Consider the following 288,358-nt stretch of genomic DNA (forward strand, 5'->3'; position numbering starts at 1 on the left):
AGCATCAAGCAATCTAACCATCATTCCAATGTGGATTAACACTGTATTTCTTGTGTGCATTTCTTTGCTGAGTAGATGTTGGATGTGAGTATGTGCACATATGAGAAATCATATCTGATATGACTTAAGGTTAATCATTATTAAATTAATTATTTTATAAACTAAAAAAGTATTCTCTTTCCTAATTCAAGAAGTAACACTTATAAAATGCCTTTCTATATGAAGAGCGATGTACTACGTGATAAGATGAACAAGATATACAGTCCTTGTCCACCATTTTACAAGCTAGTGAAAAAGAAATGCATATACACAAACTATCATAATACCAAGCAGATGGTGACAAGTGCTGTAGTTAAGAATGCAAAAACTTTCTTCATATTACTTTCTTATATAAGACCCACAATAAAATACTCAAATGTATTTCTGTAAAGACGATTTTGAGGAATTTAACTACTTTGGGCTGGATAAGTAGCTTTCTGGGGCTCTAACTTAGTATAAGGACACAGCTTATAAATCCTAAAGGACTGAATCTTTAACGTGTCACTTAGACTATCTCAAATATCAAAAGCCTCAAGTAGGATTTGACAGAAACTAGACTGTGATCGAGTTCACTGTGTTGATGACAGAACGGAACTTCTTAAACTACAAAGCATGCTATCAGAGGTACAAAGTGCTATGAGAGTATAAATAGGAAATAAAGCATAAGGCAGAGCTTCTGTGGTGAAGGATTTGAGTAAAGCTTCACAAATAACGTGCTATTACTTAAGTTTGGTGCAGGGTGTGATATAGCTTGAGTGTAATATATGTGGGAGTTCAGAGAAGAGAATATAGATAGGGGAAACTAGAAGGTGGGTTAGGAACAGATTATGGAGGACCATTGATACTGCTGTAGAAATTTGGGCTTTATGATGTAGGTAATGAAGAACTTGGGTATTAGCGTAACAAAAATGAAGCCACGTTTTCAGATAGTTTTTTTTTTTTTCCCCTGCAGGCAATGTGAACACTGTATTGAAGTAGAAAGGAATTAATGGTGTGGAAAACAACTGTGGTCATTGTAATAGCCCAGGTGAGAAACTGTGAGGGCCTAGACTATGATCATGTTAGCACACATTTACGGAAAGGGACAGATATAAGAAAGATTGCGAAGGCAAAATCAAAAGGACTTGACAGCTATTTCAATGTGAGGAAGTGAGTAAGAGTATATGGTGACTCTAGATTCTTGTGAAGATGGAAATGCTATTAATATATTTTGGGGATACAGCAAGATATATAAACGTGAAGAAGATGAATTCCATTTTTGATGTGTTAAGTTTAAGATATCAATAGACATTCAGAAGGCATTTGGAAATATGGATCTGTAGGTCAAAATAGGAAGTCACAGGTGAGAGAAGAAATACTTATGATTAGTTATTATCAACAATAATAGTAGTAAGAGGTTTTTTTGAAAAAACATGATACTTCTCTCAATGGAAATTTTCTTTAGGATATTTTTAGGATACCGGAGGAGGGTAGAGATAATTTTATTTGGTAACATGATTGTCTCTATGCTGCCAAAGTTAAGTATGCTATTTCTAAGATACATGCAGGTTTTATACTTTTCGTCTAAACACCAATCATTTACAAAGAAAAATATTTGTAATGCTATAGACATTATCTAATTCTAGACTCGATCCATGGTGTTCATCTTTGAGGAAGAAGAAATAGTAAGAATATATATTTATATAATAATTAAATTTCTTTTGGCACATGGATCATAATAAACAATAGCCACCATCTTTAACAGGTATCTGTCAGCAGTATTTGGACCAAGAGATGACTGACAATTTCTTATTTGAGAAAAAGAAATGTGAAAGCTTTAAAGTAAGACAATGATTCTTAACACTGAATTAGATATTAGATTAAGAGGTTAAAAGCATATTGTGTGCAATGAAAAGTGCATATGTAAATCTTTCATGGGAGATCTTTTTAGGACAGTTCATTGAACTGCCTTTTAATTGATCTCACCTGAACCGTAAAATTGACTGCTTAACTCCAAATTGTTATCACATGTAAATTTCCCTTTTACTTGACAGTAACTTTTCCTCTAACTTATGAGTCAATCTTCTGAGCTGAATTTGCAGAAGTGTCCAGGGCTGAAATGTAAACCCCTAGAAAGAGCTTCAGTTAAATAAAATTGCTAGGAGAATTATGCTGATGGTTGTGAGTGTAATGAAATGCTTCTTTGTCTTTTGAGGGGATAAGGGGAAAATGAATAAAGAAAGGGGTTAGTAACTGAGAAGAACCTCAGTGTCTTTTATATAGGAGGTGAAGTCTGGATCTGTTGCCTCCATGTGCAAGTGAGAATGTAAGAAAAAGCATCATGCTGCTATGAGGACAGGGAGGAATTGGAAATTGAATTTTCTTCTGCAGACCTTTACTCTGCAATGACCACTGCAATAAGTTCCGTGATGATAGCAACCTTATTGTGAGTCAGCCCAGAAAAATCATTACAGCAAAGTTGGGGCTATACGATTCTCAGATCCTAGCTCTAGACATCTTAGACAAAAAAGGCATCATTCCCCCAGAATGAAAATATCTTGTTTGGAGACCCAATTTTCTTATAAACTCTGCATCATAGATCTAAATCCTAAACTACAAAATGACTAAGAACAATTTCAAGTGGCATTGTACTGCGTAACATATAACCAAATGATACATTTTTTCTAGTATCATCTCAAAAACAGAGGCTATTTAAATGTGTACATATGAGATACTGGAAAGCTTTCCAGTAGATGGCACGTCATTTCATTACATGTACAGTAAAAATATTTTTCACTTTTCTACAAAGGTGAATTTGACCAAAAAAAGACCTTCAGAATTCAAATATATAGCTTTAAAATTGAGAGGTCTATGTTAAGATTGATCGTGTGATGTATGTTTTGTTAGTGTGTTTACTGAGTACACTAAAAATTTAAAAAATGCAATTTTAGTGATGGAAATTATCAAATTAAAATGTGGAAACCATACCTACAACTATAAACCTGTAAATGGCCTGAAACTTGGTCTCCTCCAAATACTTGTTTGAAATGTCTCATCCTTTCTGGTAGTGATGAGGCAAAAATAATTTGGATCTGATTAAAACCACTTGGTTTCCAACCTGTGCTATGTCACTTATTAGCTATCTGGACTTAACCAAGTCAGTTAACATTTCTGAAACTCATTTTTGCCCTACATAAAATAGGAATGTAATACCACTTCACAGAGTTATTGGAAGACCAAAAGAAAACCATAAAACCAAAAGAAAATTCTAAACAGTCCAGTAGTTTTATAAAGAGTGTTTTCTTACCCATGTATGGAGAAAAGATGGACAAATTATTCAAGAAATGGTTTTATGACGATTATTCGAAAAAATGATTTTAATTCCTTTCTCATATCATGCACCAAAACAAATTTTAAATAAATTTAAGAGGTAAATATAGCTCTCAAATATAAAACTTTGAAACTATAAAATATCAAAGAAAATATAAATGAATGATATATTATCTGATCTGTAACAAAGAAGATATTTCTAGGTATTAAAACCAAAAAAAAGTAGGAAATAATTAATGGATTTGATAATACCATAAACAAAAACAAATAATAGACTGGGAAAAATATTTGCAACATACATTATAGGTAAAGAATTAATGCCCATAAGGAAGAATTCTTACAAGCCAATTAAATAAAGACCAACTCTTGATTTTGAAAAAGTGAGCTAAGATCATAAATAAGCAATTCGCAAAAGAAGAGTGTTTTAAAAATTTACAGTATTCTAAGAAATGCAAGATAAAATGAAATATCATTTTTCCCTTATAGGCTTGGCAATTTATAATAATAGTATTATGAGTCAGAAAAGGTAAAATGGAAGGCCTGCTGCTGGTGATATTGTAAACTGGTAAAATCTTTCTGAAGAGAAACTTGGCAATATATATTCAAAGTCTTAAAAATGTGTATAACCTTTGATCCAGCAATTCAAATAATTTATGCGTAGAGGTATTCATTGCAGAATTGTAGTATCACAAAATTGAAGACAACTGACATGTCCAGCAATGGGAGGTTGATTAAATCATAGTAAGCTATAAAATTTAATAATATGCAGTCATTAAAAGTCATATTGTAGGGAAAAGTTCACTTTATGTTGAGTGAAAAATTATAAAATAGGATTTCAATATAATTCAAATTTGTTTATCTACAAATACAAATTCACATACACACACATATATACATACATACTTGAAAAATATACACCAAAAATTTACCAAGTTTTTGCTTTGTGACAGTTTTTATTTTGTAAGTTTTTTTAAATGAACATGTGTTAATCAGAAAAAAATTATGTTTTTAAAGCCCTGTAATTTTAAATCAAGATATAAATACTTAAATTAAAAAATTATAAGAACCCCCAAGATAATCCATACGAAACATTTAGCACATAGTAAGTGCCGTGTAAATATTAGTTATTACTGTTATTACTATTATCATCATTGATGTTCAGCAGAAATATTTAAAGTTCTTTTTTTGTACTTGCAACATTCCACTTCCTCAAGGATTTAGACATTATTTGTGCTGAAAAGATGCTTAAAAATATTCTAGCCCAACGCCATCATCTTGTCAGTGAGATGTGCAGTGTTAATATGGCTTGCTTAAAGGAATACAGTTAGTTTATAGAAAGCTGGGATCCAAATCCAAAATTTCTTCATAAGATCTACATACATGTTTCTGTATTGAGATAACATTTGTTTTAGATCTCACTGAAGGAACCATTAAAACAGAACTTGACCCTAATAACTTAGTAGGTTATGGGACTCTGAAAACCCTCCATACTCCAAGGGCATACAAGTTGTCAATTTTTTAAATGTCTAGAAATTTGGCCTCAAATCACATGATAAAACGCTGTGGTCTGAGCCCCATTGGAGCATCATTATTTAGCTGAAGATATTGAATCTTAGAGAGCCAAGACTTTTTTCATAGTAACTCTAAATAATGAAGAATAAATTAATGAAGTAGTCAGCATCAGAGAAATATTAATTTATTCAATAAATATTTCTTAAGTGGCTACTATACGCTAAGCAATGTATGATGTACTGGGGAGATGAATGGTGAATACAATGCATATGGTGTTTGTGCTCATGTAGCTTTCATCCCAGGATAGAAAAAAAAAAACCTTTAGTTCAATCTAGAACAGAATTCAGGAAACAAACTTTTGTTTCTGCTAAACCTTTCAAACAATGTTATACTCAGTTTTGCTTTCCTCACCCAACTCTGTGAGTTTGATACCTCTATACATTTGATTTTGACTAGAGGTTAGCCCCTGAATTACAGACTGATACTTTTCTATTTCTGCTTCTGGTCCCAATGGTTGGGATTGTAACCCATACCTCCTAGTGATAGGGCATTTTAACCCTAGGCATGACCTTCTACCCCAGAACAGAGCTTTTTAAGGGGGAGTAGTATTGTAAATTTGGCACTCCTGAGTTGTTATTAGGTATCCAGGCTATTGAGCTTGAATGACCAAACTTTTAAAAAGCTTTCAAATTCATTCTCTGCCTACAAGTCAGTATACTAAAGGTATTTAAAGAATTAGGTTCCTTTTGCTGTTTCATATAATAATTCTGTTTTTTTTTAATTTTTTGTTTATTGCAGTAACATTGGTTTATGACATTGTAAAAATTTCAGGTGTACATCATTATACTTCTATTTCTGCATAGATTACATCATGTTCACCACCAAAATACGATGAAATCCAGCCATTTGTGACAACATGGATGGACATTGAGGGTATAATGCAAAGTGAAATAAGTCAGGGAGAAGGTCAAATACCGTATGATTTCCTTCATTAAGTAGTAGATAATAACAACAATAATTCTGTTTTTAATTTTTTGAGGAACCTCCATACTGTTTTCCATAGCAGTTGCACCATTTTACATTCTCATCAACAGTGTACAAGGATACCAATTTCTCCACATTCTTGCCAACACTTGTGATCTTTTGTTTTTTTGATAATAGCCATCCTAACAAGTGTGAAGTGATATCTCATTGTGGGTTTCATTTGCAGTTCCCTGATAATTAATGATATTAAGCATCTCTTCATTTAACTATTGGCCATTTGCATGTCTTCTTCAGAAAATTGTCTGTTCAAATCCTTTACCCATTTTTTTTTTTAGAAATTTTTTTTTTTAATTTTTTGTTTATTGCAGTAACATTGGTTTATAACATTGTAACATTGTTTGTAAATTTCAGGTGTACATCATTATACTTCTATTTCTGCATAGATTACATCATTTTTAATCTGGTTATTTGTGGGTTTTTGTTTTTGTTTTTGTTGTGCTATTGAGTTGTAGGAGTTCTTAGATATTTTGGATGTTAACTTCTTATCAGATATATAGTATAAATATGTTTTCTCCCATTGCATAGGTAGCCTTTTCACTCTGCTGATTATTTCCTCAGCTGTGCGGAAGCTTTTTAGTTTGATTTAGTCCCACTTGTCTATTTTTGGTTTTCGTTTCTTGTGCTTTTAGTGTCGTGTCCAAGAAATAATTGCCTAGATGAATGTCACAAAGATTTTTCCCTATGAATGTCACGAAGATTTTTCCCTATGTTTTCTTCTAGGAGTTTTACAATTTCAGGTCTTAGTTTAAATATTTCATCCATTTTAAGTTGATTTTTGTGTATGGTGTAAGATAAGGGTACAATTTCATTCTTTTGCATGTGCATATCTGGTTTTCCCAACATATGATCCAGCAATCTCACTTCTGGGTATATATCCAAAAATATTGAAATCAGGATTTCAAAGAGATATCTGCAGTCCCATTTTCATTTCAGCATTATTCACAATAACCAAGATATGGAAACAACCTCAATGTCCATCAAAGGATGAATGGATGAAGAAAATGTGGTATGTACATACAATGGAATATTATTAAAAATAAGGAAATTCTGCCATATGTGACAACATGGATGAACATGGGGAACATTACACTAAATGAAATAAACCAATCCACAGGACAAATATTGCATGATTCCATTACATGAGGTATCTAAAATAGTCAAACTCACAGAAACACACAGTAGAATGGTGGTTGCCAGGGGTTGAGGGGAGGGGGAAATGGGGAGTTGCAGTTCAACAGGTATAAAGATTCAGTTATACAAGGTGAATAAATTCTAGTATCTGTTGTAGAAACATTGTGCCTATAGTTAATAATACTGTATTGCACAATTCCAATTTTGTTGAGTGTAGATCTCATGTTTAGTCTTCTTACCACAATAAAAAAAATAATTAGGTGCCTACAACATTTTTTATTTGGCAAGTTGTTAATTATATACAAGGGAAAATTTCAGATCTTATTTTATCTGGATGGTAGTGTTAAAGAACAGAATGATCCCTGAGGCTTCATCTCTTATTACTAAGGTTGGGATCTGAGTGGTTTACAGATGAGTTTAAAAGGTCAGGGGCCAGGGGAACTTAGCCAGAAATTAAGGCTCAAGACCCTGGAGAGCCTTAAGGTAATGCAAGGATGATAATTGCTTTGCTAGCAGATTTAAAAGCAAGAAAATAATTCTTTGGCTAAAGTATTTGAATTTTGGTGTAGCAAGTGATTAAATTTTTAGGACCTGGAGAATCTGAGAACAGTAGTGCCTATACATCCCAAGGATTTAGAGCTCTAAAGGGAGTAGCGTATTTCTTGATTTTTTCAAATGGGGTTCATGAGATATACTTACCACCAGGTTTAGCATAATCTTACTGGTCCAGGTGCTATATATAAAACCATCAGGGTAATAAAAAATCAATAATCATTAAAAGTTATTAGAGACACTTCCAGGATCCAGAAACTGGTTCTAGCTTTACTTTTAATGACTGAATTTTCTATGAGAGCTGTGAGTGTTACAAGGATTTTGAAATATATATCCTCTTTCCCCTCAGAGGAATTATGTTTGTGTATCTTAAGCTTAGTCACATTCAAGGAGAAGATATTATCAGAACCCAAATCTTCACATACCACATTTTCAATGACTTAATTTTATTTCTTTAAATCTTTAAAATACTTCAGGCATACAGAAACCATAGATACTAATGTTAACAACCTTGTTTAGACTCTTCAACTTAAGAAATTAATCATTTATATAGTTGAAATTTCTCACCCCTATGTCATTATCCTCGTCCCCTCATTGTCACATAATACCAAATAATAAATATTTGTATTATTTTATATTCCTACAGTTAGTGTCTGAGAGTTCTTGTTGCCTCACATCCTTCTCATCACTTGTTATTGTCAGAATTCTACTTTTTGCCAGTATTTTGGGTGTAACCTGGTAATTCACTGTCATTTCAATGTGCATTTACTTAATCATTAGAGAGATTGTAATGTGTTTTTTGGATATTCATGCTTACCCTTCTGTGAAAAGTTTATTAATGTCTTCTGATTGTTTTGTATTGGGCTTTATTCCTCATTGATTTGTAGGACTATTATAGATAACAATTATTTGTAAGTAATAAACGTTACGTATATGTTCTCTCAGGCTACAGTTTTTTCCAGTTATGTGTGATGTCTTTTGATGCAGATAAAATTTTTTGAGGAAAAAATGGAGGTAATTTACTAAAGTTCTTAGCATAGTACATGACATGGTGTATACTCAGTGATTATTAACCATAACTATCATAATTTCTTTTTTTATGATGGCAAATATATGTAATAAAAAATTTATCGTTTTACTCATTTTTATATTTTACATGTATAATTAAGTGGCATTAAGTACATTCACAATGTTGTATAACCATCACAACTATCCATTACCAAAATTTCTTCCTCATCCCAAAAAGAAACCCTGTACTCGTTAAACAATAACTCCCTAGTCTCTCTCGCCCCCAGTCCCTGGTAACCTCTATTATACTTTCTGTCTCTATGAATTTGTCTATTCTAGGTATCTCATTTAAGTGGAATCATACAATACTTGTCACTTAGCATAATATCCTCAAGGTTAATCCATGTTGTAGCATGAGTCAAATTTTTTTCCTTTTTAAGGCTGAATAATATTCCATTGTGTGTATACACATTTACATATTGTCTGTATGATGTATGTAATATATATATTACATTTTGTTTATCCATTCATTCATTGATGGACATTTGGGTTAAATTTTTGGTTGGACTTTTGCCTATCATGACTAATGCTGCTATGAACATTGTGATCTGTCTGAGTCCCTGCTTTCAATTCTCTTGGGCATATATCTTGAATTGGAATTGCTGGAATTAATTCCAGCAATTGATTCAATGTTTGAATTTTTGAGAAACTTTCATACTGGTTTCCACAGCTGCAGTACCATTTTACATTCTCACCAGCAATGCAAGAGAGTTCCAATTTCTTCATATCGTCGCAAACACTTGTTATTTTCCTTTTTTATGATAATAGCCATACTAAAGGGTGTGAAATGGTATCGCATTGTGGTTTTTTATTTGTATTTCCCTAATGACTAGTGATGTTAAGTATCTTTTCATTTGCTTATTGGCCATTTGCATATCTTCTCCGGAGAAATGTTTATACAAGTGCTTTGCCCATTTTTTTGTGTGTTCCAATAAAACTTTATTTGTAAAAAGAGGCGGCCGGCTGAATTTGGCCCATGGGCTATAGTTTGCCAAACCTGTTCTAGATATTTTCTTTTTTAAAGAAATTATTTTATTAGGGTCATATTGGCTTACAACATCATGTTAATTTCAGGTGTACATCACTATATTTCAATTTTTGTATAGACTGCATCATGTTCATCACTAACAGTCCAGTTTTTATGGATCACCATATATATGTGCCACTTTACCCCTTTCTCCCTCCCCCTACCCCCTTCTCTGGTAACCACTAATCTGTTCTCCTTATCCATGTTTGTCTATCTTCCACATGTGAGTGAAATCATATGGTATTTGTCTTTCTCTGTCTGAATTATTTCACTTAGCATAATACTGTCAAGGTCCATCCATGTTGTCGCAAATGGCAAGATTTCATCTTTTTTATGGCTGTGTAGTATTTCATTGTATATATATACCACATCTTTTTTTTTTGTGAGGAAGATGTGCTCTGAGCTACCATGTATTGCCAATCTTCCTGTTTTTTTTTTCTTGAGGAAGATTAGCTCTGAGCTACCATCTGTGCAAATCTTCCTCTATTTTGTATGGGAGTCACCTCAGCATGGCTGATGAATGGTATAGGTCTGTACCAGAGATCTGAACCTAAGAACCTGGACTCAAAAGGAAAGCACACCAGACTTAGCCACTTTGCTACAGGGGCCGGCCCTCTATATCTTCTTTATTCATTCATTTGTTGATGGGTACTTGGGTTGCTTACACATCTTGGCTACTCTGAATAATGCTGCGATGAACATAGGGATGCATAAGTCTTTTTGAATTATTGATTTCATGTTCTTTGGATAAATAGCCAGTAGTGGAATAGCTGGATCATATGGTATTTCTATTTTTAATTTTTTTGAGAAATTTCCATACTGTTTTCCACAGTGGCTGCACCAGTTTGCATTCCCACCAGCAGAGTATGAAGGTTCCCTTTTCTCCACACCCTCTCCAACACTTGTTATTTATTGTCATGTTAATTATAGCCATTCTGGTGGGTGTAAGGTGATATCTCATTGTAGTTTTGATTTGCGTTTCCCTAATAATTAGCGATGTTGAACATCTTTTCATGTGCCTGTTGGCCATCTGTATATCTTCTTTGGAAAAATGTCTATTCAGATCCTCTTCCCATTTTTTAATTACGTTGTCTTTCGTTGTTGTTGAGTTCTATGAGTTCTTTCTACATTTTGGAAATTAACCCCTTGTCGGATATGTGATTTGCAAATATTTTCTCCAAGTTGGTGTGTTGTCCTTTCATTTTGTTAATGGTTTCCTTTACCTTGCAGAAGCTTATTAGTCTCATGTAGTCCAATTTTTCTATTTTTTCTGTTGTTTCCCTTGCCTAAGTAGACACTGTATTCAAAAAGGTACCACTAAGACTGATGTCAAAGAGTGTACTGCCTATGTTTTCTTCTAGGAAATTTATGGTTTCAGGTCTTACATTGAAGTCTTTAATCCATCTTGAGTTAATTTTTGAGTACGATGTAAGACAATGATCTACTTTCATTCCTTTGCACGTGGCTGTCCAGTTTTCACAACACCACTTGTTGAAGAGACTTTCCTTTCTCCATTGTATGTTCTTGCCTCCTTTGTCAAAGATTAGGTGTCCATAGATGTGTGGTTTTACTTTTGGGCTTTCAGTTCTCTTCCATTGATTTGTGTGTCTGTTTTTCTGCCAATATCATGCTGTTTTGATTACTACAAGTTTGTAGTATACTTTGAAATCAGGGAGTGCGATGCCTCCAGCTTTGTTCTTTTTTCTCAGAATTCCTTTGGCCATTCGGGGCCTTTTGTTGTTGCATATAAACTTTCCGTTTCCATGAAGAATGTCGTTGGATTCTGATTGGGATTGCCCATTTTTTAATTAGGTTGTATGGTTTTTGTTGTTGTTGTTATTGTTTAGCTCTAAAAGTTCTTTGTATGTTCGGGAAATTAATCCCTTATCAGATATATGATTTCCCAATATTTTTGCCCATTCTGTGGATTGTCTTTTCACTCTCTTTACAGTGTCCTTTGATGCACAAAAGTTTTTTTTTATTTTGATGAATTCCAATTTATTTACTTTTTTAATTTGTTGTCTCTACTTTTGGCATCATGTCCAAGAAACCCTCTCCAAATCTAATGTTTAAAGATTTTCCCCTATGTTTACTTGTAAAAGTTTTGTAATTTTAGCTCTTATGTTTAAATATTTGAAGCACTTTGAGTTAATTTTTGTATATGGTGTAAGGTAAGAGTCCTGCTTCACTCTTTTGCATGTGGAGATCCATTATTCCCAGCACCATTCATTAAAAAGACTGTCTTATCCCCATTAAATGGTCTTGGCACACTTGTCAAAAATCATTTAAACATATGTGCAAGGGATTCTATCTGCAGTCTCTATCCTATTCCATTAGCCTACATGTTTGTCTTTATGTGAGTACACACTGTTTTGATTACTGTAGCTTTGTAGTAAATTTTGAAATCAGAGTGCAAGGCCACCAACTTTGTTATTTTTTTTCAAGATTGCTTGGCTATTCTGAGTCTGTTGAGATTACACATGTGTCTTAGGATAGGTTTTTCTATTTCTACAAAAATTGCCATTGGAATTTTTGTAGGGATTGCATTGAATCTGTAGATCACTTTGGGTAGTTTAGTTATCTTAACTATATTAAGTCTTCCCATTCATGAAAGTGGGATTCTTTCCACTTATTTATGTATTCTTTAATTTCATATATTCTTTTATTTTCATATATAAATTTCTTTTAAATTTCATATATTTCATATATTTGTATATTTTAATTTATATATTCTTTACATTTCGGTAATGTCTTCTGATTTTCAGTGTTCCAGTCTTTTGCTCCCTTAGTTAAATTTATTCAAAAGTATTTATTTTTTTGATGCTCTTGTAAATTGAGTTTTCCTTTTTTTTTTTTTTTGCTGAAGAAGATTTGCCCTGAGCTAACATCTATTGCCAATCTTCCTCTTTTTGTATGTGAGCCATTGCCACAGCTTGGCCACTCACTGACAGAGGAGTGGTATAGGTCGGCACCTGGGAACTGAACCCAGGCCACCAAAGTGGAGTGCGCTGAACTTAACCACTAGGCCACTGGAGCTGGCCCTGAGTTATTTTTTTAGTTTCCTTTGTGGATTGTTCAGTGTTAGTGTATAGAAATACAACACATTTTTATGTGCTGATTTTGTATCCTGCAACTTTACTGAATTCATTTATTATCTTTAACAGTTGTTTGTGGAAACTTTTAGGATTTTCTACATATCACATCATGTCATCTATGAACAGAAAAAATTTTACTCCTTCTTTCAAATTTTAATGTCTTTTATGTCTTTTTCTTGCCTTTATGTTCTGACTAGTACTTCCAATATTATTTTGAGTAGAAGTGGCATAAGCTGGCATCCTTGCCTTGTTCCTAATATTACGGGAAAGTTTTCAGTCTTTGACCATTAAATATGGTTTTAGCTGTGGATGTTTCATATATGGCCTGTATCATCTTGAGAAAGTTTCCTACTATTCTTATTTATTGAGTATTTTTATCAAGAAATGGTGTTTCATTTTGCCAAATAATTACTCTGCATCAATTGAGATGACCATGTGTTTTTTATTCTTTCATTTTGTTAATGTGATATATTACATTAGTTGATTTTCATATGATTAACCATCCTTGCATTCCAAGAATAAATCCCACTTGGTCATGATGTATATTCATTTTAATGTGCTGCTGAATTTGGTTTGCTGCTATTCTGTTGAGGCATTTTTCATCAAAATTCACAAGGGATATTGATTTGTAGTTTTATTTTCTTGTAATGCCTTTGTCAGGCTTTGTTATCAGGATTCATAGAATCAGTTAGGAAGCATTCTCTTCTCTTCAATTGTTTTGGAAGAATTTGAGAAGGCCTGATGGTAATTCTTCATAAATATTTGGTAGATTTCACAAATTTCACCATTTGGTGCTGGGCTTTTCTTTGTCGAGTTGTTTTTGATTACTGATTCAAACTTCTTACCAGTTAAAGGTCTATTAACATTTTTATTTCCTCATGAATCACTTTCGTTAGATTGTTTCTAGGAATTTGTCCATTTCATCTAGATTGTCCAATTTGTTGGTGTACAAATGTTCATAACAATCTCTTAAAATCCTTTTTTATTTCTGTAAAATCAGCAGTAATGTCCCTACTTTCATTTCTGATTTAACAATTTGAGTCTTCTCTTTTTTCTTTTTGTTAGTCAATGTATGTATTGCTATAAATTTCCCTCTTAGTACCACTTTTGCTGCATCCCATAAGTTTTGGTATGTTGTGTTTTCATTTTCATTTATCTCCAGGTATTTTTTGATTTCCCCTTTGATTTCTTCATTGATCCAATAGTTGTTCAGTAGAATGTTGTTTAGTTTCCATATATTTGTGAGCTTCCCAGATTTTTTCTTGTAGTTAATTTCTAGTTTCATAACATTGTGGCAGAAAAATGCTTGATATGATTTCAATATTCTTCAATTTATTGAGGCTTGTCTGGTTTCCCAACATATGGTCTATCTTTGAGAATGTTTCATGTGCACTTGAGAAGAATGAGTATTCTGCTGTTTTTGGAAAGAATGTTCTACATATATCTCTTAAGTCCATCTGGTCTAGTGTTTCATTTAAGGTTACTGCTTCCTTGTTGAATTTCTGTCTGAATGATATATCCATTGACGTAAGTGGGATGTTGATGTCCCCTACTATTATTGTGTTGCTGTGAATTTCTCCCATTAGTTCTGTTAATACTTTCTTTATATACTTTGGTGTTCCTGTGTCAGGTGCATATATATTAATAAGTATTATGTCTTCATGGTGGAATGTTCCTTTTATCATTATATAATGCATGTATTTGTCTCTCATTATCTTTTTAATCTTGAAGTTTGCTTTGTGTGATATAAGTATGGCAACATTTGCTTTCTTTTGCTTGCCATTTTCTTGGAGTATCATATTCCATACCTTCACTCTGAGCCCCTGTTTGTCTTTAGGGCTGAGATGTGTTTCCTGGAGGCAGCATATTGTTGTGTCTTGTTTTTTCATCCATCCAGCCACTCTGTGTCTGATTGGTGAATTCAATCCATTTAAATTTAGGATGATTATTGATATATGAGGGCTTAGTACTGCCATTTTATCTTTTGTTTTCTGGTCGTTCTATGTTTCCATTGTTCCTTTTTCCTTGTTTCTCTCAGTGCCATTTCTGTTTGTTGGTTTTCTGTCATGATTTTCTCAGTTTTCTCTTTATTTATGATTTGTGACTCTGCTCTGATTTTTTGTTTTGTTGTTACCATGAGATTTGTATAAAAGATCTCATAGATGAGATAGTCCTTTTTATGATAGCCTCCTATCTCCATCACCTATGCAGATTCCATCCCTTTCCTCTTCCCCTTCTATGTTTTTGTTGTCACAAATTATTGTCTCTTTTTGTTGTAAGTTTGTGACCAAATTGAAGTGTTTATAGCTATTTTTAGTGTTTTCTTTCCCTTTATCCTTTATAATTAAGTGTTTGCTAACCTATTCTGATAGAGAGCTGCAATTTTCTGATTTTGTCTGTCTGTTTATCTCCTTGATCAGAGCTTTGTAATCCTTTGCTTTTTTGTTTCAGGTAGGAGGGCTCCCTTGAACATTTCTTGTAGGGTAGGTCTAGTGTCGATGAACTAACTCAGCTTTTGTTTGTCTGGGAAAGCTTTTATTTCTCTGTCGTAGCCAATGGATAATTTCACTGGATAGGGTATTCTTGGCTGATAGTTTTTGTCTTTCAGTATTTTGAATATATCATTCCACTCTTTCCTAGCCTGTAAGGTTTCTGCTGAGAAATCTGCTGAAAGAATGATGAGGGTTCCTTTGTAGATTATTTTCTTCTCTCTTGCTGCTCTTAATATTTTTTCTTTGTCATTGACTTTTGACTTTTTTAATGTTATATGTCTTGGAGAAGGTCTTTTTGGCTTGATGTAATTAGGAGTTCTTTTAGGTTCACGTACTTGCATGTCTAGTTCCTTTCTCACGTTTAGGATGTTCTCAGCTATTGTTTCTCTGAATAAGCTTTCTGCTCCTTTCTCCCTCTCTTCCCACTCTGGGATAACAATAATCTTTATGTTATTTTTCCTAATTGAATCAGATATTTCTCGAAGAATTTCTTCATTTTCTAAAAATCTTAGTTCTCTCTCCTCCTTCACTGGAATCATTGCTAGCTTTCTATCTTTGAACTCACTAATTCTCTTCTCCATATGGTCTGCTCTATTTTTAATGCATTCTACATTATTATTATTATTATTTTTATCTCATTGTGTTCTTCATATCTGGAATTTCTGTTTGGTTCATTTTTAGAGCTTCAATCTCTTTGGTGATGTACTCCTTCTGTTCATTAATTTTATTCCTGAGCTCATTGAACTGTCTTTATTCAGTTTTCTTGTAACTCATTGAGTTTCTTCATGACAACTATTTTGAATTCTCTGTCAGTTAGGTTGTAATCTTCTGTGACTTAGGTTTGGTTTCTGGAGAGTTGTCATTTTCCGTCTGTTCTACTGTGTTACTGTTGTTCTTCATGGTGTTTGATGAGTTGATCTTCTGCTGTCATATTTGTGGTAGCAATCACCTTTTCTTATTTGGGTTCAGCTTTAGTTACTTTGGTTCTGAGCTGCTTCTGATTGTATCTGAGAGCCTGCACTGTCCACACTCCACTCCCTCTGCCGGAAGCATCGTCAGTGCCCTCCTTGTTCTGCTTGTGCCTCTGGGGCTTCTGGTGCCTTGCTGCTTTGAAGTCACTGCAATCTCTGGTGATGCCACCAGGGTCACAATCTGCGAGCACTTCTGCCCAGGGTCGTCTGAATCTCGTATTCCTGCACTGGCTCTCTGTGATCTTGCATGCGGCTGTCCCATGTACCACCTGCACTGCTCTTCCCAGGTTGTCTGAGGTTCTGGTTGTACTGCTGCCAGGTGTGCTGGGTTCACAGATTTTGCTTTTGCTGGTGGGGTCCCAAGGACCTGGGCACTTGTGTGCAGGCCCTGCTGGTGGTGGAGCTGGTGTTGGGGGGCTACTTTTGGGGGCTGTCAGTTCTGCCGTGGTTCCTGATTCTTCTAGTCACAGGTTCCACCTGCCATCACTTGGAGAGGCAAGGGCTAAGCTGGGTGTGTTGTTGCTTCTCGCTCATGCCGCCTCTGGTCACTGACACTATCCATTGTGTTTTGAAAACTTAGGTCAGTGTGCCCTGCAACAACTGGCAAAATCTGTGTTTTGAATACTGTTCCCACTGTTGGAAAATCTGGGCCACTTCCAGGGGAGGGAGAGAGGACTGGGTGACTGGCTCCACTCTTTGTCCTGAATCCTCAGGACGTGTGTGCCTCACACCACTGCTGGGGAGGGTGGTAGGGGTAAACTGAGAGTGCCATGTCTGCCCCTGCAGCCTCTGTTTGTAGGCACGTGCACCCGTGTGAGAATCCGCATTTTGGATTGCTGCTGGCAGGGGTGGGGAGAGGGCTCTTCCTGTAGTTCCACTGCCTCCTGGATGTCTAGTCCACCCACCTTCAGATGTATAGATACATGAATCTCCTAGGCATCCTGTTGTGCTGTGTAGGGAATTGTCTGTTGCTCAATGGATGTTTGTTTGGTTGTAACTTAGAGGAGAGAGACAAAGGGAACAATTTACTCTGACATGATGCTGATGTCACCCTCCACAGGTTTGTTTTTTACATTATTCTGGTGAATTGAAACTTTATCAACACGGAGTAACTTGCTTCTTCTATAGTGAGGCTTTTTACTTTAAAGCCTATCTTGTTGGCCATAACTATACTAGTTTTTTCAAATAAATAAATAGTAATAATAAATAATAATTTTAAAAATGTATAGCTATACCATTTTTAAAAAATTAAAATTATTATGGTATAAAGTTTTCTATTCTTTTATTTCCAAACATTCCTTAGCCTTAGGTTTATATGGTCCTCTTTAAAGTATATAGCTTGGGGCTGGGCCGGTGGTGCAAGCAGTTAAGTGTGTGTGTTCTGCTGTGGCGGCCCAGGGTTCACTGGTTCGGATCCTGGGGGTGCAGCGATGCACCGCTTGTCAGGCCATGCTGTGGCAGCGTCCCATATAAAGTGGAGGAAGATGGGCATGGATGTTAGCCCAGGGCCAGTCTTCCTCAGAAAAGAAAGAGGAGGATTGGCAGATGTTAGCTCAGGGCTGATCTTCCTCACACACAAAAAAAATAAATTAATAAAAGTATATAGCTGGATTTTTTCCCCCTTAACCTTACAATCTTTACCTTTGAAATGGAGCATTAACCCATTTACATTTAATATAATCATTGACATACTTGAATTTGTGTTTAACATTTTATTTTGTGCTTTGTATCAGTTCTGACTGTTCTTTCTTTTTTCTCTTTATTATCCACTTTCTGATCATTGGTTTTGTTTTAATATTTCAAGTTATTGCCTTACATTTGTTTGGAAATTATAGATTCTATTTCTCATCTTTTAGTGCTACTCCATAAATTACAACATTCACACTTAAAAAGTAAAAGTCTAAAGTCAACAAAATTCTTTATTCTCTTCCCAAACAATTCAAAACCTTTTTAGCACTTTAATTCCATTTACCCTCTTTCAACTTATGTTATCGATGTCATGTATTTTAATTTTATACCTTCTTAAAAGTTGAATCCCACAAGACCTTATTACTGTTTTATACAGTAAATAGTCATTTAAAATTACCCGCATATTAACCACTTTCTTTTCATTTCTTCCATCTAAGATTTTCCTTTTCTGCATTACAACCATTCCTTAAAGTATTTCGTTGTGAAAATTGTCTTGTAATAACTCATGTTATTTTTGTTTGATAATGTTTTCATTTTGTACTCTCCTTGAAAGATATTTTCACTGGATATAGAATTCTAAGTTGGCATTTTTTTTCAGAACAATGAATATATTTTTCCACTTTTGACTTCCCTTGCTGCCATTGAGAAACCAGATAGTTTACCTGCCACTCTTTTGAAGATAGTGTCTCTTTGCTTACACTATTATTAAGGTTTTCTCTTGCTCTTTGGTGTTTGGCTATTTCATTGTGATGTATCTAGGTGTGGATTTCTTTTACTTATATTTTTTAGGATTCATTAAGCTTCTTGAATCCTTGATGTCTTTTGTCATCACTGGAAAATTCATAACCAATATCACTTTAAATATTGCTTCTACCCCATCTTTTCTCTTTCCTCCTTCGGGACTCTAACCACATATTAGACTTTCTCATTCTATTTTACATATCTCCTATCTCTATTCCATATTTTTAGTCTTGTTATCTCTCCATGCTTGCATCATGGCTAATTTCTTCTGACTTATGTTCCAGTTCATACATTCTTTCTTCAGTTATGTCTAATTTTCTATTAAAAGCCATACATTTTAGTTTTTTAATTTTTGCTATTGTATTTTTACTTTTGTAAATTCTATCAAATCTACTGAGCCACTTTTTATAGTTTCTTGTTTCCTCCAAAATTGTTAATATTCTCTTTTAATTCTTTCTTTTGTGTGTGTGAGGAAGATCAAACCTGAGCTAACATCCATGCCAAACCTCCTCTTTTTGCTGAGGAAGACTGGCCCTGAGCTAACATCCGTGCTGCTCTTCCTCCACTTTATATGGGACACTGCCACAGCATGGCCTGCCAAGTGGTGTGTCGTGCATGCCCGGGATCCAAACCCAGGTTGCCAGCAGTGGAGCGTGCACACTTAACCACTACACCATGGGGCCGGCCCCTCTCTTTTAATTCTTTAAGCCTAGTAACCATAGATGTGTTAAAGGTATTTCTGATAATTTTATTAGCTAAAATCTTTGTGGATCTGTTATTTTTTTCTACTAGTTTTCACTCCTGGTACCTGGCTTCTTTATATACTTGATTATCATTGTGCGTTGCTCATTGTACCTTGAACAATTAAGCATGGGAATGATTAGAGACCTAGAATAAAGGTGACTTAATCCAGGGAAATTTGCCTCTGCTTCTGGATGCCTAAGGATATTACAATTCTATTACCTTTTTAAATTAAATTCATAGCTAGAGGTTTTCTGGATGATGCACATAATGTGTATTTGTGTAACAAAAATAGTATACCTATGGTTTACTCTTACCCTGATGGTCTATACTTTGAAGACCCAGCTTACAAAGAAGTTCAAATTTTCCTAGATTGCCAAATGTTCTCAGGGCCAAAGTAGCTTCTGTGTTCTTACCTCTACAGATTCTCACTTTCTCTTCAAATTTAGCTTGGTAGTCCTTAACTATCTTATCATTTCTTTGTTGCTTCTAAAGAGATTTTTTTTTGGTGAGGAAGATTAGCCCTCAGCTAACATCTGTTGCCAATCCTCCTCTTTTTGCTGAGGAAGATTTGCCCTTGGCTAACATCTGTGCTAATCTTCCTCTACTTTATATGTGGGATGCCTGCCACAGCATGGCTTGATAAGTGGTGTGTAAGTCCACACCCGGGATCCAAACATGTGAACCCTGGGCCACCAAAGCAGAGCATGCAAACTTAACCACTATGCCACCGGGCCCGTCCCTAAGAGATTTTTAAAACAAATATTTTATCCAGTATTTTAATTTGCTTTCTCAGGAAAGGTTGGTGATAGTAACCTAACCTCTCATTACTGAAATGGAAATCCTTCCCTTAGTTTTTTGTAAGCTCACCTATGCATTCAAATGGATGTTGTTGTTTTCCCAGCATTTCTAGGCATACTATAGTGAGAGAGTGTTCATGTTTCTGGCCATAATGCTGGAAATAGATGTTTCCCAGGTTTATATTAATGAATATACACAGTAAAGATACTTCAGTAAGCTGAGACGCACTACGTATGAGCCTCGAGGCCACTCTTGGTCCTTTAGCCCAATGTTCCAATTAAAGAAAGACAGGTCTAAGGTACCCATTCTCTGTCTCCTTTTACCTGAATCCTCTTTCTGCGTCACAGTTTTCTAAGCTGCCCACATCAGCTTTTCCCTTGACTTTTCCCTGGTCCAATGTTTCCCAGTTCTATCTTACCATATCAACCACTAGGAAAGAAAAAGAGATATTGTATTAGTCTAGTACTATTCATATTCCCTTTACTTGATTTGATAAAAGCTCCATCTCACGAAACTATTTGTATGCTTAATTGTATGTCTTTGAGGACTCCATTTTGTCTTAATCATTATCATTATTTCTCTTACTAGGAAGTATAACGCAGGGGGTGAGTGGGTGATAGTTGTTGTTCTGGAGAGGTTTAAGCATGTAATTACTCTGAGGAGTGTGTGTCACCAAAATTAGTCCTGTCCTGTAGCTTAGAAAATTTACATTAATAAGCTTAACTACAGTTAAGATAGTAGCCAACTTCATGGCCCTTGGGGCATTTGTAGTATTTCAGCAATGGCATGCCTGATAGGAGCTTGTAGTTACCCCCTAGTTGTTCTTCCCTATGTAGCACTTTGCTAGATCTGGGATTTACCTTCTTATTTGATAGGGTGGGCAGGGCAAAATGAGCATATTATTACTTCAGATAAATTGTTCTTATTTTTAGAAATTCCTTGATCACATGTTTGAGGTGCCTATCATATTCTTGTCAAGTTAGGTATGGTATTGCTTTCTATTAAGTTGTGGCATGTAAGGTAGTGTCACTATCTAACATATGATGTAATTTAGATGAAAAACGCCTTCATTTATAGAATATGGGCTTTAAAACAGAGTAGTTTTAGTACTTTAACACTTTAGTCACTCACTAGATTTATATATATAGTTATTTAAAAAGAAATATACTTAGTTTTATTTGCATGTGATCTAATAGTTTCTCCACACTTAGAAGGAATTTCACAAGTGTTGTGTTAGTGTGTTCACTCCATCCTTATAAAACAAGTAACACGATGTATTTCCATTCTAGATCTTCTAATGTCAATTAAATTTTCTTAAGGTCTTTATTATTTATTAAAAGTTTCTTTCTTCAAGTTTGATTTTTGTCATATAGATTAAAGGTGTACTATTTTAGAGAGATATTTAAGAGTGCAGTCATGTAAGACCTCAAATACTCATGCTCCAAATTGAGAAGTAGGAAAAATTTGTCTTTGCTTCCACCCTTTTTCTGTAACATACACCCTTCTTCATCTTCTATCCCTTTCATAGTCTCAGTGACTAACTGTTTTCTCCCTCTAGTAAAGGGGCTGGTCTGCTACTGGTAAAGTACACTTTAGCATTAAAATTTTCAAGAGCATTGGGTAGCAATGTAAGAAATTCCTTTTTTTGTCCTTTATATAGTGCAAGATGAACAAAGCTGAAGTAGAGTTCCAGTCCTGGCCCTGGACCCAGGTAACAAATGTACAAAAATGAACACGAGTAAGGATCTTCATCTGCCTGAGGAGCAAGAGACCTGGGACCCTCTTATCAACCTTTCAGTGACCTCTAGCAATTCTAGAGGCTTTAGACACTTTGAGATTCTAATGCTTAAAATGGTCTGACTCAATGTCCGTAGCCTTGATCCATGCAGGCTCCTCTCCAAGATAGAAGATGGTTAGAGACCCTCATTGTCCTAAACGTTCTTTAGAATGGGAATAAGTAATGTATTATTCAAGCCAGCTATGGGCCCCTGACACCTGGTCACATTACTACCACCATCACCCAGCCATCATAGGAAAGATATCTCTTCCTCAGCTCCCAACTTACCTTTTCCTACTAGACCATATAGTAATGAATCTTATGTGTTAACTTTTTCCTTGCCTAGTTACATAAATCCACCAATGATTGCAGCTAACGTTTTATTCATTTGATCATTCATTCAACAAATGTTTATTGAGTGCCTACTGTGTGTCAGACACTGTTCCAGCTTCTTGGAATATCGCTGTAAATAAGGCAGACAAAATCCTTTTCCTCAGGGAGCTTACAGTATAGTGGGTAAAGAAAAAGACAATTAACAAGTAAATATGTAATATGTCATATAGTGATAAGTTGTATGTGGAAAATTAAAGCTGGGTAAGGTGTTAGAGAGTACCACAAGGGAGTGTGATCTTTTTTGGTAAGGTGGATAGGGCATAATGATCATATTATTACCTACTGTAGTCACGAATTTCTATTAACTTTAAGACTTTTTGGCACCCAAGACCAAAGGTAGCTCATTCCTGGCAGGAAAAGGGGAGTATTAACCAGCTTGTTCTGCTTTGCACGACCCCTTAGATAGAAAACATGAGGTAGATAAGAACATGTGAACCTCTCCCCTTGGCCGTTGAGGTGGAACTGAGGAAAAATAGGACCATAGAGGGCTTGCTGGTATTTGGTATCATGGTTTTCAAAAAAATAATAATTATGCAAAAGCTAAATATACACAAATGTAAAGAGAGAAGAATGATGAAGCTCCCATACACCCATAACTCAGATTCAACAGTTGTCATTATTTTGCCACATTTGCTTTCTCTAAAACTTTTCTTTTGCTGAAATATTTCAAAACAAAACTGAGACATCACATCTTTTCACCTCTACATATTTCTGTACGTATCTCTCTAAGAATGGACATTTTCTTACATGATCACTGTTACTATCATACCATACAAAATGGAAATGATTCCTTGGTATCATCTATTATCCGGTCCATATTCAAATTTCCCCAATAGGACCTCTTTTTAAAGAATGTGACTATCATATGAGCATAGAAGGCAATATAGCAAAGTACTTATGAATGATGGGCTTTGAAGTTAGGCACAACTAAGTTTGAATCCTGACTTTCCCACATACAAGTTTTGTGAGGTTAACTTCTCTGAGACTTGGTTCCTCCTCTGAAAATGGTGATAATAATCTCTCATAGCATTGTTGTGAAGCGTAAATGAGAGAATATATGTAAAGAACTTATTTAGTATCTAGTGTGAGGTTATCATTCAATAAAAGGGCAAGTATTACTGCCACTAGGTGTGGTATGAGAAAAGGTGAACAGAAGTACACCCTAAAATGGAAAAACGTGGGCTTTGCTTTTTGTAAGTGCTGACTATTAAAAAAATCTAAAATTTCTGTTTGACTATACAAAACTCATGCCAATTAAGGGCATTTAAATGAAATGTTAACAATCTTTGCTTTATTGCATCAGTAAAATAATGATTATTTATATTTAATATTCTTATCTGCAAACCAGAGCTAACTCCCTCCTCTCTGAAATATTAAATGAGATGACATATAGGAATACATCTAGTACAGTGTTCAATATTGTGGGAGCTTAATAAATGTAGATTATCTCTGAGTGAAAAAATTGTCTGCGAGGCTGGCCCAAACTCCAAAGTGGAGTTTGTGTGCTGCCACTTTGGTGGCCTGGGTTTGCGGGTTCAGATCCTGGGTGCAGACCTATGCACTGCTTATCAAGCCATGCTGTGGAAGGCTTCCCACATATAAAGTAGAGGAAGATGGGCAGGGATGTTAGCCCAGGGCCAATCTTCCTCAGCAAAAAGAGGAAGATTGGCAAAAGATCTTAGCTCAGGGCTAATCTTCCTCACCAGACAAAATGTCTGACTCCGTAAGTTTTATTACCACACTAAGATTACCACACTAAACTATTCATGTATGCTGAGTCTTCAACGTGTATTGCTCATGATGTACATGGATTAAAAATATTACCGGAATGTTGCTTTGGAACAGGTCTGTTTAAAAAGAGGAGAGTTGCTTAGATGAATGTTTGTGATCCTTGGCAGCCCTATAATTCTAAGTTATATTGAACAATTTTTTTCACAGTACTAGAATACCAATGATGACGTTTGTCCAGATAGAGATTATCTTTAAGATTTGAGAGTATTGGCATTATCTCCAGGTGAGTTTGTTCAGAACATCCACAGTATCCTCACTAAAAGAAAGCACTGATTTGCAAATAAGTCTAACTCATCTGTCTCTAAAAGAGAGTTCTGGCCTGTTGCAATCTTAACACCCACTTGGGACAAACATTACTTTTAGCTTCATAATATTTTACACATTATTTTAGCATACACCTCTGTTTCTGCAGCTCCTGCCTCCATTTCTGATCACTGAGTTCCAGGCCTTGGCTTAGACTCTCAGTCACAACATTGACCCATTTGATACAGCCCTTTCCAGGCCCAGCTTAAATTTAAAACTCTTTTGACCCACATCCTCTGCCAATTTAGCCACCTCAAATCAACTTCCTTAGAAGATATACCTAGTATCCCTGGCTTCACATTATTTAAGGATGCTTTTGATTCTTTTTTATAAAGTTAGAGGTACAATTTAGGATAAGGTAAATTATTATCATTACCAAATAACTTAGCTACTCAATAGCAATATTCCAAAAGAGTAAATTGGATGCAATTGATTTGCTAAGTTATTCTATTTTAAATTAGAAAAGTGAATTGGTAAGGCACTGTAGGGGAGGAAGGACTATTCCTTTACCCTCTAGGTCCTTCTGGCTGGTCTAAGAATTAAATTGACATAAGACAGAATAACATGAGAAAATCAAACATAGTTTAATAACATGTATACATGGCAGACACTCAGAAAAACTGAGTATCTCGCCAAAATGGTGGAAGCCACTACCTTAAATACCATCTTCAGCTAAAGACAAAGGAGGATGTGGGGGGTAGTGGTTTGGACTTCAAAGGGGAGAAAGGCAATTTACATGGAGGTGGAAAAGCAAATGTTTGATAAACAAATGTTTGCTGGGCCTTCTATTGACAATGAGACCTGAGAGAGAACTTTGATAAAAATGGGCTTGCTAGTGCCCTCCTGTCTACCACACCTAGTTTATATTATACTGTAGTTATCTTATGGTATTAGCTCCTTCCTGGAACAGGCCTTCTGTCTTAAATTCTTTTAGACAGTTAGGGGGGAGGTCAAAGTTTCTTTCAGAGTCTTTTGTCCTTAAAAATAAGCCAAAGAGACACATTTTGGGGTGGTTAATTCTGATTCCCTACAGCACAAATACAATGAAATGTTTTCTCTCCTTCCAAACATGGATTCATTTTTCACCTGTACCTCATATTATAATAGTAACAAAAGTAAGATAACCAATCCCTCCCAGTTAGCTTCAAACTACTTCTCCGTACTCTGTCCTCATATTTTCCTTTTCCATGTCCTCACGGTGCTGGTAAATGCTTCAACTGGCTCTCTGGTGAGGGGGAAGCCCTGATTTGTACTGTTTGCTGATTTTCATTGTGTTACTACTCCCACCATGGCTGACTTCAAGCCACCAAGGTGACAGAGTTGGGAAGAGATGCACACAATCAGCTCTCCTGAGCAAATGCTAGCAGGCTTCAGCCTACTACTGTCATTATTCACCTATTCCTCTTCCTACCCACTTATTCCAAGGAAGAAGAATACTTAATGTACCTACTTTTAAAGTTATCAAATTTCCTTGGATATAATTCTTTTGGAGTTAGGAAGAAGGGATATAGGTAGGTAGGGATATAAAATAACTCTACATTAATACTTAAAACTTAAAGAAATTAAGATGGCAGATCCATTGAAGCTGCCATTCACTCAATATAGCAGATTTTCCAGGTTTAAAGATGCAAAGATTGCTTTTGAAATTGCTATGCAAGATCTTAACACTAAAGCCTTGGCTGTGAAGAACAAAAACAGTGGAGGGTTACCGTAAGCACCACTATGCATACCCTTAGGCTAGATTGCCAGTTAAATGTGTTAAATGTTAAGGAAATGGCTCTTGTCATACTAAATTGCTGAATTCTGATTAGAAATCTGTATGGCTAACACTATTGATTTAGATTTTTAGAACCTATAGAAGGCTTTTATGTATCATACCAACCAGAGAAAAATGGGTTATAGTGCAACACAATTGAAACAAGCTCATTGTAGTTCCTTTCCTATTCATTATGTCACCTAATAAATTTGAGATGATGAAATGAAACTCAATTACAGTGATCAACAAAGGGATGTGAATCTAGGCAACACAATATGAATCAATACTCTGAGACAGGTGAGTGACATCAGCATCATGGCAGAATGAGTTGCTCCCTTTGTCTCTCCTCTCTAAGTTACAATAAGCAGGACATTCATAGACCAAAAAAGAATCCTCTGCACACAGCACCAGAATTCCTGAAAGATCCATACATCTATACCTCTGAAGGTGGGTTGACTGGATTTCATGGAGGTGGTGAAACTAGGGGAGGAACAGAGGCAGCTTCCAAGACCAGAAGCTCCAGGAACTAGGTAGTGCCTGTGACCAGAGGCTCCAGTAAAATGGGGTAATGCCCATGAACTGAAGCCCAAGAAACCAAGATGGCCCATGCTCCTGGAGGCTCCAGGAACTGCTACAGTGCCCACAACCCAGATCCCACCCCAGCCACAGCACCTCTGACCTTGGTCCTCCCAGCAGTGGGGGTTGCATCCAAGACCCTAGTACCCCTGGCAGCAGACACAGTGGCTGTGACCTGAGGTTCCAGGAACTGCAGCAGTGCCTGTGAATTAGCCCCTCACCCTCCCCCAGCAGCGGTAGTGGTATCCAGGACCAGAGGTGACAGGAACTGCTGCAGCACCTGCGACTAGAGGCTCCAGGAACCATGGTAGTGCCCATGACCAGCCACCTCCCACTCACTCACAGGTGGTGCCTTTGATCCCAGATCTCCCAGCAGCAGGAGCTACATCCAAGACCCTGGTGCCCCCAGCAGTGGAGGCAGTGCCCTTGTCCTGAGGTTCTGGGAACTGCAGCAGCACCTGTGACCAAGCCCCTGCCCCGTCCCTCAACAGTGGCTAGTGGTGTCCACAACTGGAGGTACTAGGAACTGTACAGGCACCTTTGACAGGAGATTTCCAGGAAGCACAGCAGCACCCATGATCCAGGTACCTCTCCCCATATGGCAGTGATGGTGGCTCCGATGACCCCAGCTCACCAGGCAGAATGGTGACAACCATGAACCTGACACCCCTGGCAGTGGTAGTGCCAGCAACCCCTGAAAACTTGGGAGCAGCAGCAGAGGCAGTGTGTGGAGGCAACTCCTCAGCTGTAGCAGCTTCCAAGGCCACAGAGAGCTCAATAACAACAGCAGAGCCCACGACCTTGGACCCTCCCAGCTGCAATGGCACCCACAACTCTAGCCCCTCCACCCACAGCAGTGGTGCCTACAGATTCACAAAACCCAGGCATGGTAAAGGCACCTGTGACCCTGGCTCCCATCCCACCCTCCCAGTCCTCCCATAATGGTGGGGAAACTCATAATCCAGGTGACTCTGGAAGCAGCAGAGTTGCTTGCCAGCCCAGTGACTCCAGTGGTGAAACCTGTGACCATAGCAACACCATAAGCAGAAAGACACCACCAACCTCAGAGGCACATGCAGCACAATGAGGGCACTGATGACAACTCTAGCAGATGCAGTGGAGGGTGGAAAGTGCAAGCTATCAAATACAACCAGAAGCAGCTCAGAGTAAAAGCAAAAAACTCTTACCTAAATAAGAAAGATGGTTGCTACTACAATGCACTGGCAGAGGAACTAATCATCAAGCACCATGAAAAATTACCATTACACAGTATCACAAAAAGAAAATGACAATTCTCCAGAAACCAAACTTGAAGTCATGGAATATTGTGATGTAACTGATAGTGAATTCAAAATAGTTGTCATGTAGAAACTCAACAAGCTGTAAGAAAACTCAGACAGTTCAATGAGTTCAGGAATAAAATTAATGAAAAAGAGTACTACACCAAAGAAATTGAAACTCTAAAAAAGAACCAGACAGAAATTCAGGAGCTAAAGAACACAATAAATGAGATGAAGAATAAAGGAGAAAGCATGGGAAATAGAGCAGATCATATGGAAGAGAGAATTAGTGAGCTCAAAGGTAAAAATCTAGCAATGATTCAGGTGGAAGAGGAGGGAGAACTACGATTGTAAAAAAATGGAGAAATTCTACAAGAAATATCGGACTCAGTTAGGAAAAGCAACATAAGGATAATCGGTATCCCAGAAGGAGAACAGAGGAAGAGGGGAGAAGAGAGCTTACTTAAAGAAATAATAGCTGAGAACTTCCCAAACCTGGGAAAGGAAGTGGATATACAAGTACGTGAAGCTAATAGCACATCTAATTACTTCAACACAAAAAGACCTTCTCCAATGCACATTATATTAAAATTGTCAAAAGTCAATTACAAAGAAAGAATATTTAGGGCAGCCAGGGAGAAAAAAACAATAATGTACAAAGGAATCCCCATTAGGCTATCAGCAGATTTCTCATTAGAAAGCCTATAGGCTAGGAGAGAGTGGAATGATATATTTGAAATATTGAAAGATAAAAACTGTCAGCCAAGAATACTTGTTCCAGGAAAGTTATCTTTCAAATATGAAGAGAATAAAGGCTCTCCCAGACAAACAAACGCTGAGGGAGTTCATCACCACTAGACCTGCCTTACAAGAAATCTTGAAAAGAGCTCTCCTACCTGAAATGAAAAGGCAAAGCTATACAAAGCTTTGAATAAGGTGATAAATAGTTTGAATCAGAAAATTGCAACTCTATATCAGAATAGGTTAGTAAACAGAATTATAGCATAGAGATTAAAGGGAAAGAAAGCATTAAAAATAACTATAAACAATTCAATTTGTTAACAAACTTGTAACACAAAAAGGGATAATTTGTGACAACAAAAACATAGAAGAGGAGGAGGAAAACGACAGAACCTGCACAGGAAAATGAAATAAGATGCTATCAGCAGAAAAAGGATGATCTCATCTATGAGCCCTTTTTCACAAACCTCATGGTAACCACAAAACAGAAATTCAGAGCAAAGTCACGAAACAGAAAAAAAGAGGAAGCTGAAAAACACATCACAGAAAACCACCAAGCTGAATAGACAGACAGAAACAAAAGGAAAAAGAAAAAATGAAAATATAAAGCAACCAGAAAACAAAAGCAAAACTCGCAGTATTAAGTCCTCATATATCAATAATCACCCTAAATGTAAATAGATTAAATTCACCAATCAAAAGACACAGAGTGGCTAGATTGATTAAAAAACAAGACACAACAATATGTGGCCTCCAGGAATGCCACCTAAGCTCTAAAGACAAACATAGGCACAAAGTGAAGGGAGGGAAGATGATACTCCAAGCAAATGGAAACTAAAAGAAAGCAGGTGTAGCCATATTTATATCAGACAAAATAGACTTTAAGCCAAAAAATATAACAAGAGACAAAGATGGACATTATATAATGCAAAAGGGGACAATCCATCAAGAAGACATAACATTTATTAATAAATATGCACCTAACATAGGAGCACCAAAATATATAAAGTAATTATTAACAGACTTAAAGGAGGAAATTGACAACAACACAATAATAGTAGGGGACTTTAACAACCCATTTACATCAATGGACAGATCATCCACACAGAAAATCAACAAGGAAACAGCGGCCTTAAATGAAACACTACACCAAATGGACTTAATAGATATATACAGAACATTCCATCCCAAAACAGTAGAGTACACATTCTTCTCAAGTGCACATGGAACATTTCAAAGATAGACCATATGTTGGGAAACAAAATAATCTCAATAAATTTAAGAAGACTGAAATCATGTTAAAGATCTTTTCTGACCACAATGGTATGAAACTAGAAATCAAAAAGAAGAAGGCTTGGAAAGTCACAAATATGTGGAGACTAAGCAACATGCTACTGAACAACTATTGCATCAATGAAGACATCAAATAAGAAATTAAAAAATACCTGGAAACAAATGAAAATGAAAACACAACATACCAGAATCTATGGGATGCAGTAAAAGCAATACTAACAGGGAAGTTTATAGCAATACAGGTCTACCTAAAAAAATAAGAAAAATCTCAAATAAATAGTCTAACATTACCTATTTCAAGGAACTAGGAAAAGCAGAACAAATGAAGCCCAAAGTCAGTAGAAACAGGAAATAATAAAAATCAGAGTGGAAATAAATACAATAGAGATTAAAACGACAGTAGAAAAGATCAATGAAACTAAGATATGGCTGTTTGAAAGGATATACAAAATTGACAAACCTTTAGCTAGACTTACTAATAAAAAAAGAAGACTCAAGTAAATAAAATCTGAAATGAAAGAGGAGAAATTACAATGGATACCACAGAAATACAAAAAAAAAGCTATATGCCAAATATTGGAAAACCCAGGAAAAATGGACAAAATCTTAGATCATACAAACTTCCAAATGTGAATCAAGAAAAAACAGAGAATCTGAATAGAACAATGAGTAATAAAGAGACTGAAACAGTAATCAAAAACATCCCAGAAACCAAAAGTCCAAAACCAGATGGCTTCCCCAGCGAATTCTACCAAACATTCAAAGATTTAATACATATCATTCTCAAACTCCTCTAAAAAATTGAAATGGAAGGGATGCTTCCTAACTCATTTTATGAGGCCAGCATTACTTTGATACTTAAACAAGACAAGGAAACACAAAAAAGAAAATTACAGGCCAATATCACAATTAAACATAAATGCAAAAATACTCAATAAAACATTAGCAGATCAAATACAAAAATGCATTAAAAGGATCATATAACATGATCAAGTGGGATTTATTCCAGGGATGCAGGGATGGTTCAACATCCACAAATCAATATGGTACACTACATTAACAACAAAAAAAGAATAAAAATCACATGATCATGTCAATAGATGCAAGGAAAGCATTTGACAATATTTAGCATCCATTTGTGATAAAAACACTCAATAAAATGTGTATAGAAGGAAAGTACATCAACACAATAAAGGCCTTATATGACAAACCCACAGCCATCATCATATTCAATGGAGAAAAACTGAAAGCCATTCCTCTGAGAACAGGAACAAGACAAGAATGCCCAGTCTCGCCACTCTTATTCAAGATAGTAGTGGAAGTTTTAGCCAGAGCAATTAGGAAAGAAAAATAAAAAAAAAGGGATCCAAATTGGAAAAGAAGAAGTAAAACTGTTACTATTTGCAGATAGCATGATTTTATATACAGAAAACCATAAGAATCTAGCAAAAAACACTTATAAATAATTCATACAATAAAGTTGCAAGGTACAAAATCAACATACAAAAATCAGTTGAGTTTCTATATACTAACATCAAACTACCAAAAGATACATCAATAATAAAATGCCATTTAAAATTACAACAAAAAGAATAAAATACCTAGGAATATATTTAACGAAAGAAGTGAAAGACCTGTACACTGAAAATTATAAGACATTGTTGAAATAAACAGAAGAAAACACAAAGAAACGGAAAGATATTGCCATGCTCATGAATTGGAAAAATTAACATAGTTAAAATTTCCATATTACATAAGGCAATCTACAGATTCAATGCAATCTCTACCAGAATCCCAACAACATTTTTCACAGAAATATAACAAAGAATCCTAAAATTTATATGGCACAGCAAAAGGACCTGAATAGACAAAGCAATCCTGAGGAAAAATAAGAAAGCTGAACGTCTCACATCTCCTGATTTCAAAGTATACTAGAAAGCTATCATAGTCAAAACAGCATGATGCTGACAGAAAAACAGACACTCATATCAGTGGAACAGAATTGAAAGCCCAGAAATAAACCCACACATTTATGGACAGCTAACTTTTGACAAAGGAGCCAGGAGCAACACAATGGAGAAGGGAAAGTCTTTCAATAAATGGTATTGGAAAAACTGGACAGCCACATGCAAAAGAATGAAGTTAGGCCATTATCTTATACCATACAAAAAAAATAACTCAAAATGTAATAAAGTTTTTAATGTAAGACCTGAAATCATAAAGCCCCTAGAAGAAAACATAGACTCTTTGATATTGGTCTTAGCAGTATCTTTTTGACTATGTCTCCTCAGGCTAGGGAAACAAAATAAAAACTAAACAAATGGGAGTATATCAAATTAAAAAGCTTCTGCACAGCAAAGGAAATCATCAACAAAGTGAAAAGACAATCTACCAATTGGGAAAAGATATTTGCAAATAATATATCTGATAAGGGGTTAATACCCAAAATATATAAAGGAATCATACAACTCAACAATAAAAAAATAAACAACCCAATTAAAAAATGGGCAGAAGAACTGAACAGACATTTTTGTACAGAAGATATACAGATATCCACCAGGTACAAGAAAAGATGTTCATCATCACAAATTATTAGGGAAATGCTAATCAAAATCACAAAGAGATATCTCTTCACACCTGTCAGAATGGCTATAATTAACAAAACAAAAATTAAAAAGTGTTGGAGAGGATGTGCAGAAAAGGGAACCCTCATACACTGCTAGTGGGAATGTAAATTGGTGTAGTCACAATGGAAACAATATGCAGATTCCTCATAAATTTAAATGTAGAACTACCACATGATCCAGCTATTCCATTTCTGAGTATTTATCTGAAGAACACAAAAACACTAATTCAAAATTATATATGCACCCCTATGCTCATTGAAGCATTATTCACAAGAGCCAAGACATGGAAACAACATAAGTGTTCATTGACAGATAAATGGATAAAGAGGATGTGGTCTATGTATACAATGGAATACTACTCAGCCATAAAAAACATGAAATCTTGGACATCCAATGGGATGTCAGCATCATGGTGGAGTGAGCTTTCCCTCTTAGACTCTCCCCCCATAATATACAACAAAACGTAGATTCATATAACAAGAGAGGACATTCACACAACACAAAAGATGTCTGAGAGGTCCACACAGCCTTACATCTGAAGTTGGAGGTGTTGGTACTCCCGAAGGAAGTGAAAGGAGAACTCTCTCCTTCCCCAATGACAGTGACTCAGGGACTGGGACCACATGGCTCTCTGAGAGAGAGGGGGGAGGGGCAGCCCTCTGGGGGAAAACCATGGCTCTCCAAGTTCTCTTCCAGCCTGTGGGAAATTCCCATATGGAGGGGACTGAACTGATGCACGGGTGCCTTGATCAAGCTAGCACCCCAGTAGAGTAGATATCCAGGGAAGAATGAGAAGACCATGGGATTGAGTAGGTGAAAGAAAGAGACCCTACCCTTCAGGACTGCATGGCTCTCAGAGAGAGAAGTGTGAGGGGTCGCCCTCTGTGGAAAAACCATCACTCTCCAAGTTCTCTCATATTCTGTTGGAAATTCCCATACAGAGGCAAATGAACTGTTGTGGGGGTGCCTTCATCAAGGTGGAAACCCAGGAGAGCAGATAGCAAAGGAAGAGCAAGAAGCTCCCGGGATTGGGTAGGCAAAAGAAAAAGCCTCCCCCCAGGCCTGGAGCACCAGCACAGCCAGTTGGCCAGAGCACCCACAGATCGTGGCAGACTCAGAATACACAGCTCTTGACCTCCTACCCAGTGGTGGCAGGTGGAAGCTCCAGCCAGATATATTCAGAATGAGGAAAAATAAGCCCAAGCACTCAAGCAGTATGCAAAAATATATTAAATCTAAAGATCAGAAAGAAAATGACAAGAACCTGGAAATCAATGTTGGAGGCACAGAAATTTATAACCTAAGTGACAGAGAATTCAAAATAGCTATCATAAAAAAACTCAATGAACTATGAGAAAATATAGATAGACTATTCAATGAAATCAAGAGCTTCTTCACAAAAGAGATTGAAACTGTAAAAAAAGAACAATCAGAAATGTTGGAGATGAAAAACACAATGGAGGAGATAAAGGAAAATCTGGAATCCTTAAAGAACAGAGCTGACAATAAGGAGGAAAGAATTAGCAGTATTGAGGATAGGAATGCAAAAAGGCTCCTGGTGGAGGAGAGGGAAATAAGACTAAAAAGAAATGAAGAAATTATCTGAGAAATATCCAACTCAATTAGGAAATGCAACATAAGGATTATAGCTATTCCAGAGGGTCAAGAGAGGGAAAAAAGAGCAGAGAGCTTGTTGAAAGAAATAATAGCTGAGAACTTCCCAAAACTTGGGAAGGAGCTGGAAATACAAGTGAATGAAATCAATAGATCTCCTAAATATATCAACATGAAAAGACCCTTTCCAAGGCATATAGTAGTAGAGCTGGCAAAAGTCAATGATAAAGAAAAAATATACAGGGTTGCAAGACAGAAAAACATAACTTACAAAGGAATTCCTATCAGGCTTTCAGCTAATTTCTCGGCAGAAAATTTAAAGCCTAGGAGAGAGTAGAATGATATATTCAAAATTCTGAAAGACAAAAACTTTCAGCCAAGAATACTCTATTTAGCAAAAATATCCTTCAGATATGATGGACAAATAATAACTATCCCAGATAAACAAAAGCTAAGGGAGTTCATTGCCACAAGACCTCAACTACAAGAAATGCTCAAGAAGGCCCTCATGTCAGAAAAAAAAAAAAAGAGAAAGGGGATACAAACTTTTGAGCAAGGATAAAAATAGGTAGACAAAAATCATAAAAATTACAGCTCTCTGTCAGAATAGGTTAGCAAATACTTAATTATAACATCAAATATTAAGGGAAGGAAAACACCAAAAATAAATATAACCTCATCACTTTAAACACAAACTTACAATACAAGATGGAATAAGTTGTGACAATAATAACTTAGAGGGGAAAAGGGAGTGGATGGAAGCAATTTAGTCTAAGGAAATAAGAGGCCATCAGAAAATGGACTATCTCATCTATGAGCTTGTTTATATAAACCTCATTGTAACCACTAAACAAATAATAAGAACAGAGACATGTATGATAAATAAAGAGAAAACTAAGAAAATCATCACACAGAACTACCAAACTGAATTGGTAATCCAAAACACATGGGACGAGAAACAAAGGAATAGCAAAAGAACTGGAAAATGAGCAATAAAATAGCAACATTAAGCCCTCATATATCAGTGATCACTCTAAATGTAAATCGATTGAATTCTCCAATCAAAAGACACAGAGTGGTGGGATGGATTAAAAAACAAGACCCAACAATATGCTGCCTCCAGGAAACACATCTAAAGACAAACACAGGTTCAGAGTGAAAGGATGGAAGACAATACTCCAAGCTAATGGCAAACAAAAGAAAGTAGGTGTTGCCATACTTATGTCAGACAAAGTTGACTTCAAGATAAAACAGGTAATGAGAGACAAAGAGTGGTGATATATTATGACAAAGGGGACACTCCACCAACAGGACATATCACTTATAAATATATATGCACTCAACGTAGGAGCACCAAAGTACATAAAGCAACTATTAACAAACCTAAAAGGCGATATTAACAACAACACAATAATAGTAGGGGATCTTAACACACCACTTACATCAATGAATAGATCATCTAGACAGAAAGTCAATAAGGAAATAGTGGACTTAAATGAAAAACTAGATGAGATGGACTTAAAAGATATATATAGAGGACTCCATCCAAACACAGCAGATTACACATTCTTCTCAAGTGCACGTGGAACATTCTCAAGGATAGACCATATGCTGGGAAACAAAGCAAGCCTCTATAAATTTAAAAAGATTCAAATCATAACAAGCATCTTTTCTGACCATAATGCTATGAAACTAGAAATCAACTACAAGAAAAAAAAATGGGAAAGTGACAAAGATGTGGAGACTAAACAACATGCTACTGAACAACCAATGGATCATTAAAGAAATTAAAGGAGAAATAAAAAAAAAATATCTGGAGACAAATAAGAATGAAAATACACAATACCAACTAATATTTGATTCGGCAAAAGTAGTCCTGAGAGGGACACTCATAGCAATACAGGCCCACCTTAGCAAATAAGAAAAATCCAAAATACGCAACCTTAAACTACACCTAATGGAATTAGAAAAAGAAGAACAAACAAACCCCAAAGTCAGCAGAAGGAGCCAAAAAATAAAAATTAGAGCTGAAATAAATGAAATTGAAACAAAAAAAAAAAAACAGTAGAAAGGATCAATGAAACTAAGAGCTGGTTCTTTAGGAAGATAAATGAAATTGACAAACCCTTAGCCTGACTCACTGAGTAAAAAAGAAAGAAGGCTCAAATAAATAAAATTAGAAATGAAAGAGGAGAAATTACAACGGATACCACAGAAATACAAAGGACAATAAGAGAATAATGTGAAAAACTATATGCCAACAAATTGGACAATCTAGAAGAAATGGGTAAACTCTTAGACTCATACAAACTCCCAAAACTGAATCAAGAACAAATAGAGAATCTGAATAGACCAATCACAAGGAAAGAGATTGAAACAGTACTCAAAAACCTCCCCCAAAATAAAAGTCCAGGACCAGATGGCTTCTCTGGAGAATTCTACCAAACATTCAAAGAAGATTTAATACCTAACTTTCTCAAACTATTCCAAAAAATAGAAGATGGAACACTTCCTAACAAATTCTATGAGGCCAAATCACCCTGATACCAAAGCCAGACAAGGACAATACAAAGAAGGAAAATTATAGGCCAATATCGCTGATGAACACAGATGCAAAAATCCTCAACAAAAGATTGGCAAACTGAATACAGTGATACATTAAAAAGATCATACACCATGATCAAGTGGGATTTTTACCAGGGACACAGGGATGGTTCACTATCTGTAAGTTAATCAATGTGATACGCCACATTAACAGAACGAGGACTAAAAACCACATGATCATCTCAACAGATGCAGAGAAAGCATTTGACAAGATAGATATATCTATTTATGATAAAAACTCTCAACAAAATGGGTATAGAAGGAAAGTACCTCAACATAATAAAGGGCATGTATGACAAACCCACAGTGAATATCATACTCAATGGGGAAAAACTGAAAGCCATTCATCTGAGAACAGGAACAAGATAAGGGTGTCCAGTCTCGCCACTCTTATTCAACATAGTACTGGAGGTTTTGGCCAGAGTAATTAGGCAAGAAAAAGAATAAAAGGAATCAAAATAGGCAACAAAGAAGTGAAACTCTCACTGTTTGCAGATGGCATGATCTTATATATAGAAAACCCTAAAGAATCCATTGGAAAACTATTAGAAATAATCAACAACTACAGCAAAGTTGCAGGGTACAAAATCAACTTGCCAAAATCGGTTGCATTTCTGTACTCTAATGACAAACTAACAGAAAGAGAACTCAAGAACACAATCCCATTTACAATTGCAACAAAAAGAATAAAATATCTAGGAATAAATTCAACCAAGGAGTTGAAATACCTGTAGAGTGAAAACTATAAGACATTATTGAAAGAAATTGATGATGACATAAAGAAATGGAAAGATATCCCATGCACATGGATTCGAATAATAAACATAGTTAAAATGTCAATACTATCTAAAGCAATCTACATATACAGTGCAATCACAATCAGAATCCCAGTGACATTCTTCATGGAAATAGGACAATGAATACTAAAATTCATATGCAGCAACAAAACATCTCGAATAGCTAAAGTAATCCTGAGAAAAAAGAACAAAACTGGAGGCATGAAAATCCCTGACTTCAAAATATACTACAAAGCTATAATAATTAAAACAGCATGGTACTGGTACAAAAACAGAGAGACAGATCAATGGAACAGAATTGAGAGCCCAGAAACAAAACCACATATCTACAGACAGCTAATCCTCGACAAAGGAGCTAAGAACATACAATGGAGAAAGGAAAGTCTCTTCAACAAATGGTGCTGGGAAAACGGGACAGCCACATGCAAAAGCATGAAAGTAGACTATTTTCTTTCGCCATACACAAAAGTTAACTCAAAATGGATCAAAGACTTGAAGGTAAGACCTGAAACTATAAAACTTCTGGAAGAAAACATAGGCAGTACACTCTTTGACATTGGTCATAGAGGGATCTTTTTGAATTCCATGTTTCCTCGGACAAGGGAAACAAAAGAAAAAATAAACAGTGGGGACTTCACCAGACTAACGAGTTTCTGCAAGGCAAATGAAACCAGGATCAAAATGAAAAGACAACCCACCAGCTGGGAGAAAATATTTGCAAATCATACATCCGACAAGAGGTTATTCTCCATAATATATAAAGAAATCACACAACTGAACAACAAAAAAACAAATAACCTGATCAAAACATGGGCAGAGTATATGAACAGACATTTTTCCAAGGAAGATATACAGATGGCCAATAGGCACATGAAAAGATGTTCAACATCACTAATCACCAGGGAAATGTAAATCAAAACTCCACTAAGATATCACCTTACACCCGTTAGAATGGCTCTGATCACCAAGACAAAAAATAACAAAATGTTAGAGAGGTTGTGAAGAAAAGGGAACCCTCATTCACTGCTGGTGGGAATGCAAAGTGGTGCAGCCTCTGTGGAAAACAGTATGGAGATTCTTCAAAAAATTAAAAATAGAAATACCTTATGATCCAGCTACCTCACTACTGGGTATTTATCCAAAGAATCTGAAATCAACAATCTAAGGAGGCTTATGTACCCCTATGTTCATAGCAGCGTTATTCATTAGAGCCAAGAAGTGGAAGCAACCCAAGTGTCCCTCGACTGATGATTGGATAAAGAAGATGTGGTATATATATACCATGGGATACTACTCAGCCATAAAAAACACAAAATGGTCCCATTTGCAACAACATGGATGGACCTGGAGGGTATTATGTTAAACAAAATAAGCCAGAGAAAGACAAACACCACATGATTTCACTCACATGTGAAAGATTAACACACAGACAGAGAGAACAGTTTGGTGGTTACCTGGGGGAAGTGGGTTGGGGGGTCGACACAAGGGGTGAAAGGACGCATTTATATGGTGACTGACAAACAATAATGTACAACTGAAAGTTCACAATGTTGTAAACTATTATGATACCAATAAAAAAAAGATGAAATCTTGCCATTTGTGACAACATGGATGGAGCTTGAGGGTATTATGCTAACCAAAATAAGTCAGACTGAGAAAGACAAATACCATATTATTTTCACTCGTATGTGGAAGATAGACAAACAACCAACAAACACATAGGCACAGAGAACATATTGGTGGTTACCAAAGGGTAAGGGTGTGGGGGAAGGTGAAAGGGGTAATTGGGGACATTTGTATGGTGATGGATGGCAATTAGACTTTTGGTGGTGAACATGATGTAGTCTATACATAAGTCGAATTATAATGATGCACTACTGAAATTTATATAATGTTGTTAATTAATATTACCAAAAAAATTGTCTGCAGCACATTGTGGATTTTTATTGAAGGAAGAATATTAAGATAAAATAAACTTTAATAAGGCAAGCTTATAAAATGATGATATAGCATTTTTATACAGTCTGTGTAATGCAAGACAGTTGTATAAAATAGTATAAAATTCTAAAAATGAAACATGAAAAATTTCATTACCAAATAATTTTTCTCTGTGTCATTTAAAAAATTTACTCTAATGGAAACAATGATATTCATTTAAGCTTGAAAGAAAGATGTTATCTTACAAATCCTTATAAGACATCCAAAACACTTCATATTTTCCTTTGGGTTTTATTGTCAGAATCTGACTGCCAGAAGCTACTACTTTTCCACCCACATGCACGTTATCGCTGCCAGGTGTTCCCAGTTACTTGCTCCCACCTCCAGGGCCCAGTCTTGCCACAGTAGGATTATAAAAGCTCAAGTCTAAGGCTAAAGAGCTCCCTCATTTATCAGGATCTACCTTGGCATTAATAGCTGTCTTTTTACCTATACATGATATGTGCTTTAAGCTTCTATGGCTGCTGTTTCTTGATTTCCCTTGACTCCTGATCACTCACTTTCTTGATTGTTCAATAAATCAAACTGGCCTGGCCTGAGTGTATTTTGTTGGTGTCTGGCTTCTTTCTTTTTAACCTGACCTTTGTATTTGAATCTGCCCAGCTTGTTGCCTGCCAACTTAGATCCTAATGCTGTTTTCTCAACATTTTGCTAGCTTTCTGTTGCTTATCCTCTTTAGCCAAGTTCTTGATTTCTGTAACCCAGTTTGACACTTCTGGATCCAGAATCTTGCCTTCTGTGACTTTTGCTATGTGTCTGACCTTTTACGTTTTTGCTGACTGCCTATAGCTTGGGCCTCACTGGTTGTGACTACCGGACATTCTATATGCACCTAGTTTGCTCTTTTCACATGGTTTCAGGTCATTGGTTCTACCCTGACTTAGGTCCAGCCCTTGGATCCATTAATTTGCCTTGCCAAACCTTAGCTCTTCAACCTTCATCTACTACCTAGGACTGAAAATGACATGATTCTTAATAGTCATTTTCAAATGATCATCAACTCTATTTGATCAAAAGTATATCATTTAGTAAATTACTGATCCATTGACCTTAGGTAATTCACTTTGCTTCCTTTTGTTTTCCTTATCCATAAAAAGTGATGGCAAAATGATGTAATAAATGAGAGAGGTTTTTACTTTTTCAATTTACCTCAAAAATAGCCATTTCAATTCTTTATATTTTTAGTGCAGAGTGGTTTTTAAAAGCTTGTAAAATGACTCTGGATTTTTAAGAACTCTTCTTTGCCTTTCTTTTCCCAATCCTCCCTGTACCCTAAATACTGCTTTAGAACAATTAGATTTTTTTTTGCTATCTTCTTTTATAACACAGATACAAAGCATGTATCTGGGTGCTTCTTCAGTTACATTTTGCTTAGTTGGGCAAAGATATTCTCAATGTTATCTCCCTTGATTTGACCTGAGGACTACTGGTCCCTTCAACTCCTCAGATCTTTTAGTTCCTGTAAGGATAAATGAGATTTCAGATCAAATTATGGGTGTCTGGTTGATATATTAGTGTGGATTAGGAGGTGAATGCTTGCAGATGATACTGATTTGAGCCATTCTGGGATGGCCCACACATCATAGTGCTAAATAAGTAACTAATCCCTTTCTAGACAACTTCTCTGGACTACTACTAAACACTCTTATAACCAAATAAGTCACTTTGTGGATCATCTTGAAGCATATAACAGGAGAGTTATTTCCTAGGGTATACCCACTCCAGCAAGTTCACGGATGATCTTTAGGAAATTCATGGACTCCTCCCACAATAAATATCATGCAAATTTGTATGTGTGTGTGTTTCTGGAGAAAGGATCCTTGGCTGTTTCATATTAGCAAAAGTATCCCCAATCCCCCAAGTGATTGAGAACCACTTTAAAATTAATGAAGGGCAATTTAACCTTGACAAAGCAGTATATTTTTTTCCCATATAAATAGAGTTCAAGCTGTTTCCAGAAGTCAATCAATATAAACATCTAGGTCCCATAGATATCTGGTAAAATGCTACAAATAAATTTCAACATGGAATTAGAGAAACAAGAATCAATTTCATTTTGCCCTCAAGAGAGACATTTATAAGTGGACTTGTTCCTGGATGTATACCAATGTTTTTTTAGCAGTTTTCTATTGTACAACTGCTAAATTAGAATAACTGAGGCTCTGGTCTCTCACTTCACCCTGGCATCAATAACATGACGAAAAGGAAAAAACATTTAGAGCCATATCAGGAATATAGCTGTTGACATGTCAGAAATAGAACTTCACTCTGCAGAAGCTGATCACTCATATTCATAGCTCTAGTTTTCCTAGATCCAATCACAATCCCCACCCTCACCCCATCTCTATCTCACTATTTTGCATTTTTTGTCTGTGACTGCTGTACTAGACTATGAATATTTTGAGGACAGAAGTCACGTTTTAATAAATTCTATGTGGCTGACATAATAGGACCTAACCAATGTTTGCAGAATGAAATTGCCTCCATTATCCCCCTTTATACTTACAGCTTAATACATTGGATCTCAACCTTTATCATACATAAGAATTCCCCAGAGGGCTTGCTAAAACACTGGTTGTTGGGCCCTACTCTCAGATTTGTGAATCTGTAGGTAGGGCCTCCAAATTTGCATTTCTAACAAGTTCCCAGGTGATGTTGATACTGTTGGTCCAGGGAAGACATGTTTAGTTTAAGTAGAAACAAACAGGAATATAAGTAATGCATCACATCTCAAAAACCACAGTGGAGCTCAGAAATCACTTTCATTTTGGAAATTTGCTACATGAACAACTTTAATTAATTAATACATTTTCTATAAAATGAGATACCTTAATAAGTACAAAAATACAAAGTAGAAAATTAGTATTCTGCAGAAGTTGTTTACAAAATCATTAAAGCAGAGGAAGAAATGTTAATGATTCTGAGGGGTTTTCCACCAAAGGTTTGTGCCAGAGTATATTTTTCTCTTGATTCAACTCTAACTTGGCACACAGTAAGGCGAGTGAAGTTACTTCAAATGGCATCTTTTTAACTAACCAAAATACTAAGAATAAGACTGTCATGGATAATTGAAATCAATTGAGAACCTATAAATTTAACATTGCATTTTCATTTTCATTTTAAAATTATGTCCTTCATGCTTTGACTCAAGGTGGTTTAAAAGGACCACACTTAATTTTAAATTTCTTATCAATTTTTGGTGCCCAACTTTGATTGGAGATGTCAGTAAGCTATAAAACACCTAAAAGTTGGACAGCAAAAAAGTGAAAGAGAAATAAAGAGCCTCAATAATCTTCAAACAAAGCACTGAGCGTCTGATTAATAAAAATCAGCTCTACCAGAGAAATTAACCTAATTTCAAGTAGCTTGGAAGTTAATTTTTTTAAGCATAGCGAGTCATATTGTTTAGAGCTGTGTTCCGGGCTTATGTAGGCAGGTTTCACATATATCAATAAATGGTTGCCTTGGTTAAAATGAACTGGAAAATGAATTATGTATTGATGGGAAAAGTTTAAACAGGAAAAGTGAAAGTTGAAAGCACTTTCTTTGGTGTATGCAGCCCTATACTGACCCAAAATGCACTGTGAAAAAGTTTTATTTAGATTTTACCTACAGAAGAATAGGAGAGCAATAAATTCTTTGTCTTTTATTAGCGGTGTCCCAACCTAGAACTTTCCTCCCATTCAGCTCCACCAAACCAAATCCTAAAAGACCAAACCCACTTCTAACTTTAATGCATTTTCCTGACTGATTCCTATTTGACATGATCCAAAAATTAGTAAAGCCCATGCTGTTATGAATTTTAGCAGTCTCTCAATATAGATAAGCCTTCATTCCTGATTGATGGTTATTATGCTTGAACATTCATAATGATTGAGGCCTTTTGACTATACAAGGCAGTCTCTATCATTTTTGAACACTTGAATGTTAAACTGAAACTTGTGTCCCTGTCAGTTCTCTTTTGTGGCCTTGGTTTTGCCTTTTGGAAATCCACACAAGTCATATCCGTCTTTGCCCCAGTAGTCTTTTAAATATTTGAAGATAGTTATCTTTTCTCCAGGTCTTTCCTTCTTTAAACTAAGCGTTCTCAGCTTTTAGAGCCTTGCCTCATATCATATATTTCTCAGGTGCCTCATCATTACTGGTTTGTCTTCTCTAGATGCAGCCAATTGTGAATGTTTCTTTTAAACTAAGGGACAATCAACTGAACAGAACAGATATGGTCTGATCAGGGTAGAGGATAGAAGGACTCTAACTTTCTTGCTTTAGATGCTAACTTTTTCTTAATGTAGCTTAAGTTTCAATTATTTTTCTTAACAGCTATGGTATGCCAGTTAATATTGAATTTCCAAAATTTTCAAATAAAATTTTCCCACCTTATGTATTTGTTGCCCATCTTGTACTTGCGCAACTGATTTTTGTACACCTAAAATTAAGACCACTGTTTAGCCTTGTCAAACTTGATCTTGTTGCATTTGAATGTTGAGTCTTTTGAGATCTTTGAAATCTTGGTTAATATTTCTGCTTTAATTATTCCTCTCAGATTGTTTTCACCTACAAATTCAATAAACATGGCTTTAATTCATATATTATGAACAGGACAGGTACAGATATCTAAGACATTTTACTAGAAACATATCTTATTTCTGAATATCTATTATTCTAGCCTACACCACACAATCTATGCTTTCTTACATCCATTGATTCAACAAAGGCTCATTGAGTGCCTACTACATGCCAGGTACAGTTCTAGGTACTGAAGATATAACAGTAAATAGAGTTGAAATTCCTACCCCCTTGGGGAAAAGCAAACTAAACAAGTAAGCAAATTATGTGATTTCCCATAATGATGTGAGAAAAATAAAGCACAGCAAGCACGTAGAGGAGAGAGCGAGCGATTGGAGATGATGTTTTAAATATATTAGCCCATGAAGACTCATCTGAGGAGGTAAATTTTAGCAGACAACCTGAGTGAAGAAGTATGATCTGTGATGATCTGGGGGAAGAGTTTTCCAAGAAAGCATAGCAGATGCAATGTCTCTGAAGAGGGGACAGGTTTTCCAGAAAAAAAAGAGAGAGAAGAAAAGAAAGGCCAGTATAGTATAGTGAAGCAGGGCAGAAACAAGTGGTGGGAAATAAGCCGTAACAAAGATTTGAAGCTTTACAGAAATTACTCAAGTAGCTTCTGGCAGAAGAGGGATTGAGGTTAGGTGAACAGAACCCATAATTTTAATTTCTTGCCTTAGTCACCAGAGTCAACTGGTCACATAAAACAGTGCACTCACTCTTATTGACAAATTCCAAAGGCTGGATGGACACCTTCTTGACTTTAGTAACACTGAGCATATACCTGACAATTGAACACTGATCCCAAAGACTATATTTCTATATGTGATCATTTGATTTTGGCAGTGTGCAACAATTCTGCTGAAAGCGAATCTCAAGTTGGAAGACCAGGCAACACCTGCTCAAATGGTTGGCATATAAGTACTATAGTCACAGGGATTCTGGGCGTTCACAGCTATTCAGGAAGGGAGAGGTACAGAAAGGCCTGGCCTTGGACGCAGCTGATAACGTGCGAAGAAGAGACAGCCCCACTGCAGGCAGCTATCTCTCTTCTCCCCTCCCCACTCTTGGGTTTCTGGGCTGAGGCCAGGGACTGTCCGGAGCTGATCTCGGGCTCCCATTGGCCGCTGTCTTTTGTGACGTCACGATCATGATGAGAATTGATGATCGGACACGTTGATTTCATTGTCTGAGAAGGCAGTGGAGACCCAGGAAAAATCTCGCTGAATCTGCCTGCCCCAGCACTGGTCTGATCTGGTATCCTCAGATCCCTCCCGTCACCGCACCACGCCCGAGGTAAGCACCCAGACTGGGTGGATGTGAAGGGCGAAGGAGGGCGAGCAAGGCACCGAGCTAATGCTCTGCCCAGTGGGGGGCCCGTAGGTTCAGAGGCCTAAAGAGGCTGCCAACAAACTGGTGCGGCTTTTGGGGAGCCAACTGCCTCTACCCTCCGAGCGAAAGCTGGCGGCAGCGTGAGGTTAGAAACGAGCTGAGTATAAGGATACAGCGTGCATTGCCAGAGAGCGAAAGACCTTGCAGAGAGAAGGCGACGTTTGAGACGCGCTTCTGGCCCCGGAGTAGGAAGAAGTGGCGCCTCTGCCACCGAAGAAAGGAAGGGGGGCCTGAATTCTACCACTTCTAGATTTCACTGGACAGTAGATTTCTCACAGCCTTACTCAAAAGCACTGAGGGTGCTGCTGCGCCTGCGCTTTAACAACTTGGCCGGGGTGGAGGGGAGCGGTTCACGAAGAGGAGAATAGGCGTGGAGTTTGCGCAGGCGCTTTTTCCGTTTCGCTGGAGGAGGTGGGGCTGAGCTCTGTTTGGGCAGAATATGGAAAGGGTTGGGGAGTTGGCCCTGTGATGTTTCGAGCGCCAGTTGATAGAGAGGGATCTGTCAGTTACTTTGAATGTGGCCTGATGAACTTATGGCGGCAAATTCTTAATCTACAGATATCAGGTTTGGAATAATGGAAAGAACTCAGAGAGGTATTTGTAGAATAGAAATTGGAAGAAAAAAATTTGAAGGAAAAAACACTAATTATTCACATGAAACCAACTTTTAATCTTCAAGGAACTCTGATTTGGGGTGCCACTCAGTGATTTTGAAACAAACTCTTTGGAGAGACTCAGAGTGAGGTGCATTGTGGAGACTCAGAGTAAGCAATTTTCCTTTCTTGTCTTTTTTTCTTTCTTGGTACAGTCTCATAAAGCCTTGATCTCCATTTCGGGTTTAGTGTTAAGTCCTTCTTCCTTCTTCCTCTGTGTTTCTGCTAGAACCACCAAAGTCAAATCCTATTTTGAGAGACCCTTTCCAACTCTCCTTCTTTTTTTGGGGGGGGGGCTATATTACTCAGAAACTGCGAGGAACTACCTGCCTGTCTGTCTTTGGTGGAGAAATTGTATAGTAGTGTTGTTAATCCTACCCCACTGTCTGATCATGAACTCTTGACTATTTCACAGAGGAATCTGGATTTTTCTCCATTTCTCATATTTAAGGGGTTATCAAGTCCTGGTGAATTTTCCTTTGGAAGCCCTCTCCTACCATTCTTCCCTTAATCTACAATCTAAACTCTCATCACCACCTATCTAGTCACTCCAGTAGCCTCCTAGCCAGCCTTTACCTGTGTGCCAAATCCCTAATTCATCCTGTCAGGCTAATGGTCCATTAACACCTCTTTCATCTTGTTATTTTTCTTCACCAAAATATTCTTGGCTCCCTATTTTTTATTGCTCTAATCCCAATTCCACTTGGATTGCAAAGAGCTTCATAATCTGGCTTCATTGTACCACAAGAACTTTATTTTACTTTATTCTTCAGTGCACAACTCTCCTTAATGTCCCCTGAACAGTCTACCTCCAGAACGTTGCTCCTTGCGCCACTACCACTCCCTTCACCTAGGATACTTTCTCTTCTGCCTATTCATATCTTACCCACTATGGAAGCTCAACTCAAGTTACACCTCTCCATAAGTGCCTTCCAAGTCTAACCTAACCCTTATTAAGCTCACTTTTTCTAGAACTCTTACATCAGTTCTTATATTTGTCACTTTCTTATAGCCTGCTTTATATTGTCTTCTTATTTTTTTTTGTGTGTGTGTATGTGTTAGACTCCTCAACTGGATTTTAAAGCCCTTCTTAAGAGTTAGGACCATGCCATCTACTTCTTTATCCTCTGTCCACAGCAACTGGATGACTATTTGAAATATCTATAGCTGTATACAGTCTTTGTTTCTCAATTTCTTGGGAAAGAAAGTAATATTGTTATAGAGAGAACTGTATATATGTGAAAACTTATTCATTGTTGGTCAGGCAAGGGACCCTCCAGACACTGAATAAACCTGAGTTTGAATTAGAGAAAAAGCAATACGGACACCTCTACATAGTGGGTGGCCTCCAAATATATTTTATCCCCATAAACAAGACCAAGGGAACATTTTTCCAGAAGTGGTTCTGTCTGTAATTTTCTCAGTTTGAAAAATACTAAGACATTTTCCATTTTTCTATATTTCTCTTTGATGACATTGCGTTATGTATCTTCTCTTACAATCTACTAATTGTTCACTTTTTTATTGCAATGTATCTTGAAATTGCTGCTTTAATTATTCACTTTTTATCTCAACATACCTTGCAATTGCTGCTTTATGTTAACTACCACTTACACTTTTCGTTTGTGCATCTCTCGAATCAGAGCTAATCATTGTGATGGTTGCCATAATTGCTATTATATAGCATATCAGTTGTCACTTTTCTGCTCCTTGGGCTTTAAACTGCATTGTTCCATGGAGCTCAGTTTTATTTGAAAGAAAGTGTGATTGTGGTTTAATATAGAGGCTTTTAAAAGATTTCATTTGGCTTCTGCTTCACTTTGAGGGACCATCTCAATATCACATCAAGGTTTGCGGTTTAGGAGGATGGATGAGAAGCAGTCCAGAAGGGTATTATAATCTGTAAATTTGAAAATTATTGTCACAGATTATTGTAAGTGAGCTATGAATGTTATTTACTGTATGGGAAAAATCCTCTTGACTTTTTCTCTTACTACCTACATTATGTGAATCCCCTCAAAGTGTTTTAGCTTGTAGCAAACTGGCATAGTAATTAATAAGATTTACCTGGACATTTACATGTAGATCAATAGACAAAACTGTTCAAAGGTAGGATGCTCTAGATAGAATGTATTGCTTAGGAATATGGTGCTCATTTTAGAGAACTTAAAATAAAATATGAAAAAATAAAAGTGTAGCATTTGTGTTTTAAAGTTTATTTTAAAATTCTTATCTGAATGAGAGGATAGCATTGGACTTTCTCATTTAAGTTTTCAGTTTGAGCTGGAAGTGATTTTCTAACGACAAGCCAATCCCCCTATTTTACATATCGGGAAGCTGAAGCCCAGAAAAGTGAAGTGCCTTATCAGCATTAATAAATGCTAATATTTATTAAGCATTTAGTGCCAGGCATTGTGATATCAACTTTACATATGTTATCACATTTAAACCTCACAACATCCTTATTAGATAGTTTCTAGTATTTTTTCCCGTTTTACAAATAAGAAAACAGAGGCTCAAATTAGTTGACTTTCCCAGGGCCACACAGCTACAAAAGGTCACAGTCAGGAATGCAAACATAGGTCTGTTTGACTCTTAATCACCAAGCTATACTTGACTAAGGTAATATGCAATGAATTTTTGGCAGAGCTTTAGCGAGGATCTAAATCTCTGGAGTCCTAGCCCAATGGGTGTGTGTATGTGTGTGCGCATGCGTGTGTGTGTTTTATACCATAATGATGTTTTCCATGAACACCATACTACTCCTACAAAATCAGTGATTTCTAAGCTTGACCATATGGTGTATACTTACATTTCTTTTTAGGTATTTTATTATAACACACTCTTTCAGTCTTAGTTGAAAAAGATGGCATGAAATCTTGTATAAAATATATTTTAAAAAAATATAATTAATTTTGCTTTGAAAATTGTATTGTACTCCCAGAGGGGATTATATTTTTGTGTAGTGTAATCCCCAACTAGATAAAAATATTTGAATTGTTGATTTTTATTTTACAGTGGAATCAGCTAAACATGAAATTGATGGTGTCTTAATATACTTGCTTTGAGTACACTATATCTAGGCATATTGGTTTGGAAGTAAACAGCGAAAGTTCTAGAGAGAGATATTCTGCATAAGAAGGGAGCTGGAGAGGTTAGTATATTCAGAAGCTGTCACTCACATCCTGAGATCTTTCCAGTCTGCATAAAATTTCAAGACAATAAACTGAAACCTGTCTGTGCAAATGGAGTCATCCTTGTGCCAACTAGTAACAAAACTGTCTGGATTGACAAAAGATCTAGGTACATGGCAAGTGAATAAATAAGATTATAATATTGTATCAATTAAATGCTATGCTTTACATCTGTCGCCTGTAAAGAAATCTACAACAGCAGCTTCTCTACCTTCTTAGTCTCCTATTGTTTTATAACTAGACTAATGTCCAATAGGTTGATCCTTACACTCTTTAAACATGTTATTTGTCAGAGCGGAAAAAATTCAGGAAAACATTTTCTTAGCCTCTCTTCCTTTGGAGTTGGAGGCAATTTGTTTTAAGGTTCTTAAAACAGCCATGCAAACGTGTGACTTACATGCCCTGGGTAGATACTTTTCTCATGTAGACAAGCATTTGTGAATGGTGCTTGCCCAAGGTCATACAAGTAGTAAGTTGCAGAGCCAGCACTTTAAAACAAGTGTCATTCTAGAGGCTGCACTCTTAACTCCTAGGTTATAGATCGGAGAGCCGGAGTGAGGCTTATCTTTATTTATTGTTTTTAAAAATTGTATGTGTGTGTGAGTGTGTATAATTTTCCCCTAACTTCTTTCTCTTTCTGAGTGTCTAATGCCTATGACATTTTGCTTTTTCTCTCAGTGGAGATGAAAATTTTTTTTTTAATTTTTTGTTTATTACAGTAACATTGGTTTATGACATTGTAAAAATTTCAGGTGTACATCATTGTACTTCTATTTCTGCATAGATTACATCATGTTCACCACCAAAATACTAATTACAACCCATCACCACACACATGTACCAAATTATCCCTTTCACCCTCCTCCCTCCCCCCTTCCCCTCTGGTAACCACCAATCCAATCTCTGTCCCTATGTGTTTGTTTATTGTTGTTATTATCTACTACTTAATGAAGGAAATCATACGGTATTTGACCTTCTCCCTCTGACTTATTTCACTTTGCATTATACCCTCAATGTCCATCCATGTTGTCACAAATGGCTGAATTTCATCGTTTCTTATGGCTGAGTAGTATTCCATTGTTAATAGAAAGGCTGAGGTTTAGGAAGAAAGGATCATTGTGTTGACCACCAATGGCTTCCGTAGCAGAAGGCATGTAGACCCATACTCTATTCTTTCCTACTGTCAAGTACCAAAAAATGGTGAAAGTGTTTCTTCATTGGGTTTAGTGACAGGATAATTATGAGATGTTTTCTACTACACTAAAATAGTGCTTTAATATATCTCTTTATATATTATACTTTCTTACTTGGTTACCTTGGTCTACCTATTGTGTATTTTATGGATGAAATAGCTATGCCATTTAGGAAAGTACTTATCTGAGACCCATTCTCCAAATAGCTTTGCCTTTTCATAGACCAATAATTTGTTGTGTTGAAATCTCCTCAACAGCGCAACAGTTGGAAGAGGTCTGGGGCAATGTAAAATGTGGAAGAAGAAATATATTCTATCTTAGTGGAAAATATTACATTAGGTATAGAATGATCAGTCTTGACTCATCCCCACTATTCTAACACAGCATGAAGTTATTTTTGAATATGTATGTAAGTTATTAAAATAGTCAGGTATTTTATTTAGAACCTATAGTATCACTTTTATCACCAATGAATGCTTAGAAGATGCTAAAGGTCAATTGAGTTTTTTTTTTCTTTTCCTGACTAGTGGTACTTAATGTACAGGGAGACATTTTTGGAACTCAGTATAAATTTTGGAGCCAATTTACTTTTCTGGTAAGGTTTGCTGCATCTGTATCTATTAAATCTTTGCTACTCGAAGTGTGTTCCATGGAGTAGCAGCATGGGCATAGCCTGGGAACTTAGAAATTGCAGAATCTCTGGCCCCACCCAAGACCACTGAATCAGAATCTGCATCTTAATAAGATTCCCAGGTGATTCATATGCTCCTTGAAGTTTGAGAAACAGTAATGTAAACTGAAATATGACTTCCTGTACAACTTAGACTTTTAAGACCTGGTAGTCAAAGAAAATACTCTGAATTTACTTTTGTCTACTTTCACATGTGTAAAGAAATATGCAATCAAAGTTGCCGTATACGGCAGCTTTGCTCCATTCTGGATTCAACATTGTCTCATTGAGAGGACAGCTACACCTATGTGATGGCTAAAATTGTTAAGAGTCTAAGTGAATGCACTTATTTGGGTGATACTAATGGCTTTACCATTGAAATGATATTTATCCTAATTACTTGACTTGTCAATAGAGTGTTACAGAAGAGTATAGACGTATTAGAGTCACTGTCACTAATAACTTCAAGAGGAACTGTATTAGTTTTCTATTTGCTGCTGTAACAAATTACCGCAAACATAGTGGCTTAAAAAGACACGTGTTATTTTACAGTTCTGGTGGTTAGAGGTCTGAGATAGGGTTAAAATCTCACTGGGTTAAAATCAAGGTGTCAGAAGGGCTTTCCTTTCTGGAGGCTGTAGGAAAGAATTTGTTTCCTTCCATTTTTAAGCTTCTAGAGGCTACCCACTTTCTTTGGCTTGTGGCCCCCTTCCATCTTAAAAGCTAGCAATGGTTGATCGAATTTTTTTCACATCGCATCACTCTGACACTTATTCTTTTGCCTCCATCTTCCACATTTAAGATTCCTTGTGATTACATTGGGCCCACTCAGATAATCTAGGATAATCTCTTTATTTTAAGGTCAGCTGATTCGGAACTTTAATTCCTCCTGCAATCTTAATTCACTTTTGCCGTGGAACCTAACATATTCACAGGTTCCAGGAGTTAGGATGTAGATATTTCTGGTGTGGGGCACAGGAATTGATGGCCTTTTTGCCTGATAAAGGAAGTCAGCTTCTAATCTTGTTATTGGAATAAGCAATTAGTCAGTGTTATGGGTTGAATTGTGCCCCGCCCCCCAAAATTCGTGTTGAAGTCCTAACCTCCAGTATCGCAGAATGTGACCTTATTTTGAAATAGGGTCATTGCAGATGTAATTAGTTAAATTAAGGTGAGGTCACGGTGGAGTAGAGTAGGCCCCTAATCCAATATGACTGATGTCTTTATAAAAGGGGGAAATTTGGATACAGACACACATACAGGGAGAATGCCATGTGAATGTGAAGATGGCCATTTAAAAGCCAAAGAGAGAGCCTAGAACAGATTATTTCCTCACAGTCCTCAGAAGGAACCAACTCTACCAACACCTTGATTTCAGACTCCTAGCCTTCAGAACTGCGAGACAATAAATTTCTGTTTAAGCCACCCAGTTTTTGGTACTTTGTTACAGCAGCCCTAGCAAACTGATATAGTCAGAATTGTCCTTTAGTTGATATCTAAGTTCCATCATCCTCAAAAGCACTTATTTAGTAAGGTTGTGTTCTATAATATGCTAGCTGTTGGATAAAGTGGATTAGACATTAAAGAGCTTATGATATACAATAGAAATTTTTTGTAAAACAGGTTATGAAATATGTTACTTCTCATCTATGGCCCTCAGTTTACTTAACTGTGAAATGAAGGCATAATCTTCATAATATCTAAGGGTATTTCTAGCTTAAAAATTCTATAATTCTATTTATTATTTAAATTTTAAGAAGTTACTAAATCCATACATTAATAAAAAATATTAAGCTCAGGCAAAGCCCTCAAAATTGTATTAGGGTTTTCATCAGAAAACAGTATCTTAATAACTACCATCCCTGCCATTCATTGCCCACTTTCTAACCTTCAACTTTAAAGAGAGGTAATAGACATTATTGAGAAACACTTTTGTTCTTTTGACTCTCTTGACCCCTTTGAAGTTGGTTTAAGACTTATGTTCAGAACACAGTACATTAATGGTGCTATGCATGCGATATATGCATATTAATAAATACATTTAAATAAATGAGTAAGTTGTCAAAATATCTGTGGTGATACATTTATATATTGGCAGCTTTTGAGAGCAGTGATTTGGAAAGGAAAGGGTTATTTTGCAAAAAGTTTTGCTTTGATTTCTCACTACTGCAAAGTATACTGGAGCAATGTGTTCTCACGATTCACAGGTGAAGCTATAGGTTTTAACTAGCCTTGAGAATCTTCTTGCAAATGGTTATCAGGTTACCTGAATTAAATGTTAATTAAATTAAATTAATTTAAATAACAATACCTGAATATGGTCATGATCAAACCCTGGATAGTATATTCCATGTGTTCAGATCTGGTCTGATTAACACCAAGGAATATAATTATGGTGAAATACCCAGAAGCACATCAGTTCTGTAACAATCTCTCCTTTGGTGTCTCAAATCCACGTGAGAAATATGACTAGGCAGGAGAAATGCAGTGCCAATAAAAACATTAGAGGTCAATGTTAATCCCATTCTTTAAACATATATACATCTATAATTTGGCAATAACATATGTTTTCTATCTTAATGTCACAGGCTTAACATAAGGCAGCGTCTCTCAAACTGAGATCTGAAGACCCCTAGGAGTCCAAGGACATATTTTCAGAGGTCTGCAAGTTATATGACAATTTTTAAATTTGAGGTTTTTATTTCACTGATAATCTTGAAAAAAAAAACACAATATACATGCATTCACTCACACACAGAGCCTTTCCACCAGGTATAAAGACAAAACCCATATTATAGTCATAAATTGCAATTAAAAGACACTTGATGGAACGAATTGAGTACCTTAAGGCAGAGTTCCTCAAACAGAGACTCAGAGATAGATTTTGGCAGAACAGGAAAGATTTTGTTTTTGTTTTTGTTCTTTTCTTTCAAAGGAAGAAGAAAGAACGGGCTTTACTTGGGGCCCTCAGATTTGGGTTGTGCTCCATGAGGCTTTTAAGTCACTAAGCAGTTTCTTAGTCTATTAAAAGTATTTGTGGGGATAAATTTATGCTTCCACAATTTGTTGAATTAGATATGTGTGTGTATACTGTTTCAACACTATATATATGTGTATTTATATACTACTATCTACTTACCACCAGATGGTATACTTTGAGGAATCTTCCTCTAACCCCCAAAGAGCAGAATGTATACTTTTCCCCCTAAGTTTTTGGAGGCTTTTACAGTAAAATCAGGAATGGAAGGTGTAAGAGAATAAAATAGTCCATCTCTTTGCTTCTAAGTAAAACTACCCTTAAATCTTAACATATACTATGTAAATCTGATTCACAAAACACCAAAAGAATATCTAGTCCAAGCGAAGAAATATAGCTTTAACCTTTTAAAACAAATTTTAATTGCCAATCAAAATTCTTGCTGGGACTGAGGTGAAAGAAGAGGTAGGACAGAGTAGGATGGAGTTATGTGGATGATGAAAGAAAGGTTAAGAGAGAACTAATAAGAATAAATTCGCAATATAGTGAAATCCAAGAGATATATAGATTATTTTGATATAATGAATAATTTATTAACAATCACTTTTTCAATGTGTAGTTATGGGACATTTTATAGAACTTCCCTCAATAGTAATTGAAAATGCAACCTACATTTTAAAGGTATTAACCTAGAATGTGAATTGCAAGATACTAGTGGTCAATGCTTATAGCAGTGGAAACACTTTTGTTAGTGAAAGATACAAGTGATTCACTTGCTCAATTTGCTTAGGGCTAGAAATGTAAAAAGAAACACAATTTATTCAACAAATATGTATGGATCAAGGTACTATTTAGCTCATCAGGAGATGCTATATATTACTGGTCATTAGTTGTCCTATATTCTGTATGAGTATATGCATGTGGGATTGTATAAAAGCAGAGGTAAAGACAACAGGAAATCAATTATCCATTGAGGCCCTGTTTATGCTTCTGTTGTCCAACCGATTATCTGTTTGAAATTGACCTTTTAAATTTTGTTATGAGTTTTGATATCTGAGTGTATGATATGGTATTTGAATTTTAAAGATATTTTATTATGTTACATATTACCACTTTGTGATAAAGGCAAGTATTATTAAAAGCTAATAAATTATTATAATTGATGAAACAATCTGAGATCTAGGATATCTACTTGCTAATGCTTTTTTTTTTAACAGACATTAATCCCCTTTGAATTTAGACATTAGATATGAAGGTATAGAGGTACATGTCCCTGTAGATGTATATATTTTCATATATTTATATGGAGAGTGTATACATAAAATTATCTTGCAATTTGTGCCCATGTCACTATGAATATATTTTTAGCTTTTATGTAGATTGAAAATATCAATATTAATTATATAGAATTTTTAAGTGTTTTTTAAAATGGGGTCAGTGTACAATTTCTTTGTGCTCTGAGAAAGTCAGATGTTAGGTTGTTGTTAAATTTTACTGTTTCATATTTCTGCCTCAGTGATAGAGGCCAATTATATCTGTAAAATGGAAGATAAGAGCTCTGTGTAATGCATTTCAGTAATTATAGCACAATGAACAAATAATAAATATTATTTCATAGTATTAGAATAGACACAATATGTGTTACTAGACTTTATGCTTAGAAGATGCTGAAATTTATTTTTTGCAATATCTGCAAATTCTGGCAAGTTATTTAGAAAATAAGGTAAATAGAGAACTGCTTTTTGTAAAGATGAGGATCATTAAATATAAATGACAGATTAAAGTGACAGCTCATGAGAACGGATTTACCATAGCAATTCTTTTACACATGTTCAAATTTCATTAAGTTCAAAGTGTCACTTCATTATTGTATATTTAGTCAAGCTTTTGCTAAATAAAACACTGTTTAATAACTTAGTTTTTAATAGAAAAATTGATCTAGTTTAATATGATATCCTTTTACTTTCAACATTAAATTTACATTAAAAAATTATGCAGAGGCATCCATATACATGAATACCATATCCATTGGTGTTGTGCTTAATTTTTGTATTCTCCAAAATTTCAGAAGATCAAACTCTCAGCACATAGAATGGTGTCATAAGGTCAGTCTTCTTTTTGATAATATATGATAATATGATAATATATATTTCCTTCATTTATGGTTTATATACAAATGATGTGGGAGTGGCTTGGTATATGTTAAAATAATTATTCCTAGTAGGAATGACCAGTTGGTTATATAAATGTTAACTATTAACAAAAATAGATTTTAAATAGCACATTACAGTTTACCAAGTTATTTTAATGAAGATAACTCATCATGTGAAGAAGAGTATGACAGGTTTTATAGCCCCATTTTCCAGATGAAGAAACTGAGGCCCAAGAGGTCAATTATCTCTGCTTAGGTCACAAGAATAGCAGGTAGTGAAGCTTAATAGGAACTAAGGTGTCCCGATTCCTAACATAGTGTTCCCACTCCACCGCTCCAAAAGACCACCTGAATTGCTTGCAGCCATGATGAAGTAACAGAAACAGGATTTATCCTCTCATCTTAAATATCTAAAAACAGACAAAAAACGGTAAAAATATGTATGAAACAATATATTTCAGACATTCAATAAAAGGCAGCACAGGACCATGATTCCTAAGAGAAGGGAAACAAACAAGATGAGCCCTATAAGTGTCCCAATTCACTGCATGGAGAAAGTATCCAGACCACAACCAAGGAAAAGGGAACCCAAAGAGCCTAGAAGTCTCTCTGAGTTGAGGAGATAGAGTTCACAGTTCAGAGAGGGCAGAGTGGCTAGAATTCTTAAAGGACAGAGTACTGGAAAGGAGAAAGCTCACAGAGGGGAGAAAACTGCATGTAGAGAGAGCTCTGGAGACTTGTAGAGGGACCCCTTGAGTCTTTGGCTGAACACTGATCAGCTCCAGTGTGTGAGGAAACTATTGAGGACAGAGAAAGAACCACTAGAAAGGGTCAGACAAACAATCTTCAGAGCTCACGCAGGACCGGGAATAGTTCACATTCCCAACAGCCAGACTGGAAAACTTCATATTTCACAGAGCATCTAGGAGGGTCCTCAGAAGGGTATTGCCTCAGTAATGGGAAAAATTAATCCAAGACTAAAGGCAATTCTAGATTTGCCTAACAAAGGTAAACCTCAAAAGAATCAAACTATTTCCAAGTAATTTAAATATATCCCAGAACAAAACCCCAAAATATTTAAAAAATACAAAAACATCCAATACCCAACAACAAAATTCACAATATCTGCCATTAAATGAAAAATTACCAAGCATGCAAAGAAATAGGAAAATACAGCTCAGAGTGTGGTGAAAAAGCAATTATAAGAACAGAATGAAAAATAATAGATTATAGAATTGGTAGAGAATTATGTTAAAACAGCTATTATAACTGTATTCTCTATGTTCAAGAAGGTAGAGGAAAGCACAATCATGATGAGGAAAGAAATAGAAGATTTATTCAAAGATCCAATTGAAATTCTAGAGACAAACTACAGTATATGAAATGACAAATGCACTGCCTGGTTTTGACAGCAAATTAGCCACAGTAGAAGAAAAAGTGAACTTGAATACATACAAGCAGAAATTATCCAAAATAAGTAGAAAAAATACAGAAAAAAATGAATGGAGCAACAATGAACTGTGAGACAATATCATTCAATGTAACATACATGTTTTTTGAGTCCCAGAAGGTGAGAAAGGTAAGAAAAAGATTTTTAAATTAACAGTTGAAAAATTTCCAAATTTGATTAAAACTATGAACCCACATAGTCAAGAATCTCAACAAATCCCAAGAAGAAGAAAGCTGAAGAAAATGACTCCAAGGCATCTAATAATCTAATTGCTGAAATCCAAAGAAAAAAGAAAATCTTAAAGCAGCCGGGGTGGGGAGGGACGGAGAACACCTTGTGTACAAGGGAACAGACATTAGAATGACAGGAAGCATCTCATTGAAAGCAATGCACTCAGAAGAAAATGGAGCAGCATCTTTAAAGTACTGAAAGAAAAAAATCTGTTAACCTAGAATTCCGTATCAAAATATCAAAATAAAATAAAAGCTTCCCTATTCATATAAAAGAAAAAAAATACATTGCCAGCCGATATACACTACCAAAAATGTTCAAGGAAATCATTCAAGCAGAAGGAAAATGATACCAAATTGAAATATGGGCCTACACAATGGAATGGAGAGCACTGGAATTAATAAATATGTAGGTAAATATGAGTGTTTAATTTTTATTAATCGCTTTCAATGATAACTTTAATTTTTAACCTAACAATTTATTGGGGGTTTTATAACATATGTAAAAGCAAAATGTATGACAACAATAGCACAAAGGCCAGTAGAAGAGAAATAGAAGTATACTAATGTAAGTTTCTTCTATTATATGTGAAGTAGTATTTATAATATCATGGTAAATTATCTTGATAATAAGTTAAAATTGTATACCATGGTCACTAAAACAACCACTAAAATAACATGACAAAGAGTGATGAGCTAACCAAAAAGATAAAATAGAATTATAAAAAAAGTATTTAATTATTATCAAAATAGTCAGAAAAAAAGGGAAAAAGGAACAAAGAGCAGATGAGACAAATAGAAAACAAATAGTAAGATTGTAGATTGAAACCCAACCATATCAATAATCATATTAATTGCAAAATGGTCTAAACATACCAATTAAAAGGCAGATATTGTCACATTAGACTTTAACTCACCTGTATAATGTCTACACTGTAAATAAAAGAGAATAAATAGATTAAACATAATGAATGAAAAAAATATTTTATGAAACACTAATCAAAAGAAAGCTGGCTATATTAATATCAGATAAAGAAGATTTCAGGGAAAAAAAATTACCAGGAATGAAGAAGGTCATTCATATTGATAAGGGGATCAATTCATTAAAAGAACATAAAAATCCTAAATATTTATGTACCTAATAATGGAGCTCCAAAACATATGAAACAAAAACTTATAAAACAGAAATGAGAAACAGACTAACATATAATTATATTCTAAGATTTTAACACCTTCTCTTAGTAATTGCTGAAACAAGGAGAGAGAAAATCAATAACTGTTTAAGACTTGAACAACATTCTCAACCAACTCGACCTAACTGACTAGTACACTCCACCCAACAAGAACAGAATGTACATTTTTCCCAGATGCACATGGAAAATTGATCAACATGGACCATATTTTGGCCCATAAAACAAACTATCAAAAGTTAAAAAAGTGAAATCATATGAGGGGTGTTCTCTCTGATCATAAAAGAATTAAACTAAAAATCAATAAAAGAAAGATTTCTGGGAAATACCAAATAATTGGAAACTAAACAACACACCTGTAAGTAACCAATTGGTCAAGGAGAACCCACAAGGGAAATTAGAAAGCACTTTGTAATCAGTGAAAATGAAATTGCAACATATCAAAATATGTGGAATGCAGGTAAATCAGTGCTTGGACTAGGTTAATTTAGAGCATTAAACACTTATAGTAGAAAAGAAGAAAGGTGAAAATCTATTGCTTGAGCTTCACCTTAACAAACTATAACTAGAAGAGCAAATTAAGCCCAAAACAAGCAGAAAGACGTAAATAATAATAAGAGCAGAAATAAATGAAATAGAAAACAGAGAAAAATAGAGAAATGCGATGAAACCAAAAGCTGGATCTTTGAGAAAAGACAGTACAGAAAAAAAGAGGGAAGAAACAAATTACCAATATCAGGAATGAGGGAAAGGGTATCATTACAGACTGTACAGACATTAAAAAATATACTTATTAACTACTTTATGCCTATAAATTAAACAACATTAAACATTAAAAAATGGATATATTCCTTGGAAGACAGAAATTGCCAAAGGTTGTTTGAAAAGAAATACAATAACTGAACACTTTGCATCTATTAAAGAGATTGAATTTGTACTTTAAAATCTTCCTTGAAAGAAATCTCCAAGCCCAAATTGCTACATTGGGGAATTCTACAAAACATTTAAGAAAGAAATAAGATGAAATCTACACAAAATTTTTCAGAAAATAGAGGTGGAGGTAACACTTTGCAACTCTTTGAACACTTACTATATCCTAGACATTGTTCTAGAGGCTGGATAATTAAAAAGATGAAAATTTTCTCCCTGTCCCCCAGAATCTTATAGTGTAGTGAGATGGAGTTAAGGAAATTCTTCTCCTTCTGCTATACTGTTAGTTCTGACTAATTAGTCAGGACAGAGCAAAGCACATTATTTGGCACTAGACAATTGAGTATAAAATTTTTCCTCTGTAAAAATCATCAGTGGTGAAATTGGCCTGTTGGCTTCCCTTTGTCTATCATTGGGACACAAAAATTGATAGAATGACTAGAATGACCTAGGAATGGAATATATCAGTTCACTCAATCCAGAAGCCTCAAAACTCTACAACAATTTTGTTCTTCTCTCACTCCCAACCCCAGTTCCTCTGTGTTGTTAAGAATATTTTACCTAATGTTTTGCTTGCCTTATTTACTCACTATTGAACAAAAGAGGTGGCAACTGGTCAGGTTATTAAACAATTAGTGCCATAGATTTTATTTTACCATCACCAAATACCCACATGCTCAGAGGGGCTGATTTTAATCAAACTTTCTATTGCACTACTGCACAGTTCGTAAGTGTGTGAAATGAAATAGCCATTTTAACTTATATAGAATTCCTCCAGCAAACTCAGGAAAATAATTGTCACAATATTTACAAGGTAAGGCCCAAACAACAGAGTCAACAAAACCCAGAAAATTAGAAGTGTGAGAGGGAATTGCTAAAGGCAACCCCATTGACAGCATAACAAGGAGAGTGAGAGATAAACTATAAAAAGCATATGCAAGAATCTAAAGTCTTTTAGTGAAGAGACAAACACCTCTACACAATTATTATAACGTTATTTAATAGATCATGTTTATAATTATGATGACCCATTATAAATTGCCTCATAAAAGATAGTTTAATTACTTTTCATACTCTATTTCAAAAGTCAGGAGAGTGCATATTGTATTTCAGAAATATTTCCATCTTATGAAAAATAAAGTTTTATTGCTTCAAGGAATATATACTTTAGCTTTCCAGAATGGCTAATTACTCAAAACATCTTAGAAATGGGAGTATAGTGGTAACTGGAGAACTTTCAAATATCTTCTTACCAAATTATGCAGAATAATTAAACAATATACAATTACACATGAAACATGCATTGGCAAGGTCAAGAAAATTAACATGCCAAAAGAAAATACCCGGAAATATTATTACTAATATCTTCCATTTGCCTCAAAAATTTTCTAAGCTTTAATTTATTCAAAAGCATAATTATTCATATTTTCATTTATAAAAGCTCCTGAGAGAGACAGAAAAGTGGTTCCATGATTTTTTCAGATTCTCAAACAGTAATATCAGCCCAAAAGTATTGGTATTTAGCAAAGAATAAATAAATGTAGGTTTAATCTGACATAGAACAAAGTTCTTTAGAGTGTAGTACTATCTAAATTTAAAAAATTCAGTGCTAGACTCCCAATTATGAGCAGGATGAGTAAGCTCACTACAGTGTTTCTCCTGCTGATTACAGCGAACATCTCCAGACAAAAATTTAAAAGTAACTATCTATTTAAAAGTAACTATCTACTCTGAAAAGTAAATACAAGCAGGCAGATTGGGGAGGAGAGTCAGAATTTGGAGAAGCTACCACATATGGGTGAGTTTCTGTATTTTTTCCTCCTTTTCTCTTGAGACTTTGACCCAAGGATGCATACCAGTCGTGGAACAATATAAATCAGAAAATGAAAATTTTGAAGCTGAGAAATTCAATACCTGAAATTTTAAAAAGCCGTCATATGGACTCAATAGCAGAATGGTGAAGACAGTGCAAAGAGTCAGCGAACTTTAAGATAAATCAATAGAAATTATTCAGTCTAACCACAGAGAGAAAAAGAATGAAAAAACAAAAACGGAGCCTTAGGACCTGTGGGATGATATCAAATGGTTGAGTATTCATGTCATTGAAGTCCCAAAATGACAGGAAAAAGATTGGTGAAGAAAGAATACATATTTGAAGAAATAATGGCTGAAAACATTTCAAATTTAATGCAAAATAAAAATTTACAGATTCAAGATCAAGGAACTTGAAACAAGTTAAACTCAAAGAAAATCTCGCCAAAACACATCATGATCAAACTGCTGAAAACCAAAGATGAAGAAAAATTGTTGAAAACAGCTAGAGAAAAGCAACATGTTTATGGAAACAAGACTTTGAAAATGACCGTGGATTTCTTATGAGATATCATGGAGACCAAAAACAGTGGAAAAACATCTTTAAAGTGCTGACAGAAAAGAATTGTCAACCTAGAATCCTATAGCCAGTGAAAATATATGTCAATAGTGATTATGAAATAAAGACATCCCCAGATAAAAGAAAACAGCAGACTTGCTCTACAAAATGTTAAAGGAAGTTCTTCAAGCAGAATGGAAATAATACTAGAGGAAAATTTGGAACTTTCCTAAAATATATGTGCCTTTTGAAAGTAAAAATGATAACATTGTCTGGTGGGATTTTCAGTGTATATAGATGTTCTACATATGACAACTATAACATAAAGGGGAGAGGGTAAAAGGGACCTATGTGGTTGTAATTGAGGTTGTAAAATAACAACTATGTAGAAAGAAAAAATTAAGTATATATAGTGTAATCCCTAAAGCAACTACTTCAAAAATATGCAAGGAAATGTAGCTCAAAAGCCAGTGAATTAAAACCTTCCCAAAAATATTCAAATAATCCAAAAGAAGTTGGAGAAAGGGGAACAGAAGAACAAAAAGTCAGAAAGATAAACAGAAAACAACTAAAATATGTCTAAATCCAACCATATCTGTAATTACATTAAATGTAAGTGATCTAAACACACTAATTAAAGGACATATTGTTATATTGGATTTTTTAAACCCAACTATATCCTGTCTATAAGAAATCCACTTTATAAATAAAGACATAAGTTAAAAGTAAAATAATAGAAAATTATATACTTTGACAGAGTATTCAAAACAAAGCTGAAGTATATATATTGTATCAGACAAATTAAAATGTAGAACAAGGAATAGCACAAGGAATAAAGAAGGGTATTCCGTAATGAATAAAGGATCAGTTCACCAAAAAGATGTAACAATTCTAACTGTGTATGTGCCTCAACATAATTTCCTTTGCTGTGCAGATTTTTAGTTTGATGTAGTCCCAGTTTATTTTTGCTTTTATTACCTGTGCTTTTGGTGACATGTCCAAGAATTCATTGCCAAGAACAATGTCCAGAAGTTTTTTCTCTATGTTTTCTTCTATGGGGTTTACAGTTTCAGTCTTATGTTTAAGTCTTTAATCTATTTTGAGTTGATTTTTTGTGTATGGTGTTTACCCCTGTTGGGATGACTATTATTAAAAAAACAAAAGATAACAATTGTTGGCAAGGTTGTGGAGAAATTGGAACCCCTGTGGTCTCAGGATAATACATATCATATGATTCCATTTATATGGTATTCAATAAAAGTCAAAATTAAAGGAACAAATTAGTGATTGCCAGGGGCTGGGGTGGCTGGAGGGATTGATTATAAAGAAGCAGCATAAGAGAATTTTTTTGGAGTGATGGAACTGTTCTGTATCTTGAGTGTGGTGATGGTTTCATGGCCATATATGTTTGTCTTAACCCATAAAACTGTACACCACAAAGAGTGAATTTTACTATATGTAAATTTAAAAGTAAATAATAATGGATAAAAAGGACAATGTTACTAGAGACATTTTGGCCAAGATAAAGATATTCAAGGTGTTATATTAACCTAGGCTCAACTCTTTGTAAACAAAGAACAACAACAAAAACATCAATGGCTTACCCAAAATTTAAAATTTTGATGTTGAAAAGGATGTGTTATATTTGAATTGGTGATGATTTTATGGACTCACTCCATTTTTAAAATCAGGTTTTCCAAGAATGAATACTTCTGAATAAAAATTTTTAGTACTTTTCAAATGATTTAACTAGTTAAGACATTATTTGGTCATTGTTAGAACTGGTTTTGAGGATGACATCAGATATATGATAACAATGTAATATAGGAATTTATCTGAAATATTCCCATGTGAAAATATAACCTTAGCTATCTGGAACTTCTAAGGAGGCAGCCATTCTCAAAAGCTGTATTTTTCAAGTACTCTTGAAGCAATAAATCTAAAATATTTTACTCACTGCTCTGCTCGTTTGAATAGAACATACTGAGCATAATTTAATCTTTTCTCAATGGCTCAGGGTCCTTATTAAAACACGGAATTCTAAAGTTGAGAGCAACCTGAGAAATCTCATACCTGAATGTGATAGATAAACTGAAGGGCCTAGTTATATTTATAAATATGTTACAACTGTAACGTGCTTTACAATTTAAGAAAAACGAGTTCACATATCCTCAATTTTTTGTAACAATTCAGACTGGTAGGTTAAACAAGTCATATAATCCAGCATTTTACCAACTAGGAAGTGAATACTCATAGAAATTAAATGATTTACCCAATAGTCCACAGTGGAGCTGAGGATGGGACACAGGTCGTCCTATTCCTATGGGCTGGCGTGTGCTTAGTGGATGGAATAATGCAAAGAGTATTAGACTAGGAAATCTTAAGGGAAAAGCTAAAAGACTTGTTATTTCAGTATTTAATCCCCTGATTCAATTACCCTCCCTACTCCAAACCAACAGATTTCAATTTCCCTGAAACCAATGGATTGTAGTTTTATCTTATACATAAATAAGAACCCAAGTTTTAAAATTAAGATTTTTACAACTTTATTCCTGATTTTTGTGCAAATTATTGAGATCTTTGGCTTTGCAGTCATTCAATATTTTGCCACTTAATATAGACCAAGATAACTAAGATGAGTGTAGACAATGACAAGATATCTTGCTTATAAAGGTTTATCTGGTTGTTGTAGTAAAGAATGAACTTTCTATCATTTGAAAGAAAGATAGTAGATCTCATGAGCAAAGTGGCCTTCCTGCTGTTAACTACTGAATTTAAGGGAAAAGCTAAAAGGTCACAACATTGTCTAGAGTCAGAGTTGTTGACTCCAGAAATCTGTTTAGTACTTGTCACCTATATTTGGCTATTGGTATCAGTGGGGAAGGACCTGCTGTACTTTTTTTTTTTTTTTTGTGAGGAAGATCAGCCCTGAGCTAACATCCATGCTAATCCTCCTCTTTTTGCTGAGGAAGACCAGCTCTGAGCTAACATCTTTTGCCAATCCTCCTCCTTTTTTTTCCCCAAAGCCCCAGTAGATAGTTGTATGTCATAGTTGCACATCCTTCTAGTTGCTGTATGTGGGACGGGGCCTCAGCATGGCTGGAGAAGCGGTGCCTCGGTGTGAGCCCGGGATCCGAACCTGGGCTGCCAGTAGCGGAGCGTGCGCACTTAACCGCTAAGCCACGGGGCTGGCCCTTGCTGTACTTTTTAAGGTTCATATCATACTTGGGTAAGTGTAACAGTTGTAGCCAGCCATTAGGAAAACATTCCTACATTATTAGGGCAGGTATCATCACACTAGGGGATCACCCATGTCTTGCACTCTAGGCTTTCTGTGGTAGTTACAGCCCTGCAGCGAAGGATCAGAGCCCTTACCCTGATTACGCATTAGTGAATTGAAGTTGACCACCCTCTTCAGAACTCATTCCAAAGTACCTTGCTTCTAAATCCACACCAGATGAGGTATTTCAGGTATTTGACTTTCATCTTCTGGCTCCTCTCCTGACTATAGCTGAACCATTTAGAAAAGGGAACCCCAAATTGCTCTGAAAGCTGGAAGCCATGATAGTAAATATTGATTCAATGGATACTGTCCCTACCCACTGGCCCAAACATCTTTGAAAATTTTGTCAGGTTGCAGATAAGAGGTTTGTATTTCCACGTTGGTGTATTTGAATGAGATTCCTCTTTGGAAAGTTAGTGAAGTTATTTGTTTCTGGATGTTCTAGGGAGAAACTCTACTCTCATTTTTTTTTCTGCCCTCTTGAGATCACATCTGATTTTCTCTAATCAGATCTCTTAACATTAGATAGGAAGATGTTTGTGTGGGCAAGAAAGAAAGTTAGGTTGTACAAATGACAATGGATGGCTATATGACTGTCTTTAATTTCTTTGTGAGACTGCTTTATTGTTCAAAATATTCAGAGAAAGGAAAATTATTTTTTATGTCCATGTTAATATACTTGGTTGTTTCCATACCCAGTATACTAGAATGATTTCAGTTTGGTTTGGTTTTATAGTGTTTTTTTTTTTTTATAATTTTATTTATTATTTATTTTTTTCCCCCAAAGCCCCAGTAGATAGTTGTATGTCATAGTTGCACATCCTTCTAGTTGCTGTATGTGGGACGCGGCCTCAGCATGGCCGGAGAAGTGGTGCGTCGGTGCACACGCGGGATCCGAACCCCGGGCCACCAGCAGTGGAGTGCGAGCACTTAACCACTAAGCCACGGGGCCGGCCCCATAGTGTTTTATGTTGTTGCTGTTTTCCTAATTTTGAAGAGACACTTTACTTGGGAAGGATTTTCTTTCTCTCTGTCAACTTTTAGGAATAACAATTTGAGTGTGACAGGTTTTGACAAAAACCTGAAATTGACTTAATCTAATTACTTGAATTCTTTATAAAATGCACTACTATAATTCATCTTTCTAAAAAGAGTTTGACCTACCCTTTATTTGTAAGATTCACAGAGTTGTTTTCTCTTAATATTAAACATCCTGCCTATTGGCAGGAGGGGTAAAATATGTGTTTTTTTATTTCTCTTGTCTAATTATGATAGTGTCAATTTAATTAAGAGGCACATAGTTTTTACACGGTTTATTTTTAGTAAAATATATATGATTTTGAATTTTGATTTATATACTATAGTTATTAAAAATAATTATTTTGGTTAGTATCGCCTAAAGCAAAGAAATTTTTACAGTCACTAAACCTTCCTGTTTATTTTTAAGCTTTAAAGAGAGGCTTGTTTTAATATATTAAAAGAACCCCTTTATCCCAGAAAGAGGAAAAATAAAAGCACCCTTTTGTTCCAGAGCACAGCTTTTGGCTGTAAGACATATGCCAGATGTCTTGCTTGACAAAGAACAGTGAGTGTCCCTGTTGATAATTGACCACGTATGGCTACCACCATCTCTGCCTTTGCTAGCCATAAATATTTATTTCAGTGAAAGAACCTTTTTTTCCCCATGCACTGACACTAACCAGATAAGGGCTTTCCTCTTTTTTTTTGTCTTTAAAGTTGGTACTTTTGCTGAACAAATTCAATAGGTGTTTGCAATATGCATAATTTTCAGTGAGAACCTGCCTCCCTTTAGCACACAAATTATTGCCAATTACTGGGGATTAATTCACTTAAAGAAATCTTGAAGCTTGGAAGCACTGAAATTGTATCAAAAAACAAAGCGTGCAAATTCTACACATACCCAATTTTTATTCCAATTTTCAGAGTATCTTCTTTTATTTTTAGATGAATCTACGTTCTGTATTTACTGTAGAACAACAAAGGATTTTACAGCGTTATTATGAAAATGGAATGACAAATCAAAGTAAAAATTGCTTTCAGCTCATATTACAGTGTGCACAGGAGACTAAGCTGGACTTCAGTGTAGTCAGGGTAAGTATTGAGGTCTTACACTCTCGAATTTATAGCTTTTTATTACAAGTGATAATTGATTAATATGAGGAAAAACTATCAGGGTATGAAGTCACTAACTTTATAAACAGCTTCATTTCCCTCGTATAAAAATATATTTTTTTGAATAAATAGAGCTAATGATTTAGTATGTATTTGTTTCTATAAATACCTTGAAAACACTAAAGCTTTTGCATTGTAAACATATCTTTAAAAAATCCCAGTCCTTTGAACTAATGAGTACCTTTAAGATTAGTTGTTGATCTTATGTTTTCTTTAAAGTTCCTATATCTAGATATAACTCTCCAAAATGATATCAGGAAAGCATGTATTTACCGAGGGACTGTTGTGTACCTAGCATATTTTCTTGTTGTATTTGAATTTTTTCAAGCATTTATGACTTTAGTATTTTTGTCTTTTTAAGAAAGCCTAGCCTTTTTTTATGAGTACCTCCTCCTCCTTCTAAGTAAAATGCATGCATTTTAATGGGTTATTGAGTAAGGGACAAGAAATCCCAAGGGTGAAAATTTTTCTTTATTACACCATAGTTATTCAGCTGTAAAAATCAGAGCTGCTACACGTTTGTGAAAGGCAATGAGAAGATAATAGAGAGGAGGCAAGAGATAAATCTAACAGAACTAGTCACAGATTTTATAGAGTGCATAGGTCCTTTCATGTTTGTCTGAACATACTACAAATCCTCCTGGCATGAAACTGTAGAGATTCAAAGATTAGCAACTTTCCCATCTTTGTCATTCGTTAGGCTAATTTGAGAACGAGAGAGGACTTCTGTTTTTAAGTTTATTTCTCTGTTGGAGGAACTTTCAAAGACCCTAAAGATAAAAATTTCTTGATAAGCAGAATTCTTTGGAAAATCTGTTTCTTAAAGACTAAAAGATATATTCGCCTTCAGAAAGGGAATTATGCCACCAGTTCTGGGGGGGAAATATCTGGGATATCTGTTTCTTATTTGCTGAGATCAACCATGATATTCAGATTTGTGTAAGAACTAGAAAATCTCCTATTGATAGCTCTAAATTCCCTATTTGAAATACCTTTAGTAAACCTCAGAGAAAAATGTTTAATTGCCCTAGAAAAAGTAATGTAAAATGTGTAATATTTCAAGTTGATGAGATTTAATTTTACAAATGCAAATTGGTTTTGTTTTTTTCCTGCAGTAATTTCTTTTTTTTCCCTTATGTTTTACCATTAAAGTGAAAAGCCTTCTTGGGCAGCTGCTTTGTGGACTGTGACCTTTTATATTTCCAATTTGTTCTTACAATCTTTCCCTAATAACTTACTTGATTGCACTTGAATTTTTTTTAAATTTTTTTGTTTATTGCAGTAACATTGGTTTATAACATTGTAAAAATTTCAGGTGTACATCATTATACTTCTATTTCTGCATAGATTACATCATGTTCACCACCAAAATACTAATTACAACCCATCACCACACACATGTACCAAATTATCCCTTTCACCCTCCTCCCTCCCCCCTTCCCCTCTATTGTAGTTGAATATTGAGAGTGTTGAAATACAAACGTCTATGGTATGCTCCAAATGGTGTGAAATCTACAACAAACAATGAAAATGAAAGAAAGAAATTTCTAGAATGTAAGCTTATGAGTAAAATGTTATGTAAGTTATAAGGAAATGTGTAAAACAGATTAATTCTCTCTGTTCTAGGAGAGTGTAAATTGTATGGAAATTCAGTCTTCCTAATCTAAATTCCAACACAATTTTGGTGGCTTTTCCGGTCAGAGGAAAAGGGCGTTTTTTATAGACTCATTATTATAAACTACTTTTTTTTTTTTTTTTTTTTTTGTGAGGGAGATCAGCCCTGAGCTAACATCCGTGCTAATCCTCCTCTTCTTGCTGAGGAAGACTGCCTCTGAGCTAACCTCTATTGCCAATCCTCCTCCTTTTTTTTTCCTTCCCCAAAGCCCCAGTAGATACTTGTATGCCATAGTTGCACATCCTTCTAGTTGCTGTATGTGGGATGCGGCCTCAGCATGGCTGGAGAAGCGATGCGTCGGTGCACACCCGGGATCCGAACCCGGGCTGCCAGTAGCGGAGCGCACACACTTAACCGCTAAGCCACGGGGCCGGCCCCTATAGACTCATTATTCCACAACCTCCCCTGACCCCAATGTTTGTTGGGTCTATATGTTCTACTTGAAAGAGATCTTTATTTGTTATTTTTAATATAGTATTTGTTGTGTTTTTCTTCAAAGGAACTTAAATTCCACTGTACTAAGAACTTGACCCCAAAGTAAAAAGAACCTAAAAGGTTAAAATAACCATGAGAAAATAAATAAAAGGAACAGAGAAACAAAGAAGGAGGTATAGATAAAAGGAAAAGAGGTTTGGAGACAGTGAATTTCTGAGAACTGAAAGAATTTTTTGAACATCAATGAATTAGTGACCCAAATGTCTTTCCTTTCTTTTTTCCATGTAGTATCACTTTGTTAGTTCCAAACCCCAAATTCTCGTCATATCAATTTTGCTTGACCCATTTTTTCTCTCTTACCAATGAGGCATTTGGAATGAGGAATCATTTATATCCTATAAGCATTGGTAAATTTTAGATCCTATAACTGAACGACTTTTAGTAAAATTTATTTCCGTTATTGGGAACCCTCAGGCAATTAATTTTCTTTATTTTCAACATTATAAATGGAAAACATTTCTTAAATGTATACTTTCCTACTTTACTTCAATAGAGAATATTGAAAATAATTGAACCCTTATTTTATTTTATTTTTTTTGTGAGGAAGATCAGCCCTGAGCTAACATCAGCCAATCCTCCTCTTTCGGCTGAGGAAGACTGGCCCTGGGCTAGCATCCATGCCCATCTTCCTCCACTTTATATGGGACGCCGCTACAGCATGGCTTGACAAGTGGTGCGTCAGTGCACGCCGAGGATCCCAACCGGTGAACCCCAGGCTGCCGCAGCGGAGCACGCACACTTAACCACTTGCGCCACCGGGCCGGCCCCTTGAACCCTTACTTTTTGACTGAGAGTTTCATTATGGAAATCAATTATTGTACTGTGCTATAAAATAATAATGCTTACAATGTGGTAAGATATATGGGGTGATTTTCTCCTTTACAAAAAACCCCAGACTATTTAATGATCTCACACATAGAGTCTCTTATGTTTTTCCTTTCTTCTCCTTTTTAGTGAGCAATATTTAGTGAACATTCTTAGTTTTGGTGCTATCAAGGTGCCTCTAACAGCAATCTCTATCACCAATGCCCCTCCTATTTTGTTATTTCTAATTTGTTATAAATTAGGGTATCAGATTTGGTAAAATTATGTATAAAATAAGAGAAAGTGTGTTTTAAGGCCAAGGGTTGTACTTTTAGTAAAATCCATGGATCTTGTGACATCTATGTTGGCTGCGTTTCGGACAAGTGAGGTTGTTGGATTGCTGAGTTTCATATGCACGTGATATTCTACTGCATTTTACTTTTTGATGGGTACATAACATAATTATATAGTAAACTATATAGGTAATTATATGTATATATATGTGAACTATAAAACTATAGAAGTAAGACATAAATTTGCAGTGCACTAAGATCACCCTTAAACTTTCTGTGTGAAGGTAGGTGTTGTGATGAGAACATGGTAGAGTGTTTGTTCTCTTAGAAATACTGCCCAGAGCTGCCCTCCAGATGTGGTAGTTCTTGAGTTCAAATTTTACCAATTCACTATGCTTTCCCATTGAAAGTTTTTAAGTGTAATGCTTATATATTATTGTAAAAGTTATGAAGAAATGCATCATGCTCCCTACACATATTTTTCATACTTGAAAAGCCATAACACAGTAACTTATTTTAAATATTTGTAATATTTACCTTTTTGAACCATACATTGAAATTATATTTATCCAGAAACATTTTAAATATTTCTCTTGAGTATATACTTTAAAACCTTTTAGGTTTTTTCCCCCTTCTCCTTCTCCTGTGACATTTTTATTCATTTGTCCCTCTGCTTGTAATTCTCACCTCTGCTGCTTCGTCAAACTAAATCAGAGTGAGTGTAAAATTTCCACAGCCACATGTGAAGCAAAATGGAGCATCTCAGTTTCTGGAACATTTTCTTTATAAGAGAAATACTAATTATAAAAGTAAAATGGCCAACAGAGACGACCATTTCAGGAGTTTCTCACCATAGTGGAAGGAGAATGTACTTTGAGGTTAAGTAAAATTGATTTTGAATCCTTGCTCTGCCACGTGCTGGCAGGATATCCTTCCACAAGCCACTTAATATTTCTGAACCTCAGTTTCATTATTTATACAATTAGAAAAATAACACCTAGCAAGGGAGCTAATTTATATAAAAACACATAATGGGGATTCAATACATGTTAGCTTTTATTTATAGTATTACAGCAGCATTAATGTTATATACAGTATAAATAAACATTGAAAATTGGATAATTTATGTGGTCGTCAAAAACACATCACACAAAAGTTAGCCAAATACACCCTGCACCATATATGTGCAAGGCTAGTTCACTTAATGTTTTCACTTATTTATTTTTTTATATTCTTAATAGATTAATGTGTTTTGGTAGTTTATAATATGACATGTCTTTTGAAATAATTATAAAGTTTACTAATCATAGTAGTAAGTATTTCTTATAGTGTTTTTTATAGTGGAATCATGATTCAGTGTAAAAATACTAAGATTATTGTAGTAAATTAATTATAAGTACATATTTTGTAATCAAATCATAAATGCAAACCACTGACATTATTTTATTAATATTTTTTCTGTTTATAAAAGCAATACATATTCATTGTATAAAATTGGGTAAATAGAGAAAAGTGCAAAGAAGAAAATAGCTGCCATAAATTAATGACAAACTGGGAAAAACATTTGCAACTTGTGACAAAGTGTTGCTATCTCTAGGAGAAAATTACTCTTGTAAATCAATTTAAAAAGACAAATATCCCAATATAAAAATGAGTAAAGGTAATGGATAAGCAATTCTATCAAAGTAATATAGTAGCCATAGAAATTCAAATCAAAACAGCAATTATATACATTTTTTTAACTTCCGGGCTAGTAAAGACTACAAAAAGATAATGGAAAGTGTTGGTGAGGGTGTGGGGAAACCTGAGCTCTTAAACATTGGAGGGTACTTTGAAAATATCAAAAAGTCTAGCAATTTCCCTTCTAGGATAGCATTCTACCGGACCAATAGCACAAAGACGCATGTACAGTGATGTGTATTGCAGTATGGTTTACAATAGTGAATATTTATAAAATCAATCTAAATACCTAGCAATATTACATTAACCAAGTTATGATATATTCATAGAACAGAAGTTGTTAAACCTGAAGATTGCAAGTGTATATTTGTTTAACAATAGAGTCACGCACGCATCACGTAATGACGGAGATACATTCCGAGAAATGTGTCATTAGGCAATTGCACCATTGTGAGAACGTTATAGAGTGTACTTACACAAACCTAGATGGTATAGCTTGCTACACACCAAGGGTATATGGTACTAATCTTTTTTTTTTTTTTTTTTTTTTTGGCATTTTTATTTTTTTTATTTATTTATTTTTTTTTAATTTTTTGTTTATTGCAGTAACATTGGTTTATAACATTGTAAAAATTTCAGGTGTACATCATTGTACTTCTATTTCTGCATATGGTACTAATCTTATGGGACCGCCATCGTATATGTGGTCCATCGTTGACTGAAACGTTGTTATGCAGTTCATGACTGTGCTATGAGCATTTTCCAATGTCATTAAATATCCTACCTTCAGTATGCTTCCAATTTTTCACTATTGTAAATTAATATATGATGAACGTCATTGCATATAAACTTTGTACATATCTATGATTATTTTTTAGGATAAATTCCTGGAAGTGGATTTACTAGGTCAAGGGGTATAAATATTTTTAGGGTTCTTGCTACAGATTAATTGGATGGGTTTTGAGGAGGAGAGGAGCAATAATATAATTCTGTTATCAAAGTTCCTAGATATTTATGAAATACAAGTCCTGATCATCTCTGACTTTATACTTTAGTTACTTTTTCTTTTATTGAATCTTTTTCTTTTAAATTTGTATAGGCCTTGGTTCTATGACAAATGAGAATACAATTTATCACATATAAACTGTTTTTTCTTGTTTTTTTTTTGTTAGGAACTTCTCCATAATATCATTTTTTATTCTTCCAGACGTGGGTTGGCAATAAGAGAAGAAAAATGAGTAGTAAGAATTCTGAATCAGGAGCAGCAACAACAGGAACTGTTTCTGGTACCTCTTTGGCAGCTCCAGACATTACAGTCAGAAATGTGGTTAATATTGCTCGACCCTCAAGCCAACAGTCTTCTTGGACATCTGCCAATAATGATGTCATTGTAACTGGTATATACAGTCCAGCCAGTTCCTCAAGCAGGCAAGGGACAACCCAACATACCAATACACAAATTACAGAAACACATAAAATCCCTATTCAGAAAACGGCCAGTAAAAATGATACTGAGTTTCAGTTGCATATTCCTGTTCAAAGACAAGTAGCACACTGTAAAAATGCCTCTCTGCTCTTAGGTGAAAAAACAATTATTTTGTCAAGACAGACAAGTGTACTGAATGCTGGGAACTCAGTATACAATCACACAAAGAAAAACTATGGAAGCTCTTCAATGCAAGCCTCTGAGATGGTGGTACCTCAAAAGCCATCTGTGTGCCACCGACCTTGCAAAATTGAACCAGTTGGAATTCAAAGGTTATATAAGCCTGAACACACGGGTCTAGCATCGCATAATTTATGCGGGCAAAAGCCACCTCTTAGAGACCCTTACTGTAGAACACAAAACTTGGAAATCCGTGAAGTATTTTCATTAGCAGTTAGTGATTACCCCCAGAGAATTCTGAGAGGAAATGCTCCACAGAAGCCTAGTTCAGCAGAAGGAACTTGTTTGTCCATTGCAATGGAGACTGGAGATGTTGATGATGAGTATGCCAGAGAGGAAGAGTTGGCATTGATGGGAGCACAGATACCAAGCTACTCAAGATTTTATGAAAGTGGCAGTTCCCTTCGAGCTGAGAACCAAAGTACAGCTTTGCCCGGACCAGGAAGAAATATGCCAAATTCACAAATGGTGAATATTAGAGACTTGTCAGACACTGTACCGTATCAAAACAGAGACTACCACTTAACACCACGGACCTCATTACATACTGCGTCTACTACAATATACAGTAATACAAATCCATCACGGAGTAATTTGTCTTCACATTTTGCATCATCAAACCAGTTGAGGTTATCACAAAACCAAAACAATTACCAGGTAACGTGTAAGTTTATTTTATAAAGGTTTTTAAAAAGCTTTGTTTCATGTAAAAAGTTGTGTTGGTATCCAGTTAGACTTGAGACTTGGGTCACTTAACTCATATTTTGAAGTAATTTGAGATTTAGAGTAATTTGAAGAATCTTGTACTTTCTTTGTTATGTTTAAAAATGGTGAGTTTTTTTTCATGGAATATAATCATTTTTATAATATGATAGCTTTCTCATGACATTTAAAATGATTTTGTTCAGAAAACAGTAGCCTTATGGGAAGCATGGCATTTCCCATCACTAAAATAGGACTAAATTGGCTTGACTCATCCCCTCAAACATAGATTATTCCTGTAATGATTTTTACTTGCAGTTTGGGGCGATGTCACTAGATGATTGGTGCTTTCCCTGGGTACATAGCCAGGCAAGTCAATTATTTCTCTAGGTGACAATGGCTGAGAAGTCAGAGCCTGTGGTAATTCAGCCAACTGCTTTTTATAAAAGTAAATGCTTTGTTAAAACATTAAGTGGAACATTAATCAAATAGTTTTTAAAAATGTTTATAGGGAAGAGACATATTCAGAGTAAGAAGTAAAGCAATTTTACACCTGTGCATAAAATAGGTGTTATTTCTTTACTGTTTCACATATTCAATTGTTTATGTATGCTTCAAATAATTTCAACGTTAAGGTATAAGCCTACCTCAGGACATCTCTTAAGGCCATAAATCTTATCTCTGAAAATTCTGCTTCAGAGAATTTGAATAGCAGGGCATGGATGTTTGCCATTTTTTCTTGCAACTAGCTAGGCCCTTTAATTTGTTCAACCACAGTATTTAAGTTTTACCTGGATTTCAGATGCTTCCAGTGTTCTCAACCAATATAAAGAACCAACTTCCCTTAGCTCTCTCTATCTTACAGCTCCCTGCTTCAAAATAAAAAGCAATAACAAAGTATAGGAATTATCCCTCTGGCATCTAGCCCTAACAGAAGAGGACTCCATTGTCACCGTTAGTCATTTTTTATTGAGAATCTACTCATTTTCTTGTGTTTGGTCTTTCCTAAGGCATGCTTAAAGTAACATTGGATCATACCATTAAGATTTTCCCCAACACTCTCTTTCATTCACCTACTCTTTTGTACTTCTTTACCCTTTCATTGTTGTTCTTAATAATAGTAATAACAATAACAGTTACCATTTGTTGATGGCCTTCCATGTACCAGGCACCTTCAGTCACTTTATATACCTGGTCTCATTTAATCTTCATGGTCATCTGGACATACAGTAGTCCTCCCTTTCTGTGGTTTTAGTTACCCCAGTCAACCACAGTCCAAAAGTATTAAATAGAAACTTCCAGGAATAAATAATTTATAAGTTTTAAATTGCATGCTGTTCTCAGTAGCATGATAAAATCTCACTCCATCCCACTCTGTCCCACCCAAGAGGTGAGTCATCCCTTTGTGTAGCACATCCATGCTGTATATGCTACCTGACCATTAGTCACTTAGTAGCCATCTCAGTTATCAGATCGACTGTCATGGTACCACAGTGCGTGTGTTCAACTAACCCTTATTTTACTTAATAATGGCCCCAAAGCACAAGAGTAGTGACGCTGGCAGTTCAGATATGCCAAAGAGAAGCTGTAAAGTGCTTCCTTTACTTGAAGAAGTGAAAGTTCTCAACTTAATAAGAAAAAAAATCATATGCTGAAGTTGCTAAGATCTATTGTAACTTTTATTACAGTATATTGTTATAATTGTTATATTTTATTATTAGTTGTTTTTAATCTCTTACTGTGATTAATTTATAAGTTAAACTTTATCATAGGTATGTATGTACTATAGGAAAAAACATGGTATGTATAGGGTTTGGTACTATCCACAGTTTCAGGCATGTACTGGGTGTCTTGGAACGTATCTCCCCTGGATAAGCATTTTATACATATTTAGGCATTTTATACATATTTGCTATATGTATAAATGCCTATACTGTATAGGCATTTTATACATATTTTAATAACCTGTCCAGGATCACACAGCCAGTACATGACAGAACCAGGATTCCAACTCAGAAATATATCACGTGCTTTTTTTTTTCTGCTTTACCATACAGCCTAATGATTTCAACCATATTAGAATATTTGAAGACCTGACAGTGCAGAGTATAATTTTTAATTTTTCATAAGCTGACCACTCCCTTGAGGATAATTTAACCTATGGTTTTATGTTTTTAGAGTCTCTCTTTTCCTGACAGAACTTTTAAAAGAATTAAATTTGTTTTATATGAAAGAACCTTTTAAATGGAATAAAACAACTTTTTTTTGGAATAGTAATCTCTTCAAAGAAAAGCAGTTTGACATAACAATTTAGAGCATGGGCTTAGAGCCTGATAGATCTGGGTTCAAATCTAGGCTCTACCACTTTCTACTTGATTGACCTCAGGAAAGTGACATAACCTCTCTGTGTAGTGGTTTCCTCGTTTGTATAATGTCATTAATAATATTTTTCAGAAATGCTGTGACATGAAATGACACAATATGTACAAGGTTCCTTGTACATTCCCTGGCACATAAATTTTCTTTTGCTTATAACCTCACAGTTGGAAAGTTAATGAAACTCTGCCTATCCGGGTCTTCTTTACATTTCATTTCAAGTAAAATATTACAGAGCCCACAATTGTCACAGGTTAGTTGAGGAAGAAATAGCTGTAGTGCTGGCTGAGATAAGACTGGAATTCAGCTATCAACCTCACCATAATCTACGTATTAAAAGCCCATGTATTTCTATTTGTATTATACCAGACCTCCTTCAACTTGACCTAAGACAGTATGGTAGAGAATGTTTGCAGAGAACCCTCGGGGCATCACTTTGCCCCACTTTCTTTTAATAGTTGAGATTTGGGGAAACCAAGGCAACCTGGGGAAGTGTAGTCCATGAAGATTAATGCCTTAGTCCATTTGGGCTGCTATAAAAAAAAATACCATAGACTGGGTGGTTTAAACAACAAACATTTATTTCTCACAGTTCTGGAGGTGGGGAACCCCGAGATCAAGGTGTTGGCAGATTCTGTGTCTTGTGAAGGCCTGCTTCCTAATTCATAGATGGCTATCTTCTCACTGTGTCCTCATATGGCAGAAGGGGCAAGAGAGGTCTCTGGGGTCTCTTTTGTATTGGAACTAATCTCATTCATGAGGGCTCCATCTTTATGAGCTAATCACCTCCCAAAAGCCCCACCTCCAAATACCATCACGTTGGAGATTAAGTTTCAACATATGAATTCCGCTGGGACACAAACATTCAATCCATGCTAGTTATCCTCCAAGGTTTTGATGCAGCTCTATTACCAAGCTGTATTACTGTTAGATCAGGACTTAGAAAAATAGAACCTATAACCATCTTGGCAACTTTCTAGTGATGAAACTATAAGCAAGCAAGCAATTCTCTTTAGTTTCTGACCCTGGGACTATAGAAGAGAAATATCTGCCTCTTCTTTATGTTACACCAGGTATCTTCAAGCTGAAGTCCTATTCCTGGAGGATAATCTAGTTTCAAGCCATCTAGGAGAATGAATACAAATTCAGGAAATCCTAGAAGAATGCTAGGAAGTTGAAATTAGCTCTGTTTTGGAGCCACTTGGGAATACCATATTAAGAGTTGAAGTGGTCAGGAGGTGGCTATACCAGGATACAATAGCTCAGTTCTATTTCAAAAACTCTCTAGGCTAACCTCACTCCTTTAAGGTAAGATTGTAACCATATTTGTCTCCAAAGTGCCATTCACTTTTCATATTAACTCTACATCAGACCATCTATTTATCATAAGAGTGCTGTGATGGTTAAGGATTAATAATTGATGATCATCTATATAAAGAAATTGGAGCGTTTTGGAAGACAAGTACTATAAACACAGGATTTTTATTGCAATTATTATTTATTTTTATTGAGGTAACATTGGCTTCTAATATTATATAAATTTCAGCTGTACATCATTATATTTTGACTTCTGTGCAGAATACGTCTTGTCCACCACCCAAAGGCTAATTACCATCCATCACCATACACATGTGCCCAGTCACCCCTTTCACTGTCCTGCCTCCCGCCTTGCATTCTGGTAACCACCAGTCTAATCTCTGTATCTACATGCTTGTTTATTGTTGTTATTTTTATCTTCTATTTATGAGTGAGATCATATGGTATTTGACTTTCTCAGTCTGACTTATTTCGCTTAGCATAACACCCTCAAGGTCCATCCATGTTGTCACAAATGGCAAGATTTCATCTTTTTTTATGGCTGAGTAGTATTCCATTGTGTATATATACCAAATCTTCTTTATCCATTTGTCCCTTGATGGGCACTTAGGTTGCTTCCAAGTCTTGGCTATTGTGAATAACGCTGCAGTGAACATATGGGTGCATATATCTTTATGCATTTCTGTTTTCCTGTTCTTTGGATAAATACTCAGCAGTGGGCATTCTTGTCTGGTTCCTGTTTTCAAAGGCATAACTTTCAGTTTTTCTCCATTGAGAATGATATTATCTGTGGGTTTGCCGTATATGGCCTCTATTATTTTGAGGTATTTTCCTTCTATATCCCTTTTATGCAGAGTTTTGATGATAAATGGCTGCTGTATATTGTCAAATGCTTTCTCTGCATCTATTGAGATGATCATGTGATTTTTATTCTTCATTTTGTTAATTTGGTATATCACATTGGTTTATTTGCAGATGTTGAACCATCCTACATCCCTGGAATAAATCCAACTTGATCATGATTTATGATATTTTTAATGTATTATATTCAATTTGCTAGTATTTTGTTGATGAATTTTTTTTTTTTTGGTGAGGAAGATTGGCCCTGAACTAATGTCTGTTGCCAATCTTCTTCTTTTTGCTTGAGGAAGATTGTCCTTGAGCTAACATCTGTGCCAATCTTCCTCTGTTTTGTATGTGGGATGCTGTCACAGCATGGCTTGATGAGTGGTGTATAGGTGTGTGCCCAGGATCCAAACCAGTGAATGCTGGGCCGCAAAAGCAGAGCACGTGAAGTTAACCACTACGCCACCAGGCCGAGCCCTTGTTGACGGTTTTTGCATCTGTGTTCAATAGTGATATTGGCCTGTAATTTTCTTTTTTCATGTTGTCTTTGTCTGGTTTTGGTATCAGGGTAATATTGTCCTCATGGAATGAGTTAGGAAGCTTCCCTCATCTTGAACTTTTTGGAAGAATTTGAGAAGGATAGGTATTAAGTCTTCTTTGAATGGTTGGTAGAATTCACTAGGGAAGATTTCTTGTACTGAACTTTTGTTTTTTGGGAGTGTTTTGATTACCATTTTGATCTCCTTACTGCTGATTGGTGTATTCAAATTCTCTATTTCTCCTTGATTTGGTTTTGGAAGGTTGTATGATTCTAAAAATTTGTCCATTTCTTCCAGATTATCCAATTTGTTGGTCTACAGCTTATCATAATATTCTCTTATAATCCTTTGTATTTCTGAGGTGTCCATTGTAATTTCCCTTCTTTCTTTTCTCATTTTATTTATTTGAGCCTTCTCTCTTCTTTTGTCTTGGTGAGTCTATCTAAATGTTTGTTACTTTGTTTATCTTTTCAAAGAACCAGCTCTTAGTTTCATTGATCTTTTCTGTTGTTTTTTTAGTCTCTATTTCATTTATTTCTGCTCTAATTTTTATGACTTCTTTCCTTCTTTGTTTGTTCTTCTTTTTCTAGTTCCATTAGGTGCAATGTTTATTTGAGACTTTTCTTGTTTCTCGAGGTAGACCTGTATTGGTATAAACTTCCTCTTAGTGCCACTTTTGCTGTATCCCATAAATTTTGGCATGTTGTATTTTTATTTTCATTTTTATCCAGTATTTTTTGATTTACCCTTTGATTTCTTCATTGAGCCAGTAGTTGTTCAGTAGCATTTTGTTTAATCTCCACTTATTTGTGGCTTTTCCAGTTTTCTTCTTGTACTTGACTTCTAGTTCCATACCATTGTGATCAGAAAAGATGCTTGGTATTATTTTAATCTTCTTAAACTTATTGAGACTTGTTTTGTGGCCTAATATGGGGTCTATCCTGGAGAATGTTCCGTGTGCATTTGAAAAGAATGTGTATTCTGCAGTTTTTGGATGGAATGTTCTGTATATATCTATTAAGTCCATCTGGTCTAATGTGTCATTTAAGGCCAGTGCTTCCTTATTGATCTTTTGTTTGAATGATCTATCCATGGATGTAAGTGGAGTGTTAAAGTCCTCTACTATTTTGTGTTACTCTCTTTTTCTCCTCTTTTGTCTGTTAATAATTGCTTTATATATTTAGGTGTTCCTATGTTGGGTGCATAGATATTTACAAGTGTTATATCCTCTTGTTGCATTGTTCCCTTTATCATTATGCAGTGCCCTTCTTTGTGTCTTTTTTGAGTTTTTCTTTTATAGTCTATTTTGTCCAAGATAAGTATTGCTTCCTCAGCTTTCTTTTCATTGCCATTTGCATGGAGTATCTTTTTCCATCCCTTCACTTTCAGTTTGTGAGTGTCTTTAGGTCCAAAGTGTGTCTCTTGTATGCAGCATATATAGGGGTCTTGCTTTTGTATCCATTCAGCCACCCTATGTCTCTTGATTGGAGTATTTAGTCCATTGACATTTAAAGTAGCTATTGATAAGTATGTACTTATTACCATTTTCTTACGTTTTTTCTGGTTGTTTTGGTAGTTCTTCTCTGTTCATTTCTTCTTCTCTTGCTCTCTTCCTTTGTGGTTTGATGGCTTTCTTTAGTATTATGTTTGGGTTCCTTTCTCTTAACTTTTTGTTGTTTATTATAGGTTTCTGGTTTTTGATTACCATTGGGTTCATACATAATAACCTTTGTAAATAGCAATGCATATTAAGTTGATGGTCTCTTAAGTTTGACCTCTTACTAAAAGCCCTACACTTTTACTCCCCTCCCCTTGCATTTTATGTTTTTGGTGTCATATTTAACCTCTTTTTTTGGTGTGTGTATCCCTTTACTTTTATCATGGAAACAGATAATTTTAGTACTTTTGCCTTTTGACCTTCATTCTAGCTTTATAAGTAGTGGAATCACTAACTTTACTAAGTATTTGCTTTTAACAGTGATTTTTTTTTCTTTGATAATTTTCTTGTTCCTATTTGTGGTGTTGTATTTTCCACTTAAATAAGTCCCTGTAACATTTCTTGTAAGGCTGTTTTAGGGGTCATAAACTCCTATAGATTTTGTGTGTCCGGAAAACTCTTTATCTCTCCTTCCATTCTGAATGATAACCTTGCTGGCTAGAGTATTCTTGGCTGTAGGTTTTTTTCTTTCAGCACTTTGAATATATTGTGTCACTCCCTTCTAGGTCATAAGTTTACTGCTGAAAAGTCAGCTGATTGCCTTATGAGGTTTCCTTTGTAACTTGTTGCCTTTCTCTTGCAGCTTTTAAGATTATCTCTTTATATTTAGTTCTTGACATTTTAATTATGATGTGTCTTGGTGTGGTCCTCTTTGGGGTCACCTTGTTTGCTGCTCTCTGTGCTTCCCGTACCTGGATGTCTGTTTCCTTCCTTAGGTTAGGGAAATAGTCAGCTATTATTTCTTCAAATAGGTTCTCTGCCCCTTTGTCTCTCTCTTCTCCTTCTGGGACACATATAATACGGATGTTAGTATGCTTTATATTTTCCCAGAGGGCCCTTAGAGTGTCCTGGCTCTTATTATTGTTTTTTCTTTTTTGTGTTCAGCTTGGGTGATTTCCTCTGCTCTTTCATCCAGATAACTGATCCATTCTTCAGTGTCATCTCATCTGCTGTTGATTCCCTCTAGTGAAATTTTCATTTCCATTATTGTATTCTTCATTTCTGATTGGTTCTTTTTTGTATTTTCAAAATCTTTGTTAATGTTTTCACTGTGTTCATCTATTCTTCTCCCAAGAGCAGTGAGCATCCTTATGACTATTTAGTTTGTACTCTTTATTAAGTAGATTGTTTATCTCTGTTTCATTTAGTTCTTTTTCTGAGGATTTGTCTTGTCCCTTTATTTGGAACATCTTCCATTATCTCCTCATTTTTCCTACTTCTCTGTGCTTATATCCACGTATTAGGTAGATCAGCTATGTCTCCCAATCTTGTGGATGTGGCCTTATGTAAGAGATGCCTTATAGGGCCCAGCAATGTGCTTCTGTCTCGTCACCAGTTCCAAATGTTCCAGGAGTGTTCCCTGTGTGGGCTACATGTGCCCTTCTGTTGTGGCAGGGCTGCTCTTACTGTGGGTGCACGTGTTGGTTTGTCTGGCCCCTGGGCTGTCTTGTTGTAAGTCTCAGCTGTGTGTGGCTGCTGCAGTCACTTTAGTCACTTTATTTGTGGAGCAAGCCCCAGCACAGCAGCAGCTGGCTGTGAGGTCTAATAGCACACACCTGCTGCTGTTTTACTGTTAAGTGAGTCAGGCCCCCAGCGTGGCTCGTTGCTAGGCTCAGGGGCTCACAATTGCTGTATGCCTCTGGCCTGTGAGGCTGTCGTCCACTCTCAGGAGCGTAGCTGGTGGGCCAGCCCCAGGTATGGCAGCACACAGTTGTTTCAGGGGTTGGAAATTTGGGCAGATCCCCTGTGTGTCTGTTTCAAATGGCCGGTGGCAGAAGTCTGCTGTAGCCGATAAGCCCCACCACCCATGGGACCACACACCCTCCAGTGCAGTCTTTCCCTGTGCACTTGCCCCACTCCACTGAGGCAGACACACTCAGCTGGCTGCAGAAGTCCCACATGCCCTACCAACGCAGGCCCACATGTTCCCCAAGGGCTTGCTGGTGGGCAGGGTCAGTCCCTAGGGTGGGCTGCCTGTTAGGGCTTAGCTGGATTAAATTATTGCTTTAGTGGGCAGGGCAAATCCCTGTGATGACAGGCCAGAGGAAGAAATCCAATTTCGTCTGCCAGTGTCTGTGTCAGCATGCCTATACTAGGTCACAATAATGGCTGCTCCCAGTGTCTCAATCCCTGGGAAGGTGGGCACAGCCACTTCTTGCCTCTCTGAGATGTGCCTAGAGCAATTCAAGTGAGTCTCTTTTACCAAAGGGCTATGCACTTTTATTTCTGGTGATTTTGTGTTGGTTCCTGGAACGGGTGAATCTGTGCATGGGCCCTATAAGAACAGGCTTTTTTTTTCTTATGTTCGACAGCTTTTCTGGGAGTATTTCCCATTGGTTTTAATAGCTAGCAAAGCCAGGCAATATGGCACTCATCCCAATTGTGCTGAATTCAAAGGCTGCCTATTTTGGCATAGTCCTCCTGCTCAGATCCCCAGCTCCTGCAGGAAATGCTTTGTACCTTAAGATTGCTCCTGGCCATGAAGTGCCGCAGCTAGAATGTGGTTTTTTTCCTCAACAGAAAGGTAGTTCTGCCTCTTCCACCTCCATCAGTGTTGTCCCTTGTTGTGGGGGTTCTTTTTATCCAGATTACAGTTCTCTCTCAGAGGTAATTGTTTCACAGGTAATTGTAAATTTTTTGTGCCCGTGGAGGAGGTTAGTTCAGAGTCCTCTTATGCTGCCATCTTTCCAGCAATCACTCTCATGGAGGTTTTGATTTGCACTTTACTAATAGCTAATGATGTTAACCCTCCTTTCATTTACTTCTTGATTATTTGAGTATTTTATTTGGAGAAATGTCTATTAAGATAATTTGTCCATTTTTAAAATTGATTATTTGTTTTTTTCTCTCTTTGAGTTGTAAGTTTTCTGTTCATTATATATTCTCTGTGCTAGACCTTATCAAATACATGACTTTCAAATATTTTCTCCCCCTCCATATGTTGTCTTTTCACTTTCTTGAGGATGTTGTTTATACACTAACATTTTTAATTTTGATGAAGTTCAATTTATCTATTTTTTCTATTGTCACTTGTGCTTTTGGTGTTGTATCTAAGAAACTGTTACCTAAGCCAAAGTAATGAAGATTGACTCCTATGTTTTCTTCTAAGTGTTTTATATTTGTGTCTCTTACATGTGGGCCTTTCATCTGTTTTGAGATAGTTTTTGTGTATGGTGTGAGGTAGGAGTTCACCTTAATTCTTTTGCATATGGATATCCAGTTGTCCCATCGCAATTTGTTGAAAAGACTATACATTCCCCATTGAATGGTCTTGTCATCCTTCTCAAAATCAATTGATCACATATAAGTGTTTATTTCTGGACTGTCAGTTCTATTCCATTGATATATGTGTCTATCCTTATGCTAATACCACACTGTTTTGATTATTTTACCTTTGTGGTAAGCTTTGAAATAAGGAAATGTGAGTCCTCCAACTATGTTGAATGGGATTGGTAAGACCTGATATCTTTTTCTTCTTCTTGATCTTAGATGAAAAATATTCAGTCGCTCACAATTAAGTATGATGTTACCTGTGGGTTTTTTTCAGAAGCTCTTTGTCAGGATGAGAAAGTTCCCTTTTATTCCTGGTTTGTTGAGTGCTTTTATCATGAAAGGGTGTTGGATTTTTGTCAAATGCTATTTCTGCATCTAATGAGGTAGTCAGGTACATTTTTTTCCTTTTTTTCTATTAATATGGAGTATTACATTTATCGGTTTTCTTTTTTCTCTTTATTTTCTTTTTTTGGTGTTATTTATTTATTTATATATTTATTTTTTGTGAGGAAGATCAGCCCTGAGCTAACATCTGTTGCCAATCCTCCTCCTTTTGCTGAGGAAGATTGGCCATGGGCTAACATCTGTGGCCATCGTCCTCCACTTTATATGGGACGCTGCCACAGTATGGCCTGAGCAGTGGTGCAGTGGTGCATGCCCGGGATCCGAACCCATGAACCCCAGGCCGCCGAAGCAGAGTGCGTGCACTTAACTGCTGCACCACCTCGCTGGCACCAGTGTTTATTTATTTTGTATACCTTTTTTTTAGGTTTATTAAGGTGTAATTAACACACAGCACTGTATAATTTTAAGGTGTTCAGCATAATGATTTTACTTATATATATTGTGAAATTATTACCACAATAGGTTTAGTTAACATCCATCATCTCATATAGATACAAAAAAAAAAAGAAAATGAAAAAAATATTTTTTTCCTTGTGATGAGAACTCTTGAGAACTACTCTCTTAACAACTTTCAAATATACCATACAGCAGTGTTAGCTATACTCATCATGTTGGACATTACATCCCTAGCACTTATTTATCTTATAACTGGAAGTTTGTACCTTTTGAGAACCTTCATCTAATTCCCCCTCCCCCCACCCTCCACCTCTGGTAACCACAAATCTGATCTCTTTTTCCATGAGGTTGTTTTTTTTAGATCTCACCTATAAGTGAGATCATATAATGTTTGTCTTTCTCTGTCTGATTTATTTTACATAAAATAATGCCCTCAAGGTCCGTGAATGTTGTCACCAATGGCAGAACTTTCTTCTTTTTTATGTCTAAATATTATTCCATTGTATATATATGTATACCACAGCTTCTTTATCTATTCATCCATTGATGGGCACTCAGATCGTTTCCATATCTTGGCTATTGTAAATAATACTGCTTTGAACATACAAGTGCAGATAGCTCCTCAACAAAGTGTTTTCATTTCCTTTGGATATATTCTCAGAAGTGGAATTGCTAGATCATGTGGTAATTGTGTTTTTAATTTTTTGAGGAACCTCCATACTGTTTTGCACAGTGGCTGTACCAATTTACAATCCCACCAATAGTGTACAGGATTTCCTTTTTATCCACATACTTGCCAGCATTTATTATCTCTTGAATTTTTGATGTTAGTCATTCTAACAGGTGTGAGGTAGTATTTCATTTTGATTTGGATTTGCATTTCCCTTATGATTAGTGATGTTGAGCACCTTTTCGTGTACGTGTTGGCTATTTGTGTATCTTCTTTGGAAAAATGTCTATTGAGATCCTTTCCTCATTTTTTTAACTAGATTATTAGTTTTTTGCTATTGAGTTGTGTGAGTTTTTAATATATTTTGGATATTAATCCCTTATCAGATACATGGTTTTCAAATATATTTTCCCATTCCGTAAATTGTCTTTACATTTTGTTGATTGTTTCTTTTCCTTTGCCAAAGCTTTTTAGTTTGTAGTCCCACTTGTATATTTTTTATTTTCTTGCTTGTGCTTTGGGTATCATATAGAAAAAAATCATTGCCAAGACCCACGTCAAGGAGCTTTTTTCCCTATGTTTTCTTCTAGGAGTCTTATGATTTCTGGTCTTACATTTAAGTCTTTAATCTATTTTGAGTTAATTTTTTGTGAGTGTTGTAAGATAGGAGTGTAGTTTCTTTCTTTTACATGTAAATATCAAATTTTTACAACACCATTTATTGAAGAGACTTTCTTTTCTTCATTGGTTATTCTCGGCTCACTTGTCAAATATTAACATTGGTTCATTTCTAGGATCTCAAATTGTTTCCAAAGGTGTGTGTCTGTTTTTATGCTAGTACCATACTGTTTTGATTACTATAGCTTTTTAATATAGCTTGAAATCAGGAAGTATGATGCCTTCTGCTTTGTTTTTTCTCAGGATTGTTTCAGCTATTTGGGGTCTTTTGTGGTTCCATATAAATTTTAGGATTATTTTCTACTTCAGTGAAAAATGCCACTCAGATCTTAATAGGGATTGCATTGAATCTATATATGGCTTTGGATAGTATGGACATTTCAACAATGTTAACTCCTCTGATCTATGTACAGGGGATACCATTCCTTTTATTTGTGTCTTTTTCAATTTCTTCCATGAGTGTCTTGTAGTTTTTTTTTTTTTTTTGAGGAAGATTAGCCCTGAGCTAACATCCGATGCCAATCCTCCTTTTTTTTTGCTGAGGAAGATTGGCCCTGGGCTAACATCTGTGCCTGTCTTCCTCTACTTTATAGGGGATACTGCCACAGCATAGCTTGACAAATGGTGTGTCAGTGCATGCCCGGGATCCAAACCTGTGAAACCTGGGCCACCGAAGCAGAGCATGCACACTTAACCACTACACCACTGGGCTGGCCCCCAATGTCCTGTAGTTTTCAGAGTAGAAATCTTTCACCTCCTTGGTTAAATTTATTCCTAAGTATTTTATTGTTTTCAATGATATTGTAAATAGAATTGTATTCTCTTTTTTTCAGATAATTCTTTGTTAGTGTATAGAAACATTACTGACTCTTGTATGCTAATTTTATATTGTGCATCTTCACTGAATTCATTTATTAGATTTAACAGTTTTTTGGTGGCATCTTTGGGACTTTCCATATATAAAGTCATGTCATCTGAAAATAGAGCCAATTTTATTTCTTCTCTTCCAATGATGCCTTTTATTTCTTTTTCTTGCCTGAATGCTCTGGCTAGGACTTCCAGTACTAAGTTGAATAGGACTGGTAAGAGTGGGCATCCTTGTCTTGTTCCTGATCTTAGAAGAAAAGCTTTCAACTTTTCCCTACTGAGTATGATTTTAGCTGTGGGTTTTTCATATATGGCCTTTTTCATGTTGAGATACATTCATTCCTTCTATACCAAATTTGTTGAGTTTTTATCATGAATGGATGTTGAATTTTGCCAAATGCTTTTTCTGCATATATTAAGATGATCATATGAATTTTTCTTTCATTCTAATAATGTGATGTATCACTTTGGTTGATTTGTGTATGTTGAATCATCCTTGCATCCCAGGGTTAAATCCCACTTGATGATGGTGAATCATCTTTTTAATGTGCTGCTGAATCCAGTTTGCTAGTATTTTAATGAGAATTTTTGTATTTATATTCATCAGGGATATTGGCTTGTAGTTTTCTTTTGTGGTAGTGTCCTTTTCTGGCTTTGATATCAGCGTAATGGTGGCCTTGTAAAATGAGTTTGGGAGTGTTCCTTCTTCTTCAATTCTTTGGAAGAATTTGAGAAAGATTGATGTTAATTCTTCTTTAAAGGTTTGTTAAAAAGCACCAGTGAAACCATCTGTTCCTGGCCTTTTTTTCATTGGGATATTTTTGGTTGTGGATTCAATCTCCTTATGAGTAACTGGTCTGTTCAGATTTTCTTTTTTTCCTGATTCAGTTATGGTAAGTTGTATGATTCTAAGAGTTTTTCCATTTCTTCTAGGTTTGTTGGTTTATAATTGCTCATAATAGCCTCTTATGATACTTTGCATTTCTGTGGTGTCAGTAGTAATGTCTCCTTTTTCATTTGTAATTTTGTTGAGTTGGGTCCTCTCTCTTTTTCACTTGGTTAGGCTAGCTAAAGGTTTGTCAAATTTGCTTGTCTTTTCAGCTCTTAATTTTATTAATCTTTTCTATTTTTTTCCTGTTCTCTATTTCATTTATTTCTGCTCTTATCTTCATTATTTCCTTTTGTTTGTCTCAAGATACTTTTTTATTTTTCCTTTAAACTCTTCTTTGATCCATTGGTTGTTCAGGAGAGTGTTGTTTAATTTCCACGTATTCATGTGTTTTCCAGTTTTCCTCCTGTTATTGATTTTTAGTTTTATATCATTGTGGTCAGAGAAGATACTTGGCCTGATTTCAGTCTTCTTGAATTTGCTAAGACTTGTTTTGTGACCTAACATATAGTCTATCCTAGGAAATGTTCCATGTGCACTTGTATTCTGAAGAATGTATATTCCACTGTTGTTGGACAGAATGTTTTATATAAGTCTGTTAGTCCCCTTTGGTCTATGGTGTTGTTCAAATTTATTGTTTCCTTATTGATTCTCTGTCTGAATGATCTATTTCTTGTTGAGAGTCGGGTATTAAAGTCCCAACTATGATTGTATTGCTGTTTATTTCTTCTTTTAGCTCTGTCAATTTTTGCTTTATGTATTTAGGTGCTTCAATGTTGGGTGCACACATATTTACAATTTTTATATCTTTTTGATGGATTGACCCATTTATCATTATATAATGACCTTCTTTGTGTCTTTTACTGTTTTTGGTTTAAAGTCTGTTTTGTCTGATATAAGTCTAGCTATCCTTGCTTTGTTTTGGTTACCATTTGCTTCAAATATTTTTTCCATCCCTTCACTGTCACTCTACATGTATCTTTAAGGTTAAAGTAAGTCTCCTGTATGCAGCATATCACTGGATCTTATTTTTTCATACATTCAGCCATTCAGTGTCTTTTGATTGGATAATTTAATCTGTTTACATTTAAAGAAATTACTGATATGTAAGGACTTACTATTGTCATTTTATTAACTGTTTTCTGGCTGGTTTGTAGATCTAGTGTCCCTTGTTTCTAATTTTGCAATCTTTTTTTTGTTTTGATGTCTTTTGGTATCAGTATGCTTTGGTTTCTTCATCATGTTCTTTTGCTTAATAGCTACAGGTTTTCCCCTTGAGGTTACCATGAGGCTTCCACAAAATATCTTAAAATTATAACACCCTCTTATAAACTGATAACAGCTTAACTTCAATAACATTCCTATACTTTACACTTTTACTTCTCTTCCCCCTCACATTTTAGGTTATGGATGTTACAGTTTACATATTTTTTACATTACGTAACCAATAACAGACTATGGTAGTCATGGTTATTTTTTATTATGTTTTTTACCTTTTAAACTACAGTTGTAAATGAATTATGCACTACCATTATTATATTATAGAATCTAACTTGGACTATATTTTTGCCATTACCAGTAAGTTTTATGCTACTTTCTAATGTTTTTATTATATTAATTTATGTTTTATTATATTAATTATGTTAATTTATTTCCACTCAAAGAACTCTCTTTTGCATTTCTTGTAAGGCAGGGCTAGTGGTGATGAACTCCCTCCTCTTTTGGTTGTTTGAGAAAGTCTTCGTTTCTCCTTCATTTCTGAAGAACAGCTTTGCTAGGTATAGAATTCTTAGTTAACAGCTTTTTTCTTTTAACACTTTGAATATATCATCCCATTCTCTTCTGGCCTGGAAAGTTTCTGTTGAGAAATCTGCCTATCATTTTATGGGGGTTCCCTTGTATGTAACTTCTCTCTTTTCTATTGCTGCTATAAAAATCTCTCTGTGTTTGATTTTTGACAAATTAGTTATAATATAACTTGATTTAGCCCTATTCATGTTCAACCTATTTGGGGTCCTTTGGGCCTCATGCATCTGGATGTCCATTTCTCTCCCCAGGTTTGAGAAGTTTTCAGCCTGTATGGCTTTAAATATATTTTCTGTCCCATTCTCTTTTTCTTCTTTTTATGGAATTCCTATAAAGTAGATATTGTTTCTTTTGATTGTGTTTCATAAATTCCATAGGCTTTCTTCACTCTAATTAATTATTTTTTCTCTTTTTTTTTGGTGAGGAAGATTAGCCCTGTTCTAACATCTGTTGGCAATCCCCCTCCTTTTGCTGAGGATGATTGGCCCTGGGCTAACATTCATGCCCATCTTCCTCTACTTTCTATGTCGGACGCCTGCCACAACATGGCTTGATAAACAGTGCATAGGTCCAAACCTGCAAAGCTCGGCCTGCTGAAACAGAGTGTGTGAACTTAACCACTATGCCACCAGGCCGGCCCCAATGATATTTTTTCTTTGATAATTTTCTTATTCCTATCTGTGGCATTTTATTTTCCATTTAAATAAGTCCCTTTAGCATTTCTTGTAAGACTGGTTTCTTGCTGATAAACTCCTTCAGTTTTTGCTTGTATGGAAAACTCTTTATCTCTCCTTCCATTCTGAATGATAACCTTGCCAGATAGCGTATTCTTGGCTGTAGGTTTTTTCCTTTCAGCACTTTGAATATATCATGCCACTCCCTTCTAGCCTGTAAGGTTTCTGCTGAAAAGTCAGCTGATAGGTTTATGAGGTTTCCTTTGTAAGTAACTTGTTGCCTTTCTCTTGCAGCTTTTAGGATTCTCTCTTTGTCTTTAATTCTTGACATTTTAATTATAATGTGTCTTGGTGTGGGCCTCTTTGAGTTCATCTTGTTTGGTGCTCTCTCTGATTCCTGTACCTAGATGTCTGTTTCCTTCCCCAGGTTAGGGAATTTTTCAGTTATTATTTCTTCAAATAAATTCTCTGCCACTTTGTCTTTCTCTTCTCTTTCTGGAACACCTATAATGCAGATGTTATATGCTTGATGTTGTCCCAGAGGTCACTTAGACAGTTCTTGTTCTTTTTAATTCTTTTTTCTTTTTTCTGTTCAGCTTGGGTGATTTCCTCTACTCTTTCATCTAGCTCGCGGGTCCCTTCTTCTGGGTCATCTACTGTGTCATTGATTCCCTCTAATGAATTTTTCATTTCCATTATTATATTCTTCAGCTTTCATTGATTCTTTTTTATATTTTCTAATTCTTTGTTGATGTTCTCACTGTTTTCATCTATTCTTTTCCCCGGTTCTGTGAGTATTCTTAAGATTACTAGTTTGCACTCTTTATCAGGCAGATTGTTTATCTGTCTCATTTAGTTCTTTTTTGAGAATTTGTCCTGTTCTTTTATTTAGAACATATTCCATTGTCTCCTCTTTGCCTACTTCTCTGTGCTTGTTTCTACGTATTACGTAGATCAGCTGTGTCTCCCAGTCTTGGAAATGTGGTCTTATGTAGGAAATATTTTACAGGGCTCATCAGCATGCTCCTCTGTCATCACCCATGCTAAAAGATCCAGGGGTGTCTCCTCTGCAGGCTACCTGTGCCCTTGTCTTGTGGCAGGGTTGCTATTGCTGTACATACGTATGTGGGCTTGGCTGGCACCTAAGCTGGCTCATTGTAAGGTCCAGCCATGTGTGGCTGCTTCTAGCACACTATTGGGTGGGGCAGGCCCCCAGAACGGCAGGCTGTAAGGTCTGGTAGCACACAACTACTGCTGTTTTGCTAGTAAGTGAGTCAGGCCTCCAGTGTGGCTGGGCACTAGGCCTGGGGTTGCACAATTTCTGTAGGCCCCTGCTGTGGCTGGCTGCATGGCCCTGTGGTACTTGCTTGCCTCAGATATGTTGGTGGGTGGGACAGGCTTCTGGTTAACCACCTGCATGGCACATGTCTGTTGCCAGCTCACTTTTGGGTGGGGCAGGCCTCTGGTATGAACTGGCTATGTGGCCTCTGGTGCACGGCTGACGGGCTGGGAAGGCACCAGGTGCAGCAGTGTGAAACCATTCCAGGCATTGGTAGGTGGGGCAGATCCACCCTATGGCTGTCTGTAAGGCCCAGTTGCACAAGTCAGTTGCAGGCTTGCTGGTGGGTTGGGCCAGTCAGTGGGCTGCTTGTTGCCTGGCTGCACTCGATTGCCTCAGGTGCTCTAGTGGGCCGGGCAGACCCCTGGGCTAACAGGCTAGAGGAAGGATTCCAATGGCATCTGCCAGCGTGTGTGTCAGCATGACCAAACTAGGTCACAATAATGGCTGCTGCCATTTCAGTCCCTGGGGTATGGGCCCAGCCACCTCCTGCTTTCCAGGGTGCGCTCCAAGCTTAGTAAGTGAGTCTCTTTTACCAAAAGACTATGCACTTCTCTATCTGGTGTTTTTGTAGTATTTTCCCAGTTGAGTGAGTGTGAGGGTGGGCCCTATAAGAGCAGGTTTTCCTTTCCCTGAAGTTCTATAGTTTTCCTGGGCGTATTTCTCATTGGTTTTCAAAGTCAGGTATTTTAGGATTTCATCTCTCTTGTGCTGAAACTAAGGGCTGGGGTGCCTAATGTGAAGCTTGACTTCCCCACTTCTCCAGGAAAATCTCTGTACCTTTGAGGTCACTCCTGATTGTGAAGTGCCACCATTAGCGTGTGTCTTTTTCCTCAGTAGGCCTGTATCTCTGCCTTTTCCACCCCTCTTTGTGCTATCCCTTGTTGTGGAGGTTCTTTGTATCCAGTTTTCAGATCTCTCTCAGAGGAAATTGTTCCACAGGTAGTTGTAGGTTTGTTGTGTTCATGGGAGGAGGTGAGTTCAGGATCCTCCTATGCCTTCATCTTCCAAACTCTGAAAATTTTAAAATAGAATATCCAGCATATGCATAGAATTGTCTTTATAACAGAAAGATTTTTGAAATCAAATAAATGCTTTTTTTGTATATTCCATGTGTGACTATATAAAAATAGACTAAATTGTCTTAAACATGATAGCTTGCTGTTAAGAATTTCATAGTCTATGTAGTTTTTTTTTTTATTTTTTGTTTATTGCATAGTCTAGCAGAAATATTACAGCAGAGTTACATGTAGTGTCTAAATTGTATAAAATGAAGTAAAGTAAAAATTCCTTAAATCTTCCATAAATGTAACTATGTACATACATTCCTGGGAATGTATAACCATTTACAGTAATGTGTATATATAATATATAATTAATATTCTGATTTTGATATCTATTTTAAGTATAATTTTTCATGAGAAAAATAAATGTGTTATAGTTAGATTCATAAACTTTAACTATTCATATGATATGACTCCAATTTACATCCAAATAAGTGTGCTACCTCCTTTAGTGTATCCACTCTTAGCCAAGAGAAGCAGATTTCCAACATTAGGTACTTCCCTGCATTCACATTCAAAGTTTTGACTCTCCAACTCTCCATTACTTGGAGCAGGCCAAGCACTTGGTCAGGCAGTTTTATGATTGCCATAAAAAGACTATTCCAGCAATCTCCATACTGTCTCTGTCTAGTTCTTTTCTATCTCATGCATAAGACCTTTCTATAGAAATATGTTTTATATTCCTCTTCTCAATTCCTCCCTCCCCAACCTAGTTCCAAGCCTAGATTACCTCTTGCCTAAACTATTATAAAAGTTTCCATATTTTTTCAATTCGCTATAAACATTTAGTCTAATTAACCATCTTAATGTATAAAAATATAGTTCTGACCATACAACTCATCTGCTTAAAAACCTTCAATGGCTTCTCATTTTCTACAGAATTAGATATAAATGTACCCTGGCATTCATGACCTCCACAAAGTGACCCCAACTCCCTTTCTAGTTATAGTTCAACTGACCATTCTCAAGCACACCCTATCCTTTTATTCCACTGTGCTCGTGCCATTCCTTTTCCTTGGGAAGCTCTCTTTTTTATTTCTATCAAAATTCTCCTCATCTTGTAAGGTTCAGCTGAGATATCAATCCTCAAGTTGATGTAATTTTGCCATATCTTGAACTCCTATTGTACTTCATTTATTTTACCTGCCATATGACACTTATCATAGTTTTCTTTGTATTAAACTCATTCATGTACCTGTCTTATCTCTCCCTCTCAGATCATACTTCTTGCCCTCCAGGAAATTATGTTTTACCCATCTTTTTATTTCCTGTAGCGCCTAAAAAAGTGCTTAGTACAGAAGAGATGCCTGATAAATATTTGAACAGAATTCAAATTCCTTACCCTGAAAAGTTACCTTTACTTATTTCAATAACGTTCAATTTGTCAAAAAGTTTTTGAAGTTCTCTTACAATTGCTTTAAGGGCCTGTGGGATTACTTTAAATGCTTTCAGTGGTGACAAATCTCCATCATTTGAGGGAAAGTTTGATTTTGGAAAATAGTCAGAATTTATTCTGTGTCACATTTAGTGAATAATATGGATGTTCAATCTGAGCTGTTATATTTTCACTTAAAACAAAGAGAATATGAAGTAATGAGACAGAATTTCTGAGTGAGTCATGAACTGACACTTCAAAAGAAAAGTTCCTAAAATGATTTCAACAATGGTAACATCATTGTAATGACTTTCTAACTTCCTAAGTTTTCTAGTTTGAAACATACAGTACTCACTTGGATGTGTAAGTTTAATATATTTGTTAAATCCATCTTGTCTCCCTGTAGATTCATTTTGCAGCTTTCCAAACCAGGGTGTTAAAGAATGTGTTTGGAATTTAAATGAGAAGTATATTACCCTGCTCATTTGAGAAACTGTATTTTATAGCTTCTGGTGAGCGAGAAACCTTGTCATCACTATTGCACCCAACGAAACTTCCCAAATTTGAGGGAAACATATTTATACAGTACTATGACTCAAAAAAGCCTACAAATTTAGCTACTATGCCTGCTCCTGAGTTTTACCAGAAACCTAACGAACTGAAGAACAGATTTGAAGTAAACAATAGAGGGTAGTTGAATATAGCATTTGAGTATCATCTAACTGGCACCACAGAATTACAAAACAAAAAAGTGAAACAATCTCTTCCCAAATTGCATGGAATTTATAATATTTAAATATTAATGTATAATATACATTTTCTTGGTTACATAAAATTGACTTAAGCAGGAAACTCCATTTTATATTCTCAAAATGTATAATGTCCATGTTTAAAGAAATTCAATTACCATGTTTATTATATGTATCATTTCATTATTTCATAGGAAACTTTTCAGTAGTTACTGGTTTATGGTTTTTTTTGTAATTCATTTGGTTTAACGTATTTTCTCTAGCAACTTCATATAGCGAGTTTTAAATTATCCTCACTAATAGATGGGAATATGTGCCTAGATAATCCAAAATAGTTGGATATCTCTATTTTTTCAATAGTATATTATGTGATTATGTTAGTAGATTTGCTTCCTTCATTGGGGCCAGCAATCAATTTAATTTGCAAATATTATATCATATACAAAGTATTGGTGGAAGAACAAGAAAGTATACATTTTGAGGAATTTTTCCACAGAAATTTTATCACTCTCAGTTCACCATTTAAATAAATCAAATATTCAAACCTCCTCATTACCCTCAAGAATTCTAGTTAATTGCCATTTTACTGTAATTGGATTTTAGCTTGAGTGAAAGTATTCTTAAATTTTTTCCTTAAAAGTATTATTTGGAATTTATGTCATTTTTAGCCTGTCCATAGCATATTGGTATAGTTTGAACTCAAAATAAAACTCAAGTCTAGTTGTCAGGGACAGTAATAATTTATCTGAATTTGAATAATTGAGGATAATACTTTGCAATTTACATTGACTGTTTGATCATCACTCCTTATCAGTAGGCATAATACTGATTCATAGGCCATCACTGAATATAATTTATCAAAAACAATAAATGTTTTATTGAATACCACATTCCCACCACCACCACTTAGCAAGGCTAATTTGACTTGTCAGTCTCTCAGGAGACATGTGTTTGGGAGAAATGGAGAGGGCAAGTGGAGAGCTTGGAGTACTCCCCAATCCTTGTGTGTCTCAGGAAAAGTATGGTTAAGTCCAGGCTAACCGGAGCCACAACTCACAAGACCATCTTGGTATCAGTAAATACACCCCAGAATCTGACTGGAGTAGCACCTATCTCCTTGAGTGGCAATGCTGATATAATAAGGTGTTGCTGGCTATTAGCCTTAGAAGTTTCTACTTAAAAAAGGGACTTGCAGTTATGTAGGATGAATAAGTCTAGAGAGTTAATATACAGCATAATGACTATAGTTAATAATTAAATTATTGTAACTCATTCCACAGAGTGCTGCATTTTTATTATAATAATTTTATTATCCGTAGGTTTACAAGTGATACTTCCAGGCCCTAACAATATCCTAGAAATTTTCATGAATTTCTAGGAGAAATTTGCACCACATCTAAAATTTCCCCATAAAGGAAAGTTCTTTAAATCAGTTGTGTTCAATAAAGAAACAGCATTATCTATATGGGAGATATGCTCTGAATGCAGACCTATCTTGACCTCTTGCATGAATTCTTTGGTATTGATCAACATTCCAAGTAGTATCAATGCATACCTTACTGAGATTCCATTTGTTGTTTCCGCAGATTTCAGGAAACCTTACTGTGCCTTGGATTACAGGGTGTTCTAGAAAAAGAGCAGTAAGTAATCTTTCATTTAAAGAAGCAAATGGGTTTTCCCCTGTGTTGTTAGTAGAAATGCCATTGAGAAAATTGTCATGATATTTGTAAAGTTGGCAAAACTGAAGTTCAATAAGACTACATTATCTCAAAAGACATATTTTGAAATAATATTTGTATATACTACAAAGGTAACCTTAAATAAAATGCAATAATCAGCACTCTATAATCTTTGAACAGGTTATTGAAGTTTTAATTCAAAGCTAATTCATAAACTATCCTAATTTTTCTATTTCTAATTAGCCCAGTGAATTTGATCATATAATTGAATCATGATTAATATAAACATCTCAATCAACATTAAATAATTTACATTACCATTTATTATTAGTGCATTTCAGCGTTTAGAAGTGAAGAGTAATTAATATTTTAACAATCTCATTTTGTTTTTCTGGCTTTCTACTACAACTGTTGTGATTTTTATAATATAAATATAACAGAACTTCATTAAAATTGTGTTTTCTCAAAGAATTTCATTCAGTTGGTCTGTGTAGGACCTATAAATCTGCATTTTTACAAGGACTCCAGAAGATTTTGATGTAACTGGTCCATAGATGGAGAACTATTAAAAGATTTTTACCATAAAAGAGAGACATGAGTTAGACTTTTAGAAAGATAACTCAAGTTACTGTATGGTAGATAGGTTTGGGGATAATAACTGAAGCTAGAACTTTAATACTGGACAGGATTATGTAAACTCTTCCTTCTCTTCCCCACAAAGTAGAACTATAAATGATAGAAGTTATACAGGAGGCCACCAAATTAGAACTCTGAAAGATGGAAAGAAAACAACTGGTTAGGGACTTCAGGACTTGGAGGAACTATAGGGTATTTTGTCCCCCACTTAACAACAGAAAGTGACTCAGGCCAGGCAATTCATGACCCTCAATCTAACAAGAGAAGACATCTAGGGTAGGCTCATTCCTCCTGATGGTAGGATGGGAGTCACACAAACGTCATGAAGTGAGACTGGCAACATTGGCAAAGAAGATCAATTGGAAGCCTCAGTGACAATAAGCAGTCAGGGCAAGTGCTTTCCTTCCCTGCTGGACCTGAACCTCTCCTCCCTTACCTAAAGACACAAGGCAACAATGCCAGGGAAGATACTGCCACAAAAAGCAGCCTGGCCTGGGAAGTCTCTTTGTCTCTGTAGGTCAGAGAATTCTTTTTCCCCACCTAGAGATGCAGATGGATTGGTTAGCACCAACAAGAGTGATCAAGACACCCTAAGTGGCCCAGCCCAGGAAGTGTGCTATTTATCCCTGGGGGATGGAGAATCTGTTTTAGCACCTAGAGACACTGGTCTGGCTGTGTGCCACCAACAGGAGGGATCTCCTCACAATAATTGCCTGCGTTGAAGAATGTCCTTCTGTTCCCTCAGGTGGCAGCAGTAGGGATCAGTGGAAGCCCGAGTGGAACCAGATAAATCAAGCAAATTAAAATAACAACAAAAATGGTCTGAAAATTAAAGTATTATTGGAACCACAACTCATAAAAGTAGGCCAGGATTTGTGTGCTAAACAAAACAGGTGATGGTCTGATAAAATAAAAAGATCTAAATAAGACCAGAAATCTCCTAACATAGTGGCCAAAGTTTCCAGGATACAGTCAAAAGTCACCCATCATACCAAGAACCAGGAAAATCACAGCTTGAATGATAACAGACAATCAACTGACATGAACGCTGAAATGAATTAGATATCTGGATTATCTAAAAAGGATTTTAGATCATCCATTATAAAAATGCTTCAAGAAGCAATTACAAATTATCTTGAAACCAATGAAAAAATAGAAAATCTCAAGAAAGCAATCAATGTTATAAAAGAATCAAATGAGAATTATAGAACTGAAAACTACAATAACTGAAATGAAAAAGTTGCTGAATGGCTCAATATTTGAGTGGTGATAAAAGAAGATAGAATCAATGAACTTAAGGAGAGATTGATAGAATTTACCTAGTTGGAACAATAAAGAGAAAATAGACTGAAAAATAATAAACAGAGCCTCAGAATCCTGTGGGGCAATAACAAAAGATTCAATATTTGTACCACTGGAGTTCCACAAGAAAAGGAGAAAAAGAATGGGACTGAAAGAATATTCAAAGATATAATGGCTGAAAACTTCCCAAATTTGGAAAAAATAACATGAGCCTACAGAGTCAGGAAGCTGAGTGATCTCCAAGAAGGTAAATGTAAAGAAATCCACAACAGACACGTCATAATTAAACTTCTGAAAACTAAAGATGAAGAAAATTCTTTTTTTTTTTTAAAGATTTTATTTATTTATTTTCCCCCCAAAGCCCCAGTAGATAGTTGTATGTCATAGGTGCACATCCTTCTAGTTGCTGTATGTGGGACGCGGCCTCAGCATGGCCAGAGAAGCGGTGCGCCGGTGCACGCCGGGGATCCGAACCCGGCCCGCCAGCAGCAGAGCGCGCGCACTTAACCGCTAAGCCACGGGGCCGGCCCGAAGAAAATTCTTGAATGCAGCCAGAGAGAAATGATGCATTATCTATAGGAGGACACCAATTCAAATGACAATAGATTTCTCATCTGAAACCCTGGAGGCCAGAAGGCAAACATTTTCCACATGTTGAAAAATGACTGTCAACTGATCATTCTGTGTTTGGCAAAACTATCCTTTAGGAATGAAAAAAAAATAAAGACATTCTCAGATGAAAGAAAACTAAAAGAATTTGTTGATAGCAGACCTACTCTAAAAGAATGGCTAAAGGAAGTTTTTCATGCAAAAAGAAAATGATAGAAGAAGGAATCTTGGGGCACCAGGAAGGAATAAATAACAAGAGAAAGAGCAGAAATATGCCTATCTTATTCCTCATGGATTTTCTACATCATATTTGATGATTGAAATGAAGGTTATAGCACTATCTGTCTGATACTCAAGAAAATGATACTTAAAACTTGGGAAAGTAAAAGCATCTAAACAGAAGCAAGGTTGTCAAACTTCACTAGAAGTGGTAAAATACTGATACCAGTACACTATGACAAGTCATATTATGTGTCTTATAATAGCCAGAACAACCACTACAAAAACTGTACAAAATGATACACTCAAAAACACATAAGATAAACCAAACCGGAATCCTAAAAATGTTCAAATAACACATACGAAAGCCAAAAAATCAGAAACACAAGAATGCAAAACAGAGGAAACAGAAAAAAAATAATAAAATGACAGATGTATGCCATAACATATCAATAATTATGTTAAATATAAATATACCAAGTAAAAGATAGATATTGGCAAAGTGGATAAAAAAACAGCAACTCAATTTCATGCTGTTTATAAGAAACTCACATCAAATTCAGTAGCATAGGTAGGTTGAAAGTTAAAAGATAGGGAAAAATATATGATGCAAACATTAATTGTAAAAAGCGGGAGTGAATGACTATGTTAATATTGGATAAAATAAACTTTAGAACAAAGAAAATTACTAGAGACAAATAGAGCATTACATAATGTAAAGTGATCAATCCACCAGGAAGACATAACAATCCTAAAAGTGTACACGTGAAGCAGCAGAGCTTCAAAATACATGAAGCAAAAACTGATAGAGCAGAAAGGAGAAATAGACAAATCTACAATTATAGATGGAGACTTGAACACCCTCTTCTCAGAAACTGATAAAACTACTAGACAGAAATTAAATAAAGACAAAGAAGATTTGAACAACACAATCAACCAACAAGATCTAATCAAAATATATAAGACCTCAGCATCATGATGAGTAAGTTGTTCCCTTTGTTTCTCCCCTCTAAGTTACAAGCAATCAGACACCCATTGATCAATAAAGGACTCCCTACACAGCACAACAAAATGCCTGAGAGATCCATGCATCTATACATCTGAATGCGAGTGGACTAGACATCCAAGAAGCAGTGGAACTAGGGGAAGAGCCCTCTCCCCATTCCCAGCAGTGGCGATCAAAAATGCAGATTCTCACAGTGGTGCAGGTATCTGCAAACAGAGGATGCAGGGGCAGACATGGCACTTGCAGCTTACCCTCCCCTCCCCCCAGCAGTGGCAGGTGGTACACATGTCCAGAGGATTCAGGACACAGAGTAGAACCACTGACCCAATCCGCCCTAACTCATCTGGCAGTGGCCTGGATTTCCCAACAGTGGGGACAGTATTCAAAAAGTGGATTTTGCCAGTTGTTGCAGGGCACCTTGACCTAAGTTTTCAAAACACACTGGCTACTGCCAGTGACCAGAGGCTGCACAAGTGAGCAAAAATGACACAGCCAGCTTAGCCCCCTGCCCATCTTAAGTGGTGGCTGGTGAAATCTTAGAACTGAGGCTTAAGGAACCACAGCAAAACCCATGATCCAGCCCCCAGCGGTAGCACCCCCAACACTGGCTCTACCATCACCAGGGGCTTCATACAAGTCCCTGGGTCTGTGGGCCCCCAGCAGTGACAGCAATACCCATGAACCCAGTGCTGCTGGCAGCAGTGCTGCCAGCACCCCCAGATAACCCAGGAGCAGCAGTACAGGTGGTGTATGGGGTGGCAGCATCTGAGCCAATGGAGAGCCTGTAGAGAGCCACTGGGGAACATGAGACCCAGGCGACCCTGGAATCAGCAAAAGTCCTCACAGCCTGGTGACCCCAGTGGTGACACTTGAGACTGCAGTGACATCACAAGCAGCAAGACACCATCAACCCGAGAGGCACAAGCACCACAAGGAGGGCATGGATTACACCTATAGCAGAGGCAGTGGAGGGTGGAAAGGAAAGACTCTCAAATACAACCAGAAGCAGCTCAGAACCAAACTAACCAAAGCCTTACCTAAACAAGAAAGATTATTAATACTGCAAATGTTCGGGCAATGTATCAACTTGTCCAGTAACATGAAGAACTACAATAACACAGCAGAACAGAAAGAAAATGACAACTCTCTAGAAACCAAAATTGAATTCACAGAAGATTACAATCTAACTGACAGAGAATTCAAAATAGCTGGCATAAAGAAACTCAACGGGTTACAAGACAGCTCAGAAAGACAGTTCAGTGAGCTCAGGAATAAAATTAATGAACAGAAGGAATACTTCACCAAAGAGATTGAAGCTCTAAAAAAAAAAAACAAACAGAAACTCTCGAGATGAAGAACACAATTAATGAGATAAAAAAAACAATGTACAAAGCATAAAAAATAGAGCAGACCTAATGGAAAAGAGAATTAGTGAGCTCAAAGATAGAAACCTAGAAATGCTTCAGGTGGAGGAAGAGAGAGAACTAAGATTTTTAAAAAATGAAGAACTTCTTGGAGCAATATCTGACACAATTAGGAAAGTAACATGAGGATTATTGGTATCTCAAGTGGAGAAGAGAGGGAGAAATAAGCAGAGAGCTTATTGAAAGAAATAATAGCCAAGAACTTCCTAAACCCAAGGAAGGAACTGGACATGCAAGTACATGAAGCCAATAAAACTCCTAATTACATCAATGCAAAAAAACCTTCTCCAAGGCATATAATATTAAAACTGTCAAAAATCAGTGACAAAGAAAAAATACTAAGGGCAGCAAGAGAGAAGAAAATAACCTACAAAGAAACCTCCATCAATCTTTCAGGTGATTTCTCAGCAGGAACTCTACAGGCTAGGAGAGAGTGGAATGATACATTCAAAATACTGAAATGCAAAAACTATCAGCCAAGAATACTCTATTCAGTGAAATTATCCTTCAGATATGGTGCAGAAATAAAAGTTTTCCCAGAAAAACAAAAGCTGATAGAGTTCATCACTGCTAGACTTGCCTTACAAGAGATGATGAAGGGACACTTCCTACCTGAAACAAAAAGGCAAAGGTTAACAAAGTTTTGAGCAAGGTGATAAACAGACAGAATTAGAAAACTTAACTTTCTAGGAGACTAGATTAGTAAACACTTAATTATAACGTAAAGGCTAAAGGGAAAGAAAGCACCAAAAATAACTCTAACCACTTCAATTTGGTCACAAACTCACAACACAAAAAAATAATACTTTGTGACAACAAAAACATAGAAGGAGAAGAGGAAAGGGATGGAACCTGCATAGGCTAATGGAGATAAGATGCTATCAGCAGAAAAATGACTATCTCTTCTATAAGATCTTTTATACAAATCTCATGGTACCCACAAAAAAAATCAGAGCAGAGTCACAAATCATAAATAAAGAGAAAACCATCACAAAAAACCACCAAACTGAAATGGCAGACAGAAATACAAGGAAAAAGAAACAATGGAAATATATAACAACCAGAAAACAAAAGATAAAATGGCAATGTTATGCTCTCATGTATCAATATGCACTCTAAATGTAAATGGGTTGAATTCACCAATCAGACAGAGAGTGGATGGATGGATTAAGAAACAAGACTCCACAATATGCTGCCTCCAGGACATACATCTCAGCTCTAAAGACAAACAGATGCTCAGAGTGAAGGGATGGAAGGTGATACTCCAAGCAAATAACAATCAAAAGAAAGCAGGTGTAGTCATATTTATATCAGAGAAAACAGACCTCAAGACAAAAAAGATAACAAGGAACAAAGATCGATATTGTGTGATGATAACAGGGACATTCCTCCAAGAAGACATAACACTTATTAACATATGTGCATCTAACATATGAGCATCGATGTATATAAAGTAACTATTAACAGACCTAAAGGGAGAAGTTGACAGCAACACAATAACAGTAGGGGACCTCAACACCCCACTTACATCAATTGATAGATTATCCATACAGAAAGTCAACAAAGAAAGAGTGGCCTTAAATGAAACACTAGACCAGATGCGCTTAATAGATATATATAGAACATTCCATCCAAGAACAGCAGAATACACATTCTTCTCAAGTGCACATGAAACATTCTCAAAGATAGACCATATGTTGGGAAGCAAAGCAAGCCAGAATATGTTTAAGAAGTTTCAAATCATATCAAGCATCTTTTCCAACCACAATGCTATAAAACTAGACATCAACTACAAGAAAAATCTGGGAAGGTCACAAATATCTGTAAACTAAACAATATGCTACCAAACAACTATTGGATCAATGAAGAAATCAAAGGGGAAATCAAAAAATACCTAGAGACTAAGGAAAATGAAAACACAACATACAAACACTTATGGGATGAAGCAAAAGTGGTACTAAGAGGGAAATTTATAGCAATACAAACCTACCTTAACAAACAAGACAAATATCAAACAAACAAGTTTCCCCTATACCTAAAAGAACTAGAAAAGGATGAACAAAGCCAAAAGTCAGTAGAAGGAAGGAAATAATAAAAATTACAGCAGAAATAAACAAAATAGAGACTAAAAAATTAATAAAAAGGATCAATGAAACTAAGACCTGGTTCTTTGAGAAGATAAACAAAATTGAAAACACTTAGCCAGACTCATTAAGGAAAAAAGACTCAAATAAATAAAATCAGAAATGACAGAGGAGAAATTACAATGGACACCATAGAAATACAAAGGATTATAAGAGAATACTATGAAAAGTTACAATGCAAGAAATTGGATAATCTAGAAGAAATCTATAAATTCTTAGAATCATACAACATCTCAAAACTGAATCAAGAAGAAATACAAAATCTGAGTAGACCAATCACTAGCAAAGAGATTGAAACAGTAGTCAAAAACCTCCCAAAAAACAAAAGTCCAGGGCCAGATGGCTTCCCCAGTGAATTCTACCAAACATTCAAAAAAGCCTTAATACCCACCCTTCTTAAACTCTTTCAAAAAATTGAAGAAGAGGGGAAACTTCCTAACTCATTGTACAAGGCTAACATTACCCTGATACCAACACCAGACAAGGACAACACAAAACAAAAATCACAGGGAAATATCACTGATGAACATCAATGTAAAAATCCTCAGTAAAATATCAGCAAATTGAATACAACAATACATTAAGAGGACCATATGCCATGATCAAGTGGGATTTATTCCAGGGATGCGGGGACGGTTTGACATCTGCAAATAAATCAATGTGATACACCATACTAACAAAATGAGGAGTAAAAATCACATGATCATCTCAATAGATGCAGAGAAAGCATTTGACAAAATATAGCATCCATTTATGATAAAAACTCTGAATAAAATGGGTATAGAAGGAAAATACTTCAATATAATAAAGGCCATATATGATAGTCCCACAGCCAACATGATACTCAACAGAGAGGCTGAAAGCCTTTCCTCTGAGAACAGGAACCAGACATGGGTGCCTGCTCTTGCCACTCTTATTCAACATAGTACTGGAAGTAGTAGGCAGACCAATTAGGCAAGAAAAAGAAATAAAAGGGATCCAAATTGGAAAGGAAGAAGTGAAACTCTCACTATTTGTGGATGACATGATTCTATATGTAGAAAACCCTAAAGAATCCACCAAAAAACTACTAGAAACAATCAACAAATATAGTAAAGTTGCCGGGTACAAAATCAACATACAAAAATCAGTTGCATTTCCATACACTAGTATTGAACTAGCAGAAAGTGAAGTCAAGAATACAATCCCATTTACAATCGCAAAAAAAAAAGAATAAAATACCTAAGAATATATTTAACTAAGGAGGTGAAAGACCTTTACACTGAAAAATATAAGACATTATTGAAAGAAATTGAAGAAAACATAAACAAATGGAGAGACATTCCGTGCTCATGGATTGGAAGACTAAACATAGTGAACATGTCCATATTACCTAAAGCAATTTACAGATTCAATGCAATCCCAATCAGAATTCCAATGACATTCTTCATGGAAATAGAGCAAAGAATCCTAAAATTTGTATGAAACAACAAAAGGCCCTGAATAGCCAAGACAATCCTGAGAAACGAACAAAGTTGGAGGTATCACACTCTCTGAATTCAAATTGTACTACAAAGCTATAGTAATCAAAACAGCATGATACTGACACAAAAACAGACATACAGATCAATGGAACAGAATTGAGAGCCCAGAAATAAAACCACACATCTGTGGACAGCTAATCTTTGACAAAGGAGCCAAGAACATACCATGGAGAAAGGAAAGTCTCTTTAATAAGTGGTGCTGGGAACACTGGACAGCGACACGCAAAAGAATGAAAGTAGAACATTATCTTACACCATACACAAAAATTAACTCAAAATGGATTAAAGATTTGAATGTAAGACCTGAAACCATAAACCTCTTAGAAGAAAATATAGGCAGTATGCTCTTTGATATCAGTATTAGCAGCATCTTTTCAAATACCCTGTCCGTTCAGGCAAGGGAAACAGGAGAAAAAATAAACAAACAGGACTACATCAGATCAAAAAGCTTCTGCACAGTGGTAACCATGAACAAAGTGAAAAGACAACCCACCAATTGGGAGAAAATGTTTGCAAATCACATATCCGGTGATGGGTTAATATGCAAAATATATAAAGAACTCATACAACTCAACAACAAAAAAAATGAACACCCTGACCAAAAAATGGGCAATGGAAATGAACAGACATTTTTCCAAAGAAGATATACAGATGGCCAACAGGCACGTGGAAAGATGTCCAGCATCACTAATTATTAGGGAAATGCAAATTAAAACTACAATGAAATATCACCTCACACCTGTCAGAATTGTTATAATTAACAAGATAAGAAATAACAAGTGTTGGAGAGGATGTGGAAAAATGGGAACCCTCATACACTGCTGGTGGGATTGCAATCTGGTGCAGCCATAATGGAAACAGTGTGGAGATTTCTCAAAAAATTAAAAAAGAAATACCATATGATCTAGCTATCCCACTACTGGATATTTGTCCAAAGAACATGAAATCACCAATTCAAAGAGATGTATGCATCCCTATGTTCATTACAGCATTATTCACAATAGCCAAGACATGGAAGCAACCTAAGTGCCCTTCAACAGCTGAACGGTTAATTAAGATGTGGTATATATATACAATGGAAAACCACTCAGCCATAAAGAAAGACAAAATTGTGCCATTTGGGACAACATGGATGAACCTTGAGGGTATTACCCTAAGCAAAATAAGTCAGACAGAGAAAGACAAATATCGTATGATTTAACTTGTATGTGGAAGATAAACACATAGATAAGGAGAAGAGATTAGTGGTTACCAGAGGGGATGGGGGTGAGGGAAGTGTGAAAGGGATAAAGGAGCACACATGTATGGTGATGGATAAAAACTAGACTATTGGTGGTGCACACGATGCAGTCTATACTGATAGTGAAATATAACAATGTATACCTGAAATTTACACAATGATAGAAGCCAATCTGACCTCAGTAAAAAAAAAAAAATCCTAAAAAAAAAAGTTGAGGACTCCTGCTAAAAACAAAAATTAGCTTTCTCATTTTCCTGATGCTACTTGGAGCCAAAATACTAAAGACTGTGGGACTACAAGTCAGAAAAGACTTGAGTTCTAATCCAAGTTCAATCATTTACTAGATATATAGTCTTTTCAAATCATTTAACCATTCTCCCTTTAGTTTTTCTGCCTATAAAGTCTAAATAGAAATGCCTGCACTCTCTACCTCTCTACGTTTTTGCAAGGATTAAAATGAGATAATCTAAATAAAATACCTTTAAACCTTAAAATACTATACATATTCTAGTATTATTTTTACTACTGAAGAGCCACAACATAATATGAGTAGTATTTACATACGTAAATTGTTTGTTATAATAAGGACAATCAGAATCATTTTTTAGTTTAAAAAAGTCTAAAAAGCAGCATCTAGATTTTAAAAATTCTAATTCCCTAATTTATATAGACCTACTTGCATTCCACGAGTGGCAGCATATACTCATACAGTTTGGCTAATACAAGATACTAAGGCAAATGAAAAATTCCTCATTTCTTCTATATTGGTAATTAAGCTGTATTTTCTCAGTTTCAAACACACTCTTCTATACCACCTGTCTGATGCTAGGGTTGGGACTGGGCAAACCACATTTCTGCTTTACCAACTGTCTTTGAATGAGATTCTGCCAATAGAGAGCAGTAGAGGGATACTATAAGGCTGGAGAAAAGGAGAAGATACTCCTTCCTGTTTTGCTTCCTATTCCTGTCAGTATCACCCCAGGAATAGCCCTTCATCCTAGCATTGGTTGTTGGTAATAGTGGCAATTTGTTCCTGTTTTTCAACATTACCAGAATCAGCCTCCTTGTGCCCCGAGAGCTACCAGCAATAGATGGCAATGTACCATACTCAGAAGTCTGAGTCCCAGGTCAGCAGATCCCCTCCTCTAATTTTGTATTTTCTAAAAATCCAAACTTCTTCTCTTTGTTTTCCTAGTCCTAGGAGTGATAGCTGCTTCCTGCATTTATACTCTTGTTGCTTCAAAGTTTCCTCTTTGCTTTTTAAAATCCCCTAAGATCTGTCTAAACAATTTACATATTAAATTCCTCTGATGTGTTTTCTGTTTTCCTGCTTGGACCCTTACTAATAGAGACAGTCTGTTTAACAATCAGTTTCATAAAGATGACTTTCAGGATAGTGTGCCTGGACAGTAACTGTTATATGAATAGAATGTTAAACACAGTGCACATAATGATGTCAAGATGTATACTGGTGTGAAAGAAAAAAAACAAGCACTGTTGTCTAAAAGTGATCTGATATTCAGAGCTAGAGCTTAATATTATTACAAGCTGGCCTGAGACAGTCAGGCCATTTTGTTCTCTTGTTGGACATAAACAATTTCACAGACTATAATCTAAGACAAGATTACTCTGAGATCATGATAAAATGAAACAAAACAAGGCTACTTCATAATTTTAAACAGACAAAACCAAGACTGCTATGCCACACACAAAATACCCGACCATAGAATTGCCCCCATTTTCTCACAACATCCAATCTAGAGCAAACTCGCACTTCCTTATACCCTCCCCTAAATCACACAACCAAAGCCCAAGTCCACTAAAGTTATTTCTAACATCCTCTTACTGACACATGCCATGGTTCTCCATAGTATGTGTTCTCCTTTGATGCAATGAGTAATAAACACAACTTATTTAACTACTAGTGTATTCTTAGTGGGTTTTGGCTGGGGGTCGTGGCACTGGTAAGATTTTCTTTGGAAGTGGGTGAAAGAATTTTTGGAGACAGTGGTTATGTTTCATTGTGTGGGTAAAGTGTGCTTCCAGAATAAGCTAGACAGTGACCAACATGGTGATTTGTCACAATGGCATTTTATATTAGATTATGTGATTATTTCATTAATACCTCTATCCTATTAAATCTAGATCATTAGTTCCATGAAAGCAGGGAAAATATCCGATTTTTCTCACCATTGCCTCCCTAAGATCAAGCACAATGCCTAGAACATTGTGGACCAGTGTAGTAAAATAGAAATATAATATGAACCACATAGGTAGGCTTATGTTTTCTAGCAGCAACATTAAAAAAGTGAAAAGCTGTAGGTAAAATTAATTCTAATAATATGCTATAATTCAACATAAACAAAATCTTATCATTTGAATGTGTAATTACTATTAAAATTATTGAGATATTTTACATATTCATTTTTATCAAACAATATGTTTGAAATCAATATGTATCTTACACTTACAGAAAATGTCAATATGAATGCTAAATTTTCATCACACAAACGATCTATATGTAAATTTCATAAAATTTACAGTTGAAAAAGTAGATTCAAGTACCCAGGTTTTCTAATAGCTAAATGGCGTGTTAGGTTTTTTAAAGCTTTGTTGAGGTATAATTAACATAAAATAAATTGCACATATTTAAACTGCACAATTTGATGTTTTGATATGTGTATACACTCAAGAAACCATCTTGAGTGAACATATCCATCATCTTGAAAAGTTCCCTAATGCCCCTTTCAATCAATTTTCCCTACCTTTTGCCTTCCTACCTCACCATGCAACCACTGATCTGCCTCTGGTCACTAGTTTTCATTTTCAATAGTTTTATACAGATGGAAGCACACAGTATGCACTCCCTTTTTAATCTGGTTTCTTCCCTCAGCCTGATTATTTTGCGATTCATCTATTTTTTTGTGTGCATCAATAGTTCACTTTTTTTTATTGTTGAGGAGTATTTCCCTATATGAATAAAAACAATTTGTTTATCCCTTCACCTGTTAATGATCATTTGGTTTGTTTCTAGTTTTTGACTATTACAAGTAAAGCTGCTATAAACATTCATGTATAAGTCTTTGTATGGATATGTGCTATCACACCTCTTGGGTAAATACTTATCAGTAGAATAGCTGGATCATAGGGTGGGTGCATGTTTTACTTTTTAAGAAACTGCCAAACTGTCTTCCAGAGTGGTTGTACCATTTCACATTCCTGACAACTTTGTATTGTAGTTCCAGTTCCTTTACATCTCATTAACTCTTGGTATAATCAGCCTTTTTAATTTTAGCTATTGTAATGGGTGTGTAGTGGGCACATTGTGGTTTAAATTTACATTTATCTTATGACTAATGGCATTAAGTGCCTTTTCATGTGCTTATAGGCTATCTCTGTATCTTCTTTGGTGAAGTGTCTTTTAAATATTTTTCCCATTTTTTATTGGGTTGTGTTCCCTTATTATTGAGTTTTGAGAATTCTTTGTATATTCTGGACACAGGTGCTTTATCAGATGTACCATTTGTAATTATTTTTTCCTTATCTGTGGCTTGTCTTTTCATTCTCTTAATGGTGTCTTTTTATAAAAACAACATGACTACTGTATATGTTTACATATGATAAAATGCACCCATTTTAAGTATACAATTCAATGATTTTTTGTAACTCCACTTAGTGGTGCAATCATCATATATTAGTTTTAGAACATTTTAATTGCCATAGATAGTGATTCCTCTGATGGATCTGGGCAAAGTAAGTTGAAAACCTCTGGAAAGGAGTCACCATTCTAGATGCCATTAGGAACATTTGTGATTCATGGGAAGAGGTCAAAATATCAAAGTTAACAGGAATTTGGAAGAAGTTGATTTCAACTCTCACGGATGACTTTGAGAGGTTAAAGACTTCAGTGGAGGAAGGAACTGTAGATGTGGTGCAAGTAGCAAGAGAACTAGAATTGGAAGTGGAGCCTGAAGATGTGACTGAATTGCTGCAATCTCATGATAAAACTTTTATGGATGAGGAGTTGATTCTTATGGATGAGCAAAGAAAGTGGTTTCGTGAGATGGAATCTACTCATGGTGAAGATGCTGTGAAGATTGTTGAAATGACAACAAAGGATTTAGAATATTGCATAAACTTAGTGGATAAAGCAGCGGCAGGGTTTTAGAGAACTGACTCCAATTTTGAAAAAAGTTCTACTGTACGTAAAATGCTATCAAACAGCATCACATGCTACAGAAAAATCTTTCATGAAAGGAAGAGTCAATTGATGCAACAAACTTCATTGTTATCTTTTTTTTAGTTGTTTTATTGTGGTAACATTGGTTTATAACATTGTATAAATTTCAGGTGTACATCATTATACTTCTATTTCTGCATGGATTACATCATGTTCTCATGTTCACCACCCAAGTAGTAATTACAATCCATCACCACACACATGTCTAATTATCCCTTTTGCCCTCCTCCCTCCCCCCTCCCCCTGTGGTAACCATCAAGCCAATCTCTGTCTCTCTGTGTTTGTTTGTTGTTATTATCTACTACTTAATGAGTGAGATCATGTGGTATTTGACCTTCTCCCTCTGACTTATTTCACTTTGTATAATACCCTCAATGTCCATCCATGTTGTCACAAATGGCTGGATTTCATCGTTTCTTATGGCTGAATAGTATTCCATTGTGTATAAATACCACATCTTCTTTATCCATTCATCCCTTGATGGGCACTTAGGTTGCTTCCATGTCTTGGCTATTGTGAATAATGCTGCAATGAACAGAGGAGTGCGTGCATCTTTACGCATTGGTGTTTTCACATTCTTTGGATAAATACCAGCAGTGGAATAGCTGGATCATATGGTAGTTCTTAATTTTTTGAGGAATCTCCATACTGTTTTCCATAGTGGCTGCACCTGTTATCTTATTTTACCAAATTGCCACAGCCACCTCCACCAACCTTCAGGAATCACCACCCTGATCAATCAGTAGCCATCAACATTGAGGCAAAACACTCCACTAGCAAAAAGATTACAACTTGCGGAAGGTTCAGGTGATGGTTAGCGTTTTTTAGTAACAAAGTATTTTTTAATTAAGGTATGTACACTTTTTTAGACATAATGCTATATATTACAGTATAGTGTAAATATAACTTTTGTATGCACTGGGAAACCAAAAATTTGTGTGATTCACTTTATTGTGATATTTGCTTTATTGCAGTTGTCTGCAACTGAATCAGCAATAGCTTCAAGGTATGCCTATAGTGCCTCAACATGATAAAGGCCATATATTCAAAGCCAATGACTAACGCCATATTCAGTGGTGAAAAACCAAAAGCTCTTTTTCTAAGATCAGGAGCAAGGCAAGGATTCTCACTCTCACTTCTCCTCCTCAACAGAGTACTGGAAATCCTATCCAGAGCGTTAGGCAAGAAAAAGAAATAAAAGGCATCCGAATTGGAAAACAAAGTAAAATGATCTCTGCAAATGGCATGATCTTATATAGAGAAAACCATAAAGATTCCACACACACACACACAAAAAAAAAACTGGTAGAACTAATAAATGAATTCAGCTTGTAGGATACAAAAATCTGCTGTGTTTGTATACACTAACAATGAACTATCTGAAAAAGAAATTAGGAAAATAATCCTATTTGCAATAGCATCAAAAAGAATAAAATACTTAAGAATAAACTTAACTAAAGAGGTAAAGATATACACTGAAAACTACAAAACATTAATGAAAGAAATTAAAGAAGACAAACAAATGAAAAAAATTCCCATGTTCATGGTTTGGAAGACTTACTGTTAAAATGTCCATACTACCCAAAGCAATCTACAGATTCAACACAATCCCTATGAAAATGTCGATGGCATTTTTTACAGAAGTAGAAAAAAACATTCTAAAATTCATTGAAACCACAAAGGACTGCGAATAGTCACAACAATCTTAAGAACAAATCTGAAGGCTTCACACTTCCACCTTTCAAAATATATTACAAAGCTACAGTCAGATCTCATGTTGTGTTCTTACCACAATAAAATAAAATTAATTGTAAAAAATAAAGATAGAAAGATTGTTGGGAAATGAACCTTTAAATGCCTCTAAAATTTTTGATTTGAGTGTTTATTCTTACTTAGTTTCATATGAAGTAAATTTGTAAATCAGTAGTTTAATTTGATATATAGGAATGAAGCCTTCTGAGTTAAGACTATAAATCCAAAGACTAAAGTAAACTTGTAAAATGCTCATGAATGCACAATAGTAGTAAGAGAGTGTTATTTAGTGGCCTTTTATTTAGCCTACTTTGTTATTAATTTTGGTGTAATGGTCATATCTCGAACATGTAAAGTTGAAGCTCTGTTAACTTTTTAAAAACACTGATCTATGTCTGGAGATATAATTGTATGTTAATATTTGTAGATAGATATGTTTGTATGTATGTGTGTCTCGTTATTTACTTCATAGCTCAAATGTCACCTCTTTTGGGAGAGGTTTTCTTTACCACCTTATCTTAAAAACCCCTCTCTAGCCTAAACCACTCTTTAACCTACTACCCTATTTAATTTTCTGTATAGCACATAACATTAGTTCAAAGTGGCATATTTATCTGTTTACTTGTTTTTTGTCACCACCAAATTTTAATTTCCATGTGAATATGAACCTTATCTAACCTGGCCATGTTCTATTGCTTAGTAAGTATTTTTTGTATGAATTATATTTAAGCCATCTGTCGAATGCTGGACATACATTACTGACTAGATAGAGTCTGAAATTGTTTAAAAGTTAGTCACCTAGTCAGGGGTCATTTGAATATTAAATTTACAGAGATCATTTGAGCATAGGATTCATGGATTCATGTATGCATATGGTCTGTGGTTGATACTGTGTGCTTTTTAGATTTAAAACCATGCCCCACCACTCACTATCTTTGTAACCTAAAACAAATTACGTAACCTCTCTAAACATCAATTCTCAAGTTTGTAAAAATTCAAATAATAATATGTACCACCCAGGATTATTTTGAGGTTTAAATGAAATAAATTTGAAAGTGCTCAATAATGGTATATATTGTTGTTGAATGTATTTTTTAGGTTTACTAGTCATGGTTTTTGGATTAGAGTCTAGTTTATTAAAAAGGATTATAGTTGATGCTTCGAATCAAGTTGGCACCAAGAGAAGAGAAAATAGATTCTCAAAATAAATTAATAGCATTCCCTAATACTTTTGTAAAAATATAAAGCTTGTCAGACTCTCAATCCATAGTTCCAAAATAGGAAAGCAATAGAACAGCATAAATCAATCCACCACTATACTCATCAAACTGAGTCTCTGAGGAAGTGATCATACATTTGCAACAACTAACCAGGGAATACTCTTTAATCATTACAAAATAAAAATATGGTTGAAAGATATTTTTAATTCACTTAATGTTACTTTTGAGAAGCATTTCTTCTTGTCTGCTCATTTCTGTTTAGGTGGACTTTTTTAAAGTTGTTAACTAGTATGTACACACATTTAAAATGTGAAAACTATGTCAAAAAATATACTGCTCTAGTATGTAGGAAGTTGAAATTCATCTCACATAGAATATTTAGAACTTTAAGGAAAATGAGTTGGACTCGTTGTAAGTATTCATATTTTTAAAAGTTGAATGACCTCAGTCATCTAAATTTCTGGAGGGGAATTAAACTTTTCTAAAAAGGATAAATAGATGATTGATAAAGTTTGACTCAAAATCTCAAAATTCTTGTTTTGTAGCTTTTTTTCTTTTTAGAATATTTGCTATAGACAAAGATTTTCAATTTGAATTTACTTTTTTCTGTGCATATTTATGTAAAATCAGTACAGGTAAAATCTCAATTCAATGTGTATTATTACATTAAAATTTTCACATAATGTATTTGCAAATATGGATTTATTTTTTACAACACAAAACCCAGTGGAACAAGTGTGTGCTTCATTCTCTGCCTGTTTAATTACCCTTCTATATTGAGAAAATGAATGATGGTATGCACTTTGCATAAGGGAAAACAATCTCATAATTTTTTGGCTGTGAAGTAATAGCTAATTCTTTTTTTTATTTTTTGTTTATTGTGGCAACATTTGTTGATAACATTGTATAAATTCCAGGTGTACATCATTGTACTTCTATTTCTGCATGGATTACATCATGTTCTCATGTTCACCACCCAAATACTAATTACAATCAATCACCACACACACGTGCCTAATTATCCCTTTGGCCCTCCTTATTCTCTCTACTGCAAACACCTCACCTTTCAACTTCTCACTCAAATCAAAATACTTACTCAAGAAACTTGGAAGATAACTGTTGTTAAAAATATAAATATTTGCATGATACCTCCTGGTTTCTCACTTTCATTTATTATTTTAATAACTCTATTCATCTTTCTTCTGTAAACTGAGAATGCAATAGATTGTAATTCGTTTTAATAAAATTCCCATCTTCATCCATTTATTAAATTATTCATCCAAGAAATATTTATTTGAAGCTCCTAATATGTTCCAGGCATTGATCTAGGCATTTGGCATATATTAGGAACCACACAAAGATCCCTGCCTTTGTGGAGCTCACTTTGTAGTCAGGGGATATATACACTAAACAAAATATGCAAATAAATTATATATCAGAAAGTTCTAAGCACTATGGAGAAAAAAGAAAGCAGAGTAAGTGGAATCACAAGGGCTTAGGGATGGGAGAGACAGGTTGCAGTATTAAATAGGCCTTATTGTAGTGAAAGAATATTTACTGTAGTGTGCATGTTGATACTTGGCCATTTCATTACTCGAAAGGCTTTGCCCTTGCAATTTCAGCAGCACTACTGTGCAATTCCTTTGGAATTAACTGTTATGAAATCTAGGGTTTTAAAAATATAGTGTATTACTTATATATTAATTATTTACCCATTATTTAATACTTGTATGTCAAGTCTTGCTTTGATAATTGGAGTTCATAGTTATATTCCTTTCCCCTGTGCTATTTGAAATATAAGTGCCCCAGTTTGGATTCTATAGTCCTGTTTAACATTTATATAGTTTCTTTCATGTCCCTCTTCTGTTGATGCAGCCACTGTGGCTCCTCATTGCCTATTTGGAACCTAATAAAAACTTATTCTGGCATTAGAGCTCATTATTGCCTGGTTTCACCTGGCCTGTTTAAATGTATTTTTCAATGAAAGTCATTGCCTCCTTTTTTCACTTGAGCATGTATATCATGTTCTCTGGTTTCCTCACCTTCACTTTCATTGTTCTCACTTCCTCTTTTATCTCTCTCTAGTGAAATCTTACTTATGCCTTAAGGCTCAACTCACAGTCCTCCCCAGTGACAACCTACATAGCTCTCTTTCCATCTGAAATTCCATAACATTTACTGTTTGTGCCACACATTTCAGCCTTTAGTACTATTTAGTCTTCAATTTCTGTTTGTTTATCCTATCTTCCCAGCAAGCCTCTCATCTATCACCTGCAGTACTTAATAATTAAGTTCTGAGCCTCTACCTGTAAGCATGTTGAAATGAATCGGTACTGTATTAAATTACGATATTCTCTATTTGAGGACCTTAGATTGGCTGTTTTGACGTCATTGATCAGTCAATTATTCGACAAAAATAAATTTGATGATTTTTCAAAAACTCTACTGGTTGTTTCTAATTTGTTGAATCATACCATTTCTTAAATATAGTATAGACGTGACACAGCTATGGTATTAGGAAAACAGTAGGAACTCTATGTAATAGGAATCGCAGGAGGTATATATGTTTTAGCAACACGAGGGTGTATGTTTTAAAAAGTATTTTTATAATTCAGATACTTTTATGGTATAAGAAATTAACTAGGTTAATCCATTCTTTTTGTCAGAAATTAAATGGTTAGAACAGTTACTTGTCAATTAAGATCGGCTCCTTTTTAAAAGGTTAACCAAAAATTAAGAATTATGAATTTTTATAAATGAGATTACCAATCTGGTTTATTTAAAGATATTTTAAAGAAGCACAATGTCTTTTCCTCTCTGTCTTTCCCCTGTTTCAAATTAATGTGCTGTCTTTTTTTTTTCTGACTTAGTATTAAGTGTGTACCTGGTAAAATACATCATTATCTGTTGAGTGGGTATAAATATAAAACATATAAAACTTCTGTGAGAGTTTAATATATCATATTTTCACGGCAAACATATTAAACTGCCTACCTACATGTGTATTGGTTTGTTTTTTAATTGTGAAGAAGTTTAAATTTACTTTAAAGAGCTTATTTGACAAACATTATATATAGCTGTTGAAGGACATTGGCTATCTGGCTGTATATTCTAGCAGAATGTTACTTAGGCTGGTTACCAAGCCTGTACTTTGTGGTTTACTGTTTGAGCTATTAGACAACTCAAATTCCTGTATTAAGGTAGTTGGTGTCCAGTGCATTGCAATTTATTCAAATTATTAAAAACTAAGATCAGTACTAAATCATTACACTGATTTCAGTATACTTATAACTTGAAATCTCTTGTGGGCACTGATTCCTCTTTGTCATTTGTTAAAATATAGACTAGGGACATGGATTTTCATCTTCCCATGGTGATGTAACTCCCAAATTATAATTTTGCAATATATTCTTCTGTATTTTTTGTTTTGTTTGTCTGTTTTGTTTTGGAATTGGCAGTCTCAATGTCAACAAAAAAAGATTTAGCTTTTTTTCCCAGTTTTACTGAGATATAATTGACATACAGCACTGTACAAGTTTAAGGTGTACAGCATAATGACTTGATTTACATATATTGTGAAATGATTGCCACAATAAGTTTAGTTAACATCCATCATCTCATATAGATACAAAAAAAAAAAAGAAAAAAATTTTTTTTCCTTGTGATGAGAGCTCTTAGGATTTACTCTCTTAACTTTCATATATATCATACAGCAGTGTTAACTATAGTCATCATGATCTATTACCTCCCTAGTAATAGGGATACATTATATCCCTAGTACTTATTTATCTTATATCTGGAAGTGTGTATCATTTGACCACTTTCATCCAATTCCCTCCATTTTTTTAGTCTTACATAGATAAAGTACAAAGGATATTCTGTTTAACTCTTATTTTTATGTATCAGTGTTTGTCAATTTGCTTATTTAGACTAGGATTGCTTAATGCTTCAAAGTCAAAGTTACTGGAAAGTATGACCAGAGTATAGCATTTTAGGTACACCAATAGCTAATAATAGTATATTATATGGTGATTGATGAAACCAGTTATTTACCGTGATTTTTCCCAAAATCATATTGGAGCAAATAGTTCCAGATTTTTAAAAATATTTTCTAAGCATAAATGTTTAACATAAACACATGTTTAAGCTCAAATGTAAAATTATAGTTTTTGAAGTTATTCTGAAAAAAAACCTGAAAGTTTCATGCAAGGTGACTTTGCAAAGTACCAGTGTCATTAGCGTGAAAGTTCCATGTGAATTTTGATTGTATGTGTTTTAGGTTAAAAGACTATACATCCGTTAGAATGGTTAAATCCAAAACACTGAGAACAGCGATTGCTGATGAGGAGCAACGGGAGCTCTCATTTATTGGTGGAGAGAATGTAAAATGGTATAACCACTTTGGAAGACAGTCTGGCAGTTTCTTACAAAGCTAAACATAGTCTTACCATATGATCCAGCAGTCATACTCCTAGGTATTTACCAAATTGATTTGAATTTGAAAACTTACATCCACCCAAATCCTGCATGCAAATGTTTATAGCAGCTTTATTCATAATCACCAAAAACTGGAAGCAACCAAGATGTCCTTCAATAGGTGAATAGATACACAAACTATGGTACACTGAACAGAATGAAATACTATTCAATAATAATAAGGAGTGAGCTATCAAGCCAGGCAAAGACATCGAGGAATCTTAAATGCATATTGCTAAGAGAAGAAGCCAGTTTGAAAAGGCTTCACACTGTATGATTCCATTTATATGACATTCTGGAAAACTATAGAGATGATAAACAGGTCAGTGATTTCCAGGGATTCAGTGGGGAGAGGTTGTTGAATAGATGAAACACAGGGATTATTTTAGGGTGATGAAACTATTCTATATGGTACTGTAATGGTGGATATATGACACAATAAATTTGTCAAAACACATAGAACTTTATCGCAGAAGGCTGTAGAGATATGCGTAATACCTGCAATGGACTGCACAAAATCTTAGCCTTTCAAAATCAAATAGATTGTAGAGTAGTTCTCAAGTTCTACATTTATCTGCCTTAACCAATAACACATCCATATTTTAGATTTGTCTTGTTATGGGACAAGTCTTCATTTGAGTACCTTGTTGTTAAATATCTTAAAGATATAAATTTCTTCTAACTCTTTAAGCTATTTTCCTGAGCAAGAGAATTGCATGAAAAATAAGTCAATTCCTTTATTATTTTACTTACAATTTAAGTACATGGATTACAGAAGTTATCACAAATTAAAATCCTCTGGTATGGGCCGGCCCTGTGGCTTGGTGGTTAAGTGCGCGCGCTCTGATGCTGGTGGCCCGGGTTCGGATCCCGGGTGCGCACCGAGGCACCACTTCTCCGTCCATCCTGAGGCCGAGTCCCACATACAGCAACTAGAAGGATGTGCAGCTATGACATACAACTATCTACTGGGGCTTTGGGGGGGAAAATAAATAAAAAAAATAAAAATCCTCTGGTAGCTTGCGTAGATCCTCCTTTTGTATGCTGGTTAACCATAGATGAATATTGATACTTATTTATCTTGGATCATTTTGAAATTGTCCAGCCTGGACTGGAGAATTGCTAGAGATCTACTATTTCTGCAGTTCTATGAACCACATGCCTCAAAATTATGCTGTCAAATCTATGCTAAGTGCTGTACAAAGGGAAGTTAATTATTCCAATCTCTGCCCTCTAGTCAAAAACTAGAAAGCTAGTTAAAAGCTAAGCAAATGTTTGGAATATGATAAAAAATATTTATCCTATAACTAGTCAAGCACAACAGAGCCTACTAAGCTACAACACTGGAAACAGGAATTAACACTTTTTTAGAAAAATTTCTATAAAAGTTTATTTAACATAAGACAAAGTAAAACTGGATATGAATTACTGCCTTAATGACATCATTTTATTTTATTTTTCCAGTTTTATTGAGATATGATTAACATATAACATTGCATTAGTCCAAGGTGTACAACATAATGATTTGGTACATATTTATATATTGTGAAATTAGTACCACAATTACCACAATAAGTTTAGTTAACATCAATCACAAGCTAAGTTAACAATTTACTGGACAAAAGAGAATCAGTTATTGCACTTATCAATAGCAGATGATTTTAGAACTAGCTTTAGAACTAGATGCATGTGTGAATAGAGATTGGGATGGTTGATGCCTCTAGGGACAGAATGTAATATTAACAAAACAATAGCAGCTATAACAGGTAAATGTAGCCAAACATATGGTCTTAATGACTTTTAACATTTTTAGTACTTATTTTGAAGTTAACAGTGACAACTGCATAAAATGCACATTAATATAAAATGACAATAGACTTGAGATGAGTTTTTTTCAACTTTACCTACAGAATACAATAAACATAATGTACATTCTTTTGGAAGCTGTTTTTACATCTGTACTGGGTGCAGATTTTTCTAATTATGGTTTATGTTATCATATATGAAATCAGATTTAAAAATTCATGTGCAATATTATAAAATTACCTAGGAATAGTCTCTTCTGTCTTTGGGTGACTTAATTTCAGTCATCCGTAAACATTCATGTCAATTCTAAACATCTGCTGGGGTAAGTCTGCCTTCCCAAAAGGTTTTCTCCCTGTATTGGTGGTGGTTTTATTCTATAGATAGATTAGGAAGGGCCAGAATTGAGAAAGATGCTGCCTTTTTATCTTATATATGTCACTTTTAAACTGTATATATTGTTCAGATTTTCAAAATGATTCCAACTTAATTTGGTTATTAAAAACTATTTTAAGAATTATTTTTTTTAAGATAAAGTTTGTAAGTGATTCAAATGCACTTGGTAATTTGGGTTTTTGAATATCCATATTCTTTTGCCATAATTTTTGTAGGGTCAAAACTCAAAACTAAATGTTTTTGCCTATCCACATTACCTACCAGGTTCTGATGTTTCCAAACATGAATTGAAGCGTATTTAAAGGCAACGTTTTAATCAAAAATGCACCAGTCAAATGTATTTGGATTTTTTTTTTTTTTTTTTTTTTTTTTTTGTGAGGAATATCAGCCCTGAGCTAACATCCATGCTAATCCTCCTCTTTTTGCTGAGGAAGACCGTCTCTGAGCTAACATCTATTGCCAATCCTCCTCCTTTTTTTTTTTTCCCCAAAGCCCCAGTAGATAGTTGTATGCCATAGTTGCACATCCTTCTAGTTGCTGTATGTGGGACGCGGCCTCAGCATGGCTGGAGAAGCGGTGCGTCGGTGCGCCCCTGGGATCCGACCCCGGGCCGCCAGTAGCGGAGCGCGTGCACTTAACCACCAAGCCACGGGGCTGGCCCTGGATTTGGATTTTGAATCTATTGTGCTACTCTTCAGAATAGCTCTGTTCTTTATTCCTTCACACATAAGTAGGTTAGGGACATCCTTGCTGGTAAACATGGTTTTGCCCTAAATCAAGTTTTATGCCTTGGAAAATGCTTATGGACTTATTTTTTGTTTTGTTTTGTTTTAATGTGTTTTTGAAACATCAACCTTTATGAATGAGCCCATAAGTTATTTTAAAATGGCATATTTTTAATGCAAGCAAAATAAGTCTAAGTTTGGGCAATTTAATGATATTAACTGTCTTAATGCTGTCATTCAGAGGTATGAGTATTTTAAATACAGTTGTTGAAGTAATTATGGATTGTTTTTCTTTCACCTGGGGGTTTTAGGATAGGAGTGGGAGTGGCAGGATAATTTCCTGCTATATAGATATTTTATTAAATTAAATTGTCTTGTCTCTCACATGCTACAAATCTCAAGTCTAATTTTTATTATTGTATTTGTTTTATACTCATTGCAGAAGCTTTCCCATTCTCAGGTAAGAACACTGACTTAAAGTCATACCTTCTGATAAAACTTTTGGAGTTTAATTACATTTTACAGGAATAATTCTCATTTTTAGATCTGTGTTATACCTTATGTCAGTGAGATAAAAATATTTTTAAAAATAGACTGTAAAGGGGCCAGCCCCGTGGTGTAGTGGTTAAGTTCGGCACGTTCTGCTTTGGCCGCAGCAGCCCAGGTTCACAGGTTTGGATCCTGGGCGCAGACCTACACTACTCCTCAGCCATGCTATGGTGGTGACCCACATGTAAAGTAGAGGAAGATGGGCGCAGATGTTAGCTCAGGGCTAATCTTTCTCAAGAAAAAAAAAATATATAAGAGACTGTAAGAACCAAAAAGAACCTGTACAATGCAATGAGATTAAATAAAGGAATTTAAAAGGCAAAAGTCTGCTGCGTCCAAATTTATGTCACAGAATCCTTGGCCATAAGTGAGTTTTAGTGGCAACACATATAAGCTTATAAACGGTACTGCTGTATACTTATGTACCACATATCCAGTAGACACCCAATAAGGTTAATTTACTGGCTGACAAATGATCCTATCTGGTGGAAGGTTTACCACTGATTTCTCTCCTCATTTAAGGTTATGCAAAAAGTTCTTTTCATTAAGTATGTGTTAAAATTGCATATTAAATATGGATATGCATAACTTTATGTCTATATATGATGCCAAAAAACATACTTAACAATGAAAAATGTAACAGCACTTTCTGCTGTTGGATTAAGATTGTAAGAAATATGTAAGAAAAAATTATGTAGGTCTCCCTTAGTGCTGAACTACCTGATTTGCTACTATGCTTACCTCCTTTGTCTCTGATTCTATGATTCCTTCTCCTTTCTGTCCTAGCAGCTGCTATTTTATTAGATCTGAACCTTCCAAGACATCTACAGGCTCATTCTATTGTACAAATAAGAGACTTCTTTCAAATTACCTTTTTATGTGGGCTTCTTATTTTGATTATTTTTAACTAACTTCTTCCTAATTTTGTCAATTACTAAATGAATAATGGAGAAATATAGCCAGTGTTTCAGAACTGTAGGAAGTTAGTAGTAGAAGTGGTGGAAATGAGCAGCCAACCAGGTGCCATATTGCAGAAGGAGGCTGCAGCAGTTTGCCCTTCAGCTCCAGAACTTTGCTTCAGGGCATTTGGCGCCAATATTTAATTTAGTCAACACAGAAGTTTCCTCATAGTAGCTGGCAGTACCAAATGTGGACCTGAACAGCCATCACAGGGATCCCAAGAAGAATTTCTAATGGAGCTATGTATATATCCTTCCAAATGGTGACATGATGATACTGACAAGGCAGGAAATCAGACCTTTTTCACATGCAAGCTATCATCCAAGTGACATCTGTGTTCCATGGGGCTCGTGACTCAAATGTAAATAGTTAAAAAAAAAAAAAAAGCTACATCCTCTGTCTTGAAAAATGAAAATTTCTAAAATAAGAAAAAAGTAAGCAGGATAAGATGCCCTTCACAAAGAAGCTGGGGCAAGTTCTAAGAATGCCTAGCTACTGTTGCTCTTGCTAAAATAGCAGATTATACCCTCAGGTATATGTGATTCTTCTAAATTTCTTTCCCTCTAATAGCACCTTGTACTTTCTTCCTATTTAGGATAGAGGTGGATGTAGAGGGGGTAGGTGTCAGAGGAAGACTAATGTTTATTGGGTCCCTCTATGAGCATGATTTCTTTTATCTGGGTTTTTTAATCCTTTTAGCAATCCTATGAGGGAGGTAGTATTATTCCCATTTTCGGATAAGGGAACTAAGGCTCAAAGATGAAGTCACTTACCCACAACTAGAAAGAGATAGAGCTAAGATTAAAATCCAAGACTTTCTTGATTCCCACTATTTTGCACTAAGGTGGAAAATTGCAGCTCACTACTTGTTATCGGTTCTAAGCCCCTACTATGTGCCCATCATAATCAGAATCTCTACTGCCTCTGGATTTTAATTTTTGTTTCTGGAGAATAGAAGTTTTGTATACACGTTGAAGCATTGGCCTTATTGTGTGAAATTTTGTTGTGTTGTGTTTTATTTTGTTTTCATCAAGTTTGCTTTTATACATAGAGGCTTACCAGCAATTCCTTTATTTTGTATTGAGACTGCTGCCTACTAAGTTTAGGAAAAAAAATTGATTCTTTCCAAAGAGGATGATGAGTCAGTTTTTCCAGGGAATTCCTTAACAACTCTCGTTATCTACATTCAATGTTTTTAAGCTTAGCTATGATAATGTGGGTTTCTACTTCAATTCTGCTTGTCAGTAGGAAGAAGCTTTCTATTTCTGCCTAATATTTTTTGTATGACATTCCTGTAGCAGAAGATCATGATTGAAACTGTGTGTGTGACAAGTAAAATGTTAGCTGGGCAATGTCAGTTTAGAGTTGACTATTGATCTTTTTAAAAGAGTGAAGCAAAAAATGATAGTAAGTTCTCACATATGATGGCTTTAGAAGGATGTTGGGTCAGGGATTTGGATGACAGTACTCCTGTGACTAAAGATTCAAGATACTCCATGCCCAGACACCTATGGTGTAAAACTGAAGGGAGTTCTTCTCAAGAATAAAGTATAAGTGGGGCCGGCCTGGTGGCGCAAGCAGTTAAGTGCTCGCGCTCTGCTGCAGCGGCCCGGGGTTCACAGGTTTGGATCCCGGGTGCACACCGATGCACCGCTTGTCAAGCCATGCTGTGGTGGTGTCCCATATAAAGTAGAGGAAGATGGGCATAGATGTTAGCCCAGGGCCAGTCTTCCTCAGCAAAAAAAAAAAAAAAGAGGAGGATTGGCAGATGTTAGCTCAGGGCCAATCTTCCTCCCACACACACACAAAAAGAATAAAGTATAAGTGGCCTTGTGATTATAAAGATGTTATATTAGTCAGAGTTCTCCAGAGAAACAGAATAGGATGAATGTGTGTGTGTGTGTGTGTGTGTGTGTGTGTGTGTGTATATATATATATCAAGCTAGAGACCCAGGAGAGCTGAAGTGTAGTTCCAGTTCAAGTCTAAAGGCCTGAGAACCAGGGCAGCCAATAGTGTGAGATCCAGTCTGAAAGCCAGGAGGCTCCAGATCCGTGAAGAGCCAGTATTTCAGTCTGAGTCCAAAGGCCAGAAAAGACCAATGTTCTAGCTCATGCAGCCAGGTCGAAAGCGTACCCTGTTACTCATCCTTTTTGTTCTATTCAGGTCCTTAATTGATTGGATGAGGCCCACTGGCATCAGGGAGAGCAGTCTGCTTAACTTAGTCTGCTGATTCAAATGTTAATCTTATCCAGAAATACCTTCACAGATACACACAGAATAATGATGAAACATATGTCTGGGCACCCCATGGCCCAGTCAAGTTGACCCATAAAATTAATCATCACAGGAATATATCTAAGAAATTCAAGAACTATAAATTATCAAAATGTAAAAGATGAATTTGTTATCTGATAAGGGGATAATATTAGGAATATATAAAGGACTCCTATAACTCAACAACAACAAAAGACAACCTGATTTAAAAATGGGCAAAGGACCTGAATAGACATTTGCCAAAGAAAATATACAAATGGCTAACAAGCGTATGAAAAGATGCACAACATCACTAATCATCAGGAAAATGCAAGTCAAAACCACAATGAGGGGCCAGCCTGGTGGCGTAGCAGTTAAGTTCATGTTCTCTGCTGCAGCAGCCCGAGGTTCGCAGGTTCGAATCCCGGGCTCGGACCTATGCACTGCTTATCAAGCCATGCTGTGGCAGCATCCCATATAAAGTGGAGGAAGATGGGCACAGATGTTAGCCCAGGGCCAATCTTCCTCAGCAAAAAAACGAGGATTGGCAACGGCTGTTAGCTCAGGGCTACACTTCCTCACACACACACACAAAAATACTTGGTCTTACTTAAAGAAATACAAACCAAAACAATAAGATACCATTTTTCGCTAAACTAACAAAAATTACAAAGTTGGATAATATCTACCATTGATAAAGATAAAGGAAAATAGAGACTATCATACATTTCAGTCCTTGCTCAAGGGCAATTTAGCTATATTTAAAAATTTTAAATGCACATACTCTTTGACCTACCAATTTCATTTTGTGGTCTTGACGTCTGAGGAAAGCCAAGAGGGTTTCGAATATTGGCCCCACCACAAGTTCCCCTTCATATCGTGTTCCTGCAGATAAAGTACCATATTCAAACAACTCTTCTTATCACAGTGATCAGGCACAGTGCCTGCTTATTCCTGAATAGCCGGCTTCAGTTCCCTGCTAGACTGCAGAAAGATTCAGACAAGCCAATCATATTTTCTTGTGGGAAATAGGGGTTTCACCACCCTCAGGGGTTACACCACAGCCTCTGCTTGTTCACTCTGTTTCCAAGTGGAATCCCCATGTGGCCCTTTGTGGCATACACTGTTTTCCTCTTCCAGGCTGTGAGTATACATGACTAATACACTACTGTTGATTTCATCAGTCTAGTCTTGGGGGTCGTCTGTTTGGCCATCCACATAACTCTAGGGCAGGAATCCCTTCCTCGCCAATGGGACGATGTGGAGGTGATCAAAACAAATGACTAGGAATTTCCCATCACATATAATTGCAAATATAAAACAAGATATATGTAAAAGGATGTCCATTTCAGCATTGTTTTTAATAGCAATAACCTGAAAACCACCTAAATGTCCATCATTAGATAAATTGTAGAGTAAATTGTAGAGAGTCCATGTGATGGAGCCACAATGTAGCAGTTAAAAAGACTGAAGTATATCTGAATATAATCATACAGAAAGATATCCAAGATATACTAATAAGTGAAAAAATTTAATTTTATACCGTCATCACTTTTTTTGGTAAGTGTATATACATTTTTTCCGGGAAAGTTACTCAGGAAACAACTAATGGTGGTTGCTTTTGGTGTCAGGATTGGGAGTTTGTAAATAAGGAAGGGAGAGAGACTGTAGCTCATTTTATACCTTTCTGATTGTTTGACTATTCTTTTATCAAGTGCATGAAGAAAAACAATGAAAATAAAAGTAAAAAGACAAGATCCTTTCTATTAGGGAGCACATTATCTAGGGGAAAGATAAACAAACTTTCACAAAACAAGTTTTAAATCTCATCAGCATGGGCTAGTGTCTGGACTGATGATGGGGATAGGGTAGAGTAGTGCACAGCACTATGGAAAACTGAGCGAGCAAGCTGAGGGAAGTGTTAGAAATTTTTAATCGTTCTCATTTCAGAGAGACTGCTTCTGAGAACAAATGTATAGTTCAGTTCCACATTTAACTAAGATACATACTTAAAACGGGAAACTCTGCTCTCTAATATCAGAGTTTTGTCACCTAGTTTTATTTTTTTATTTATTTATTAATTTTTGTTATTGTGGTAACATTGGTTTATAACGTATAAATTTCGGGTGTACATCATTATACTTGTAATTCTGCATAGATTACATCATGTTCACCACCCAAATACTAATTACAATCCATCACCACACAGATGTGCCTAATCATCCCTTTCGCCCTCCTCCCTCCCCCCTTCCCGTCTGGTAACCACCAATCCAATCTTTGTCTCTATGTGACTGTTTGTTGTTGTTTTTATCTTCTACTTATGAGTGAGATCATCCAGTATTTGACCTTCTCCCTCTGACTTATTTCACTTAGCATAATACCCTCAGTGTCCATCTATGTTGTCACAAATTGCTGGATTTCATTGTTTCTTATGGCTGAGTAGTATTCCATTGTGTATATATACCACATCTGCATGCATTCACCCCTTAATGGGCACTTAGGTTGCTTCCAAGTCTTGGCTATTGTGAATAATGCTGCAATGAACGTAGGGGTGCACGTATCTTGATGCATTGGTGTTTTCATGTTCTTTGGATAGATACCCAGCAGTGGAATAGCTGGATCGTATGGTAGTTCTATTCTTAATTTTTTGAGGAATCTCCATACTGTTTTCTGTAGTGGCTGCACCAGTTTGCACTCCCACCAGCAGTGTATGAGAGTTCCCTTCTCTCCACATCCTCTCCAACACTTGTTTCCTGTCTTGTTAATTATAGCCATTCTGACGGGCGTGAGGTGATATCTCATTGTAGTTATGATTTGCATTTCCCTGGTATTTAATGATGTTAAACATCAAAAAGCAAAGAGCTAAATTCCTAGAAATGTCCTTGAGGCTAGTGAAGAGGCCAAAAGGTTTCTGTTTATTGTGGTGCAATATAATCCATGTGAAATCAACACAATTATCTGGTAACTTGAGGCAAGCCTCAGCTTTCACCTAGATTGCCAGGGTTACTGGAATGCTACTCTTTTTCACAAAATCAACAAGATAATTGCCTAATATGTCTCTCTCAGTTGAGCCAGTGGTTTAGGCTGCTGAAAGCCTTGTAAAGTGAAAGTAGCTTAGGAGTCCAATAAAGACAAAACCAATTTCAACTTCAGGCTTCCTCAGGGAAGAATTCACCTTCTCCTTTAAGTGTCCACCTTTTTTTCCTTCTCTAAATGAGGATTCACAGTTTTAATGCTAATTGATTTTTATTATCTTATTTATTTTCTTAGTTAAAATATGCTCTTTGGAGCTTTAAAAATAACTGTTCTTCCCCTATAAGCTTCTACTTAATAGGCATTGTCATAATAGGTCGCCTTCAGCATTGCTAATGCTGAGACCCTAGCACATTGCTAACAAATCAAATCAGGTTTTATTTCATTCAATTTAAGGGATGAATCAGCTTTGGATGTCCTCTAAATGAATTACAAATTAATTGACTGAGTGTGTTCAGTGTTCTGTTCATTATTCCTTCCATTCTGACAGTAATGTAGGTTAGCTTGCACTGGAGATTTTGGTGCAATGGAAAAATATGGGACTATTTATGCTAGCTGATATGATAGATTATTTGAATCTACCTAGAAGCTTGCTACCGTTTCTTTTGCTCCCTGTTTTATTTTGAGAATTTTAGCTCCACAACTATTGTACAATCAATATAGAATGGGTACCTAATGAATTCTTTTTTTTTTTTTTTTTCTGAGGAAGATCAGCCCTGAGCTAACATCCATGCTAATCCTCCTCTTTTTGCTGAGGAAGACTGGCTCTGAGCTAACATCTATTGCCAATCCTCCCCCCCTTTTTTTCCCCCAAAGCCCCAGTAGATAGTTGTATGTCACAGTTGCCCATCCCTCTAGTTGCTGTATGTGGGACGCAGCCTCAGCATGGCCGGAGAAGCGGTGCATCGGTGAGCGGCTGGGATCCAAACCCGGGCCACCAGTAGCGGAGCGCGTGGACTTAACCGCTAAGCCACGGGGCCGGCCTGCTAATGAAATCTTTATATTGTAAATAACTTGAGGGTTATTCCACTTGATTAAAAAAAAACTTGGATGATGTGTTTTGATTTATTTATTGGGAACATGTAATTTAGTACTGGTACTTATAATAAATGTCATTAGGAATTTTTTAAGTAGGGGAGAACAGATTTAGCTAGTACGGAAATGGATTAACACACATGCACACAAACTGTACTATATTTCTTATGATTTCTTATGAAGAAACACACGTTAATTATGCAATCTAACTTTACTCTCTTGGTAGCAATCTGAGAATTCATATACTGCTTTTCCTCCTGATAGCTAAAATTCCTTTTCAAAAGGTTGTAGCTTTAAAACAAATTTGCACCTATTGTTTAGTATTATATCAGTTTCAGCTATGAAAACTCTTTAAGTCATGTTTTATATGTTGTGTACATTATTCTCCATGTTACCTGAATCTCATTAATAGAAGTTTCCATTTTAAATTTCAGTCAGGAAGGAAATGTTGAAAGCAGTGTATGTCTAGGAAGGATTTGATGTCTAGCCACTGTATGAGACTAGACCATATCTTCTCAGGCAGAAGGCAGCAACAGAAGCTCATACCTCATGATGCAGTTTACAACATTTGTCCTCAACTCACACACTGCCAGGCTTTCTCTTTCTCTCTCACTCACTCCACTTCTCACTCTCACACTCTCTCACCACAAACACACACATACACATATAGGGCTTTGCAGGATATATATTTTTAATTAAACTTCATTTTTAGAATTTTTACCACCCCTTGAGTTAATTGGACACATCATAGAGATAAAGCAACTAGAAAAAATCAGATATATTATTTTTTTTTAATTTTTAGTTTATTGCATTAACATTGGTTTACAACATTGTATAAATTTGAGGTGTACATCATTGTACTTCTATTTCTGCATGGATTACATCATGTTCTCATGTTCACTACCCAAATACTAATTACAATCCAACACCACACACATGTGCCTGATTATCCCTTTTGCCCTCCTCCCTCCCCCTTCCCCTCTGGTAACCACCAATCCAATCTCTGTCTCTATGTGTTTGTTTGTTGTTGTTATTATCTACTACTTAATGAGTGAGATCATCCAGTATTTGTCCTTCACCCTCTGACTTATTTTACTTTGCATAATACCCACAATGTCCATCCATGTGGTCACAAATGGCTGGACTTCATCGTTTCTTATGGCTGAGTAGTATTCCATTTTGTATGAATACCACATCTTCTTTATCCATTCATCCCTTGATGGGCACTTAGGTTGCTTCCAAGTCTTGGCAATTGTGAATAACGCTGCAATGAACACAGGGGTGCATGTATCTTTACACATAGATGTTTTCAAGTTCTTTGGATAAATACCCAGCAGTGGAATAGCTGGATCATATGGTAGTTCTATCCTTAATTTTTTGAGGAATCTCCGTACTGTTTTCCATAGTGGCTGCGCCAGTTTGCACTCCCACCAGCAGTGTGTGAGAGTTCCCTTCTCTCCCCATCCTCTCCAACACTTGTTGTTTCCTGTCTTGTTAATTATAGCCATTCTGACAGGCGTGAGGTGATATCTCATTGTAGTTTTGATTTGCATTTCCCTGATAGTTAATGGTGTTGAGCATCTTTTCATGTGCCTGTTGGCCATCTGTATATCTTCTTTGGAGAAATGTCTGTTCAGGTCTTTTGCCCATTTTTTAATTTGGTTGTTAGTTTTTTTGTTGTTGAGATGCATGAGTTCTTTACATATTTTGGAGATTAAGCCCTTATCAGATGTATGGTTTGCAAATATCTTCTCCCGGTTGTTAGGCTGTCTTTTTGTTTTGTTCATGGTTTCCTTTGCTGTGCAGAAGCTTTTTAGTTTGATGTAGTCCCATTTGTTTATTTTTTGTACTGTTTCTCTTGCCCGGTCAGACATGGTGATTGAAAATATGTAGCTAAGACCGATGTTGAAGAACGTACTGCCTATGTTTTCTCCTAGAAGTTTCATAGTTTCAGGTCTTACATTCTGATTTTAATCCACTTTGAGTTAATTTCCGTGTATGGTGTAAGGTAAGGGTCTACTTTCATTTTTTTGCATGTGGCTATCCAGTTTTCCCAACACAATTTGTTGAAGAGACTTTCTTTTCTCCATTGTATGTTCTTGGCCTCTTTGTCAAAGGTTAGCTGTCCATAGATGTGTGGGTTTATTTCTGGGCTTTCAGTTCTATTCCATTGATCTGTGTGTCTGTTTTTGTGCCAGTACCATGCTCTTTTGATTACTATAGCTTTGTAGTATATTTTGAAATCAGGGAGTGTGACACCTCCAGCTTTGTTCTTTTTTCTCAGGATTCCTTTAGCTATTTGGGGTCTTTTGTTTTTCCATATAAATTTTAGGATTCTTTGTTCTATTTCTGTGAAAAATGTTGTTGCAACTTTGGTAAGGATTGCATTGAATCTATAGATTGCTTTAGGAAGTATGGACATCTTAATTATGTTAATTCTTCCAATCCAAGAGCATGGAATATCTTTCCATATCTTTGTGTCTTCTTCAATTTCTTTCAGCAATGTTTTATAGTTTTTGGTGTATAGATCTTTCACCTCTTTGGTTAAGTTTATTCCTAGGTATTTTATTCTTTTTGTTGCAATTGTAAATGGGATTGTATTCTTAATTTCTTTTTCTGCTACTTCGTTGTTAGTGTATAGAAATGCAACTGAGTTTTGTATGTTGATTTTGTATCCTGCAACTTTACCGTATTCGTTTATTATTTCTAAAAGTTTTTTGGTGGATTCTTTAGGGTTTTCTATATATAAAATCATGTCATCTGCAAATAGTGACAGTTTCACTTCTTCCTTTCCAATTTGGATCCATTTTGTTTCTTTTTTTTGCTTGATTGCTCTGGCTAGGACTTCCAATACTATGTTAAATAGAAGTGGTGAGAGTGGGCATCCTTGTCTGCTTCCTGTTCTTAGAGAAATAGCTTTCAGTTTTTCACCATTGATGATGATATTAGCTGTGGGTTTGTCATAGATGGACTTTATTCTCTTGAGGTACTTTCCTTCTATACTCATTTTATTCAGAGTTTTTATCACAAATGGATGGTGTGTCTTGTCAAATGCTTTCTCTGCATCTATTGAGATGATCATGTGATTTTTATTGTTCATTTTTTTAATGTGGTGTGTCACGTTGATTGATTTGCGAATGTTGAACCATCCCTGCAAACCTGGAATAAATTCCACTTGATCATTGTGTATGATCTTTTTAATGTATTGTTGTATGCAATTTGCTAATATTTTGTTGAGGATTGTTGCATTGATGTTCATCAGTGATATTGGCCTGTAATTTTCTTTTTTGTGTTCTTCTCTGGTTTTGGTATCAGGGTAATGTCAGCTTCGGAGAATGAGTTAGGGAGCTTCCCTGCTCCTCGATTTTTTGGAAGAGTTTGAGAAGGATGGGTATTAAGTCTTCTTTGAATGTTTGGTATAATTCACCAGGGAAGCCATCTGGTCCTGGACTGTTATTTTTGGGTAGGGTTTTAATTACTGTTTCGATCTCCTTATTGGTGATTGGTGTATTCAAATTCTCTATTTATTCTTGATCCAGTTTTGGAAGGTTGTAGGATTCTAAAAATTTATCCATTTCTTCCAAATTGTCGAATTTGTTGGCATATAGCTTTTCATAGTATTCTCTTATAAGCTCTTGTATTTCTGAGATGTCCATTGTAATTTCTCCTCCATCATTTCTGATTTTACTTATTTGAGCCGTCTCTCTTTTTTTCTTGGTGAGTCTAGCTAAAGGTTTGTGAATTTTGTTTATCTTTTCAGAGAATCAGCTCTTGGTTTTATTAATTTTTTCTATTGTTTTTTTAGTCTCTATTTCATTTATTTCTGCTCTGATTTTTATTATTTCCCTTCTCTACTGATTTTGGGCTTGGTTTGTTCTTCTTTTGCCAGTTCCTTTAGGTGCATTGTTAAATTGTTTATTTGAGATTTTTCTTGATTGTTGAGATAGGCCTGTTTTGCTATAAACTTCCCTCTTCGAACCACTTTTGCTGTATCCCACAAATTCTGGCATGTCGTATTTTCATTTTCATTTGTCTCCAGGAATTTTTTGATTTCTCCTTTGATCTCTTCTTTGACCCAATCGTTGTTCAGTAGCTTTTTGTTTAATCTCCACATATTTGTGGCTTTTCTGATTTTCTTCCTATAGTTGATTTCCAGTTTCATACTGTTGTGGTCAGAAAAGATGCTTGGTATTATTTCAATCTTCTTAAATTTATGGAGACTTGTTTTGTGGCCTAATATGTGATCAGTCCTGGAGAATGTTCCATGTGCATTTGAAAAGAACATGTATTCTTCGGTTTTTGGATGGAATCTTCTGTATGTATCTACTAGGTCCATCTGTTCTAGTGTGTCATTTAAGGCCAATGTTTCCTTATTGATCTTCTGTTTGGATGATCTACCCATTGGTGTAAGTGGAGTGTAAAAGTCCCCAACTATTATTGTGTTACTGTCTATTTCTGTTTTTATGTCTGTTCATAATTGCTTTATATATTTAGGTGCACCTACATTGGGTGCGTAGATATTTACAAGTGTTATATCCTCTTGTTGGATTGTTCCCTTGCTCATTATGTAATACCTTTCTTAGTCTCTTTTTACAGTTTTTGTTTTAAAGTCTATTTTGTCTGATATGAGTATTGCTACCCCAGCTTTCTTTTCATTGCCATTTGCGTGCAGTATCTTTTTCCATCCCTTCACGTTCAGTTTGTGAGTGTCTTTGGGTTTGAAGTGTGTCTCTTGTATGCAGCATATATATGGGTTTGTTTTTTTATTCAGTCAGCCACCCTATGCCTTTTAATTGGAGCATTTACTCCATTGACATTTAAAGTAGCTATTGATAAGTATGTACTTACTGCCATTTTTTAATTTTTTTCTCAGTGTTTTAGTAGTCTTTTCCTTTCCTTTCTTCTTCTCTTGCTCTCTTCCCTTGTGGTTTGATGGCTTTCTTTAGTATTATGTTTTGGTTCATTTCTCTTATTTTTTTGTGTATTTATTATAGGTTTCTGGTTTGTGATTACCATGGGGTCCATATACAGAATTGATGGTCTCTTTAGTTTGACCCCTGAAAGCTCTGCTCTTTAACTCCCCTCCTCCCACATTTTATGTTTTTGATATCATATCTAAGCTCTTTTTTGTGCATCTGTATCCATTACCCTCTTATTATGGAATTAGATAATTTTTCCTATTTGTGGTCTTCTCTTTTCCCCTTAAATAAGTCCCTTTGGCATTTCTTGTAGTACTGGTTTCTTGGTGACAAACTCCTTTAATTTTTGCTTGTCTGGGAAATTTTTCATCTCTCCTTCCATTTTTAATGATAACCTTGGTGGGTAGAGTATTCTTGGCTGTAAGTTATTTCCTTTTAGCACTTTAAATATATCGTGTCACTCTCTTCTAGCCTGTAAGGTTTCTGCTGAGAAGTCAGCTGATAGCCTTATGGGATTTGCTTTGTATCTAAATTTTCTTTCTCTTGTGGCTTTTAGCAGTCTCTATCTTTAATTTTGGATATTTTAATTATGATGTGTCTTGGTGTGGGCCTTTTTGAGTTTATCTTGTTTGGTGCTCTCTGTGCTTCCTGTACCTGGATGTCTGTTTCCTTCCTTAGGTTAGGGAAGTTTTCAGCTATTATTTCATCAAATAGATTCTCTGTCCCTTTGTCTCTCTCTTTTCCTTCTGGGACACCTATAACACGGATGTTAGTGTGCTTGATGTTGTCCCAGAGGTCCCTTAGACTGTCCTCACTCTTTTTATTTTTTTTTAAGATTTTATTTATTTTATTTTCCCCCCAAAACCCCAGTAGATAGTTGTATGTTATAGCCGCACATACTTCTAGTTGCTGTATGTGGGACACGGCCTCAGCATGGCCGGAGAAGCGGTGCATCGGTGCGCGCCCGGGATCCGAACCCGGGCCGCCAGCAGCATAGCGCCCCCACTTAGCCACTAAGCCACGGGGCCGGCCCATGTCCTCACTCTTTTTAATTCTTTTTTCTTTTACCTGTTCAGCTTGGGTGATTTCTTCTAGTCTTTCTTCCAGCTCACAGATCCGTTCTTCTGTATCCTCTACTCTGCTTTCGAGTCCCTCTAGTGAATTTTTCATTTCCAGTATTGTATTCTTCATTTATGATTGTTTTTTTTTTATATCTTCCATTTCTTTGTTAATGTTCTTCCATTCTTCTCCCAAGATCAGTGAGTATTCTTAACACTCTTTGTTTGAACTCTCTCTTGGCTAGGTTGCTCATTTCTGTTTCACTTAGGTCCTTTTGTGGGGTCTTGTCCTGTTCCCTTACTTGGAATATATTCCTTGGCCTCCTCATTTTGCCTCTTTCCCTGTGCTTTTTTCTATGTATTAGGTAGGTCAGCTACGTCTCCTGCTCTTGGAGAGGTGACCTTATATAAGTGATGACTTATGAGGCCCACAGTGTGCTTCCCTTAGTTCTGAATGTTCCAGGAGTGACCCCTATGTGGGCTACGTGTGTCCTTCCATTGTGGCGTGTTTGCTCTCCCTGTAGGTGCCCAGGGAGCCTGAGTTATGCTCCTGGCCAGCTATTGTAATGCTCAGCTGATTGTAGTTGTTGTGGGCCCTTCAGTCTCTTTATCAGGTGTGGGGAGCCCCAGCACAGTTGGCTGCAAGTTCTAATACCACATTTGTGTTGCAGTATTTCTTTTAAGTGAGTAGGCCCCCAGTGTGGCAGGTTGTTAGGTTCAGGGGCTTACAGTTGCTATAAGCCTCCAGCCTTTATGTCTCTTGTCAGCTCTCTGAGGATTGCAGCTGGGTGGGGCTGGCCTCAGGCATGGGAGCACCCAATTGTTTCAGGCTTCAGAAGGTGGGGCAAACCCCCTGTGTGGGTCTTTGAGAAGCACAAGTCTTCTGCAGCTGATAAGCCCCACTGCCCACAGGTCCACACATACAGTCAACACAGTCCTGCCCCATGTGCGCGCCTCAACCTCCTGTAGTGGACCCAGTCTCTCCACGGCGGGAGCCCCACACACTCCATCACTGCCCCACGCTCTCCACCTGCTCAATGTGCACGCCCTGCCCCACTGAAGTGGGCCTGGTCTCCAGGCTGCAGAGAATCCAGTCACCAGTCTATGCAGGCCCACAAGTTTCCTGAGGGTTTGTTGTTGGATGGGGCCAGTCTCTAGGGTGGGCTGCCTGCCCTGGCTGAGCTGGATTAAATCAGTGCTCTAGTGGGTGGGGCAGACCTTGGGCTAGCAGGCCCCAGGGAGAACTCCAATGTTGTCTATGTCAGCACGCCCACACCAGACCACAACAATGGCCCCCGCCAATGTCACAGTCCCTGGAGAGGTCTCACTTCTCACTGAGATGCACTCAGAGCCTATCAGGTGAGTCTCTTTTCACCAAATCACTGTGCACCTTTCTTTCTGGTGATTTTAGGTTGCTTTCTGAAACAGGGAATTTGTGTGTGGGCCCTTTAAGAACCAGTTTTAATTTCTTTGTGAACCAGCTTTTCTGGGGGTACTCCCCAATGTTTTAATAGCAGGCAAAGTCAGATATTATGCCACTCATCTCGATTGTGCTGGGTCCAAAAAAATGCCTACAGCAGGGCCACTCCCGTGCTCAGGGCCCTGCTCCTCCAGGGAGGGCTGCGTACCTTTGGGCTGCTCCCACGTGACCTTGAAGCTGGCGGCTTGTGAAGGTGGCGTTTTTCCTCTGCAGAAGGGAGTTTCTGCCTCTTCTACCTCAGTTAAGATTGTCCGTTGTTGCAGGAGTTCCTCTTTTCCAGTTTTCAGTTCTCTCTCAGGGGTAATTTTTCCACAAGTAGTTGTAAATTGGCTGTGTCCGTGGGAGGAGGTGAGTTCAGAGTCTGCTTATGCTGCCATCTTGACTTCTCTCTCCAGATATATTTCTATTTCTAGCTCTACCATAGACTCTCTGTGCTCTGTTTTATTAGTCCTTTGACCTTTCTTTTCTTTACTCCTTATCAGCAAAATGAAGGTTATTATTCTGTCATGCTTCTAATTTACTTCCTAAAGATGCCTCTAGGATTCACTGAATTAAAAGAATATATAAATTTCATAGTTTGTTGAGTAAAAAAAATCTAAGAGCAAAAAGGATAGGCTTATAATGTAACTTTCTGAAGCCATAAATATTGATTGTTCTTTTAGGGCTACGTTATCTTATTACATTTCTCTTATTAACCTTCTTAATTATAACACTAGTAGGAGACCTATGTATGGCAAATATAGATTAACTCATTAAAAGGCAGCACAGTGCTGTGATCTTGACTCTGTTATTTTTTAAATGTATATAGCGTGAATGTGAATATGCGTATCATAGAAAAAGTTTGAAAGAATATACATTAGAATGCTTACAATTGTTATTTCCAGGATTGTGGATGATTTAGTTTCACTTCTTTTTAAAATTTGTCCGTATTTTCTACAATAACATGTATTATTTGTGCTTGCAACCATTTAAAATAAACATTGCTTAATTGCTATCAGGTACAATTAATTTAAACATTTTATTCTAGCACACTTTCATGTTACAGAAATAAATGTCAGGAAAACTCCCATTTCAGAATGGGGGAACACAGAGTAAGAATTGTGAAATTAATTTAGCTACTGTTATGTGTTGAAAGTAACCTAGCAATCTCACCCTCATGATCCTCTCTATAATATTCTTTCTTTTGATTATTCTAATTTTTTAAAATGTGTTTTACAGCTACAAGACCGCACTCAGTTCAGTGACCGAGACTTAGCCACTCTTAAGAAGTACTGGGACAATGGCATGACTAGCCTTGGCTCTGTCTGTAGAGAGAAAATTGAAGCAGTTGCAACTGAATTAAATGTCGATTGTGAAATAGTTCGGGTAAGACATTTTCAATAATTTTCATGCTGTGGTTGATGAGTGTCATAAATTAACGTTTTAAAAATTGTATGAGGTGCTGTAAACAATACCATCAATAAAGTGAAAATGATAAACCACAGAATGGGAGGAAATATGTTCAAATCATGTATTTGATAAGGAACTTGTATCCAGAATATGTAAAGAACTCTTACATTTCAATAATAAAAAGGAAAATAATGAAATTTAAAAATGGGCAAAGGATTTGAATAGACATGTATCCAAAGAAGATATACAAATGGCCAATAAACACACAAAAAGATGTTCAACACCATTTGTCATTACGGAAATCAAAACCACAATGAGATACCACTTAACACCCACTATGATGGCTGTAATCAAAAAGACAGATAATAACAAGTGTCATCCAGGATATGGAGAATTTGGAACCATTATACACTTCTGGTGAAAATGCAAAATGTTTTAGCTGCTTTGGAAAACAATCCTTAAAACTTTTAACATAGAGTTATCATATGACCCAGCAATTCCACTCTTAGATATATACCCAAAAGAAATGAAACTTATGTCCACTCAAAAACTTATACATGCATGTTCATAACAGTATTATTCATAAAAGCCAAAAAGTGGAAAAACCCAAATGTCCATCAAGTGAATGAAAAACAAAATGTGATATATACATATGATAGAATATTATAGAGCCATATAAAGGAATGAAATACTGAAATATGCTACAAAATAGATGAATCTTGAAAACACCATGCTAAGTGAAAGAAGCCAGTCACAAAAGACCACATATTTTATGATTACATTTATATGAAATGTCCAGAATAGGCACATCTATAAAGAACAGAAAGTAGATTAGTGGTTACCAGGGGCTGGAGTTAGGGAGGAATGGGAAGTGACTGCTAATGGGTATAGTGTTTCTTTTTGGCATGATGAAAATATTCTGGAATTAGATAGTAGTGATTGTTGCACAGCCTTTTCATTGTACACATTAAATGAGTGAATTGTATGTATGGTATGTTAAATATATCTCAGTAACACTGTTTAAAAAATTGCATAAAGTGACCTGAAATATATCTCACATATTATGTAATGAATGATAGATTGAAAATTACATTGATCAGTCATGGGAACAGTAGTTTACATTCCATTTGAAAGATGTTTCTATAAGATTTAGATAGTGGCAGTGGTGTGCTGGTAAGTATTTAACAATCAGCTCTTTAAGGGGGAAAAAAAGCCTTGATTTATAGGATTTGTTGATTTCTGTGGTGTAAAGATCCTACCATGGCTGATTCCATGGTTCATTCAATGTGGAGTTCAGAAGAGATGCTAACAGTTGACTCTTGTGAGCAAGTATGTGTAGGCTTCAACTCACACAAGAAGATTATCCCAGAAAATCAAGAGGGAAGTACCGTTAAAGAACAAGTGACCAAAAACACAGAACTCTTCTAGAGGAAGAAATAAAGTATTATTTTCTCATATATTCATGAAGAAAGGGTAGAAGTATATAGAGAAGTCATAAAGCACAAATTTCTCAAAATAAATACTGTCCTGTTCAGAGCCTTGCTTTTTATTTTGTTAGGACCCAGATGGGAAATCAAATTAAATCCTCTATTTATTGAGCATGATATGTCTTATATATACTAACAAGGAAATAGAAATACATTAGATACTTTCTATTTTTAAGGAGTTTGGAGTCTAGCAAAAGGGATGACACAAAAATACAAATGACTGAAGAGAAATTAGAATGAGATCATGGTATGAGGAGCCTAAGCAAAAGCCAGGAATAGGGAAATGTAGAGCATGTGTTTTTGTTGTCATTTGTTTTTGTTTAAATCAAAGTTATACAGGCACATAGCTTAAGGAGTCAAGTTCTACAGAACTTGCAACAAAACCAAGGTTCCTCACTCCTCCCCTCCTACCATTTCCCAATAGTCAGTCAGCCACTTTCCACTCCTTTAGATAATTCCTTTGGTATTTACCCCATCTATGAATAATGTGCTGAATTAATTAGAATTCAGTTTGGCTGTGAGTAACAGAAAGACTCAAAATAACAGTGGCTTAGACAAGATATTTCAATTCCGTGTATAAGTCTGAGGATGTACAACTTCGAGCTGGTATGGCAGTTCTGCCCTGTGAAGTCCTCAGAGATTCTGGTGCCTTCCACCTTCCATTCTGCCATCCCTGTGATATAGCCCTTGTCCTCAAGGTCCAAAATTATGGCATTTGTGGTCTAGGCAGCATGACAGAGATGGGGAGAAAGAAGGGGCAGAGGGTGTGTAGCAGTTTTCTTCTAAAGGGGATTCCCAGAAACTGCCACAAGACACACTCACTTATACCCTATTGGCAAAAGATTAGTCACATGGTCATACCTAACTGTAAGGGAGGCTGCAAATGTGGTAATATTGTGGGCAGCCATGTGCGCAGCCAAGTTTTCTATTATTCTGGAAGAGGGAGAAGACAGGTATTGGGGAACACCTAGCAGTCTCTCTCATATCTGTTTATATTGCTACTTCTTGATTCTTCAGTGCTAGGAATTGTTGATTGATTTTCCACTACAAAATGCGAGGCTTTTTAAAAATCTCTTTCAAGAGCTCTTCATTGATCCTTTCACCTACATGCACACTTCTTCTCTTCTTATCTTCCCAGTATACTTATTTCATAATTTTGGTTAGTTTGATATTTAATCTTAACATTATTATGATTATGTAAATACTTTACACATTTGAATTATGTAGTATAATATTATTACTTGTCCTTTTCTACTTAACATTATTTTGTTTCCTTGGAGTTCACTATTTACTTAGTTTTTGGTTTTTGTATGTTTGCTTGCTTAATTTTCTAGATACTTACTATTAATTTATCCTCAAACCTTTCCCCAGTTGTATATATATCCTCACAGTACATTCATACACATTTGGTAGTGTGAAAATTTTATCATCTTGAAGAAATTTTTCATGGAATCTTCTGATCTGCTCCAATCTGGATTGGTTATTCTGCACCTGGAGCACAACTGTTATCCTGAGATGTCCACTTTCAATCTGTTTGCCCTTTTCCTGTACTTTCAGTATGGTATCCTCAAATTTATCTTCCAACTTTTCTACTGAGTTTTTCATTTTTGTTTGCATTCAATCTGCCACTGATACTAATAAACACCATGTGCCCGACAGCAGCTTTCAGGCTCCATTGACTGCTGTGGGAGTTCTTTGAGACCCCGTACTACAGGAAAGAGGAGACGGGGACAGAGTATTCCTAAAAACATACTGTCCTAAAATGAAATATGAGATAGCCACAGAATTCCTGGCTAGGATTCTCTTCTATACCAAGGGGTTTTAGACATTATTACTGTAAGAAATGGCCAAAGCCTTTGATATTGGGACCCTCACTCATCCATTGCTGTGCACAGAGTCCTCTCTCCCTATAAAAAGTCCTAACATACAGAAAAAGGAAGAAGTGTTACCATTTTCTTCTTGTTTAAGGCTGGTTAAGACTTCTACGAGAGGAAAGAATAGGGCACATGTGTGTGGTGATGGGTTGTAATTGGTATTTGGGTGGTGAACATGATGTAATCTATGCAGAAATAGAAGTATGATGATGTACACCTGAAATTTATACCATGTTATAAACCAATGTTACTGCAATAAACAAAAAATTAAAAAAAAAGAACAACTGAACTGTACATTTTAAAAAGGTAAATTTATGCCATGTGATTATATCTCAATTTTAGAAAGTTTAAAGAAAACCCTTGTAATATCAATATTAGTATTGCCTTTTTTGTATATTTATGAGGAAACCAAGATTATTAAGTTTAAGTGACTTACTCTAGGTCTTATAGTTAATAAATGCACAGGTGATTACTCAAAAGAAAAAAAAAAGAATAGGGAACTGCTCATTATCCTTTTGTTTCTAGTGATTTTCCAAAATGCCAGCATGCCAACGTCAGAGAGAAAATTTGAAAAGGTGATGTGTTGTAAGAGAACCTCTTCTGTAACACTTGGTAAATTAACTCCAAAAAAGAATATGTTTGCTACGTAAATATATTCTTGAGATTTCAGGAGAAACTATGTAGATATTTTTAAGTCTAATAGACCTTCTAGTTATTGATCACCAAGATGAACTTTGCCTCAGGAAGTCTAGTTAACCATTACTTGTGGTATAATTTGGAAATTTTAGATTCATATTTTCTTGTTATACTTCTAAAAAGTCTAGGAAGCAAACTTGGCATATTTTTCCTATAACCTTATTGAGTATTATTATGTACATTTATTTCTTTAACTTGGAGTGTCATTCTCTGACTAGAGTGTCATTCTCTGCTTATTATTTATTGACTTATTCATTCATCAAAGGTAAACTGAACACCTATTATGTGCCAGAACACTTCTAGGTGTCATGGAAAAAATGCAGTTCTCCTAAGGAACTTGCAATTTAGCATGGTCAAATTTTTTTTTTTTTTGATGAGGAAGATCAGCCCTAAGCTAACATCTGTGCTAATCCTCTTCTTTTTTGCTGAGGAAGACCAGCTCTGAGCTAACATCTATTGCCAATCCTCCTCCTTTTTCTTCCCCCAAAGCCCCAGTAGATAGTTGTATGTCATAGTTGCACATCCCTCTAGTTGCTGTATGTGGGACGCGGCCTCAGCATGGCTGGAGAAGTGGTGTGTCAGTGTGCGCCCGGGATCTGAACCCGGGCCGCCAGTAGCGGAGCGCGCGCACTTAACCGCTAAGCCATGGGGCCGGCGCATGGTCAAAATTTTTAATGTCCCTGTGCTTCAGTTAACAGTAAATGGAGATAATATAACAAAGGATTGTTTTGAGATAATATATGTGGATAATAAGTGTAATGCACCATAAGTCCTCAATAAAAGTTAGTTCCCTTCCCTCTCTCTCTACAATTCAATCTAACGCCTACCCTTTCCATCTGTGTTTGGGTTATAGTGGACATATGTCAAAATGTACTCTTGTGTGGTCAAATATTTATATAAACAACACGTTTGAATGTTTGAAATACATTTTGAAAGGCTTAAATAAATTTCATGGAAAACAGATGTATGTTTTTATATTTTAGATTATATTTAATTTCCAAGGAGTATGGCTAGATATGAAATGTCTTTAAACAGAAGAGTACTTTTCACTTACACTGTTTTTACCTTGCTTTTTGCATTAGATATAACCCTCCACCCCCAATGTGTGTACAAAACAATTAATAGTAAACTCTATTATTTATAATAGGCATTGACTCAAAGCTGGTGGACACCTTGAGATTGAATTCTATGCTCTTATTTTATCTAAGAAGAATAGAGATAGGTAGGGAAATGGCTTACCCAAAGTCACACAGCCAGTGACTAGAGGCCAGATCTCTTTATTACCAGTCTAACATTGTTTCCATTTCCACTTCACCAGTGTATGCCTTATCATAAGAATTACCTTGGGGCCGGCCCCGTGGCTTACCGGTTAAGTGCGCGTGCTCCGCTGCTGGCGGCCCGGGTTCGGATCCTGGGTACGCACCGACGCATCACTTCTCCGGCCATGCTGAGGCGGTGTCCCACATACAGCAACTAGAAGGATGTGCAGCTATGACATACAACAATCTGCTGGGGCTTTGGGGGGACAATAAATAAATAAAATCTTTAAAAAAAGAAAAAAGAATTACCTTGCACACTTCTTAAAAATATAGATCACCCCATCCCAGATGTACTAAATCAGGATTTGCAGGGAACAACTGGGAATTTGTATGTTTCCTTTCCCAATAATTCTTATGATCAGGTAATTTGGAAAAGACTTCACTTCACTACACTATGTCATTGTGGCTAAATATTCTAGCTGGTTCTTTCCCTTCAATTACTTGGTCAAATTTTGTAATTTATATTTTCTTTTCTATTTGTTTATTGTCTATACCTCTACAACATTGTAAGTTTAAGCTCCATGAAGACATACATCATGCTTGCTTATTCACTACTGTATCCCCAGCACTAGAACAGTGCTTGGTACGTAGTTGATGTTCAGTAATATTTGTGGAATGAATGAATGAATGTTTAGCAGAAATGTGTGCTCTCTACATATAGCATACATAGATACAAATATAGGATAATATGCATTCAAACTAACAGCAGTTTGGAATATTGTTTCATATTATTTTAATAGAAATGTACTTAGAAGCTTATAGAGCCTGAGAGTCCTCATTTTTAATAGCCATCATATTTGTGCTGTCAACACATAGGAGTTCTGGTTGAAAAGATACAGTATTATCCTATAGATTTATGAGCATCCTGGAGGGACAAAGATTATACAGGAGATGAAAGATTTAGAAACCAGTTACTTTATTTTGCAGTTTCCTCAGAAAAGAAATCTGAGGTCCAGAGTGACAAAATAACTTAACCATGGGTTGTATAAAATGGTTTAAAAACTGAATATTTCAAAAGTAGGGATGTTTAATTTGAAACAGAGAAAAACATACTCTTTACATAATTGATAGCTTGAATGTAGAAGAGGGTGTTTGGGATGATGCAGGTCCAGAGTGAAGAACTGGAAACAATGCTTAGACTTAATAGGACAATAGATATTGATCCAGTTTAAGGAAGAACATTTTGAAAAACTCTTCAAAAACTGGACTTGGGAACCTTGCAAAGTAGCATGTTCCATATTCCTGAAGTTTTCATGCAAAGACTGAATAGCCATCCACCTAGAGTGTTGAAGAAAGTACTTTTACATTGAATGGAAGGTTAGACTAGTTATTTGCATATTGAATCATTTTCGCAGTGCCTTCTAGTTTTTAGGAATACCCAAAGAGGAACTGTTTTAGCCCTAGTATGCAATAAAATCTCACATAATTGCAATGTTCACATGACATATTATTTTACCTTCATCATTGTACGTTCAACAATCACTCATTTCTCCCAAGAAGGGTGCAAAAAGAGTCAAACATAAATAGAAATTGGTTTCCGCTGTCCATTTTCTTCTCTCTTCCCAAACTTTTATGACCCAAAGGAAAGAAGAAGCATCCTCAGGAAACTGGTATCTTCTTCCTTCTTCCTGCACCATCATTTTCACAAGCATCAGTAGCTAAGATTGTTGTAAAAGAAAAGCTTCTGCATTTAGAATTTGATAAGCATCAGTATTCACAGATATGAAATAGAGAAATTCCATGACAGTTTAATGGAGCTTTAGTAAGAAGTTGCAGTTCTTTACTTTTTCTGAAGTCTAGCAGTTCGTTCTCAATGAGACCATGTAATGGGAAATTGAAATGGAACTATACTCTTTAAACCAGTGTCTTTCCTATGGAGGAAGTTAGAAAAGCTAGGAAAATTGATATCCACAAATATTTTTCTTTTCTACTGGGTAATTTTCACTTGGGAGTCTATAAAACAATCCATGTGTTTCAGGCTTCACATTTAGCATTGAATGCTAAATACATCCAAAGTATTACATTTCCTGGATTTGAAAAGAACACACCTCCAACAAATATAAAGAAGAATTAGTCTTGTTGAACTAATTCAATAGTTCTTCTGTTTTGCTCTGCACTTTGTTTTTTGCAAAATCTTACCAAGTATAAAGTTAACTTCATTCATGTTTTTTATTTACATTAGAGATTATCTAAGGTGGCTTTGTATTTATGTGGGCTTTGTTGTATAGAAGAAATTCTACTTGGTATACAACAAAAGGGTACCATAATCAAATTTAGAGCTGAAATTATGGAATTCTACTGAATGGCTTTCTACACTAAAAGAGAATACACAGGTTTTAAGAATTCTTCTTGCACTTTGTAGATTGGCATAGCAAAGCTATAAAGTTTATAAACTCTAGTCATATAAAATGAGCTTTTTGAAAATTGCATGAGAAACTTGAGAATAAAATTGGTTTTAGATTGCTGCTTCCAAAAAGATGGAGTAGATATAATTTTCTCACTAAGTACAACTATAATCCCTGGACATTATATATAAAACAGACATAAGAAGACTGTGAAGAGAGGAAAGAAGAAGTCATATCTGCTAGGGACCACATGACCTAAGGAATGACACAGTGGTGAGTTACTTGAGTTTTCTTTTTGCCTCATATACCCCAGATTGGATATTGGATATAGAGAGGCTAACAACCCGGAAACATCAATGGGTGCAAACAAAAAAAGATCCAAGAAAAGTCTGTTCTCTCTAGCCAGAGAACCAGGAAAAGGGCAGCTTAGCAAGACAGGAAACCTTTAGACAGTAACCTCTCTACTCTAGCTAAACACCACAGAAAAAACTGCAGCCACACCCGCACTTTTACCAGAAAATGCCAAGTGAACAGCCTAGATTTGTGCGCTCACCAGGCTACAACTAGATGCCTCAACCACTCACAGGGTGGTGTCAGAGAAGAAAGAGTGCAGTGCTGGGCATTAAAAATTCCTCTTCCGCCCTTCCCCTGCCATGTCAGTAGAGGACTTTCACCCCAAACCCCACCCCCATCTAAAGGTAATGAGGACCCCTTACACCTCCTCATTAAGGTAGTGTTAGAGGAGACCCAGTGGAGATGCTGGAAGCCCAAATCCACCCAAGAGTGAAAAGAATCCCCTCCTCCATTGAGTGTCAATGGAAGTCAAGTGAAAAACCTGGACTTACACCACTTGTAAAGTCTGTCACAAGACAGATGACAGATAGATGATAGATAGATAGATAGATAGATAGATAGATAGATAGATAGATAGACTTATATATCCTAGATAAACCTCTAAAAAAGTTATACAAAGAGATTCAGAAAAAATTGTATGGATAAATCAAAATGGAATTCTAAAAATTGTTCAAATAAACCACAGGAATGCAGGGGGGAAGAGAAAAAAAAAAACCCAGAAAGAACAAACAATGCAAAAAAATTAAATGACATACATAAGCCATAACATAGCAATAATTGCAATAATTTAAATGGTCTAAATTCATCAATGAAAAAACAGAGATTTGCAAACTAGATTTTTTTAAAATGACCCAAGTCTATGCTGTCTACAAGAAATTAAAATATAGTGATATATGTAGATTGAAATTAAAAGGATAGAAAATGCATAGCATGCAAACATGAATCAAAAGAAAGCAGGAGTGGATATATTAATATCAGATGAATGAATGTTTAACAGAAAGGTTTGCCCTCTGTGTATAGCATACATATAATACAAATATATGATAATATATATTTAAACAAAAAGCAATTTGGAGTATTGTTTCATTTTATTATTATATTCTACTCCAATGTAGACTTCGGAACAAAGAAGATTCCAAGGACAAAGAGAGACATTACACATAATAAAAGGGACAATCCACCAAAGAGACATTGAAATCCTAAATGTGTATGCACCAAATAACAAAGCTGCAAAATATGTGAAGTAACGACTGATAAAACTGAAAGGAGAAACAGGCAAATCCAAAATTATAGTTGGAGATTTCATCGCCCCTTTCTCAATAAGTGATAGAGTTATTACACAGAAAAATCATCAATGATATAGAATTCAAAAACACCTTCAATAGTGGGACAGAATAGAGGGCTCAGAAATAAACCCATGCTTATACTGTTGACTGATCTTTGACAAGGGTGCCAAGAATACACAACAGAGAAAGGAGAGTCTCTTCAATAAATGTTGTCAGAAAATCTGAATATCCACATGCAAAAGAATGAAATTGGACCCTTATCTTACACCAAACACAAAGATAAACTCAAAATCGATTAAAGACTTAAACATAAGACCTGAAATCATAAAACTCCTAGAAGAAAACATAGGGGAAAAACCTCTGGCCATTGGCCTTGGCAATGATTTCTTGGATATGACGTCAAAGCACAGGCAACAAAAACAAAAATAGACAAGTGAGATTAAGTCAAACTAAAAAACTTCTGCACAGCAAAGGAAGTAATCAACAAAATTAAAAGGCAACCTACAGAATGGGAGAAAATATTTGTAAACCATTTATCTGATAAAGAGTTAATATGCAAACTATATAAGAAACTCCTGCAACTCACAATAAATAAATAAGCTGATTTTAAAATGGGCATAGGAACTGAATAGACATTTCTACAGAAAAGATATCCAAACAGCCAAAGAGTATATGTAAAGGTGCTCAACATCACTAATCATCAGGGAAATGGAAATCAAAACCGTATTGAGATATCGCCTCACCCTGTTAGGATGACTATTATCAACAGAATAAACAATAACAAATGTTGGAGAGGATGTGGAGAAAGGGGAACCCTTGTACATTGTTAATGAGAACGTAAATTGGTGCAGCCACTATGGAAAACCATATGGAGATTCCTCAAAAAACTAAAAATAGAACTACAATGCAGCAATCCCAACTCTGGGTATATATCCAAAGAAGATTAAATCACTATCTGGAAGAGGTATCTGCACTCCCATGTTCGTTGCAGCATTATTCACAATATTCAATGCATGGAAGCAACCTAAATGTCCATCAGCAGATGAATGGATAAGGAAAATCTGGCATATACACACAATGGAATATTATTCAGCCTTAAAAAGAGGGAAATCCTGCCATTTGCAACAACATGGATGAACCTGGAGGATGTTATGCTAAGTGAAATAAATCAGACACAGAAGGATAAATACTACATGATAACACTAATATGATGAATCTAAATAGTTAAACTCATGGAGCAGAGAGTGACATGGTGGTTGTCAAGGGTTAGGGGAGGGGAAGATGAAGAGGTATTAGGCAAGGTGTAAAAACTTTCAATTAACATAAGATGAATAGATCCTAGAGATCTACTGCACAGCACAGTGCCTAAAGTCAACAGTATTGTATACTTAAAAATTTGCTAAGAGGGTAGATCTTATGTTAAGTGTTCTAATCACAAAATAATAATAATGGTAGTAGTAATAATAATAAATAAGATCACAGGAGGAAACTTTGGGAGGTGATGGATAGGTTTATGGCATAAATGGGGTAATGGTTTCACAGGTGTGTGATTATCTCCAAACTCATCAAGTTGTATATATTAATTATATACAAGTTTTTGTATGTCCAAGACAAAAAAACACCCTCAATCAATAGAATCTAATGGACGTTTATAAGAACACACAACCAACCAACAGTAGCATGCACATTCTTTTCAAGAACCCATGGAACACATATCAAGATAAACCACATCCTGAACCGTTAAAAAGACCTCAATAAATTGAAAAAATTGCTATCATACAGCATATGTTCCTGACCACAACTGAACCGAAGTAGAAATCAATAACTGAAAGATAACGGGAAAATCTCTAAATGCTTGGAAGTTACACAATAATCCACAGGTCAAAGAGGAAATCTCAAGGAAAATTAAAAAATACATTAGACTCAGTTTCCACTCTAGCATGTTAGAAGCTTGGAGTTGTCACTTTGTCCTAAAAACAACCAAAAAGCTGAACAAACTGAAAAATCAGTAACTCTTCTTAGGTCTGCCAGACAAATCAGGTATGGAGCAAACCACTGTCTCCAAAATTGGATAAATAGGCAGGCAAACACAGAGAATCACAACTTACTGGAGCAGAAACCTCTGTGGGAATCAGTACTGGGGTAAGAGAACCTAAACTGCAATTGACAAATTGCTGGAGGCTCAGTGTGGACCAGTCTGAGAGTTAAAAACTCCAGGGGGGCCAGTTATAAGGGAGAGCCCACACTTCTGTGAATTTTGCCTCCAGGAGCTCTACCAGGTTCTTACCGTGAATATGGGATAAAAATCCCCTCATGCTTGGCAAGGGCAGGAGAAAAGTAACTATTTTAAAATACACCAGAGCATTCTGTTCTTCTTAGTAAGCCCTGCACTAAAGAAAAACTGTTTTACCAGAGCTTAATCTGTTGGGGATTTATCAGAGCCTAACCAACCTGGATGAAGGGAAATAACCAACTCCAGCTCCCCCTAGCCATTCTGTCCTATCTAAAGGTGGGGGAGAGGAGAGGACTGAGAAGCACTTGTGAAATTCCCAGGCCAGGTACACAGATTCACTAAAATACTGAGACCTAATCATGGGATTATAGAATATTTCCCCTATGCCACACTTTACCACCACAAACTGAAGGCCTCTTTACAACAGTTCTCTTTACCCAGTACATCATGTTTGACTTTCAACCAAAAATCACAAAGTATAATAAAAGGAAAAACAAAAACAAAAACACTCCACAGTTTGAAGAGACAGAGCAAGCATCTGAACCAGACTCAAGTATGGCAAGGGTCTTAGAATTAACAGACCAGGAAGTTGAAATGACTATGATTAATATGCTAGGACTCTAATGCAAAGAGTAGACAACATGCAAAAACAGATGGGTAATGAAAGTAGAGAAATAAAAGTTCTAATTAAGAAACAAAAACAAATGTTAGAGATCAAAAACACTGTAAGATAAATTAATAATGCCTTTGATTGGCTCATTAGTAGACTGGACATGGCTGTGGAAAGAATCTATGAGCTTGGGGATATGTCAATAGAAACTTCCAAAACCAAAAAGCAAAGAGAAAAAAAAGACAGAAAAAAAAAAAAAAAACAGAACAGAATATCCAAGAACTGTGGGACAACCCCAAAATGCATAACATATGCATAATAGTAATACCAGAAGGAGAAAAAAGAAATAAAGAAAGGAAAAATAGAAATATTTGAAACAATATTGCCTCAGAATTTCCCTCAAATTAATTTTATACACCAAACCATAGATCCAGTAAACTCAGACAACACCAAGCAGGATAAATGCCAAAAGGAAAAAAACCAACAAAATACACCTGAGCATATCATATTCAAACTGGAGAAAATAGAAAATCAAATATAAAGAAAAACAATGTTGAAAGAATCCAAAGGGCAAAAATATCTTACCTACAGAGAAGCAAATTTAAAAATTATATCTAACTTCTCCTCAGAAACAATGCAATCAAGAAGAGAGTGGAGTGAAATATTTAAAGTGTTGTAAGAAAACAAAACCCACCAACTTAGAATTCTGTATTCTGTGAAATTATTCTTCAAAAGTGGAGAAATAAAAACTTTCTCAGACAAACAAAAATTGAGGGTATTTGTTGCCAGTAAAACTGCCTTGCAAGAAACGTTAAGTTCTTCAGAGAGAAGGCAAATGATATATAGTTCAGAAACTTGGATCTATATAAAGAAAGGAAGAACATTAGAGAATAGTGAAGGTAAAAATACATTGAACTAAATGAAAGTAAAAAAATACAACATACCAAAATTTGTGGGATGCAGCTAAATTAGTTTAGAGAGGAAAATTTATAATACAGTCCTGTGCTGCATAATGATGTTTCGGTCAGTGATGGACCACATGTACGACAGTGGTCCCATAAGATTAGTACCATATAGCCTAGGTGTGTAGTAGGCTAAACCATCTAGGTTTGTGTAAGTACACTCTGTGATGTTCACACAATGACAAACTCACCTAACAACACATTTGTTGGAATATATCCCCATCAAGTGACACATGACAGTACTAAATCATACATTAGCAAAGAGGAAAATCTCAAATCAAAAATTTGAGCTCTCATCTCAAGAAACTAGAAAAAGAGGACTAAAGTAAACACAAAGAAAACAGAAGGAAAGAAATAATAAAGTTATTAGCAAAAATCAATGAAATTGAATAAAGTACCATTTACATTAACACCCCAAAAATAAAATACTTAGATATAAATCTAACAAAATAGGTACAAGATCTATAGGAGGAAGACTACAAAACTCTGATGGAAGAAATGAAAGAAGATTTAAATAAATGGAGAGATTTTCCATGTACCTGGATAGCGAGATTCAATATTTTCAAGATGTCAGTTCTACCCAACTTGATCTATAGATTTAATGCAATCTCATTCAAAATTTCAAGTTATTTTGTGGATATCAATAAACTGATTCTAAAGTTTATATGGAGTGGCAAAAGAAGCAGAATAGCCAATGCAATATCAAAAGAAAAGAATAAAGTCAGAGGACTGACACTACTCGACTTCAAAACTTACTGTAATGCTACACTAATCAAGACAGTGTGGTATTGGTGAAAGAACAGACGAAATAGATCAGTGAAACAAAATAGTGAGCCCAGAAATAGACCCACATAAATATAGTCAACTAATCTTTGACAAAGGCACAATGACAATTGAATAGAAAAAGTATAGTCTTTTTGAATGATGCTGGATCAACTGGACATCCAGATGTAAAAAAGTAATCTAGACATAGACCTTACATCCTTCACAAAAATTAACTAAAATAGATCATAGGCCTATGTCAAATGGGAAACTATAAAACTCCTAAAGATGACGTAGGAGAAAATCTAGGAGACCTTGGGTTTGGTGTTGGCTTCTTAGATACAACACCAAAAGCATGATCCATAAAAGAAAAAAAAATTGATAAGTTGGACTTCGTTAAAATATAAAACTTCTAATCTGCAAAAGACATTCTTAAGAATATGAAAAGGCAAGCCACAAACTGGGAGAAAATCTTTGCAAAACACATATCAGATAAAGGACTGTTATCCAAAATATACAAAGGACTCAACAGTAAGTTCTTAAAACTCAGTGGTAAGAAAACAAGCAACCTAATTTAAAATGGGTGAAGATCTGAACAGAAACCTCACCAAAGAATATATGCAGATGACAAATAAGCGTATGAAAAGATGCTCAATACCATATATCGTTAGGGAATTGCAAATTAAAACAACAATGAAATACCACTACACACCTATTAGAATGATCAAAATCCAAAACACTGGCAACACCAAATGCTGGTGAGGAAGTGGAGAAACAGGAACACTTAATCATTGCTGGTGGGAATGCACAATGGTACAGATACTTTGGAAGACATTTTGGCAGTTTCTTAGAAAACTAAACGTACTCTTAATATATAATCCAGTAGTTGTGCTGCTTGATATTTACCCAAATGAGCTGAAAACTTATGTCCACACAAAAACCTGCACACGAATGTTTATAGCAAGTTTTTTCATAGTTGCAAAAAATTAGAAGCAACCAAGATATCCTTCAGTAGATGAATAGATAAACTGTGGTACACCCAGACAATGGAATATTATTCAGTAGTTTAAAAAATTGAGCTATAAAGCCATGAAAAGATATAGAAGAACCTTAAATGCATACAGATGAGTGAAAGAAGCCAATCTGAAAAGGCTCCATACTGTATGATTCAAAGTATATGACATTTTGGAAAAGGCAAAAAACTAGAGAGACAATAAGAAGATTAGTGGTTTCCAGGGACTTGCGGGGAGGGAGAGAGGGATGAACAGGTGAAACACAGGGGGTTTTTAGGGCAATGAAACTACTATTCTGTATGATACTGTAATGGTGGATACATGCCATTATATATTTGCCAAAACCTATAGAATGTACAACAAAGAGTGAGCCCTAATGTAAACTCTGGACTTTACTTAATAATCTATGAGTATTAGCTCACCAGTTATAACAAATGCACCACATTAATTTTAGAAAGATGGTAAAAACAGAGGAAATTGTCTGGAGGGTGAGAGGTATATGGGCAACTCTGTGGTTTTCACGTAATTTTTTTCTATAAACCTAAAACTGGTCAAAAACAAAGTCTATTAAATTTTTTTAATTAATTAATACAGAGAACAGATTGGTAGTTGCCAGAGGTGGGAGGGTGGGAGAAATGAGTGAAGGGGGGCAAAAGGTAAAAAAAAAAATCAATTTAAAAAAATAAAAAATAAGTGAGTTCGTTGAAAAGATCAGTAAAATTGACTAACATCTAGCAAGTTGAGCAAAGAAAAAAGAGAAGACACAAATTACTAATATGAGGAATGAACCAGAGGATATCACTACAGACTTTGCAGACATGAAAAGGATAATAAGAGAATAATACAAACAACTCTACATGCACAAATCTGAAAATTTAGATGAAATGGATCAATTCCTCAAAAAGTGCAAACTACCACAACTCACCCAGTATAAAATAGATTACTTGAATAGCCCTATAACCATTAAGGAAATTGAATTCATCATTTAAAAGCTTCCCAGAAAAGAAACCCACAAGTGCCCAAAACCTACAGTTAACATCATGCTTAATGGTGAATAGAGTGTTTTCCCCTAGATCAGGAACAAAAGAAGATGTCCACTCTGACTACCTTTATTCAATATAGTACCAGAAGTTCTAGCCAAAGCAATAATGCAAGAAAAGGAAATAAAAGATAAACATGATTGGCTGTGTAGAAAATCCTAAGAAAACTACAAAACACTCCTACAACTAACAAGTGAATTCAACAAAGTCTCTGGATACAAGATCAACATACAAAAATCAATTGTGTGTCTATATAATTAAAATGAACACATTGAAACTTAAATTAAAGGTATAATACTATTTGCAATCACTCAAAAAATCAAATGTGTAAGTGTAAATCTAACAAAACATGTACAGGACTTGTGTACTAAAAACTACAAATCACTGATGGAAGAAATCAAAGAAGTTCTAAACAAATGGAGAGACATTCTATGTTTATGGACTAGAAGTCTCAACACAGTAAAAATGTAAAGTCCCCCCAAATTGATATACAGGTTTAGCATAATTTTTATAAAAGTCCCAGCAAGATTTTTTGTTGATTTACACAAGATAATTCTATAATTCATATGGAAAGGAAATGCAGTAGTACAGCTAAAACAATTCTGGTAAAAAAGAATAAAGTAGAAGAAATCCATTTACCCAATTTCAAGACACATGTTTACAGTAGTCAAGACTGTGTGGTATTGACATGGGGATAGACATATAGATCAGAGGAACAGAAGAGAGAACGCAGAAATAGCCATGCACAAGTATGGCTAACTTAGTTGATTTTTAACACAGGTGCAAAAGCAATTCAACGGAGGAAGTCTTTTCAAGAAATGGTGGTGGAACAATTGGATATGTATAGGAAAACATAAATGAACCTTGACCTAAATCTCATACCTTATACAAAAATGAACTCAAAATGGATCATAGATTTAAATGTAAAAATAAAACTATCAAACTTTTAGAAAATAACTGGGGAAAATCTTCGAGACCTAGGGCTTGGTGAAGAATTCTTAGAAATGGCACTAAAAGCACAATCCATAAAAGAAAAAAGCAATAGCTTGGATTTCATCAAAATTAAAAACTTTTGCGCAGCGAAAGACCAGGACAATGAAAATATAAGCTACAGACTGGGAGAAAATATTTGCAAACCAAGTATCTGACAAAGAACTCATATCTGCTACAGAATAGAATAAAATATTTGCAAGACCAAATATCTGACAAAAACTCATATCTAGAATATATAAAGAACTCTCAAAACTCAACATTAGAAAAAGCAACTTAATTAGAAAGTAGACAAAAGACACAAAGAGACATTTCACTGAAAAGGATATACAGATGGCAAATAAAAGCATGAAAAAATTTTCAACATCACTAACCATTGGGGAAATCAAATTAAGAACTTGATGATCGATCACTACATGCACCAATGAGAACAGCTAAAATTAAAAAAAAATACAATACCAAATGCTTGCAAGAATGCCAAGAAACTTATCTCTCAATCATTATTGGTAGAGATGTAAAATGGTACAACTCCTCTGGAAACAATTTGGCAGTCTCTTATAAAACTAAACATGCAATTACCATACGATCCAGCAATTGCATTCTTGGGCATTTATCCTAAAGAAATGAAAACTTCTATCTGCACAAAAACCTGTACATGACTGTTCATAGAGCTTTATATGTAATAGCCAAAAATTGGAAACAACCCAAGTGTCCTTCAAAGAGTAAAGGTTAAACAAACATTGCAAAGAAAATGGAAAAAAATTGGTACATAAGTGTCATGGAATACTACTTAGCAACAAAATGGAATGGACTATTGATACATGCAGCTTGAATAAATCTCCAGAAAATTATGCTGAGTGAAAAAAGCCAATTTCAAAAGTCATATGCTGTATGACTCCATTTATATAACATTCTTGAGATGACACAATTATAGAGGTGGAAAACAGATTTATGGTTGCCAGGGGTTGGGGGTGGTGAGAAGGAGAGGAAGAAGAATGGTGTGATAAAGGAACATAGAAGTGTACACAGATATTGTACAGTATCAGTTTCTTGTTTTTGATATTGTGCTATAATTATGTAAAATGTAAATTGGAGGAAATTGAATGGAGACCTCTCTTTGCAACTTCTTTTGACTCTAAAATTATTTTAATATAAAAAGTTTTAAAAATTGGTTCTAAATCAGATAAAGTGAAATTTTTGAGACTATTTGGAATACCCAGGTAACTGTTATGGATCCAAAGTTAGTAGAAGACAGATTTTCACTTAGGAAGAGCAAGATTGGAAATGGAATATGAACTATAGTTATAGCTGTATGCCTGGTCCCTTTAGGAAAAGAGCTAATTTGTGTTTCTTTTCAAAGATTTGGTGGATTATTTTCTCCAGAAAAATAAAAACAAAATGCATTCTGCAATGGACTGCATGTTGCTTTAAAGTCTAAATATTCAGACAAATATCATCTTTCTGCTAATAAGATACTTAAATGTAAAAACGTAATTATTTTTATTTTAGCTTATTTGAGTAATAATAAAATTTCATTATTCTAGGTATCTTAATTATTTTTAATCATATTTTATATAGCATCCATTCGTTATTTTAATGGCCATAACTGCTAAGGTTTCTATGTTTACAAAACTTCCTGTTGTATTTCTCTTATAAAGACTTGGATTGGGAATCGAAGAAGGAAATATCGTTTAATGGGGATTGAAGTTCCGCCTCCAAGAGGAGGCCCTGCTGATTTTTCTGAGCAGCCCGAGTCTGGCTCTTTGTCTGCATTCACACCAGGAGAAGAAGCTGGTCCTGAAGTAGGAGAGGATAATGACAGAAATGATGAAGTATCCATCTGTTTGTCTGAAGGAAGCTCTCAAGGTATTTTATATGCTGCACCTCCTAACAATAGTTTTTTTTTTTAATTTCATGCATTTTTACTTGCTTTTCACCTTACTGCACTTCAAATCTAAAGTCCTCAAAACATTTGGTAAAACATTCGAAAAGAAATAGATTTATTTTTATTCTATAATTAATAATAATTGTATATATTTAAAGAGTACAACATGATGTTTTGATATACATATACATAGTGAAATGATTACTACAGTCAAGCTAATTAATATATCCATCTCCTCACATAGTTACCTTTTTTGTGTGTGGTGAGCGCACCTGATATCTACTTTCTTAGCAAATTCCCATTATACAATATGTTATTGTTATCTATAATCATCTTGCTGTACATTAGATCTCCAGACTTATTCATCCTATGTAATTGCAACATTGTACCCTTTGATCAATATCTCTCCATTTTCTCCACCTCCACACCCTGGTAACTACCATTCTACTCTCTGCTTCTACATATTTGACTTTTTTAGATTCCACATATAAATGAGATTGTGAAGTACTTTTCTTTCTGTGTCTGGCTTATTTCAATTAGCATAATGTCCTCCAGGTTCTTCTGTGTCATCCCAAATGCAAGATCTCCTTTTTTTAAGGCTGAATAATATTCCATTGTGTATACATATATACCACAATTTCTTTATCCATTCATCTGTCGATGGACGCTTAGGTTGTTTCCATATCTTGGCTACAGTGGATAATGCTACAATGAACATGGGAGTGCAGATGCATCTTCAAGGTACTGATTTCATTTCCTTTGGGTATATACCCAGAAGAGGGATTGCTGGATCATATCGTAGTTCTATTTTTAATTTTTTGAGGAACCTCCACACTATTTTCTATAATGGCTGTGCCAGTTTACATTCCCACCAACAGTGCACAAGGGTTCTCATTTCTCTGTGTCTTTACCAACTCTTGTCTTTTACCTTTTTGGTTTTTAATCCCTCCACCTAAACAGTCTCCCACAAGTCATCACAACAAGGAATATTCATCTGCCACAGTAGTGATCTCCCACATTTAGAAATGTTGGTTATTACAACGATCTATACATTACAATTAAGTACATGATTGTTTTTATTTTATTGGAATTTTAGTCAATTTAGGTTAGAGCGTTATAAATGCATTGTTATGAAAGAGAGTATGGTATAATGTGACAAACATCAGGTTAGCAGTCAGCCGACCTGGGTGCAAGTCCTAGATCTTCCACTAATTATGAGACTTTAGGCAAAGCATCTAATTCATTGAGCTTTAGTTTCCTCATCTGCAAAATAAGGGAGTTAGGCTGGATCATCTTTATAATACTTCTCAGTGTTTCCCTAAATGAGAATTCCAATAATAACATGTAATTATACCATTTGTCCATGAGAAGTATTTTTCATTTGACTTCAAGCATAGAAACAGTTCTCTTCTGACACCTTATCTCATGAAGACTTTTATCAGGTTTAATTTACATATCATAACCTTCATCCATTGTAAATGTAGAAAATGATTTTTATTAAATTTTATAGAGTTGTGCAACCATCACCACCACTAAAATCCAATTTTAGAATATTTTCATCACTTCAAAAAATTTCCTTGAGTCCATTTGCAGTCAATCCCCACTTCTACCTCCAAACCCAGGCAACCACTGATCTGCTTTCTGACTATATAAATTCGTCTTTTCTGGGCATTTCATGTAATGGAATCATACAATATATAGTCTTTTTTGCATCTGTGATAGAGAAAGAGAAAGAATCTTGCATTGGCTCATTTGTTTGCTTTTTTTATTGATCAAGATATTAACACTGTGTTTTCTCCTTTATTTTTTGCCTTTTAAATTTGCTTATGGAGACTTGTGATGTCAGAAATTTTGTTTGTAATTTTTATATTTTCAAGTATACCAATCGTTTCTTTTATGGTTTCTGACTTTGGTGTCATGATTACGAAGTTTTCCTTGTACTACAATTATGTAAACATACCCTTGTATTTGCTTCTTATATCCTTATGGTTTCTTTTGTTTTACAGCTTGATATTTATTCCACCTAGAATTTACTTTGCTTTAAGATGTGTGAGGAAAATACCTAATTTTATTTTTCCAAATGATTAACCAATTGCCCCTGCACTATTTATTGAATAATCTAGCATTTTTCCAGTGAGTTTGTGTAGCTTTTAATCAAATATTTATATATATATATATGTATATACATTCATATATGCATACCTGCACACGTGGGTCAAATTCTGGATTTCATATTATGTTACATTGATCTTATTGTATATAACTGTAGCCTTATAAAATATCTAAATATCTGGTAGGGTCTCATTATTCCTCTTAGCTCTGGTAGCACACTGATTCTTCTAGATGAACTTTAGAATTACTTAGTCATACCTTTCCCCAATCCCCCCTTCCCAAAATTCCTTTAAGATTTTTATTGGCACTGCATTAAATGGATAGTATAATGTATGAAGATGAATTCTATTTTGCATGTGTTGAGTTTTAGATGATGGCAGGACATCCATGTGGAGCTGTCCAGCAGACCCTTGGATAATGTGGATCTGAAACTCAGAAGAGGAGTTAAGACATGAGAAGAAATACGGGAGTCACCTACATTGAGGCCAAATAATGTCTAGCCATAGAAATAGAAGATTTAGTTAAGTGAGAAAATGCAAAACAAGAAAGGAAGATGGGCGAAGTCTGTGTTGAGAAATACCCAGATTTGGGGGCTAGAGGAGAAAAGGGAGACATTGAAAGAACATTCAGACACAGAAGAACCAGGATAGTATGTCATTTCTAAAACCAAGGAAAGAGCAATTTGAGAAGGAAGAGGGGTCATTATCTCAATGGTCTCATAGAGGTTGAGTAGAAATTCCTCTCATATGAGGCATCTAAAATGGTCAAAGGTATATAAGTGGACAATAGAGTGTCATTTAATAGCATGTTCTCTGGACAGCTGGCATAGTAATCAAGACCTAGTGAGAAAAAGGAAAGAGAGAATTTAATGCATGAATCACAAAACACTTGATGGGAAGTGAGATTGCCTAGAATTCCTCTCAGTGGCTTATTTTTCACATCTGCATGGTAACCTTTTCATTCACATCATAAATTGCAACAAAAAAATATAAAACAATTTTCAAATACTGAAAAGAGCCTTTTTTTGTATGGTTTCCTAGTAGTTCTGTCCTATTCTCTTCCTCGTTTTGCTGATGGAGAATACTAACTGATTGATTTGACTGTGTGATTCTTTCCTGATGATTAAGTGAATTGTATCATCTGGCCTAGACCAATATATCTTTAAAATATGCTAACCATATTATCCTCCAGTTATCAAAATGTAGTTAAATGTATATTTACTTTAAGATTTCCATTAATTACATCTTAGAATATGGAGACATAATAATCAGAGTAGCTGCCCATACTATTTCAAAAACCTAACAACTTAAAATTCAGTGTCCTTTATATTGTTGCTATTGATTCAAAGTCTTCTAAATGACTAAGAAGAAAACATGTATTTAAATCAGAACTTTCACTTTACATGTTAAAAAAATCAATTAAAAATCACATTAAAATTTTCTAGAAAAAAATCTGCAAACAGTAAGGATTATTTTTTAAAACACAGTAAAGGCAGGTTTGGCCAAAGTCACCAAAAAGTGCTTTTGGAGTGACGTCAGTGTCACGGCAGAGTGAGCTTTCCCGTGAACTCTTCCCCCGATAAGATACAACAAAAGGAACAGTCACAGACCAACAACGAATCCCAGACAGTGAAAAGCTAGATCGGAAAGATCCACACTGCCGCACATCTGAGAGTGGAATGTGCTGGGCCCCCCGGAGGAAGTGGGGAGCGGTAAAGAGAACTCCTCTCCCTCCCCATCAGATCAGCAATCCTGGTCCTCATGGCTCTCAGAGAGGGGGGAGGGGCAGCTGTCTGCAGGGAAACCGTAGCTCTTTGGGCTCTCTCAGCCAGTGGGAAACTCCCACACAGAGGACTCAGAAGAGCCACAGGGTTACCATTAACATCTGAGCACCCCAGAGAGCAGATAATAAGAGGCAAATGAGAAGCCCCCCACGCCAGGGATCCAGAGGGCAAAAGAGAGAGCCCCCCGTCCCTGCAAACCGGACCCTGCAGCTCAGCCAACCAGACCAGACCAAGCAATCTGCGGCAGACCAGACCAAGCGATCTGACCCGCGGATGGCAGCAGCGGAAAAACCACGGCAGAGCACAGGGGGCTTAGATTACACAGCCCTTTACCACCACACAGCGGCAGCGGGTGGTAATTGCAACCAGAGATTTCCAGGATGAGGAAAAACAAAGCCAACACAGGAACCACAATGCAAAGATACATGAAATCACCAGACCAGAAGGAAAATGACAAGCACCCGGAAACCAACCCTGAAGACACAGAAATCCATAATCTAAATGACAGAGATTTCAAAATAGCTATCATAAAAACACTCAATGAAATACAAGACAACACAGACAAACAATTCAAAGAGATTAGGAGTTTCTTCACAAAAGAGAGTGAAATCATAAAGAAAAACCAATCAGTGCTGATGCAGATGAAGAACACAATGGAGGAGATAAAGGAGAACCTGGAATCTTTAAAGAACAGAGCTGACAGTATGGAGGAAAGAGTTAGCATTTTAGAGGATAGGAATACTGATATGATCCAGATGGAAGAGGAGAGAGAACTAAGACTAAAAAGAAATGAAGAAAGTCTCCGAGAAATATCTGACTCTATTAGGAAATGTAACATAAGAATTATAGGTATTCCTGAGGGAGAAGAGAAGGAAAGAGGAACAGAGAGCCTATTCAAGGAAATAATAGCTGAGAATTTCACAAATCTGGGGAAGGAACAGGAAATACCAGTAAGCGAAGCCAACAGGTCACCTAAATATATCAACAGGCAAAGGCCCTCTCCACGACACCTAGTGGTAAGGTTAGCCAGAGTCAATGACAAAGAAACAATATTAAGGGCAGCTAGACAAAAACAAAAAATAACATACAAAGGAACTCCCATCAGGCTGTCAGCGGATTTCTCAACAGAAACTTTACAGGCTAAGAGAGACTGGAATGATATATTCAAAATACTGAAAGACAAAAACTTTCAGCCAAGAATACTCTATCCAGCAAAAATATCCTTCAAATATGATGGAGAAATAGTAACTCTCCCAGAAAAACAAAAGCTAAGGGAGTTCATGGACATGAGACCCCCACTACAAGAAATACTCAAGAAGGCCCTCAGGCCTGAAAAAAGGAAGAGAAAGGGAATACAAAGCTTGGAGCAAGGAGAAAAATAGGTATATAAACTCAGAAAAATAGTAGATCTTTACCAGAATGGGTTAGCAACCACTTAAATACTGAAGTAGTGGATAATAACAACAATAAACAAACACATAGGGACAGAGATTGGATTGGTGGTTACCAGAGGGGAAGGGGGGAGGGAGGAGGGTGAAAGGGATAATTCGGTACATGTGTGTGGTGATGGGTTGTAATTAGTATTTTGGTGGTGAACATGATGTAATCTATGCAGAAATAGAAGTACAATGATGTACACTTGAAACTTTTACAATGTTGTAAACCAATGTTACTGCAATAAACAAAAAATTAAAAAAAAAAAAAGATCAAAGGAAGGAATTCACCAAAAATAAATTTAACCTCATCACTGTAAACACACAGCCACAACACAAGATAGAATAAGGTATAACAAGAACAACTTAGAAGGGGAAGAGGAAAGTGATTGAATTGACTTAGTATAAGGAAATAGGAGGCCATCAGGTAATGGAATAGCTCATACACAAGATTTTTTACACAAACCTCAAGGTAACCACTAAAGAAATAATCAAAACAAAACCACATAGGATAAACAAAGAGAAAACTAGAAGAGTCATAAGACAGAACAACCAAACTGAATTGGCAGTCCGAAACAAATGGGACAAGAAACAAAGGAAACACAAAAGAACCAGAAAATAGGTGACAAAACAGCAACGTTAAGCCCTCATATATCAATAATTACCCTAAATGTAAATGGATTGAACTCTCCAATCAAAAGATACAGAGTGGCAGGATGGACTAAAAAGCAATACCCAACAATATGTTGCCTCCAGGAAACACAACTCAGCACTAAAGGCAAGCACAGGCTCAGAGTGAAAGGATGGAAGAAAATACTCCAAGCTAATGGCAAACAAAAGAAAGCAGGTGTTGCCATACTCATATCAGACAAAGTAGACTTCAAGATAAAACAGGTTAAGAAAGACAAAGAAGGGAAATAGATAATGATAAAAGAGACACTCCACCAAGAAGACATATCACTTATAAATATATATGCACCCAACATAGGAGCACCAATGTACATAAAGCAACTATTAACAAACCTAAAAGGAGAAATCAACAACAACACAATAATAGTAGGGGATCTTAATACCCCACTTACATCAATGGATAGATCATCCAGAGAAAAGTCAATAAAGAAATAGTAGACTTAAATGAAAAACTGGATGAGATGGACCTAGTAGACGTATACAGAGCACTGCATCCAAAAACAGCTGACTACACATTCTTCTCAAGTGCACATGGAACATTCTCAAGGATAGACAATACGTTGGGAAACAAAGCAGGCCTCAATAAATTTAAGAAGATTGAAATCATAACAAGCATCTTTTCAGACCATAATGTTATGAAACTGGAAATGAACCATGAAAAAAAACTGGGAAAGTGCCAAAAATGTGGAGATTAAACAACATGCTACTGAACAACCAATGGATCATTGATGAAATTAAAGGAGAAATCAAAAACTATCTAGAAACAAACGAAAATGAAAACATGCCATACCAAACCATATGGGATGCAGCAAAAGCAGTCGTGAGAGGGAAACTTATAGCGATACAAGCCCACCTTAACAAACAAGAAAAAGCCCAAATAAGCAACCTTAAATTACACCTAACAGACCTAGAAAAAGAAGAACAAAAAAAGCCCCAAATCAGCAAAAGGAGAGAAATAATAAAAATCAGAGCAGAAATGAATGAAATTGAGACCAAACAAACAGTAGAAAGGATTAATGAAACAAAGAGTTGGTTCTCTGAGAAGATAAACAAAATCAACAAACCCTTAGCCAGGCTTACTAAGAAAAAAAGAGAAAAGGCCCAAGTAAATAAAATTAAAAATGAAAGAGGAGAAATTACAATGGATACCATGGAAATACAGAGAATTATAAGAGAATACTATGAGAAATTATATGCCAACAAATTGGACAATCTAGAAGAAATGGACAAATTCTTAGACTCATAGAACCTTCCAAAACTGAACCAACAAGAAATGGAGAATCTGAATAGACCAATCACAAGTAAAGAGATTGAAATAGTAATCAAAAACCTCCCAAAAAATAAAAGTCCAGGACCAGATGGCTTCTGCAGTGAATTTTACCAAACATTCAAAGAGGATTTAATACCCATCCTTCTAAAACTATTCCAAAAAATAGAGGAAGATGGAACACTTCCTAAATCATTCTATGAGGCCAACATCACCCTGATACCAAAGCCAGACAAAGACAATACAAAGAAAGAAAATTACAGGCCAATATCGCTGATGAACATAGATGCAAAAATCCTCAACAAAATATTGGCAAACCGAATACAGCAATACATTAAAAAGATCATACACCATGATCAAGTGGGATTTATACCAGGGACGCAGGGATGGTTCAACATCCACAAATCAATCAACGTGATACATCACATCAACAAAACAAAGAATAAAAACCACATGGTCATCTCAATAGACGCAGAGAAGGCATTTGACAAGATACAACATCCATTTATGAGAAAAACTCTCAACAAAAGGGGAATAGAAGGAAAGTACCTCAACATAATAAAGCCTATTTATGACAAACCCACAGCCAAGATCATACTCAATCGGGAAAGACTGAAAGCCATTCCTCTGAGAACAGGAACGAGGCAGGGCTGCCCACTCTCACCACTCCTGTTCAACATAGTACTGGAGGTTTTGGCCAGAGCAGTTAGGCAAGAAAAAGGAATAAAAGGAATCCAAATAGGTAACGAAGAAGTGAAACTCTCACTATTTGCAGATGACATGATTTTATATATAGAAAACCCTAAAGATCCATTGGAAAACTCTTAGAAATAATCAACAACTACAGCAAAGTTGCAGGGTACAAAATCAATCTACAAAAATCACTTGCATTTCTGTATGCTAATAATGAACTAACAGAAAGAGAGCTCAAAAAGTTAATACCATTTACAATTGCATCAAAAAGAATAAAATACCTAGGAATAAATTTTACCAAGGAGGTGAAGGCCCTATACAATGAGAACTACAAGACATTATTGAAAGAAATCGATGATGACATAAAGAAATGGAAAGATATCCCATGCACGTGGATTGGAAGAATAAACATAGTTAAAATGTCTATATTACCTAAAGCAATCTACATATTCAATGCAATCCCAATCAGAATCCCAATGACATTCTTCACAGAAATAGAAAAAAGAATACTAAAATTTTTATGGGGCAACAAAAGACCCTAAATAGCTAAAGCAATCCTAAGAAAAAAGAACAAAGCAGGAGGCATCACAATCCCTGACTTCAAAACATACTACAAAGCAATAGTAATCAAAACAGCATGGTACTGGTACAAAAACAGACACACAGATCAATGGAACAAAATTGAAAGCCCAGAAATAAAACCACACATCTATGGACAGCTAATTTTCAACAAAGGTGCTAAGAACATACAATGGAGAAAGGAAAGTCTCTTCAATAAATGGTGTTGGGAAAACTGGACAGCCACATGCAAAAGAATGGAAGTGGACCATCTGCTATCGCCACTCACAAAAATTAACCCATAATGGATCAAAGACCTGAAGGTGAGACCTGAAACTATAAAACTCATAGAAGAAAATATAGGCAACACACTATTTGACATTGGTTTTAAAGGAATATTTTCGGATGACATGCCTACCCAGACTAGGGAAACTAAATAAAAAATAAGTGGGACTTTATCAGACTAAAGAGCTTCTATAAGACAAACGAAACCAGAATCAAGATGAACAGACAACCCACCAGCTGGGAGAGAATATTTGCAAAACATACATCTGACAAGGGGTTGATCTCCATAATATATAAAGAACTCACACAACTGAACAACAAAAAAACAAACAACCCGATCAAAAAATGGGCAGAGGAAATGAACAGAGACTTCTCCAAAGAAGATATACAGATGGCCAATAGGCACATGAAAACATGTTCACCATCACTAATCATCAGGGAAATGCAAATCAAAACAACACTAAGATACCACCTCACGCCCGTTAGAATGGCTATAATCACCAAGACAAAAAACAAGTGTTGGAGAGGATGTGGAGAAACAGGAACCCTCATACACAGCTGGTGGGAATGCAAACTGGTGCAGCCTCTATGGAAAACGGTATGGAGATTCCTCAAAGAATTAAAAATAGAGATGCCCTATGATCCAGCCATCCCACTACTGGGAATCTATCCAACGAACCTGAAATCAACAATCCAAAGAGGCTTATGCACCCCTATGTTCATTGCTGCATTATTCACCATAGCCAAGAAGTGGAAGCAACCTAAGTGTCCCTCGACTGATGATTGGATTAAGAAAAGGTGGTATATGTATACAATGGAATACCACTCAGCCATAAAAAAAGAGAAAATTGTCCCATTTGCAACAACATGGATGGGCCTGGAGCGTATTATGTTAAGCGAAATAAGCCAGAAGGAGAAAGACAAACACTGTATGATCTCATTCATACGTGGAATATAAACCAACACATGGACAGAGAAAACTGTATTGTGGTTACCAGGGGCAGTGGGGGTGGGGGGTGGGGACAAGGGGTGAAGGGAGTCATATATATGGTGATGGACCTACAAAACTGTACAACCCAAAATTTCACAATGTTAAAAACTATTAAAACATCAATAAAAAAAAGTGCTGTTGATCTTTTAGCAGTTTAATTCCATTCCTTTGCTTCTGAGAGAGTAGGTACTTTCCTGATACAGAGCTTCTGACTGACTTCTAACTTCCACCTTCTACCTCCCACCTTGGCTTTTTCCATTTCCTTTTCCTTTCCCTGGGTGGAGGTGAAGAGAAAGGAGGTGTGGTTGGGATTGATAAAGAAAAAACTACTTGGGTTCACCCCTCACCCAACTGCAAACTCTAGCAAAAGTAATAGTTAGATGACTCAGCTCCTTAATTCAATTTTTGTGTCTACCAAAATATATTTATGATTGAGCAATTTTAAAGACTTTTACTATCCTGAGACGCAAATTGTTTAAAGTATGGGAACAATTAACATCTATAATGTTAAATTTTATAACAAAACATCTTTTCAGCTGTATCTATTATGTGACTGTGCCCATGAAAGATAATACTGCATACAGTTACTTAGTGTGAGCATATGGCCACCACATAGAGAGCCCCCTAGAGTTTTCACTGATTAATAATTCTACTTATTTATTTTCCATTTAGCAGAACTGCTTTTCTTCAGGAATAATCGGACACATTGACAGTGTTTAGCTTTCAGATTTCACTAATGTGGAAGCTATCTGTAAGCAAAAGAAAACATGCCTTATTCAGCTGAATCACTTCACACTTTTTTTATTTTAGAAATCCTCAAAACAGTTTTTATTTACATCATATAAAATAATCAAACCATGCATGAATATGTCGTCAGTAAAGCAGAACTGTATACAAAGTTATGAGCAAGTGAGAACAGAAATATAAGGCAAACCAGTAATGATCTTGTTGATAAGTAATATAACCCCTATTCTGAGGACACCAGTGCAAATACCAGCTCTGCAGCTAAAACTGATGACAGTTTTCCCTCCCTTCATTTCATTTAGTTGCTGATTACATAGTACTTGAAATGTCTGTGATTTGAAATGTCTAAATAATGAATAAAGTTTCCTCTGTTCAGGAACCATTCTTTTATTAAAAAAATTTAATTGAATTTATACTGGCCTTTGCATTAAAACTCTGCTAAAGTTTCCCTGGATATCTTAAACGCTAATTCTCTCTGTACTCATATGTGAGTTCCTGGAGTAGCCATGTTTTCCTCCTAATCATCCCCCATGCTCATACAGGGCACTCCTATATGTCTTTCCATAGGTAGGAATGGAAAATCTTAGGAGGGCTAATAAATATTTTTGTTCTGCTTTCTATAGTGAAATAAAATGTTGGTTACCAAGGGGCTGAGAACTTCCCCTAGTATTTACCCAAATAATCTCCATGACATGGCTGTGCAGAAAGAAAAGAGAGAAATACTGCTGCCCTCTTTTTCTAAGGGGTAAGGTAGGGGTAACCCAAGACAGGAGATTATCTTGTAGATATCCTATGCTGTGAGCTAGCCACTTCCCTTAGCTCAGCAGAGAGCTTTTTAGTAGACTGCTCTCTGGAGTTAATTTTTCTCTCATTTTTTCTTTCTCGTTTTTAGGATATTGAATTTCAATCATAAAAGGAACATGTTCATTATAGAAAATATTGGAAAATGCAATGAAAAAAATAGAAATAATCCAAACCCTCAGTGGAGTTGGGGAAATATTTTTGGCAGTATTTTATCTTTGCATGTATACACGTGCATTCACATACACGTGCCTTTTTACAAAATTGGAAATATACTATATTTATAGTTTTATATCATGTATTTGAAAATTATTTTTATCACTTTTATTTCGATGAGCAACACATGTTCATAGTAGGAAAGTACTTAAATATAAATAAGCAAATGGAAGTAAATAAAAATTATCAAAATAACTAAAATTAGACAAAAGAAAGAAAAATAAAAATTGCCTGTAATTCCATCCAGAAATAATAATGGCAATGTTTTGGTGTAAACAGTTCAGTCTTTTTTTTCTCCATGAAAATGTACATGTTTTTTTCTTTTACAAAATTAAGATCACAGTGTACCTACATTGTAGGTTTTGTCACCTTCATTTTTTCATTTTCCAATAGATTATGAATATTTTCTTTATTATCAACTGTTCTTCTACTTCATTTTCAGTGGCTTCATAGTATTTATTATAGGGATAGGTCCTAAATGATTTCACTAATCCTCCATTGTTAAGCGTATAGGTTGCTTCCATTTTTTCAGTTATAAACAGCACAGTGGTGACAACCCTTGTTTTTGTACCCATCCACACTTATTTCCTTAGAATACATTGTCAGAAGTAGAATTGCTCATCAAAGCATATATGAAGTGAATTTGCCATTTCTGTCTTTATACAACAGAAAAATTATTTAAGTGATCTTGAAAAATGCATGGCCTTTCTTTTTTTCTATAGAAGACTCCAATGAAGTTGCTCCAAATGAGACAAGGGCTCATAAGGAGGAAGACCACCACGCAGTATCCTCAGATAACGTGGTATGTACATTTTAACATTCTGTCCTCGTTACATGATGGATTTCAAGGATATGTTTCTAGTTGGTGACAATATCAGTGTTGTCAGAATAAAGTCTTGCTCCCCTTTACAAACCAAAACAGAGCTGTTGCCAATGAAATTACATAACATTGAGCGTTTAATAAATGAAATTTAAAGCACTGTCATTTGTACCTCAGTTTTTTATTTATTTATTTTGTGTGTGTGTGTGAGGAAGATCAGCCCTGAGCTAACACCGTGCTAATCCTCCTCTTTTTGCTGAGGAAGACCGACTCTGAGCTAACATCTATTGCCAATCCTCCTCTTTTTTTTTTTTTCCCCAAAGCCCCAGTAGATACTTGTATGTCATAGTTGCACATCCTTTTAGTTGCTGTATGTGGGACACGGCCTCAGCATGGCTGGACAAGCAGTGCGTCGGTGCGCGCCCGGGATCTGAACCTGGGCCGCCAGTAGTGGAGCGCGTGCGCTTAACAGCTAAGCCACGGGGCCGGCCCTCAATTTTTTTTTTTTTTGTGAGGAAGATTAGCCCTGAGGTAACATCTGATGCCTATCCTCCTCCTTTTGCTGAGGAAGATTGGCCCTGAGCTAACAATCGTGCCCATCTTCCTCTACTTTATATGGGACGCCACCACAGCATGGCCTGACAAGTGGTGCATTGGGGTGCGCCCGAGATCCGAACCTGCGAAACCTGGGCCGCTGAAGCAGAGCCCGCGCAGTTCACCGCTACGCCACCCGAGCCAGCCCCCTCAAATTTTTTGATTTAGGAACTTTGCAAATATAAACGCCTAATGCTTACTACACATAGACATTTTATACATAAGAAGTTATTTTTCTTCAACACATTTAGCAAAGAGAAGATTTCTTCTCATTTGACGGATGGCAGAATTAAAACAGAGTTTAGCCTGAGATCATGAAGGAAGACTTTTTTAGTTCTGGGATTTGTATCTAAGAATTCCTGACTCCAAGTTCTCCATTCAGATCATACCTATCTATACTGTGTTTGGAACCTTTTCTTCTTTCTAGTTAAATCGGACTTTGTTAGACATCTTAAAACTTGCAGTAATGGAGGAAAGACAGCATGAAGAGATTGAATAGCAGGCAGAGACACGCTATGTGTGGATTAAACTGGGTTGTGTGAAAATGTAAACATCATTGGTGTATAGAGATGTTCTCTAAGCAGCTGTTTTAACAGCATCTGTTTATATTCTGACTCCATTAAGTAATGCAGAAATCAATATTGTATTAAACTAAAATCAGACATAAAGGCAAATGTCATTGTGCTTTTGTTTATGCCTTTGAATCAGTGTTTTGTGCTTGATTGCAACCTTCAAAAAATGGTCCCAGTAATGGCTTTTTCTGTTAAAAAATGGCTATAGCTTCAATATTTACCCTGGCTTCCATTACAAACATTATTTATCTGACACTATAATGCTGCCACATCTCCTTAATAAAAGTTGAGCACATAAAATACACTTTGTTCTTTTTTGTTAAATATCAACAATATACAATGGTGTTTTCCACGTGCAGAATATGGTTTAGTATCGCATTTTATTGATTTCAGTCCTGATTTAAATTGATATTTTTCTCTTCTAACACTAAATTCAACAGGCATATAGGAAAACAAGCTTTCATTTTGAGGCAAAGTTGTGTTTTCATTAGATAGCTAGTAATAATTGTTTTCCACGATTATTAATTGTGCTAATATTCTTAAATTCCATCAAATAATAATTTCCTCTGCTCTAGATTTGAGTTGTCTTATACAATTTATATACAATTATTCACAATTGGAACCTCCTTTCCCCTAAAGACATGCTCATTTTTAGCCTGAATTTCTCTGCATTGTATCTCCCCTGCAGCAGACATTTGAAGATGATGAATGAAGTCATAGCATGGGATGACTCACAGTCACTTAGGCACCTAATTTTTCAAGAACAATTGATTTTCAGAGACAAAACTCCAAACTTTCAAAGGTTAATCTCCTCTGCCTGTAACTTTTGAGTGCCCCCAATTATTCTTGGATGACAAATCACAAAGACATATAAGACCTATTTATATGCACAAATCTATACAGTGGCCCTTGGTGCCTTCCTCCCTGGATTACTTAGCTCCTTTTTCAGAGAACCAATCCAAATAGGTAGAGAATCTAAAAAACAACATCAAAAACATATCAAATCTGAGGTCTGGTGAGAGCCGACATGATTAAGCCAAGTTTATAGTGATTATAATACAAACAAAACATTAGATTCATCTCCAGGCAGCAGTAAAAAGCAATTTCACTGCAGCTGTCCTCCTGAGTCAGAAGCCTGCAGGTCACAAACTCTGTTATGGTATGGTATCCTGGTAGACAATATATCAAATATGATCATTCCAAGTTTGTTTGTGACTTTTAATAACCATATATATTGCTGGGTAGGAAGCTTGATTTCAAATTCTGCCTATGACATGTTACTATTAATGTGCTCATTCTTAAAAGACTGCCTAGTGACTAACTCAGCTTTTCTCTTTTTTAAATTTTCTTTTGAGTTGGCAGGGTTTAAATGTTTAAAAGTGTTTTGTCTTAACTATGTTTCTCATTTGCAAAAGAAAAATTTAGAGCTGATTTTGTCTTTTGGTTTTGCTTTATTTTAAAAAAAGTTTCCGTGATTAGAGAACCTGCCTTGCCCCCATGGTTGGAGATTATTGGTCATTCTTTCCATCAATGCTAAGCTGTTTTGTTCATTCTTTTGACAGATATTTAATTAGTAGCTACTGTGTGCGAGATACTGTACAAACTATGCTTTACCTTAATTCTAAAGCTAAGGACAATTTAGTGTCTCTTTCTCTCTCTTTCTCTCTCTCTCTTCCTTCTTACTGGCTGGTGAAGGAAACAAATCACCATACTATTTTCATCATTACATCGTAAATGTCTGCTTTCAATTGTCTAGCTAATGGAGTGCAGTAAATAAGTGAATTTTCTAAAAATCGTATTTGACTTTGGAATGCATGTTATATGTTGACATTTTACATTAGAAGTTGCAAAGAGATATATGGGGACTTAAAAAAGAAAGCCCTTCCAATCAGTTAGATATGCTTACCATTAAATAGACTTCCCTTACAGGAAGTGAGTTCCCTGTCACTGGAGGGCGCTATTTAAGCATAATTTGAATGCCTATATTTTCAGCGATATTATGATTAGGGTTTTTCTATTTTAAATAGTATTATAGTAAATTTCTCTTTACTAAGCAGTCATCAGTTAAAGGTAGAGGGAGGTGGCTTAGACACACACTGATTATAACACTGAGGAGCCAGTCGGAGTTTATTGTAGTTTATTCCAGATAACCTACACTAGATAACCCCATCACTAAAACTGAACGTTGAATGTGTATGTTCTATACGTTGTTGAGTGTAGTAATGATGATCAGATATATATTTATGAAAACTTCTCTACTTATGTTACAGAAAATAGAAATTATTGATGATGAAGAAAGTGACATGATAAGTAATTCTGAAGTAGAACAAGTGCATTCTGTCTTGGATTATAAGGTAAAAGTAATTTCAAATTCTGAATTCATTGCGAGAAGGTATTAAATGAGGCAGACTTTTACCCTATGTACTGGTTTATTTCACTCCTGTTTGATAAGTTAAATATCCTAGGGCTCCCCACTGATTCTCACAGGCACTTGGATATCAGTCAGGGTGCCAGGCATTTTAATTAATGCTCGTTGGTTTAGTGGTTATGGTTTTAAGCGAAGAGTTTGCTGAGCGGGAGTAGGTATTGATGGTGTACGGCAAGGTGAGGGAGTGCATAGTGATGGTTAATGTGAAATTTATGACAAATACTTTTTTAAAGCTAATGTTCATTTTTAAATGGTGGTAAATGGGAGATTTTTTTTTCCAGTGGCCCTTGCTAATTTTATCTTGAATTTCAACTCCTGAAGACCATTTTTTAAAATGTAATAATATACCTGTTTTATGAGAAGTTTAAATACAATTCCCAAAGCGAGTACTGAATAAATATGAATAGAGATGACCTTTCTTAATGTCACTTGTTACTAAACTGAAAAGCTTACTTTGACAGTGTGCCGTACATAATTTTTTTTATTAAATTTTGACATAAGCTATCAGTCTATATGTCAATATGTTTTCTGCATAGATGTGTAATTGCTGTCCCTTTGTTAATGAGTATCCTATTGTAAGGTAACTTTGGGACCATCTGAGATTTTGGCCACATAATTCTTTCCATACACAAAAGTTATTTTCTTGGAATATCATAAGTGTTCAAAGCAGAGACTAGTAATCTTAAGATATTAACAGAAAATAACATTTAATCAGAAAAGACAACAGTTATCATTTTCTCAAAAATCTTTTCAGTTTTAATATAATTGAAAGTTATGTCATTCAACAGATTCTGTTTTCCAAATGTTCATAACATGTCAGACTTTAAAATACTGAACATTGTAAACACAGAAGGAAATTATCTTTTGAAATTTATTTGCTAAGTGGTCGAAGAGCACAATACAATCCCGTATTTAAACTGTATTTCCCACAAATAAAATTATAAAGTTATTGGTTCCGAAGTACAAAAGATTATTCTAAGCTCTCCTGCATGGTCATATAATATTTCTAAATGTCCAGTTCAGGATTAAAATGCCACTACAAGCCACCACTTGGCACAGGCTATGGAAACTACAGACGAGAGGACTGGATTGCACAGCTGTTAAGTGTGCTCCACTTAACACTCTCATACAGGTCAGATAGGGTTGGGCCCAGAACTCAGAGGATTCTTTCCAGGACCTTTTCCCTCTAGGGTGCCAGCCCACTCGAGAAGGTTTGGAGCTGAAGACCAGGGCAGGGCTGACTGTCCAGTCCAGAAATGTGAATTAACATTTTCATTGAACTCTGAAAAACATGTATTGATCCAACATTTTCCATTGCGGTAAATGTTGTGGGAACAAGGGATCCTTCGCTACCTTATTAGGGATGTCTTTTATAACATATTACCATCCTACGTAAACTTTTCTTTAACTCTCAAAAATCAGTAACTATATAGAAAACATGTTTTTTAATAATCTTATTAAGAATATTTTAGTTCACTTCATCTGTGAGTGTTGTTACCTTAATTCTCAAGTGAGGATAAGTGAAGCCTCATATAGCAGTTCTCATTGCTGATTTCAGGACGGTAATTTAAAACAGCCTTATCAATTTGGAAATTTAATCTTTCTTCAGAGAACATTGTTGTACTCTATTTTCGTACACATGCTAGTGTTCCTTGTTTTGGGATCAAAATCACTTTGGTGGTTTCTTAAGTATATTCATCATAAGCTTCTTGAAGGCAGAGACTTATCTTATTAATCTATGTGTTACCTGGTCTAGTGCCTAGCACATAGCTGTCCAGTAACTAGTTTCTGAATGAGTGAATTAATTTATTTATCCTTGGAAATATTTTTAATACTATTATGCAAGTGTTCATTTATATAAAATCAAGTAAGATCAGCTGGATCACTATAATTTTTCCCACACTAAGTTAAATAGTCTGTCATTATTCTCAGGATTCATTGCAGCAAAATGAAAGAATGCTTCCTATGTGCATTTGATAATTATTACTATGCAACCATCAACATTCAGTTTGGGCATAGTGGAGATTCTCATTGAGATATATTGCTAGAAATCAATACTGCTAAAGGTTCTAACTAACCCCAAATGCTTATGAGACAAGTTGGTGAGCTCAGTCCCTGAGGCATGAGTAGCTATATCGTAAAATAACACCTCAGGTTTAGCAGCCATTAATAGCCTGCTCAGAGATCAATGCTCCGGTCCACGTGAAGCCTTGAATGCTCCCTACAGTCATCTTGGAGAAGAATTGACAAAGCTTACTGAGAATGTAGGGAAGATTTTAATAAGCAATATGAGCTAGATCTTGTTTGTGAAATGCAGTGACTGATGTTATCTTACTAGTTCCTCTCACAAACAGTCCATTTACTTAGGAAAATCTCTAAAGTACACATAAATTACTGCCTGTAATCTAGGAAGTGTTTAATATGCTTGCAAAAAGCAGCTCTGAGAAGAAAATGTCTGCAATATTAAATTATCTTAAAGCTGTTTATGTTTCTCAAATATTGCATAAATACTGAGGAGGAGGAATATTCACATGAGAAATTAGAGAACGGCATACCAAAAGATGCTTCTTGACTTTTGCAAATGTGAATTAATGTTTTTAAAATGTTTTCTAATGGACTGTGAATGCATCTCAAAAGGACTGTGCATTCAAATGAGATATTAGATGATGGTGATAGATATCTTCTGTATTTGAAAAGACTTCTTGGTCAGCACTTTACTAATACTATTGCTCTGACAATGAATACTAAAAAACCAAAATCTTAGAATTAGTCAAATGTCTTATGGCAGGAGCAAATGGGGTTTTATTATAATGCTTACTTGTAACTTTGATTGCTGTAGAGTGCCTTTGGATAAGGGATTTAGCTTGAATCATCATTCACTTGATATTTATTTGATATTAAATAATTTTATTATTGATTTGGTTGGTTTCTTAAGTGTGTTCATCACTTGATATTAAATGGTCTGAAAAGGAAGCTGTTTTATTAGGTAAAATAAGTTCTAAACTGAGCTGATAAAATGATTGATGCAGTAAACATGTTCATAGATGGAATGTGATTAATACAACTGTATCCTCTCAACGACAAGAATGCCCATAGAATTAGCTAATTTTAATGTCTTTTATGCAGCTTTTTGAACAAATGTTGTTAAAGGTACTGCTGTGCTCTTTGAGACCATTTCGTCACCTGCAGAGAATACTTTCAGCTTATTTTCACGTTTTTTGGCAAGGAGACTGGCTAATAATTTATTTTTTATTTTTCATCAGGTTTTTTTAATATATAATTTTCATACAATAAAATTCACCTCTTATACAGTTAGATGAGTCTTGACAAGTGGACACAGTTGTGTAACCACGACGACAATTTGTTTATTCATCTGCTGATGAACACTTCTGTTGCTTCTAGTTTTTAGCTCTTGTGAATAAAGCTGCAGTGAATATTCATGTATGTCTTTTTGTGGACGTGTGTTTTCATTTAACCTTGCAGTAGGATTGTTGAGTCAGATGTTAAGGAAGAGCATGTTTAATTTTTTAAGAAACTGCCAAAACATTTTCCAAAGTGGCTGTACCATTTTATACTCCCACCAGCAATGTGTGAGACTTCTAATTACTTCACATTCTCATCAGCACTTGCTATTGTCGGTCTCTTTTACTTTAGCCGTTGTAGTATATTAATAGTAGTATCTCATTGTGGTTTTAATTTGCATTTCCTTAATGACAAATGATATTAAGCATTTTTTCACGTGTTTATTGGTCATTCACATATCTTCTTTGATGAAGTGTGTGTTCAAATATTTTGCCGGCTTTTTATTCTATTGCTTTTTCTATAATTGCATTGTCAGAGTTCTTTATGTGTTTTGAATGCAAGTCTTTATCAGACACGTGATTTACAAATAATTTCTCCAAATACGTAGCTTGTATTTTTATTTTCTTAGCAGTGCCTTTTAAGTGCAAAAGGATTTTTTTTTTTATTTTGAAGAAGTCTTCTTTTAAGTTTCATGCTTTTTGTGTCCTATTGAGAAATATTTGCCTAACCCAAGGACACAAATATTTTCTCTAGAAGTTTTATAGTTTTAGGTTTTATATTTAGGTCTATGATCCATTTCTTGTCAAATTTTGTATATGATGTGAGGTAAGGGCTGATAATCTTTTTTTTGGATATGGATTTAAAATTATTCAACCACTGTTTTTTAAAAGACTATCCTTTCTTTGTCCATTGAATTACCTTAGCACCTTTGTCAAAAATCAACTGAATATATATATATATATATATATATATATATATATATATATATTTCTATCTATATCTATATATAGATAGATATACATATAGATAGATAGATCTCTGTTCTTTTCCATTCATCTATATGTCCACTCTTTTTTCCAGAACAACATTTTATTTATTACTGTAGCTTTAATAGTAAATCTATTCAGAGCATTTTCATGGCCATTATCTTATTTGAGCCTTATAACCCTCAAAGCTAGAATTGCTGAAGATTATTAGTATTATGTCCATTTTACTGATGAGTAAACAGAGTCACAAGAGAGGTTAATTGGCCTGCCCAACTTTACACAATTATCAGTAGACCTAGCACTAAAATCCTCCCAAATCCTAGTCCATTGTTCTTTTCCTACACCACTAGCAAAAATAGTGAAGAGAGACTGGATCTCAAATCAGTGGTACACAGTGATACATTTGGAGATATTTTCTGAGTAACAGACTTCTACATAAAGGCAGGAAACTCAGCAAACTATTTAAGACAGTCTTAGCAATAATTTCAGTCCCTCCTTGTTACAAAATAATAACCTTTTTAGTTCTCAGTATTTAGCTTTGTGAATGGTACATTCAGCATTACTGCCTCTGCTATTGCTCTTTACTTGGGGTTAATTGGACTCTGTCTATTCTTAATCCTAATCCAAATGCTAATTAGACTTAATATAGGAGGAGTCTTTCCAAGAAGGGAACTGTTTCTTGATTTTTCTCTTACTGGAATTTATTTAATTAGATTTTTGTCCTTGCAAATTGTTTTCTGTTGGTGATTCAGTTAAAAGGCAGCCTTTGAGTAACAGGATAATTTCCTTCTGTGCTTCATATTTTTTATGCTAAAATATTATCTTCTTTATTATCCCTCTAATTAGATTTTTTTTTAATTTTATTGTGCATCAAACATGTACAGTCCTAGGTTTGCATAGGGTAAATATATTGTTTTATGTTTTCTCCTTTAGAATGAAGAAGTCAGATTCATTGAAAATGAGTTAGAGATTCAAAAGCAAAAATACTTTAAACTTCAGACGTTTGTCAGAAGCTTGATACTAGCTATGAAAGCCGACAATAAGGAACAACAGCAGGTAGGTGCCAGAAAAGAATAGTAAGTATAATGTATCATGTTGAAAATGGCATGTCACACTTGGGTTCTTCATATTTTTTTCGTTTTTATACTTCATTCTTGCTTCGCATCAAGGAAGGATCTGTTACTTTGTGCCTTTTTTTAGCACAGTTTTCTTGAGAATATTTAGATTTTGTGTGCTGCTTTCGTGGAAAATCAAAATAACTGATTAACATACTTTGTTAATTCCAAGCTAGCCTTAAATAGGAGAAAAAACAATTTTAAAATTAATTTTAAAGAAATTCTCAAAGTGTTTGTAAAGACCAGGCTACCCTAACTGCAGAGTCACATATTTTGGGACATTTTGTGAATGAAGGAGGTGAGGTAGTTGACTCTCTTCTGGATTTCAGTTATCTTCCAGCCCCTACTAACATTCACAAATGTTTGAATTACTTCTATTTCATGACATATTGCTCATCACTAAAAAAGTATGAAATTACTTTGTGAAATTCTTTGTGATCACAGTGCATCATTTACTTTTTCCAATTTAACTAGAGTGTTTCATTCCTCTACCCCAAAGATGAAATGTAATGTCTTTTGTTTGTTGCTGTGGATTTTTGACTACAAATTCTTTCCAAATTACATTTTCTATCTCATTTCTTCATGTGAAATTTATATAATAATTTATTAAGCTTGCTGAAAATAATTATAGAATAAATGGTTTCATTCAATACTGAATGATACCAAATTTACCTCTGAGTTGTATACTACCATGTTGATTCCTTGTCAGAGAAGTTCAATATGGGTAGTATGTCACACAGGCAACCATTAATTAGGAAGCAGTTTCAGAGGTTTTCATTCAGCAGGGAATCTCAAGAGTGCCGAAATTCATCACTTATATCCAAGCAAGACTGCACACACGTATCCCATCCCAAACATCTCCAGGGAAAAAGATTAGAGTCTTAGCATCCCACAATTCTCCCTTTTTTAAATAAAATAGTCTTTATATATTTCACTGAAGTACTGAACCACAAAATCTACACTAAAAGAATTTACTCATGAGGCTCAAACCAATATGTACATTATGTGTCTAGTTTCATGAATTTTGCTCCCCTTGTGCTGCACACGCCCAGACATCCCAAGACAGTAGTCTTAAGTTACCTCAGCCAGCTTTATTTAAGCATATTGCTTTCTGATGTTAGTTATGCATATTTCATGGCATATTGAAAATGTGTTTGTTTTTTAAAAACCTAAACTACAGATTTTAAATGAATAAGATGGTAATCTTGAACGTGGTCCCAAGGGTACTGTAAATTTTAAATAACTGTAAAAAAAAGCAAAATTAGGTCCAACAATAGGAATAACTTAGAGTGTGGTCCTGGTTCCAAAAGTCGTGGCATGGTTTTGAATTCAGAATTATATAGCCAGCTAACTAGCAGTTGTCTATGTCTCCTGGTATCTAGGAATAGCACACGGACTGCATTTTATTTTCTAATTCTAACCTCATCCCTGGCTTGGTTCTTTCCTCAAGACCACTAACAAATAAGTAACTGTTGTACATTTTACTTTTCTTCTTCTCTTACACTTTTCCTCTGATCAAAGACTGATGAACTAAGATATAGACAAAACTTTGGCTAAAAAAAGGAGAAAGTTATACAAAAATTGAACTGAAAGTAATAGGCTATATAATCAGCACCCAAATAGCAACTACTGATTTTCATAGTTGAGATCGAGTATAACAGATCTCAAAATATGGTCTCAAAATATAGAAGACACCAATAGTAGTCCACAAAATTTATCCAGGTGATCTCTTAAATTACTGATCTTTGCACTATGAAATACTTAGTGGTTTATTTCTAGAAGGAATTAATTTTTATTCTTCCTAATAAAAGAGAACCATTTTGTCATTGATTTCTCATTTTAAAAAATCCTAAGTGTTTTTCAATTAATCTTAATTTGGGTAAGTTGAGTGAGATGCATGGCCCACAGAATATTTTTCCCCAATGAAGCAGTCCAGGCTTTAAAAATATATAATACTGTCAGGGCCGGCCCTGTGGCTTGGTGGTTAAGTGCGCGCGCTGCGATGCTGGCAGCCCGGGTTCGGATCCCGGGTGCGCATTGAGGCACCACTTCTCCGTTCATCCTGAGGCCGAGTCCCACATGCAGCAACTAGAAGGATGTGCAGCTGCGACACACAACTATCCACTGGGGCTTTGGGGGGAAAAAATAAAATAAATAAAATCTTTAAAAATATATAATACTGTCTGACTGAAATATTAGATTACCCAAAGTTTTTTTTTAATCAATAGCCATTTCAAAATAAAAATAATGTTGCCAGCACTGTACTAAGTCATTAGTTATGGTCTTTCTTCCCCTGATAATTTACTATGTGATTCTAGCCAGGTCAATTGCCTTTCTTAAACTTTGATTTGTCCACTTTACAAGGAAGATAAGAATGATTAACATTATGGAACTTAGCATTCACACACTAGGGCCTGGAATAAGTGTTATAGAGACTGATGATATATTTGGGAAATGCTTTAATCTCTTGGGAACAGTGGCACTAGGCCAGACTCTGAAGGCAGATTGATGAAGAACTTGTAGTAAAGAAAGTTAATTGTGTTTACTTTAGTATCTATGAAAAAGGCAGTTCTGGCAATCGGCATAATCCAAAGTTTTGTTCAACGTGCCAATGTTGCAATCCTGTAAGATATTGAAAAGAAGAATTTTGAAGTGGATCTCATGCATTAGTAATGCCCTATACTGCCTCAGATATTAAAGTTTTCCTGTTTCATACTAAACTCATTTTAGTCAGTCAACTACATGAAATTCAGTGATAAAGAAATAAATAGTAGTGCTCCTTTGATTTGAAGATCTCTCCACTAGAATTTAGAATGTAGTTAAGTCTGCTCACCCACTCGACTTTCCAATACTCAAAGCACATGTTCAGTGAATGTTAATTGAAGCACTTTTCCCTCTTTAATATGACTTCACAATTGCTAAGTGAACCAAATCCAGTGATGTATTTCTAATAAACTATGATCACCCAGTGTCAACAAAGGCTTTGTTTCACCCAGACTGGATTAATGGTAAACAACTGTTCTAGAAGAAAATGGCTCTGTGTCCTATTACTGCAACCTAGCATCTTAGAAAGCATGCAATACCTTTGGGTGACTGCTTTGTAAATACTCTCAATTTCAGCAAGATGTTCATAAACTATTTAATAGTATAAAATAAATAACATCTTTTCTTTCAGATATGAGTTAGCCTTTCCTTATGCAGCCTGACAAAAAGGAGAAAGTTGCTAATCTTGCCTCTCTACTATAAGACAAAAAGTATAGGATTTATAGCTGTCACTTCTTTCAATAAAGAGAATAGGGAGTACTGTCTTATTTCAACGGTGTATTTCATACGTTCTCCAACATGCCCTGTCTTTCTGTTCCTTAATTGGGTAGTGGCAGGTTTGCATTTGTTTCTGTTCCCTTGGTCCTTGTTTACCACTGCACCCAAAGCCCACACTACAAGTAATGCTGTCGAAAAATTGCCCAGATATGCTACATTATTTTTAATATTGGGAGCAACAAATCATTCATTTTGTTTTCAATTTTTTATAGTCAAGTGGGCATCAACACTGTCAGCCACATAAAACTTGATTAATCATTTATTTCTATAGTATGGATGCATGTTCTGCAACTCTACATCAAACAATTACACCATGGCAAAGCTTAGTTCATGGCTCTTGGCTTATCCTGATTGTTCCTATAGAGAAATGATCAGCCCTCTAGATACATCATTACACAGCTAGACTCACTGGTTCAGCCAGGCCCTAGTGGGTGTTTGGCCATGTGTAGACATGGGTATAGCCTCAGAAAAGAAGAAAAATCACTTGGACTTTTTAAGTTGTTAAATTTTAGTCTAAGGTAAAATAGCTGAACTTCTTTTTTAACTGCTAAGTTCTTTCCGTCACTGAAATACAAAATAGTCTTTTGTGAAATGTGTTTTCTCTAAAGGACAGTATAACTGGGCAAGACTATTATAATAAGGAATATAATTTTAAAGCCCTTTAGCAGTGATCAGTGAACACTCAAAACTAGTATGAAAATCACTTATCTCAAACACTTCAAAGCACTTGATTCAGAATTGTTGCTCATTTCTCTCCTGATTTCCCTCTTGTTCAGGGTTCCACTTTACATAATCCACCCTCTCTAGATCTAGTATTTTGTTACTTCCTTAACAGTGTATAATGAATTTTTCGTTTAGGTAGGATATTGTATAAGGTCCTGAAAGAGAAATGTTCCTTTCTTAAAATCCTTAAGAAAAAATCAACATGAGAGGACTGCAACTATTAACATAAAATTGGGAAAAATATGTCCACATACTAATTCCAAAAAATTGATTTTTCTGACTCAGGCACTGCTGTCAGATTTACCTCCTGAATTAGAAGAGATGGATTTCAATCATGCCTCGCCGGAACCTGATGATACCTCATTCAGTGTGTCTTCTTTATCAGAGAAAAATGCCTCAGACAGTTTGTGATTTGATGGGGGAGATATATGATACAGTCTTTTGGCTGCCTAACAGGTGTGCATTTCAAGATAACTGCATTCTGTTGACCCAAAATTCTTCAGTTGGAAAAACATATTGGTGAAACTGACATATTCTGTGAAGGATGGACAAGATATAATGGTTACAGTGTAAAAAATGTATGTGAAATTTAAAAGCATTATTTGAGAGTTTCTTTCCAAACTGATGGAACTCTGGAAAAAGAAATTGTATTTAATTTTGGGCAGTTTAACTTCGAAATGCATAATGTCTAATTTCTGAAATATTTTTGTTTGGTTTTATAGAAGAATCTTAGTTTTAGTAATAGTTTCGACCAGAGACACAAAAATAAAGGTATTTCTACATTGCTTATCAAGTTACTGAAGCTTGATTAGTCTTGTTTTTGTAGCCATTATATCTTCTTTCCTCCTCTCTCCTTTTCCTATCATCCACATACACTTTTACTCAGGAAAGTGGACTGAAAATTGAAAACAAAACTTTAAAAATGATTTAACCTTGATGAGTCCTGGGATTTATTTTTCAACCCCTATGAGAATTTGACTTAAGCTAATGATTGAAAATTGAAGTGGTTACTAGTAGATAATTGTAGATTGTTGGTATTCTTCCATTATCTAACCCAAATATTTGGGGGGAGGGGGGAAAGCACTATGGAAAAGTAATTCACCAATGTGAAGTCAAATAAATTATTAAGTGTACAAAAACAAAATGCTGTAAAAGATTAGTCTTACTGGGAGTTCTTTGTTGCTGCAAATGACAAATATTGATAAGATTCACATTCTACTAGCAAATTTGTGTAACCCAGTTAGATGAAATGTTGCACAAATATTGCAAGTTGATCACCATCTTCATAATTTTTTTTAGTTCTTACATTTTATGAAATAGGAAATCAAGGTAAGCCACTGAGATTTTTTTCATCTAGTCACTCAGCTTTGCCACAAAATTTACCTCATTTCCATGTGAGGCTTATACAGAGCCATCAGCCAAGGATAATATCCAAAAAGAGTTATACCACTTTGTTTTTAAATCATGGTCCTCTGAATTTCCTGGATATTATTCTATGAGTACACTCCTAAAATGGGCATGCTACCTAGTTGTTCTATTAGTAGGTACCAGGTGGCAAAACACTCTAGACAATTATTTGCAGACCTTCCCTGCCAGGGTACCGGATGGCATTCCAAGACCAATAGAAGGGAAAATCCAGTTTCTCCTTGAGCACACAGTATCATATATTTGTGAGTTGGCAGTGTGGAATTGTGTCACATGGTTAAATTACTATCTATATCTAAAAAATTAATGAAGTTGCTAGATGGTTGTTTTGGCCATTAAGTTTTCTATGTTAGATATTTTTGTAATTTGTAAGTAAAACCAATTTTTTGTGTGTGTGTGTGAGGGGATCAGCCCTGTGCTAACATCTGCCAATCCTCCTCATTTTTTGCTGAGGAAGACTGGCCCTGGGCTAACATCTGTGCCCATCTTCCTCCACTTTATATGGGATGCCGCCATAGCATGACTTGCCAAGCAGTGTGTCGGTGCGCGCCCAGGATCCGAACCAGCAAACCCCGGGCCGCCACAGCAGAGCGCACACACTTAACCACTTGCACCACCGGGCCAGCCCCAGTAAAACCAATTTTGATCTTGGAATTCACAGATACCAATTTATGAATGCAGACAGGCAGTCATGAATGTCTTTCACCTTGAAATGTCCCCTCCCCCACACACAAATAGGTAAGGTTCACTGATAATCATTCATTTTGTCAGCTATTTGCTTGATTTAATATTGCTGCCATGCTACTGCTAAGGTGCTTTGTAGGCAGAAATATTTCAGTGGTTAGGTGTACTCTTTTTTAGCTGAGAACCACATGGTTCTTTGCAAACAATATTTGGTACGATTTGCTGACAAGTCAAATCCCGTTCAGAGAAAACAACGCTGAGTAACAGAACCTCAGATATTAGGATTAAATTTATCGGTCACACCAATTCTTCCATAAGATAGAGTCCCTACTACATAGAGCAAATATAGAAACCATTTCCTAAGGTAGCATGAACAAATTCCAGGCCTTCAAGTCTCTCCTAGGATCTCACTCCTAGTTATTGAGTTATCTTTAAACTCTAGTTTCTTCCGCTTCAATTTAAGCCCCTTCTTATTTGGTTCTTGTACAGATGATTCTCTCCTGCATCTTTGAACTCTATGGATTGTATTTGTCACATCTCATCAGTCGCTAAATAAAAAAATATTCCTTGAGCTCCTATTATAAGGGTGTTAGATTTCTACTCCTCAGCAAGCCATAAACTTCAAAATGAATTATTTCTTTTCACTATTTCATCGATGTTAATAAAAATTATTCAAGTAGAAATTTTAATAGACTTAAGGATTCTGCTAGGTGTGATTCCTAAAAGGAATCCTAGTCTACAATTTTGAGAGGAAGCATAGATGATTCCCTTGTCCCTGTTTAAAGTTCCATTAAAACAGAAGCTGCGTAAATCATAACAGTACACTTAGGAATCCTTTTGTCTTGGTATTTGTGTTTCAGCACACGAATTATTTCTTTTATTATCATTAGTATTAAAACATTTCTAAAATGAAATGTGGTCATTCTGTAGCAAGAACCAGAGGAAATAGCTGCATCCAGAAAAAACCTCATAATTGGCAGAATGAAATTATGCACCGTAGACTTTTAAAAAGATGCCAAGATCAAGCATTAAAAATCTATTATGAATAAAATATAATTTTCACACAGTTAGATTGGAATTGGTTTTGAGACATTTTAGAGCAGGAAAACTATCAGTTTATAACTGCTTTTGTGAACATCTTCATGACTGAGGGGAGAAAAACAACTACTGTTTCTTTCTTTAGGGCTTTGACACAATATTAAAACAGACTATACTATCTGAAGCATCTCTCACAAAGACAGATGCCAACGTGAATAAAGCTTTTTTTTCCTTTTAACTACACTTTGGTGTCTGTTTTCAGCTTAGGATAGCCAAAGTTTCTAAGCAAGAAAGGTGTATCTAACAGCACTTACCTTCTACAATGTGTATTAAAAAAAAAACAAAAAAAAACTAACCTAAAGGTACCTTCTTCATTTTAGCCAAGCTAAAATTAGTCACAGAAAAATGAGAACTGCAGTTACACTGGATAATAGGAAAATTAGCACACGCAAGGAAAACATTAAAAGAAAGTTGGGGGCCGGCCCCATGGCTTAGCGGTTAAGTGCGCAGGCTCTGCTACTGGCGGCCCAGGTTCAGATCCCGGGCGCGCACCAACGCACCGCTTCTCCGGCCATGCTGAGGCCGCGTCCCACATACAGCAACTAGAAGGATGTGCAACTATGACATACAACTATCTACTGGGGCTTTGGGGAAAAAAAAAAAAAGGAGGAGGATTGGCAATAGATGTTAGCTCAGAGCCAGTCTTCTTCCGCAAAAAGAGGAGGATTAGCATGGATGTTAGCTCAGGGCTGATCTTCCTCACAAAAAAAAAAAAAAAAAGAAAGTTGGCCTCTTCATGGAACCTTGGGATGTTTTGTTGTAAGTCAGTTATCAACAGCAGGACTTTTGTACTACTGCAATCATGTGATGGAAATGTTTGTTACTGTTGGAGAAGGAAAGGCTGCAGCCCAGTTGCATCCTGTGCTGTATATACTACCAAGACCTCAAAAGATATCCAAGAGGCCATTTCTCCAAAGACAGCAACATCTGTTTTAAGGCACTTTCATAGTCAGCAGTCTGTAAGTTTGTAGGAGAAAACATAAGTGGTACAGTTAAAAGAATTCTAGGCTCTAAGATTGACTTTGTTGCCTTTTCTTGGGGGAGTGGGCATTCAGCCCATTTCCAAGGAATAGTTTCCTCATCTTAGTCTGATAGCTTATGATTATTTTTAAAAGAAATTCTGAAAACTTTGACTCTTGATCTTCCTCCACATTGCAGTGATAGTATACCAAGAATACTGTCTATTTTTTTAATAATATATTAGATTTTCATTCAGATCCTAAAAATGCCAAATTCTGATAGATTAGCCTTTTAAGGGAGTTATCAGTACCATAGTGTCTAAATAATGAGTAAATGGGTTTATCTTTGAAGTTGGTGTTATCCTTGGCAGACAGCACTGTATCATGCTCTTCACCAAGCTATGCTCTGTGATGATATAACGGAGGAGCCTACTTACTTGTGAGCCTACAGTCAACATACCATTGCCCAAAACAAGCCTTTATTAAGAACAGATTTACTAAGGGGAAAAAGAGTATAAAGTGATATTTTCATGGAAATATAATTATAATTTTTCCATTAAAGTGTCTACTGAGTATATATCGCTCCACATTGAAATTTTATTTTGCATTAACTTGTTAAGTAATTCCTTTTAACAATCTTGCAGCCCATTTTACTGGTACTACCTCTGAAACATACTATCACCTTAAAACCACATCAGACTGTAATGTGAACTTTTGTAGGGTTTTTATTTAAACTTTTATAGAGGCAATAAATGATTTCCAACTAATAGACATCTTTCTCTCTTTTAATGTTTATTTTTCTAAGTCTTTGTATTGTAAGCATTGTTTCCCTTTTAAAAATATTTTTTTCCTCTCAAAAATAAGGTTCTGATAAAAAGACAAAAAAATGCAGAGAATAATAAGGTATTGGGGATTAGAGAAGGGAGAACATGGAGTGCTCAAGTGGAAATTTGGTTGACTTCCAAGCTGACATGTATATCATCCTTAGTTGACTTTACCTAACAAAGAATTATTAGAACACCAATGGAATAGAGTGAATCTGTAATAGACAACAGATTTGTCCATGATAGTATATTGAAATGGTAAAACCAGGGAGTAAATCACCACAGTATAACCAAAAAATGCAATTTTTACGACAGATTTTTTAAAGTGGTGGTGTTACACCTTACTTCTGACTCTCTTTGACACCAGTTAAGCATGCTTTTAACTTGGGTGAAATATGCCCATGCCTTTTTTGTCAAAGTCTTATACCAATTAAAACTCTTCATGTTACCTTGCTAATGGGGGAGGGCAAGGGGTGACTTTCAAATAGCACATCAGTAGTTTTCCTTGCCAGTTGATACATTTTCAAGAATGTTGCAAGGAGAAAATCACATACAAACATGTACTTCAAAAGACCCAGGTCTCTCAGGTCTGCAAAAACATTGACTTAAGGTGATGAAATCCTTTGATTTTATAAAAATGAATGGGAATCTTTACAAATCTATTTTAAAAACAAGTCGATGGATGAGTGTGTCCATAAAATTGAATGGATTTTTCACATCATTCAAGACTAGTTTTACAAATTTCTTGTTTATATCATGTTATAAAAGTAATAGAGGTTCATTGTAGACATTTTAGAAAATGTAAACAAAACCACTTGTAATCCCACCACCCAATAATAATCATTGTTAACATCTTAATGTATTTTATTCCAGTTATTTCTTCTGAATATTACATGTATTCAGCAAAATTAAGATTATACTGAATATGCAGTTATGTGTCCTGCTTTTGCTCTTAATGATGTATTGGGAGAATTTTCCCATCTAACCATTTGTCACCAAAGTATTTTACTCTCAATTACATTTGGACTTAAAGGGGGAATTTTTTTTTAATTTATACAAGAAAAAAGCTAACCTTCTACTGATGAAAATGCATTTGTTCTAGAGAATTGACAAGTAGCTGCTTTACATAAAAACTATACTTCTTACCCTAGATTTAAAGGAAATGATGCTACTTATTACCTTCACAATAATAAAGTTGCTATACTTTGGCTGCAAGTTACAAGATACTTCTCATTAACACTTCTACCCTAGTAATTTTTTAATCACCTATACCAGTAAACTATTCTAAACTTTAAAAATCATTTTTAGATATGAAAGGTCTCATGTTGGGTACACCACTATGCAATTGGAGTAATATTTTTCTTGAAGTAAGTCAGTTGGAATGCAATTCTAATTTTTCTCTAAAAAATAAGACTGTTTCTTTTTATTATAGTGATCTGTTTCAGCCAGTTTGGTAATTTTGGGAAATTTTGCCAATTCCGGATTTTGCTATGAAATAATAATCAATATTTATATTTCCATTTTATGATGTAATACAATGTATAATAAGACTATTATAATCAAGTACCTCCTTTGTGATCTAGGCCATATGAAACTCTAATCTTTCCCAGTACCTAGGTCACTCCCTAGTTAAAAGTTATATCTTTAGGGAGGCTTATTAATTCTTTCAAGCTGTTAAGAGACCATTCAATGCACTGCTTCAATAATATTGGAACTGGTATCAATAATGCTTGTTAGCTTAAATTAGAGAACACCATTTTGAGACCCAGGTCACAGGTTAGATCTCCATTCAGATCAGTTAATTTATACAAGGGAAAAAAAACTCTGCTACAGGGCCGCCAAGTACCTGTGTTCCTAATATTGTCTTGCAGTCTGTCACTAGTCACAGAGAACCAGGGGGAAGATGTAGTTGGATACAGTTAACCTTATATGTGAATGGTATAAAATAATGGATGCTGAGAAGGTTCTCTTGTCCATCCCAACCCACCACCCATGCCTCTGCTGGAAGTTTATTAGTAGTAATTCATTGGGGATAATTTGGTATAAAGTGCAATCATCCCTGACAAAGATAAGGGGCTCTATGAGGTATTTATACCACAGTGGCATTTGCTTAATCAGCGGCATTCTTTACAACATTGGGTGAAGAGTAGGGCACGGGGAGGAGGATAATTGAGGAGGTGGAGAATTAAAACGGGAGAGGGATAAATATAGATAGAACCTCTAGAAGTCTTGAGGGAGGCATAACAGTGGAGGGCACTAAGTGGCTGGTAGGCAGGAGAGAGGGAATTCTAGACTCTAAAATCTAGAAGATTAAATGTATATATAGTAGTATAGTGCAAGGATTAGGGTATAATATTGTAGGAGTTAAGTTATAGAGTCAAATCTCAGTTTTAACATTTAACCTGCTGTATGATCTTGGACAAGTTATTTGAACTCTCTGTTTAAATTTCCTTGCAAAATGTGAATAATGATAGTTCCTATCTCATAGGATTGTTGTGGGAAATATGATAACCTGTCATAAAGTGCTTAGCACAGTGCCTAGCATACAGTAAGTACTCAATAAAGTTAGCCAATGCTATTATTATTACTCACAGAAAAGGAGATTGAAGGGAGCCAAAGACAATTCCTAACCACCAATTTTGCCCTGGGCAGAAATGGCAAAAAAAGAATCAAAACACAAGTGAAAATAATTTCACCTGCATTTTTAGTATCTTACTAGCAGGATTGTCATATTCAAAGTCCAGCACAATTTTATTGATAGTGCCTTCAGTGATCTTCTTACTGCCTGGGAACTGAGGCAAATCAGATTCGTTATCTTGCATTGAATAAAATACCGATGTCATATAATGTAGTTCATCCACTTTTGTTGATTTGTTATCTGTATGTATATGGTTTTATAATCTTGTATGAAGCAAACTCATTGTGGAAAAAGATATTTATTTAAACATTCATTTAACTGTTTATATATCAAGCATTGGTCTCCAGCTTAATGTACATGCACATGCAGGTGAATTTCTGACACAGATCTTTGAAATCATCTGCAGTGATTTTAGATTACTTGCTTTGTTTTGGCTTGTCTTTAGTTTCCAATGAAGTGAATCAAGAAACAAATTACTGATACATGCAACAACTTGGATGAACCTCAAAGACATTATGCTAAATAAAAGAAACCAGACACAAAGCTATGTACTGTATCATTCCATTTATATGTTATTCTAGGAAAGGCAAAGCTATAGAAACAGAAATCAGATCACTGGTTGCCGGGGTTTGGGGTAGAGGCAGAGGATAGACTGCAAGCTAGCACAAGGGAATTTTTTAGTGCAATAGAAAAAAAGGTGAATTCTAGCCAGTTATTACTGGTTCTGGAATACATAAACTAACCCATTTTGTTCAAGTACGAGTTATCATTTGAAACCACGTCATGATTTTTCTAACTGCATGTTCTATATTTACATGCAGCTTTCCTTCTAGTCTATTCATGGCGCAAGTTTTGCTTTCTAGGGGTTATTCTTTCTAATCATATGCCAGTTGAAAATACTTAGTTTACCCCTGTATCAAAGATTGCACAACCTGTATCTTCACTGGCACACTGAGCCAGAGGAAAAGATGTTTACATTTACTAAGGCTGTTTACTACATACAAGGCTATTTTTCTAAATTTACTAACAGAGGTGCTAGAGAAATTAGATAAATATTTCAAAGGATTTATTTTCTTATATGACCTCGTAAATTTTGTATTCATTTTCCGTTTTCAAAGCATTAGCACGGATTTTAACTGGAGAAGCAGCAACAACAACAATAACAAAAGATTAAGACATAAAAAGCAAGAGACCTCGAGTTCACTCAGATAATATTTGTACCCGTTTGGGTACAAATGCTTACTGTAAACCAGAAAGAAAAAAAAAGAGCTTAGGTACAGGAATTTAGAAAATCCTAAAATCAAGACAATATCAGGATCAAAATGTAAAAAAGCCACTTATCCAATAATTAATGCTTCTCCTCATCCTAATTGGAAACTTGTAATATGCTAGGCTTTTATTCGCCACCCCCCGCCCCGCTTTTCTTGGCTTTTTCTAGTACAAACATTTTTAGTAGAAGGAGCTGAAATTCTTGAGATGGAAAGTTCCTGGATCCTAAAACCTATGCCCCAGCCTCTCCTGTCTCCAATAAGATACAATGTAGTGTGGCAGAGAAGAATGAACACTGGCTATGTGATTTTGCTCAAGCCGTAAATTCTTTAAGCCTCAATTTTTTTCATCTATGAAATGGAAATAATAACACCTACTCTGATTGCCTCTCACAGTGGTTGTGAGAATCAAATGAACTAGTTTTAAAAGTACTTTACAACTTACAAAGCACTACAGAAATGCAAAATATTAACATCTATTAATAGAGAACTCATTAATTGCCTGTATATTCAACACTATGTAGGCTCTGGGGGACATATGGAAAGGAGTATTTTCCCTGGCTTCCAGGAGCTTGGCGTACTTTGAAAAATTAGGCTTACACAGATGAAATGGAGCATACAAGACGGCATACAATTGAGCGTTAAATGTCATGGTATGATTGCTAAGGAGTTGTTTGGAAGGAATCTAAATAAGAGGTAGTTGTCAAAAGAAGCTTTGTGTAAAAGGGTAATTTTGAGTTGGTTGGATCCAGCCAAGTATTCATCCCTGATGGCTGCCAAGAGATGATGTGGAGAAAAATATATGGTTTGTCTTCACAGATTTAAAGATAGCTCCCAAATATTTTCCTAGCTTCCTTAATGCATTGTCCACTAAATATCTATCACTGGAGAACTTATTTAATTCCTGTTTGAACATGTTTATATTTTCTGTCTGCATTCACAAAATTAATATTTATTGAATTCATATTATGTGCCAGGCACTGTGCTGTGTGCTAGGCCCTATGACCACTTGGAAAAAGTTCAATTCATTTAGTGTCCTTTGTATAGATTCATACAATGTTAGGGCTGAAGAAGATATTAAAGTTTTTCTGGATCAAATCTCTTATTGTATAGAGAAGGAAAATGGTGCTCAAAGAGATGACATCACTTCACTTACCTATCTCACAGATGAAAAAAGGCAAAGCCAGGTCTAGACCCTAGGTCTCCTCTTACCTAGGTCTGTGTGTTTTCCATCATATGAGGCTATAGAATAGAACCTTAGGGGCCGGCCCCATGGCTTAGCGGTTAAGTGAGCGCGCTCCACTACTGGCGGCCTGGGTTCAGATCCCGGGCGCGCACCGAGGCATCGCTTCTCCGGCCATGCTGAGGCCGTGTCCCACATACAGCAACTAGAAGGACGTGCAACTATGACATACAACTATCTACTGGGGCTTTGGGGTGGAAAAAAAAAGGAGGAGGATTGGCAATAGATGTTAGCTCAGAGCCGGTCTTCCTCAGCAAAAAGAGGAGGATTAGCATGGATGTTAGCTCAGGGCTGATCTTCCTCACAAAAAAAAAAAAAAATTAAAAAAAAAAAAAGAATAGAACCTTATTTTATTGATTCTAAAACTACCTCTTTAAAGCAATGGTTCTCAAACTTAAAAATGCATAAGAATCATGGCAGAGGGGCTTCTTAAATGCAAGTTCTTGGGCCTCACAGCTAGATTCTGAAAACTCGAGACTTAGGTTTTTTGCTTTTTTGCTTTCTTCTTACCCCTGTGATTTACCCAAGTGATTCTGGTGTAAGTGGTCCTCAGATCACACTCAGAGAAACTTTATATTAAAGTTTCAAGTAATGACTATACATAGTTCTATGGTTCTGTTATTTGACGTTACTCTTATTGATAATCTTCATAATTTTAAGGCCTTCATTGATCTCTCAGTCTTTGTATTTGTAGATATAAGAAGCCTAAACTTTAAGTTCTTTTTTTACATTGAAGGCTTCTATATTCTTGAAGTTTTTAGTTCTTTCATCATAGAATAAGACGTGACTACCTCTTACCCTTACTACCATGGCAATGGCCCCAGACTGAGTTGGTTGCTCATGAATCAATACCTGTCTATTGTTTTCATAAAATTAGAGAGGATTCTGTGTTAGAGCACAGACCCTAGAACCATGTCTTGATGACAGTAGATGTAGGCCTCCAAGAAAGATGTAGGCCTTTAAGGCCACATTAAATTTTATCTAAAGCAACACACACACACACATAGCAACAATCCACAAATAGGAGTGACACTAACTGATGGATCAGATTCTAGGACGCTAGTTGGTTTACTTGTTGCTAGTGGGTGGGATAACAATGTATGGAAATATCATTGATGTCTCTGTCTCTGTCTCAGTCTTGGTCTGTCTGTGTCTCTCTCTCTCTGGAGCTTTTTTACCTCCTCTTTCCATGAACCTAGGAATGTCAAAAGGCGTGGTCCACTTCTGCCTGCTCACCTCTTCTCAAGCACATCTTTTCAGTTTGCTATACTATGCAGCCCGTTGGTGGCTGATCTGACTGATTTGGGTTCAGAGAAAAGACCCCTGTTACGTTTCAAGCCTAAACCTGCTCTACCAGTTTTACACTAATCTCCACACTGGGTTTTTATAAGCCCAGTTAATAATAGAGTCACACTTTGCTTTCTCATTTACCATTGTTTCTCACATGATTTCTTCTTTAGTGACCTCAAAGTGGGGAACGGGGTGATTGGTGTGGTAGAGGTTGGCTATTCTTGAGTCTCCATAGCACTTCAAACCCTAACAGTAGCAGAGAAATATTTTAGGGCTGAATATTGTTGGACTTCTTTTATCATGAGAAAGTGACTTGCCCAAGGTCCAAGCGTTAAATGAGAACTCAGAAGCCAATATAGAACCCAGGGATCTTGGGTTCACTGTCCTATATGCTTTTTTACACCAAACAATTATATGATAAGCAGCTATTTGAGGTTACCTATTCCCACAGTTAGTAGTACTTGTGTGTGCATTTTTTTTTTACACTTCCCAGAAACAAAATGGAATCACAATATACAATGATTAGAAAGCAATCACTTTCACACATGCTATCTTAAAGGCTGGAGATTTTTAGTCATTCACCACTATCTAACCAAAAAATCGTGGTGGCCATATATCTAATTTTAAGAATGAATACAGCACTCTATATACAATAGTCACTCAAAAATGCTTGTTGATGGTGATATCTTATTCTAAAAATACTAATCCTTTGGACAAAATCCACTGAGTCAATTTTGGTATAGAGCCTCAGACCTAATAGACACTTTAAACAGTTTCAGATCAATTTTTAAGCCAACAAAGAAATCCCTTCAAATATCACTGGCATATAGTGCTCCAGCTTCTACTTGAACACTTCTAGTGATGGGGAGATCACTCCTTAAAAAGGCAATGTATATTGGGATCGGCCCGGTGTTATAGTCGTTAAGTGCGCGTGCTCTAGTTCAGCGGCCTGGGGTTCACAGGTTCGGATCCTGGGCACATACCAAGGCACCGCTTGTCAAGCCATTCTGTGGCGGCATCCCATATAAAATAGAGGAAGATGGGCATGGATGTTAGCCCAGGGCCAATCTTCATCAGCAAAAAGAGGAGGATTGGTCTTGAATGTTAGCTCAGGTCTAATCTTCCTCACACACACACACAAAAAGGTCGTGTATTCCACTGTGACATCCATTAAACATTCTGAAGAACTAAATTCTGACTTCCTGTAACTTCTACATATTGATCCAAATTTTGCCCTCTTAAGTGATATGAGCAATTCTCCTTTTTGTATGTGAAACCCCTGCAAGTACTTGAAGGCAATAAGCATAGCCTCTCCCTCCATCCACACCTCAAATTTCCATCCCTAACAAGCATTTTCCCATGTCAAACAACCCCAGTTCTTTCCAACAATTCCACATTTGACTTCATAACCAGACGTTAAACCAACCTGGTCACTCTCCTCTAGAGGGATACCTGAGATTGTTGCACCTGGAAGTAAATCATATTCCAGATGCAGTATAGTAGGTCAGGAGTAAAGTGGAGCTGCTAATGGTGTTGCTCTGGAATTCTATACAATTAAAGAAGACTGAGCTGCACATTGGGACAGCTAAAACATTCAAACCATACTATGAAAGCTCTCACATCTTTTTCTTTATTGAAATTGGTATCCTATTGAAATTTGGAGATCTGTGCAACTAATATCCTGTTTAGGAAGGACCAAATATAGTCGTTTACTCCCTTTACAAATCTCTAAATTGCTGGGCAAAGAAAGCTTCTGCTTCTTAAAAACAAGTCTTAAAAAAAAGAGGGGGCCAGCCCAGTGGCATAGTGGTTAAGTTTGCATGCTCCACTTTGGCAGCCCAGGGTTTGTGGATTTGGATCCCAGACACGGACCTACACACCACTCCTCAAGCCATGCTGTATGTGGGCGGCATCCCACATAAAAAATAGAGGAAGATTGGCACAAATGTTATCTCAGGGACAATCTTCCTCACCAAAAAAAAAAAAAAAGAACAAAGCCTCCTGTTTTCAGGAGGCATTAAGTATGACTTCCTCTGTGTCTAGGCTATGAAGGAACCTGTCATTGATTCTAGTTATACTCGAACTTTGTGCACAGTTGCAGAAAGGTTAATATAAAATAGACCTTCTTATACAGTCTGCAAATTGCCTTTAAAAAGATGGAGGGTTTAAGAATATGACTATGTCTACCAAAAGGGAATAGTAAAGGTTAAATTTTCAATGCTTGAGTTATGCAGGCCAAACCAGAAGACTAAGAAATGGCTAATGAAGAAGAAAAACAAGCTGTAAGAAGTAATTACTAGTTGTCAGAGCTGTTTCTAGAAGGGTATGGGCTATCTTTAAGGGATAATTATAATAGTGGGAGTAGTGATGGTGTATGTTGTTGTTCAGTTTGCACACTGCACCTAGGTACCCAGGCAAGAGATTAAATGGGTGCTGAAGTCCAACTTTCACACGCCTTGCCAAGATTTGCAACCTGGGAATGGAAGGCGGCCTAAAAGGGGCACCTTTTTTTTTTTTTTTTTTGTGAGGAAGATCAGCCCTGAGCTAACATCCATGCCAATCCTCCTCTTTTTGCTGAGGAAGACCAGCTCTGAGCTAACATCTCTTGCCAATCCTCCTCCTTTTTTTCCCCAAAGCCCCAGTAGATAGTTGTATGTCATAGCTGCACATCCTTCTAGTTGCTGTATGTGGGACGCAGCCTCAGCATGGCCGGAGAAGCGGTGCGTTGGTGCGCACCTGGGATCCGAACCTGGGCCGCCAGTAGCGGAGCGCGCGCACTCACCTGCTAAGCCATGGGGCCGGAAAGGGGCACCCTTTTAAAATTCATTTGGCCAGAGGGGTACTGTTTTGTAGTTTGCATAAAAAAACTTTGATTGGGAGCCATAGGGTAACACTTGTGCTTTACCTCCTTGCCCTTCCTCAGACATTTATATTTAGATGAAATTAGTCCTTAAACAGAAAATGAAACACAAAATATCGTATAAATTTAGAAAGTTTTGTGAAAGGGTTAGTTAGAGATAGAAGTCCTTCCCTTTGTTATAAGTTGAAGATGAGTGAACAAAAATTCATAAAGCATCTACATTGTGTCAGGCATTGAGACACAATTGTGAGCAATACAGGCACCATCTTTACCCTTATGGATATGGCATTCTATGCACTCTAATGGGAAAGTTTATGGACTGGACTTAGGCCTTTTTTTCCTTTAAGCACAGTCTAAGAGAGTCATCATCTTCTCCCCTATAGTCTGCCTCTCTTAGTCACTTCCCAGTACCTAGAGCGAGCCCCTCACCCACACAAATCCTGAGGCCTGAAGTGATAATCCCCACTCCTTGGGGATAGCTCTGCTACTTATAAATGTTTTAAACTCAAAGCAAAACTGATGGATTGGAGATTAGAGGAATGAAAAAGACCAACTAGAATCAAATATGGCTGACCAGGAGCCTCTCTATTGCATTGCTGTAAATAAGGAAGTTTTGCGGGGTGTTTTTTGTTTTTGTTTTTGTCTTTCACTTGAAATATCTCTCTTCTCCATAAGTTTCTACAACTCTTTGAAAATTTTCAGCAGCTTGACTTTAACCAATACAGATTGATCCTTTTGTATATGGAGACTGAGGAAGAAAAAAAATTTTTCATTTTATACCTTAAGAGCATTTGGCAGTTTACCAAGGGTGTTCATGTCCATTATTTCTTTTTATTCTCCTAACAACCACCTGAGGTAGACAAGGCAGTCTTATTTTTCCTATTTTCAGATGAAGAAACAGAGACTCCTAAAGAATTAAATGATTTGCCTCTAAGTTATACAACTAATAACAATGATAGACATGAAAATGCAACCCAGGATTTCCACTCTAAATTCAGTGTTCTTTTTATTGACTGTTACTGTGTCAGTTAAAAACCAACAAAATATCATACTGCATATTTGAGAATAAATATAGTTGATTTTGCTCATTGGAAAATGGTAGATAAATGAGCCTTTTAATGATTAGTTTGCAAGCTTCCTTCTAACTCTAAGATTCTTGGACTCCCTTAAAAAAAGAGAGAAAGATTCAATTCAATGATTAACTATAGCTCCTCATACAACCTGACTTTTTTTTTTTAAATTATTTTATTTATTTTTCCCCCAAAGCCCCGGTAGATAGTTGTATATCATAGTTGCATATCCTTCCAGTTGCCGTATGTGGGACGCGGCCTCAGCATGGCCGGAGAAGCGGTGCATCAGTGCGCGCCCGGGATCTGAACCCAGGCCGCCAGCAGCAGAGCACGCACACTTAACCGCTAAGCCACGGGGCCGGCCCCAAACTGACTTTAAAAAGAACATTTGTCTTGAGGTAATCCATTCAGTTACTGAGAAGTAAAAATAAATGTAAAATAAATCAGTATATTCTTAAATGTTTAAAAGGTTTTTTTTTCAATTATTTTATTGAAATCATAATGGTTTATAACATTGTGTAATTTCAGGTGTACATTATTGTTTATCAACTTCTGTATAGATTGCATCATGCTCACCACCAGTAGTCTAATTTTTATCTGTCGCCATACATATGTGCCCCTTTACCCCTTTCGCCCACCCCCTACCCGCTTCCCCTCTGGTAACCACTAATATGTTCTCTGTGTCCATGTGTTTGTTTATCTTCCACATATGAGTGAAATCATACAGACAGCACAGTACCCATAGGACCTGACATGGTATCTACATACTCTATAAATGCTTGTTTAATGGATAGATAGGTGCACAGATAGATGGATGAATGGACGGATAGATAAGAATGGCAGGCATCAAGCACTTAGTTCCACATAACAGTGGGTGTACAAGGAGAAGACTATTCAACGGATTTGGTTAGCATTTTCATTTTTTTTTAATTTTCAGTGGGAATGAAATAAAGCAACAAGCCCCATTCCCCAATGTTTTACAGACAGGTGTGTGTGTGTGTGTGTGCGCGTGTATCACATCTTCTTCATCCATTGGGCAACCAGTTGAGACTGACCTTCTTACATCTTCTTCTGATCATTAGTCTTTTGGAAGCCATTTGTTCAAAATCTCATTTACATTTTCTTAGCCAGAGTTTGATACTATTTGTACTGATCTGTGAACATTAAAACAAGCAAATCTCTGGTCAGAGGCTTGAAGGCCAGACAACAAAAGGAAATATCTTATTTCTGCTGTTTCCTGTTTTACTTCAGATTTTGCATTGCTGGCAAAAACACAGATTCTCTAAACATGCCAAAACTGTTTTCCATTGTTTCAGAAAAGATCTTTAAATAAACCCGACCTCGAGGACCCTATCTTTTGTTATAATTGGATTTTAAACTAAAATAACTTAACACTGGCAACAACATTAAAAGGTCAAGAAATAAAGGCTCCAGGGTGAAATTCTAAGTCATCGAGTCTAACTTCTGCTTCCCAGCAATATTGTGTAAAATGCCTCTTTCTTCAGACAGGCTGAATTATCCTGGTATTCAAAGCCTTCCACAGTATGGACTGAACCATTTTCACTTCTTCTGGATCCTATGCTCCAGTTATATTAGACTATCTGGATTTCCTAAGTGTACCCTTACCTTCCTACCTTCTATGCCTTTGCTCATGCTGCTACTTTTGCTTAGAATCTTTTTACCTCATCTCCACTTGCCCAAATTCTGCTCATATTTCAAGATCCAGATCAAATGCCAACTCTGTGAACTCTTGTAGATTCTCACAGAATTTTGCTTCTAACTCGATCACCTTTCTGTTCACATTCTGCCGTCTATGTTAGACGTCTGCATTTTCTATTCACTTTTGCATCCTCTAGTGTCTTGCTCCTCGTGGAAGCTCAGTAAATATTTGTTGAATACTGTCTAAAGTTCTATATTTTCTACTAGGTATAGCCAATCATTCATTCAACAAATATTTACTGGAGATACAGCACTGAACATGACAGACAGCATCTCTATCTTTTTAAAGTTTTCATTCTAGTGGAAGAGACAAAAAATAATCAATATATAGTTTAGGGAATGATAAAGTGCTATGAAGAAGGTTGGAAACTCCTTGAGAGTAAGGAAGGTGTCCCTGGTGAAATAAGATTCATCTTTATTTCACTACAGTGTGAATAAATATGTGTCCGGGGTTTTGAACGGTTTCCATCTCACCGAAAAAATGAATTAATAACAATACTATACATTTTTTGTTACATTTAGCAATTTCAAAGCATTTTTTTCAGCCATTCTGTTTTGGTCCTCATAACATCCTTGTAAACTAGATACGATTGTTAGTGTTCCAATTTCATAGATGAGGTAGATAAGGCTCAGGAAGCTTCTTTATTCAATGTTAAAAAGTGGTTCCCTCTTGGTCATTCATTCATTCAAGAGTATTTATTGATAGCCTACTCTGTGAGAGAGATATAAAGCTAAATAAGGCATGTTCTTGAGGAACTTATGACTAAAAGGGAGAAAGGTGTAGAATTAACTGCAATCCCAGGCAGTATGACCTCAGTGCCCTAAGAAAGGTACCAACGCGGCACTCTGGTAGTTCAGAGGAGGGAGGGTTTGCCTCTGACTGAGGAAAATCGGACAAAGCGTTAGGAAGTGATTGGGCATTTAAGCCAAGACTGAATTTTCCCTCACTTATAATGGCAGTGTGGAGATAATCTCAGATGAGTTCCCACTGAGAGAAATGGCCTTGCCATTTTGTCTCAGACATTATACAATGCATGACTATAAAGCAGTAGTACTGATATCCTCCTGTGGCTCATAAAGTGGCTTTGCTGGCAGCTCCGAAAGAGAAGTTCTTGCACTGTTTAGAGTAAAGGCGGCATCATTAGAATAAGACGCGTAGCTTCTCGGTTATTACTTTGAAGGGAGCACAACTCATTTGACTGTACAATTCCAATACTTTATACTAAGTTGACACATCATTTTCAGATAAGAATTACTTCTGCTTAACAAGGGTGTTGTCCCCTATATGGTTGAATCATATACCAGGAGCTGAGAGGGCATACAATGATAGCATCCTATAATGTAATCTTCTGTATCCTATCACCTTAAAGAAAAGGGTAGAGGGGCCTGAGGGATGAATTGCTATGACACCAACCCTTTGAGACTCCTGAGAACCTCCTGAGTAAGATAGAGCTACTGTGTTCTGAGACATAGAAAACTAATATAATAACATTTAGAGTGAGACTGCATAACTATAAATGTGAGAATACAAAATGAAGAATTTTGAATGAGCGACACCTCCTTCTTAGACTAGAGTAGTTTACAGAAATAAAGTAGTTTTACACAGATCGTGTGACTAAGCCAAAAGTTACAATTAAATCATATTTTAAAGATTGAAATACAATATTTTAGAAATGTATGCAAAGAAACAAACCTTTAAAGTACTAATTAAAATTACTTTGGGAGCATATAGCATGACATCTCGTGAAAATGATTTCTCATTTAATTATTGATAAAGTATATTTTTAAATAACCTGATCATTCTTTCTAAAATATTTTTTAAGTTGTAGTAAAAAGACACATAATATAAAATTTACCATCTTAATCATTTTTTAAGTGTACTGTTCAGTAAAGTCTTAACTATATTCACATTGTGTAACAGATCTCTAGAACTTTTTCATATTGTAAAATTGAAACTCTATACCAATCAAACAACAACTCCCCATTTCCCCCTCCCGCCAGCCCCTAAAAACCGCCATTCTACTTTCTGTTTTGATGATTTTGACTACTCTAGGTATCTCATTTAAGTGGAATCATTCAATATTTGTCCTCTGTGACTGGATTATTTCACTCAGCATAATATCCTCAAGGATCATACGTGTTGCAGCATGGATCAGGATTTCCTTATTTTTAAAGGCTGAATAATATTCCATTGTATGTATATATCACATTTTCTTTATCTATTCATCTGTTCAGGGATATTTGAGCTGCTTCCACCTGTTGACTCTTGTGGATAATGTTGCAATGAACATAAGTATGCAAGTATCTCTTTGAGATCCTACTTTCAATTGTTTTTGGATATATACCCGGAAGTGGAATTGCTGGATCATAATTCTATTTTTAGTTTTTTGAGGACCTTCCGTACTATTTTTTATAGTGACTGCACCATTTTGTATTTACACCAGCAGTGCACGAGGGTTCCTGTTTCTCTATAACCTCAACAACACTTTTTTTTAAATTATTTTTTTATTGTGGTAACATTGGTTTATAACATTATATAAATTTCAGGTGTACATCATTATATTTTGACTTCTGTATAGGTTACATCATGTTCACTACCCAAAAACTAATTACAATCCAGAACACATGTGCCTAACTATCCCTCTCGCCCTCCTCCCTTCCCCCTTACCCTCTGGTAACCACGAATCCAATCTCTGTCTCTATGTGTTTGTTTGTTGTTGTTGTTATCTTCTACTTATGCGTGAGATCATATGGTATTTGACTTTTTCTCCCTGATTTATTTTGCTCCCTGATTTATTTTGCATAATACCCTCAAGGCCCAACTGTGTTGTCACAAATGGCAGGATATCATCATTTCGTTTTTTTTAGCCTCCAGAGTAGCTCATTTATGTGTTTTTTTCATTTGTTTGCTTGTTTATTGTGGTAACATTGATATATAACATTGTATAAATTTCAGGTGTACATCATTATACTTCTATTTCTGCATGGATTACATCATGTTCTCATGTTCACCACCCAAATACTAATTACAATCCAACACCACACACATGTGCCTAATTATTCCTTTTGCCCTCCTCCCTCCCCCCTTCCCCTCTGGTAACCACCAATCCAATCTCTGTCTGTATGTGTTTCTTTGTTGTTGTTATTGTCTACTACTTAATGAGTGAGATCATACGGTATTTGACCTTCTCCCTCTGACTTATTTCACTTTGCATAATACCTTCAATGTCCATCCATGTGGTCACAAATGGCTGGATTTCATCGTTTCTTATGGCTGAGTAGTATTCCATTGTGTATATATACCACATCTTCTTTATCCATTCGTTCCTTGATGGGTATTTAGGTTGCTTCCAAGTCTTGGCTATTGTGGATAATGCTGCAATGAACACACGGGTGCATATATCTTCATGCATTGGTGTTTTCACGTTCTTTGGATAGATACCCAGCAGTGGAATAGCTGGATCGTATGGTAGTTCTATCCTTAATTTTTTGAGAAATCTCCATACTGTTTTCCATAGTGGCTGCACCAGTTTGCACTCCCACCAGCAGTATATGAGAGTTCCTTTCTCTTCATATCCTCTCCAGCACTTTTTGTTTCCTGTCTTGTTAATTATGGCCATTCTGACGGGAGTGAGGTGATATGTGATTGTAGTTTTAATTTGCATTTTCCTCATAGTTAATGATGTTGAAAATTTTTTTCACGTGCCTGTTGGCCATCTGTATATCTTCTTTGGAGAAATGTCTGTTCAGGTCTTTTGTCCATTTTTTAATTAGGTTGTTATGTTTTATGTTGTTGAGATGTATGAGTTCTTTATATATTTTTGAGATTAACCCCTTATCAGATATATGGTTTGCAAATATCTTCTCCCAGTTGTTACGTTGTCTTTTCATTTTGTTTATGGTTTCCTTGGCTGTTCAGAAGCTTTTTAGTATGATGTAGTCCCATTTGTTTATTTTTTCTACTGTTGTACTTGCCCAGTAAGACACAGTACTTGAAAATATGTTGCTAAGACCAATGTTGAAGAGTGTACTTCCTATGTTTTCTTCTAGAATTTTCATGGTTTCAGGTCTTACATTCAAGTCTTTAATCCATTTTGAGTTAATTTTTGTGTGTGGTGTAAGATAATGGTCTACTTTCATTTTTTTGCATGTGGCTGTCCAGTTTTCCCAGCACCATTTATTGAAGAGACTTTCCTTTCTCTATTGTATGCTCTTGGTTCCCTTGTTAAAGATTAGCTGTCCATAGATGTGTGGGCTGTTTCTGGGCTCTCGATTCTGTTCCATTGATCAGTGCATTTGTTTTTGTGCCAGTACCATGCTGTTTTGGTTACTATAGCTTTGTAGTATATTTTGAAATCAGGGAGTGTGATACCTCCAGCTTTGTTCTTTTTTCTCAGGATTCCTTTTGATATTCGGGGTCTTTCACTGTTCCATACAAATTTTAGGATTCTTTTTGTTCTATTTCTGTGAAAAATGTCATTGGAACTTTGATAGGGATTGCATTGAATCTATAGATTGCTTTAGGAAGTATGGACATTTTAACTATCTTAATTCTTCCAATCCAGGAGCATGGAATATCTTTCTATTTCTTTGTGTCTTCTTCAATTTCTTTCAATAATGTTTTATAGTTTTCAGTGTGCAGATCTTTCACCTCTTTGGTTAAGTTTATTCCTAGGTATTTTATTCTTTTTATTGAAATTGTAAATGGGATTGTATTCTTTCTGCTACTTCATTGTTAGTGTATAGAAATGTAACTGATTTTTGTGTGTTGATTTTGTATCCTGCAACTTTACCATATTCATTTATTATTTCTAAAAGTTTTTTGGTGGATTCTTTAGGATTTTCTATATATAAAATCATCTGCAAATAGTGAGAGTTTCACTTCTTCCTTTCCAATTTGGATCCCCTTTATTTCTTTTTCTTACCTGATTGCTCTGGCTAGGACTTCCCATACTATGCTAAATAGGAGTCATGAAAGTGGGCATCCTTGTCTGGTTCCTGTTCTTAGAGGGATACCTTTCAGTTTCTCACCATTGAGAAGGATATTAGCTGTGAGTTTGTCATATGTGGCCTTTATTATGTTGAGGCACTTTCCTTCTATACCCATTTTATTGAGAGTTTTTATCATAAATGGGTGCTGTATCTTGTCAAATGCTTTCTCTGCATCTATTGACATGATCATATGATTTTTATTCTTCATTTTGTTAATGTGGTGTATCACGTTGATTGATTTGGGGGTGTTGAACCATCCTTGCATACCTGGAATAAATCCCACATGGCCACAGTGTATGATCTTTTTAATGTATTGTATGCGATTTGCTAGTATTTTTTTGAGGATTTTTGCATCGTAGTTCATCGATGATATTGGCCTGTAATTTTCATTTTTTGTGTTGTCCTTGTCTGGTTTTGGTATCAGGGTAATGTTGGCTTTGTAGAATGAGTTAGTAAGCTTCCCCTCCTCTTCCATTTTTTGGAAGAATTTGAGAAGGATGGGTACTAAGTCTTCTTTGAATGTTTGGTAGAATTCACCAGGGAGGCCATCTTGTCCTGGACTTTTGTTCTTTGGGAGGCTTTTGATTACTGTTTCACCCTCCTTACTGGTGATTGGTCTATTCAAATTCTCTATTTCTTCTTGATTCAGTTTTGGAAGATTGTATGATTCCAAGAATTTATCCATTTCTTCTTGATTATTCAATTTGTTGGCATATAGTTTTTCATAGTATTCTCTTATAATCTCTTGTATTTCTGAGGTGTCCGTTGTAATTTCTCCTCTTTCATTTCTCATTTTATTTATTTGAGCCTTCTCTCTTTTTTTCTTGGTGAGTCTAGCTAAAGGTTTGTCAATTTTATTTATCTTTTCAAAGAAGCACTTCTTTGTTTCATTTATTTTTTCTTTCTATTTTTAATCTCTATTTCATTTATTTTTGCTCTGATTTTTATTGTTTCCCTCCTTCTACTGATTTTGGGCTTTGTTTGTTCTTCTTTTTCCAGTTCTTTAGGTGCATTGTTAGATTGTTTATTTGAGATTTTTCTTGTTTACTGAGGTAGGCCTGTATAGCTATAAACTTCCCTCTTAGACTCGCTTTTGCTGTATCCCATAAATTCTGGCATGTCATATTTTCATTTTCATTTGTCTCCAGGTATTTTTTGATTTCTCCTTTATTTCTTCATTGACCCAATCATTGTTCAGTAACATTTTGTTTAATCTCCACATATTTGTGGCTTTTCTGATCTTCTCCCTGTAGTTGATGTCTAGTTTCATACCATTGTGGTCAGAAAAGATGCTTGGTATTACTTCAACCTTCTTAAATTTATGGAGACTTGTTTTGTGGCCTAAAATGTGATCGATCCTTGAGAATGTCCCACATGCATTTGAAAAGAATGTGTGTTCTGTGGTTTTTCGATAGAATGTTCCATATATATCTAGTAAGTCCATCTGGTCTAGTGTGTTGTTTAAGGCCGTCGTTTCCTTATTGATCGTCTGTTTGGATCATCTGTCCATTGGCTTAAGTGGAGTGTTAAAGTCCCCTACTATTATTGTGTTACTGTCTATTTCTCCATTTATGTCTGTTAATAATCGCTTTATATATTTAGGTGCTCCTATGTTGGGTGCATAGATATTTACAAGTGTTATATCCTCTTGTTGGGTAGTTCCCTTGATCATTCTGTAGTGCCCTTCTTTGTCTCTTGTTACAGTTTTTGTTTTAAAGTCTATTTTGTCTGATATAACTATTGCTACCCCAGCTTTCTTTTCATTACCATTTGCATGTAGTATCTTTTTCCATCCCTTCACTTTCAGTTTGTGAGTGTCTTTACATCTGAAGTGTGTCTCTTGTATGCAGCATATATATGAGTTTTATCCAATCAGCCACTCTCTGCCTTTTGATGGGTGCGTTTAGTCCATTGACATTTAAAGTAGCTATCGATAGGTTTGTACTTACTGATATTTTTCAACTTTTTTTCTGGGTGCTTTACTAGTTCTTCTCTGTTTCCTTCTTCTTTTGCTGTCTTCCCTTGTGGTTTGATGGCTTTCTTTAGTATTGTGTTTGGGTTCCTTTCTCTTAGTTTTTTGTGTATTTATTATAGGTTTCTGGTTTGTGATTACCATGAGGTTCACATATAATAACCTACGTATATAGCAATCTATATTAAGTTGGTGGTCTCTTTTGTTTGACCTCTTTCTGAAAGGTCTACTCTTTTACTCCCCTCCTCCCCTATTTTACATTTTTGATCTTGTATCTAACCTCTTTTTTCTGCATATGTATCTGTTACCCTCTTATCATGGAAATAGATAATTTTTTCCTGGTTGTGGTCTTCTCTTTTCCCCTTAAAGAATTCCCTTTAGCATTTTTTGTAAGACTGGTTACTTGGTGATAAACTCCTTTAATTTTTGCATGTCTGGGAAACTCTTTATCTCCCCTTCCATTCTGATTGATAACCTTGCCAGGTAGAGTATTCTTGGCTGTAGGTTTTTTCCTTTTAGCATTTTAAAAGTATTGTGCCACTCTCTTCTAGTCTGTAAGGTTTCTGCTGAGAAGTCAGCTGACAGCCTTATGGGGTTTCTTTTGTATGTAACTTATTGCCCTTCTCTTGTAGCTTTTGGATTCTCTCTTTATCTTTAATTCTGGACATTTTAATTATGATGTGACTTGGTGTGGGTCTCTTTGGGTTTATCTTGTTTGGTGCTCTCTGTGCTTCCTGTACTTGGATGTCTGTTTCCTTTCTTAGGTTAGGGGAGTTTTCAGCTATTATTTCTTCACATAGATTCTCTACCCCTTTGTCTCTCTCTTCTCCTTCTGGGTCATCTATAACACGGATGTTGGTGCACTTGATGTTGTCCCAGAGGTCCCTTAGACTGTCCTTACTCTTTTTAATTCTTTTTTCTTTTATCTGTTCTGCTTGGGTGATTTCCTCTAGTCTTTCATCCAGCTTGCTGATCCACTCTTCTGTATCATCTACTCTGCTATTGAGTCCATCTAGTGAATTTTTCATTTCCAGTATTGTATTCTTCATTTCTGATTGGTTCTTTTTTATATTTTCCATTTCTTTCTTGATGTTCTCGCTGAGTTCATCCATTCTTCTCCAAAGATCAGTGAGCATCCTCATGACTCTTTGTTTGAACTCTTTGTCAGGTAGGTTGCTCATTTCTGTTTCATTTAGTTCTTTTTATGGGGTTTTGTCCTGTTCCCTTACTTGGAATGTATTCCTTTCCTCCTCATTTTGCCTCTGTCTTTGTGCTTATAACTATGTATTAGGTAGGTCAGCTACATCTCCTGATCTTGGAGAGGTAACCTTATGGAAGAGACGCCTTATCAGGCCAAGCATTGTGTTTCCCTCTCATCACCAGTTCCAAACATTCCAGGAGTGACTCCCGTGTGGGCTATGTGTGTTCTTCTGTTGTGGCAGAGTTGCTCTTGCTATAGATGCCCAGAGAGGCTGACCTGTCCCCTGGCCAGCTGGTTGTAATGCTCACTGCTTGTGGCTGTTATGGACCCTTCAGTCTCTTTATTGGCTATGTGGAGCCCCCACACAGTTGGCTGCAAGGTCTAATAGCACATTCCTGTTGCAATTTTTCTGTTAAGTTAGTAGGCCCCCAGTATGGCTGGTTGTTTGGGTCAGGGGCTTACAATTGCTGTAGGCCTCCAGCCTATAAGGCTCTTTTCAGCTCTCTCGGGATTGCAGCTGGGTGAGGCTGGCCCCAGGCAGGGGAGCACCATATTGTTTCAGGCTTTGGAAGGTGGGGCTGATCCCCTATGTGGCTGTTTGGGAAGCACAAGTCTTCTGCAGCAGACAAGCCCCACTGCCCTCAGGACCACACACACCGTCAACACAGTCCTGCCCTAGGCGTATGCTCTGGCCCCGTGAAGAAGACACAGTTACCCCACGGCAGAGACTCCACACACTCTGCCAATGCCCCACACACTCCACCAATGCCCCACATGCTCCACCCACTCCTCGTGCATGCTCTGCCCTGCAGAGATGGACCCACTCGCCCAGCTGCAGAGAATACAGGCTCCTAGCCTATGCAGGCCCACAAGTTGCCTGAGGGCTTGTTGTTGGGTGGGGCCATTCCTTAGGGCAGACTGCTTGCCCTGGCTGAGCTGGATTAAATTAGTGCTCTAGTGTGTGAGGCAGACCCTGGGCAGAGAGGCCAGGGGAAGAACTCCAATGGAGTCTGCCAGCAACTGTGTCAGCACGCCAGCACCAGGTCACAACAATGGCCACTGCCCATGTCTCAGTCCCTAGAGGTGTCTCATCTCTCACCGAGATGCACCCAGGACCCATCAGGTGAGTCTCTTCTCCAAAGGACCATGCACCTTCATTTCTGGTGATTTTAGGTTGCTTTCTGAAATGGGTAAATTTGTGCATGGGCCCTTTAAGAGCTGGCTTTTCTTTCCTTATGTCTGATAGCTTTCCCAGGGGTATTCCCTGTTGTTGTCAGTAGCCATCAAAGCCAGATATTATGACACTCGTCTCAGTTGTGCTGGGTCTGAAAAATGCTTATAGCAGCATTGCTCCCCCGCTCAGGTCCCCCATTCCTCCAGGGAAGGCTAAGTACATTTGGATTGCTCTGGGGCCCCTGTGAAGTGCTGCAGCTTGTGAAGGTGGCTTTATTTTTCTCTCCGGAAAGAAATTACTGTCTCTTCTGCCTCAAGCAGGACTGTCACATGTTGCAGAGGTTTCTCTTATCCAGTTTTCAGCTCTCTCTCAGGGGTAATTGTTCCAAGAGTAGTTGTAAGTCTGTTGTGTCTGGGGGAGGAAGTGAGTTCAGAGTCTGCCTACACTGCCATCTTGACACTAATCCCTGTTTTTTTAAATAATGGCCATCTTAATGTGTGTGAGGTGATATCTCATTGTTACTTTGATTTGTATTTCTCTAATGATTAGTGATTTTGAACATTTTTTCATATGCTTGTTGGTTGCTTTCTTCTTTGAAGAAATGTCTATTCAGTTCCTTTGCCCATTTTTTAATTGGATTATTTGTTTTTGGGTTGCTGAGTTGTAGACTTTTATATAATCTGGATTTAACCCCTCATCAGATATAATGATTTTTGATTATTTTCTCCAATTCCATATGTTTCCTTTTCACTGTGTTGATTGTTTCCTTTGCTGTGCAGAAGTTTTTAATTTTGATGTAGTCCCATTTGTCTTTTTTAATTTTTTTGCCTGTGCTTTTGGTGTCATATCCAAGAAATCATGGCCAAGACCAATGACCAGAAGCATTTTCCCTATGTTTTCTTCTAGGAGTTTTATAGTTTTACATTTTACATTTATGTCTTTAATTCATTTTGAGTTAATTTTTGTATATGATGTAAGATAAGGGTCCAACTTCATTCTTTTGCATGTGGGTATTCAGTTTTCCCACACCATTTGCTGAAGAGACTGTCCTTTCCCCATTGTGTGTTCTTGGATGCCCTTGTCAAAGAGTTGCTGACCATATACACAAGGGTTTGTTACTGGGCTCTCTATTCTGTCCCATTGTTCTATGTGTCTGTCTTTATGCCAGCACCACACTGTTTTGATTACAGTAACTTTGTATTATATTTTGAAATCAAGAAACATGAGTCCTCCAACTTTGTTCTTTTTTTTCAAGATTACTTTGGCAATTTGGGTCCCTTTAGATTCTGTGTGAATTTTAGGATTTTTTTTTTTCTATTTTAGCAAAAAATGCCATTAGGATTTTGCTAGGGATTGCATTGAATCTGTGGATCGCTTTGGGTAGTATGGGCTGGAATATTATTTAAAAAGACATTTCTACAGTAGTTAATAGATAAATGGTGTACATAGTTGGTAAGGCGAAATGCTGTTATCCATATTATTTTCTTCATTTTACACATGCGAAATATGAAAGGTGAAAGATAGATTTGACTACATTTTAAGCAGTGAGAGATAATTCTGCCTTCTATTTCTTCAGAGAACTAGGTCACACTACCCCAATATTCTATCTTTCCAGTTTTTAGGCAATAGGAAATTATTCACGATTCTTCTCTGTAGCTTCATAAAGAATATAAGGAGGTGATGTACATGAATCTGAATCAGGGGATTGAACTCATGGATAACCTAGCTCTCAGTCTGTTCATGTGAACTATGGTAGAATCCCTTTTATACTAACCACCAGTGGCTCCAATAGTATGATCTCAGGGGACTATTGGCTGAGTTGGAAATGACCGTATTGAGAATCTGATGCTTGAACTGACATGGATACATAGCAGATATTGAAAAATACAACCATAAAATATAATCTGACATCATATTAAGGTGTTGATATGATTTCGTATTTTGTAAATAAGGTCACTCAGAGGTTATATGACTCACTCAAGGCTATGTTAAAAATGGAAAGCTATGCTTGGAATAAAATCTGAAGTTCCTAATCCCCTGACATAAACAGCAGCTATTAATCTTCTAAAAGATATTTCTTTCTCTCCCTGAAATGAAATATTTTCTCTACAAGGTGCCCACTAGAAAGATTCACTGAAAATACTGAGGCTGAGCCTACTTGATATCAAAACAACCAATCAATTCTGTCAGCTAGGTGAAAAGATTTGTCAAACTAGTTGGCTGTATGACTCAACTGATCAATCAGCTCAGGCAAAGCAGCCAATCTGATAGCCCTATGTACCTGCAACCTTTAAAAAGGCCAGCAAGATGATGGTGAGTGATTGATCACCATTCTGTCTTTGGAAGTCTGAAGTCTTACATCCTATTCATCTTAAGCATTGGATGAGGCTTAATTTGTGAAATGAAGGGATGGTACTACTGTTCTTAATCAGTTTTCTTATCTACATTCACTACAAGGGGGCAGCACAGCAATACAAATGCATTCACATTGCTTCTCAAGAGCTCATAAACATTCAAGGTCATGTTTCTTAAGACCTTCTTTGGGCTTTCACTTTATGGGTGTGTAAAATTTCTACTTGCACTTGAGCTAGTTGTGAAAAGTTCAGGCACATTTCCAGAATGACTTTCAGCCTGACCTTTAGTGCAAAGTCTGTCTGACTTTCTGAGAACAACTTTTAGAAGATTGCATCTTTTTTAAAAATAATGTTGGAGTGTGGGTGGGGTGGAAGGGCTCAGAGAAGTTCCAAGCATAGGCAATTTCTCTTGCTTAGATTTCTAGTACTGGTGTTTGAACTAATAATCTACTGCTATGGAAAGGTGAAAAACACAACTAACCATCACAGCCCTAGCTTTTTCATTGCTGACTGGTCTCTTTGTGAAAAGAAATTTGTATTCTATTTTTATTTCTGTCCCCTCATGATGATTGTATGGCTTATAAAGTTAGTAATATTGTGTTAAACTGAAGAACTTTGTTTGCATTTCCATTGTGTACAGCTCACCCCTGATAACTCTGGGGTTTATTTTGCTTTCTTCCTCACTCTTGCCTCTCCTCTGGCTTTCTTCTTTTGCTTATTTCACTACTTTCACTATCAACCTGGAATGTTTGCAATGGCCTGGGGAGAAAGTGTGAGTCTCATCAATCCCTTTTACTGCTCTTTAACCCTATGTGCATTTAAGAGAGGTAGCCATGGAAGCTCATATAACTCCTTGGGATTTGGGAACTCACAGGAAATTCTGTTTATCACCAAATCCTTTTCCTTGCTTCACCTTCAACATCCCTCCTTCAACTTATACCATCCCCTACAACCAGCATCTCCAATAGGTATACTACCTGGCTCACCAAATTCAAGCTGGTTACTGCCACCATGCCACCATTCTATGCATAGCAGAGCTTCTCAACTGGCGTGTCAGGCAACAGGTAACTGGGAATAGGTTTCAGGTGTGCTGAGATATTGATTTTCCCCTCAGCCCTTGGGGTTGCCAGGCAGACCCCGGAGTAGCTGGATTCCCTAAGCCAAGGTTACCTTTGATCACTCACAGCCTCATCTGTTTACTCCAGTATGCTGTACAGAGTATTATCATTTTCTATGTGTGCTGTGATGTGATAAACCTTGCAAAGCACTGTCTACTCTAAAGGGATTGTCAGAAATGAAAGGATTGTTCTCAGGGACTTGTGCTGTCAGTAACCTGTTCAACCCAGTCAGCCAGCATAACGCTTGAGGAAGTCAATATTATTCCTTATTAGGCAAAGGTTAGAATCACTGCTATGTATGATGCAAATTGGCTGGGCCTGAAGCTGTGCCATAACTTTTCCTTTCCAGAAGCATATTAAGAAACCTTAGTTAGCTCACATGCCAGACAGGCCATCTTGGTAAAAGCATTCAGGCATGTCTTTCTTTCCCCATTACATATAATACTGAGCAGCCTTTGGGGGGCATACTGATGTGTACAAAGCCATTGTTGCCTTTCTGGTTCCAGCAAGTCATGACATCAAACTGGGTTAGCTCTAAAGAGATATAAATTTGCCACAATTGGCCTACTTTTTCCTTGAATTCAACTCAACAAGCAATTCATAAAGCATCTTCTCTGTATATAGTGAAGCCTGATGCTATGGGGAATAAATACATAACTAGGACATTGTCTCTATCTTCAGGGCATTTTTGGTTTGATAGAGGAATAAAGACAAAGATACCAACAATTATAATACTAAGCAGAGTCAGGGAAATAACATGGAAGAGTATCATGGAGACTCAAAGAAGGAGGCTATTATATCCATTTGGAAGGAATTAAGAGAGGCTTCATGGAAAATATGGTGATTAAGACAGACTGAAAAATTAATGGAATTCTAGTTGACAGAGATGGAAAATGATTGGAAACGGTGCTTTCCAAAGAGAAGAAATGGCACAAGCAAAGAACAAAAGCATGAAAAACATTAAGGAGTCAATTTTGGCCAAATGGAAGTTTCATGTGAGGAAGAATTAGGGGGCAAGACTGGACTGTTAGTACTAACTAATTTTCTATAGAAAATATTTTGTGCAATAAGATGCTACAGAAATCAGCAAAGGAAGTGGATCTTTATTGTAATATTTAAATTTCAGAGGATTTTTTTTTTTTGCTTTCCTTTAGCTACCTACTTCACTTGTAGCAATGCAATGACCCATAGACAGGTGTTCACCAAACTAATTGTGAGTCAAACCTTAAACAGACCACCCTCCACCCCCACCTCTGCCCCAAGAGATGCATATTTAAGGAACTTCAATTCAACTATCTGGTCAACATCCTTGCCTGAGCAGCAATGCGAAAGTTTTAGTGATATAAAGTCTTTAGCAGGAATTAGTGAGAATTCATGACAGCATAAGCCCTGGGTGGACAAAGAGAAAGGGGATCTGCTAGAGTTTGGAAGGGGACACCAAAAATTGGTTTGCAAATTTCTCAATACTGTCATAATTTACTTGAATTAATACTGGTAAATGTTATGAAGACCCATGAAGTTCAATGTGCTATATTATCAATTAGTTATTTTTTTAAGTTTTAAATAGAAGTCTGAATAGAACATTAGTGCTAGAAGTAACGTTTTCAGATCATCCAATCCGGTGATTACCAAGTGTGAGACTTCTTCTGATCTATGAGAGTTTTCCACAAGAAATATAAACACACACTGAATTGTTCATAAAACCAAGTTTAATTAATTTCAAGAACTAATTGTATTATAATTATTCTCTTATTAATCTTATTAATTTTGGTTAAAATATATTTTATTTATTGAATTAATAATAATGATATTAATAGCAATAACATAAATTTAATATTTACTATGTGCCAGCTGTTGTTGTAAACACTTTACATATATCAATTCATTTAATCTTCACAACAACCCTATAAGATAAGCACCATTTTGTCCCCAGTTTATAGATGATGGCAATAGTAGGTGGTAGAGTATTTTTTAAAGTATCTTTTAAAATATCTTTTTTGGTAAGATAAAAATTAAGCAACCCCATATTTGTACCTCACCTTTTTATTAGGTCTGAAAAATACAAAGAGAGAGTCAACTAATTACTTAAAAATTGAAGAAACTGAAGCCCAGAAAGGGGAAGGAAATTGCCCAAGATCACATAGCTAACCGAAAACAGAGGCCAGGACTAGAACTCAGATACTCTTTCACCTAAACTAGCCCTTTTTCCTGAGACCCTAAGTTGCCTTGCAAATGAACTTTACAACTTTATTCATGAGCATGTTTAAAATGTTAACATTTGACTTTCTGACTGCGCAACTCTGAGATGCTTGCCCCTGCCTCTTATAACAGTGAATTTAAATCCAGGCCCTTAAGCAAAATGTCAGAATGGAACTCCTTGGAATCTTGGCCAACTGTCGTCTCCTTATGGGTGAATCAAGGATCTCTCATTCCTTTGAGCCTCCCTTAACACACACAGCTGCTCAGTGGGTATTTCTAAACATGCTGTCACCCAGAGTATATACCTGTCACTCAGGTCCTGAAAATGTTCTACTCTGTCTTGAGTGGAAATAGCTCACCTGCCTTTGGAATTCCCTACTGCAAAAAGGACTCTCTGCCTGGTGCTCTGACTTTCAGGGGGCCATGTAAGACACACATTTTTAGTCCAGTCCTTGCCTGAGCCTGATGTACTGAGAGACTTAGTTGGGAGTAGTCTGTCCTCAGCTTTCTCACCACCTACATACTTCACATATACATTCCTGCATTCATTTCTTTTTTTTTTTTGAGGAAGATCAGCCCTGAGCTAACATCCATGCCAATCCTCCTCTTTTTGCTGAGGAAGACCGGCTCTGAGCTAACATCTGTTGCCAATCCTCTTCCTTTTTTTTTTCCCCCAAAGCTCCAGTAGATAGTTGTATGTCATAGTTGCACATCCTTCTAGTTGCCGTATGTGGGACGTGGCCTCAGAATGGCCGGAGATGCGGTACGTTGGTGCGCACCTGGGATCCAAACCCGGGCCGCCAGTAGCGGAGCGTGCGCACTTGACGGCTAAGCCACGGGGTCGGCACCCTGCATTCATTTCTGATTTGGGGGAAAGTAAGGACAACCTTGTCATCTGTTTGATTTTACTACACTCATGAACCAACTTGCTTCCTAAAAATGTTTGTCTGGGTTATATTTATTTCTTTCAGTTAAGAATTAAAGATAATTTCCTTTTGGAGAATGTCATACCTCCTCTGGAGATAATTTTCCTCCCCAGGGCTGAGAAGCCCAACTCTGTGACTTTGAACCTATTACAGAAACACTGGAAAGAAATTAATAACATATTGACTATGGTGCTGTTTAATTTGTTTGAAAAGGCTTCCAGTTTTTGATTTAACTGTTGTCTAGCCAATATATAAAGCAGAAAATCCCATTCATATGATGGCTTCTGAATTATGAAGACTTTTCCTGGCTCAGAATGGCTAGACCATCTACAAAGCAGCTACATGAGATAAAGATTAAAAGTCACACACCTCATATAATGTTCTCATTATATAACTCTCAGTTGGTGCCCATCTATAAAGGGAGATAATTAGAAGCATCCAGAGTGGAGGAGTTTTAACAAGCTAAATAATGAATGCTATATTGGAAGCCATTTTAGCAGTCCTAGGGGAGATAGTAGGGGTATATCTGAATGGGGAAGATGGAGATAATTCAAGAAAAACTCGAATTAGTAACTCTTCTCCTCACTGAATCTAGCCACATATTAGGAACTCAGTTTGATGTGTTTGTTCTCTGCGTTATTGTCTCATCAGAGTTATACCCACAGAATATAGAATAAGAAACTGGCTATAGTGTCTCTGCTGTTAGCGCTATCCAGATGGCTCTCTACTATACTGGACCAGCATTACCCCTAGGGTGAAATAGATGGCCGACTCCATGCAGTGATGTGAAGAGCAATGAGAAACATCCGATCCCCAAAGTGTCACCCCTTCCTTAGTTTGCCACTACTTTTAATAAAGGATTAAAGACCTTTGTTAGAATATAAATGTTATCTGAATTGGGGAACATATTACACATCATCAGTCTCAACCATCTCAACTAGTTCTTCTTTAAGCAAGGCCTGAGGAAATGGGACAGAGGACAGGCAAATTTTGATGGTGGTGTTACCAAGCCCTAAGGGACCAGTGGCCTGCAAGTGGGTCCTTTTGCCCGGAGCCACTCACACCAATAGAACAAGACCGGGTTCGGAATAACAGAACAGAAAATTTATTCATTGATCAGTGAATGGAGGAGGCAGAGCTCGTGCTCTAAAACACCTTCTTCCCAAAGGGAAGGTGAGCAGGGTTCTTATGGGATGTGAAGGGGGAGGGGTCGCTGCATCATCACTTGAGGCGGGGGCATTTAGGGGTGTGCACAGATCTTCCCTTTGTGCACACAGCACCCCATCACCATCTTGGACCTTTCTGGTTTGGCCACCTGGCAATGTTCCGCCTTGGTTCCTATAAGCTAGCACAACTTAAAAACAAAGCATTAGACATGGAAAACGTTTTAGGGACTTCTCTGGGTGACAGTGGGAGGGGAAGGGACAGAAAGTAGTGGTAAGTAGGAAGAGAAAATTGAAACCAAGGGTATTTTCCCCCGGGCATTTCTGCCAATGGGAAAAAACTGAAGTCGGGGGCATGGAAAATTTGGAGAAGATCAGCCAAAAACAAGAAAGGTGACATAAGACTTTAATCTTGACCTCCTTTACCATATCTGTCCCCAACTTACCTACTTGGACATACTAATTTTGGGGATACATGCACGTCTGCCTAGAAATTAGGAATTCCTGATGCTCTGGCTGTGATCCTGATTACAATAGCAGCTGCTCCTAAATGGGAGAATTACAGAGCTAGCTGCCTTTTTTCCCTCCTTTAATAGCCCATTAACAATGAATACCTCAGTGTTTCTTCTGCTGAGCAGCCACAAGGTCTGCTTCCATTCACATCTTCTCTTTGTGTTTTGTGCTTTTCTAATTGTTATTCCCGGCCAGCCTGGTTTCTTGGGTTCAAATTTAAATGAATTTAACCTTGGCTTTGGACATGAGGGTTAGCTCCACTGAAACCTGAATATTAAGATTTACCAGCAAACTGCTTAGAATTCCAAAGGGATCTCTAGGCCTCCCTTTGACCCTGCAGGCCTAGTGAGCAGTGAGGTGAGAAGATCTCTAAGTCCCCAGTGCCTCCCTCTCACAATTGACTATGTTATGTGCATAAATCTTGCCTACATTTATGCAATAAGAGAGTGATATATTGAGGATAATAGGGAGATTTTTACAACTAGAAGCAAATTGTCAGAGATGGGCCTTTAGAGCAGACACAGTCAGTTGCTTGGGTAAGGAGTAGAAAGTATTAATTCCCAACCTCTGACCTAATTTCCTCACTCTTCCTCTCTGGTGTCCTGGCCTGGCTTTATGCCTTCTGGGGACATTATGATTTCAGCAAATGCATTTTTAGAATTCATAAGTAGTCTCTTCAAAAATGAAAGCAAATAATTCTGAGGGAAGAATGTGTAGGATGGTTATGAAGGCTTTACCTGAAGAGATATAAATGACAGGGTAATTTAGCTTTCTGTTGATTGTTTTGTTCCAGACTAAGGAATGATTCATCAACCAATTATAGCCAGAAGAAATGAACATATGAGTGGGTTTACATGAGAATAGGACTTCAGCCCCATCAAAGTCAGCTAATAGCTGGCTATTTGCTGACTGTCACAGCATGCCTTGAAACTGTGCTTCTCTGCCCATCTTCAATACAAAACTTTATAATGAAGATAGGAGGAGCACAGGAAAAGGAGGACAGAATTGCAGTATGACTAGATTCTGGGATGATAGGAATCTGGAGAGCCAGTGTGAAGATTCCCGTTTCTGTATGGTAATGTGTCTGGCTGACATCACAATGCTTATTTAAAGGTTTCACAATGTTAGAGTAGATTGAGCACTAAATTGGGAGACAAGAGCTCTGGGTCCTAGTCCTACTGCTGCCACTAACTGTATGAGGCCTTAAAAGAGCCTCCTTATTTTCCCTAGCACCAAACTGAGGGGGCTGGGTAAGAATATCTCTAAGGCACTGTCCAAATCTAGTGTTTTGTGGGTATGAGCCTGCAATTTTCATGAGCAAAAATTATAATAATCAAATCATATCCCAATAACGTGGCCCAAAACAAAATGTGTAAATGTGTTGTGTTAGGGGATAGAGGGAGAGTGGTCTTTGAATTTTCTTTCCTCCTCTGAGGTTTATTCATGCTATTCTCTCAGCCTTGTATACCCTTTACCACCATATACCCAAATAGTACTTGTTTAATTTGAAGCCTAGCCCAAAGATTAATTTTACAATTGCATTTTCTCTGATACTCTAAAGCAGGAAATAAGCTCTCCTTCTTCTGAGTGCCTGTAGCACACTATCTGCCTCTCTCTTATAGCACTAATCACAGTTCTTCATCTTGGTTGAGTATGTTTTTTTTCCCCTGTTAGACTGAGACCTGGGACTAGGTCTTATTCATTTCAGTGTCTTCCACATTTTAATGTACATAGCACATGGATGTGTTCAATATGTGATATATTGAATCTCTTCAAGCCAATATTAGGAAGCATCCCATCTCTCGGAAATGTGATAGCAAGCTAATAAGGGAACGTAAGTATCTATTGTGTTCAAACATATGAACCAATTTTAGAATGTATTTTAATTTTTTTGTGAGGAATATTGACCCTCAGCTAACATCTATTGCCAATCTTCCCCCTTTTTTTTTCTTTTTTCTCCCCAAAGCCCCCAGTACATAGTTGTATATCCTAGTTGTAGGTCCTTCTAGTTCTTCTATGTGGGATGCCGCCTCAGCATGGCTTGATGAGCGGTGAGTAGGTTGGCACCCAAGATCTGAACTGGTGAACCCCGGGCCGCTGAAGCAGAACGTGTGAGCTTAACCGCTGCACCACCGGGTGGGACCCTATTTTGATTTTTTTTTAATTTTGCATTTTACAACAATTTCAGACTTACAAAAAGTTGCAAAAATTGTACAAAGAATTCCCAAATAGCCTACATCAGATTCATCATACTTAAGCATAGCACAACTATCAAAATCAGGAAATTAATAATAATCAATAGTAGTATCTAATCTACAGATCTTATTTAAATTTTACCAATGGCCCCACTAATGTGCTTTTTGTGATCCGGCATCTAATTCAAGACCTCATGTAACATTTACAGTTGTCATGTCTTTTTAGTCTCCTTTAAACAGTGAGACTAAACAGTAAGAACAATGTCTTAGTCTTTCTTTATCTTTCACAGCCTTGACACTCTTAAAAAGTGCTGGCAGTTATTTTCTAGAATGTTCCTCAATCTAAGTATGTGATCAGGTTATGCATTTTGGTAGAAATACCATAGAAGTAATGTGTGCTTCTCAGTGCATCATATCAGGAATCATATGATGTCCATTTGTCTCATTACTGGTAATGCTATTAATCTTGATCATTTGGTTAAGGGATTCTGCACTCTAAATTTATTATTTTTTCTCTTGATAATAATTATCGTGTGGGGGACACTTTGAGGCTATGTTATTATTATGGTGCTTTCTATTTCCATAATTTTTTCTACACTTACTAGCTGAAATTCTACTAATAGATATAAGCTGTCTCTTCTCTTCCATTTGTTTACTTTTTCAATAATTTGTTTATATCAATATGGGCCCATGGATTCATATTTTATATATACAATACGTTATAATCCAACACTCTCATTTTGTACCTTGTTTGAGCCAAGCTTTAAAAAGAAATTTTCAATTCTGATTTTATTCTGTTCTGTTTTCTGAACTAGGAGTAGCCATGTAAAGCTCCAACTCTTAATTAGAGCTACCCAAAGAACAGGAGGCTCATTTTTTCTAAATAGCATCAAATCATGGGAGCACCTAGTACAATATGCACCCAGTGAATATTCAAGAAGTGGTTCTTGGGGCTGGCCGGTGGCGTAGCGGTTAAGTGCTCTCGCTCCGCTGGGGCGGCCCGGGGTTCAGATTCCAGGCATGCGCCGATGCACCACTTGCCAAGACATGCTGTGGCAGCCTCCCATATGAAATGGAAGAAGATGGGCAAGGATGTTAGCCCAGGGCCAGTCTTCCTCAGCAAAAAGAGGAGGATTGGTGACAGATGTTAGCTCAGGGCTAATCTTCCTCACAAAAAAAAAAAGAAGAAGAAGTGTTTCTTGTTACTGAAGCAGGTAACTCTGAAGCCTTGACAGAATAAAAGCCCATTCTTCTGTTTTTTACACGTAATTTTCCTTTGGGGCATATATTCAAGCACTATTCTGTTCATCATTGAAGATACTGAGTACTGAATGAAGTACTTTGCATGTAAAAATTGTCTAGAGGCACGGCCCACAGAACTAGGAGGTAAATAATGTTGACATTGCTTTCAGATGAGATTGGAACACTGATGTGTGTTACTGTGCTAAATTCAGCCTTACATGAAGGCTACTAAATGCATTCATCTCAATGATCCTGATTAAATACTGATAACTAGGACAGAAGAGAAAACAGAGCTTGGGCCACGGTCATGACCTTTCCTGTTAGTAGAGAGGGAGCTTAGAAATAGGGAGAATGGTGAAAAAGAGAGCTATTTGCATGAGCCGATTCTCTCCCTGTGACTCCAAAGGGCAGAAAACAACCCACAGTTGCCTTCAAAGTGGTAAAGCAAAGACAATCATTCATTAAATGAAAAAAGAAGGAAGAAGATAGTTTCTTTCCTGTATATGCTGGCTGAGCACAGAGCTACAAGCTGGAGAGTCACACTTTAGGTAAGTAATGTTATTCACTCTAAGAAGGATATGGTAAAAAGTGTGTCTATTTGGAACCTAGTCCACAGGGTCCTAATTACTTAGGAACTAGAAAATGCTTGTGATATAGTAGACCCAGAACTGGATCCAGGTTTTATAGGGGCTGAAATGTGTATAATATGGCATGCCCTATTTAAGAAAAATAATACAAATGGTTTACTTTTGCAAATTTTAAACAAGCACCTGACCATGTGAACACATTACTAGGTGCCTCTCAAAGCCTTGGAAGGCACCTATGCAAGTGAGGGGCCTTGAAGCTTCAACTTTATTAGCTTCACAGTAAATCTGCTTCTGGATAGATCCATAGCATGAACTACAAGAACAATCTGATGAGGCTCCAATAACTTTTCTAGCCTGCCGCAAGTCTATAGCCTTGATTGCCATTGTTGTAACCAGATCTAGAGATGCTGAGAACAGGCTATATTGTTTTTGTTGGGATTGCAGGACCACTTTTGTAAAAGCTGACTACCCTGTGGAAGCTGCTGCCCCAAAGTGATGATTTGGCAGATTTCCTATGGCAAAGGAGCGGTGAAGGAGAAAATAGTGGATAAGTCAATGATATGGATGTATTATATTTAAAAGTGCACTAACAAATATAATTCTTTGTGGTTTGTGGGTTTATGATATTAGCTACACGAAAGTTTAACAAGGAAGGATTGCATCTCCCAATGTTTGAACCTTAACCCTTCCTAAATCATCTCTCTCTGTCTTCATAATCCTGAGGTTTTGTGTTCTTCTGAAACACCTGCCATTGCAAATTAGATATAGCTTTTAGGAAAAATGCTAAAAGTTGGGGTATAAATTCCTCTATTAGTTTTAACCATTAGCATTTTGCAGTTACTCACAGCCCTTATAAAATAACAAGAGACAAGAGCATTTTATTTTACTTCATTTCAAGGCTGCAAAGAGCTTTGAGACAAAAATAACTAGACTTTCAATAACTTTCTGAGCGAGAATGGGTATTTTGTTTTTTTTTTAATTTTTTTAGGAAGATTGGCCCTGAGCTAACATCTGTTGCCAATCTTCCTCCTTTTTTCCTTTTTTCTCCCCATAGTCCCAGTAGATAGTTGTATGTCATAGTTGTACATCCTTCTAGTTACTTTATGTGGGACACCGCCTCACCATGGCTTGATGAGCAGTGAGTAGGTCCACACCCAGAATCCAAACCGGCGAACTCTGGGCTGCCAAAGTGGAGTGCGTGAACTTAACAGCTATGCCACAGGGCCGGCCCCCAGGTATTTGTTATAGAATCAGATTCTCCTCAGTTGGAGGATGTAGGCTGATAAACCTGTGATACCAAATATTTTCATATATTTAAGAAACTAAATTGTCCTAGTTTTCCAGACTGGGAAACCTAGCTAGTGATGTGTGATCTATGTTCAAATACACCCAAGCTACCTAGGAGCACCTAGTTTATATCAGTGGTTCTCAAACTGAGGAATCACTTGGAACACTTGTGTAAACTACTGATTTACAGGCACCACTGCTGAGATTCTGGTGTGAAAGGTCTGGGGTGGGGCCTAGTAATTTTCATTTTTTACAAATATCTTGGATGATTCACATACAAATGGTCCTTAGACATTAGTATGAGAAACACTAGCTTAGGGTATTGGCAACAATAAAATTGGTCTGTGGAAAGTTTGTTTGCCATGGGTAGCATCCTCTCTATAGCTGCAGAACTTCTTTTTCTCATCAGTTTGCTTTACCATAGTGAGGCAACATAAAATAGTGGTTGAGTGCTGACACTGGAATCAAAAAGACCCGTGTGACCACTCATGCTGTGTGACCTTGAGCATATTAACTCTCTGAGCCTGACTTTCCTTGTCTGCAAACTGGAAAGAAAATATAATCTTTCATTACTGGGGGCTGCTGTGAAGATTAAGTGAGTTAATGAATGTAGAGCAATTAGCATAGTGCCTTGCACAGGTAATCATGTGTTAGTTTGTTGGTTGTTATTGTTATTATTACAATTAATTATTACAAATCTTGCTGGTAGACTGATTACCATGTAGAGGGGTGGGAGAGCAAGGAAACCCCCCCATATTGTCTTTCCGTGAACCCAAAAAGGGACTGAACAATTGTCCACTGCATGTAAAGCAGAGAATAGAGTTCACAACACATGGGACATTTGTCTATGTCATCCATGCAGTCAAGATGGAGGATTTACTCCCAGCCTTGTTTCCCTGTACTGATCCTGTTGTAAAGTAAACCATTCCTTTCCTTATGTTATCAATTGGACTTTCAAAAAAGTAATTTATACAATAAAATAGAAAGTCCAGAAATAGACTGAAACTACTTTATGTATATATAGGATTGTGGATAATGAGAGCCAGGCTTCTTATTGTCAGAGAAAGAAGTTACAAACAGGAAAAGGGGGAGGGCTAGAATGAACTCCGTTGTATTGGATTGGAATTGGAGATTAAAGTCAGAGATAGCAGTATGAACTTGTGTTTTGTTTAATATATATGCAGATGGATAGATACAGAAATAATTATAGATCTTTGTGTGTATATGTGTCGGATAGTATGCATATATATATATACTTCCTTCCTCAGTCCACAAAGAGAGCCTAGCAGCAGTGAAATCAGCAGCAATTGAGTATACCTAGTTTTCAGATCTTGGTTTCTAATCACTGTTGTCCAATAAAAGGAACCAAGACTCCATGGAGAAATGCCTGATTCTAGGGCTGGGGCAGGGAATATAAAAGATGAGCCTGGAGCATCTTGTTGTCTCAGAAAGCAATGAAATACTCAAAAAAGGATGAGGACATGTCAAAGGGACAGAGGAGCCATCCTGAAAGAGATCCCAATGGCCAAAACTAGAACAATTTGAGCAAAAAAACAAATAATGATAGTACTAGATTATAACCTGTAGAATAAAGTAAATATTCCTCTGTCTATACTTATGGAAATAAATATTTGGATAAATAAATAAATGAGAAAGAAGAAACAACTCTTCCTTTTAGAAGAATTTCAATGAACACATGTAGAAGAATGAGGGAAATAGAAAATTGCCATTTGGCAAATATCACAGTAATATTTGTTGCAAGCAAGAATCATAGATGATTTTTTGAGGAATCTCCATTATATGGCCATAGAACTATTAAGTTCTTCTAGTCCTTTTGAGTAAGTTTTTATAAAGTAAGTTTTTCTGTTTCTTTCCTATTTTAAATTTCAAATTTACTGGAATAAAGTCGTTCATGATATTCAAAAAAAAAAGAATCATAGATGGATGTTAAAATCAGTGGGTAAAAATATGACGAGAAATAGGATATTTGCATAATCTCAAAGTGTCTCTCCTGTAAGATATGTATTAATTACAAAGAAGGGAAATCATAACTGTACAGTGTAGAAATCTATCAGACACCACCTTAACCAAATGATCAAAATTAACATGACCAGTGATAAGACATATATATGATGAAATGAGAAAGATATATCACCTATATGTGTTCATACAAAAATACATAATCTCAATCTAATCGTGACCAGATCAGGAAACACATGGAAAGACTGAGGAACTGTCACAGACCAGAGGAGACACAGAAGACATGACAGCTGAATGGAACGTGGGATCCTGGAGAAGAAAAAGTGTGAAATCCTGCGAAAACTGGTAGAATTCAAATAAGGTTCATAGCTTACTTAGTAGTATTATATCAATATTAATTTCTTAGTTTCTCTAAACAAATATCTTCCATTCAATAGAAATCAGAACCATTTATTTATTTTTCTATGTGAGTATTTTCCATTCAAAATTCAGTAATTAAACAGATTTCTCCCCTCACATGTTATAACCATTTTCTAAAACAGGTTAACTCAACAGGGAATTATTTCGAAGGACTGCTGATTGAAAACTCTCAAGTGAGTAAAACTTAGTCTAATAAATTGATCTGGCCCTAATAGTATTTTTCTTGTATAGAGTACCAGAAATTGATAACTTTCACATCACTAAAAACTTATTGCATAAAATGTACCACCACTAAAGTTTTGATCTTATGTTAAACAGCAATAGTACATTACACATAAAGCAAGGTAATATTTAACGATCTAGAGAGAGGTTTTATTGTGATTATACTTTAAAAATTTTTTTTGTATTTTTATAGTATCAGGTCTACTAAGGAATGAATTGTTATGTTTCAGGGGAAGAAATCAGTTGACTGTCTATGCAGAGAGCAAAGATGATTTAGAAAGTAAATTTCTAATCTTTGAATGTCAGCCATCTCAGGCTGTGATATTTCTGCTGCAGGGTAGGTTTTATTTACCAGCATGGCCCAGAAGCCTTATTGATATCATTGCCTGCTGGTCTCAGGAATCATGTAAAAAATGCTGGTAAAATCAATGTCAGTCCCTGTGGGAAACTGCCATGACAACAATACGTAATCAGTGATCTTTGAACATATTCAAACTTGGTTCACAAAAAACATATACCCTAGAGTAATGTTTGCTCAGGAATTAGAAGCAAACAAGACTTGGAGAGAAACCTTGATAAGCTATGTCAAAATATTTACTTACTCTCTCAAAACAAGAGTGCTGAGTCAGTTACATGCCAACAACAAGGGTGAATAATTACTGAATTAAATTTCATTTACCTTAAATTAGTTAAGTTAATAAATTCTCTATTCAACAATCATTCCAAAACCTCAAAAGTAAAGAAAGAAAACCTGCATGTAAAACATTACTTTTTTCAGGATAATTCTCTCCCATAACTAAGAAGGGTACTAGTTGGTTAAAAGCTGCAATCACCAATTGAACTAGCTAATTGGAGCCATGAATGAGACATATTAACAGTGCCATTGGAACCACAATTAATAAATCAAGAAAATCTGTCTATCTCTCCTTTCTGAACTTTTTCTATTCCTGGTGATATCCCTTTTTCACTCCTCTCCCACATTACTCACAGGTCAGGTTCCAAGTGCTTTTTACATTATCTCCCTTTCCCCATCTGAAGATTCCCTTGACCTTTTTTGTTGTTCCTGAGAATGTGCCTGGCAAATGGTAGACACTATAAGTGTTTATTAAATGAATGAATAACAGATATTGGGACATTAGTAGTTTAATAGAGGAAGATATTTTGAGAGAAATGGTGCTTTCTCACTGTACCCTGAAATCACACCATAAGGACATTCTCTCTCTTCTTACTCATTAGTACAGTTCCCAAAATCAGGAGAAACCTAAGCAGATTTAAAGTCCCTTAATTTTATTTTGACTTTCCAGTGGTTAGTTTCCTTTCAGATCAGACCAGACCAGGGATAGCTTTGTGGAGGGAAAAAGTACATTGCTGGTTTTGGTTCTTGGGTCAGATGCAAAATCAAACTCATTTTGGAAAAGTAATGATATGTTAATAGATATTGACGCCTTCACAGTCTTAAAGTCTATTTGCTGGTATATTCATTCTGCTGGCCTAAGTTTATTGTTCTTCTGGACTGAATCAGGCTAGTGAAAGACTTGGTGTACAAATCCATCTGACAAATATGTCACTTATAGCAGGAACTACAATTTTCAACTCTCAGGGGAAGTCACACCTTGCTGTAATGACTAAAGCAATGAGAAAGAGGCAGACAGACTCGGGGTTCCAAGGGAAATAGCAATGTGAGGCTAATGACTCACACATTATAATGGAGAGGAAGGTATGTGATACCATTGATACACTTTCTTCTGTTCAGAGGTCCATTTCAAGGCAAGCCATTTGAAAGCAAATGAAATTGTTGAATGTGAGCTGCTTTGGATTTCAATGCACAAACGCTTCTCAAAATGGTCACTCTCTCTTTAGAGAAGTTGGAAGAGAGGATCTTCACATTTTGATACTTTGAGTTATATATTTGGCTGACCTCTGGTAAAAGAATCAGGTGAGTAAATATTATACTCAGGGATTTTCCACTTCTGTATGCAACCCATACTGACTTCCTAGGCAAGCCCTATCAATAGGCAGATGCCTGAGTGATATCATTTGAAAGGTCCATTCTCTTTAATGGGAATCATTGATATCTCTAAAAATGAAGAAAATTAATTCTAATAACCTATCTAGTAATCAAAAACTCCATGCAAAGAAAGCAGAGGAGTGTCTTACAGAACATGGGAATTCCAGAGGGAATCTCACTCCAGATAAGAGTCTCTGCCCAAGTAACTGAGTTGAGACCCACAGGGAGGTTCCTTCTCTCCCACATGTGATTTTCCCTGCGTTCTACTCCCTGCTGGTGGTACTTCTCCTGCTCAGCTTTTATCTCTACCTCAGAATTAGACAAGCTGGAGACTAGAACTCCCCCTTACTTTTACTGCTACTCCTACCTAGATTTTCCAGAGAATTCCAGTTTCATATATTCTGATTCATTTTGAGATAGTACTAAGGTACATTTGGTTATAAAAAGAAACTTTAAGAAGAGGGTTTGTTAAATAAGGCATGATTGTATTCCGGGGAAGGGCAACGCATTAAGCCACCTACCCCTTAGGAGTATTGGTTTGCTAAATGCTCAGAGGGGAGGTAGTATGAAAAGAAATAAGAATTGACTGAGGGAAGGGGTACAAGTGGCACTTTAGACAAACCAGTTTTGCCTAGGACTGGATTTGCTCTCCACCCCTCTACTCCTCTTAATTCTCTCCCTTTGTTTTACCAATCCCCCTCCATATGGAGATGTCCAACACATCTTCCTATGGATTTCTACCTGGGTTTCCTTCCCTAGTTTTCAAACCTTGTAGGCTTCTTCAACCCCAACCAAACTCCCCAGATACTGACAATGAAGTCCTTGAAAAATAGCAGGAGCTAATCGGATTATTCTGGCTAAAGTGATAATGGCTTAAGTATTCTCTCTCCCAGATAGAGAATTTGTATGCTAATGGATGCTTTCAACGAAATATTTTAAACCCCATTTTACAGATGAGAAAAGGAAGGCTAAGAGAGGTTTAGTAACTAATTTGAGGTCACATAACTAAGAAGTAGTATTTTTGGTGTTTGAACCCATGTTTACAGTTTTAAAGTCCACACTTGTACCATGATGGCACACTGCCTCTGTGGGCAGTCAGGAGACTTGCTTTGCGTCCAGGTTTTGCCTCTAAATCACTGTGGTACCATGGCCAAGTCACCTTGTCACCCTTAAAATGAGAGAGTTGGGCTGAATGATCTCTTATAACCTTCCAACTTTAAGAGTCTATGAGACTTATTAGCTTATCTCTGTATTACTGTACAAAAATGGAGTTCTACCTGGCGCACATAAACAAACCAATTAATTATGGCATCAGCTTTTGGGGGAGAAATCAGTTTATTTTGTGAGATCGATCTGCAGGGAGGCAGGGGGTGTGTGCCCTCATATATTTCTCTCCGATTCAGGATTTGGGGCAAAAGTTAAGAGGTTAGGGAGAATGGGCTGGTACGCGCAAACGCTGGCGGGAAAGATTTTGATTGGTGGGCTTCAGACATGTATGGTAAAGTTCTAAACATTTATGATGAGGTTCTAAACATTTATGGTAAGGTGGGGAAATAATTTTAACACCGAATCTTCCTGAATGATGGACCCCTCATTTCTGATGAGTCTGAATTTTAAGTTCTGGTCATGTCCTGGTCCTTTGGTTCCGTGGGGAGGAGAATCTTTGGTTCCGTGGCCATTTCAGGTTAAGATTTCTTCTTCTGTACATGCTCTGGCTATGTGACTTTGCACATTTTCTGAAAGACAATTTCTTAATTACTCTGTTGATAAGATAGGGTCAATTGAACTGGTCCTGGAGGGCCCACAGATACATCTGTAGGCAATAGGTCTTTGCCCTCCATGTTGAAACAGAAGATTGAAACTTACTAAGCTTCTGCTTACTTCCCATAAACTCAATGAAGGACATTTTATTTAGGTACCAATAAGTGTTAAAAACACATCCTTTTTCAGAAAGATTTTCTATAGGGCTGGGAGGGTTTTACTACACATTAAAAATTGTAAATATGTATATGTATATATAGCTTATTGAGAATGAGCTTATCTATCCTATAATACCTCTTTTATATAATGGTCAAGGTATTTCTTCTAGGTTTAATGGATCTTGGTGAATCATCAACAGACTAAAAATTTGTAGACCTTTTCTTTCCTTGACTGCCTGCCCAGGGAGAGACATTACTGCTCATCAATCCCATGCTTTGAAAAAAAGTTGAAACTGCAAAAACTCTTTATACTTTCTTTCTAGTCATTCAACTCTGTATATAAGCATTTAGACCCTGTGAGAATGTAGTTACTTCACTAATTCAAAACCAATTTATGATTTATTGGACTTTTATCAGCAGACAGACCAGCCAGCAGGTTATTATCTAAGTCTTTCCCTTGTTTCTCATTCCCCATCAGAGTGCTTGTTAAGAGTGAGTACACTAGGAACTCAACTTTACAAGGAACTGAAAGCTCTAGATCACATTGTGAAGCAAAATTCCCAGAATGTTAGCCCCTGAAGGAGCTTTGATATTATCTAGTCCATCTAGTCCAAATGAGAAAACTGAGCTCCAGAAATGTCATATCAAGAGTTATTAAAGAAGTTGGTCTTCAGAGCTTTTTCTCCCTCCACCCCATCTTCCTACCCCAAAATATCTTCTTGTGTCTATACTTTTTTTCCAAAACTTTCTTCCACCCTAGGTGGATCCAGTCCATGTATACTAGCTTCTAAGGAACCCATCTCATTCCTCCTTCTCCAGTGTCTACTAGCCCTCACTACTCCTTTCTAGGTCAACCTTAAATGGAATCCTAGAAGCACCCTGTTCTCAGGGTGTTTCCCAGTACCATCCTGCCCTCCTGACCACCTTCCCACCAAAAAAAATCTAAATTTCTGGTAATTTATCCCATTCCCTCAGGGCCTTTTTTCAAGCAAACCTTCTAGAGATAATCTGAAAAACTAATGAATGTTAATGATGTGAACTGGTTAATGTGTTACCTCTTCCAAGAATGATATTTGCATTTTGACAGAGACTATTGAGACAAAGCAAACTTGAGTGACTCTTTCCTGGGAATTTCAGACCAGGTTAGTGGGGGATAAGGTTCTGAGCGGGAACCCTTTAACATCAAATCACAAGATAGAATCTATCACTGTACCTCAGGATAACATTGTTACTCACTGCTAAGGATTTTTCTGTTTGGCAAATTAGTATATAACCATGTGCAAAGAGATTTGAATATTTCTCTTTAAAAAACCAGCTCTTTAAAGATATTTTAAGGCATGAACAACCTTCAAACTGGGTCTCAACTTCAAGGAGAAAGTCATTTGTATGGGGCACAAAGACCTTCAGTGGATCCTACTCCAGGTTAGATGCAGAATCAAACTATTTTTCCGTTAGTGTGACAAATTAGAGTTTTACTCAGAAAACCATTTACTTAGTTTTCTTCTTTCTCCTTTCCAGCTTTGTTCAATCCCCGAGTCTCTATTTGACATTTTACATGGCTTAGTTTTGCCTTCTCTTTTTTCCTATAAACTCTCTCTCTCTCCTTGATTAGTTCCTTTTCTTGACTCAACTGTCATTTTCTATATTCTTCCTGACATTTCCCTTTTCCTCTGGCTCTCTTTCAATTATTTCTCTTTTGAGCCTTGGCACCACAGAGTGCAGAGAAGCCCCTAATGATTTGGCTTTCAAAGCCTCCAGGGAAAATCCACTTTCCATAGGGAAAATTCAGACACTTCCAGGAAGGCAGTGCCACAGTCTTTGACTCTGGGTAAAGGTAGTAAGTAGTCCCACTAATAAAACCAGGATGGACACCTTAAAGATGTTACTACCTGTACTCTTTACTAGGGTAATATCTTTAACTTAAGAATGATTTTTAAAATGTCAAATGTTCACATTGTCACTTTTCCCCTCTGTGGATTCATTCTCATATAATCTTGTGCTTAGTTTCAAGCCTACTATGTTTTCAATTGTTTTTAATATTCTGTTCTATTAGCAAGGATTTGCTTTTCTTATACTGAGTGCCCTGACTATCTCCTCATCCACACTCTTCTCGCCCCAGCAAGCACAGTGTTCAAGGCACAATTATCCTGCTTCTCCTTGTATCTGATATATGCTTGAACGACTCTAACCTTGTATTCCATGACCCTCAAACTTTAGTAGACATTAGAATCAGCTGAGGAGCTTGAAAATATGCAGATTCTCAGTCCTCACTTACCCAGGAGATTCTTATTCAGCAGGTTGGAATGGAACCCTAGAACATGCATTCCAGGTGATTCTAATGAGGATGACTCTGGGTTACACTTTTTGAGATGTTGCTTTGTAGGTGATGAGATACATCAATATCAAGTACTCTGTAAGTCTTCGCACAGTGTCTCAAGCTGACAACCATGACAGTACTTAGACAAATGATCTTTCTTGATATTTTGTTAAGAGACCCATATAATGTAGTGAAGTATTTAGGCAGAGTACCACCACATGTGCATGTCCTTTGACATCACACACCTAGGTCAATGGGCAGAATTGTATTCTATATTCTCGGGCATGGAGAGTCAATTGATGGAGGTGGAAGAGACTTTAGATATCTTCTAATCTAATAATTCATTTTATGTATGGAGAAACTATGGCCCTGAAGGGGAAAGTGACTTGCCTAATGTAGTAAATATCTAACCCAGGATTAAAAATCAGGTCTGATAACTCAAATTTTATCATTTGCTCTTCTGAAAACTGAGCTTTCTATAGGTAAATCTTATTTTTTCCCTTACACCTATGTCCTTTCACTGACCTATGTCAACATAGAAGAATTTACTGCTGTTGGGAGTGTCCAGCCAGGTTGGGATATACTTAAAGAAGCAGAGAACCGAGAGAAAGATGAAGAGCTAGAACCATTTCAAACCCATTGCACCATAGTGATCCTCAGAGTGTTTTGAAATACCTGGACCTAGGTCCTATAAGAATGACTATGATGTGAAGTTCAGGAGAATACATTTTTACATTTAAAGACTTTAATGCTCCCCCCTTTGAATTTAAACAAAGTCTTGGAATGATCAAAGAGCTTCAGCAAAAATATATCCAGATTAGGTGAAATCAATAGCTACTGATATAAACCATTTAGAGCAAAATAATTATCCACATTCTTATATTAAAATTAAACACAAGAGGGCCTGGCCCCATGGCCTAGAGGTCAAGTTTGGCATGCTCCACTTCAGAGGCCCGGGACTGGTTCCTGGGTGCAGACCTACACCACTCATCAGTGACCATGTTGTGGCGGTGACCCACATACAAAATAGAGGAAGACTGGCACAGATGGTAGCTCAGGGTGAATCATCCTCAAGCAAAAAGAGGAAGATTGGCAACAGATGTTAGCTAAATGCAAATCTTCCTCAGCAAAAAAAAAAAGAAAGAAATTAAACACAAGAAATTGTTTCAATAAACAAATTGAGCTAGATCACTTTTTAACAGCTAAATAGCATAGAGCAGTATTCTGAACCTGCATTTAATTAGAAAGTGGTGATAGTCTGAAGCAAATTTGGACTTCAGCAACCTAGCCATAAATCTTGCAGAAGGTATAGCAAAAGTAAAGATAAATAATTGCTCTCTCTCAAGCTTCCGTATATCTTCTGGAATCTAAGTTAGATTGATCATGGACTACTTTTCCTTAAAAAGGGCTTTTTTGTCTTTACTGTTTTCTTAGAGATTTTTAGCTCCATATAAACCTTGTGAAAATATATTAAATTACAGCAATTCATTTCAATTCCAACAGTCTTTATAAGTACATTTGACAAAATGCCCAGCTGTCTGCCTAGTTCTATGGGGAAAAAAGAAAACTAAAAAAATATTCATGCTTATACTGATCTAGCACTTTATCGTTTACAAAATTCTATAACATCTACCCTCTCATCTGACACTCTCATTCTCTCACCTCAAATTAATGAGTTAGGCAAAACAGGCATTATCCCCATTTTACAGGTGTGAAAAGAGAGATTATGAGAAGTGATAAAACTAGATCCCAATAATGCACACTAGGTGTTTGTTACCCAGGGTTATTTGAGTTTTCTTAGGGGTCTCAAGATATCTTAAAATAAATACCTTTCCAGATCCTAAAGAATTAATCTCTCATGGTATAATTTCCAGCTAGCCAAAAAGACAGCTGTTTCTGGGCCAGAAGCTGTCTTCAGATCACTATACTTCGACCCAGGACCTAGCCTGGCACCTTAACTCTCCGTGCCCTTATGTCTTCCCACCCCAAGCCCAGTGCTGCTCTCCTGCTGCCTTCCATCTGCTCAGGGTCCCCTTGCAATCTACATTCAGGTACTACTTGTTCTCTGAACCTTGTTTACTCCCTCTTCCTTCCTACTCAGTATTGCTCTGTCCTGTGATTGTGACCTAGTCTCTCAGGGCACTTTGCTTCTTGATAATGAATCTCTCTCTAAGGTGTTAATAAGTGCTAATGAACTAATGCACTACCCTCCCAGGGAACACAATTTGCATTTTAACTGAGGCTTTTTAGAGAACTGTGCTTCAACCTGTTCATGTAACCCAGTGGAATAAATCTTCAAAGGCTCCCCACTGTCAATCAAATTAATTTCAAATGCCCCAACCCTGAGGTAGAAAGCCCCCCACAACCTGATATCAATCTAACCTTTCTAGCTCATCTCTCCCAGAAATCTACCGTGGGTCCAGTGAAATGAACTACTCCCTCTGCCACAAATATTTACACTTCAAATGTTAACCTCTCCTCTCCATAAATGCTTCCCTAATCCCTTCCCATTGCCCCACCTTTAGCATTTAAACCATTATCAGCTAACCCTTGCAGGATTTTAGATTAGCTGTTGGAGGAAGTAGGGGAGGAATTGAAACAAGCAGCAAAATGAAGAGTGTCCACAGAATTAGGAAGATGGATCCGTTCCAGAGATAAGGTTTCCAACCTCATACTTTTGCCAAGGATTGTGCCTGGAAATGAATGTCTAGTAGTTACCAATTAGGGAGCTTTGTCCTAGATTCATCCTAGCCTGGAACAGTGGCCCCATGGGTATCAGAGACTCAGGAATATCAAGAATATTCCCAGAGATAGGAAAATTGCCTCTAGAGAGGAAGTGACATGCCCAAGCTCGTATAGTTAGTGAAGTGACAAAACCAGAACTTGTCTCATAGTTCATTGCCTTTGAAGCTCCCAGTGGGAAGAACTTTGCCCTATGAAGATATGCCTTGTCTGTGTACCTAGACCATTTGCTCATGTCACCCCATCCAATTTTTGCCTCTGCCCCAGAGTTCACCCTATAACCTTATAGAAAATGCTCCTTGATCATTCTACTGTCAGTAATTTTCTAAAAGTGGCACTGTCTTTCCTCCCTTGCATGCAGTAAGGTCTTCTCAAATTACTTCTCTGATTAGGAGGCAGTGCCACTTAAAAGATTTTCATTTGTTACTTTAGCATACCTAAGCCTCTAGTAAGTCAGATATTTCATCTCTGTTTTTGCTTTCCAGGCCCCGGTGAAGCTGTCAAGTTCTAGAGAATATCATGTAGTAATGGAGATGACTAGTCAATAGCTGACCTTGACTTTGAATAACACATATTTTACCTCTGTCTTCCATTACAACTTCTTCTTTTGCTTTTCAGATTGGAGATTTGTGATTCTCATAATCATATAACCATCAGTTGTGGATATGGGACTGTTTGATGAACAGCCAATATAAAATAACATGTAGAATCAAAAACAGTAACATTTTGGGGTCATGAATTATCAAGCTTTATGCTTCAATTTTAGACAGTAACTATTGATTCCTGGCCTCGAAAGATGAGGAAAATAGCATTCATATTTCCTATACTCTCCTCCACCACTTCCTGATTTTTGTGATATATATGTATAATTTATATAGTTATATGCATATTGATATATATAAAATAATCAGAGTATATGATATTTACAACTTAACCAGAATATTTACATTCTATTCTGTAACAGTAACCCCTCAATTTATTCTTAAGTCTGTGATTAAATGGAATAAATGTTCATTACTAGTACTTTTTCTACAGTTTCTCCATTCTTTTTTCAGTTAGTGAGCCATTCATTAGTCAGTAGTTTTCTTTTTTAATGAAATACTTCATCATTCAGTAGTCACCTTCTCCCAGGAAAAAAAGTTCTCAAACTCACTATATATTTTGAATGCTTTCATGCTTTAGAATGTATGCCTCTTAAATTTACATTTGATCTAAAACTTGGCTGGTATTCTTCAATCACACTGTCTTTTAGAAAATTATAGATATTTTTTCCATTGTCTTCTCACATTAGCTATATCTCTGGAGAAGTACCATATCAACAAGTTTTTTTTCCTTTTGTATGAAGGGTAGGAAGAAATTTTCCTCTACCCTTCTTGGTTCTTCTGGTTGTTCTAAGAATTAAATTGACATGAGACAGAATAACTGGAGAAAATTAAACAAAGTTTAATAACATGTATACATGGGAGAAACTCAGGAAAACTGAGTAACTTGCCAAAATGGCCAAAGCCACCACCTTAAATACCGTATTCAGCTAAAGACAAAAGAGGATGTTGTGGTAGTGGTTTGAGACTTCAAAGGGGAGGAAGGCAATTCACATTGAGACGGCAAAACAAATGTTTGGTAAACAAATGTTTGCCATGCCTTGCAGAGACAATGGGACATGGAGAGAACTTTGATAAAATGGGCCTTTCCAGGTTCCTCCCTGTCTACCACACATAGTTCATATTATACTATAGTTGTCTATGGTGAGAGCTCCTTCTTGGAATAAGTCTTCTATCTTAAATTCTTTTAGGCAGTTAGAGGGAAATTCAAATTTCCTTCTGAGTCTTTCATTCTTGTCTTTTTTATTCTGTTTATTTATTTATTTATTTTTTTGTGAGGAAGATCAGCCATAAGCTAACATTCGTGCTAATCCTCCTCTTTTTGCTGAGGAAGACCAGCTCTGAGCTAACATCTATTGCCAATCCTCCTCCTTTTTTTTCCCCAAAGCCCCAGTAGATAGTTATGTGTCATAGTTGCACATCCTTCTAGTTGCTGTATGTGGGATGTGGCCTCAGCATGGCCGGAGAAGTGGTGCATCGGTGCACACCCAGGATCCGAACCTGGGCCACCAGTAGTGGAGCGCGCGTACTTAACTGCTAAGCCAGGGGCCCGGCCCTGAGTCTTTCATTCTTAAAAGTAATCAAGCCAAAGAGATACATTTTGGGGTGGCAAATTCTGCTCCCCTAAAGTTACATCTCTGAAACTTCAAGAAGTTTCACAGTCCAGAAACTGAGTTGGTAGATTGTTCCATCTCACTGAATCAGTCTCTTAGTCTTGACAATAGGTCAGTCCAGTTAAATTCATTTCAGGAGGCAGTGATGCAGGTGGGATCCCAAAGTTAGGCCCATATTGTGTTACCAAATGATCAAGTATTTAATGAAGCATTTCTATAGAAACAAGAAACAAACGTTAATGTTTGCAGCAAATTATAAATCAGTTTCTGAGCCCAGGGGACAGCCAGTCAAGAAGATTTCTAGATGTTAGTGTCGAAGCATATTTTGCAATTTGAAATGTTTCTGAGGATGCCATTGAGCATTCAGGTATCTTTCTGAGTGGCTTACAGAGCAACAGACATGAATATTGTCTAACCATGGGCTATTGTGGTGGTCTCACTTAAGTTTATATCAAGTTATTCAGCTTCAGTTTGCAGGGCTTCAGGAAAAAAGGGTGGTTTCAGTTCTCAATGGTTCCAGTCAAAAGGATGGGAGAAAATTTAAAATATTAGCTTGGAAATTTGTAGCCAGATTTTTGAGGAAAATAAAAGAATTTAAGATCCAGTCCAGGCAACAGGGAGAAAACAGAAACCTCATGACAATTAACAGAACTAGAATCTAATGTCCACAAATGTATACTATAATTTCTATAGAAACATATTTTTTCTCTGTAAAATAACCCACTTTTCTACCAAAGATAGCCAAATTAACACTAATTTGTCTGCAAAATAAGTCTAGTTTGAATAAACTTGGCCTGTTTATTTACATAAGTACAGCAAGAATAGTGATTGATCATATAGTCTCTTTTAAATCTGCTTTACTGGAACTTTTCATAAGGAATTTAAGATTGAACTTTCAAAGACTTCTAAAAGCCAAGGACTTGTCATCAGACTCCACCTGCAATACTTATAGATTTGGGTGAATTCCTGCTTCCTGAGGTCCTCAAAATATCTTGAGGTTCTTGCACCTTCCAGGAAGTGACCTTCTTTACTCACCTGGTGAGGTTACTGGGAACCCTGTAAGCAAAGTACCAGGCCAATATTTACAAGGAACTTTATTTGTTCCATAAAGTCAACCTTTACTCCCTAAAGCTGTCTTGTCATATCTGAGTCTATGTATGTCTCAAATGTGACATTCCAGTCAAAGCCTTTGCAATATAACCAATGTTTCCAATTTTCTCTTGTTATAAGGAGAACGAATTTTTATTCAACTTATGTAAATAACTATATTGGCCATGAAAATAAGAATACCCACTCCCTAAGAGTTTCCAACTCTGGAGACATCAGGTAGGGAGAAAAAGAAAAGGTCAAGTAATGTCAGCATCAAAGGGGAGTGAGTTGTTCCCTTAGTCTCTTCCCTATAAGTTATAAACAAATGGACATTCATTAACCAGCAGAGGATTCCCTACAAAGCACAATAGGTTGTCTGAGAGATCCACATAGCCATATATCTGAAGGTGGGGGTATTGGATCACCAGGAAGCAGTGGAAGGTGCTCAGTGGATTCCCTTCCCCTCCCCAGAGGCAGCAATCTGGGTCACGGGACCTCCCACAGCAGCGAGCACACAACTGTAAGAGGAGGCAGGGGGCAGGAAGTCTTGCACACAAACCCTTTTGCTTTTGGAGTTGCAGCCTGGCCCACAAGAATGCTCCACACTGAGTGGTGTGGCTCAGCCACCACATGGGCCCCCCCAACAAGTGCAGCAGCCTAGGCAAACTGGCTGTGAGCACAGAGCAGGCCTGCATGCACAAGAAAGCACCCTCCCTGCCTAGTGCACCAGCTCAGCTGGTCCCCAGCTAAGGCAGTGGTTCCACACCAGAGTGTATGCGTGACCCACCAAACAGCTATGGCCAGCAGGCAAATGCAGACGAGCCCTATGGGCACAACTGCCAGCAGACGCAGACAGTTTCAGAAAATATAGTTCCTGCCAACCCCCCCAGAGGTGGCAGGTGGAATCTGTAATCTGATACTACTACAAATGCCTTGGCAAAGGATCAGTTCATCTTACACCATTAAAAACCACAGTAACACTTCAGAGAAGAAGCAAAATGACAAGTCTCCAGAAACCAATCTTGAAGTCACAGAAATTTAAAATCTAAATAACAGAGAATTCAAAATAGTTGTCATAAAGAAACTCAACAAGTTACAATAAAACTCAGAAATACTGTTTAATGAACTCAGGAATAAAATTAATGAACAGAAGGAATACTTCAGAAACAGGATTGAAACTCAAAAAAAAAAAAAGCGAAACAGAAACTCTGGACACGAAGAACACAATGAATGAAATAAAAAACAATCTAGAAACCTTAAAAAACAGAGCTGATGTCATGGACGACAGAATTAGTGATTTAAAAGACAGAAACATAGAAATGCTTCAGGTGGAGGAGGAGAGAGAACTAAGACTTAAAAAAAATGAAGAAATTCTTCAAGAAATATCCAACTCAATTAGGAGATGCAACATATGGATTATAGGCATTCCAGAGGGAACACAAAGGGAGAAAGGAGCAGAGAGCTTCTTCAAAGAAATAATAGCTGAGAATTTCCCAAACCTGGGGAAAGAACCGGACTTACAAGTGCATGAAGCCAATAGAACTTCTAATTACATCAATGCAAAAACACCTTGCCAAGGCATATAACAGCAAAACTGGCAAAATTCAATGACAAAAAATATTAAGGGCAGCGAGGCAGAAGAGAATAATCTACAAAGGAACCCCTATCAGGCTTTCAGTGGATTTCTCAGCAGAAAGCTTACAGGCTCCAAGAGGTTGGAACAATATATTCAAAATACTAAAAGACAAAAACTTGCAGCCAAGAATGCTCTATCCATTGAAACTGTCCTTCAGATTCAATGGAGAAATAAAAGTTTTCCCAGATAAACAAAAGCTGAGGGATTTCATCACCACTAGAGCTCTCTTAGAAGAAATGATCAAGGATGCCCTCATACCTGAAACAAAAAGATGAAGGTTTACAAAGCCTTGAGCAAGGAAATAAATAGACAAAATCAGAAAATCGCAGCTATCTATCAGAACAGGTTAGCAAACACTTAATTATAACGTAAAAGATAAAGGGAAGGAAAGCATCAAAACGAACTCCAAACACTTCAATTTAGTCACAAACTCAACACACAAAACAGAATAATTTGTGACAACAATAACTTAGAAGGGGAAGAGGAAGGGGGGTGGAAACTGCTTAGGCTAATGGAGATAAGAAGCTATCAGAAAATGGACTATCTCATCTATGAGATCTTTTATACAAACCTTATTGTAACCAAACAAAAAATCAGAGTAGAGCCACAAATCATAAATAAAGAGAAAACTGAAAAAATCATCACAGAAAACCACCAAACTCAAATGGAAGTCAGAAAAACAAGGGAAGAGAAACAATGGAAATACAGAAAAAACTGGAAAACAAGAGATAAATGGCAGTATTAAGCCCTCATATATCAAAAATATTTCTATGTAAATGGATTAAATTATCCAATCAAAAGACACAGAGTGGCTGGATGGATTAAAAATCAAGACCCAACAATATGCTGCCCCTAGGAAACACATTCTCAGCTCTACAGACAAACAGAAGCTCTGAGGGAAGGGACAGAAGATGATATTCCAAGCAAATGGAAAGCAAAAGAAAGCAGATGTTCCCATACTTGTATCAGACAAAGCAGACTTCAAGATAAAATAGGCAATGTGAGACAAAGAGGGGAAGTATATGAGGATAAAAGGGACATTCCACCAAGATGACATAACATGTATGAATATATATGAACCTAACACAGGAGCACCCAAGTATATAAAGCAACTATTAACAGACCTAAAGGGAGAAACTAACAGCAACACAATAATAGTACGGGACTTCAGCACCCCATTTACATCAACAGATACATCATCCAGACAGAAGGTCAACAAAGAAATAGTGGACTTAAATGAACAACTAGAACAGATGGATTTAATACATATATATAGAACATTCAATCCCAAAACAGCAGAATACACATTCTTATCAAGTGCACATGGAACATTCTCAAAGATAGACCATATACTGGGAAACAAGGCAAGCCTCAATAAATTTAAGAAGACTGAAATTATAACAAGCATCTTTTCTGACCACAGTGCTATGAAACTAGAAATCAACCAGAAGAAAAAAGCTGGGAAAGTCAGAAATATTTGGAGACTAAACAACATGCTACTGAACAACCATTGCGTCAATGAAATCAAAGGAGAAATCAAAAAATACCTTGAGACAAATGAAAATGAAAATACATAATACTAATTCTTATGGGATGTAGCAAAAGTGATTCTAAGAGGGAAATTAATAGCAATATAGGCCCACTTCGACAAACAAGAAAAATCTCAAATAAATAACCTTAGACTACACCTAACAGAACTAGAAAAAGAAGAACAAAGCCCAAAGTCAGCGGAAGGAGGGAAATAATAAAAAGTAGGAGAGAAATAAATGAAATAGAGAACAAAAAAACAGTAGGAAGGATCAATGAAACTAAGAGCTTATTTTTTGAGATGATAAATAAAATTGACAAACCCTTAGCCAGACTCATTAAGAAAAAAGAGAAAAGACTCAAAGAAATAAAAGTAGAACTGAAAGAGGAGAAATTACAACAGATACTGCAGAAATACAACAGATTATAAGAGAATACTATGAAAAACTATATGCCAACAAATTGGACAATCTAGAAGAAATGGATAAATTCTTAGACTCATATAACCTCCCAAAACTGAATCAAGAAGAAATCGAGAATCCGAATTGACCAACCAGAGGCAAAGAGATTGAAACAGTAATCAAAATCTTCCCCCCAAAAATGGAAGTCCAGGACCAGATGACTTCTCTGGAGAATTCTATCAAACATTCAAAGAAGATTTAATACCTATGCTTCTCAAACTATTCCGAAAAATTGAACAAGATGGAACACTTCCTAACTAATTCTATGAGGCCAAAATCACCCTGATACCAAAACCAGACAAGGACAACACAAAGAAGGAAAACTATAGGTCAATATCAGCAATGAGCATAGGTGCAAAATCCTCAACAAACTATTGGCAAACCAAATACAGCAATACATTAAAAGAATCATACAAAATGATCAAGTGAGATTTATATCACAGATGCAGGGATGGTTCAACATCTGCAAATCAATCAATGTGATAAACCACATTAATAAAATGAGGAATAAAAATCACATGATCATCTCAATAGATGCAGAGAAAGCATTGGACAAGATCTAACATACATATATCATAAAAACTCTCAATAAAATGGGTATAGAAGGAAAGTACCTCAACATAATGAAGGCCATATATGACAAATCCATAACCAACATTATACTTAATGGTGAAAAAGTGAAAGGCATCCCTCTGAGAACAGGAACAAGACAAGGGTGACCATTCTCCCACTCCTATTCAACATAGTACTGTAGGTTTTTGCCAGAGCAACCAGGCAAGAAAAAGAAATAAAAGGTATCCAAATTGGAAAGGAAGAAGTGAAACTCTCACTGTTTGTTGGTGACATGATCCTATATAGAGAAAACTCCAAAGAATCCATTGGAAAATTATTATAAATAATCAACAACTATAGCAAAGTTGCAGGGTACAAAATCAACTTACAAAAATGAATTGCATTTCTTTACACTAATTACAAACGAGTAGAAAGAGAACTCAATAATAAAATCCCATTTACAATTGCAACACAAAGAATAAAATATCTAGGAATAAATTTAACCAAGGAGTTGAAAGACTTATAAACTGAAAACTATAAGACATTATTGAAAGAAATCAAAGGTGACATAAATAAATGGAAAGATATTCCATGCTCATGGATTGGAAGAATAAAAATAGTTAAAATGTCCATGTTACCCAAAGCAATCTACAGATTCAATGTGATCCCACCCAATCAGAATCCCAATGATATTCTTCGTGGAAGTAGAACAAACATCCTAAAATTTATATGAAACAACAAAGGACCCTGAATAGCTAAAGGAATCCTGAGAAAAAAGAACAAAGATGGAGGCATCACAATCCCTGACTTCAAAATATACTACAGGGCCGGCCCCGTGGCTTAGCGGTTAAGTGCATGCTCTCCGCTGCCGGCGGCCCGAGTTTGGATCCCGGGTGCGCACCGAGGCACCGCTCCTCCGGCCATGCTGAGGCCGCGTCCCACATACAGCAACTGGAAGGATGTGCAGCTATGGCAGACAACTATGTACTGGGGCTTTGGGGGAAAAATAAATAAATAAAATCTTTAAAAAAAAAAAATATACTACAAAGCTATAGTAATCAAAATAGCATGGTACTGGCCGAAAAACAAACATACAGATCAATGGAACAGAACTGAGAGCCCAGAAATAAACCCACACATCTATGGACAGCTAATCTTTGACAAAGGAGCCAAGAACATACAATGGAGAAAGGAAAGTCTCTTCAATAAATAGTGTTGGGAAAACTGGACAGCCACATGCAAAAGAATGAAAGTACAATTATCTTACATCATACACAAAAATTAACTCAAAATGGATTAAAGACTTGAATATAAGTGCTGAAACCATAAAACTCCTAAAAGAATATATGGGCAGTATACTCCTTGCCATTGGTCTTAGCAGCATTTTTTTTAATAACGTGTCTACTCAGTCAAGGGAAACAAAAGAAAACATTAAAAAATGGGACTACATCAGACTGAAAAGCTTCTGCAAGGCAAAGGAAGTGATGAACAAAGTGAAAAGACAACCCACCAATTGGGAGAAAATATTTGCAAATCACACATCCTTACAAGGGGTTAATTTCCAAAATATATAAAGATCTCATACAGCTCACAACCAAAAAAAAATCAGACCAAAAAATGGGCAGAAGATATGAACAGACAATTTTCCAAAGAAGATATACGGATGGCTAACAGGCACATGAAAAGATGTTTAACATCAATAATTATTAGGGAAATGCAAATCAAAACTCCAATGATATATCACTTTATACCCATCAGAAGTCCTATAATTAACAAAAGAAAAACTAACAAGTGTTGGAGAGGATGTGGAGAAAAGGGAACCCTCATATACTGCTGGTGGGAATGCAAACTGGTGTAGCCAGTATGGAAAACAGTATGGAGGTTTCTCAAAAAATTAAAAATAGAAATACCGTATGATCCAGCTATCCCCCTAATGGGTATTTATCTATAGAACTTGAAATCAACAATTCAAAGAGATTTATGCACCCCTATGTTCATTGCAGCATCATTTACAACAGCCAACATGTGGAAGCAACCCAATTGCCCATCCACTTATTAGTGGATAAAGAAGATGTGGTATATATATACAAAGCAATACTACTCAGCAATAAAAAAAAAAAGACAAAATCATCCCATTTGGAACAACGTGGATAGACCTTGAAGGTATGAAGTTAACTGAAATAAGCCAAACAGAGAAAGACAAACACTGCATGATTTCACTCATATGTGGAAGATAAACAAACGTGGATAAAGAGAACAGATTAGTGGTTACCAGAGGGGACGTGGGTAGGGGGATGGGCAAAAGGGGTAAAGAGACACATATTTATTGTGACAGATAAAAATTAGACTATTGGTGGTAAGCATGATGCAGTCTATACAGAAATTGATAAATAATAAGGTACACCTGAAATTACACAGTTATAAACCATTATGAGCTCAAAAAAAATAGACAAAAAACATAAATGTTTTGATTCTGGTTACAAAGGTGTAATTTACCATATTGCTATAAGTCTTGGTTAGCTTAAGAGAAGAGAGAAAAAGGTTTCCTTAAATCTGGAAAACAAAACATTAAAAAAAATCAGCAATATTTCAAACAAAAAGTTATAAAAATTATAATCATCCTCATCAGTTCATTCAGTTCCCTCAAATTCTTGATCTAGATCTTTTGTTAGCAATTTTATGAAGCCATCAGTTTCTTCATTAGAGTTCTGTAATTTTTTACCCAGGTCAGTTTTATGATCTGAAAGTTTATCAGAAACCTGTATTCTAGAGTAAGTGTCCAAGTCTTTTCCATGAATCTCTCTGAAGATGAAACATATTTCAAAAGCATCACAGTAAAACAATAACTGTCTGTAAATGACAGAAGACTTAAAATGGCATGGTTAAACATTTGATTACAATGTAATTGGCAAGGAAATTTGGTTATTTCTGTGACACATAACATTTTAAGGTAATAACTAGAGTTATGACTGATAACATTATACCAGGACATAACAGAAAAAAAAATACAATTTCTAGAAAATTTATATTAATAACATATGCATACTAGGATATTCATATAGGACGTTTAGCATCAATTGACAATGCTTCCGAAGTAATTTAACATACCAAACAAGCCTAATTAGTTTAAAAATAATTTGGAATGTTGCAGGGGACCTCTGGAAAAATCCCTAAGTTTCTTCCAGGTCAAAAATACTTCATTTTTAGAATCTGATTTTGGTATGTTTGTTAAAGATGGTAAAGGTTTGGACACTGGACTAAATAGGATCACAGATCAACATGAAACAATACTTAATTACCTATTTAATCCAGGTGGCAATAAAAGAATAAAAGCAAATACAGAAGGTTACATAGCTGTTAGCAAAACAGCTCTTTTAATATTAAGAAGACTCAGTTTTCCTAAGTAATCAAGGACCTGATAAAGATAACAAACACAGGAAATTATTTTGATAAAACATAGAATCTTCATCTTCTAGGCAGAGCACTCAAAAAGGTAAAGAAACATTCGTTTTAGCAAATGAAAGAAATTAAGTTATAGTCTTACAATACACTTACAGTACACTACTGATATTAAAACTTAATTTTAAAACCCTTTAATAACAATTCAGTTTTTTTTTGAATATTAATAGACTTTTTTTTTCACTTTTTGTTTATTGCAGTAACATTGGTTTATAACATTGTAAAAATTTCAGGTGTACATCATTGTACTTCTATTTCTGCATAGATTATATCATGTTCACCACCAAAATACTAATTACAACCCATCACCACACACATGCACCGAATTATCCCTTTCACCCTCCTCCCTCCCCCCTTCCCCTCTGGTAACCACGAATCCAATCTCTGTCCCTATGTGTTTGTTTATTGTTGTTATTATCTACTACTTAATGAAGGAAATCATGTGGTATTTGACCTTCTCCCTCTGACTTATTTCACTTTGCATTATACCCTCAATGTCCATCCATGATGTCACAAATGGCTGGATTTCATCGTTTCTTATGGCTGAGTAATATTCCATTGTGTAATATACCACAGCTTCTTTATCCATTCATCCCTTGATGGGCACTTAGGTTGCTTCCAAGTCTTGGCTATTGTGAATAACGCTGCAATGAACACATGGGTGCATGTACCTTTACAAATTGGTGCTTTCAAGTTCTTTGGATAAATACCCAGCAGTGGGATGACTGGATCATATGGTAGTTCTATGCTTGATTTTTTGAGGAATCTCCATACTGTTTTCCATAGTGGCTGCACCAGTTTGCACTCCCACCAGCAGTGTAGGAGAGTTCCCTTCTCTCCACATCCTTTCCAACACATGTTGTTTCCTGTCTTGTTAATTATAGCCATTCTGACGGGCGTCAGGTGATATCTCATTGTAGTTTTGATTTGCATTTCCCTGATAGTTAATGATTTTGAACATCTCTTCATGTGTCTGTTGGCCATCTGTATATCTTCTTTGGAGAAATGTCTGTTCAGGTCCTTTGCCCATTTTTTAATTGGGTTGGTAGTTTTTTTGTTGGTAAGATGCATGAGTTCTTTATATATTTTGGAGATTAAGCCCTTATCAGATGTATGGTTTGCAAATATCTTCTCCCAATTGTTGTCTTTTCGTTTTGTTGATGGTTTCCTTTGCTGTGCAGAAGCTTTTTAGTTTGATGTAGTCCCATTTGTTTATTTTTTCTATTGTTTCTCTTGCCCGGTCAGACGTGGTGTTTGAGAAGATGTTGCTAAGACTGATGTCGAAGAGCGTACTGCCTATGTTTTCCTCTAGAAGTTTCACAGTTTCAGGTCTTACATTCAAGTCTTTAATACATTTGGAGTTAATTTTTGTGTATGGTGTAAGGTAAGGGTCTACTTTCATTTTTTTGCATATGGCTATCCAGTTTTCCCAACACCATTTGTTGAAGACACTTTCTTTTCCCCATTGTATGTTCTTGGCTCCTTTGTCAAAGATTAGCTGTCCATAGATGTGTGGGTTTATTTCTGGGCTTTCGATTCTATTCCATTGATCTGTGTGTCTGTTTTTGTGCCAGTACCATGCTGTTTTGGTTACTACAGCTTTGTAGTATATTTTGAAATCAGGGAGTGTGATACCTCCAGCTTTGTTCTTTTTTCTCAGGATTCCTTTAGCTATTCAGGGTCTTTTGTTGTTCCATATAAATTTTAGGATTCTTTGTTCTATTTCTGTGAAAAATGTTGTTGGAACTTTGATAGGGATTGCATTGAATCTATAGATTGCTTTAGGAAGTATGGACATCTTAACTATATTAATTCTTCCAATCAAAGAGCATGGAATATCTTTCCATTTCTTTGTGTCTTCTTCAATTTCTTTCAGAAATGTTTTATAGTTTTCGGTGTACAAATCTTTCACCTCTTTGGTTAAGTTTATTCCTAGGTATTTTATTCTTTTTGTTGCAATTGTAAATGGGATGGTATTCTTAATTTCTCTTTCTGCTACTTCGTTGTTAGTGTACAGAAATGCAACTGATTTTTGTATGTTGATTTTGTATCCTGCAACTTGACCATATTCGTTTATTACTTCTAAAAGTTTTCTGGTGGATTCTTTAGGGTTTTCTATATATAAAATCATGTCATTTGCAAATAGTGACAGTTTCACTTCTTCCTTTCCAATTTGGATCCCTTTTATTTCTTTCTCTTGCCTGATTGTTCTGGCTAGGACTTCCAGTACTATGTTAAATAGGAGTGGTGACAGTGGGCATCCTTGTCTGGTTCCTGTTCTTAGAGAGATGGCTTTCAGTTTTTCACCATTGAGGATGATATTAGCTGTGGGTTTCTCATATATGGTCTTTATTATGTTGAGGTACTTTCCTTCTATCCCCATTTTATTCAGAGTTTTTATCATAAATGGATGCTGTATCTTGTCAAATGCTTTCTCTGCATCTATTGAGATGATCATGTGATTTTTATTCTTCATTTTATTATGTGGTGTATTACATTGATTGATTTGTGAATGTTAAACCATCCCTGCACCCCTGGAATAAATCCCACTTGATCATGGTGTATAATCTTTTTAACGTATTGTTGTATGCTATTTGCTAGTATTTTATTGAGGATTTTTGCATCGATGTTCATCAGTGATATTGGCCTGCAATTTTCTTTTTTTGTGTTGTCCTTGTCTGGTTTTGGTATCAGGGTAATATCAGCTTCGTTAAATGAGTTAGGGAGCTTCCCCCCCTCTTCAATTTTTTGGAAGAGTTTGACAAGGATAGGTATTAAGTCTTCTTTGAATGTTTGGTAGAATTCACCAGGGAAGCCGTCTGGTCCTGGACTTTTATTTTTGGGGAGGTTTGTGATTACTGTTTTGATCTCCTTACTGGTGATTGGTCTATTCAAATTCTCTACTTCTTCTTGATCCAGTTTTGGAAGGTTGTATATTCTATGAATTTATCCATTTTTTCCAGATTGTCGAATTGGTTGGCATATAGCTTTTCATAGTATTCTCTTATAATCTTTTGTATTTCTGAGGTGTCTGTTGTAAAATCTCCTCTTTCATTTCTGATTTTACTTATTTGTGCCTTCTCTCTTTTTTTCTTGGTGAGTCTAGCTAAAGGTTTGTCAATTTTGTTGATCTTTTCAAAGAACCGGCTCTTGGTTTCATTAATTTTTTCTATTGTTTTTTTGGTCTCTATTTCATTTATTTCTGCTCTGATTTTTATTATTTCCCTTCTACTGATTTTGGGCTCGGTTTGTTCTTCTTTTTCTAGTTCCTTCAGGTGCATTGTTAGATTGTTTATTTGAGATTTTTCTTGTTTGTTGAGATAGGCCTGTATCGCTATAAACTTCCCTCTTAGAACTGCTTTTGCTGTATCCCATAAATTCTGGCATGTCGTATTTTCATTTTCATTTGTCTCCAGGTATTTTTTGATTTCTTCTTTGATTTCTTTGTTAACCCAGTCGTTGTTCAGTAGCATTTTGTTTAATCTCCACGTATTTGTGGCTTTTCTGATTTTCTTCCTATAGTTGATTTCTAGTTTCATACCGTTGTGGTCAGAAAAGATGCTTGGTATTATTTCAGTCTTCTTAAATTTATGGAGACTTGTTTTGTGGCCTAATACGTGATCAATCCTGGAGAATGTTCCATGTACATTTGAAAAGAACGTGTATTCTTCGGTTTTTGGATGGAATGCTCTGTATATATCTACTAGGTCCATCTGTTGTGGTGTGTCGTTTAAGGTCAGTGTTTCCTTATTGATCTTCTGTTTGGATGATCTATCCATTGGTGTAAGTGGAGTGTTAAAGTCCCCTACTATTATTGTGTTACTGTCTATTTCTGTTTTTATGTCTGTTAATAATTTCTTTATATATTTAGGTACACCCACATTGGGTGCGTAGATATTTACAAGTGTTATATCCTCTTGTTGGATTGTTCCCTTGATCATTATGTAATGCCCTTCTTTGTCTCTTTTTATAGTTTTTGTTTTAAAGTCTATTTTGTCTGATATTAGTACTGCTACCCCAGCTTTCTTTTCATTGCCATTTGCGTGGAGTATCTTTTTCCATCCCTTCACTTTCAGTTTGTGAGTGTCTTTAGGTCTGAAGTGTGTCTCTTGTATGCAGCATATATATGGGTCTTGTTTTTTTTATCCAGACAGCCACCCTATGCCTTTTAATTGGAGCATTTAGTCCATTGATGTTTAAAGTAGCTATTGATAAGTATGTACTTACTGCCATTTTTTAACTTTTTTTTTTTCTCAGTGTTTTAGTAGTCCTTCTCTGTTCCTTTCTTCTTCTATACAGAATTGATGGTCACTTTAGTTTGACCTCTGTCTGAAAGCTCTACTCTTTAACTCCCCTCCTCCCTCATGTTTTTGATATCATATCTAACCTCTTTTTTGTGCATTTGTATCCATTACGTTGTAATCATGGAAGTAGATAATTTTTCCTATTTGTGGTCTTTTCTTTTCCCCTTAAATCAGTCCCTTTAACATTTCTTGTAGCATTGGTTTCTTGGTGACAAACTCCTTTAATTTTTGCTTATCTGGGAAAATTTTGATCTCTCCTTCCATTTTGAATGATAACCTTGCTGGGTAGAGTATTCTTGGCTGTAAGTTTTTTCCTTTTAGATCTTTAAATATATCGTGCCATTCTCTTCTAGCCTGTAAGGTTTCTGCAGAGAAGTCAGCTGATAGCCTTATGGGGTTTCCTTTGTACGTAACTTGACATTCTCTTGCGGCTTTTAGAATTCTCTCTTTATCTTTAATTCTGGACATTTTGATTATGATGTGTCTTGGTGTGGGCCTCTTTGCATTTATCTTGTTTGGGGCTCTCTGTGATTCCTGTACCTGGATGTCTGTTTCCTTCCTTAGGTTAGGGAAGTTTTCATCTATTATTTCTTGAAATAGATTCTCTGACCACTTGTCTCGCTCTTCTCCTTCCAGGACACCTATAACACGGATGTTAGTGCACTTGATGTTGTCCCAGAGGTCCCTTAGACTGTCCTCAGTCTTTTTAATTCTTTTCTCTTTTACATGTTCACCTTGGGTAATTTCTTCTAGTCTTTCGTCCAGCTCACAGATCCGTTCTTCTGTATCCTCTACTCTGCTTTTGAGTCCCTCTAATGAATTTTTCATTTCCAGTATTGTATTCTTCATTTCTGATTGGTTCTTTTTTATATCTTCCATTTCTTTGTTGACATTCTCACTGAGTTCATCTATTCTTCTCCCCAGATCAGTGAGCATCCTTAACACTCTTAGTTTGAACTCTCTGTCAGGTAGGTTGCTCATTTCTGTTTCACTTAGTTCCTTTTCTGGGGTTTTGTCCTGTTCCCTTACTTGGAATGTATTCTTTTGCCTCTTCATTTTGCCTCTTTCCCTGTGCTTGTGTCTACGTATTAGGTAGGTCAGCTACGTCTCCTGCTCTTGGATAGGTGACCTTATGTAAGTGATGGCTTAGGAGGCTTCCAGTGTGCTTCCCTCAGTTCTTGTGTTCCAGGGGTGACCCCTATGTGGGCTACATGTATCCTTCTGCTGTGGCCTGTTTGCTCTCCCTGTAGGCGCCCGGGGAGGCTGAGCTATGCTCCTGGCCAGCTGTTGTAATGTTCAGCTGATTGTAGTTGTTGTGGGCCCTTCAGTCTCTTTATCAGGTGTGGGGATCCCCAGCACAGTTGGCTGCAAGTTCTAATACTACATTTGTGTTGCAGTATTTCTTTTAAGTGAGTAGGCCCCCACCGTGGGAGGTTGTTAGGCTCAGGGCCTTACAATTGCTGTAAGCCTCTAGCCTATTAGGTCTCTTGTCAGCTCTCTGAGGATTGCAGCTGGGTGGGGCTGGCCTCAGGCACAGGAGCACCCAATTGTTTCAGGTTTTGGAAGGTGGAGCAAACCTCCTATGTGGGTCTTTGAGAAGTACAAGTCTTCTGCGGCTGAGAAGCCCTGCCGCCCACAGGTCCACACACACAGTCAACACAGTCCTGCCCCGTGTGAGTGCCCTGACCTCCCCAAACGGACCCAGTCTCTCCATGGCGGGAGCCCCACACACTCTGCCACAGCCCCACACTCTCCACCCGCTCCTTGTGCACACCCTGCCCTGCTCAAGTCAGCTCAGTTGCCAGGCTGCAGAGAATCCAGTCACCAATCTATGCAGGCCCACAAGTTGCCTGAGGGCTTGTTGTTGGGTGGGGCCAGTCTCTAGGGTGGGCTGCCTGCCCTGGCTGAGCTGGATTAAATCAGTGCTCTAGCGGGTGGGGCAGACCCTGAGCTAGCAGGCCTCAGGGAGAACTCCAATGGTGTCTGTGTCAGCACGCCCACACCAGGCCACAACAATGACCGCCACCAATGTCCCAGTCCCTGGAGAGATCTCACACCTCACCGAGATGCACTCAGGGCCTATTAGGTGAGTCTCTTGTCACCAAAGCACTGTACACCTTTCTTTCTGTTGATTTTAGGGTGCTTCCTGAAACGGGTGAGTTTGCGTGCGGGCCCTTTAAGAGCCAGTTTTAGTTTCTTTGTGAACCGGGTTTTCTGGGGGTGCTCCCCAGTGTTTTAGTAGCAGGCACAGTCAGATATTATGCCGCTGGTCTCGATTGTGCTGGGTCCACAATATGCCCACAGCAGGGCGCTCCCCGGCTCAGGGCCCCGCGTCTCCAGGGAGGGCTGCATACCTGTGAGCTGCTCCCGGCGGCCGTGAAGCTGGCGGCTTGTGAAGGCGGTGTTTTTCCTCTCCAGAAGGGAGTCTCTGCCTCTTCCACCTCAGTTAGGATTGTCCGTTGTTGCGGGAGTTCCTCTCATCCAGTTTTCAGTTCTGTCTCAGGGGTAATTTTTCCACGAGTAGTTGTAAATTGGCTGTGTCCACGGGAGGAGGTGAGTTCCGAGTCTGCTTACACCGCCATCTTGACTCCTCTCACAATTCAGTTTTTAGTCAGCTTGATCAGCTTGATTACACAAAGAAAATGTCTCTCTCACTCTTTCTGCAACCTTTTGTATACATTTAGTTTTGTCCTTCATAACCAGAAGTTCTAGTTTAGACAAATTACTTTTATTTCCCTTAAAAAAATGTATCTTCATATGACAAGTTTTTACCTTTAAAAATCTTAATTTCTAGTGAAAATAAAGAAATAAACAATTATGAACTGTCTTTTGCATTGGCATTCTGTGGTTTGGCAAATACATAAATACTTTTCATAATTTCTAAAAACATATGCTGCTTAATGTCCAATCTTTCAATAAAGCACAAGATATGTTTACTAATAGACCCAACAGCTTTAGTTTCTCTGTAATAAGAAGACAAAATAGGTAAACTTAGACTTGTTTAGCAATTCATGTTTCAGAACTTTATCCTATTTGAAAACGACCTAGATATTCAATGAATTTTCCATCATTTTATTTAACTTAGCAAAACTTCAAAGGTTCGTTACCAAAGAGGTTTTGAAAGCTATTTTAAGTACACACACCATAAAATATAATTATTGCTTAAAAGTTTATCTATAAACTCTTATCTCACTTACATCTATCTAAATTACTTGCTCCAACAACTATGTTTGGATTACCCACAAAAACTTCATGAGGCATTAGACAAAATTAGCTATCACTCTAAGTCATTATTTTCGCTGACAAATTTTGTAACAGAGATAACGTGAGCTTATCTGACTAATAAACCCAGGTAGAATAAAAACTGCATGTCTACATCACATCCAATGCTGATAACTCTGAGGACATGCCTATTACAATCAAATCAACAAATTTAAATAATATTTTATTTACCAAAGATTATTTTTTAACATGTTAACTTGAAAAACATTTGGGTTAGTTTCTGTTATATTTCTGAGAACTTTAAAACGCACAATTGTTACAAGCACTTGATCTTAATTAAATAGAGCTCTTAATTTTGGCAATACCATCTGGAGGTAGAAAAATATCTCACGTTTACAATATATATACACATAACATACATGAACACAGATGTATACAGACAGAGACCTTATAGCTTCCATTAAATTTTTGCTATGAATCAGGTATAACACAAAAATCACTAGTTTATAAAAGAATAGTTGGATCCAAATTTTGTTTTAGTAGTTGGAAAGAGTTAAGTTCACCTGCTAAATCTTTTTACTAATATTTGTGGAGAGGACATTTAAAAACTTTTTATCTGCCAAATTCCCAAATACTTTCTCCTTTTTTTTTAAGGTTCTACCCATTGAACTAACTGGGATCAGTCTCAGGCAATTGTGGGCTGTGTTTACATTTCTGATTTTGCAGAGATTTGCCAGACAAAGATAGTTGCTTTTAATTTCTCAAATACTTGGGTTGTAGTCCGAATGATATCAGAAGGCAGACTCACTCATCCAACTACATTTTCTTTAATTTGCTTCTTTATATCAGGGAGATTTTTAACTAAGAGGTAAATCAAAAGATTTTTATGTTCTACAACTTCAGGACAATGTACCACACCTTCAAAAAGTCTGCACAAAGCATTTAAAAAAGGCCCTCTTTCTGAGTGCACAATTCAACTCTAGACCAATTCACCTTGGTGGGAGGTTTGAGGGGGAGCTTCCATTATTCTTGCTATCAGTCCCTGAATATCAGCCTCCAGTTTCCATCTCACACTGTATGGGCTCAGGTAACCCTATTGACTCCCTTTAGCATGTTCAATTAACATTGCCTAAAGGGCGGATTTATACATTCTCTGTTTTACAATACCAGGCAGGAGAAATGATCCCAGTGCCACAGAATGTCCATCTCCATAATACAATCAGGCAAGAGAGATGCAATCACTTCACATAAAGCCCATTCAAATAAACCAATTCTCCCTCAAACTTTCATCTTAATTCCATGAACTCTTATACCTCTAACCATAGCTTCCATTAGGACCTCATCAACAAGTCTGTCTTATAATGTTGGGTAGGGAAAGCGATCATGGCCAGACATAACATCAATTCCCATAAAACACTCAGGCAAAGTTGACATGACCTCTTCATATAATACTAGCTCAAGTATTCCAACCTTTGTAGTCCTACCAATCCTTATATTTTTATGTTTTCTCAATCTAATTGTAGCCTGAGTCAGGGTCCCACCAATGGGTTTTGGTACCACAGCTTGCAGAGTTCCTGCATCAAGGAGTCTCGGAAATTTCTCTTTTCTACCTCCCAGTCATTTTACCCATTCCTGGGCAAAAGGCTTTGAGTTCTCAGTGAGAGGTTGATCCAAGGGACCTTGGCCCTTTTGTCAATCTTTAACTTGATTAACCAGCGTTAACTGTTCCCTCAAGTGATTGTTGGTCAGGTTTCTCATTGTGATCTCCACATTCCAGTTTTTAAAACTTCTCCAAACTGGGGTAAATAGAGCAAACTTATTTGGGGCCCTTTAATGTTGGAAGGGCCAGTAGGGGGTCCCTTTGGCCCACCCAACTTTAGGTAGTGGTATATTAAAACCTTTGTTTTAACCCTATCAATGTGCATTTTATTCAACTCATTTTTTAATATCCATCTAAAGATTTCCATACTGCTGTGATATGTCCCTTGATTCTTCCCGTTCTGATTCCTCTTTGTTTTCCCCCTTACAATATTTGCTTTATTTACCTTATTTCCTAATAACCCTTTTAAAAATTTCCACCTTGTTGAGAAGAGTCCCTTGACTTTCCCCTCTGCATCTTCCCATTCCCTTGTTCATCGAATTAATGCTTTCATTAGCCTCTGTAAGACCCATGAGAGGAAGCTGAGACCCCAACTTTGATTAAGTTCCTAAGGCTAGTTGTTATTTCTTTATATACACCTTTTTAATTTGGTGTTTCCATAGGTAATAATAAAATAGCTGTTTATGATAAAAGCTGTCTAAAAATTTTTCCAATTTAGAAGTTTTTCCAAGTAAAGGATCCATCCACTGGCCATTGATAAGTAGGATCTTAATGGCAACTCAAACCAAGGCTTAACCTTGGACATAAAAGGTGTCCCCAGAAAAGAGTGCAAAAGAAGCATCCCTCAGAAGATCTATAAAGTTTACTCCCCAAAATAGTCTAAGAAAGCAAAGGCCTTCATTGCACAGGTGGTGAAGATGGTGTAGTGAAAATGATGTCTCTGGTGTCCCATGGGAACATGGGACACCTTTAATCACAAACCCACTAATCTGTGACACCGGACAGGCACTGTTGGAATGGGACTTTTCCAGCACTAACGAGCAACGAAGGTTGAGACAACAAAGGCCCCTTATGGACTGGGATCGCTTTTGACGAACTCCCCTGAGAGCTAACACAGCCAGATAAAGAGTGTCTGGAACACCAGTCTATTTGACTGGTCACCAAGGTGCACTCTGGTAAACGCACCTTCTGAATGGTGGAGACCAGAGAAAATATTCTCACTGGTCAAAAAGCCAAGCTCATAGAGTCAAGACGTAGAACAAGACAAAAGGAAAAACCTCATCTGCTTTTTTTTCTTACATGCACATTAACAGATTTAGCTAAACCTTGGATCTCTTGAAGCCAAACTAATATCTAAGAAGGATGTACTGCAAGACTGGGGATTGTGTGTTGCTTTACAGAGTACCTCGTTGCATGGAAATTTTCTTGAGGTTGGCGGCTGACCTAGTGTGAATCTAACCCATTGGGTGACCAACTTATCCTATCATGGGAGACTTCTTGACGTGGCGATTGCTCTAATGGCTCTTAAATGCTTGACCTGTGCCCACCAATTTTGTGGCTTTGGCTTCCATGATGTCCCTTAGCAATAGCTTTTACCTCACGTGCATATTAGCCCACAGCAAAGTTTGTCACCAGACTGCGGGGCCAGTCTGGACAACAAGCTAATAGGGCCTATGCCTGTGTCCTGCCCTATGGATTTTTCTTTTTATGACAAATGACACAAAAGACAGAAACAAGGAAAAACAATGATCATCTCTGGGAGAAGAATCAATGAAAACCAAAGAGTACTTTATCAAGTTTCCCAGAGTCACTAAGTCCAAGAAGCTACTTTCACAAACATTTTCTCTCCTGCTAATCTAAATTGAGAAAAGGAAAAAACTCACCACTCTGGCTTCCATTGGACCCTGTAGACAGAGAACTAGGAGACTTATGTGGTAAGGACTCTTACCTCCTGCCAGCTCTTGTCAGAGGTCCAGGATGTCTCAGCTTCAGCAGTCCCAGAGCAAACAGTGTCCAGCCAGTTAAGTTTTCTCCCATCCTCTTTGCTGTCGCCAATTGTAGAGGATGAAGAAATTTTCCTTTACCCTTCTTGGTTCTTCTGGCTGGTCTAAGAATTAAATTGACATGAGACAAAATAACTGGAGAAAATTAAACAAAGTTTAATAGCATGTATACCTGGGAGAAACCCAGGAAAACTGAGTAACTCACCAAAATGGCCAAAGCCACCACCTTAAATACCATCTTCAGACAAAGACAAAAGAGGATGTTGGGGTAGTGGTTTGAGACTTAAAAGGGTAGAAAGGCAATTCACACAGAGATAGAAAAGCAAATATTTGTTAAACAAATGTTTGCCGTGCCACACGGAGACAATAGGACTAGAGAGGACTTTGATCAAATGGGCCTTGCTAGCTTCCTTCCTGTCTACCACATCTAGTTCATATTATACTGTAGTTATCTATGGTGATAGCTCCTTCCTGAAACAGGCCTTTTATCTTAAATTCTTTTTGACAGTTAGAGGGAAGGTCAAAGTTTCTTCCTGAATCAAGCTAAAGAGATACATTTTGGGGTGGCAAATTCTGCTCCTCTGCATGTACATGACTTACTTTCTGTGCCTGGTTGCCTTTTTTTTTTTTAGCCCTGAGCTAACATCTGTTGCCAATCCCTCCTCTCTTTGCTGAGGAATATTGGCCCTGGGCTAACATCCATGCCCATCTTCCTCTATATGTGGGATGCCTGACACAGCATGGCTTGATAAGCAGCGTGTAGGTCTTCACCTGGGATGCAAACCTGCGAACGCTGGGCTGCTGAAGCAGAGCACGTGAACTTAACCACTACACCACTATGGCAGCCCCCCTGGTTGCTTTTTTTATCCTTGAAGTTTAATGATGTAATCAAGATATACCTTGATTTCAATTAATATCTATCAGATTCATCTCGAACACAAAGTAGTTTTTAGATTTGCAAATTTAGTTCTTCCATTATTTCAGGGTATTTTTCTGCTGTTATATCTTCTAATGTTTTCTCTGTACCATCGTAGAATAGAAGTTATTCTATTTCAGTGTTATACTTGCTAGATTGTCTTTGTTCTCCACTTCTATTATTTTATATCTAATTAGTTTAATTTATTTTACTTTATCCTTTGCATTCACTTTGATTATACTGGAATTTTCCTCTATTTTATTAATTTGATTTTTAGCAATTCTTCTGAGTTTCTTGCTCTTTATGTTAGTTCTTAAATGATGTTTTTTGGGTCTCAATTTATTTCCTTAACTCTGTACAGATACCTACTCAAGTCTCTGTTTTTAATTCTTTTGGATATAATCCCAGGAATGGAATTGCTAGGTCATATGTCAACCAAGAATTTTATGCCCAGAAAAACTATCCTTCAAAAAATGAGGCATAAATTAAGACATTCTCAGATAAACAAAAGCTAAATCAGTTTGTTTCCAGTAGACCTCCTCTACAAGAAATGCTACAGAAGTCCTTTATATGCTGAAATGAAAGGAAACTATATGGTAACTCAAAGTCATACGAAGAAATAAAGATCTCCAGTAAAAGTAACTACATAGGTAAAAATAAAAGCTATTATCATTGTATTTTTGGTTTGTAACTCCTTTTTTTATTCATTACATGATTTAAATGACAAATGCATAAAATAATAATTATAATCTATGTTAATTAGCAAACAAAGTATAAAGATTTAATTTGTTACAATAACAATATAAAGGGAAGGATGGAGTTGGATAGGAGAAGAGTTAATGTATGGTTCTTGAAGCTAACTTGGTGTCAATTCAAACTAGATGGTTATAAATTTAGGATGTGAACTGTAATCTCCATGGAAACTACTAAGAAAATAACTAAAACATGCTGAAAAGAAAATAAAGAGCAAATCAAAATGGTACACTAGAAAAAATTAACCAAAGACAAAAGAAGGCAGTATTAGAAGAATTGAGGAACAAAAAGATATGGCATATACTAAAACAGCAAAATGACAGAAATAAGTCCTTCATTATCAGTAATTAAGGTAAATAGATTAAAAACCAATTAAAAGACAGAGATTGGCAGAATGGATAAAGATTATGATCCAACAATATGCTGCTTACAAGGCACTCACTTTAGACTCAAAGACACAAGTAAGTTGAAAGTGAAAGATGGAAAAAGATATTCCATGCCAATAGTAACCAAAAGAGAATTGGGGTAGCTATACTAATATCAGACAAAACTGACTTTATTTTATTTATTTATTTATTTATTTATTTATTTATTTTTTCTAAATGAGTGTAGGCTCACAGAGTTCGCTCCCTGGATTCTTTTTTTTTTTAATTTTATTTATTTATTTTTTCCCCCAAAGCCCCAGTAGATAGTTGTATGTTATAGCTGCACATCCTTCTAGTTGCTGTACGTGGGACCCAGCCTCAGCATGGCCAGAGAAGTGGTGCGTTGGTGCGCGCCCTGGATCCGAACCCGGGCCACAAGTAGCGGAGCGCACGCACTTAACCGCTAAGCCACGGGGCCGGCCCCAAAACTGACTTTAAATCCAAAATGTTATGAGACAAATAAGGGCATTATATATTAATAAAAAATTTGGTTCAACACAGAAGATAAGACAATTACAAACATTTACACACATAATAACAGATTCAAAATATATGAAGTAAAAATTGACAGACTGGAAGGGGGAAATATACAGTTCTACAAGAACAGTTGGAGACTTCAATACCACGCTCTCAATAATGTAAAGAATATCTAGACAGAAGATCAATAAGGAATTAGAGGACTTGAACAACTCTATAATCCAACTAGACATAATAGACATACACAGAACACTCCACCCAACAACAGCAGACTGCCTTCTTCTCAAGTGCAGGTGGAACATTTTCCCTAGGCTGTGTGTTAGGCCACAAAAGAAGTCTTAACAAATTTTAAAAGATTGAAATCATACAATGTATCTTCTCCCTTGACAATGGGATGAAGCTAGAAATCAATAACAAAAGTTAAACTAGAAAATTCACAAATACGTGGAAATTAAACAATACATTCTTAAACAACCAATAGGTCAAAGAAGAAATCCTAGGCAAATTAGAAAATACTTTGAGGTCAATGAAAATAAAAATATAGTATCCCAAAACATACGGGATGCAGCAAAAGCAGTGCTCAGAGGGACAATTATAATTGTAAATGCCTACATTAAAAATGGAGAGAGATCTCAAACCTACTGCTTAACTTTATACCTTAAAGAACTTGGAAAAAAAAGAGCACATTAAACTGAAAGTCAGCAGAAAGAAGGAAATAATAAAGATTAGAGCAGAGATAAATGAAATAGAGGAAAGAAGCTACTTGTAATCCAATTGTGAGGGAGGGAGACGGAATACATTTTTGGGAGGTTATCAGTCCTGTACATGTAATAACCTCATTTAATCCAGAAAACAACTCCATAACATAGGTAATGTCATCACCATTTTACAGAGGAAGAAACTGAGACTCAAGAAGATTAAATAATTTGCCCAAGATCACACTGTAAGTTGTTGAGCTAAATTCAGATCTAAGTATGTCTGAGTCAAAAGATCTTTCTTTACGCTGGGAGCTATGAGGATACAGAGGAGGGGATATATTAGAAAGAAATAATAGAGACAATTGATAAGACTTAACAAGAAATTACATGTAGGTATCAAGAGAGGGGAAAAAATTCAAAGAGAACTCATCCCCAGGTTTTTGACTTGAGTGAGTAGACTATGGTGTCAATAATTGATATTGGGAAGTCAAGAGAAGCTGGTTTAGGGAAGGAAATTCATTCAGTTCAGAACATGTTGAGTTTGAGGTGCCAGAGGGACATCTAAGCAGAGTATGTTTAGGACTTGATGTACTTTCAAGTGCATTGCGTGTCAGGTGTTTTACGTATTTACATTTATTTATGTAAGGTGAGAGATAAAGATCAAGGTTAATCAGTCTGGAGATGATGATGTTGAGAACAGAAAGAAAGGAACAGATACAAGAGATCTCACAGGGAAGAATCTACTACATTTAATAAGTGCCTGGATTTGGAGAAGTACTCCCAAGTTCCAAGCCTAGGTGCTTGGATAAACAATGTTGTTATTGATATTGAAAATAATAATGCTATAAAAATAATAATGCTTTATATTTGTACTTGTCCTTATAGACATCAAAGTATTTTTCTCATTTAATCGGGAACTGGCTTGGGACAGAAGACGATGAATCTGGTTTGACGTTTGATTGGTTTGAAGTGGAATCAAAACGTCAGTGTGGAAATGTCCAGGAGGCAGCTGTGATGCAGATTTGGAGTTAGTGTGATAGGATAGGACTGCAGATATAGATTTGGGAGTCATCCACATAGATGTGATGGTTGAATCCACATTAGTGGGCAAGATCTTAAAGGAAGAGAATGTAGAGAGAGAATAACTCCTGGAATAACTCTTGGCCTCACCAGTGCTCCACGCCTTTTTGGTATGTCAAACAAAGGCATGAATTTCTTTTTTGGAATATTACTCCTTGGCAGTAATTTGTTATTTATGACACTGAAATTAAAATACCAAGGCTTTCCACCCTTGAAAGCCAAGCCTCGCTGAATTCTCAGTAGATTCAGAGGCTTTTTACTACATTGTTATTGGGTTACCAATTTATGCAGGGTTGGTCTCCTCCACTCTTGAAAGAGAATGTCCATTTTCCCTCAGGCAAATGTATTAGATCTGAACTGAGAAGCCACATATTTCTCCCAGTCCTTCAGTTTTCTGATGGAAATGCTAGGCTCTTCTCTTCCTTTGACCTATGACTCAAAACCTTATTGATGCTACACATTCCTCCTTCTTCCTAACATCACTAAGAAAAGTATTGGCATGACATGGCCTTTTCCATGTGATGTCAGGGAAAGAATTGATGCAGGGTTTGGGGCTCTTATTTGCTACTTCAGCTTCCCCTGGAGATCTCAATATTCCTTTGATGTAAGACTCTTAACCTATTAGAGCTAAGAGAGACCTTAGAGATCAATCCAACCCTCTCAATTTTATGAATGTGGAAACTAAGGTTCAATAAAATGTTGTAAAGCAGCAGCATTTCATACTGGTTAAAAGTGTGATCACGGGAATCAGATGGACCTGAGTTTGAATCCTGGTTCTGATACTTACTAGCTGCTTGGACTTCAGTTCTGAAACCCTACATAGCCCTTTGGCTACGTGCAACTTTTGGCTATTTTCTCAACCTCTTTGAGCTTCAGTTACCTAATCTATAAAGTGACGATTATAATAGTTTCTATCTTGTAGGGGTGTTGTAAAGATTAAATGGAGATAAGGCATCTAAAGTGCTTCTTTTATTGCCTGGCACATAGTAAATACATAATACACATTACTATTATTGTTGTTGTTATACTGTGGAAGAAGAGTAACTTGCTCAACGTTACACAGGAATTAAATGATGCATCTGGGACTAGAATGCAGATCTCAACTCCTAGTTCAGAGCTCTTTCCTCTACACTAGGCTGCTTCTCTGTCAAGAGTTTCCTCAAGGAATATCCAAGTCCTCCCCAATACAACAGAATTATGGTATTCAATGTTGTTATTATTACTTAGAACATTCTGGGTGTAGACATTTCTTACCATATAGTAGATAAAATACAGAAGAAGAAATGTCCTTCAAATCTCCATAATTTACAATTAGAATAAAGAAAAACACCATTAAGAAACTAGAAAAATACTAAATGAGATGGTGGAAAATTTTTCTCAACATTTGGATTTGATTTTGATTCTGTCCAGTCTTTCCTGTCAACTTGATAGTTATGGGTTTACAAAAGAACTATGGGCCAACAGCATCCTAAAAGATCCAGGTTTAAACTGACTGTAGATAATGTGATTGGTAATAGCTCTGTGAGGCCAACACATTCCAGGGAGCCAAGGAAAGGGCAAGAAATGGGGGGGGGGTTGGGCAGAGAGGGGAGAAACAGTAAAATAGCCAGTGGAAGAGGAACTGGAGTATGGAAAAGACAGTAAATTTTGGGAAATAAAATCAGTGGGCTCAGCAAACAGATAGGCCCCAAGGGTTGGCTCTAAGATACAAGAGAAGACCTCTAAGTGACTACTCTTCTCACTTTCATAGAAGGGAACAGATAAGAAAAGATAGGAATGATTCTACTATCTCTCTCCTGACTTTGTGGTAAAGGCAGACTTCACCTACAGGCAGGCTTCTTAATTTCTTCTGGCTGTGATCTACGCCTGTACAATCACAGCCAGCGTATAAGGTAAAATCAAACTGAAACAAATAGATGCTGCCATCAGATTAAAGCTAATTGACCCTGCACATCTTGATCCTCTTGACAACTTGCAGACTGCTAAGCCTCTGAACCCTGCTTTCCTCCAGAACGAGCCCATGCTTCAACTTAGGTCTGCACATTTGCCCAGTATCTTCTTCTTTCACTTCATGTGACAGGGCATATTAAAGAATTACAACATTGTTGATTGAGAAAGGAACTTAAATTGAATTGAATCAAGAAAGTTTAAAGAAGTAATTGTAGACTTTAAAAATCCTTGGATATATCTTTTTTTTTCTTAGCCATTGGTTTTTGCAAGAACAAGCTTTAAGTCACATTAACAAGGTGAGAGATAGCTCTCTTCCAATTTAAGAAGGTTGGATTCCTTCCTACCTTTGATTGGTTGCCTTCCTCTTTCCTCCATTGCCCTATAATCTCAGTGGGTCTTAGACAGTTTTCCCCATTACAACTAGGAAATAGTTGTACACAACTGAGGCCTTTAAATCATGAGAGGAAAAAGATAACACTTCAGCTATGTAAAATTACTTCTCAAAGTAGTTGATTCAATATATGAGGAAATTTACTGAAACTTTACATCCTTTTAACAGCTGTGATTAAAGAGCTTAGAAAGTTTTGCTTGGCTTTTTTAGTGTGTAATTTATGATTCATTCAATCAAAATCATTTATTGAATGCCTACTATGTGCCAGGCTCTGTGTTAAGTAGGTGCTATGCCAATTACTACAAGGAGAACTTAATGTGTATATTATTTTAAATGGAGCCACATGAGAATAAATTTAGTTCTTTTCCTGTGGTTCTCTTTGCATGGGCTATTCCAACAACTGGTCACCATTTCACACCTTCAGCCTTTGGCTCAGTATCTTGCTACCACGTCGGCCCTACTCTGCCAAGTACTTTTTATCGGTTCCCATTTCTCTGGAGAACAGAGAGGCTTATAGTTGTTTTTACGAATAAGAAGCATGATCTACATCAGGTATAGCTTCTAGACACCTCTGGTAGATTTTGCCGTGGCAAGTCCTGCCAAGAGTTAATACCATTTCCCTGGCTGTTCTTATCCCCTATGGCCATTGACATGTAGTGAGGAGTAGACTACCATAGCAGACCTCTTTCCTGGCATACTATCCCAAGTCCTGAGTTATATTCTGGGACAAACTGGCCTGAACTTGAAATAAGTATGAAGTAAATGAGCAAGAAGCAGTAGGGAGCATGAAGGGAGGGAGAGAGAAGTATTTTGCCTACAAGCCGTCCAGAACTGAATATGAGTTGGGATATCCTGATCTTCAAACCAGAAAGGCAATCTTTATATTCTGTATAGATAGGACATTTGCCTCAAGATTTAGTTAGACCCAGTTTAATACTCTGTACCTGAGAACCCTGTACCCTGCTTGAGCTTCAATTCTGAACCCTTATATAGTCCTACTTCCTTCTCTAGGGTCCTTGTTATTCTATACCATGTGAGGTGCTGAAAATTGGTACTCCCAGCCTAAGAATTTCAGACATATTATGGCTTCTGTACTGTGGGGACCTATGTGAGTGTATCAGTGCTTAGGGCACTATTCTTAGGTTCAGTTTGTACCCTGTTTTCCCCCTGTGTCTTATCTTTAGACTCCACTTCTGTCCATGCCAGTTAGGATGTCGAGTTACCAAATTCTGCTTGAATGTTAGGACCCTGCTTTGGTATGTGCTCTTGTGCCAAGCTTGGATCTGTAAGCATTAAATCCACTGCCTATTTTAACTCTGTCCATATCCTATTCCTGCTGTTTTAATATGACACCCAGGTCTCTGACCTTAGTTTTTCCCTTTGGATCCATTATACACTTGAGCCCCTTTTTCTGTAGGACTTGACTTCTCCCCTATGTTGCTTATAAATTAGACTTGTTTTTCAGAGTACTCTTTCTGCCTTACTGGCACACAGAATTGTCTGTGGGAATCGGGGAACCCAGGTACAAGGTCTGGACATCAGGTGTGAGACAGCAGCTTCTTGATTTTGAGGCCAACTCCTGCCCTCAGTTAGAAAGCTGACAACACTGATGTAATGTCTATATATGGTTAAATCAGACATGGTCAAAAATTTGGTAGTTCTGACTTATGATTGGTGGGGCAGAAATTCCTGGAGTTCTGCCACTCCCAGGAGTGTATAAATGGGCAGCACTGAATTAGAATCTTCGCAGGTGGTAGAGAGAAGACAGACACTCAGAGTGGCCAGCACAGGCTCAGAAGCAGAGAGCAGAAATCAGGTAAGATTTCTGATTGCTATGGTATATGGACTAGCCTGAGTCTTTCACTGAGTGTGTGTGTGTGTGTGTGTGTGTGTGTGTGTGTGTGTGTGTGTGTGTGTATTCTGGTCACTGAGAGCTTCATTCAAATCACAGATTTCTCCCCTGGAACTGTAGATTTCTCCAGCTTTCTTTCTCCCCTGCCTCATACCTACTACATTGGTAGGTTGTGCCTGAAAATTGTTGGTGTTTATAGAAGGATGGAGTGTTTTCCTGAGAAAGACTGGAGATCTGTAGGAAACACTGGAGCTGATGAAGGACTACATTTAGCTGGCCTCATTAAGGAAGAAGCTGGCAAGAGAAGGGAGGGTGAAAGCTCTTGTTTCCGAGCCAGGTAGGACTTGGAGGGAGCAACCAGGGAGTTGGGAAGCCTGTGCCAAAGCTGAGGAGTCCTTGAGGGTGATACCAGAAGGATTGTCATGAAATCTATTTGAATAATAATTCCTCACACTTGAACAATGCTTTATTCTTTGCAAAGTGCTTCGACATCCGTTATTTCATTGGGTTCTTCTAGCATCTCTGGGAGAGGTGGTTAGATCAGGTGTTAGAAGTGACGGAACTTGTTCAAAGTCACAAAATAAGTCAGTGAAACTAAAAAATCAAGGCTCCTGCTTCCCTGTCCGGTGCCTTCCCACTGGAGCAGGCTGGCTGCTTCTGGACGCATGTGAAGGGCTAACTTCTCTGTGGTGAGTAATTTTTCACGAGTGTTCTTAGAACAGGCATGGAAACCCCAGAGTGAAGGACTAACTTGTCACTGGTTTTTCCTGGGGACTGGGGCTCCTTTCTCTTAGTAGACGTGAAGAGCTTTCCAGAACTCAACTTGTTTTCTTTAGCAGCCATTCTCTCCCCTCTTTTTTAACAGATAGTTGCTAGTTACTCCTTTCTTAGGTAAGAAAATGTCCATTTCTGCTGTTCAAGCTAACGACTTTGCCAAACTCATTGATTTTTCTTCCTGTAGAGCACTGGAAATAAATAGGTGGGTCTCACACCCCTTGTGAGGACCACTAGGCGGTCTTCTGATCACATCCAGCCATTTGAAGTGTGGTTGCTGTTTCTAATGAAGGACACTAGTATTGTCATTCAGAAACAAAGAGACTCAGAGATTGAGCAGATAATCTCTCTTCGTATCATTATCTTCAAGCATTGTTCTGGTTGTTAAGGTGAGCTGAAAAATGGGCATTTTCTCTCTCCAAGTCAGAGGGCAGAATTGTTCCTAGAATATGACAAATGGGGTTGATCTCCCTGGGGCTGTAACTTTGAGGTACTCCTGCGGGCAGATAGAAAGTGAGGAAGGCATTTAATCAACTGATACTAAAAGACCTGAAGTATATATGTGCAAACATGTAAACATCCCGTTCCTCCTTTACAGCCACCGCTACCTGCTTCTCCAAGGTGCAGCAGCCAGGGATAGCTTTGTCCATCCTCTCTTTCGTACATGCACCCTCAGACTGACATCTAAGTCAGTACTCTTCCACTCTCAGATTCCTTGTTATTCCCTGTAACTCAAACGTTGAGAAAGGAAGAACAAGGTGTGATTTCCCTGCTGTTCTCAATGTCCTAGGGATGACCCTACCTTTAGGGAAGTTATTGAGCTCAGACATAGCTAGCTACCCACTCTTCTTCTCACTTCATAATTGTGATATGACCCTTCTGTCAACCCACAACTACGGGAATTACTCAGCTTGTCTCTAGAATCAAGCAACTCCCCGGCTACAGAAGTCAACTTGGCAGCTGTCCTAACTTTGAATTCCTCTAGCTCCTGAGACATGTCACTATTGTTTAAAACTAAATGAGAGCATACAATAATATCTGAAAGAATAAGGGAAAATTTCTAAAGTGCACCATGTATATAATCAGGTAGTGACTTATGCTCTGGAGGAATCTGATTTACATTACCCCAAATGGGTCTCATGTTTCAGTTATTAAAACATTAAGAGTGCTGTTAATTGATGATTTAGATATTTGTCTTATCAAAATGAGAATAAATCGATCTTTATTTTACAAGCCTTAGAACTTTTTAAAATTGTTACTAGGTTCACGATCCCCTTCCCCAGCTCCCAACCCTCTAGTCTCTTCCTTAAGATGGTTTTCTGCCTTCGTTTACATACAATTTGTCAATGTCCTTCTTCAAATGTTCCCCCCTTCAAATATTTATGCACTGGATATGGTATGATCCATTCAGAGAACTGTGTAACAGCTTGATATGGACACTGTACTGTTTTAAATGGCATTAACTTTGTTTTAAATTGCATTAGATTTGTCTGTTGGTGGTGCTGTTTCCTGTTTTTGGATTTTGTTTTTCAGAAGCTGCCTTTCACTACTGGCTTATTGTGCTTATGATCACCAAAAACATCTTCCAGTGACCACTTTATGCATAGTGTTGTTAACTTGTATAACTTGTATAGTTAATTTTATAAACTAAATTAAGATATTTTGCATTAATTACTTCTTACATTTCATGTGGCTAGATTTTACCCATCCTTTCAGATTGGCATCAGACTGATGTGCTCTCCCTTCCAGTTTTGTCATCTGCCAATTTAAAAAGCATTCCTTTTTTATTTTCATTTGAGACCCTGATAACAATGTGAATAAAATAGGAGAGCCTTATAACTTTCCACTGTTGTCAACAACGAATTAGTTAATATATTGGTGGAATGGTTGGTTACTATAAATCCTCCTGTTACCTCAGACTACATTTTGTCTGTCCTAACAACAGGGAGATTTAGTTTTGTTCAATTCACATATGCTAGCTATAAGGCATTCAGCTGATCTTTCAGGCTATTCACACTATCAAAAAAAGGAAATGAGGTTAGTTTGGCCTGACTAATTCTTCATGAACCCATACTAGCTTATTGAAGATGAAATTGTCTCTGTCTAGCCAGTTCAAGTTATCTGGATTTAACAAGGAGAAATTACATGCCCTCAGACTTCAGAGCATTTGTACTGTCCTGACCAACCCCAGAAGTAGAACTCAAATTCCAACTGACAGAGCTCATGTTTCAGAAGCAGCCATTTTTAACACAAAACTGACCCAGAAGTCAGTATGATAGACTGAAGTAAAAGCTAAAAAATGGAGAGAATATAACCTTTGCCTGTTAGGAAAGAAAAGATGAACAAGAGAAATATTAATGTCACTTTTTCTATCCATTTTAAGCAGTCTTGTTTCTTTCTTCTCTGCAGTTTGGGTTAGAGACCAAGTGGAAATTTAAAGATTGTGTACTGATAGGAGGACTGAAGCAACCTTACACAGCAAAAGGAAGCAAAAGAACTTAAGGCAGCTGGGGTCTAGTAAAAAGAGAGTAACTTGAGGTCAAAACTTGGATCAAATTTGAGCTCTAGCAAGTATTAGCTAAGTGACTGTGAGCAAGTCATTTAATTCTTTTGTGCCCTGGTTTCTTGCATTTTTTTTCCCAGATGGATGGTACCTCATGAAGCTGTTGTGAAGGTTAAAATCTTTTCTTCACAAAATGTAAAAGCAAAGAGAAACTGTGCTCAACGGGGATTCACTTTCCTGCTGTTCTATTTTTGGAGATTGTCTTTTTTGTGGAGTCTTAGCTTGCTATTTGTAAAGTTTCAATAGCAAAATGCACGTGTGAAACTGATCAAGTGTATAGGAATCTCCCTGCTTTTTATATTGATGCCAAAGCTTGAAAGATAGAGAGTTATTAATGATGAGCATTTTACTATTTTTTCCTTAGAAATGCAAAGTATGTTTTTTCCTATAACCTGAATTCCTTATCACTAACTTCGGTTAGACAAATCAATATTTATTTTCAGTTTTGCAAATTGAAAAAACAAGGTATAGTTAAATTGTTTAGACAAATGGTCTCTAACATGCACTGTGCAAAACAAGCTATCGGGGTATGGAAAGAAAAATAGTATAACTATTTAGTTACTTTTTATTCATTCTTTTACATTTTCTACTTTTTATGTAAGTTTTATAGTATATAAATATAAGTAGATTGATATATTAATATAATTGACCTACAAATTTTGGGAATACATACCCAAAAGTCACTGATAAGGTGCACAAAGTTTAGAGATCACTGGTTTGGAGGATGATAGAAATAAGATCAGAGAACTTTTGCTGGAAATTCATCATGCCTGAAATCAAATGCTTCTATTTCCCCTATAAATCAGCTGTTCCTCTTGACCTACCTATTTCTATCAATATTATGATCATTCTAGTCACTCAGACTCGGAACTTGGGAGTCATTCTTTGCCTTCTCTCATCCATCACATAAAATTAGCTGCCAAGTCTATAATTTCTGAAACATCTTTTATATGTGCCTCTTCCTTTCCAATTCTACTGCCACAACACTAACTCATGCTTTAGTTTTTTTTTTTTTTTTTAATATGGGTTACTGCAGTATTGTAACAGCTTCCCAACTGTCTCCTTTCTCTTGACACAATTGAACTTACCCAATTTTTTGTATGTATGCATGTCTTATCCTTACTATTTAGAGTATGGGCTACTTAGAGGCAGGCAGGCATGGGCAGTGTCTTTTATCTCTTCCTCTATGGTGCCTTGCATATGGTAGGCACTCAAGTGTTTCTAAGTGGATAAAATTAGATTGGGATTTGTTTCTCTGTCTGGAACTGAGAATTAGGGTTCAGGCCTTGGGGTTTGGAGTTCACATAGTTCTTTCTAATTTATACAATCAGGTGAAGTTAGAGTTAATCTGGCAGTCTAAAAAAGCAGTGCTTCCTAAGTTCATGTTCAGTATTCTTGTTAGCTATTCTGCAGAATCTCACCTTATCTGAGAAAATCATTTCATGAAGAAAATAAGTATATTGTGGGTGAAATGCCACTTCTCTTTCCTGAAACATGCTCACAGAGAGCATTGTCTCTCATTCTTTCTCCTTGTCTTGGGAGTCAAAGTTGAATTCTGGGCTATACTTTATTACCAACTTCCTATGATTACTTGGGTAAATTGTTACAAATCGTATAAGCTTGTTATGTTTATAGAAATATTCAGGCCTACCTCCATCCCTACTTTCTTCACCTTCCTCCAGCTACCTCATAGAGATGGAAGAAATGTGATCCTACATCCAATATAACTTAAGATTCTTAGAAGAAAAACTCGTTATAAATTCAGAGCAGGGGCCAGCCCAGTGGCGTAGCGATTAAGTTCACGCACTCTGCTGCAGTGGCCCAGGGTTCCCGGGTTCGGATCTTGGGTGCAGACCTACATACCCCTCATCAAGCCAAGGTGTGGCGGCATGCCACATACAAAACAGAGGAAGATTGGCATAGATGTTAGCTCAGGGACAATCTTCCTCAAGCAAAAAGAGGAAGATTGGCAACAGATGTTAGCTCGGAAACAATCTTCCTCACCAATAAATAAAGTCAGAGCAATGTAATGAAGCTGCTTCTTGGAAAAAAAGGGAATGAAAATGAGATCTAACTGGCTCATTCCTGTGTAATTATGGAATTGTATTGTTAGCTTGTTCAAAGACCTTCAGAAACGGTATATATCAAGTAGTCTCAATGCAAACGACTTATTGAATGCATAGATAGTAATGCCTATATTCTTTCCTATTTATGTTACAAACACGCTTGGTGGATTTGTAACTATCCAGCCACCTATCTAGCTACCAACTCTAGAATTTCCCTTTGAGTTCCCCATGACAATTCCAATTCATTTTTGTATGGCATTTATAATACAAACCATGTTGTTTCTATAAATCTCTCCTGTTTTCATTTAAGCACCAATTCACTAGCATAAAAATCACTAACATATTTAATATGTACATCATTCATTTCTAGCTGTGAATTTCAAGCCCCAAGACTTCTTCCTTTTGTTTTTATCAGATTGTTTTAACACCAAAGAAAGTCAGCACTCAATGCAGATACTGGCAGCCATGGCTTCTCCTTGATTCAGACTGATTATAGCCAATGCCTTTAGGTCTACATGACAAACAGGCTGCTGACATCACCATTGATTGCTCCGTTTCTCCCACGTCAAAGCAATCTGTTAAATCAGTGCAAAATTGATTTTTGCAACTTGAAGCTACAAGGATACAATTGGTTTCTAAGCTGCTACATCAATCAAATATTTAAAAAATCATTACTGAGCCTGGATGTAATTCATGGATGTGCCCACCCACACGATTAGATGTGTTCTCTCTATCTACATACATTTTTTCCTTGAGAGTCATGTAATATGTGCAGAATAAAAAAATGCAGAGAAGTATACCATACTGTACAGGCTACTTCATTTAGATTACTTGTTGTGAATCATCTCAGAGCAGTTACTGTAGCAAATTTCTGAGCAATACTTGACTGTTGAAGAGGATATGTTCTTTTGGTCATTTCAAGCTGATAAAATCCCAGAGGCATTTTCTTAACCAGCTTCTAATTTGGAAAATTAAATTTTGTTGTAAATCTACTGCTTTCAGTAGTTCCAGTTGAGTAAGGTATTATTCTCTGGAGTAATTAGGGCCTCTACAGTTATCTCTATTCCCCACTTCCTATCAAAGCTTGTTACAACAGGTTGCCTGAGCTTTAACTCTGTCAAATGTACTCCAGAATTAGCTTTGTTACAAAGATGTATGAACAAATTTCTACAAGTGTTATGTTTGTCAAGAGTTTTCGGCTTTGAAGAGTACAAATAGCTTCACAGTATCAAGGAGAATGGGAGTTTGGTTTCTTTTCAGTACTGAGATTTTATGAAACTGTCACGCATGTTGGAAATAGAAATTTATTGCTTTCCATGTGTGTATACGGAGGGAATTGGAAAGATTCATATGATGGCAAACAAACAAACAAACAAAAACTTCAGACAACTAGGGAGTAAAGCTAATTTATTCCAAAATTTGGATCTCAAAATCTTATGAAAGCAGACCCAGCTTGTGTGGCTGGTTTTGGAAAACATTAAACTAAAAGAACTAATGAAAGGCAAGTACATAAATTGGTCCTGATTGATACTCCATCCTGCCGGCTTCCTAGTGATTTCTGCATAGGTTCTTAATAGCAGAGGCCTTTTTATAAGGGTCCAGTGCATCATGTTATTTTAAGATCAACTATGCTCATTGCCCCTATGTTCACAAGGAGAGGGAATGCTTTAGTTCTGCCCCTCCTACCTCCTGTTTATGCTCAAGGAGGTGTCCTTTCTCTGATCCACAGACTAAGAATTAATTTTATAAAAAATACATATTACATGCAAGGTATTTTCACATAAGCTATAGCCATTGATCCCCACTACAATCCCTATTTTACAGTTGAGAGAAGTAAAGCTTACGTATTTTAAGTCACTCATCCAGGGTCACAAATTAACAAAAGGCAGAATTGTTATTGCAGCCCCTGGCCCTCTTGAATTATTAACGATGAGAATGGAAAAATTTACCTCTACCTGGACCCAAAAACTCAAGAAGACGCCATTTCCTAAGAGATGCTCTTCGTTTGTTGCTAATCTGGTTATGGAAGTTCTTCATAACATGAAATCAGTTGCCCAATATTCTTACAGTGATTTGCTTTTGGACTAGAAATATCCCAATAACTTGAAATAGTGTCTATAAACGACACCTTGTAGATTGTCACTGGGACATGATCTATAACCAGGATTTTTTTCTAGCTACCGAGCTGAGGCATGGAAATTTCTCTCTCCATTTGCCAAAGTTACATTGTTAATTATTCGTTTTATGTAAGTTTTTAAAAATGTTTTTATTGAGAGACAACTGTGGAACAGCAGAGTGAGAGGGACTTGGAATCTGAAAGTCAGGTTTCATGTTCTGTCTCTGTTGCTGTGACCTTGGACAAGTTATCTGCCTAGGGGAAACTGATCTTAAATGGGTGGTTGTGATAACTAACAGAGATGATGTTTGTGAAAGTCTTTGTAAACTGTGCAAGTACTATATAAAGTTTAGATAGTAAGCATAATAGCTACATCTGAATATTTCACTATGTTAGAGAGTTTGCTTAATGGCCAAAGTCTTTGTCTCTTGGCCAAACTTCATTGGTTTGTTGTTATGATTCCTTCTCAGTGCATCTTATGGTGATGATCAGAAACAGCCATAGAATGCTTTTATCAGCTTTGTTTGAGAGCTAATTGCTGGAGAATCAAATGTGGTGGGTTGTTTTAAATCAATCTCTTGTTTTAAATCAACCTATTGTTTCTCATATGTCAGTCTCTCTTAATTTTCTGGTAAATCTTGGGACCATTACTCTTATTTTGGCCAAACATAAATTAAGAATTGCCAGATATATTTCTTTTTTTTTTTTTAAAGATTTTATTTATTTATTTTTTCCCCCAAAGCCCCAGCAGATAGTTGTCTGTCATAGCTGCACATCTTTCTAGTTGCTGTATGTGGGACGCGGCCTCAGCATGGCCAGAGGAGCGGTGCGTCGGTGCGCACCCGGGATCCGAACCCGGGCCGCCGGCAGCACAGCGCGCGCACTTAACCGCCAAGCCACGGGGCCGGCCCTGCCAGATATATTTCTAAGTTAAACGTGTGCCTCAATTACTCTACCTTTTGAAAACAAAATGGCATCTTTTAGTTTTTCTAAAGGACATACGATATTTTATTTTTTATGAATTTCCAAAGAATGTGATCTGAGTATTACTTTTAATGACCATCACTATCCTAAATCACCAAAACCTTCAGTGTCACTAGGAAAGCTATCCATTTTTAGCCTTAAGATAATTTGATGTAACTTTACATTTAAAACCTCAGCTAAACCAATATAACTCAGAAAAGTGAAAGTCAGTTTTCAAGGCTAATTTTACTATTAGGTTGTTATAGTATAATCAAAGAACAAATGCACTATCTCCCACTCTTCACTGCAATGGTATAGAGCTAGTCATTTCCCCAACACTCTTATATAGATTATAATCATACTTGCTCTAAAAAGTTTATTTCAAGTATGACAATTTGGGGGCAATTTAAATTTTCAATATTAATTATTCCTCTTCTCTGTCTCCATGTGAAAAGCCTATGGTTCAATTGCAGCTTTCAGGTGAGATATACGATATTTTATCATTAGTAATCTGACCCTTCTGTCTGTTTTGTCCATTCCTATAACTGGGCAGTTAAGTGTCACCAAAGGAAGTTGAGATTCTTTATAAACCTCTGTCACATTTTCAAATGATTACTAGTATCCTTAAGTCCTAAACTCCATCCTCACCCTCATCAGTTTTCCTCTCAGTAGTCCTTACATTGACATTGCCAAGTAAATGTTTGTGTAAATGAGCCCTTTTTCTTCTTTCCACCTCAAACCTCTATTTCTTCACTCTATCGTTTCTACATTCTCTTCTATCTACGGGACAAGTTTCTTTCCTTTACGTACAATGCTAACCCCTATACCCATGTCCTTAATTCTACTCTTATTCTGCCTTTACAGGAATTTTGGTTCATCTGTTATATAGGTCTGTAGATAGGACCAACTTTTGGCCCAATAACAAATCAAGTAAGCAACGTTTTCTACCTCTTTCCTTTATTTTAACATCTTCTCCTGCTGCAATCTTGCCCTAGGAGCCCTTTCCACCACAGAATGTAGTTCTCTCAACTACTGGTCATAAAGTATTTGCGAATGTTGCTGATAAAGTACTATGGTGCTAATAACTGATAATTACAAAAAGATCAGCCCTTGGCCTTCTTTGGGAATAATTACATTTTAATTTGGGATGAGGGAAGTGCTAAAATCTACCAGCTCTGAAACTCTTAAATTAATGAATCCCTAAGGATGGAATTTTAACCATTAGTTAAGGAGATAGTTTGGAGCATATGCCTCTCCCAATGTCTCTTAAATCACACCAGATAGGCAAGTGCCTATTCTGGCTACTTTAAAATCAGCCTTGTTTACCATTCAGAATGTTATTCTTGTCACGGTTTGAGTGGATGTTCTCTAGAATTATTTGGTAGATAGTAAATGTCCACATGCTGAAATTTAAAGCAGTGTTGCCTAGTGCTGGTTTTTACAATATTATGAAGAAATATTTTGAAATAGCTCTGGGTTTTGGCATGAGCATCTTGTATTAAAAATTCTGCAGCAGTTCACAGCTCAGTACTTTCAGATAGCTAACGAGTTTGGCCAGCAAACTTTTGTTCGGATAGTCTAGTGGGTAACATTTGAATAATTATCTGTTAAATAATTTCCCATTTTGCTTAAAGCATGTTGCTTCAGAGCCATTGTATTTCATTGTTTCCCAAATGCTTGCTTAAAATTCCAAAATCTTATAATCGAGTTCCCATCCTCCTAATATTCAACTTGGAGCAGTTGTAATCAGGATAGCTTTTATTTTGGTTCTTCTGGAAATCCTTATTGGACTAAACATGTGAATACTTTTCTAAACAGGTGACTTGTCTTCCCCTCCTGCCCAGCTCAGCTTCTGCTCTTTGATGCGGGAACTTGTGTAAAATCCCAATTTTCATAAAAAATATTAGTCTAGTTATTCGTTAACATTTCTTGTAGACAGTGCTGTGATGTCCGTAATCTCTACTATTATGAGACACAGTTTTCTATTTGTGGGCTTTAGGCTAGGCTGTTCTTTCCTCTTTACTGGCATAAACTTTAAATAAATACTTAAACAGGGAATAACTAGAGTTTAAAATAAATTCACTGTTCTCCCCTTGAAATACTTCCAATATTTGACAAATTCAATGATATGCAACTTTTGGAGGAGAGTATCACTGGAATTCTGTCCAACTGTGCTTCAGTGTCTTTAAATAAGTTCATGATAACATTAAGATGGTTTTCTCTTATGTCAAACATTTATAGATTCTGTCATTCACAGGCACCACTTGCTCTTTCTTTGTTTATCTTCTTTCATTATTCCAAGCAATAGCTTCATCTTCTGATTCATTAGCTGCAGGGGCTCCTTCACTTACTGTTTGGTTAAGTCCCCATTCTTCTGCAACCTCCTGTTTAATGGCATTGATTTTAGCTGTAGTTAGCATGTTTTCTTCCACAATGGCCTGCTGCCAATCTGCAATATTTTGTTCATTTTACCTACTTTTCTTTTCTGAATGAGGATACAAGGAAGGGGGTTGAGGGAAGCTGTGGGGATCCATTGCTGGCCTATGCTTTGTTTTGTCAGTTTCCAATCTAGTGGCTAAACAAGAATAGCATAATTCCATTCCTCTTGTCTACTTAATGTGAGTCCTGGGAAATGTGACTGGGTGATTGGTTGACTTGCATTTCAACCAGTCACCCAGTATTTCCCAAACTCCTCTGAGACCATTGTCTTGGTGGCTCTTGAAATTTTTTGTGGTGCCTAATCACTGGCTATTAACAATCATCCCACCGTCCACAATTTGAGACTGACTTTTGGTGAAAGCAACAACTTTCGCTTTTGTTTTGCCTCTTCTTATGTTGGTCACAGTAATCAAGACCTCCACAAATGAGACTTCAACATATTAATTTTATTTTCTCTCTTTTGGGATTGCCAAATCATCTTAAAAGGAATAGAATGGCAACCATTTCTTGATGGCGAGTCACTTATATTTAACTGAAATTTTGTGATTATTACAGGCATGCAGGGGAGTATGAGTCACTAAGTTAAGGGAGTAGTTCCCCCAGAACCAGATTTGTGTGTGTGTGTGTGTAAGAAAGTTCAGCCCTGAGCTAACATCCATGCCAATCCTCCTCTTTTTGCTGAGGAAGACTTGCCCTGGGCTAACATCTGTACCCATCTTCCTCCACTTTATATGGGATGCCGCCACAGCATGGCCTGACAAGCGGTGAGTCGGTGCGCACCCGGGATCCGAAGCTGGGCCACCAGCAGCAGAGTGCGCGCACTTAACTGCTATGCCATGGGGCCGCCCCCCCAACCAGATTTTTGCATGTAACCTCCCTCCATTGGGCCTCTCTGTAAGCCTTAGAGAGGAACATGTGATTAGAGAAGCTGACCTACATATTAACATTTCAACCCTTGATCTACATGGCTTGGAGACCACCCAGGTAAGGCTTTGAAATCTACCGTAGATCATAATTGCTGGGGACAGCTGACCAAGGCTGATTGGACTATAGGATGTCATATTTTGAGAGGATTGTTATTATTAGTTTTATTAATGACTAAGAATCCCACTAAGAAAGGAAAAGCAGAAGGAAAAAGCCATAGGGGAGTTAAAAAGGCCATACTGACTCATTCTGTTCTACTACAGCTGCTGTTCTTCTCCATAAGGGATTGTGATTGATGATGCAAGGTAGATGGTATAACATCCTCCTGTAAATGATGACTAAGGTAATATCTCCAGAAACGTTTATCCTTCACTTCCTAACCAGAGGTTCAGCCAAAAATTATCCTGAAAAAATGTTAAAAAGTACTTTAAATATTGTCTTTGCTTTCTTTTTAAAAACTAGTTCCCATTTCAACCAAATGAGTTTGCCTAGACTAAGTGTGTCAGCAAAGGAGTCATGAAACTCCTGAGTGGTAAACCATCAAAGCTTGAAATTACAGATAATAAAATGGATTAAAATGATAGGAGGGTTTCAAAAGTAGGAAAAAAACTTAATAAGAGATAGAAGAGATTTTTGCAGAAAATGTAAAGATAAATAATAATGATTTCAAGAACAAAGAAGAGAATGATGATCTATAGAGGAAATAGAGGTAAACATTTATTGCCAGAAGAGTTAGAGATTTCTAAAAAAAAATTACATATATATAATATATATATAAAATATATATTCCCAAAAATAGAGGGAAGGAAATAAAATATTGATGTTTCCTCCTATCTACCTCTCTTTCCCAAAATAATTTTTTTTCTGGAAGAAAGGAGGAGAAAAAATGATTATTCAAAAAGAGAAAAAAAGGAAGTAAAGCATCTCCATGAAAGCTGTCAGAATTCAAGGACTACAGACTAGATTGCAAACGGACTTTGCAATCATTTCTTTGAATGAGAAGACATTAAAATTGAAAATCGAGCAGGGAAGGGAGATATGAAAACTAAAGGACAGAGAATGGGGTGAGTGGAAAGCAATGGTAGCTGGCATATCATGGGGCAACACAATTTGGGGGGAGAGTGAGCAAGGGGTGAGGAATTAACAGCTTCAAAGTTATTGTTAGATAAGACGGATTTTTAAGACATCTGAAATTTTGGGGCTCAACTCAAAAGTTTATACTGCTAAAAAGCTGATGAAAATTAACTACCTCTGAAGTTTTGAGATCTTGGTTTGGGCTCACAAAAAAAGTAAACTCGCAATTGGAATCTTATTTAACAGCAATCTACCCACCCTCGCAGTATTCACTTAGTAGAGCAGAGGAGAGAAAGCGCTGAATATGGATTGAGTAGCTCAGGTTTTCTAATGATTCAACCCACTGTTAATGAAAATATGTTCCTTTTTATGACTGCCTTAAGTGATGAATAATGAACTGCTTTATCTATCTGTCTTTATACCTTCATATCCGGTTACAGTAAACTGTGCTTCTAGGCACATTTACAAACGAGGGATTCTGGTTTGTGGACTGCTTTATCCTTAGGTCCTTTTGTTATTGCTGCTTCACAAGCATAAGCCATTTGAGTTTTCCTACAGCTCAGGAGGGTAGACTTTATTTGTAATTTGAGAAGACAAAGCTAGAGGGGCAAAATGGCAGTGTGAGGATTCAGTTTGGAGCTTGTGATTCCTTTTGAAATTGACACTTTTGTCAACAAGTATTTATTGAACACATAATGCAGACTGGACTTTTTAAAAATTGTAATTAAGATGTGGAACACTTTCTTCTTTTGCCAGTTTATAGAGTTTGAAGTAGCAGGCACAGTGCAGTTAAGTGGTATTTTTTCTATTACTTTTTTTTCTATTGCTCAAGTAGAGGAAAGGAGGTAGGAAATAGTGGATGTGAGCAAACTAGGTGTACCTATTTTTAATCTAGTATTTCCTCTGGTGCTTCTCTGCTTCTTGCTTCAGAGTCCACCCTTTAAGTCAGCCGAGGGACTACAGCCATGGAAACAATAAATAAAATCTACAAAACAATTAAACATTATATCCACCCCCAAAACAACTGTTCCTTCTAAAATCACAGCAGTTTCTGCCAGGCTGGATACCCAAAGCCTCCCACTAAAAGGAAAGCCTGAATCTCATCTGTTACCCAAATAGAGAAACTCTTGGGATACATGTTTGTGTACGCACTGAGCTTATTGAAATTAAAGTTTGAGTCAGGCAGTTTGTATGTTTTGTACAATCTTTGTCAAATCAGAGCTTACACCAGATTCCTAATTTTGATTGCAAATCTAAGATTTTACCAATTGTGGGAACATTTGTTAAAGGGAGACCATAGCATTTGCCTTCATGGCCATAATCTTCCCCAGGAATGTTGAATAAGTTATTAATTTTAAAGAATATTTGGATTTAAATCAGTACATGCATCAGTAAATGATTCCACATATGCTGTCCAGAGGAGAGAAACGTTACTCATGTGTGTATTAGCATTTTCATTTTTACTGCAGCGATACATCATTCTTTTTTCCATGTGCTAAGAAATGCTGCTGCAAAATACACTCCAGATCTCAGGTAAAAACCCATGGCTGGCTTTTAAGAAGCTGCTCATTTAAATACAAATGTCAGCTAAAAGCCAAGGAAAATATGCTTCATTATCTGTCTATTTGTTCACCCTCTCCCAAGAGAATTGATACTTTCTGCTTCTTGTGTGTGATTACTTACTGCAATTTCTGATGCAGTGCTTGGTCAGTAATTAGGCAGATGGGCAGGAAGGGTTCTAGCACCTCTAGCTGACTCTGATGACTCTAGAAAAAACAAGCGGCATTGGTTACAACAGCTGCAAAGAATGATCATTTAGTCTCTGACAATGTGGACTGTGAATGAATGTGTAGGTGTGAGTATGAGGGAGAAAAGAGACCTAGAGACAGAAAGGGAGATGGAGAACTAATAGTGATTCATGGCAAGTATAAAAACAGAAGTAATTTTAAAAGCAATGGGTGACAGTCTATAAAATAAGCCCATTTAACTCATCACCAAGGAGAAATTGTTGTGCTTAATGCTACCAAATATTTTTCCTTCAAAAACCCTGTTTGGATGATTTGCGTGACTTTTCATTTTAGAATTTCTATGATAGGTGTTACATAAACCAGAGCTTAAGCTAGAAAAATCTGAGGTGAGGTAATAAAAAATAAAAATAAATTAAAAACTTTTCCCATTTACCATTTGAGTTAATAACATCAGGGGGAAAATGGATTTTCTTCAGTTGAAATAAACAAAATGAGCATTCAGAATTGTCTTTATGGGAAATAATTAAACATACTTTGAACTTTAGTGCTTTCAATTGAGCATATGAGCAGTTCTCAAATGACTTTGGATTTATCTGTGGTATTAACATTTTAAAATGCCATCCCTAGCCTGTAAGTCGCAAGGTGTAGCCTAATGATTTGATCAGTGTCGTGGTGAATGAATCTCTGTGATGCCTGGCTAGGCACTTCCCCCTTTGGTCTTTCCTTGTAATGCACAAGCACCAATTGGGTATTGCCAGGAGTATAGGATTGAAAGGGGCACCGAACCCAGAGTGTCCATTTGCCCCTAAGTGTTAACCAATCTGATCCTTTTACTGGTTTACTTATTCTTTGTTTATAAAAAGAGTGTATTGCAGAGGCCTCTTGAGTATATGTACATAGCTAATAACATAGGCCTCTTTTTCCAGGCACTTAAGCACTTGCCAAATAGAGAGAATCACAATATTAAGGAGGGGAAGAAAGGGAGAGGTCCCCAGGCAATGTTTGACAAACAATAGTGGTCCTTTACTTTCACTGATTGTATCTGAAAGGCAATGGGATTTGACAGGCAAGAATAAAAAGGAAACTATGTGGCTGCTATCAATCTGCAACAGAAGCTCAAGGGATTCTGGTTGGCATCTGCAGAATTATTTAAAGGGTACGGGAGAAGGCCACAAGTCTATCTCTCAAAAGTCTTTCATAGTGCCTGAAAGTGTCACACATTGGGGTTAAGAAGATGTGGAAGGCTCTTATCACAGTCCTAATTTGCTACCTCAGAGCAGAAATTCATTAGGCTTTTATTGTCTATTAATATATTAACATAGGGTATTTTCTCAGATCAGTTTCAATCTCTTAGCAAGTCCTTGAGAGGAAAGAACACAATCCAGGTAAGGGTTCCTAGCGAGAAACAGGAGGAGAAAGGTCCAGAGTATAGATGGCTACTCCAACCAAACAGGTTTGGGTGGGTAACTTGGGCAGTTGAGGGGATAATAGAAAGACAAGATAGGCCTAGGCATTGTATGGGCAGGGGCTGGAAGAGAAGAGGTAGAGAAAGAAGACATAAGTACAAAGCCAAAAAAGCTCCTCTGCCTCTTTTATAGCTTAGCTGAGCACCCTAGCCTAGTCTAATGCACTGTCCTCTGTCTATGGCATCTATTTCTTTCAGCCTTTCTTGAGCAGAGGATGGCCATGGTAGTAAAAGAAGACACTTAATAACCATAGGCCACCTCCTCTACTTTCCTGATCCTTTTCATTTCAGGTTCACAGATAGGGAAGGAAGATATAAACCAGCCTGGTTCACAGGAGGCTAGGACATTGTCCTTCCCTGTGGACACTGAGTATAAAGCTGAGGCAAAAAGTCTTGAGAAAGAGTAGAGTATAATATCAATTAATTGGAAACAATTTTGTCAAAATTTTTGGATTGGTTAACACACTTCTTTGTGAAAGCCATATGTAAGCGTGTCTGTGGAATGATGAGAAACTCTCTTTTATCTGTGGCGTAGGTGGCTATGAAAGTGAAGAATAAAATAGCTTCAACCCAGTAAAATGAGTCAGTAGGAAATCAGTCAGCTTGCAGAAATCTCTTATTGTTAATCTTCAAAATATTGAAATATGGAATCTGGCTGTAAAGACAAGTGGCGTTGATAAAGAGCTAGAAATCGTATACCATGAGTAATTCATTAGTTTTTTAACCCCTGAACACCCCTATTTTCAGGCATAAATTAACAAGGAAAAATAATTGGCTTTGTGTGGTCCTGAATAGAGGGTTTGAAAAGACAAAAACATTCATGATATTTTGTTGAAACGTGGGTTCTCATCCTCTAAGCTGAATATCTCTTTTATTCCTATTAAATGGGTCTTTAGTTTATTTGCTTTTTGGAAATAGCATTCTGTTTGGTTTAAAACTTGGAAAAACTGTATGGACTCTCTTGAAAATGGACCCAAATAATCAACAAGATGGAGACTAGGCCCTAACACAATTAAGGCTACTCTGTCTGGAGAAGAGAAGGATAAGGATTAATGTAATTGCTGTCTGCAAGAAAGGGAGATGCTGATCACTTGTCTTCTATGACCATGAAACAGTTTGCAGAGGAAAAGAACCAACTTAATATTAAAGCAGGGCAGATCCTGGTGGACCAAAAACAAGTTTTTCAGCATTAGGTAAAAAGAAAAAAATCCATGGAAATGAAAACTATGTGAGAAAGTGTAGGGAGTCCCTAAGATTTCTTGAGGAATAATAATCATGTACATGCAGGAATTTGTTATAATATTCTTCATAACTTTTTGTTATAAAGATATATTTAAATAATCAAAAAAAAGAATACTGATACCATTGTAGGAGATTATTTTATTTTTAAAATTCATCTGTATTTTCCAATAATCCTACAATGAACACTATATTTTTTACAATCAGATGAAAAGTGATTAAAAAGTGTTAATGATGAGAGATGAAGGAATTACCTCTATTTTTTATAAAGTGGACATTTCTATATTTTCCTACCAAAACCTCTGATATTTTTCTCTAGTTTTTCTTCCTGTCTACCTTCTTCATTCTGCTAAGATTTTAAATATTTATTCAGTAACCATTTTTAAGTGCCAATGTACTGTATTAATTTAATAGATACAAATATGACTAAAGCACAGCATCTACATTCACATTATTTACAGTCTTATGGGTGACACAGAGAAGTGAATCAAACAATGGGGTAATTATCACAGTAGAGTTAAGAATAGGCTTTTATAGGAGCTCAGAGAAGTGAAGTTCTGGAGGAGTGCGTAATACCAAATCTGCAAGAGTCATTCAGGGTGAGATATGTAGGAAATGTCCTAGGTAAAGAGGAAGAAGGGAGAACATTTTAGGCACAGGAAGCACTATTTGCAAAAGCACAGAATTGTAAAAGGGCTAGCCATGTCTAGGGAATGGTAAAAAGCTCAGTGAAGAAGGAAAAGTCAAGGTTGACATCTAGATTTCTGGGTTAGGACAACTGCATAGTTGGTGAGGCCATTTACTGAGAATGGAAATAAAGGGAGATGAGTGGTTCTAGCATTGTGGGTTTGGAGATGGAGGTTGATAAATTCAGTTTTGGATATGTTGAATTAGAGTAGCCTAAGCGAAGTTCAAGTGGAGATATCAAATAGTTTTGAAGGGAGATCTGGATTGAAGGTGAGATTTGTGACATATTAGCATATAGGAATAAGATCACATGGAGAAGAGAGTGTAAAATGAGAAAAGTCAAGGGCTGAGGGTAGAACACTAAGAAACACCGATATTTAAGGGACTTTCACAGAAAGTAGATTTCCCCCCAGAGAAGACAATGAAGCAGTAGCTACATAGATAAGAGGAAAAGCAGGATAGTGTCTTAGAAACCAAAAGAAGAAGAGGCATTTAAGTAAGAGGGAGAGGTCTAGGTAACCATTGGATTTAGCAATAAATTGGTCATTGTAGACTATGGCAATTCCAATAGATCAGTGGAGTGAAAACAAGATTATAGTAAGTTGAAGAGTGAACAATAGGTGTGGACATTGAACCAATGAGTGTAGACAACTCATTAAAGATACTTGGCTAATATGCAGAAGCAGGTAATATTGCAGTAACTAGAGAGGGACATCAGATTAAAAGGAGCAGTGTTTGTTCATTTGTTTTTTAAAATAGAGACTTAAGCATGTTTTAATGCTGTTGGGAAGAACTAGCAGGGAGGGAAAGGTTAAAGATATAGGATAGAGAAAGTGTGAGTTTGGGATGGAGGAGCTGATGGAGTGGCAACCCTGAGACATCAGACAGCAGTAAGAACAAGAACATATGCTATGTGGAGGTATTAGCCTTATACCAAAGGTGGGTCACCTTTTCCATTGTGACAGGAGGGAAAGAAGAGAGACCGAGTACAGAGTAGGTATGTTTATAGGTAGCATGGCAGAAAATGTGAGGGTTTCTCATGTGATGGTTTTTAATTTTTCCACATAGCAAGAGGTGAGATTGTCTGAAGAGACTATGAGGCAGAGGGTGGTGGTGGGAGAGTAGAGAAGGTTTGAAATAGCTGCTAAAAGAGAGCGAGATAGGAGGATTACTGGGTGGCACTGAAACCAAGTTGAGATTAGAGACCAAGAACTTGCATTAGACCAATTTGTAATTTTCTCCAACAAATTTCAGGAGTTTAATATAGTAGGGCTGAGAGGTGGACATTTGGATTGATATATCTTTTGGAATTTATCATGTGGATGCTACATAAGGACAATGAATAAGAAACGTGAGGAAATCGACAAGAGAATAATTGAAGTGATAGATAATGGGATCTAGGCTGGATAGAACAGTTAAAACAGGATTAGTCTCTTGACTGTTCTATTTTTCCCTTCATTGTGTTTCCAAGGGAGTTGCAGTCCAAGAAAGCAGGCAGGCAGTAGAATTACATAGTTTCTGGGTTCTTGAAATATGTCAAAACACTAGTAAACTTTATTGCATAACAGGGACACTGGATATATTGTATAGTTTTATCAGAAGGTCAAAGATACAAATCATGCCCTGGAAGGGAATAAACCTTAAATCTAAAATATTAAATCCTTGAAATTAAGATTTTAGTGGGAGAGACTTGGCAGGGAAAAGTGGTCAACATGCAATGATCTGGGATAACAGAGTAAATAGTATAGCAAAAGCATGGGATTTAGACTTAGTGAGATTCTGGAGTCACAATGCAAAATGCTGGTGACAGCTTTGTATGTTGCTTCAGCTCTGGCAGGAGCAGGTGTGCTCAATTGACTTAAAGGCATAAGAACAGTAGGAAGGGAAGAATTTGATAAGACTTGATGACTGACCTGATAAAATGGGTAAAGGAAAGTGATGAATCATAGATGGAAGAATGATGCAATCGAGAGAGAGAGAGTGGGTGGGAAATAGGAAAGAGACATTTGTTAGTAAAATATTATGAGTTTTGTTTTGGATTTGAGGAATCTATAGTAATGATTAATAGCCATGTAAACATTTTCAGTAAGAAGTATGAGACTGGATGTTGCCTGAAGATCTAGCTTTAGCTGTCATCAACATAGATGTGATAAAAGCTATGAAAATGAATGAAATTTCTAAGGTAAAGAGTGAAAAAAGAGCAGAGGCATTAAAAGCTAAGCCCACATAAAGGTATAGAAGGAAGAATAACCAGTGAAGTAAACAAAGAATGAATATGTGGGAAGAAAGGAACGGAATCAAGATAGATACTGTTGGGGCCAGCCCCGTGGCTTAGCAGTTAAGTGCGAGCGCTCTGCTACTGGCGGCCGGGGTTCGGATCCCGGGCGTGAACTGACATAGCACTTCTCCGGCCATGCTGAGGCCACGTCCCACATACAGCAACTAGAAGGATGTGCAACTATGACATACAACTATTTACTGGGGCTTTGGTGGAAAAAAATAAAGGAGGAGGATTGGCAATAGATGTTATCTCAGAGCCGGTCTTCCTCAGCAAAAAGAGGAGGATTAGCATGGATGTTAGCTCAGGGCTGATCTTCCTCACACACACACACAAAAAAGATAGATACTGTTATGGAGGCCAGAGGAAGAAAGAGTTTCAAGGTGGAGGTGATGGGCAACAACGTGCTGTGAAGAGAGAATGTGATTTCTTAACGAAGAGGTCATTGGTGAACTCTGAGAAAGCAGTTGTCCTAGTGAGGTGGAGCATAAGTAAAAATTGAAATGGTATCTATAGGGAGATGTGACGTAGAAAGGGGAGAAAGCTTATGTAGACAGTTTGAGAAGATTGACCATGAAATAAAAAAAAAAAGGTGGTAGCTAGAGGGAGCAGTAGGATTACATAATAGTTGTTTCCAACGTTGGATAAACCTATGCTTCCAAAAAGTTGTTAAAGATTAAAATATTTGATGATTATTACATGCATGCTCTGGTTGTAAAATCTTCTAGTTATTCACCAAATCCATCAAACCATCAACCAATGTACAGAGCCAATAAAGACTTTTAGTTGATTGTGCATTGATGTTAGAGTATTAATACTACAGACATGTCAGCTCATCTTTAATCATTTATAATATACCCTGACAATGTTTTCCTTTAATTTGATTTTGGGAATAGATTCCCAGAAGTTTATATGGCAGTATAAATGATTAAACTATAAACATGTAGGCTAAGTTTGGGGGCTTGGAATACTAACGGTATTTAATGTTTAGGAATAACAGTTCTAAGGATTAATCCTTAGAATTCACTTTTTTCTGGCCCTTATTTCTGAATGCAAGAAAGCAAAAATCTCCATCAATTTTTATAAACATAATTTATTTAGAAATAGTTCAACTCTGTAAATATATTTTGGATCTGAATAAAGAAGCTATATTATTTTATTTTATTGTTCTGTCAGAGTAGAATAGTGGGGAAAGGAATGAGTAGCCACTCTATTGGAAATTAACTTCTGTTTTTGTGCTTTTTTTTTCATTACGTTCTCTCTTTACCAGAGTGGTGAGCCTTTGGGCTCAGATTTCAATTCTAGTGTGAGCTATGCCACTAATTAGTTGTGGGCACTTAAACTCTCTGAACTTCAGTTTTCTTACCTGCAAAATGGGGATGATATTATCTTCTTTGTAGAATTTTGAGGATTTAACAAGGTAACATGTAATGCATCTAGCTCATTGTCTAACCTAGATATTTTTCATTTTCTTCTTCTTTAAACCTAACCACTCTTGTCTATAAAATTGAATGCTATTTTCATTGTTTTTATTCATATCAGCTACAACACTTATAGCCAAGTACATATTAATTCAGTCCAGGGTCACTAGCAATCATGAATTTGGTGGTCTTGGTAATTGATTCTAACAGCTAATGTGAAGAAATATTTTCAAAGGGTACTGTTGAAGAATGAGAAAAAAAAATCATACAGTAGTCATCATATTTAGCTTTAATGGGGCAAACTCTATTTTTTTCTATCATATTACATTATTGGAGAGAGTTGAAAAGGAAGGAGATAGGGACACATTAGTTTAATGGAGAAAAATGTTCTGTCACCTCTCCATTCCTTAGAATAAGGTTCCACACTTTTCAACAATACACTTTGCAATCCTTATCATCACTAGATGTTCCTTTAGAAAGGTTATAATCTTTTTTGGGGGGGAGCTCATTATTTGGGAG

The 288,358-nt window shown here is 36.5% G+C and overlaps 1 protein-coding gene across 6 annotated transcripts; it reads left to right on the forward strand.

The window, feature by feature from the left end:
* Positions 1-45,502: 45,502 nt before the first annotated feature.
* HDX (highly divergent homeobox) lies at positions 45,503-188,791 on the forward strand. 6 transcript variants are annotated; one of them, XM_087427055.1, is made up of 12 exons: positions 45,503-45,624; positions 46,400-46,484; positions 54,019-54,090; positions 67,979-68,125; positions 74,361-75,476; positions 98,088-98,141; positions 139,402-139,548; positions 158,202-158,409; positions 170,724-170,803; positions 174,258-174,341; positions 179,638-179,760; positions 184,149-188,791. In XM_087427055.1, exons 4-12 carry the CDS (start codon positions 67,979-67,981, stop codon positions 184,272-184,274), a joined length of 2,085 nt encoding a protein of 694 aa, XP_087283181.1. In that variant the 5' UTR covers positions 45,503-45,624; positions 46,400-46,484; positions 54,019-54,090; the 3' UTR covers positions 184,275-188,791. The 6 variants fall into 6 exon arrangements, with proteins under 6 accessions (XP_087283181.1, XP_087283182.1, XP_087283183.1 ...); XM_087427056.1 differs by lacking the exon at positions 54,019-54,090; XM_087427057.1 differs by lacking the exon at positions 46,400-46,484.
* The last annotated feature ends 99,567 nt before the right edge of the window (positions 188,792-288,358 follow it).

Source organism: Ceratotherium simum, chromosome X (assembly GCF_057802395.1).
Source record: "Ceratotherium simum simum isolate JZ-2026a chromosome X, ASM5780239v1, whole genome shotgun sequence".
NCBI lineage: Eukaryota > Metazoa > Chordata > Mammalia > Perissodactyla > Rhinocerotidae > Ceratotherium > Ceratotherium simum.

Bases quoted from the DNA above. Each gene is read 5' to 3' on its own strand.
- HDX (XM_087427055.1), top strand. From the start codon at position 67,979: ATGAATCTACGTTCTGTATTTACTGTAGAACAACAAAGGATTTTACAG. The intron at 75,477-98,087 runs GTAACGTGTAAG...TTGTTTCCGCAG, and splicing joins AAAACCAAAACAATTACCAG to ATTTCAGGAAACCTTACTGT. The intron at 139,549-158,201 runs GTAAGACATTTT...TCTCTTATAAAG, and splicing joins TCGATTGTGAAATAGTTCGG to ACTTGGATTGGGAATCGAAG.